Source organism: Patagioenas fasciata, chromosome 1, assembly GCF_037038585.1.
Source record: "Patagioenas fasciata isolate bPatFas1 chromosome 1, bPatFas1.hap1, whole genome shotgun sequence".
NCBI classification, from domain to species: domain Eukaryota; kingdom Metazoa; phylum Chordata; class Aves; order Columbiformes; family Columbidae; genus Patagioenas; species Patagioenas fasciata.
This window is the reverse complement of record NC_092520.1, coordinates 31958000-32243936: the sequence shown is the minus strand read 5'-3', so window position 1 is coordinate 32243936 and position 285937 is coordinate 31958000. Positions and strand designations below refer to the sequence as shown.

Genomic DNA, 285937 nt, shown 5'->3' with positions numbered 1-285937 from the left:
CAACCTTGAATATTGTGAATTTGAGGAGTCTTGCTGAATGGTGCAGCATTACCAGAACAATCCATTGCTTTCCTTTCTGAAGCGGAGCATTTTGAAGGTGGGGTGGTGGTGAGAGAAAGATGACCTGAGCTGCTGCATTCCTGTTATTCTCAGCTGTTGCCATGCCCTTGATGGGGCCTGCAAGGGGGCAGGGCTGTGGCAGCTCCCAGCAGATGAGCACCAGTCATTGAAGAGCTGAGATTTGAGCTTATGCAGCTGGTGTCACTGGAAGCAACCTAAGGGAGGAGAAAAAAGACATAGAACCCTGTCTGCTCCTTGCTTCCTGTTCTGTGGTTGACCACAATCTGATTTTAAAAACTGGACGGGCCCAGGAATCCTTGTGTTCACATTCCTTAACTTCAAGAAAAGCAACTCTGCTGTAATTGCACCAAATGTTGTCTCAGTCTGGCCTTTTCAGAGAACTACCAGTTGCTTTCACAGCATAGAAGAGAAATGAGTGAACAGGGAATTACAAATACAGAGAGGATCAGGCTATGTGCACTAAATCCTGAATGCTGATCTTAAACACATTTTTCTTCAAATGGATCTCAACTGACTTTGGTGCCTGCAGGCACTACTCTGAGGGTGAAACTAAGATATTAGGCAAAGTCTAGGATGCAACAATAAACTTTTCTTTCATGTTAGTGAGAATCATGTGGTTAAACTGCTCTCCAAAGTCACCCTCAGTAATTAAGAAACATACTTAGCCCATAATGGAAAGTTAATGGATTAAAGTGATGCCTTATTGCACAGTGGCTTGACTATGCACGGCAGCTTTCATCCTTAAACACTTCAAAATCCCTGGGCTCTGGCTAGTTGCTGTTGCAATAAGTGCTGTAATTATGATTGACTGCCCTGTCCATCAGCCTTGCAGAGACCTCATGCTGCCCAGCATTGCTAAGGGGACCTCACTTCAGGGATCTTCATTCTCCTCCCACAGCCCCATCACAGCTCATTCCTGAATGAAGAGTGCCGCTTGCATGCAAGTTGTTCCACAGGCAGCTTGCCTGCTTTGCATTAATTTGCATCAAAAGTCCTTGAAGTAGGGATTAAACCAGTTTTCTTCCCTCTTGGGCAAATCCCTTAATCCCTGGGCTACAGCTACGCTCATTCTTGTACGCCCTCTGTTGCTGTGCCTTTCAAGCTTTTAGTCTTCACTGCAGAGTAGAACAGCTTCACATGGCAAAGCAGCATCTTCCCAGCAGTTCTGGTGGGGAGAGGTGGCTCTGCTTCTGCTGGAAGGTGATTGGGCTCCAAATTCAGGACTGTGCTTTCTCCTCCAAGGTCCAGGTTCCTGTAGACAACGCGTTGAAGCTCTGAAGATCAGAGAGCTCGAGGGCCATCGTGGTTCTCACTCCAGGTTGGCAGGGGCTTTGGCATCCTCATCTTCTGTCTTCTCTGAATTAATCCCCAAAGCACACAGTGACACAGGAGTTCATTTCATCTGATAAAGAATTGGGGTGATTTCTACTTGAAGCTGTAGTTTCAAAAAAATCGACATAATAACTGCTTCTAAAAACAACAACAACAACAACAAAAACCCAAACAAAGCACAAAGTGACTGAATCTTTTTAGGCTAAGAAATCTGGATGTTCCAACCTTATCTGCCCCTGAGCAAGTCTGGAAGGGAAAGAATTAATGTGCCACTGTCTTAAAAGAGGCAAACAATGTTGTTCAATATTTATTATTCTGCCTTTATTTATCGTTCATGTAAAAATTAATTGTATAAAGCTCTGGGTTAATAAGTTTGGAACTCTGCAATTTTCACAGAAGCCCTCAACCCCTTCTGAAAATGTGAGTAAATTAAACTTAACAGCTCATTATCCTTAGAATTATCTACTCATTCTGAATGAGACTTAATGTGGAGACAATGGAACCATAAATTAGACTGTTACACACAAAGCTCCACGATCTTTAATTTTCCATCCATGTTGCGGAAACAGAACAGAAGTGCCTGGAAGGCCCAGCCAAGGGCACTGTTAAGGAAGATGTATCACTGATGAGAAAAAAAATCCATAATTTATTCATGCTCAAGTTCAGGCTATAGTTTCAAATGCAATTGCTACCTGGTGTGCAAGACTTCTATGCAGCTTTTTATTGTCATTAATTAAACTCTAAAGGCTTTGATCGACCAGCAAGCCCCTCTGCAGTGATATGACCCCAATAATAGACAGAACATATTAATGATAGAGTTTAGTAATGCAGAAGTGGAACATGCAAATCTCATTCTGATTTACTAGTCTTCGAGTAGAGTTTTGAATCAGTTAATTTGTACATTATCAGTTGAATCCTTTGAAGTCTCACTAGACAGAAATGCATATGGACATACAATATGCCGTTGTCTACCAGTTTAATGAAATGCCGTCCTGGATCCTGGTTTTAAAATGTCTCTTGCTTCTCTTGTAGAAGGAATAGGATTCTCACAAAGGATTTGCAAGCAGCTCAACAGATTTTAGGGTTGTTTCTCTTTTACCTTGTCTCTCACAATGAACTCAAGAAATATCACACATCTAAGGAACAGGGTAATTCTAAACTTAACCAGATCGCTTTGGCTGTTTGCTGCTGCTGCCATTCATGAAAAACAGTACTTTGATGCATGGATGGTGCCACCGAATTCAATGGAGCTAGTCATTTTGAGCAACAAGATACTCCAGGGGAGTGTGGCAGACTCTACACAGGGATTGTCTCCAGTTCAGGACAGAGACAATGTCGATAGACAACACATACACCCTCCATCTCAGCTGGCAACTCTGGGCACTGCTGTGGTACATATTAATAACAATTTTGTTGAAAGGTCTTATTGTAGTCTCGGATTTGCTTTGGCCCAGCCACTTGAAAGGACATCCAAGTAAGAACAAAGAGTACAGACCATGGCCGGGGAGAGAGTCAGCTAGTTAGGAGAATCTGGGGCCAAGAGTTGAGGGCCACAGTAAGGCAGTCTGGCATCAGATCTGCATGGCTTGTTTGGAAAAAACTGTTAAAAAGCTGCAAACAAACAAAACCCCTGAAATAAGGCAAACAGAAGACCTGAATTTTTAATATGTCAAAAAATAAAATCAAGAGATGAGAGCATTGCACCACATAAGTACCTTGATTGAGAGAAAATGCTGGGCTCTTTAGGATGGCAAAACTTAACAGAAACAAATGGCTGCAATTTAACTCATTCAAAACAACAAGTCTTAAAATGAGGCAGGGATTTTCACAGGAGGGTCTCTTGTTATTGCAACAAGGCATGAAGGAGAGAGGTGGATTCCTCTTCACTGGGGTCATGAAGTAAAGTCTAAAGTGTGAATTGTTTGTCTTTTATGACATCTAAAACACTTTCCAGGTTTTCAAACATAAAATTTAAGATGGATTCAAACAAGGATTTTTTTATTCTTTGAGTTTTAGTGTGTTTTGTGCACTAACCCACAAATCTGCAATTATTTTACAGTGGAAATTCTTTCTTGTTTTGCCCACAAAGACCTTTCCAGAAATAAGGATCTTCCTGATCAAAATTTCACTGAAACAGAAGATTTCCGTGAAAATATTAGACAAATTTACATTTTTTCATCTAAAACCAAAGAAAATCAAAAGCTTAATTGAAATGTTCTCTACCAGTTCTACTGAAACAAACCTGTCTCAACATCTTGGATTTTCAGTCAGGAAGCACAATGGAGCAGAGTTTGTCATCATTTATGTTTTGTGTGTTTTTCCACTACCGTAAACTCTTATTTGTGTACTAAATGGCACCTTGATGTATCACATTGGGCCTCTGAGTTATATTCAAATATTGACTTTTCTAACTTGCTTCATTTAAGTTTGGAGTTCCTGCTAATTCTCCAATGCGTGAGGGTGGAATGTCAGCTGAAGTTTTCTGCTTTACTTTGTGCAGAATTTGAATCAGGAAGAATGTGAAGTATTTTTATTACCTTTCCGAGATTGATACCAAAAAAATCCTCATCTTCAGAAAGACGGTGTGGCAGGAGGATGTTAGAGGGCAGAAAGGGGATGACTTCTGTTGGAAGAGGTATTGAGCAATGCTTACAAGAGGAGCACTGCTTTTTGACTGCTGCCATGGCAAGGCTACACAAACTGTACAGCTGGGAGACGACTCCAACAGCAGTATTCCATCAGCTTGTGGGTTCACAGGCCATTTCCCACAAGACCCAACTGATCAGCCTCTCTCTATAGCTTGTCTGCAGAGATAGAGAAGGATTCCCACCAGCTGCTGACCTCTACAGTAGCACAGGGCCCAACCTCCAGCGATCGCAGAGCAAGGACTCCATAGGAAAATGTCCAACTAAAAATACACTGGGAACTATGGAGGGTAATCATCTGAACTGAAGTCTGATGCTGTGAATAAACTGGAGTGCATTTGGAGGAGGGCTGTGAGGCTGGCAACCCTAGCTGACTTTGATAGCTAGTAGATGTCAATCTAACTGAAGACAGCTATCTTGGGCTATCCTGAACTACTGTGATGACAAATGGGGTTTGTGTTTTAAGTACTTGTGTGGTACATTTTGATTCAAGAATGTCTGGAGCAGGGCAGCTCCAGACGCACAGTCACAGGTCTGGGGATATGAAACAGGAACCAGTCCAGGGAACACCCCTGCAGATCTGTGGTGTTTCTTTGGGGTAAGATGGTGCTGCAGCTTGACCCTACCCTGTGCAGGCATCTTCCAAAACCAGGATCCAGCTTTCACTGCTATGGTAGAGCCATCTGAGTCTGCATGGCTAAGAAAAGGCCAAAACATGTTCCTGCGCACACAATGCTAAGAAGCATAACAACAATTTACAGATTATGAGGGCTATTAAAAAAAAAAAAAGCAAAAGGAAATTGTAAATCATACCAGTTCTGCTTAAATCACTTCAAATAATTTTAGCATGATGATGTCAAACGTGTATTATATTTGCCCTTGCTTGCTGAAGGGAGGCAACACACACGTTATATGTGTAGTATGTGGCTCGACAGATACAGATCTTAGATGTAAATCATGTCTAGTGGGCTGCTCACTGCAGAGCAGCCTTTCTGACAGACACGTTGATAGACTTGGTCTGTTATCAGGAAGATCATCCCAGGCAACCCCTCCACAGATCTCTCCTTCATTCTGAAAACAATTTAAAGACAACAGTCCTCCCCTTTTGCTAACCAAAGGAAGAGAGTCTGGGTTAAATCCTATTCTGAGAATATTTGAAATATCATTGGTCTTTAATGAACTTAAAAAGCTCTTTTGGGTTTGTCTCAGATGAGAGGATGATGCTGCAGGTTGGAGCCAGGTGACAAATAGTGAGTGCTTGGCTCCTCCTTCAACATTTTTTTCCAATTCCTGGCAATGATCTTGAAAATGCCTTTCCTGAGCCAGAGCATCATTGAGTGCAGCGTGAGATGGCTGCACAGCCATACCTAACACCCATGTAAATGTACCTAAATGTCCTAGATAGCTGGGACAGCAGAGGTGCAGAAAAGCTGTCTCCAAAGCGATTTCTGCTTTCTGCTGGGTTTTCCTGACTTCTTCTGGGTGAGTTTTCCGCTGCACTGGGGAGCTGAACTGTCTGCACTTGGGGTGAGAAGAGAGGCAGAACTTGTGCAGGGATGGGACAGGAGCCTGCAATGCATGTGGTCTGTGTAGGCATCATGTGTGCAGTGTGTGTAGGCATCATGCCTGTAGGCACGTGTTGGTGCATGTAGGCGTGTGCGTATGTGAGGCGAATGGGGAGGAAGAACATGGTGTATAATGAAAGCCCAGGCTCGCTTAATTCAGCAAGGACACTATGCACATTCCCGAGTGTATTTTACAATTGCTGCAGCTTCTGGAGCTCTGATCACCTCAGTGCACAAAATCTGGTATTTCTCACATTTATAGGAATGCCATCACTATCTATTGAAATAGCTTTCCTTGAGGCTTCTCCAGCCCTTTCACTGGACTGAAATATAAAACTGAGTAACATGACTGGCTGTAAAATCATTTAAACTCAGGGTGTTCCTAAGAGCCAAAAATCGCTTCTGTTTTGTGCCAGACCTACATGTATTGCTAATTCTACCAGTATTAAAGCACAGTCACAAGCAAGTAAGATGGTGGATGTTCTAGGTCCACATCCACAACCACAGAAGTCTGTGAAAGGTACGAGCATCACCCTGATTAATTTAAGATTCTCATAGAAACTGAAGAACCAAGTGGACTTGCTGCTTCAGCAGTACTTCTGAATGAACAACCCTGACTTATCTTTTCTGGAGGCCACCTCTTATGCCCCAAACTCTCCTGTTGTAGCTCTGTGCATTTTAACTCAAACGTATGTTCACCTTTAAGCAGTACCTATAAAACCAAAGGGTCCTATGTTTCTTTCCAGTCTTCACAGAATCATGGAATCACAGAATGGTTTGGGTTGGAAGGAACCTTAATGATCATCTAGTTCCAATCCCCTGCCATGCCCAGGGACACCTTCCACTCTATCAGGGAGTTATCCCTTTTTGCTTAGGACAGAAACAATGTCAAGTGTGATACACATGTGAAAAGGTCAGTTTGAAATGCACTTCAAGGAAAGCTTTAGCTAACTTGAAAGAACAGCTAAGATTACTCTCCATACCCTGTCTTTTAGTATCTAAAGTTAATTTATCCTGTGCAATTATTTGGGGATAAATGCTGGGCTGCATAAGGCACAATACATGGTACTGGTCTGAGATGCATGAGGTACAGAGCAGATAGTGGTTGTAACCAACCACAGGCAGAAAGAAGACTCAGAGCAAGGAGAGCTGATCACAAGAGGAATTATTAATGGGCAAAATTTTTGAAGAATTTTTGTTGCTAACAGTGCAGTAGCTGCTGCAGCTACTACAGCATCACCAGCTGTAGTTAACCAGGCAGATCAGTCTGTCATGACTGCAACTTAAATATGATTGCTTTCAAGGCTGACCAGGAGTTAATAGGATACATTTTGGTAGAATGAAAGTTTTCTGTGTTGTCCACAAATTTGAGCTTCCTTTTCAGCTGAGTAAACAGTGGAAATGTGGTTGAATGCAGCTGATTTTTCTCTATACTTGCTACTAAAAAATGTCAAATCGTTTCCCATGGTTATTCATTATTGCACAGATATGAAAGGGGAGTAACCCATCATGCTTTTTATTATTTTCAAGGTAGTGATAAAACTGCACAAGGAATATTTGAAAATACAAAGAGCGAACTAAATTCAAACTATTTGAACTCTGACAATGTGCCATCGATAGCTTCTAATAATTAAGATGTTAACTTCAGAAAGTGCCTCTGTAATTACAGATTAGGAGAAAAGAAAACAGTATTTTCTTCTAACTGATCCAACCTCTCATATAATAGTTTACGGCAAAGTAATCTGATTTTAAAAGCACTTTAACAACATTTACAAAGACCTGTGCTTGGTTCCCAAGAGTTTTAGAACTGCAGGGTAGATTTAATTTTTGCTAATTTTAGAAACATGGAAATATCGAGTTATATCTCCAGATGACAGTTATCTCCATACAGTTGCATTTAGAGGGTTTTAAAAATATTTTCTAGCTCTTTAAACAAACAGAGATATTCTTGATTTATCTCTTTGAATGTTAGATAAAGATTTCCCAGTTGCACTATTAAGTTGTTGAAAGATCACTCAGACGTGGTTGACAGAGGAGTATTATAAAAAAATTGACATTTCTTTCACAATGTGTCACAAGATTTTTTTAATGATAACTTTTAAATTAAATGACCTTATGATGCATGTGTTGAAGTTAATTATATCAGGCGTTCACTGAGAGGTAAGCCACAAGATAGAGTTGGTAGTTCCTCAGTTGTAAGTATGGCTTTTATCTAAGACACTTCTTAGTGAAGAAAAAAAAAAAGGATCTTTTTCGCATACCCAAATACTTGACTTCACATTTTAATTTCCGTCCTCCGTCTGGCTAAGACACTTTCTCTGACAAAAAGACTGACTTTCAGCACACCGTAAGTTCTCCTGAGTGTCTTCAATCCGATGGAAAGCTGGATATGGCACATTTGCATAAGGCTTACTGTATACTGAGGGGCTCAGCATGTGTTTCAGGAACCTTGTATTAGGAAATAGGCTAAATCCTGCTCCTCTCATGATCTTAAACCTCTCAGAACTCATCATTCCATTCCTACTTCAGACGCAGAGCCATGCTGAATATTTGTCACGTGTAAGCCTGTTAAAAACTGTATTAGCATAATGCTTCAAATTAAAGTAATTTCAGTTTTTCTGGGAAGAACTGCATTAACTGATTTCAAGACACAGAGGATAAGTTGAAATGTTTCAAAAGAGGTTGTTTTCAGTTATGACAAAATGAATGATGCCTTGAAGTTCATGGTAATTTAGTTGAATACTGTTGGATATTGAAGGGTATTTGCAATGACACTTGAGACACTTCCATGATAAAAGGGAAAATATAATCTCCTTGAAGTATGCCATATCTGTCACAGTTCACTCACAAGAGGTGACCACCTGTGTCATGAAAGACCTGCACTCATCCTCTTTCCTGGTGAGCCCTGTCCCAAATGGGACCCCAAATGTTCAGCCCCACTGTGGCCCTGTTCCCCTTGCCTGCCTCCCGCCAAGCCCATCTGACAACGAATCCTCCTGCAAAGCCCTAATCCCTGCTTTCTGCTCACTTCCATGGCAGCTTCTCCTCAGAAAGAGTTAAAGGAGGAGGAAAGTTGCAGCAAGGGTTGGGTGAACCTCCTTCGCAGGATGTGGGTGGCCCAAAGCCACCAGACGCTGCGGTGGGACCTGGAAGTGGCTGGCAGGAGCAGCGGCCGGCTTCCAATGCCGTGCTGCTCGCTGAGCTGCAGCAATTCAACTGCTTGCCATTGCCGGAGCAGATGCTAAAAATAAAAAGAGAAGCAAGGCTTTTTCACTGTGCTTATGCAAGCGTAGGGTGGCACTTGGTGCGCAGCCTGGTTCTGTGCGGCATGCAGTCAGCTTCCGCCCTGCGCGAGCAGATTTTTCTCATGGGGGAAAAAAACCATATCAGTAAAATGCTGTTTCTAAACAAAGCTTGGCAAGGGACTCAGGATAAGGTACAGTGCCGCTCTTAATCTTTTTTCCAAAAGAATGCATTTCAAGTTAATGACCCCTGAAGCACATTTATTGGCTCTGTAGGAACAACTAAAACATCCTTCCTTTTTCTTTATTTGCAGACAAGAATGGAGGTTTGCAGCACAGATTACTTCTGTTTTACAACTTGAAAGACAACTCACTAATTCATAGGACAATATTTACATGATTTTCCTGACTTAGGAAATACACTTTGGGCTGCAGTGACAGGAAGCAACTGCTGCGAATATTTTAGCAGAGGCTGTGGGTTGTTGGCATCGCAGCAAGCCCAGGTCTGTCTACAGGCAAGGGCTGTGCTGTTCTTTGTATGACTTTGTCTTGATGTTGACGTGTGACTTGTCTGACCAAGCCAAAGTGTGATAAGACTCGCAATGTGATTTAGCAATGCAGGAAGAGGGAAAACAATGATTGTTTTTGAGAGTGTCAGGAAAAGAAATCATACTCTGCTCAACTCTTTTCTTTTTGTAATTGTTTTCTAGAGTAACTCAAGCTTTTTTAAAAAGGAGCTTGTTCTCAATGTGATTTTTTTCCTGTGGGTAATTATTTGGACATACATAAAACTGGGTCAATGGCTCTCACCCTTTCCAAGCCATGTTTGCAGTTACTGGATTTCTGCCAAACTTTTCAGCACCCTCATTGCTTTCAAGTAGAACTGTGGCAAATCAGACCTGTATAGCCCTGTCACTCCCAGCACCAGTCATGCTGCAAACACAACTGTCACAGCAGCTACTCAGATAGTTTTTACTGATCTACAGTTGCTGAGATGTGGCTGAAAGTTTGGCCTCCAGTCTTCACGTCCGTCAAGGTGATTTAAATATACATATAGTCAAAGCTATGAATGCTGAATGATGGGTACTTACAGAATGCAGCGAACAGTCAGAACAAAACGTTGATGTCTCTTTATGCTGACAGATCTTGTCACTCAATGACCTTGGGGTGCACTGATGAGCTATTTTGAGGTTTCTACAGGAATACACTCCACTGCAGTTCAGGGACATTTTGCTGATATTTCTCTGAACACAAAGAGTTTTTCCACCCAACACTAGTCATACGTGTTGCCAGCTGAGGTTGTGATCATTCCTGTTAAAACTATTTGGGCTCGTTACCCCCCCAGGAAAGATGGGCAACATTCACAAGAAAAAGCACTTGCCAAAGGACAACGGCAGCACATCAACATTATTGCAAAAACAAGCCAAAAGGGTGTGTATGTCTATGTGCGTGTATGTATCTGTCTAATGAAGAGATATCTATAACTGATAACAGCATCGGAGAATAACAGCAAGTGTATCACAGCCTATACATCTAAACCTTGTCAACATTTCCCCTAACAAAAGGCAGTATCGTTTTAGGGCAAAAATAAAACAGTTTAGGAAAATGTAGTTCTATGCCAGCACTCATATCTGTTCTTCCATCAGTGATAGACCATTCCCCCATGTGTGTTCTGTCTGGCTCATTCAGCAAGGTCACCCAAGACCATGTGCCCATATTATATGTTTTGTAATTTGAAAAAGCCCTGGAAAGACAAAAATATTTGCCTTTTTACAACCTCCCCCAGGGCCTTTTCCCAACTCTGGTAGTCTGCATGGGCTCCCCTGCAGAGGACCAGTCCCTTATCCTGTGTGTGCCATTGGCTTCAACTACAGAGGAAAGCTGGGTTCCCGTTCCTCCCTGATATAACACATTGCTCTTGTGCCAGTATTGGCCTTGTAGCTCTGCAGAGAGACACAGAGCTTCCTATTAAACTTTGAAGTCATAATCTGAAACATAATGCTGGCACCAAAATCCAGGATGTGGGAAGCAGGACCGCAGATCACAGACACCCTGCTCTTCTGTTTAACCAGTAGGTCACTTCTTATTAACAGTAGGGTTACCTCCTACAAGCAAAGACATAAATCATGCCACCCAGCAGCCACCAAGCTGAGAAGGCCACTTGAGTCTTGAGCTGTGCCACTTATTGCTCCACTTACTGCTCCATGCCCTATTCATTATGCAGAGTTTGTGGTTTTTTTAGCCCGGCTCATAAAAACAATGTCCTGGATGATCAAAGCTCTACTTTGATCTGCGAACCTCTTCCTTTGTCTTGAGGCACTAGCCTCAAACACCTCAAGGACATCTGCTAATGAGATAGGAATGAGTCTGCCCTTCGCTGTGCTGAGCGCAGCTAGATGCACAAGAACAAGCAACCCTCAAGCTAGTTTGTGCAGTAGCATGCTGGACAGTTTTTCATTTGCCTTAACCACAGAGAGGGCTCTCAGGTGTTGTAAGACATCTTGTCTCCAACATGGCCTATCTGAAAGAGAACCATTTGTCCCAGGATTTCATCAGCTGCCTTCAGTTCAGTCCTGATGGAAAACTCCAGTGACTGTGATAGGAAATGGTTCTCTCTCCAGCAAACCTTGGATAACTATCTTCATTAGGGCCAGACTCAACTCAGACCATCCTGTTTCCTGAGAGAGATCTTTATAATACCCAAGCATAGATTTCTGCTAATCCTCAGCTTGATCTCATGGACTTTGGCAAACCTATAACATGGACCAGGGTGTACCCCTGCATGTACAGAGGCTTTGGGAATGCTCTGTCTTAGCTACTCCCATTGCTGTCCTGGTAGCCTGTTGCATGGTGATAGGAAAGACCCAGTCTTTCTAGGAAGGATCCTGACATTGCCTGCCAGGGATAACTAGGATGTGGATACCTTAGTCTGAGCTCTCTTTTGCATGCGGGTCCTTGATGTGAAGCTTGATGCACACTATGAGTGTGCACGGAATAGGTGTGAGGAAGCACATCACGTTTTTCTGGCTTTGCCAACTCAACTTGGGTTGAGATTTGTCAGAAACTTCTGAGCTTTGCTGCAACCTGTCACCACCCTGATATCTCCCTGTGATATCCCAAAGAGTACAAGGTCCTCAGGAAGAACTGAACAGGGGACTTGTCAAAGAGAAGAGTGTTGCTCTAAAGAAATGACTGGGTGAAGGAAAGAACCCCAAAATGTAAGATTCTCATGCTATTTAATGCTATAAATAATAAGCAGATTTCCGATGTGGCTGTGTAGGGCAAGAGCAGAGGGGTGTAGGGTTGTATGACTGGTAAGTCCCCAACCTTGCAACATTAATGAATTTGAGAACATGAATTAGTAAATAAATCTGAAACTCAGAAGAAGACAGGTAATATAATTATGTGCCTATAATTTGATTATTTGATGAATAGGCTAAAAAAAAAAAAAGCCATCTGGGATCTTAGAAACTCTGAAATATCCTGAATATTCACAGGGAACAAATGCCGGGTCTTACAGAGGACTGTCCAAGCACAGGCATGTGGCCATCAGTGTGGCAGCAAATTAGTAGGGTACGTATGTCACATAAAGAGGTGAGTATCAATCATCAGGCACATTCCATCATGCCTGAGCTCCCAAACAGATCACAGTTAAGACAGTAGGTGGAAAAGATTGAGGTCAAAGTCTAGGCCAAAGTCAAAGTCAAAATCAAACACCACATCATTTGGATGCACAGACAGATATTGCAATGCACAGCAGAGAAACAACTGGAGATTCATTTAGTCCTCGGTCACCAAATCTAATGGGTTTCCAATTCTGTGCTCCCTGTGTCTGAGGCTTCCTTGGTACCAGTGAGTGGTGCTTTAGGCAGAAGGTAGTGTAGCATTTGGGCTACACTATTTGTAGTGTATTATCAGGCCTCTATCACTGAGGTTTACATCACTTTCTGACTTTGCCTCCAGATGTCAGGGGTGCCACAGGTGGGAGAGTTTTGCTGGGAAGGAGAACTTGGAGTTAAGCCCAGGCTAAACACATGACTTGGATATGCACAGGATTCCTGCTAGGTTTGCAGGCAATCTGTTTGACTCTTTTATGTATCAAATACAATGATTTTTGACCAATCATCTGTGTGACAATCCATTAATTTAATCCCATTAACTTTGGTATGAGCATATCTGTGTGTGTGTGCGTTTACACACCACTGAGCAGCAGCTTCAGCTCCTGCTGGACTCCAGTTGCTGGAGTCACACCAATCCATATACAGATCCCAAGTCTAAGACTGGCTACTGGAATCCAATATTTTAACTTTTGAGCAGTAGGTGGTATCAGGAAACAGATAAAAGGGCCAATGGCTATAGGAAGGTTTCCTCTAATGACATTCAATGTTTACAGAGGAAATGGAGATACCTGAATCAGATGAATAAAACAATATAGGACCAGTTTATACAGATTCACGCATATATAAATACACAATACAGGTCCTGTATTGTTGGGGGGTTATCTGAATGTACATATGCTATATGGGTGAGGGAATATCTATGTGGTTGTTCTGCTCCTGCTGTTAGATAGTGGCTGGCGAGCAGGTGCAGCTTCTGCAACATCCCACACTGCGGGGCTCAGAGGGGTTGACGAACGTCCTGCTAACGAAGCGGGGCCACTCTGGTGTGGCTCCAGCCTGCACCTGGGCAGCTGCAAGTGCCAGCAGGCCAAGCCCCATCTGTTTGATCTGGCCTCAAGGCATGACCTGAGCTGCAGCATCTGAAGGGCCTCGTGATCTCTGTTTCTAAAAAGCTCATGGGGCAAAACCCAGATGTCTCCATTGGAGTTAGGCCCCCCAGGCATCCTTTCCAGCAGATGGAGAGCAATGGGAAGTTCGATAGCACAATTTCTGACTTATCTTAGGGTGAGATGACTCAGTCTCTGAAAGCGTGCAGTTCTCACCACTGAATAACTGGGAAGTGAGAATGACGAGCTCAAGTGGTGACTACTTACATTTACTTTGGGTTTGTCCCATGTTTAATCAGATGAGGGATAACTCTGTGGTGTTGTCTAAACAACCATTGGCTTTCTGCAGAGATGTATCTTAAGAGAACAGCTGGAGCAGAGCTTTATTGTTTGGGGGTGTGCAACAGATAAAGCTAGTCTGATCATTTCATCTCTGCATCCACAGAATTACATCAGTTTAACCAGAAATGAAGTATTTTATGCTTAATTTTCTTCTGCATTCATATGCATAATCCACTGGTAGACAGGCTCTTCTAATCCTCTTGTCAGTGAGGGCTTTGTGGGGTTTATGTTCTCTAAGATGATATATCCTAGCAACACCAGAATTAAACTAGCTGCAGTGAAACAGGGAATCTGCAGGAATGTCCAAGGTGTTGGACATTCTCTGTCATTTGACTAATCTAGCTACTCTCAGCACAGTTTCAGACAGCTCAGTCACCCAAAGACACATCCTAACAGTGGTGTGATCAAATGAGATGTATACCATTTCTTACAGTCACATTTTCAGATCCCTAAAATCCCCTTTGATGTTACGCTAATTGGTAGAGACACTGTAACATGGTTACACAGGTAGCTCTCAAAGTCAGAAGGAGGGCGTGTAATTAGATAACTGAAAGAGATGGCAACGCTTCTGTCACCCTGAAGGAAGAGATGCTCCACTCTCACATTCTGATTGCTGGGTATCTCTTCACAGAGGAAGTTTCCATTTTAATAATGTCATTTTTCTCCATTTGTTGTTTTTCTTCATCTGTTTTTATGGAAACAGAACTATCTAAAAAGGAAAAACTAAACAGACTCCCACTACAAATGCCATATCTGATACGATGCAGCAGCTGGGGCAGCACTTTGATCTATAATATCCCTGGATTACATTCTGCATATGTTCCTCTGTGATACAGAAAGACATCAGTGAGGAAAGAAGTCTGTAAAAATTTCCCTATTTTTAAACAAACAAACAAACAAACACACATCAATAACAAAAACAGCAGAAAAAGATTCTTTGCACTGATGTTGAAGACTGCCTGTTGAGCTGAAACTCAGCCAGCTTTCTCAGTGACTCGTAGCAGTAGGCCCATTTTACCTTTATGTCCTGAACTTCTGGGAGGAAAAACTTCCATCCCACAACAAATGATTTAAATCTCCTTTTCTACTCCAGCCCAGGCTCATTCATCTCTCTTGTTTTGCAAACATGCCACGCAGCTCAGCTACCTCTTTTACTGTCAGATCAGTTTAAAGAAGGGCAGGCAAACTTACACTCCTAGGTGTGACATTCGGTCCTGTTCACTGCTAACCCCCAGGCATCCCTCTGAAATCATGCGCCACAGTCCCAGCCTCCTGATGCCTCCTTTCTTTTGGATGTTACCAGCCCGCCCTCAACCCCAGGGTGATGTGGGGGGAGCTCATCGTCCCTTACTCAAAGGATTCTGATGTGTCCCAGTTTGATCTCCTGTTCTGCCATCCTCCCACTAATGCTAGTGGATCCACTGGCTTTTCTTCCACTCTCTCTTTCCTTTCCTGCTCCCTGACATTACTTTTTTATTCACTTGCAGTTGGTAAAATTGATGCCAATATTATCAGAGGCTGTGGCCAGAGCTGAATTAATGCAAAAGTATCTGTCTGCTGGGAGTCAACAACTCCACCACCAATGAGCTGTTCAAAGCTGATAGTTAGGGTCAGCAGATACCACGTCACGCTGCATTTGCCCCCCCCACTTCTTTTCTAGTGCTCCGATTTCCCCTCAAATCAATGGGCTGTGCCCATGGTTGCCTGTAAGTCACCACGTAATTCTGGAATTTATTGACTTCTCTAGCATCCTCAGATAATGCACCAGGGCAGAGACTTGTCCTGCAGTTGAACAGGTGGGTTTGCTTTGCTTTGAAAAAAAAAGAAAATGTTTCATCTGAAAAATGAAAAAAAAATACCCAAACTATTGAAGAACGGTTGCTTTCTCATTAAATGATATTTCCCAGAGGTAAAACATGCAGGCTCAGTTCATACAACCGTTACATATATAAACACCCCAAACCCTGCCTCATGCCTTCTTATGGAGAGTCTCAAGCTGTAATAAATTGTTTAAAAAGGCCATATGAGAAGTTAGCTGGATTGGTGTATCTATCTGTTCTTCAGCATATGATTAACTCCCAGCTTTCAGAATACGAGGGATCTATGCATACATTAATATAGTCATTTTCTTGATAGCATACTGCCATATCTGCAACATTATCAGACCACACTTAGGGCACATACACAGTACATGCAACCAGCATCCTAGTCAACAGCATATAAAAACAATTGATGTAATCACTGTTAATAACTTGTTCTTTATAACAACATTCTTATTAACTTAAGCTTGCTAATTTATCACTACAATCACAATATTTTCCAATTTGACACTACTTGGAGTGAGCTGATTGTGAGAAAATAAGAGCTTTTACTTAAAAAGATCATTTGAAAAGGCTTGAACCATTGTGCAAGAAGACATGAAGCTGAAAATTAAATAGGCACTGAAGGCTCAGAAACCCAAAGGAAAATGGAAAGAACCTACCATTTATAAAAACAAACTAACAAAAAACCAAACTCAAAATCCAAACAAAGAAAAACCTTTCATGGTTTTCAAGTCCGTTTCCTACCACTCAAGGATCTGATATATGCAGTTTAAAATCCTGAGCCTGACAATGCTGCTAAACTCAAAAAACTCTTTAGAAGTAGAAACCTGATGTGCTCCTTCACTGAGCACCTGCCTGCTCCATGCTGGGCAACAGATTTTTTGCAGAAGTGTCCCAACTCCCTGTGACAGTATCACACTCTTCTCAGTTGCTCGCCTCTTGCTCCCTTCTCTTGCGTGGCAGTGTGAGATGCTGAGTACTCATGCTGCTTCTAACTCTTTCCCGTTTCCTTTACACTTGCTTCTTAATTTCCACTGCGGTTTGCTCAGTCTTCTCCCTAGGACGTAGCTGCAAAGCAGCTGCCAGTTGCAGAATTATGCTAAGGCAGCCTAAAAAGGGAAGGGATACCACCAGCCCAGAGATCCTAAGGAGATGCTGTGGCCTTGCTGGCAATCCCCAGACCAGCTTCTCCTTCCCTGCTACAGGTGCTGCCTCTTCTTCTTTAGCTCTTTGCACTATTACTCACCCCACTGGGCCGCATGGACAGGGTGGGCAGCCCACTCCTGACCTGTGAGTCTGCTGGAGGGGACAGGGTGTTGGGGAGGAGGTCTAGGGCACTGAAGCCTGGATGAGATGGAGGGGAGACTTCATGGTGGCCCATGGCTTCTTCACAAGGGGAGGAGGAGGAGGGGCAGGTGCTGTTCGCTTCTCTCTGGAGACTAGTGACAGGACCTGAGAGAATGGCAGGAAGATGTGCCAGGGGAGTTTCAGGTTGGACATTAGGAAAAGGTTCTTCACCCAGAGGGTGGTGGAGCACTGGAACAGGCTCCCCAGCGAAGTGTCATGGCTCCAAGCCTGACAGTATTTAAGATGTGATTGGACAACACCCTCAGACACATGGTGTGAATTTTTGGGTTGTGATATGCAGGGACGGGAGTTGGCCTCAATGATCCTTGCAGGTCCCTTACAAATCAGGACATTCTATGATCCTATGGTTCTGTGATTCTATGAATACCCCCGGAGAAGCAGCACTACACCAGCTGTCCTTCTCGTTGCCATTTCTGCATTCACACTGGTTATAATGTACATCACCTCTCCTCCTGCACAGTCATGGTTGCCCTCCCACTCCCTACCCCCTCACCCTTCCATCAGTCAGTGTCATCTCTCCTCTCCCGGGTTCCCGAGCTTTTGTGTCCTATTCCTTTTTCGATGGCAGTACTGAAAGCAAATGCTTAGACAGACAGAAGGTTAGATGTAGGCAACTAATGCAACATACCTGTAAATATTTGTCTTAGCTTTCTAAGGGAGTGGCTTTGGCCATATCAAGGTCCCTTTCTGTAACCCGTCAAACTGCACTGGCAAAAGGGTGTTCGGAGAGGTGGGAAGAGGTGCTGGCCTGGCATGTCAAGGTCTCCTGCCCTCAGTGCTGCCAGAATTATAATTTGATTGACACTGTGAATCTAATTGCTGTGGCACTGCAATAGCTTCTTAAAGCCTTTGTTGCAAGTTTTATAGCAGTGTTCCTGCCAGCATATGCTTATCACCAAAATGCTGCTTTCCTCTGATTTTCTGCTTTCCAAATGAGGGCAAGAATGTCCTGCTGTGAGTGGGAGCAGGCATGAAAAGCCCCAGATTACTTCCTGAAATGAGGTTTGAGGACAAAACCAGATCTGACTACTCATTATGGTGAAGCTCGTTTCTTAGTGCAAGGTTTCCACAACTAGGCATACAAAGCATGCTTTGTAAGGCCAAGGTGAAGGTAGTCTTAAGGAAACACTGCTTAAAAACACATCCCCACTGCTCCAAACAAAGTCCAGTTCAAATAAACTTCATTTATGCAGCAGTCAGCAGCAAGGGAGGTTGGAAATGCACATTCATCTTCTATTTGAATGGAAGTCCACTGCTATTTCAACTTCAGCACTTGAAAAACATTTGAATTACTCCCTGGTATATTCAGTGTGTGACACTGGAGATTTAAAAAAATACGTTTGATAAATACTTCCATGCTCATTGCCCATAATGGCAAAAAACATTCGATCATGTCTGCAAACCTCTACCTGAGATGAACCGTTGTACTCTGCTCCTGTGCCCTCAGCTCAGCTCCCACTCTTGCCCTGTTCAGGGTAACAGTTCCAAGCAACCCTACCTGTTTCATCCAGACATGGAAGATCTTGTATATTTAGGTAAGACTCCAGCTCATCTGTATTGTGCTAATTTTTCTTTCCAGTGTCTTTTCCTGAAAGGTAGGTTGCTGATTAGCTGTTGATCACCACACCAGGAGGAGCCTCACTTCAGTGGTGGGAAGTTTTCTGCCTGGGTGTTGAGCAGAATACTTTGAAATCTCTGGAAGTTAAAGGCACCAACCAACTACAGTGTTATTTTCTAACTAAAATGCATGAAAGGAACTAAAATATCATCTTTTTCTGCACTGCAGATCCATTTAATATTCCTCCCTTATCTGCAAGCAGAACTTCTACTGACATTAATTGGAGCTTTATATGCAAAATACAGTAAATAGTAGAGTCTTCAATGCAAACAGAAGAGGGAAACAAAGAAATATCAAACACAAGGGGAAAAACTTCCGTGGGAGGCACCCAAGATCAGGAGTCACCGCTGAAAACTTTGAATGTGATCTTTCCGTGCATTGTTTTCCTGTGACTAGGGTTTGCAGTGCCATATGGATAAATTCATTTAAATTAATTTGAATGTCTGGTTCATCCAGATGTAATAGAGCATCATAAAAAGGCTTGTGAATACACACATAAGCTTATCCCAATAGAAGGTCCCAGCAGATGAGAGTTTTGAATACATGCCTGATGCTCAAAAGAGTATCCCATGTGATTCTGCTTGTGTTGACTCATGGTCTAGTCAAGTATGCACATATACGGGGAAAGATGTCAGGTCATGACAGTGTGCATCATGCACCCCAGTACACAACCGGGATGACTGCTGTATGTAAAAATAGCAGGAAAACATGAATCTGCTTGTGAGCAAGTGAATCAGGAGCTGTGTGTGAGGGGGGCAGGGAAGAGGCCGTGCTGGCATGCGGTGCAGGGACTGCTTTAGGGACCCCTGAGCACATGGGAGGAGGGTCTTCAAGGCACTGGTGGATTCCTGGAGGCAGCTCTGCAATCGCCAGTTGTCGAACACCTCTGACATGTCAGAGCAAACTCTTCTGAGCGAAATGCAGACAGGCTCTTTGTGAGTCTTAGCAAAAGATGATAAGAGGTGTTCTGGTAGGTGCATTAGTGAGAAACACCAAAAACCCTCCCTTAAATGGCAGTCCTGGCCTCCTCTCTCACCCTGAGCTGGAAGGAGGAGGGCTATTATTCCTGAGCCCTCAGTAGCGTGTGTGCTGGGTAGGGGGTGGAGAAGAGATGTTTATTCTTGTAGCAGATTGCCACAGGGTCATTTCCTCTCTCTGCACATCACCGTCTCTCAGACTTTGCCCTTGAAATCCCACAGCCCTTCCTAGTGGCCCCTGCCTGCCGACTGTGTGGTGAACTGCAGCGAGGGTGGGCATCTGCTGTCCCTTCGCCCTGTCTCTCCCACATGGTGGTTTCTGCTGGACATGCATGCAGGGGAAGACGAGCTCCAATCAGGCTCCCAGGCTGAACCATGGCAGGTCTGAAGGCTACACCACAGAGAACAACCACCCCGTGGTTCAGATGCAGCCTGGGTATACCAGAGCTATTTCTGAGCTGTGACGTCCTTCTCTGAGATGGAGGACTTGTGGCAATGCAGCTACGGACACTTGCATTGCATGTTTCACTCTAGTTTATTTACTAATTTTACCTTCATCCCTTTTGATGGAGGACGCACACCATGACTGTTATGGGATGACACCTGTAGGGTTGATGCTTTCTGACAAATGAGCAGCGCCTCAGTCATGGCGGCCTGTTTCCTAGAAATGAAAATTTTCCAGAAGCCTTCCAGTACTCCCAGCCCTGCTCTCCATCCTATCATCCAGCACAGTCCTAATCTGATCAGGGAATCAGGTTTTGCAACTGCGGGGTAGTGAGGACATGCTTGGAGTGCTTGTGGTTTTCTCCAGGAGACCCTGTGATTGCCAATGAGTCCACCCTTCTTTATTTGGGGGAAAAAAAAAAGAGGGAGAGAAAGGCAACTTTTTTTTTCTTCTTATTTTGCTGTTAGTTTCATAAGATTGCTCCCGGGCCTCCAGGGGAGAGGGAAGCACCTTTTTTCTGGGATGAGAAAGTAAGCAAGAATGTTCTTTAGTGGGACACAAAGAGTCAGTATTTCCCTAATCAGACCAGTCTGGTTCAGCCTAGGCTAGATAAACGTTTTCTCTGAAATGGGTTGGAAAGTTATGGAAAAATCCCACTTTCTACAGGGAAAAACCCCATCGGCTTCAGACAGAGCTTTGCTTAAATGTAGTCAACCAGGATATCATCTAAAGGAGATGAAAACTGTATGTAAACAAATCGCATAGCAGCTGTGAGACCCAGAGTGGCTTTCTCCTACCCTCCTACAGATGCAGCAGCTGCCCAGCAGGAGCAAAGACCCACAGTTCAGCAACCTATGCGACAGATCATGCTAAAATGCCTGCCGCAATTATTGTGCTTCTGATGGGAATGTAACAAAACTGGAAGATCGAGATCAAAATCAGCCAGCGCCAGGGAGCCATGAGCCTCTGGGAGCATGGGGAGAAGCAGCTCAGGAGGGAGTGTACAGCCGATGGAGGATAAGGGCAGGGAGAGCAGGGAAGTGCTTCGATTTCAGTGCCTACCCCAAGGGCAAACCTCGCCTCTGCAGTGCTCCAAGCTTCACCAGCTCTGGATGGCTGCACAGAGGTGTTTGTTGTGGTGAAGGACCAAGAGGGTGCTCTAACCCCTGGCATCATCCCGCTGAAGTCAGTGCCCTGCCAGTGTGGTATGGGGCATGGCCATAGACCCGTCTCTGAAAGGTCCCAGGGAAGTGCCACATCCCCCACCCCTTGCCATGGGCTGTCTGTGGTGTCCAAGTGCCTACAAGCCCCACACCATTGCCTTGTTGAAGACTGTAGCTTTTCCCATTGATCCACAGCCATGTCTGTAAAAGGCACCTTTTCTACCTGATCCAAGACTGTGTGGTGCTGGTGTTCAGTGGAGGGGAAGATAAAATATTAAATAGCTCTGAGGAGCACTTGGTGTCGTTACATTATTTGCCCTGTCAGAGGAAAGACCCTTCCTACAGCTTTCTGCCATGCTGATCTCCTGAGCTACCCATCTCCCTACCCTCTCCTGCCAGAAACCACAGGCTCCCACAAGGAGGGAGAGCAGACATCACCCAGAAGCCCAAAGCAATTCCCTCCCTGTCCTGTCATCCGTGGTCCTCACGGCTCACCTTCATTACCTGATTTGGGAAGAAGAAGAGGAGCTGAAAACCCCTCTTAGATGCCTTCTTCACCTTGGAAGGGAGGAGCAGCTGGCTGTGACAGCATGGTTGCTGTCTTCTCCCTTCACCAGCCCAAGGAGCTGCAGGGATGATCTGGGTGACACGAACTCAAAAGAACATGGAGTTCAAATTGGGGCAAAAACACTGCACAGAGTTGACGGATTTGCAGGGTCCACTACCAGTGCTGGGGCAGAAGAGATGGGTGCACTGCCCAAGGTGGCGGGAGAATGGAGCAGAGCAGATATTGGGGCAAGCATATTAAGTGACTGGGAAAACAAGTCTCTGTTCAAGTTTTGTGTCCATTCTTTACTGGGCTCTTAATTGACAGCAACATGCCAAGCCTTTCATACACATGCACACATTCATTTTTCCAGGCAACTTTAGGAACAGCCTGGCAGTACCTTGGTCTTCAGAGAGCACTGAACTCCTTTCACCTCTCAGTTCTCATTTCCATAGTACCCTCAATAGATGTGGTGGGTTTAACAGGCAAAGGCAAGAGCTTTTCTTGCGATTTCATCCAAGTGACTGCTCAAGATAGGCAATATAAATCTAAGGTGGAGAGGGATAATCTGTGAAAGGAGTGACAAAAGGTGCCGTCACAAGATGGAAAATAGGCTGTCAGCAGCTACTCAAAACACAACTGGATCTCACTTAGACATTGGCAACTGTAAAAGTGACAAAACCCAGCAAGGTAAAAAAACTGCAAAGGATGAAGGACTGTAGGACAATAAGAATGGTGGGATGGGATAGGTGGGACTAGAAGCTATCAGTAATTACTTGGACATTTCTAATGGGCAGCAGGCATAAACAGGTTGTTTCAGGATGTATTTCGTGTTCTTCCCATCATCATTACTGGGTCCTATGTGCAAGCGGGGAAAAGCTAGAGGGATAGTGAAAGGCAGAGAGAGAGAGAGAGACAGAATTGGGCCCAAGCAGATGGCAGCATATAAGTTCATTTGTTTCTTAGAAGTGCCTTATTTTCTCCTTTGCTTACAGAGATGCCACTTCAGGTATAAACATCTTTCCACAAAGATGTCAAATCAGGTGACATTGATTTGTCCCCAATCTTTTCCACACTCCCAGGCACAGAGGTAGATGTAGCCCTGGGCTTGCAACAAAGACCCATCAAAAGCTTCTACTTTCCTTTTGGCAAAGACAGAGACTTTTGTTTGCTGCTGTGTCCCTGCCATGGCCCCACCATCACTAGACAGATGATTTGGTTGCTTGTGCATTCGTTCCCAATCCCCTTTCAGATGAACTGTGTCAGGCTTCAAGAAAAGGCCATTTTATTACATGTCTTAAGATAAAGCAGCTGATTTTGGTCCAATTGAGTTAGGCAACAATCTCACAGGCAGTTCATCCACCTGGTGTATGGACCAGGCAGAGAACATGGGGAGAAAGTGCAATGAGGAGGGTGGTTACTCGAGGTCCAGTTCAATAAGAGACCTGAAATACTTGGCCAGGTTTTAAAGAAAGAGGCGTCTCTTTTATGTTTAGCATGGAAGCCACCCCACAAGCTCTTGCCTGCAACAGTGCAAGGAGGACTTCCAGCCCCAGATGCTCCTGAGGCTTGGAGGAATTCCCTGCTCCAGGATGACAGGTGCTCTCTGGCATGTGTTCAGCATGGCCAAAGTGCACAGCTACTGCTCATGGAGATACAACACTTCGGTCAATCAAGGAAGTTTTGAAGGAGTTTCCTCTGTAGGCTGCAATCAGCCCAGAATGTGTGGGGACTGTCCAGTTGTTTCCAGCATTGCTGCTCCGGGTTTCAGTGACAAATTCTGCCAAAGGCCCGTTTTAGACATATGTGTCTCCTCTGGGTCTGTCACTTGGTGGAATCATAACAATGCAGCATGAGGGAGCCCAGCCTTTGTCATCTGCTCCTGTTCTCCAGCAATGGCCCAGTTTTCACTTTTTGTGGGTTTACCAAACCAGATGACAATATGTTTCTACAGTAGCCTGCAAAATTTAGGTTTTTTTCAACAAGGAAATCTTAATCTATACTGAGCTAAGATTAAATAAGATTAGATCTGTGTTGTTTTGCCACTTATCAAATGTAAATAAAGACCCAAATTCCTGAGCTTAAGCCCATATGCAGCTAACAGTAGGGAAAAGAAAGGAGATCTCTTGATGATTGAACCTCAGGAACATTTTAGTGCAAAATAAGTCAGTCTCTAAGTAAAACAGCCAAAAGCGCTGAGATCTAAATGAAGGGATTGGACAATAATTCGCTTTATCATTTATGATCTGGTATTTCTTTATACCATTTTTCATTGTATTTCATAGTCCAGAGTGGTTTTGGTGGTCTCTGAACTTGCACACTTCAGGGGTGGAGCTTTTCAGGGTGAAGAAATAATGACGAACAATGCAGGCTATAGGAAAGGTGGCTTTCAGTGGATGAGCTGGGACGTGACTTGTTGTAACCAACTGACCCCTCTGCTAAAATGATTGTAGATCCAGTTTACCTTTATAGTAATGTAAATTCATGGAGGTCAGTGGCGTTCAATTAGTGGAAGTGAAGGGAGAACTGAGCCCTTTAAGTATCCTACATCTAGATAGTCCTTTTATCTCACAGAGGCATAATAATATCATAGCACATTCTCACTTTCTGTATTTGCTGAGCAGATGATAATAAGTTCCCATGGCAGCCTGCAGAATTTAGGTATGAACCTTTAATTCAGCTTCAGCTGTGACTGAAGGTGTTTCAACCTGGGTATATAATGATTTAATAAGCAAAGCAGTACATCTCAGCTTGTTGAATTAATTTGTGGTTGGTTTTAGAGAGGCAGGGCAAAGGGCAAGGAAAAGGCAAATTTATCCGTCATGCCCCATCATTCTTCACTGAACCACTGCTTTGAACCGGTATCTACCTATGAGTTTTTAGTTCTGGTTTCGGTCCTCATTCAAAAAAGACTTAATTACAAAAGAAAAAGACTTATTAATAAAAAAAGACTAAATCAAGTTCAAATGCAGCTTGATAAAAGTTCAAGCTATTTTTTGATCAAGCAACAGCTCAGGTTGTTCAGTTCTGAGATTTTATTGCTTTTGAAAAACATCTCAGCTTAAATAAATTATTTTTACATATACCAAAAACACGGTGCAAGAAGTATCCTCTTCTTGGCAGTGCCAACAAATGACAAGGAACCATCTTTGATTTCCCAGCTAACGTCTTGCCTACAAGGGATAACTTGCTGCTGGAAGTGATCTTGGTGCTTAGAGCTGGCAACATCCTAGAGCCTGGCAAGAAATCTGCTGGTGGGAGGCCCCCTGAAGTCCAGCCCTGCCTCCACGCATCACTGCTCACCCCCCCAGCCCCACTGAGCACTGTGGGAGCTCTCGCAGCGTCGTTCCTGCCGCAGACATGAGGCTCTGGGGAGAAGCAAGAGATGCCGGCTGGCGATAGCTTCCACCTATAATTGAAGACTTCCTAGAGTTCAGAGATGTTTCAACAAAACAAAGCAACTGATTCTCTTTTGTTACTTTCTGATACTTCCTCTGGTCTGCCAGCAAATGTCTACAGGGCAGCACTCAGCCCAAGGCATTCCTTAGCCAAAATCCAGCCAGCTGAAGCTATCCTAAGCAGGGTCATTTCTGTTTGAACATAAAGGCTGAAAATTGCTTTGAAACTGAAGCCAAACAGAAAACTAAGGAGTAAATAAATTTGAGGTGAAGGTCAGGAATACAAATAGATTACTAAGGGTTAAAATGAAACACAGAAATCATTTCCTTATGACACGAGAGTACACAGCAAACCAAGAAAATTCAGAGTAAAGAATCAACTTGCCAGAAAACAACCTAAACAAAACATGGTGCCATATGGAAATTTCCAGCTCAAGCACTTAATCAATATTACTCCTGTCCTTGTAGTGGGACTTGGCACTCCCTATCCTTATGAATTATAAATGCAGCAATGTTTACTATAGATCAATGCCTTTGGTCCAAGAAACATTAGACTAGTTGTTAATCAAAACAGACTGTTCCTCTCTTTCTTTCTATCCTATATATACAATGCTAAGCTAAGGTGGTTTTAACTACACATTTGGAAATTTTCATGTGCTATAAAAGTCCCGATTAAAAAAATGCCAAACTCTGCTGATGAAATGAATCTGTTAGGGGAGCTACAAGGAATTCCAGCTGGCGATGTTGGTCTCTCGCATGGCATCAGCACGTGTGGAAGTGTCAAGCAGACAGCAGCTTTCTCAGCCAACATGATAGCTCTCTTATCTTCTCAAAACCATTGTTCTGTCTTCTCCTCCCGTCCAAACACCCAGTCTGACTTCCTTACCTCAAAAATGAAAGGAAAAAAAGACAACTATAAACTTCAGTCTGCTTTCTTGCTCAGCTCACCATGTGGCTGCACTCTTGGAGGAGTGCAAAATAAATAGGACTGAGTATGCTGTTACTGACACTGGAAGGAGCTGCTCTTCAAGCCACTCCATCACTGTAATGGCTCCTTTCAGCATTGCAGCTGAAAACTGCCATTACAGGCTTTTAAGACTGGAAAGTAGCTGAAGTTCCCCTGTCCCTTGGTGATACTCGCTGTGCCTTGCATTAAACACAGGAGCAGATTGCATCGCATGGCTGGAGCTTTGCTCCGTGTCCATCTGACAGTTGAACTTTGCTGCTCCTCCTCCTCATGAACTATGAAATGAGCCTTGAGACACTGTAGATGAGGGAGACCTGGGGGAATGATTTGGGAAAACATAATCTAAATTCAGTCACCCCTGGTATTGCTAGTACACTACAGCAGTCCCTGTACAGCTGCAGGTAGCCTGGACCCTTCCTCACAGTAACCTTTTATTTGCTTCTCAGTCCTGTAGCTCCTGCCTTGAGAGCTGCCCTGAGCCCCTCAGTCCCCAGGGGAGAGGAGGTGCACTGCAGCTCAGGCTCAGCTCTGCTTTCCTTGCAGCTGACTTACATTTTGACACTTGAAAGGTAATAAAACACCTATCTGTTGCTGCACATTGGAGACACGCAAGGTTGGCATACAGTACTGCTGTAAGAAAGATAAAGAGTTAGAAAGCTGCATGCAACTGCAAGATGTAGGGAGGCAGAAGGACTTGAGGTTGCTCTTTTCCTTTCTGGCAATACTTGATTCATGTGGTGTGTGGCAAATTTTCCACAGACGCATTGTATTGTGGTGGAATCTCAACAAAATTTCTACTTCATGATTAAACCCTTTAGTTCTCTTTAAAGTTATCATTTCCTTCCATAAGGCTCTTTACTACTTGCATCTGATCCTAGTAGGAAGGTATTTTATGTGCCTTGCATGTTTGTTTAACTTAAGATTTCAAAGATCCATGAACTACTGAAATTATTTCTTCTGGGATGCCTTTAGCTGAAGTTTCAAGCTAATCTTTCTGTGCAATATGGAGATCATCACAAAAAGCAAGTTTATGGCTGTCTTAGACCTTGAAAAAATGTGCTGAGCAACAATAAAAATAACCCTTTCATGGCCTTTCCCCATCCTACAGGCTGGTGTACAAAAAAATAAATGAATTACATTGTTTATTAGTGAGGGTTCTTGAACCACTGTTACCTTTTGTATAGACGAGGATATGGAAATGATGGTCTAGGTCTTCCAGTTGGAAGCAGTGTTGTTGATTCTGGCCAGCAATGGCATCAGCATTATTTTCTGTATTTCTTTCTTGTGTCTACCTAATATTTCCACTGGAGACAAACAAAATCAGGTATTTTTCACAAAGTGCCTGACAGCTAGGACTTGAAGGAAATTTTTAGCAATAGTAACATGTAAAGAAGATCCTAATCAGTCTCACCTCATTACTTTACAGTAACAGCACTTATTTAAAATTCATAGATTCAAGCATCCAAAGGATGATAGATGATGACTGCTTTTAAGTTGCCAAATTTCTGCCAGCATTTTCAAATTTTAACACATTCAGCTATAACCAAACATTTGCATAATCCAGTTTTTGCAAGATGCTGAATGTTGGAACATCTATTTCTATTAGATTTTTTTAAACTGCCTCGTTGGAAACAAATGAGTTCTGAGTCATTTTCATTGAGGAATTAAATGCTATGTTGCTGTCTCTGTTAAAAATTAACAAGAGATTATCAGTACCCAGGCTCACATTTCTATTTTTCTGATTCTATCTGTATTAATAATCTATTTTACTGATAAAAGGCCCAGACAGAATTAAAAATTATGGAAATACAAATGTTAAACATTGTTTCCATGTGTTTTGGCAGTAATGACTCACAGCTAAACTGCTCTCTTTGGATGTCTCCCTGCACGTATGGTATTATACAAACTGTGCCCTGCAGTTCTGCGGTGTTACAAGTCCTGCTCTCCAGCCCCTCTCTCCTGCAGAAGGTGTTCAGCTCATGGATGTGCATGCTGCTGGGAAAGGGCGGATGTCACCCTCCTCAAGAGCTCTGGAGGTGCAAGTGTCATGAGACAGGAGTTGTTATTGCAGGGAGGGATGTTACGGACTATTATGTCCTTGTGTCACTGGGATAGCCAAGTATGGGAAGAGCAGCACCTGATACCAGGGGATGTCTTGCAGGCCTGGTAAGCAGCAGCTCTGCAAGGGGGCTGATGTGTATAGATGTGCTCAGGAAAACAGGGCATTGCTAAAGACTTGTCTCAAATTATTATTTTTTTTTTTTCAAACTAGACACTTGCCCTTTGCTAGTAGCTGCAGAATGTGTAGTTTCCTAAAGTTTTACCTAAAAATAATTACTCTGGGACTATATAAAGCACAAATATATTTGAATTAGTATTGCACAGTCTTTGCTATTATACTTGAGTACCTCCTATTTGTGCTTAAAGGTTCGAATTTTAAATGTCAAAGGGCACTGAGAGTCTTAGTGCAACAGATTAGATCCTGAGCATAACTGCTGTATGATTTAGTTTTCATCATCTTACTATGACCCACTTTTGGAGTCTATGCCTACACTGCATTCAGAGCCATCAGTGCAATGCAGATGCACTGAATTGACCTTGACTAGAAGTGCTGAAGTGCTAAGAATAGCTGAGGTGCCTGCAATCACCCAGCTACAGCAGCAGCCAGCCCGAGCCAAATGACTTTGATCCTTGAGTGGGATTTGCAGATTCTACTGAGTGGCCACAGTAAAGCTGGGCAGGGAAGAGTTTTCTCCTTCCATGAAGGAGGTAGTTTACTTTCAAACATACCTACATCAACATCAGATGCTTGTCAATACCGGGAATCTTCTCACTGATGATGTGGGAGATAGGGTTCAAACTCTTGCTTCTGACTCAAGCACAGTAGAGTCCCAACCAAGCTGAGAGTTCCAAGCTGAGTTATTTAACCATTTCGATCCAGTTATTCTGAAGCAGTCCAAATTGCCATTTTTCTTCTTGCCACACTCCTTTTTTTCTTTCCTGTGGAAAAGTTTTTGTTTTCAACAAATGGACACTCTTCCACAAGAGGTTTCCTTCCAAACATTCCTGCAGCTGAGCACTTTCAAATGCTGTCAGTCTACGTGGAATGCAGAGTTGGGACGCTGCCAACTGCATATGCTCTAAGGGAAGCTGGTCACTACAACTTTAGGGTGAGACGGTCCAGAGCTGGGCTCTGCTACTTATTCTGTGTCTTTGGGCACGTCATTTCAGGACAGATGGAACAAAACACAGAAATGATTGCCTAATTCCTGTTTAAGGCCTCTTATTACAGTATCTTGGTCTTGCTCTTCCAGATTCCTGTCTGTAAAATGAGGCTTCCCATTCTCACGGGGTTGCTGTCAAGAATTCAAATATTATATTATGGTGTGGAGTAAAAGGAAAAAGGTAGCTGAATTTCCAAGGTAGGTAGTAAACTCAGGACAAGGGTAACCTGGTCAGTATTCCTGAGATTGTGGCTGCCTGAAAAGGTGCTTCAGCTCTAACTCTAGATTTATATTTCATTTAGGAGATAATTATAGAAGGGAGGCACAATAACATTAACAGAATCTGGTACTTTTGAATAGCCAGTCTAGGTCTGCATGCATCGTGGTTCAGACCACAGGAGGAAAGAGAGAACCCTGTTTGATACGGTGTTGGAAAACAACAACCAAAAGAAACTCGACCCAGACAACAGAAGCAATCTTTACTCCAACCCCCAGTAAAATGTAGTGCAAATACTACTGTAGACACTGGCAAATATCTCTTGGTCTCCTTGCTTAGGAGATCAAGATGCTTTGGATGCAAGATGACAAGGCTCACTCAGGAGGTTCTCTGCTTACCACTGACTGACAAGCAGAGATGCCCTTGCTTCAAGGTTGCTGTTTAGCAAGAGATTCTTGACTCCCAGCTCTAATCGGAACACGATTGTCCTTACTAGGTTAAACCTCATATCCATCTAGGTCACTGTCCCACCTCCACCAGTATCTATCAGCAGTTGCCTAGGAGAGAATAAAAGAACAGGGCAATCATAAATTATATCTCTTGTCAATAAAATTCTGGCTATTTCCAACTCAGAGACTTCCTGAGACAGAAGGTTTTGTATGTTACATGCATAATAACCTCTAAAAATAAATATATGTATTTCCTAACCATGGTGTCTTTCTCTTCCACAAGTTTATCCAGCCATTTTCAGATAAAAATACAACAAAGAGCTTGATGAATAGCCCACTTCCAGATTTGCATACCGAAAGAAGCTGCTAAAAGTACCGTTGCTCTTCTGGAAGAGTAACTGAGCTTCTAAGAGAATAAAAGGTTTAAAAGAAGCAAGAAGTGTTTGTGAAGAAATGGGCAGAAGAACCAGTGACATTGTGTGAGTTTTTTGTTACTGCTGTGTTTTAGGATTTGGGAAACAGGGGATTTGCAATTGGGGAAAAAAAAAAAAAAAGGCCACTTGTGCTCAGCTTGCACAAAATGGGGCCAGGGCTACACTTGGCCATGGCTGGTGCAATTCTCTGTTGGCTGAAGAAGCCCAGCTCCAATGCACTTGAGCACGTAAGAGAACTGTATTGGTGCACATCTGCTGCGACTTCATGCTCTTATTATGTACTGATTACTGGAACCTAGAAAGTGAACATCCCATCCCTTCTTTTCTTCTCTTCTCACTGCTGAATTTGTCCATCTGTGTAATTCCTTTAATATAAATCTTAGACTACAATGCTTTGTCCCAGGTTGATAATTTCTAGGAGTTTCTCTTATTTCCTATTCCCTGTTCACTCTTATTGTTCATGTCCTTATAGTATTCTCATTGTTATTCATTTTCTTATAGGCATTAAAAATAGATTCTCAGTTACCACATCGGGGAGTGAAATATAAACTATTAAGCTATTGAAGCTTAATATCCCTTAACTTTTTGGTGCATTTTATCTTTTCTTTAAATATTTTTTTAATCAGTAAGTACCATTTCATAACATCCTCTCTGTTACTATAAAGTTGCCTCAGCTTGTGTTCATCTCAGCAATTGGATTGCACTTTATTGGTGCTATTAGCTCTCATCAGTTCCCCAGAGTGTTCAGTCAAGAGTCATATGTAAAAGCAGTGGAAAATAGAAGTAAAACAAATCCTTTCATATTTAATAAAGATTTTATAGGAAATCTAAAAATAAAAACATTTGCATTAATAGTGGCATTGTCTATTGTTGTTGTCCAATGCTTTCCATGCGGGGCTCCTGTACTCTCTTGCTTATAACTTTGCCAAATGGTAACAATTGGGAATAAAAATTTCCCTGCTGGGCATCTGCTCATTTAGCTGAAATTTAAGTGTATAAATAAAACAGTTTAGTCACTTCCAAGAATGTGGCTAGAAAATATGTATTGTTTTGATGATGTTAATTTCTGTCTTTCATTTGGGAACTCCAGTTGGCCCCTGTACTTTATAGGAAGGACATGAAACTTAACCCTAGACGACTTTTGTATATTTTGTATCTCCAGAAAAATGAACCCAAATATTGCCAAGTTATAGACCTTTTAGGGGAAAAAATGCAGCTAGCACATACTTTGTAGATCTCTGCAGCAGCTGTGAGCTAAATACCTTGGAGAGTCTGCCTGAACTGGACACTGTTGCTTCTGGACTGTGTAACTGCAGCTCCGGGCTATTATGGCCTTGGGTGCTGTTCTTCCTGGCCTCTCATTATCCTTATTTTTCTGGTTGGTTGTAGGAAGGACAGAGAAGTTTTTTTGTTCAAACCTCAAAAAGATTGGAGCTAGAGCTTGCAGACATGTGAGCAATTTTGGAAAAAGATAGATGAAGGGGAGGTTGGGGAAATGGGGGGAGATTTGGGCTGGGTGAGAAAATGTAGGAGGCTGGGACTGGACAAGGAGCCAGGAATGGGAGGAGATGAGGCTGGGAGGGCTGGGAGCAGAAGAGATCAAATCCGAGAGGGGCTATGGAGGAAAGCACAAGGCTGCTCACATGCAATCCAAGGGGAAAATCCATGAGAGAGGCCATAGACTTTGTATATTCTGTGGATAGTTTTGATTCTTGAGAATCTCCACTGAGAAGACAACCACCTGCCAAAAGCTCTGTGGTATCCTACAGAGCTCTGCTTCTTGGGGAGCCAGTCACCTCCAGCCCTGGAGCTGGCCCTTCCAGGTTAAGGTGAAATCAAGGGGCAGGGAATCAGTATTTTCAGGGTTTCTATAAAAGGAAAAAGAGAGAAACAATTTCTCTGTTGTCCTACCTCCTCCCCTAAACATTATTTTACAACTTTTTTTTTTTTTTGTTTCAAAATTGGATAGTCAAAAGGTAGGAACTTCTGGAGTTAATATAATCTCTGTGACTTTAATTTAGCTGTTGGCTGAGGATTTCTGTTACAGTCTTTGTTCATAAAAAAAGAATTAATAATGGCTACACTGGAAAGCTTTGGTTGCCTCAGCGCCAATGATCACAATCTGATTACATTCAATATGGGCAAGCACTGCACACTGGTCATCAATAGCGTGTGTGTATTCGTTATCCTGAAAACTGAATTCCTGAAGCAGGGGGAAATTATGAGAAAAGTGTATTGGAGCTAAAATATAGGTAGAAAAATGAAAATAAATATATGTTTCAGAGAAGTTTATTTAGATGGAAAAATGTCAAATTTTCCCCTTTGTCAAGGAGGGACTGAACATCAGTCATGATTCAGTGGCAGAAGGAAATCAGCTGTTGAAAAGACATAATTTCTATAATGGACAAAAAAGAGGAATCCATATAAGTAAGGAATTACTAAGTGTTGAAAATAGGTAAGTAAATATTTCAGAAAACAATCCGCAACTAACAGTCAAGCATAACATGAAAGCATTCAATCATTAGGAACAATAGTGGTGTTTTAGGCCTGTCACCAGAAACAGTGGGCAAACTGGTATCAGTGATGCAGAACAGACAGAAATATTTGAAGTATTATGTTTGCATTCAGAATGTAGCAGAATTTGTGCTTGCATCCTAGCAGATTCATACACAACTTTCAATGCATCAGCAGTTGAAGATGTTCAGAAAACACCTTGGAATAGGAGATAAATTACACACGACAGGGAAAATACCAGGTCTGTGCCAGAATTCAGAGGATGTGTTGAGTCACTAATTATAGGCTTGTTAGCCTGACATCACTTGTAGGCAAAATGACAGAAAAATGACATTGGGCTTCAAAGGAACTGACATCTACAAATGTAATTATTACCTATCAATATAGATTAATGAAAATGAGTTATTGCAAGGCAAGCCTGATTCCATGCTTGATGGCTCATAAAAGTCCTGTAAAATATTTAGATTTATTAAGACTTTGACTTAATACTGGATGATGTTCTGTTAAAAACATGAGCACTAGCCAATTTTCAGAGTTTTTATTGCAGAGATGTTGCAAATGTGAGACGCGCCTGGTAATTAGCCTTTAAATACAGGCTTGTCTTGAAGTCAATCTTCTTCACTTATCTGGTTAAATATCCATGGCGTGACCAATGTCAGTATGTACATGAGGCACCAGGTAATTTGGAGATGCTGTGAATCAAAGAAGCAGTGTTGCTGTGAATAAGCAAACAGGTAAATAAGTACCTCCGACACAGCTCAGGAAATGCATTTTATAAGTTTTCTATGCATGTTTTCTGCTCCCTGAATCCCAGTTTAACAAACTGCAGTGCCTGAAATCAGGCATGTTCAGTTTAAACATCCACACAAAGGCAGCCTGAGAAGGTCCTACAGATGTGTAGGTGTTTGCTCTACACAAGCCGAACCCACTCAGGGACTGGACCAAAAGCTCCCTGTGTTCCAGTGCTGATGGGCAGCACCTGATGAGAGAGATGTGGAGCCACCTGACTTGTCACATAAGAAACGCTGCTGCAGTAGGACTTGCTGACCTAAAAGATGACTAAGTGGCCATAGATGAAAGGTGTGAGGGGCTTGCTGCTGGTTTGTGTGAGTTTGAGCTGTGTTGTGTATAGACAAAAAACGGTGATTTACGACTTCAGAAAAAAACTTCTGAAACGCTTTATGAAAAATGTCTGATTGATGTGGACTGTAATTACAGAGAGAGGAATCTTGTCAGAGCAGAAGGTATTTGCACTACAGTTGCAATCACCCTAACAAATTCCCAGCTTAATATGTTGGAAAAATCAATTGCTTCTTTGCAAGCACAGAGAATGCAGAATGTTTTGGGGAAAAAAAACCCAACAAAACAGTAAAGTGCTGGTTGCAACCTCTGATTTCTATTTCCTTTTTTTTTTCTTCCATAAAAATAGTCTCTATCCCCTGCCTATCTGTCATGTGAGGGTTTGAATGCTTTCCCTGACCAGTACTTTCCTTACTTTTTATTTTATTCAGAATACTAAGAACATTTGTTTCACTGTATTTCTAAACAGCTCTCTAGGCTCCCATGAAACAGATAAAGGACACACCATCACCATCTATATACCCAAATGAATTCAGAGAAAGGTAGCAAGATCCCTGAAAGATTTTTTCTCCGGCACTTTTGCTGTTTCTCTTTCCTTTATTAGAACTGCTGAGGACTAGTAATCTGCATTACTGTTTGGGTGTTTTAGTAATAGCAGTGTTTTCAGTGCTAGAGGCAACACATGGAAAAAACATCCCTGTTCTAGCTGGTACATGCAATGTAGGCTGTACAGACTGCTCTGTGTTTTACATATTAACAGAGATGTACAGATCACAGACGGGGGGATGGGTGGAAAATTGCTTTTCCTTCCCCTTCTCTCCACGTACGCTTCACATAGCTCTGCTATTTCAGTGTTCATCTCCTATTGTTAAAAATAGAGTGTGAGGCATTAATTCTAAGAAAACACTTGAAGGCACAAGGTGAGGGAAATGGCTCAAATGAAACTGGAGGAGAACAGAAAAGGACACTCTGGTAGGTGTCCTTAAATGGATGCACATTGAGAATATAAGGACGTGTGCCCTTATGAATGGATTCTGTGTAAAAGTAAACACTCTCCTTCCCATCAGTTTCTGCAGCAAGGGAGGACCTCCTGACATCTCCCAGGAGCCAAACTGTTGTGAGAAATCAGATGGAGCACCAGTCGCCCCTCAGCACCTTCCTGGCCTCCACTACATGCAGGGTATGAAACTCTGCAGCTAACTGCCTTTATTTGCCATGCCCAGGAGCAGGCTGCATCTCCACCTGCCAGCGAGAAGGAAAGCTCTCCTGCTGGGTGTGCGTTGGAAACAACAGTGTTCATCTGGAGCAAGAGGAGGAGATAAAGAGAAGAGTGCTGCCTGCCCAGCACTGCAAGAACCTGGACTTACCCCATCTCCACAATTTATAGCTGTCTTTTGCAGTCAGTCTTACTAGGAATGCTGCATACTGTTTCTTCCCAAGAGGAATCTACTATTTCCATTGTGCTCCTTGATATTATGCTTCTTACTTCACCATATGCAGTCAGTCACCAAACATGCAAGCCTGTGTTTATGAAACTTGATTTAACACTTGTAATGTAAGAGATTCTGGCCAGTAGCTGTCCTCTTGCACAGAGTAGTGCAATGAAGTCTTTGTTTGATGGGGATCTCCAGCATTTTTTTTCTTTACTAAAAGTGAGAGGAATTTGCCCTAGACATCTATCAGTTACTTTGGTTCTTTCAACTATCTTCTTTGACAAAGACTGAGATCCTCTCATATAATGGTGTGGTTTGGAAAAGGGCAGGGACAAAGGACAAGTCACATGATGGGCTTTGGAGGGAGACTCCAGAGGGGAGTGCTACCTTTCTAGCAGGGTTTATCTGAACACTGGTCCTGCCTGTGGCTCCCACCCAGCTCCTGCTGTGTCTGGTCAGTGGTACATAGCACATGAGGTTTTGGAGTGGTGGAAAGTTCACGTCCCCATATTGTGATTGTAGGACCCAGACCTCACTGGAAGGCAGGAGTCTGCTGGGTGAGGATCCTGCTCACCTCCCAGATGCTGCAAGCCTGTGATGTGCTGCTGAGAAGTGCTTTCTGCTGCAGGCGAAGTACCAAGGCCACCACCTAGAAGAGCAGTTCTCAGGTTCTCTTCTCAGGTCCTCCTTGGCACAGCCTCTGCACCCCAGACCATCCCATGCTGGTCTCCAGTGATCCACTTCACAGGCTCGAAACTAATGTTAAGTGACTGTTTACAACACAGGTGATGTGGTCCCTGGTGAAAACGGGTTTGACACTCCTGTTTTACAGGATGGAGGCTTTATTATGGGCTGGAAGAATATAAGACTGATCTAAACAGAGTGCTGTCTGGGAGTAAAATGCCTCTAAAATATTGCTTATAAGCTTAGTTGGTATAGAGTTACTATAGTTACTTTAGATGTGTTAGTGACTTTTGATGAAACAAGCTGAGTCTGGTTTTCTCTCAAATAAAACAGCAAGTATGATATTTCTTGATAGTTATGTCAAAATGATTGTTCTTGGGAAGTTTAGCATGAATTGCTGAATGCCTTGATCTTTATGGAAGGGGTGATGACATAAATTGCAGTTAAATCGTAAACGTTGATCTCTATTGTCTGCTGCTCTTTTTCAAGAGCTGTCCCACAGTACTTGCAGCACAGCAGACAAAGGGCAAACGTGGATATAAGTTATTTTTGAGCACCCCAGGATGTGCAAACACTGTCAGCTGCTCTAGCATCATGTATGAATTAAAAAAGAATTAAAGGCTGCTCTAAGACTTGCATTTTATTTGTATGTCATACAGTCCACAGTTCTTGAAATACAGAGTATACCAGATATCCCCTTCCTAGTCCAGCGCTTCCTTTGGCTGTGTCCCATAGCACTGTTCCCTCATGGGCCTAAACCTATCAATCTATAACACATACACCTTCACTTCCAGGAAAAGAGATTGAAGCTAAGTGATTAAAACTGAGGGTTCACATGACTTGCTCTTTGACAAAATATTGTATATTGGCATCCTTGATGATGTTTGGGGTCTGTTAGTACATCCAAGGAGGAAGTCGCTCTTTGCTAGTAAAGGCCTTATTCTGCTGGTGCTGTTATTGCAAATAACGCTTGCTTCAGTGGGCCTGGATGCATGTTGGAAAGCAGAGATACCCCTTAGGAGTGAAATACCTTCTGGGTAAAGAGGTGCTGCTGGTTGCAGGGATCCCTATTTGTGTGCATTATCAAATCATTAAATCTGATTATTAACATGTTCTTGGATATAATTTACCATTCAGAAATTGCATACATGCTGTATTTTCCCAGTGACAAGTATCCAAACACCCTCTTTGCAAATTTACTTTCACACTTACTGCTGCCAGTTGACTGGTGTCCGCAACATGGTTGGCCTGTGTGTGAACCAACACAGGTTCATCGCAAGAAGTAAACAGAGGCCATGAATGGAGTTGCAAAGAGCAGGTTTTCTTTTAGTTACCTCTCTACTGGGGAATCTCTGAAGTAGCACCTAAGCTCCTGGACAGAGGTGACACAAGTTGGGGCGCAGGTGCTGCAGAATTCAGCCCTGGTAGAAGATTGCTGGGCCTGCTGCGTTAGCCTGTGTTTGAAGGCTTCAAACAGGTGCAGCCTCCTGCTCTTTCTCACAACAAAGCTGGAATCTCAGGTATAGTGATAAGGTGCCTTAGAGTTTCTCGCAGGCCTGTGTTATCTAACACAGAGATTCTACTTGTCAAGCACACAAGGTCAGTAAAACAATTAGTGTGATGCATGTGCTTTCTCTACACCACAGCTGCAGTCGCTTGAGCATATTTACAGTTAGCCTCCTCGCCATTCTTGTGCAATTATCATACAGCCTGAGTGGAGAAAAGGCAGAGACACAGCACTGGTCAACTAAAATTAGTTACTTCACTCAAGTCAGGTGAGTGGTTTGCAACCACCAGGTTGATGCTGGTTCATGTCTCTTACTGAGTTCCCAGTTGTCTCAAGAACTTGTTTATACCAGAGAGATGGTTTGTAGGGGAAATATTTGGGCTTGCATGCAGGTAGAGCTGTTCTTCTATTTCCACTGCTGCTTTTGGCTTTTAGGCCTTTACTTTCTTCATGTATATGACAACTGCTTACCAGGCAGTGGTTCTCCTTGGTTCAAGCGTATTTACTGTTCTTAACAGGGATATTAAGCATTTTACCTGCTGTCTTTCCCATGATAATGAATGTGGATCTTACAAAATCTTTGCCTTGTGTGCTCCACCTAGAAACCAGACTTCAACTGCTTGGTTGATGTCTTCTACCTTATTGCATTTTCTGAATTTTGCAATAGTCTGAGTACTATTTCAATTCCATGTGTCTGTGCTAATAGTCTGCTGCGGCTAGGAAATCGGGTTTGCATAGCTTGTTTGCAATGGACATATAAACTGTGGTATTTCAACAGCATACACTGGAAGCATTGTGGGACTGCCAACAGTGTCTCTCTGTAAATGTTTCATTGCTAGTGACAACAACTGATTGTCTCCTCTATTTTTATTAGAAGACAGGTTATTTCTTACTCTGATGGCTTCTTGCCCTACTAGAAGCTGTTTCAAATTTTCACAAAGGCAAACTCCTGCCAGACATTCCTTTTTGAACTTAGGTATATCTTTGGTCTACTGATCATGGTGCAAAAACCTGCCAGTTCTTCCCGTCTCAAGAGCAAGGCTCTCACCCTGGTAACAGTCACCTATTCTCCACTGAATCCCTTTTGAAGTTGTATTTCAGCAGTAGATTCAAGGTAAGCATGGATGTAGTTACTGCTCTACCATATTGCATGTTTCAAGGGCAACTGAGAAACCTGGAAGAAACTCTGCCAGTTTACAACTGCTAATAGTCTTTGAACTAAATTAATATTTCAGGTATGGGCACGTTACTTTGTTGCCTTTAAATGTTTAGTCAGCTCAGGTCTTTCAGGGATACTGAGTTTAATTTTGGTTTCAGTTTACCCTTAGGTCTATTTTCACGATCTTGTAGCTGAGAACTGAGCTTTTGGTCCTGGTCTCTTGCAGCTTCTGTGCTGTCACATCCATGGCTGTCCAGTAGCATCGCTACCACGACAGTGAAACTCGCCAACATGTTTAGTATATGTGATGCCATTCAAGACTGATTTTGTGGCACCTGTTAAACTATCACTCAGTGTGTGTTTTGAGCCTTCTCACCTGTCGGGTCTCATGACACAGGGAGGGAGATGCTTTCCTGAGCTCCCATGATCAGTGACTGGGACCAAGAAGTGCTTTTAAATAATTTGCCCCCTTATGTAGTGACCTTGCTCAGATGTATGCGAGTATGAACCTTGTGTATCTTCTGAGCAGTGACCATGCTGCTTACCTACCTTCTGAGCTCCTGCTTTATATCTAAGCTTCCCCTCATCTCCTGTCTCCTATCAATTAATTGCTGCCTTCTTTCCCCTCCGCGCCACTTTTCTTTTCCTGAGCATTCTGTGAGGCAGGTGCTATATAGATGGATTTTTCTGAGCTATTTCCTGATATAGCTTCCCAGCCCTTTAAGCTCTTCTCACCAGCTTTGCCGCAAGGAAGCTGCAGCTCATTGTCTGCTCTGTGTAGGCTACTCGTTCTGCTGGTGTGTGCTACGAACCACTTGTTTTAGGCATGCTGTGAGCAGGTTCAGGAGTCTGTGCTTTAATTGAAAGGAACACCTTCTAGTCTGTGGGCACCTGAAGCTTCAGTCTGCATGCTTTTTCTCTTGGGATTCATCTAATAATTTTCCTTGTCCTAGTGTCATTACAGTCATGCTACCAAGGGTGTACAATGTGGCTTTTCTGAGTTGTGACTGCTGTTTTGTGTTGTACCAAGCAGAAGTAGCCTTGCAGATTGAGTGATGCTCACTTTCTGTTTGGCATTTTAGTGTTTGTGTGTTGTTTCTGTCTCTGCACCAGACAACTTGTCCACCCGGGACATTCATGTGAACAAGCCCTCAGCATACCCTGTGTACAAGCTACTTCATGGTAATACCTCTTCAGGATTGTCTCAGAGCACAAGGAGCATGAGGTAAATGTCTGTACATAGAAGTAAACTGAGGCTTTCCCACTCCATGCTGAAAAGCCCCATGTCCAGTACAGGACAGGACTCCACACTGAGGTCATGTGTGGCCCTGTGAGGCACCAGCTCCCTGCACGTAAGCCCTCACCCAACTCTGATCTATGCAAAACATGTGGGCCCTGTTGTTTGCCTCTTTTCTGCCAATTATAGTCATAGAAATTCACTCTGAGACTCTAAGGCTCACTGTCTCCCTCAGCTACGGTACTTTCTGTACACCTCTGATAGGATTTTTCTTGTCGCAGCCATTATGTGTGACCAAATTTGTGGAACGGTCACCTCTGCAATCTTTTCCTTCTACTCCACCCATAAGCCTTCCTTCTGCATTCCTTCTTTCCTCTGCTACACTTGTGTCTACTCCCCGAAGAGCATCCACTGTTTTCTTTTCCTTCTAGAGTTAATTTTTAAGCTGCTCTAGGACTCACTGAAGAGTCAGACAAGTGCAAATACCGTCACATAGGAACTGGCGAGATCATGTCGCTGGGGGCAAGGAATGGAAGGGCTGCTTTCAATGACAGTTTGCCGCCGCTGCTGCTGTGCCAGGCTGTACCCACTTTGTGATCCAGTCAGAGTCAATATATGGAGTGTGGCCTCTTGTATACATCTGCATGGACAGCAAACTGGTGCTGCTGTGATTGATCTTTTATTTTTCTGTAGTGTTTATAATCCTTTGTATCTATAGGAACGGAGATCTGGCACAGCACTCAGAGCAGAGAGGAAGTCAGGGCAATACAGCTTCAGTGCTCTGTATTTTTTTCCACAATCTTGATAATGTTAGCAGCCTTCTGAGTGCTGCTCCTAGGAGTTTCTACACAATATCTGATAAGCACACATGATGCCTGCATTGCACCTCAGCCACTCAGATCAAAACGTGGTTTAAAACAGACTTGTGCCCTGATTATTAGGGTGTGCCCTTGCGTTGCTATAAAGCGGAACCTACATTTTCAACCCTGGCTAGACCGTGTACCAGGGTAGCCCCAGCCTCTCTATGTCCCAGCTGTCCTGATGTTTGATGTTTTAAGCGGGAAAGCTGGGCTGACTTATCTGCCTCTGCCAGCCACAGACCCTTCATGCGAGCCCAGTGGGGCAGCCAAGGTGGGCATGCTGTGCCTGCCTGTGTGCTGGGGAGCCCTCAGGCTCTTCCACACCTTGGGCGCTTCCTGCAAAGGAGGATTAGTTGCCCTTCAAATGGCGATAAGAAAGGTATTGCTGCTAGCATTCCTTATGTGAGATGCTGTGAACCAAATCCCAGGATTAGAGGTATGGTGAGAAGAAATCGAACAGAAAAAATTTTTTTCTTTTTTTTTTTTTAGTCAAAATCAGCTCTAGATATACTTTTGTCTTGCCAGAAGTGAGGAAGGAAGGAACGTGTTGTCCCACTGTGGGAAAACTTACCAAACCTCAACCAAAAGACAAGTCTGTTACCCAGCTGTAAAGAGCAGATGCTGGAAGATGATTTCTAAAGATATGCTGCCTGATTGTTTAGTTCTATATTACTAATTTCAAAATAAAGTTCCATGATGTTGGGTAAATTAATACACAGGAAATCTCCTGTGCAAAGTCATTTACTGAGTTGTAAATCCTATGTTATTTCAGATTTCTCTAAGTGTCAAAGAATACAGTACCTAGTTCACTAAACTTGCATTCAAAAAAGTTTCATTATTGGGGAAGCCTAGCAGTTGCTTTTATTCACATTTTACAAGTACAACTCGTACTACTGTTCATCAAGACTTTCTTTACATTGGTGAGAAGATGTAGCTATTCATCTGTTTCATTATGTTTTCCAGCACCAATACAAAGATTGCATGCAAGCTGGAATTAAGCTTTTTAACAAACCCAAACCATGCTGTGACTAGTGGAAATTTGTGGGAAAAACTATCTTAAAAATCTACCAACGTGCTTTGTCAAAAGTAATGTGATATCTGGGCACAACTGTTGATGTGGTAACTGTTGATTTCCTCTTAATCTAGGGGTTGTTCCAAGGAATGGTGGCAGGAATCAGTCCCTGGTGCACCCGAAATTTTGTCAGACTGGTAGGACGCTGGATTTGTCATGCTGAAAGCTAAGATCTCTACATCAAACATGAAGAACTGGCAAGTTTGAATTGGAGTTTAAGCTCAGGGCCTATATTTTAGGTGCAGTATAAATATACTTACAGTAAAATAATCCCTCTCCTACCCATCTAACCATTCTTTAATGTAAGGGACCCTCTTTGAAAATGCTGCTGTGCTGCCTGCAACACTTCTGCAGTGATGCAATGCATATAAAACTTAAATGAAAAATGCTGATACTGAGAGCAAATCTTAATTACAAAGAACAAGTTTTTAATGGATATTATGATGTTGTTGTGTTAAAAGATCTACCTCTAGTACCCTTTCTCCCTCTTAACCAGTGCTGTTTCTTCTTGTGAGTGCTAAACTCACTATGATCTCTCCCGTTTTTCAGAAACAGAGAGTAATTTCCTTGTGGCAATTCTGTCTTCCTTGTCACTGTAGCACTTAGTGCTTGAACTTGCTGGAGCTGGGAGGGCTTTGGTTTAATGTCAGCCACTGGTCACAATACAGAACATAGGGTAACTGAGAAAAATGCAATGGTCTGTAAAATGCAGGCCATGGGTGATGACATCCGAGTCCTTTTTTAGCTTTGAACTCTGTAAACCCTGCGGAAACATGAAGCCTCGCTCCTCTCCCACTCCTGGACTCAGCTTTGCAAAGCTGCAAAAGGTGGGAAGGGGGAATAAACACAACCCAACACTCCTGCCCCCTCAGGAAGGTTATCTCACTGAAAACTGAACTGACCATGGCTCCTGTGCTCGATTTGTCACTACAAATCACACCTTCGGGGGTCTCTCTGTGTCAGGCTGGGCCCCAGCAGCCACACAAGTGTGAACCAGCAGCTGCAGGAGAAGCAAGTCACAGAAAAGCCTTCTGTGGGGCAGACGCTCCCCATAGCCTGGCTCAGTAGCACCAACATTGCAGCTTTTAATTTTCAAATGAAGACCACAGCCTGAACCCATGCATGCTTGCCTGCATGGTGGTTTCACACCACCCAACCACAAATTCCTGTGTTATCCAGACCCCGAACCTGCCAGTGCAGGTTGCCAGGAGAAGGGGCCCAAGCAAGTGGCAGGCAGACAGAATCACAGAATGTTAAGGATTGGAAGGGACCTCGAAAGATCATCCAGTCCAATCCCCCTGCTGGAGCAGGAACATCCAGATGAGGTTACACAGGAAGGTGTCCAGGTGAGTTTTGAATGTCTCCAGGAAAGAAGATTGCACAACCTCCCTGAGCAGCCTGTTCCAGTGCTCTGGCACCCTCACCATGAAGAAGTTTCTTCTCATATTTAAGTGGAACCTTCTGTGTTCCAGTTTGTATCCATTGCCCCTTGTCCTGTAATTGGTTGTCACCGAGAAGAGCCTGGCTCCATCCTCGTGACACTCACCCTTTATGTATTTGTAAGCATTAATGAGGTCACCCCTCAGTTTCCTCTTTTCCAAGCTAAAGAGACTCAGCTCCCTCAGCCTTTACTCCTAAGGGAGATGCTCCATTCCCTTAACCACCTTCATTGCTCTGCGCTGGACTCTCTCAAGCAGACCTCTCAAGCTAGTCTTTAAAAGGCAAGGTGGTGAGGATGAGGTGGCAAACACCAATGGAGAGCTCAAACCTTCTGTTGGGCTGCAGTTGCGGCTGCAGTTGCGGCTGCAGCAGCCCGAGGTCGGGGGCGCGCCGCGCGCCGCCGCTAGGCGGCGCCGCAGTGCCCTACCCCGCGCATGGCCCGCGGGAGGGAGGAGGGCGGGGCGGTGTCGAGGCGGAGCATGCGCAGTGCGCGCGCCTCGCCCGGGCCGTTCGCCTCCGCCTCCTGCCTGCGCTGCCGCTCCCCCTCCCCCTCCCGGCGGCGCCGCCGCCACCACAGCGAGCGGGAGGAGGAGGAAGGGAGAGAGGGAGGCAGGTCCGGCGACTCTCTCGGGTACCCCCAGCAGCGAGGTGGGCGAGGGGGAAGATGGCGACGCTGGGAAGCGATTCGCAGCCCTTCCCCGCTGCTGCTCTGTCGGCGGCAACGGCCGGGGTGGGCGGCGGCGGCTGCGGCGGGGCGCTGGGTTTGCAGGCGCCGCTGAACCGCGGTCTGGAGCGGGCGCTGGAAGAAGCGGCGAACTCCGGGGGGCTCAACCTGAGCGGCAGGAAGCTGAAGGAGTTCCCGCGCAGCGCCGCTGCCCTCAGCCACGACCTCTCCGACACGGTGCGGGCAGGTGAGGCCGGGCGGGGAACGGGGGGGCGGCCGGCGCCGGTGTCTGACTGAAGGGGGCGGGGAGGGAGGGGGAAGGTGAGTCCCCCGGCGATCTAGTGGGGATCTAACCTTCCCCCTCCCTCCCCGCCCCTTCAGGCGCCGTAGTGCCCCGCAACCTCCCCATGAGGAGGACACCTGCTCCCCACCCTTTCACTCAACCTCTGGTATGAGACGTTCACCCGTCCCCACACGGAAAACCAGCCCGCGCCCAGCTCTCTGTGCACTCTGCTTGCTTTATTCCGCGCCCCCCCCACCCCCACGCCTTGGTCTATGAAGTAGGTGTTTGCTCCCATATGGCTGGATCGCTGCACACCCCCCTCCATCCTCCTCCTCTCTGCATTTGGTGAGGCAGAGCTGGCTCTCCCCTGGCACACTGGGGGAGAGTGCCTGTGTATGTGTAGGGGGGAATTCTTGCTCGCACCTGTCTTCTTCCCCCCTTTGTGGAATGTGCATGTCTGTGCCACCCTTCCCCGACCGCTGAGGTTTGAGGTGGCAGCCAGCCCACCTTTGAATCGGTTTCGTGAGGAATGCATACGCGTGCCAGGGTGGATATCTGCTTCTTCTGTCCCATTGCATGTGGGTGGACCTGCCTGGGTTGGAGGGGATGCAAGTCTGTATGTAACCACATTAAGACACTTGTGTGCCTCTGAACATCTCGTCGATTTTCACGCCACAGGTGGAGGCATGTCCATAGGAACACTTTTGCTCTGCAGCTACCCCGGGGAGCATGCTACTTTTCACAAGCGCTGCTTGTCTGACAGTGGGGTTCACATTGAAACTTGTACCTTTACAGTCATGCAGCCATAGTTCCAGCTCTGTATGCAATACTATCTTTCAAGGCAAATTCAGAGAGAAATCAGTGTCTTCACAGGCACTGTACATGTTCTATGGTGGAGGACACCATCATTACATAAATCTGCAGAGAGGGTAGGCCTGGCAACCCTGCAGGCAGGAGGGGTGACAGGAGGTGTATCCAGTCCTCATTTAACTTGCCCTCACACTCTTCAACACAAAAAAAGGCACACTTGTTTCTCACCCAAGGGGGTAGTCCCCCACAAAGGGTCATATCTGTTTTTCTGCCCGTTTGTGCCGAGGTTTGGAAACTAAACCATTCTTTACTTAGTGTAACTAGGTAGAAGAGTGCAAACCCTCACTAGAAGAATATATTAGCATATTCCTAAGATCTTTAGTATACTGCCTCCGCATGCCCTTTCGCGTCCCCATTTGTCTGCTGAAGATAGTTGTGCTGTAACAGCAAAGGAGTAGACAAGTAGTTACTTGTCCTACCAAACAGCAGGTGCTGTACCTGCATGCAAACATGTGATAACATGAACCTAAATTCTCAACTGCTCTTGCACATGAGGGTATTTATGCATTTCTGTGTGTGGAGACATACGTACTGACTGCATATGTATATCTAATCCAGCTATGAGGAACAGAGTAATATCTCAGATGTGTGGTAGACATAATATGTAATTGTTATTTAGGTCTGTCACTTGTTTGCTGAACGAATTTCACGGAGATCCGTATGAACACCTATTTCATCGTATCAATAAAAGAGAAACATGAAGGAGCCTCGATGAATGAAACTACTGTAAATTGGTAGCATGAATTGCCTTGCTAACCATTAACTGACTCAGTAACAGATGTGATAGTGAAAGGGATAAAACGTGCTAGTGGTACTGAGCGCAGCTTGTCTCCCCAAACAAGATGTTTTATCTCTTTTTTTTTATAACGTTGTAATCTAATGAAGACACGCTGCAAAATGAGATAAGCAGTCTCGAAATCTAGAAGCTTAGCTTGTTTGGTTTGACCTAATATTGATCCAAACTGCTGGAAGACAAAATTATGTACTAGAAAAAAAAATTCTTTGATTAGCAGTGATTATGTGTTAGTATTTCTATATTGTGTAAGTGCATTCTGTACAAGCATGAGCTGTGTGTTGCATATATAGGTAGTACATGCTTGTTATATTCTTGTATGAGTAAGTTTTCTATTTAGAGGAGAGCTCGGGAAAAAAGTAGTTTTTGCCTTCAAGCATTAATGTGCTTTTTTTTTCAGAGTTTGCATAGAAGACATTCTGTATAAAATTAATTGTAAAATGAGATTTTCATTCTCTTTTTGTTCTGTATGAACAGCAGTGTAGAGCAGCCCATGTCTCAGTCTTGTGAAAACAGCAGCCCTTTTTACATTTTGCCCTTTTAGGGGGACCATGTGTTAATCTGTAGTTACTTTATGTTTTTGTTTGTAACAGTATGTTGTAACTGTTTAATGGGAATTGTTTGCCTTGTGAGTTAAGTCTTATTTATGAAAAATCTGTGTTCCTTTTCACTTGTTACATTACATAAGTAGAATATATAAACAGAAGAGACACTTGGCTTCAGCCCAGATTTTTGAAGCTCTTGGGGCAAACTCTTGATGGGAATTTTCTCTCTCGCTTCCTCTCCATAAATGTACATAGTATAAAAACAGCGCTTTCTTGTACTGCTTGGAATATGCCCTTGCAATGAGTGACTTTTACTTTTGTATTTGATGTGCTGGCATGTCTCTGAAGCTGTGAAAATTTGGTATCTGGGGTAGGAGTAGCCTTTCACTATCAAAGCTTTTTTTTTTGCTAACGAGGGCCAGTCTCACTGAAGAATAGACTAGACTGGGGATTGAGTTTAGAGGTCTGAGAAGCAGGGGATTTCCAGAAAACTGAAACCATGTCTGCACCTTGACAGTCTTTTGGCATTAAATATTAACCGTTCTTTTTGGATTCAGGTACTCTCAAATATTATCAAGTTTGTTTTCTATGGAAGTTCTGAATGCTTTAGGTATATCTGAGGAAGACAGAAGTGTTAAACTTCAAATTTTCAGTTAATCCATTTATTTTCTTCCTGAAGTTAGAAGCTGGATTTTATATAGCAATTGATGCACTCAGGAAAAGGAAGTAGCTTGATTGTCTTAATAGCTGGGGCACAGTTGTTTGACTTTTCTAGTTCTTATTGCAGTTACATTTCATACTAACTGTAGAGGCTTAACTAGTCACTTTCTGTTTGTGCAGCTTCTTGGTATGCTTTTTCTTCTGTGACTTTGCATTGAATATATCTTGTCTATAGAGACATGATAGAGCATTTTTTCCTCTGTCTTTGAAAGTTTTGCTCAAGAGCTGAGTGACCTGGTCAGATGAACTTTCAGGCAGTATCTTTGTACACAGAAGGGAGTTCACATAGTGTGCAGTACTGTTAGAAGAAAATAAAACCTCTGCGTAAAGTATCTTGAGTTTAGTCAGATGTTTTAAACCACATCAGTGTGGATGCATTGCAAAAACCATTTCAAAAATAATAAATGCTATTCTTATCACTTCTATTACAGGCTGGGTTATGCAGAAGACAGTGGCACAGTAATCACATAGTTCTTAAGTAATAGTATGCAATTATATTCCTCAAAGCTACTGGGAATGCTGGAAGCATGTTAGTTTATGAAAGAGGAAGAAAAAGCCTAAAGCTGTTACTTAAATGTGTAACCATGGCTGCCGGTATCACTTCATCCTCTTTCTGTAGGCTTTGGCTGTATTTCTGAAGACAAATCCTCTGAATGTTTTCTGCTGAAGACCTGTTTCATCCATTTCTATTGTGTGAGGTAGGCACACGAGGAAGCATTACTGGCTGCTGCTTGTGATGACATGGGAGAGAAGCGAATTTTTTTTTCTTTTTTAATCAGGTGTTAGATTGTTTGAAAAGAAATACAGATTGAAGCATTTGAATGAAATTCTGGAAAGAATATGTATTTATTTATTTATTTTTTCATTAGAATGCTCACTAGACAAAAGAACTCCTACCTGATATTTTTTAAAATGTTTATAAATGGAGTGCGCTCTCCAGACAATGCTGTGCTCAAGACATCGTAGCCTGCCTGTCAGCATCTTTGAAATAATTGTTTGGAGTGTGTAACTACAGATTTGTTTTCAAGATGGTCCGAAAATCACAGTAGCACCTGAACAGCTATCTGAGGGCGTGTATGGTTTTAGTTTAAGTTTTTGCCACACACTTTAGCTTGAATTTTGACATCAAAGTGCTTCCTGTGGGATCATGTACAGGAAGAACAACCCAAAAAAACAACAAGAACCAACCAACAAACAAAACCCCAAACAAATTTAGAAGCTGTCCTCCATCACAGTCTGGGAATGCGTTTGTCTGTATCCAACAGTTGAAAGCTCTTTCTGAAAAATTTATTTCTTGTTTTGGGGATTGATACTGCTTCAGGTGAAATACATCACTTTTAATCGTCTTTGCTAATATAATAATAATAATAAAAAAAATCTTACTTCCCAGTTTTTGTTTAAATAAGCAACTGTATATATTAGGTTGCCGTAATTCGTTCTCACTGATTTTCTCCAGCTCCTTTATTAATGTAGTTCTTCCTCACTTCTGGGAATTCTCCTAGTCATAGCAGTAGATGTGCACTTGGTTCGCCTTATTATAAATGCAGGTTGTACTGAGAAGGATGTCACAGATCAGACTAGCTTGTTTGTGGTACTACATACTTTCATGAACGAAAAAGGACTACCAAAGGGACTCTTCCTTAGAATTTGGTTATTATTTGCTCATTAGGGAAGAAAAGAGATTTGATATGTCCCTCTCCTTTCAGGAATTCTCTCTGATTATTACTGCATTGAATAGGTTATAATTCATCATCTTGAATTCATATTTTGATTACATTGTGGGGTTTTTTGGATGAGTCTTCTTGAGAACCTTTCATTTTGCTCATTTTATCCAAACTCATATTATTTAAAATAACATCTTTAATTATAAATCTGAAAAAAAAAATACAACTGTGTTTCTTCTTTATGTTCAATAGTCAGTCCCTTCCTACAACCTTCCTGTGTTTATCTGAAGATTTCTAACCTTACTTATTCCATCTCTTATACAAATAAAATTTTAAGTGTATGAGGAGAGAGGAAGAAGTATGTTTGTTTATTCTCACAAATGAATTGAATATTGCCCTACAGCCAAAATTTATGGGATGTAACTATTTTTTTGAGATTACTATATAATGTACCTTTATATCTAGGCTAAAAAAAATAAAGAAAACCTGTTTTGTATTTGTTATTATGTGTCCAACAGTATAAAAGCATTTTCAGACTGTAACTTCATAGTGTGGTCTGTCTGGACATATCTATATTAACATATTCTAGTTCCTCCTTCCCCCCTCCCCCGATAAACAATGCTTTGTGAAAGAGCTTTACCAAACTAAGTGATTTTTTTAGAAGCGTAGATGTTCTTAGCAACTTACAACTGCGGAATACCCTTTCAAGCCCCTTGATCCTTTTTTTCTTTTTCTTCTCTAAGTCTGAGTGTGTCCTTGCTTGTGGATCATATAAACATCAAGGCTATTGACTCCTGTTGAAAAGAATCTGTTAGTTCTTTTACTATATTGAGTCTAGTCTGTTGTGCTTTTGAAAGTTACCTCTTTTGTCTGGAGATTTATGCCCCCATAGCTGAAATGCAGTCAATGGCTTTGCAGGTGCTGTTAGGCTCTTCTCTGGGCAAAATAAAGTGAATTAGCTCAGAGTGCCTTTTGTTGTATGAAACAAATTAGGAGCACTTAATTGCCTGGTTACTGTTTCAGAATGTGGCTTGAGCAGATTAATGGCTTTCTACTACTGACTCTGTGAATGAGTATGTATGTGTCCCCACCTCTTTCCCCCTGTGGAGGTTTGTTGATTTTTTTTTTTTTTGTTGCTGTTGTTTTTTGTTTTGTTTTTGTTTTGCTTTTTTTTTGCTACCTTACTTTGTAGAGAAGCTTCAAAACTAGTGCAAGAGCTAGGAAGTAGAAAAGATGACAGCCTAGAAATCACATGATAGGAGGGTGAAACCTCTCAGCTTCAGCAGGAGTAAGATCAACTGTTATTGAACATTTACCCCTAAAGCTAACTTCCAATTTAGGGTAGCCTTTTTTTGCGTATCCCTGCTAAGAATTGCCAAAGCCACCTTTGGCCATGCTGTCCGTGTAAATGCATGAAAAACGGTTGCTTTTGTAGAAATGATGTTACTTTGCATGCCTTTGACCCATCTGCCTTGGAAAAGACTGACTTAAAGCTCAAAAAGTGCTTTTATGGTAGTAAAGGTGCTACAGGTTCCTTTTCAAACACTTCTAGTTGAACAACTTTGTTTTTGAAGACCCAGTCACATGTGATCACAGGCCTTGTGGGAGGTAGAAGCCAAATATCACTACATGGTTTCTGAGCCTCTTTTTACTTCCCCAGTCTGTTTCTTTCATGTCCTCAGCACAAAAGACATCTTTATTTAGACATCTGTAAAACAGGAGAGACGATGTGAATCTTAATATAGTTACTATACACAGAGTTTTGAAAACACTCAATACTTTTGTAAGGGGAAGAAACTAGGGTAGAATATGCTGTGACAAAGTAGAATGAATATTTACCCAATAGAACTGAGACTTGGAAGAGGAAGGGGGTAAATGCCTATGTAATAGAGGTTTGAACAAGAAAATGGATAGAAAGAAGATACTATTAAAAGGCAGAAGTGTTATACAAAGTGAGTGAAAAATTTTGAAGTTCTGAGTGAAAATATTTAAAGTGGTAGAAGTGAAAGAAGGGAAAGGATTATAAACAGAGAGGTGAGCTGTATATTTTTGGTTGGGTGTTATGGCTTGGGATACTATTCTGATATCTGTAAAATGAGGGAAAATAGATTTTTTGAGCAGGTACATTAATGATGATTAGAATTTTGTGAACAGATAATTATATGAACATGGAGAAAATTACTCTAATATACATGACATTTACAGGCTTTATACTACAAATAATAGTTTTAAATTAATACTTTAAAAGATTAACTGTTGAATTTAAGTTTTGGAAACCTAGCATTTGTTTGCTTGCAGAAGGAAAAGCTGGTGGCATTTTTGCTGCATACAGAGTTGCAACCAAGATGAGGGACCGATGTTTTGCATATCAGAATGACCATTCTAGGAAGGATGAATAACTTTCCCAGGTTGCAGATTGTTCATTCTGTCTTCTGTGTTCATGCTGTCTCTGTTAGTAAGCATCTACTAGATTTGTGAATATTCCCAGGCTGTTTAGATCCCTAATTTACAATGAAAATCAGTATGATTTAAGTAATTTAAATAGCACTTCTGAAACAAGAGACGTATCCTTAATGTGTTCTGTTGAGATCAGAATTATGAAAATAGCGTGCCCATTTATTGTTCTCCCACGTGTAAAGCTGAAAGAGCCAGAAATGTTATCACCATGTTCAGCATGCAGATTACTGTCAAAAGTAGAAATTGGTATTGTGTCTCCTGACTTCTGACTGTTCTCTGCTGGCCATATTTTGCAAGATATAATACATCAATGTATTTCTTTGGAAAGGTACTGAGGAGTTAAACTTTGGGAGGAATAATTTCTTTCTGCCAATTTGTGGGTAGATGGGTCTTTGTGGGAGAAGTTCAGTTCTAAAATTTTGATTCTTCTCCCCAGCCTCTCTCCCCTAAGGGTGTCTTGCTGGCCAGCTTGCCTTTTTATCCCTTTCTTTCCTTGTATGGTGCAGGACACCATAATAATCTGTAAACCTCCAAACTATTTAAAAATAGAAATAACAGTCTTTCATCCTTCTATCCCACTCCGTAGGAGAAATATTTTTAAAGAAAAAAAAGTCAAAACTTGTGAGACGATGATCTTGGCAGAACTAAACGAGGGTTAGCTTTGCATTTAATTTGGAGCCTGAGGTTTGCGCTCACTTTTGAAGCTGCATGAAATGTTTCATGTTCAGCTGAACTTGTGGGAATTCTGACTCCTTTAGTTAAAAACTAGCTGATAATTTCACTATGCCAATGTGAGGTAGCTCTTCTAGGTGTGAGTAGTGAAGTTACCTGAAGTAGATGGAGGTTTTTGAATATTGATCCTTATGTGAAGCAGAACAAGAGCAAAACCAGCCGAACACCACGTTAACAGTGACCTGTGCTGCTTAATGGATAAAGTTTTTATGTTGGTGTTGTGTAGATGAATGATTTTATTCTTGGTACAACTTGCAGTAATTGTAACATTGCCAATATCAAGGTAGAATTGAAACACCTGGTTTAAAAACAGGACTTTTATTTCCTTGCAAAACTGAAGTGCTGTAAAATGCAAGATTGGTAACAGATTTGATTTCTGTTTTTTGGGTTTAACTGTGTAGACTAGTTAGGTGTTTTCTACTAATGCAACCCTATAAATACTGGTAGAAGGAGACACTGCTGGGACAGCTGGCATTAATATGTGAATGGAGGATTTAAGGTAAACAGTTTTTTGAATTAAAGAAACTAAATTCAGAAAAAAAAATCTTGGAAGTATATTTAAACATGGCAGGGATTTCATTATACTGTAGTTTGTAGTATAATGTAGTATGTTTCAAAATTAGCAAAATAACTACAAATGACAATTTCACTGATGGGCTGTTTGTATACAGACATGTCAGGCTTTGTTTAACATCTAAAGTGTGCATCTTTGGTTGTGTTATTTGCAGTGGCACCACTCCTTTGTAGCACTACATTAGACAGGCAAAAGATAAAAATGAAAAAAAGTCAGATGAGAAATAAAAGCCTGTCCACATTTAAATGTGAAGAGAAAGGCATAAATGTCAAGTTGGATCTGTTGTTTAGTGAACAGAAAGAAACAGGTTCATAAAATGTGTGCACAAACAGGAATTGGTCATCACCAAAACTCATGAAGTTGTTTTGGAAATGGACAAGAAATGGGATAGAAAAAGAAAGCTGAATTGAAGATTAATCCAAGGAAAGAAGTGGAGCAGAACATACCCTTGGATGAGGCTTACAGGAAGTAAGGCAAGATACCAAAACTACAAAGGCAACAGTTTATAAGTAGTAAGAACCTTGTGACAGAATTTAAAGATAGTGAAATTGCTATCATGGTAAGTGAAGTCGTTATTAAAATGACTTTTTGTTGTTGTTGTTGTTACTGTTTGAACTTTTAATGAAAGGAGAAATAGGGAGTAAAATTATTTAATACTTGACAGGTTGCTATTGTTATTACTGTATTTTGAGAATAGTGAGGCCTAGAGGAATTTATTCAATTTTGTCTTTTTAAGGCATGGCAAGTGTAGTAACAACAAAAGTGTCTGTTAATTCAGTGGGGAAGGAGGAAAAATGTAGTGTCACTCGTATGTTATATAATTTAAAAAAATACAGTGGTGAGGATTTCTGGGATGGGATTTCTGGTCAAAGATGAAAGGAGCCTTCTGGAGAAGTCTAGGTGGGGTGTGATGATGCCCTGGTTATTAGCAGCTCTGAGTGATTAAGGTGGTTAAGGGGAGTAGCTTATACCCAGGTTTCCCATGCTTCTTGTATGTTGTGTTGCTAGGGTTTATTTTTAACTTTTTTTGGTTTTGAGTTCATCCCAGTTCAATAATTTTTTTTTTTTTTTGCCTTCCACTATGTACAATGTCGTTTCCCTACTCGGTAAGTTTTGCCTGCAATCTCTGTTCCAAGATTTGAATTTCAGTCTGGCTGAATGCCTGCTCTTTGCCTGTGTTTCATTTACCAGCCAGTTCAGATTGCTTTGTGTTAGTGACGTGTTCTTTTCTCACACATGTCCTTTCACTTGCAGGTTTTACCAGACATGGTATTTTCCCCTGCTTAGTAGTGGTTTTGGAAAAAGATGCATGACCAAGAATTTGTTTGTGGGGTACATCTAAAATATTTTATGTTTCCGTACTTTGTCTTATTTTAAGACCTATCAGTACCAGTACCGACTTTGTATGCAACATCAACATACATGGTTATTGCATGTAGTTCTTGATTTTTTTTTTAATCTCTTGTGAGCAGATGATGTAGTTTCTTAGTCAAAATGTGCAAAAACTAGTAGAGTGTTTTACCAAATTGTAGTTGTATTACAATGGATGTTTCTGTTCATCATCTGAACTTTCTAATTTGATGAAGAACTATCATGTTAGTTTGACAATGTGTCGTTTCAGCCATTATTTTTCTGAGGTATTTTGAGGGAGGGGGGTGAAAGAAGCTGGTGAGTCTGAAATTGTTTGTTTTTCTTCAAAAAATTGGCACATTTCTTCATTTCTTCCCCATTTGGAACAGCCTCTTTTTTTTTTTGAATTATTATTTCTCTCCAAGTGCTTAATCAAGTTCAACCTGAAAAGTGCAGATGATCTCTGTTGCACTCTTCAAAGAAAATCTTTAATGCAAGGGGTATGGATCTCATATTTTGAATTAAAATATTAGCTCATATAAAACATCGAATAACTTCAGTTTGCTAAAATTTTTGTAAAGGAGTTTATAGATAAGAAAACCACTCTCTTGATATATTCTTTGTTTCATGGTATTGCAGCTCAGTTAAAGCTTTGACATTCAGCCAACCAACTGGAACTTCTGAGGATAAAGTAGTCTTTTGAATTTCTTGTATTTTGATTAGTTTAAAAGCCTTTTATATAAATATATTGAGCATTAATATAATGACTTTAAGAGCTGGTTTCTAGTTTTAGTTGGTCCTAGCATAGACCTTATTCTATGTTGCTTTTTTAAAATTACCTAGCAAACTTTTCTCAGTGAGTTGTTTCGTTGTCCTATAATGATGCAGGTTATTTGTGGTTCTACAGACTGGAAAAACTGAGGAAGGGAAATTTTGAACAGCCTAATCCAGATCTCAGAACAGATCAAGGACAAAACTGTGAAAGAAATCCAGCTTTGGTTCTCTCGCTTTTATTTTATGTCTAAGATGTGGCAGTGTAAGATATCTGGAAGAGGGGAGGTTGAGGCATTTGAACTGAAACTTTGTTCTGAAAGAAGGTGGGATAGTATTAAAGATGTAAACCTTGATACTTTCATTACGGTCTAAATCCAGGGAGTGATTTTAAATGTATTAATGCAATGCAGAAATGAAGATCTCACTTAATAGTATAGTAATAATAGCATGTGGCACAGAAGTGTGACAATATGATTCAGAAATGTTCAGTCTCTAAAAGCATATTGCTATAGATTTACAATCAGTTAAGAATCAGGTAATATGAAAGGAGTATTAACATTACAGAAAAATCATCATTTTGGCAAGAATTGCTGTACTCCTGTCAGTTTTCATATCTTTGTACGTTTAGCTTCCTAGAGAACTGAAATGGTTATTTTGGCCTAGTGCCCAAGGCTAAAAATGGCTTCTGGAATCTTACAGCTCAGTTTGGTGTTGAGGAGTTCTGTGCGGTAGTAACATAACTACAGTAATTGGTAGTCTCACTGAAGCATTTTAGTTATGCACTTAAATGTTAAGCTGTGGGCCGTGTGGTCCTCCTAACATTCAGTTTATCAGAAAAATTTAAGCCATGTTTATCTAGGAGGCAGTGGTAGCCTGAAAAAAGGCTTTTCTACAAGTACTCATTAAAGGGAAGTAAGAATGAGTGTAAAGTTTAGCCTCTACAAGGAAAGGCTCTAAACCGAAGAAATAAATCTTGGTATTGCTATGGGAATAGTGAAGCCCAAACATTGCGTTTGAGACCCAAAATGTGGGGAATTGAACGAGTCTGTGAAATTTCCTGACGTTTCTATCCAGTATAGTAGGATTTAACTTTAGAAGTGAACACTCCCTCCCTGCCCCACGACACAAGCGTACCAGTTACTGTATGTGAATGCGTGCTTCTAAGAAATATAGTGTTCTGAATGATTTCTGAACAGTTTGGATAATTAAATAACCAGGAATTTTGGATAGTCAGGAGAATAATGAAGGACTAACTATTTGAATCTGAGCAATCGTACACCAATAAAAGGTCTGAAAAGGAGAAGACTTATGAAAAGACTGGATATTGCTTCCCTTTACATCCCTCCCAAATCTGTTAGCTTTTACCCACATTTTTGAGTTGGAACAAGTGAGAATAATATATAGTGCTGCATGAAGGGAAAGCTTTTCTGACTAAAATTTGTGCAAAAGTACAATTATATGATTTTTTTGTGTGAGTGAAGTCAGCATGGACGAATTCTGCATGAAAATCAGTTTTGCTCTAGACATAGCTCATAAACATCCATAAAACACTAATTCTAAAATCTCCTGAGAAATCAGGTGGGGTTTTTTTGTTTGTTTGTTTATGTGTGTTCTAAATTTGCAGTGTAAGGCTTTGTTAATGCAATGGTCTGGAAACAGGGCAGCAATAAAATGAGTTCTGATCAACTTTGTGATCACACAAATGTGAGATCACCAGACTGGTGAATGACTCTGCAAAGACTCTTAATTCTGTATCAGTTTGTATCTATCTCCAAAATTACTGTTTGTAAAATACAAATGCTTTTGTTCTAAATCATTTATGAAAAAATAGTCATTCCAGATCAGCTTCTGTAGGATACCTGTGCTCAATCTGCAGAAAAAGTTGAATTTTGCTTACCTGGACTAATCAGAAACCTTGGCAGTTGTCCTAAATACAGCTGTCCCTCCAAAACAGAATATTTTGTTTCATGTTTTGACAACTAAGTAGTCTAAGCTGCTTACATTTCTTGCTCACAACCTCTAGCCAGATAGTTTCATAGAATGTTTGCTATTTAAAAAAAAATATTTTTATGTGGTACTTACTGAAGATAAATAACTTTCTCAGTTAATAGTATTTGAAGGAATTAGACTGTCTCTAAAAGTTTTCTGTCCTTGTCTCTAACAAAACTATTTTATCTTTTTGTATCCTCATCATAGGAATATAAAAATATTTGCAGTTGGAAGGTATTCTTCTGCTTGTGATTGATTCAGTTTGGGGAAAATACCCACAGGTGTCTTTTGTGTCTTAGTTGCAATTACATTATGTCATTGTGTGTATTAAATATATTAAATGCATTATATTAAAAAAAAAAAAGGTTTCACCTACTCTACTTTATGTATGATACAGTTCTACTTTTACATGTGTTTCTGAATCCTTGATGCATGACATAGGAGTAGCCTGAGGACAGGCCAGTCAAGATGTGTGAAAGAAGTGAGGACACAGAGAGAAATATGTTATTTTATTGGTTATTATTACTATTAAGTTGTTAAATTAAGGTTATGTGAGCATAACCACTATATATCTTACCAATGGAATAGTATAACTAAATCCATGGGAAGCAGTGTTAAAAAAAGTAAATGGTAGCAAGCAATAAGATTTTTTTGCTTATTAATAGAAGCTACTTTCTTTTAGAGAAATTTCTCTAATGCTTCAAGAATGTTTTGTCGTTTCTGTCGTTCTTTACAAGATGTATTTCACCTCATTTCATGCTGCTGTTCTCATTCTGGGGCTAGTGGACTAGGCTTGTTGAAGCATGAAATAATTGATATATCTTAATACGAAAAGAGACTTTTATGTTCATACCATTTGACCCTCTGCCTAATAGTGGCCATAAATTTATCTGAGTCTTTATATCTAGATCAGAAATCTATGGCTTAGATGTACTGTCTCCATTTTAAAGTATGCCAGTGATGATAGTGTGATTAATTATGTATTTCCTTTAGAAAGAAATGAAATTACACAGTATTTTGTATTTTAACTTCGGCTTCTGATCATTTGTTCTGTCTTTAACTGCTAGATCCACTATATCACGCATTTGGTTTTCTGCAGTTGTTTATAAATTAATGTTTGCTTTTGTCTTTAATAAACTAAGCTTTCATTAATGAGGGGTAATTCCTGTTACTCTAATTTAAGATGTTTCTGCAGTTGTCCATTTTGCTTCCTTCTGAAAGGTGCTGCCCATCTAACTGGGGTGACAAGACTAAATGGTGATGAATGTGGATTTAAACTCACAGGACAAGCTCTGAATTGCGATGTTGAGAATCTGGTACAGGATTCCACCTGCTGCCCCTGTTCTAGGGAAGATCACTACCACCAGAGGCATGGGGGCAGAGCTGAGGCTGCTGGGACCTTACATTGCTCTAGTGAATGTTGCAAGGGCTTGTGAGTCAGTCCTAAACAAACTGTTAGCGTTCCGCTGTGAAGTATGATTTCAGATTCCAAATCTTGTAACTGAATGAAACCTCCTAGGTACCCGAGTGCTTTAACCTTTTTATTGTCTTTCACTTAGTTATTAACTCAACAACTGGACATGGCAATTTGGGATGTGCTTTGCAAATACTGTCAGTGGGGTAATGTGCATTCTGCTTATTTATCAGTAATTGCTGCTAATACACCCAATTTTCATGATAGTTATTTGCCCCTTAGAGTCTGTGGGAGCTCGTGATTGTCATTGCTCCGAGCTTACTATCACTTCACAAGACTGTTTGCATTCTTCTGTGTTGTATTTTTAAGTTTTCATCTGACATGATTAAATATGAGCTTCATTGTGTCTGACCTACCATGTGCTCTAGGCCATCATATTTCTGTAACTTGGCTTTGCTGTTACATTAACATCAATCCCTTGCAGATTTTATCAGTAATGGCTTTGTGTTCTAAGGGAGAAAGTCTAGAAAATCTTAACTGATATTGGGTTGTGAAGAAATATGATATGCCTAATGACTTTCTTGAAGATATCATTCAGTTTTCTCTGAGTAGATGTCTGATTAACACTCAGCAACCAAATCAAAATGACTAATGTTCTGGTATGAACAAGTCAAAAAGGCTCTTCTAGTACATGGTATATAGTCACATGAGGTTATAGAATTTGATTTGTTTCAGTAGTGTACAAATTTTAGCTTCTGGTTTTGTTTTGTTTTTTTTTTTTTTTTAAGATACCTATTTTTTTTCCTGCAATAATTTTACACTTGTGCCTTTGGAGCTTTACTATATACATTAGGGACATAAAAATGGTTTCTAGTAGGTAAGAGGCTTTAAAATCAAATACAGGAAAAGTAGCTTTTTAATTAAGAATTTCTGCTTGAGTATCCCTTCTAGAATGGATTGTTTGACAGTTCTGTTTATAGAAACAGGATGTTTTGGTTTTATGAAATGTGGATTTCTTGGGAACTCATTTGGAGAAAGTGTTTGTCTGCCTCCACCCTTGGTGGAATGCAGATGACATCAGATTTTTTTTATGTACTGGTGCTACAGCCAGTACATAAAGACCAGCTTTAGAAGTGTCAGTGACATAAAAGGAATTGCATGCTAAGCAATCCTACTAGTTAAGGTGAATTTGTGGTGTTGATATCCAGGTGACTATACCTAACGCAACAAAAATAGAGTTGTGGGATTAGTTCAGGAAGACTTGGGAACAAATGGAAAAGGATCCAAGCATGTATTTTGGAAAAGCGTATTGGTGGTGAAAGCTGGCTTGGCTTATTGTCACACAGACTTCGGGTTAAATGGTGATGACAGAATTTAGTAGAATGTGACAGTTGCACCTAAACAGCGTTTCAGCTTTCTCAACTAAGTAAGTTGTGGTGTGGTGGTGGTTTTTGTTTTGTTTGTTTAGTTTTGTGTGTGTGTGGTTTTTTGCTTTTGTTTGTTTGTTTATTTTTAATGGATAAAAATAAAGGTTGAGTGAACTGAAGAAAAGGAAAATGTAGATGGAAAGGCAGAAAGGACTCATTTACTCTTTCCACACTTTCATATCTTTGTTCCGTATTTTGGGTCTGACAGTATCAGCAACTGTACTCCAAGGATTCATAGAAGACCATAATATTTTGGGTGTTTCACAGAGAAACCACACTAACATGTGGCCCCTGCTGAGAACTCAAGAGAATTCTTTTCTGCTTTCCCTCCCTTCTTCTGCACATTTGGTTTCCCTTCCTTCTCCAGCCTTATGCTGGAGCAGTTTTATGTTGGTCTTTTCCCATCATAAGGGGTGTCTTGTTGGTCTTGTCTGAGCTTCTGCTTCAGGTAGTGGTGACTTGGAAAAGGGACATAGATGTTGAGCTAATGTCAGCTTTTACTGAACAGTTTTGAAGAACTTGTGAAAGAGTTGGTAACTGTCCATAAATTAGGCAAGTTTTTAATAGCAAGTTTGAGAACATACTGAAATTAAAAAATGGGTGAAAGATGCTGGTGGTCATTTTATGTTGAATTTTTATACTAGAAAATGCTTAATTGACTTATTTTGGGCTTTTGAAATCTCTTCATTAAAAGCTACTTTAACCCATCTTGGAATCAAGAAAGCAACATTGCTCAGTACAGTAGGTGGCTGGATTTTTACCTATACCATTCTTAATGATTGCAGTGTAGGTTCCACTTCAGATCACTTTGTGGTCTTTCTAAAACATACCTCTTCAGTTCCCATTCTTGGATGGCAAAATTGTGTTGTTCACTTCTTTTGGGTTTCTTATCTGTGTTTTTCTTTCTCTTGTGATAGTTTTGGTTCAACTGGCATTTGATTTATTAACTTTTCCCTTTGGAAACTTTTGGTTAAGATCTAATTACAACTATCCAGAAACAGCTTCTTTAAACAGGATATTTGTAAATTAAAAGGCAAGTATCAGTTAAAATATGTGGTTAATTTAATAAAAACCTACAGGCTAATTCTAACTTGCTATCTAAATTTTATGGGTTTGTAGGGTAACTGGGGCTGGAAGAGACCGCTGGAGGTCACCTGGCCCAACCACCTGTGCACAGCAGGGTTAAGTATGAACTTGTTTAACCTGTTCCTGCCAGCTGAAGCATATCTCATTTAGCTGAGGCATTCCCAAATATTCTGAACGCCCGAGATTTCGTTTTGCAAGTGCAAGGTAGTAGGTCATCTGGAGGCCTCCTTTTCAGCATCTTTTTTCCCCATTAAATAAAAGCTCTTTTATTTTATGTCTTTCAAAGCCCTTTTTCTGTAGCTTCAAGATGAGATTCTGAACAGGGTAGCTGAGCTTTGCCAGACCACTGTTTGTGTGAAACAGGTGCGAGGCATTCCTGCTCTTGTAAATTCCCAACATTTTTATTGTGAAAGAATACCTGATGTGAATAAATTCTGTTTACAACCATGGCTTTGCATCTGTGCAAAATTTACTACTCAAGACACCTTTTGTCTTCTGACATATATACCCATAAACCTACTTGTGGAGTTTTGCTCCAGTTACGTACTGACGTAAATCCTGACGTACTTTTCACCTATTACCAAATGTAGACTCGTATTCTTCATTTAGGGAATACTGAAGAAAGGACTTAGGTTAATGCATTTTGGAAGTGCTTTTACAACACTTTAAAAGAGAATGTGATGGTCTTGATTAGTGTTTTAAACCGTATTCTGGGTACATTTGGGTTTCTCCATTTGAAAGATGTTCATGAGGAGCTTGTAACACTTAAGACTGAAATGCTTAGTAAGAACATTAAGAGACACAGATCTGTTTAAGTTGACATAGTGTGGTGTGTGTGTTTGGTTTTTTTTTTAAGTTCAGATGACAAGTGTGGAATGTCTGTGTTTAAAATTACTGATCTGTTTATGTGATACGGCAGTAAGTTTTACTTATTTGTTCTGGGTTAACCCCAGTGGGCAGCTAAACCCCCCACAGCTGCTTGCTCCTCCCCAGTGGGATGGAACAGAGAATTGGAAGGGTGAAAGTGTGAAAACTCTTGAGTTGAGCTGAAGGCAGTTTAATAAGTAAAGAAAAAACTGCACATGCAAGCAAAGCAAATTAAGTTGTGGGGTTGTGGATTTTTTTTTTTTTTAGGTCTATGTGCAAATGCAGGTAGGGTAAAAGGTAGGCATAACTGAAATTATTGAAAAAAAACCCCAAACATTCTGACTGATGTTTGTGGGATTTTCCCTGTTCTGAATTTCTAAAACAAATTAGACTTTATAGGACTAGGTGAGAGCAGTGTAAGGTACCTTTCTGTCTTCTATCTGTATAAGCCTCAGGACAGGTTTATTCAACCTGTTTTCTTGGCAAGCTGTCTTGTCACACTGCTGTATTTAGCCTGCAGTTGGCATCTGAGTTTAGTTAGTTCTAAAGAAGTTTCAATATGTCTGTGTCACTGTGACTGTAGTAGTATAGATGTCTATACAATGTGACTTTGCAATTATTGCTCTTGAAAGATAGTTATTCTTGCTCACTAGCTGGTGTGTATGGTCTTGCACGTTATGCATGGGTTTAATTGTTAATTTCACACTACCTTGGGGAAAGTAGTGCTGTATCAGCAGTAATTCAATTAATAAAGTATTATTAGAGTTTGTTCTTATATTGCAGTATCTGAATGTTAGGAAGTTACCTTCTGATATTTATATGAACCTCAATATATTTTCATCGTATGCAGTGTCACTACTGTATAACTTCATTAAATATGGGTTCAATATGTGAAAGTTCCCGCCCCCCCAGCTTTAGAGGAACAGAGTGTATGGTAGAGGACAAATACTTGTTTTCCTTGGGCTTCTTCACTTTAGTTTCTTTAGCAATTCACCAGAAACTGTAGCTGATAAAAGCAAGACAGTTAAAACCTGTTTTCTGAATTTAATCAGATCAAAATGTGCAGGAGAACTCATCTGTGGATGATACCAGACTGCTTTTATGATTCAGCCACATATTAGTGTCAAATGGTTTAGGTAATGAAATACACTGAGGACTGTGGGAATGTTTTTTTCTTTTTGTACAATATTATTAGGTTGAAGAGCAATAACATTTAATCAAATGATATCTTACAATATAATTCTCACAAAAGTCTCTTACATTAATTGCATTTTCCATTCTGAAATGTGGTTACCAGTATGTTTTCTACCTCATAAAATATTAATGCAATATTTAATGTTATTTCTTGTTTTGTTTATTTCTGTAATACCCATCAAAGACTATAAACTTTCTGAATGGTAGATTTCAGCTAGTGAGAACCTTCATGTTATAACTGGAGAAGTTGATGAGGAAATGAAACAGGTAGCAGGTGTGTTGGGAAGAGACAGATTTCTGAATGTTTAAGTAATATTAACCCTCTGCAAAATTTTTTGTGCTTCCCGTTAGCCTTTATGGCTAAAGGATTAGAAACAAGTAATAGCTGTTGTATATTAGACCACTGACAAAATAGTAGCAAACAAAGTTATGGTTTTACTGTCTTAGGTGCATTGAATGGTTTGAACATGTGTATGATTGAATCTCCTTTAACTGTCTCTTGTATTGTCCTCATAAATATAGTAAGCTGGAAGTTTTACAGAAAAAGGAAGTACAGTAAGGACAGTAGTTTAGTTTATATCCAGCTGTACTGCTTTTATACAGTTTGGCAGCATGTGAGTATTTTCCCTGGGGGATTTCTCTATGTTCCTTAATTTTCATTTTAAATGATTGTCAGTCAGTGTACCTGGCAGTAAATTAACTGGAAGAAGTCAGTGTTTAAATAATATAATTTGATGCCATCATCTGAAATGCTTTTTAGGGACTTTCCACTGGATTTCTACTGTAGTATAGATGTGGTTTTTTAGACAGCTTTTTCTATTTTCCCTTAAACAAAAAATAACCCACAAAGCTTTGGATCTTGGTCTTTCATAAAACCACTGTGTAAACACTGAGCTGCAGATAAATGTGGACCATTTTTACTGCAGTTTACTAATTTGGAGCAAAATTTGTAAGTTATGTAGCATGAATCCGTTCTTCTGCAGTGTTTTAGTAGTTAAGTTGGAATGGCACAATGAATTCATCTGTACTGTATGTGAGAGTAAGATGGCAAGGCTAAATCTTTGGATATCTCTTGGAAATTTGTTCCTCCCCTATTTTGCTTTAACTTCCATTTTACAGTAATGAAACTAATTAATTCACAGAAGAGCAGACTCTTGATGCAAATACCTACTGGCCTTCCTCTGACATTGAGGAAAAATGAAGGGAACAGAAGATAGAGCCAAGCTTCTCTTTTTGCAGAAGAATAAATTCTGAGGTGTGACCTCTTGAAATGGGTGTTAGCTAAGAACTTTGCTTTCTTCTTTAGTTGTGTAAGAAAGTGGATCTGTAATTCGGAATGGTTATTTAATATGGAAAAGTTTAAGAAGATGAATGTCTTGATTACCTTGTTTTTCTCAGTTTTGTTTTAAATGACCTGTGCTGCTTGGAAGTGAACCTTGAAAAAACAGTTTTTAATACTAAACAGTAACTTACAGCTACGTTGCATTACACACTTAAATACCTTCTTACTTGTGACCCAATCTATTTATAGAATCATAGAATACCAGGTTGGAAGGGACCTCAAGGATTGTCTGGTCCAACCTTTCCTGGCAAAAGCACAGTCTAGACAAGAGGGCCCAGCACCCTGTCCAGCTGAATCTTAGAAGTGTCCAATGTTGGGGAATCCACCGCTTCCCTAGGGAGATTATTCCAATGTCTGGTTGTCCTCATTATGGACAATTTCCCTCTTATGTCCAGTCAGAATTTCCCCAGGAGTAACTTGTACGCATTACCCCTATCTTTTCCATGTGACTCTTTGTAAAATGACAATGTCCATCTTGTTTGTAGCCACCCTTTAAATACTGGAACACGGTGATGAGGTCTCACCTAAGCCTGCTTTTCTCAAGGCTGAACAAGTCCAGTTCTCTCAGCCTTTCCTCATATTGGCAACTTCCCAGTCCTTCTGGTCATCTTCTATGGACTATATGGACAAATCTTTTGCTATTTTTATGTACTTTTTTTGTATGGAGAGAGTCAAATGATCTGTAATTACCTACCTTGTATCTTGCTTCAAAGGGATGAGATAAATACGAAAATCAAAGATGAACTAATTGAAGTTAACAAATAAATATAAAAGGCTTATGTGGGACACCATAGCCCTGAAATCTCACTGACCAGTGATTTACAATCTTACATACTTCTGGCAAATGGCAGGAGTCATTGTGTAATCATATTTCCCAGAATGCTAGTTTTCATTTCGAAAGCTTACTTTGCGATGGCTAGTTGAGTCAAAATTACTGAAGGCTACCAGATTACTATTCCTTATTTTGATGATGCCGTCTGACAAATGTATGTACTTCATATTTGCTTGTAAGATTTTAAGGAAAATTTAATTTATAGATTACTATTACTTTTTATCCTTGTTTGATTTGTGTGTATATAAATACATATGTCTTACTCAAGTATAGGCCTCTCTAAGCATCTGTAGGGGAGGTAGGGTACTACTTTGCCAGATAAAGCCATAGTTAAGCCGTGAGAATATATTTCCTTAACAGACTATTCCCTGGGGTAACTATTCACATAAAAACATGTTTGTTTTCAGTTTCATAACGATATACAGGCAAAATATTTCAAATTATACTGGCTATTGAAGTTACTGATTACCACAGTTTTGGATAAAGCAATTTCTCAAACAAGGATGTACTTGAATAAAGGACTGTCTCAGTCATTGTGCATTGTATTCTCTCATTTACAGGAGTGTGCAAGTACATGTCCATAGACATGTGAGAGAATTATGTACGCACTTCAGGCATGTGGACTTAAAGTTTGGATTTTCATTTCCTTGAAGCTGGGAGAAAAAAGGCATGTTTTTGTGTCTATAATTTGAATATTAGAGGTCTTTCCAGTGTAGTCATGGGAGCTTTTCAGGATCAGTTTTAGGAACAAGATTTGTGATTTGTGCAGAATTTATTCAAAGAAGTTGTCTATATTTCATTCTGAACTTGCTTGATATTCAGAATTCATACTTGAGGAATTGTGTTATTTTTACAGTAATTTCTGCATGGTCACACTTTTATGTGTTTAGGAAATAATGTAGCATTAGCTATTTTGTTATGTAGTTATGTATCTTTTATTGTAATCTTCTGGAAAGTATGCAACTCCCCACTGATTTTAAAATATCTGTTCTCTGTTTTTACAGGACATGTGAATACAGTCAGAGTATAAGCACCTCAAAATTCTTTTTTTTTTTTTTTTTAACTTTTTTTATTTTGTGTCGTTATGCAGTTATTTTTCTAAGTATGCATGGATATAGTTTAGCAAGAAAAAATGTATTTTAATTTTGTTATTTTTGTAGGTATTCCTATGTTAGTTTTAATGTTGTATCATTGCTTATAAGATTGTTTAGGGTCTGAGAGGAGCTACCCTTCTTAAACACATACTGAGACATGTCTCAGTCTCCAACCACTAACTCTTCCTCTTAGATGTCAGTGGATTAGTGTCACTATGTTCATTGAAGCAATATATGTTAATCCCTTATTTGAGGTTTAAATCTACGAGTCCTGTAGAAAAACTGCTTAGAAGCTGAAACAGTTTTGTCATCTGTTAAATTTCATGTTTAACAGAGGCCGTTTCTACTGTCTTTTGTGTGCTCTTCTTTATCATTAGGCCCTGAGGCAGGTATAATGGATTAAATGACCAGTGAAAGTTGAGTTACTTATACAATGATTGATTTTTCATTTGGATAGAGCTGAGAGTTAAAGAGATTTGTCTGTGTACAATAGCACAATTTCTAAGTGGATCTTGAAAGCAAAACAGTTGGTACTGGAGCCCCAGTGACCTTATTGTTACAAATTTATAGGAATTTTATTTTTGACTCATTTGGATATCATGGACTGACTACCCTTTTAGGAGTGTATTTTCAAGTTTTGTTGCCTCTAAAAGTTGATGAGCTCTCTGCTGTGCATTATAGCATGGTAATTGGTGATGGTAAGGAGATGTGATCTTTTGGATTCTTGATCTGAAGTAAAATGCTGCTGTAGACACACTCAGTATATTTTCAACAATCTAAATTTTTCTGGCACTCTATTTAGAATAACAGGAGGATACCTATAAAAGATGCCACATTCAAAGTATCAAAAAAAAAAAAAAAATCACTTCCTTTTCTGCTGAAACAGGAAATTTGCATCTCTGTTGTTGCTTTGAGGGACAGAATACTTCAAGTAATTCTGATTGTATATTGCACTTTGAAAGTTGACTGGATCTAATGCTTTTAGAACTGCACTTAAATGGCTGACATTTGGCCATTGTCTAAATTTTATTTTAGTAACTAGTACTATTTGGTGCGACTCTCTTCTTGTTGTACATGAATTGATAAAGAGGTAATAACATCCATGTTATCCAGTTCAGAAGACTTTAAATAAGGCTGACCTTGTTTTGTAAGTTAATTTGATGGAATAAGATAAATTAACACTTGATTATTTAATATGATTCCCAAAATACTGTATTAGCTAAAACAGAGACTTAAATTTTTATTTTTTTTTAAATAAATTTGACATGGGCAAAAAGCTAACTTATATTAGCAAAATTAACATGCAAAATTAAACTGTGTTGTAATCACCTTTTTAAAAGTAATATTTGGAGCATAGTTGTTGCTTTCAAAAAACAGACACACTTGTAACTTTGGAGGGATGAATTTTTTGTCTGATGCTATGTGGAAATCTGTGTTACAAGTTAGGTGCTATGTTGCAAGAACATCTTAATTAACATCTCCTTTTAGTGTAGCTGTGCCTCCGTTTTTTAGGTGATGTGATAAAAGCTCAGCTGCAGCTCCATGGTGGAGTACAGAGAGACAATGCAAGAGGGGGACTCCAAATAATACCCTGCTCTAGCTACTACAGGCCCATCACAGGAGCCATCACCCATCAAGGGCCCATCTCCACAAGCCCAGGGTAGCAGAGGGGCACAAAAGCAGGCAAGGAACACAGATTTGGAGGAAGAGATGCTCTCCCATGAGGCTTCATCCTCATTATCAAGGTGTGAGACCCATCAGGATGAGTCGTGTCTTGGAGCAACTTTTAGACTGAGAGAAATCCAGTCTTGGCGTATGTGGCACACTGTGGGCTGCAGGGGAAGAGAATTTGGGGATTGTACAGGATATATTACGACATGCTTTGGAGATGAAGCAAATATGGAGAGAGTGAGTGATTTGAGGAGGAACATGTATGGGAAAATAGGAGTACTTAAAGGATTAAAAATGGCCAGTCACTTTTAAATAATTAACTGGTCTTGTCCGACCATGCCTTGCACCTGATCAGCCCAGTCTGTATTATCTTATTAAATTCCTTTTTAACTCATTTCCTGGGTGAGGGATTCCCTGTTCTTTGCGTGAGTGTGTGCAGGGGCCTGAGTACCAGCAACTGGAGCTGGACTATGAGGTGGAGGGCCTGTCTGTGGTGCCAGAAGATGGAGAGAATGGACTAAGTGGAGTTAATACCAGCAGTCAGAGTGGGATTGCAGGTTACAGGGTCTACGGTGCCAGTGACTGGTGAGACTGGAGTGGGTGAAACCAAGTGCTGGCCACTGGAGTTGGGCCAGGGTTCAGAGGCCGATGTGCCTGTGATGCCAGTGCCTGGAGCAAGTACGGGGTGTTGTGAATACTTGCAAAGGTCAACCCAGACCAGCCTGTGAGTAGGTGAAGTGGCAAGGGAGCCAGGGACACGTGTGTGTCTGAAGGGCAAGTCCAGAGAAGCTGTTGAAGGGAGTCTTGTCCAACTACCAAAAGGACTGTAGGGTCTGAGGGTCTCTAGGGATCAGACCTGTTATGTGTGCACCTCTCTAAGAGGGGAATCACAGTAGGGTTGGCTGTTGGGGGACCAGTTTAGTCCTGGCGAGCTCTTTCTGTGTACTTGGGTGTGGCCTCAGGGCCTCTTATGTCCAGACACCAGCAATTGGGGAGACTGAGTGTCTGAACTCATCTTCTGGAGGGATCCACATTGTGTGTGTGTATATACATATATACACACATATATTCTCACTAGCAAACTTCCATTCTGTTCAGTCAGAATGTGAGCAGGATGAGGCTGTCAGTGCTGCCTGTGGTTGTGTGAGTGCTCTGTGTGTATGTCATCATTATTTGTGTGGCCAGTTGTGTATATATGTATATGTGATGCATATGTGTACTATGTGTGTTTTGTGTGCATGTGCCTACTGGGAATACAATTTCTACCTGGCTGCTGCTTGGACCTGGGGGCATGGAACTGCAGTAGCATCTCATCTCTCAGGTTGTCTGATCTGGCCAGATACTTTACCCTAGTAACTTTTAATTATAGTATAATGATTTTGATGTTTCAATGTCAATGTTTTGTAAGGTATCTTCATATGGAAATAAGAGAATAATTGTTATTACAGATGCAAAGTATTTGATGGATCCTCTTCCTTAGCGTTTGTTTAAAAAAGCAAGTCTTTTGCATTAATTTAGTGGAAACAGTGCCTTGTGTGAACACCCAACACTTGTAATATAAAAGTTCAGGCATAGGTGAATTCTTGACATCAGAAATTACCCAGTGTGAAGAGACTTTGTTTTTGCTAACTTCTGTTATGCATGGACATTGGAGTGATTCATTGTATTTAAAAAAAGGTGATATTGAGTCTTCAGTAGTACAGCACTGTTTTCATTTCAGTAAGCAGGAAGTGCGAACATGAATTCACTGTTGTGTTTTAGAGGAGGCAAAAAACAATATGACTTGAGTATATGACATCCTTTCCACCATTAGTACAGTGTTTTAAAACTGGATTGTATATTTGCAGCAGAATATATCAGAGAAAAAATTCTGTCTTTCCAGGGCTGTGCCTTAGCTATATAACATTCAGTGTCTGTTTTTTTTTAAATATTAATTGAACAAAGTATAACAAAGGTTACTGAAAATCAGGGTAATATAATACTGCTGTAAGTGTAGCATCACCTAATTATGATGGCTGTATGTGCTTGAAGTCACTTTAGACAGTTTTGATGTTTTGGAGCTGCAGCATTGGGGACCACTGCAATAGCCAAGGTATCCCTATGGCTTTGTAATATCAAGATCTATGTAGACTACACAACTGGAAAGAAAAGCCTTTGGTGTAGATTAAGGTACGCAAAGCATTTAACAATTTTATTGGATATGTAACGTTCAAGTGTGTGTAGAAGTTCACTTGAATATTCCTTATAAATTCTTACTGAAACAAAGTTACGGAAAACCTTTCCCTCTGAACTTGTGTTGATGAACACAAGTTCATCTCAGAGAGGCTCTGTAAGTGTTTTGGATCTGTTGGAGTTAGAGGTGGAAGAGATTTACACTGATTTTTTTTTTTTCTTCAAACAGTTTCTCTACAACAATACTTTCCAAAGTGAAAAATATTAGCTACATAAAAGCTTGAAGGTGGCATTCCAGTCAATCTGTTTACAGATCCTTAACATGAAACCTGAGGATTTCCTGAAAGAACATCCTCTTTCCTTTATGACTACTAAAAATACAAGCAATAGCCAGAAACAAAACCAAACTCTTGAGTGTTAAGCAGTGTTCCAAAGGAGAGCTGGACTGCCTAATCTAGGGATTCTAGAATGAAAATGTTTGTTTAATAACAGGACTTTTATCTGTCTTGTCCATTTCAGACAGTCCTCCCAGATGAATATAAAAGCAGTAGATGAACCCTAGGTACAGTAGGATTAAGTTTATCCAGGTAGAATTGAAGATGTGTAGGAAGATGCAGTTTTTATGAAAGTTACATAAGCAAATAGTAACAATGTCAACTTCCAGTTTTTAGAGAAAAGTTAGACTTGATAGGAGTCTACAGACTGTAACTTAAAATCCAAATTTTATTCAGAAAATTTATGCTCTTCTAAGAGGGGCTGAAAAACCTTGATCCCCTTGACTGTATATACCTTCTTGCATTGGATTTAAACCAGCAGAGTAGGAGTGCTTCTCTGTACTCACGTAGAACTGCAGTTTTCCCTTCTTACTGTTCAAGGGTATTGTTGCTGGGTTTTGGAAGACTTGAGAGAATCTTGTGGAAAGCATGTACAATATAAAGGTAGTAAGCAAGCAAAACATTTCTGGAAGAATTGAAAGACATCTATCAATTTAAGGGTGAGAGATGGTAATATGGACTCACTACAGTCCATAGGTAAGGAACATGACACAAAACTGTCTATTTTTCGTAACTGATGAAAGAATTCTCTCTCACAGAAAGAATTCCTGTAAAGGATTGGTTATGAGAATGTCTCTGCAGTGGTGATTGAACCTTGCTAATAACTCCTCAAGACTCTGGTAGTGTCAGCTTTAAAAAATCTGGAACATCTTTTTCTGCAGTGACTGTCTTTGTGGTCTGTTACCCTGGCAATAACTGAATGTAATTTGTGCATAAATGATACATTTATATGAATATTCTCTGCAATACTAGTGGTAGTGTTTGTCCCTGCAAGCCTATTGTTGCTTCCTTTCAGTTCCTAATTAAGAGCTAAGAATCAGCCCTTTGTGTATCTTGAGAGTTTGAAAATTACATTTGTATCTTAGTGGAACTTGAGAGTTGAGAGAACTTTTCATTAACGTCTGAACTCCTGTGACCTGTTTGTTGTTATTATTCCTAGTAACATAAGAGGATAATTTCATCAGTTATTTTCTCAGAATTGTCTATATAGGAGTAAGCAAACTTGAGGGAACAAAGGAAATTGAGGAAGGCACATGGTTTTTGTGAGTGAAGCAGGAAGAACTTGGGAGGCATAATGTAATCAGATGAATTTAGTCAAGGATGTTTTTAAATAGGGGTAAATAGGTTCTGTTTTCGAAGTGGAGATAAGCAAATTAAACAGACTGGTCCAATTCTTCTGTGTTAGAAGGAACTTAAGAAACTTGCTCTCCAGGACTGTGACATGGAGTACAGAAGTTGTGACTAGCTTTTGAATTGTGTAAGTCATCTTTTACTTAAGTGTATTTATCCACCTTGGAAGTGGTTTTATCCTACACCATGAAGCACTATTGTTTTTTAAGGAAAGAGCAACATATTTTTCTTCTGCAATTCTGAATATTTTCACAACTCATAAGCATTTTTATTAGTGTGATTAAATGTTACTCATTTCGGATTTTTTCCCCATTATGGAGTCTCGTGCACTCTGCACATGTGTAAAAGCAACCAATCATTATAAATCTTACACTGTTTAAATGTAATTTCAGATGGTTAATTTCAGTTTATTTTTATCACTTTGGACAAAACTCATAATATTTGTTAGGAAGTTTGTCTAGAGTAATATCCCACAATATCTTCTCGTGGTTAAACAAGATGGTAGGGCATTTTACTGTTGGCTTGACTTTCTGTAATCGAAGCATATTAAAATCTTCCTGGCACCTCGTTTAATTTAAGTTTTTAAAATCCATTCATCTTGTTTTCATCAGGGAATTTGTCATTAATGTTCCATAAATTTAGTAGTGAACTGTGGTATTTTTTTTTCCAATACTTTTATTTTTGAGGTGGCAAAGCTTAAATAAATATGCTCTGTTTCAAATCTGTACCACAGTATCAATACTTTATCTGTCTGGGTTATTTTTTTACTCTTTATATGAATATTCTAGACTCTCAAAAAAATACTTGTTTTAAATATCTAGCTTATATACAAGTTCAGAATTACTCTGTGTTGATTTAGAGGTAGAATATATTTTTACAATATGTTTGGAAATATTTCAGGTGGACTTTTTATTTGATAACTGGAAACAAGTTTAAAATGCTTTTCTTGTAGATGGTTTTATTATTATCGTGGCTTATCAGGACTTCTCTGCCTTGATAGTTGAGATGCTTGGTTTGCAGGGTGTTGAACAGAAGGAAGGTAGGAAAGAAGGCAGGTTCTTAAGGGTAATGCTGAGGTCCCTGACTCTGGCAGCGCTTATGTTTTCCTTGTGGAACTGTCTGAAATGAATGTGAATGAAGACGGGATAACTAGGGAAAGAGGAAAAAGCAAATAAAGGCGTACATTAAAAACAGCAACATAACCTTCAAATAACGTGGTAAATTAGTATTCTGTGGCTGGCCATAATGAATAGATTAACCACAGTATAGAAACAGTTTCTGGATGATGTTGTTAGCTAAAATAAACCCATTTTTTGGACATACAGTTATTCTGTGTAATATCTAAATTCTCAGTAGAACTGAGCCTTTTTCATTATTAAATATAGTGGCTATTTAAGAGCACACCAGGAAAGCAGAGAAAAAAAGCATTTTGACTAATTAACTGAATGCCTAGCCTTTGCTCATATATAAAGCAACACAAATTACTTCTTAATTCTGAAAGAAGTAGTGAATAAAAGATAATTACCTTAAAACTTTTTGACCTTATTTAAAAATGGGGTGAAAATTCTGATGGAATTAATAGTGAAAGCTAAGCAAAAATGTTGTTTATTCCCTAACTTTGTATATCATTCGACATAGCAAAAGTATCTATATTTACACTAGTTTATGGTGTCCACTGTTACTATTGTTAATGCACCTGCACCAGTACAAACTAGGAATCTGAACTTGGTCGATATAGGCATATTTTTTGAATCTTAAAGCTTACATTTAGTCAATGCTGGACCACTTTACTTTTCAGTCTGCAGTGAAAACAAAAATAAACTGAAAGTGTCTTGTATTCTTCAGGCAAAAGCTGGCTTCCTATCCTCATGTTTAGAACAGTATTTGTGTGCGGTAAAGACAAGGAAATTCTCTGTCTCTCTTTTCCATCTCTTTCCTGCCACTTTCAGCAGCATTATTGTGCACTTTTTTGGTTGTCTATATCCTTTTGCAGCCTCTCTGTGTCATGATTTTCCCTTAGAAAAGAAAGTGACATCTTAGAACGTGCATCTGGGGTAAAACAGACAAATCTGGCTTTCCCATATTAGACTGACTTTGCTGGCTTGCGTTACTTGTTAAATATGGATAATACAACTCACTCTGTGCTTGAAGCAAATAACTTGTGTATTTTTTAAAAACTAATTTCAATTCAGTCACATAGTCACTCTATCACTAACCCCGGTTTTGTAAAACAGACGTAGCAGTAATTTTTACCTGGTAGAAGTATGGTAAGAGCAAGTGTGATAAAATGGGATACACTGATATCTCAGAACTCATGAAAATGTGTCAACAAGATTCAAGAGCAAGTGCTGGGATGAATAACAAAAGATGCAAGAAAGGTGGTAATTAGGAGTGTGGGAAAGATGTGTTTTATTATAGTATAACAGGAAAGAGTAGCACTGTCTCTTACCACCAGCTGCTTTAGCAGTTCAGTATAATTTACAGCTACATTAAGCTGTCATTAAGCTTTTCATCTCACCTCTTACTTTTGATTTTTTTAATAACCACAGTATCCTGAAAATGTATTTATTTAATCATACTTAAATGATTTAAAAGAAAAAAACAGAGCTAAAGACAATAAAATTGCTAAAATATTGGTGAAAAAATAACTAAGCTGTCGCAAAAGCTTGTTGTTTTTTGAGATCATATGTGTACGGATATCTGGCTAATGGCTATTCAGATAGGCAGATAAGAACCAGAGCAATAGAGACAAAGGAGATAGCTGAGCCAACTTAATCTATATGAATCAGCTGCTCCTAAAACCAGCAAAGGTGGCCAGTGGAGCCATTATCCCTGTTGCAAAACCTGCTGAGGTGATTCGTTGGAAGAAACTCTCTGGAATGCCAGGCAAACTGGGGAGGGGGAGCTGTTAAATAAAGACACATAGGATGTATTAAGGAGTGCTGAAGGGGTGGAATTGGGAACTGAACAAAAGAATTTGGGGATTGTACAGATCCGTTATGGGATGTTTGAAGCAAGGATGAAAGGTGGAGAAGAGTCAAAATTGAAGCCATGGCTTCTCCCATCTTACTGAACTTCAGTGTGTGTTTTTTTGTTTTTTGGGTTTTTTTTTGTTTGTTTGTTTTTTTCCCTTCTGCTGTGAATGTCTTCCTAGGGTGTGTGTGTGATCTGCTAGCAGACATCAGGCTGCACTAGGCAGCAAGCAGGATGAGAGTCTGAGAGACAGACAGTAGAGAGACTCAAGTTTTGGGAGGTAGCTACTAGCGACAGTAGTGAAGGCTTTTTTAATCTCTGAGCATTGATCCTTAGGAACAGTATGGACCTATTAGTGCTGTCTGTGTTTGTGTGAGCGTTCAATGCAGTGCTGTCCTCTTCTATTAATCTATGTGTTTGTGGTGAGCCATACAATCTATCATGTGTGTCTCTGTTTCATTGGAATTTTTGCTCCCACTTGCTCTTTGTGCAACTTGGAAGGGTGTTGGGGAGCAGCAGCTCCTATTGACCAGGTCAGGAAAGGAGGGAATCTGTGGGTCCCTCAATGTGCCATAGTTGGCTACCCCTAAGAGATAAGCTTTTTGGTTCTTCAGTTGCTAGTTATCTGTGAGGGATCCTTTGCAGTCTGCCCTGAAGGCAAGTTTTCTGTGTCAAGATTGTACCCAGCGGCACAGAAAAAAAATTTCCATGTTGGAGGCCTGGTATTCAAAAAATGGTTAACACCCTGAACTCTGTTGGAATTTGATATGCCTTCTGGGTGATTATCACCTCTGAAAGTCAGGGTACTTTCACTTTTGGATTTTAATGCTGTAGAGTCCTAACAACTCTCCATAACATGTTACTGTTTCTGTACTCCATAACAGTAACTGTTACTGATTGAACTGTACACTGTGCTGCTTAGCACAACAGCTCAGTATTCTCTGTTATTGCCATGAAATTACTTAATAGAAACAAATAGAAAGTGATAATGAGGGGGAGAGAGGTTGAGTGATTTTTAGGGAAGAGCATATGAGAAACTATTGCAAAACTGCTTTAACACAAACACTGGTAAATGTGTAGACATGAATAGGTAAGAAGTGTGTTTTAGGATTACTCCCATTCCTAACCCTTATTACCCAACCGTGTCTAGAAGTACTGTTAATATAAAACTTGTTTGCTGAAGAAGATTGCAAGAAATAAGTGTTCTTTTGGGTATGCATGTCTTCCTTGCAATCCGACTTCAGTTGTTCCTTCAGCCATCCAAAGGGAGTAACCTGCTAGACAGCTGATTTCTGAAGTACCACACATGTCAGGAGAAAGAAAATCTGCAAGATATAATTAGATATGAGTTGTAGTGTGGGGTTTTTTTGTGTGTGTTTTTTTTCATGGTTTTATAGTTGGATTCTTCAGGACAATTCTGAAAAATCAGTTTTCTCTGAAGAGGAAATAGCTGTGATTATTTCATATTTTTGCATTTATTTCATATTCTTGCATTTATTTCATATTCTTGCATTTATTTCATATTCTTGCATTTATTTCATATTCTTGCATTTATTTCATATTCTTGCATTTATTTCATATTCTTGCATTTATTTCATTGTAAACATTTCTGAAAATAGGAGAAATTATTTGTGTGAGAAGAAGTTGCTTCCACACTACATGATGTGGTTAGAAGTAGTGTAGTAGGATTTCAGAAGGCATTGATGCTTATTATTTTCTGGTTTTATTTTAAAAAGCTTACCTGGTAGATTTACAGTCGTCATTAGTTTTGTTAATAAGCACGATGGCTGAAGTAGAGAGCTTCTGTAACATTTTTATCTTAAAAGCCCCGACAGTTTGCCTTATACCCGCTTTATGCAAACCATTATTCTTAGAAAGCTGGTTCTGAATTCTTAGACTGCTTTTAGGTCTTAGTCATCTGCTCCTTCTCTAGCTAAAAATGTAATGCTCTCCTGCTCCATTTTACAGTTTATTTTCTCTTTGTTGACGGAATGTTGGGCTTTCATGCAGTAATGAAGAGGAATTAACTCATTTGTCATCTCCAGATCCATTAAGTAACTTTTTTCTTGTATACCATGACTGGATAGTATGCGTGGCACCAGGTTGCTTCCTCTGCTCTTAGGTGCTCCTTAATAAAGTGGTATAACTTTGCCAAGTACTATTGTGAGACATCTGAGTTTTACAAGCTCTAGTTCAGACATAAAACATTGTTTGTTCTGGATTTGACAGAGAGAGTAAACGTGATCTATAAACATTGTAGAAGTATCTGACTGCCAAGATATGTAGCCTCTTCCTTGCACCTTACTGATTTAAGGCATCTTCTTCTAACAACAATGGCATATTTTACAATAATGTGCCATTTGCAGCTCAAAGTCAAGATTTTCAAATAACTTGTTTGGAACCACTCTTGATGGATGGTTGTGTTCTGTTTCATATCTATGGAAGGATCCTCTGTAGTTTTGAAGCAATTTTAAGAAGTTTGTGTAAAAAAAAAAAAAAAAAAGGCAATAAAAATCCTGGTGTTAGTATCAAGTAGGTTGAAATTATCAGTATTCCTGCAGTTCTGTAGGAGGTGTAACTTCATTGTTTGGGTACATTTTACCAGCAATAAGCATGATCATTTACCTAGGCCTGTATTGCATACTGTCCTGATTCCTGTATGATGAAGAAAGGATGTATATTACTCGGTGCTAGTAATGACTTTGAAAGACTCTGTGTGTGACTGCAGGTAACAAAAAAAAAAAAAAACAGCTGGAGGGATTGTGTAGCCTACCACTTCTGCAGTTTTTAAAATATTTCTGTTGTGTGAGAGCCGGACAATTTGAAGTTGTTAGACTGAGTAGCTGAACCATTTCCTCTTAACTTGCTGTACAAAGAATGTGAAAAATTACTGGTAGTAAAAGATAAAACATTCATTGGTCTTAAAAAGACCAATATATAAGTCATAAGATCAGCAATAAAGCAGCAGTTTTTATAGGCACCCAAAACTTAATTCTTGTGTTAGGAAATGGATGATGGAAGACAAACCATGATGGTTCAGTTATCCTGGAAGTGACTGCTGTCCAGTCAGCTGGCTGAAAAAAAGCGGGCCCAAAAAGAAAAATTTAAATCAAGCTGACACTTTTTGCCGTATTTAGGAAAAAACCCTTAACAAAAGTGAACTTGACTTTTGGCTGTGTTCTCACATGGCTGTGTTGTTGTCACTGACAGCAGTGGGCAATTCTAGCTGTTCCTTTGCTCTTCCTAAAGGATGCACTCAGCAGAGTGTGCTTTTTTACCTGAGACTGCAATTTACCCTTCCTGTACTTCATGCAGTTACTCTGCAGTTGGTGAACTCCACTTCCTGAGCAGGTAGCTCATGAGTTTCAGCCCTTGCCTTGGGATTTTCCCCTCTCAAATTTCTCATCTCCTGGCAGGTACATAAGCCCAGAGTTTGATCTAATTTCTGACTAGTACTGGCCACCCTTTCTGTAGCATTTGTTCCATAACAGTGAGGTGCTGCTGGTTTATTCCGAAGACAGTGTTAAGTTTTCAGTGCAACCGGGTGAGGTGAATCCATGTCAGCTGAAGAAACATATTTCTGTGACTCTTTTCCTCTTTTTGATATGTTTAAAATACATATATATATTTTCAGGAAAATTAGAAAAAGATTTGGAGATCCTCTTTTAGTTTTTACTGCATAGATGCATGCTGTTTTGACAAGTGCAGAAATGCTTTATGGATTGATGGATCTTCTGTTTAGCAAACAATGGTAGAGGTCATTTAGTATTCAAGTCTATAGTAGTTACTGACTTTTTAAATTATGTCAAAGGACAAGCTTTTAGTAGGGTTGAAATAGTGACCGCAGATTTATCTGAACTATTATTCATAAAAAGAATGGGAGATTCATAGAATGGAAATTATATGGGAACATAAATCATACCCATGGTTTGCGATAATTGCATGTACCTAAACTATCTTGAATATGTTACGCTTTGAATGAAGGGGTTATCAAAGTACTAAGAACTATTTCATTAATTATCAAGTTTATTGTTAATAGCACCAGAACTGTTATTAATAAGCAAGTATAAAAAAAGCAATATTAAGCATTCTACAGAAACTTCTACTTGATCATTTGCTTTAAGCCATTATTTACTGTAGGGCTGTTACATCTCTAATAATAACATTTCTTGTCAAAGAAGCCTAAATATAGCTTTTGGATGGATGTTTTGAGTGGATAGTTTTTTAAGGAGAAAATAGACCAGAGATCACTACATCTTCAGTCTGTGAGAAAATTAGTGGTGTCTAACTGGTTTGATTCTCTATGTGTTGTTTGTTTGTTTGTTTTTTCTTTATCCTGGACTTTTTGGAGGAAGGGTTTTTACCTCCTGGTCTGATCCACAAGTTTTCTCTCATAATACCAAGAGTTCTGGAAGGGTCTTTCTGGATCCAGTTCGAAGACCACCATTAGTTCCATTGTGTGTATTGTGCTGCATGTGTGTTTGTTCTTAGCTTCTCCCTATGGCATCCCAGTTTTTCTGAACTGCAGTTGTGGGGCATTTGTGGGTTTAGGGTAAACAAGGAAATATACAAAATTTCCCCCCTCTTAACTTGAAAATGGGAATTAATTATAGTAGTTCATGATGAAGTGACTTTTTCATGATACTTTTATGTATTCTGTGTGTTCTCTGGTGGGTTCAGAACGGAAGATGTTTAAGACTAAGATGTAGTCATCCTTCTCTAGATATTAGGTAATCTTGATTTCCTGTTTTGTTGTAATTGCAGCCAACTGAGATAAAATAGTGTAGGCACATCAGCAGTATGATATATGCTGTTACTTCAAAGGAAGACACTGTTTTTATTCATTATGTTGTGCCAATTGTGACGTTAAGGCCCAAAGTTTTCCAAACCAAGGTTTTATCCCATTAATGCCCCATTTTGAGATGGAGAAGGGAATGCTACTGTCATATACTACAGGTAAATGGGGAAACTCAAATTATGCTTGTGTGTTCATGAGCAAACATTTGAAAATAAGAGATTTTTTTTTATGTGCTCCTGGGTTTTATTTGGATTTTTTGGATGACCACAGCATTGCAATACTAGCATTGCTTTAAGGCCCTGTCAGATGTTCCAAAGTTTTTCATAATGGTAAAACAGGGGACCAAAAAAAACCGAAACCAAAACCAAACCTTTATCTAAAGTGTAAAGTGTGGTGTTTTATGGAAGAAAATTTATGAGTCGAAAGAAAGTGAACATGGCATGTAAAATTTATGTATCCTCTGAGTTAAGTATGTTACTTGTATTATGAGATTACCGAATAGTTTAATGTAACTAAATTATGAATGCAATGAGTATGAACTAGTATAGAGCGACAAGCCTGTTAGTGTAACTAGGAGAGTGTGATGGATGGTTTTACTTATATGTCTGTCTTAGTGACTTGTTATTACATTTGCAAAGATAATTGCAAAATACCAAGAATTAGATATTTTGTTTCCCATTGATCTTTCCTGTGGGTATGTTGCATATATTGCATTTATTGTTCATGTTACACATCTATTGTCTTCAACATATTTTCTTCATTGAACAGTTCGCAAAGAGATTCAGTAATAGAACAAGCAACCCTACTGAACTCCTAAAAATAAATTTTGTGGGTGTATTGTAGCTTGTTCAGTTGTAGTCTGAACATACTTAAAATTCTGATGAATGAGTGACTCTGGCTTTCCTGCCACAGTGATCCTTTGTGTAATATTCCCCATGGTTTTGGAGTAGTTATATTGTTATCACAATATCTTTTTTACTTAGCAAAATAGAAGTCTGTTGACTTAGTTGGAATTTCAGAGTTAGAATCTACTGGCACAAAAATCTAAATTTTGGTTTTTTGGTTTACTTCTATATGCCCCAGAATTTTAAAAGAGTAGTTTGATCAAAACAAAGCTGTAACCGCTTTTTCATTAGAAATAAAGGAAAGAAGTCATGCACAGCCCACAGGGCACCCTAGAAACTACTGACTTGATTGTTTCATGCTATGTAAATAGTACATTTTTATGTCATACCACAGATTCTTTGTGACTTTTCTCTTTATTGGGGAGACTAAAGAGGGAATTTCTAAGAAATTTCAAAAGTATTTTTCAGAATAGGTACGGATCACCTCAGATTTTAAAATACATTTTAAAGAATTTTGTTCTTAACAGTAATAGAAGTTTCAATCTATAAGACTGTTTTGCAATGTATAGTGATTGTTAAGAGCTCCTTGTACAGAAAATCTTAGGGTTTTTATTTCTGCTTCGGTGTTTATTTTTTCCCCATGGAAACTCCAGGATACTTTATTTTCTGCAACTGACAGGAGCAAGTTGTCTCTCACTTCTAGGGCTGAACATGGAAATCGCTACTGAATTTGATTCATGTTTAGTATTTTGCATGAAGCTATTTTTAACATTGTTTCAAAAATGATTGTGAATCTTTGCAGTACTACAATTGTTTTTAAGTAATGTATTCAGTTTTGTTTATAGTTCTGTTAAATCATTCTGCTGTGGTACAAGAATTCCACAACTTAATTACATTTTTCAGAAAATGAGAATCTTATTCTTGCAATGAGGCCAAATACGAAAGAACTAAGTCATGACTTTCATCAACAACTTATTTTACCTCACACAAATCCTGGAATTTCAAAGTCTTAAGTATGTTTGCTGTACAACTGTATTTGAAAATGAAGGAATGGCTTTTGTTTGGTTGTTTGTTTGTGTTGTTTTTTTTTTTTGTTGTTCTTGTTGTTGTTTTTTTTAACTAGCATTGGCACTGAGGCTGTTTGGTTTAAATTCAAAGTTTGCAGAGAGCCAGTTGTACTAGTTGGGAAGAGTTGAAGGAAAAAGTCAAGATTTGTAGGTGTGCAAGTCATATTCAAACTGTAAAACATAAAATACTGCACATATATTTTCATGGTTTATACACCTGTATTTTATGTGCTTCTTACAAATTTGCAAAGTAGTTATATGTTGTCAAATTAAATAACTGCACTTTTTTTTTTGCAATATAAACTACTTCCTGTGCTTTCTGAACTAGTTGCTTACTCTAGTAATTACTTGAAAATGTTGATAGCTTATAGTATCTGCTCACCTTTTTTTTTTTCTTTTTGATTTTCTTTTTTAGTTTAACCAATCTAATGTAAAACTTAGAAATATTTCCTTACTTCTGCTTTGAATGATTTCATTGCCCCACCCTTCAGTCTTCATGTTAGAAATTCAGGTATAGCCTTTTCTGAAAGGATTTCAAAACAGCTGAGCTTGTAGGATTGTAATGTTAGAACTACTAAGAAGGGATTCAGAAGGGAGTTGAGCTGTTATTCAAGTCTCGTGCATTTAAAATTTTTGCATCAGAGAAATTATTAGACAGCTTCTTGTTAACAGAGTATGGCTTTTGTCTCTGAGATTAGAAAAAAATCTGTATATCAAAGTAACTGCCTTGCTGGGATGTGAGGTTGGAGTTGAGCACTGTACTTGAACCAGAAGATACAAAGCCAATAGTAAATCTGGATTTATTTATTCTGCTGCTTCTTTAGTTTTGCCTGTAGGATGGACCACACGGTATGAAGTACAGAGAATATTGATGACTTCTGTAATAAAATAGTCACCAACTGTCTGTTTCTTTAGGTCAGAATTTGTTCATATACGTGAGTCATGATTTTTTTTGCCTATAATTTTGAAATAATTTTGAACACTCTGCTCCTGCCAGACACTTCTGAAGTAGGTGACTGTGAGAAACTAAGTCTTGCATGATCTGGGAAGTGTGGATTGTGCAAGTCTGCCTTGCTAGCATTGCCAGGTTTCCATTTATAAAGGTGCTAATTGGGTAAAGGTGATGCTAGGGATCATATATCATTTTTCTCCATATTTGAATTTTTTTCGTGTTTAATTCTCTTCTGATACTATGTTTATAATGAAGTAGTTCTCCAGGGGTGAGACATTTTGATTCAGGAGACCTGAAGCCATCTCGTCAGGCTGAGGCTTTGTTTTCACAATCAAAAGAGAAAAATAGTAGCAGGAGTGGCGCGGGTTTGGATTTTTTTAGCCATGGTAACTGTGCGTGGGCAGTGCTGGCAAAACATTGAAGACGAGGTATTTCTGTCTTGCTGAGGTAAACTTGCTGAGGCAAGACCTGTATCTTTGTCTGAGAGTGACCTTCTGTTTAGTTCCCCTAGAGGTAAAAATTTTTTTCAACTTACTCAGCAGTACTGAACAAACCTGAAAACGTGCGGCTGTAAAACCAGCTTGGAACTTGTTAAAATGCAGGTGTTTTTAACCTTGCCTGTTTCTTCCTTTGTGTCTTTGACCTGCTATTCTACAGTGTGAAGCAAAGTTGTCTAGTCATTTTCCATGTGTTTTTTGTATTAGATGTGGTTTTAATTAACATATGTGTGTGTGTGATTTCTAATTATGCTGGATATAATATTGGATCCTGTGAAAGCAGGCTAGCATAAGATTTTAAAAGACTTAAATGGTGGAGAGGCCCACTTTGATCAGAGGTGGAGAGATTTGGAAAGTTCATAAAAGTTCAAAGAGGTGGATGCCTCTTTAGGGTTCTATTCCTTAGCTAAAAGATGTATATTTTGAGTTAACTGGATACAGCTGAATACTGAATCATCTCCAAGGAAATGCTTTTTTTTTTCCTTACAAAACCACTTTTGTTGTTTATTATCTATGCACAACTGCTATGGAACGTTAGAAGTTAATGTAAAGATTGATATATTAAAATACACACATTGTTGACTGTTGCAGGGGAAAAACTGCTCAGGTCATGTAATTTAAACCACAAAAAAACAATTTATTGATTTATTTACACGAGGTAATTAAGTGGCTATCAGGGAACTGTACACTTAGGATCAATATTAGCAATACAACAGATAAACCAGAGTGTTATACAAAATAAGACGTTAATAAAAGCCAACAAATATCTGAAGACTTTTCATAGCTAATCATGAAAAGTTCTAATTGCTCTCTTCCCCCACACAGTTATTGGCTCACCAGCTCCATGGGCAATGTGGGCTACAAGCAACACCTGCTCTTCCACGTGAGGAACCATCTTAGGTTCACCTAATTGCACACAGCTCTTCCTGCAGCTGTGGATGTTCCAGCTTTATACCAGGGCCACTTCCTACAATCTGCTAACCTGCAGGCCAGGGTAAAGTTCCCACCAGCAAGTCCCATAGCCCACCCAAGCCATGGATCACCCCTGTATGCCACTTTGCTGTTTGGAGTGTGGCTGCCACTGTCATGTGGTGGGGACGCAACTCCCCAAGGCATGGAGGAGGTTGCGATGCCAGTGGGGTGATGTCTCCATTGTCCAGTCAGGCTTTGGTGGCTTCTCTGTTGCCATTATGAAGTTCTTCTCTCTCATAATGAAAGAAGCATAAATGTTTGTCCTTCTTTTCAAGCTGACTTTTTGTAATTCCCCTATAAAATATTATATAGCTGGCCTCATTTTAAACTGGAGCTTGGACCGGGTGACTCCTTTGCAATCTAAATTGATCACTGATTTTATGCAACACGTGGATGCGATAAATATGAAATCCTGTCTTTGTTTAATATTATACCACATTATTAGATGGGTTTGAAAAGGTTGTATTTCACCTAAACACGTTATTTACTTACTTCTATAAAACATTTTATTCATACTGTCTTCATATGCGATATGCTTTCTTTTTACATCTCTAAGGCAGTACCATGTGTTTTGTGAGTAAAAAGACAATTGACATCTGGTTTGGAGTTATTTTTTTCCAGATTGGTCAGATTGCATGCCAGGTAGACTTAGTTTTACTCTGTTAAAACATTTTCTTCTTTCAATTGGCAAAAAAATAATTATGTATAAAAATAATATTATAGATACATGGTAGGCAACATTTTACCTAAAAATAGATATGGCAACAATTGCATTGAAATTATTTTAGACCTTGACAGTAGGTGAGTTTGCTGAAAACTGTTTGATTTTAATGCTTTAGATTTTTACCAATCCTTTTCTCTTGAAAACCTTTACAAAAGTTCATCAGCCTTCATAGGGCTCTTCTGAAGTTTTCTTCTATCACTTGTTGCTGAAAAAATTGCTGCGGGGGTTTGGTCGAATTACCAGTTACCAATTACCAAACCAGTAGTCTTCTATCAAACCAATTTCTTCTATATATGTCATGATACCCTCAGACAGAAGAGCATCATGTGACTAAATTATCATAACGTGGGAGGAAGCAAATGGCAACAGTTACACTTGAGCTCTCTCATGTTTTCAGAATGGTGACTGTATCGGTTAAAGAGGTCACAGTGAAATGTAGTCATTGGGAGTCAAAGCTTGGACATAATGAAGCCAGTGCACCTTTCCTTCTTCATAGCAGCTCACATTTTGTGTGTTAAATTCACTGTCATTGTGCTTCAGAGCTACTACCCACGGAAGTGTTAGATGCAGGTTCATCATCTTTGTAGGTGCAATTGCTGGATTAATTGAATAAAAAGTGTTTTGCTGTAGCACATAGAATTTAGGGAGAATTTTGGAGAAAGCACTGCAGCTACTCAGCTGGAGATTCAAGCAATATAAATGCTTTTTTGTCTCAGTTGCAGAACTATGCTGGAATCCCCCAAAACTGGGCATTTTAGCATATGACTTCATATATTGTCAGATGTTTTGAACAGAAGTCCTGTCGGAAAGGTGTCATATTTAGCACTGTTTGTTGCCTGCCCTTTGTTATCTGGTGGAAAAAATAATTCTAGCCGGGATCTGCCAGCTTTGTGAAGAAAGGGAGGTGGGTCACGTTTCCTTCTTTTGATATGGTTCTAATTGTGTGCTCATAAATCAAGTATTGTGTAGCTTAGTGACATACAGGATGATGATGATAATTATTATTATTTATTATTATTATTTATTAGAAAGCGTTATTCATGTAAAATTTATTAAGGTCTGCTAGTAACTGTACCTGTGAAGTTCTGCATGTTACATGTCTGCTATAGGTAGTTGTCTACCTCTAGATTTAAGAAGTTTTCAGAGAAGATATGATTTTTTCTTTGTGTAACACGTTAGTTATTCATATAAAGTTAACAATTCTTCTATATGTGGATGTAGCTTTTCTTAGACCAATGTTCCCCTAAAACGGTACTGTTTAGTATCTTGTTAAATGAGCATATTGCTGGGGTATGAAGAAGTTCTTTTTCCAATCTATTTTTAGGAGACTGCATATATATTCCATTCAAACCAAAAGCTATCATTACATTGACAGAATGGCTGCAACCATTTTCCATTAGAAATCCTATTTCTTTTCATTGGTCTGTCATCTTAAAATATCAAGCTGTCATGCAGACAAAACTGACTGTGTTAAAAGTCTTGAAGTGTATCAAGGCATACTAAATGTCTACTTTAACCTTAAATAATTTTGACATTGAAGTAAAAAGGGCTGTATACCAGGTATGTTGTGCAGATGACACTGTGGAATGGCAAAAATATGTCGTGCAATTAAATTGCAAGTATTAGGTTTGCTTTCCATTGTTGTGCAGCTAAGGGAATGTGGTAAATCTATGAACTTTAGTCATTGATCATAATGTATTACTGTCAATTGGCAGTTTTAACAAAGCCATTACCCTGAATTTTTGCAGGCTTTAACTTCATGTGAACTTTGAATATGCTGATGAATGAGAAGGGCTTTTAGCATTGTTGCTTAGCCCAGTAGCCTGTCAGAGTGGCCCACAGTGTATGCCTAAGGGGAGAGTAGAAACTGCCCTCATGTATGTTCTTACCTCTTCAGAACGCATGACAAATTTGCAAAATTTTGCAGCTGAGGGACTTCATGAGGTTGAAGTGTTGCCTTTGTTTTTAGAGTGATCGGTGAGTATTTCTTTCAGAAAGTTTGTATAGTTCCTATTTGAATGCCAATAAACTTTTGTAAGGAGTCCCATGTTTTGTTTTGGTTTCTTTACCTTGCATTACAGACACAGTTATTGTTCTGTACAGACTATACTGCTTCCAGTCCTGACTTTGACTCTTGTATCCCATCCACCAGGTTTTTTCCATCCTGAAAAAATCTTAAACTACTGAATATTGCTTTTTATGGAAATTGTTCCACAGCTTTTGTTACTATTTTTTACTTCTCTTTGCCTTTTTTAGTTCTGACCATATTCATCAAAATAGGATTCTCTGTGGCTTTACATGGTTGTAAACAGATTTTTCTGTTGTTTGCTATTTAGTTTGCTTGTGCTTCTTTCCTTGCTTGCTTTTTTGAATCTGTCAGTTACTTTTACAGTTGTTACTGACCAAAGTGTTGCTCTTTCATAAACCTAGTTTAACTCAAACTCTATCCTCTGAAGTAACATACAGTTCAGAAAAAGGGAGGAAAAAGTGTCTTCCAGCCTTGCTTACTAAGTGCCTCTTTCTGAGGTACAGAAAAGCATTAAGCATACTACAAGCAGTGCCAGTGTCCTAGCAATACTTTCAATTTTTCTGGGAGCTTTATATTCCAGTCTTGTATCCTGGATTGTTGGATGAGTGTTTTATATTCACATGCCTTAAAACCTGTTATTTGCTATGTTTAATTAGATTCATGCCCACCATATGCATTATTTTTACCTTCATTAATCTTCCAGTGTAGCACTGGTTGCTTTACTGTCACAGTGTCATTTGACAACACTTAAATTGGCCTCTGTCTTTACAGCCACAAGAAATGTAGTATTATCAGCTGTGTAGTTGTAATGCTTAACTAGGTCACGATCTAGCAGGCCACTATCTGACTTGAAGAATGCAAACAGCATTATTGACTTACCAAGAATATAGATAGATACATGTATGTATAGTTGAACAGCTGCTCTGGAGTTCTCCCTTTGATCGGGGTAGAATTACTTTATGGTTTGCAAAATAAATGTTAAAAGCTAATCTTATTTAGAAAGATAAAAGCTTCTAAAAGCCCTTCGATCTGACCCTGATAACTTTGTCGTACCTTCTTGTTACTCTACTAATGCCCTTTTTTCATCTTGTAGTTCCAGAGGAATAAAGTCAAAGACCTAGTGGTCTGCTCTTTCATTGACTTGCACGCACACACACACATACACACAAAATCCTCTCACCGATTTGAACGGTTTCTAATAAGGGGAATGTTGATGCAGTCCTAACTTTTCACTGTTTTGGAACTAAATTCATGGCGGATAGTGGTAAAAGATGTTGCTGGAAATTATGTAGGTGGGAACTTTTCAACTGTAAGTTTAGGCAGGGCTGGAATGATAAAAAAGCAATACTATGTGCAGTTTCTTCTCATAACATTTTTAAAGTTTGTTTTATTTCTTAGTTTAGATTCTTAAACTTCTGCATAATGATTTGTAATAGATTTCTGTGATATTATTTTTAATTTCAGTACTGTATAAGTAAAGTTTGAATTTTACATAGACAATACAGTAACTCAAACATTCTCTTTTGGGGACTCCTAGTTAACTAGCAATTTAGATGGTTTGGCACATTTGATGCCAGTATAGTTTGAATTCATTCTGCTGCAGTCAGCTGCCAAAGGTCTAAATAATTTCACATCTCCTGCCAGTGCAGATAGGTACATTATAATTTGTTTTCTATAGGGAATAAATAATACATTATCATTTTTATTTATGAAGTTTCTTGTTCAGTGTAGAGTAAAAAATAGTATGTTTTGGATATACAGACTACACTGTACTAAATTAACTTGCAGTTCTGTGGAAACAATGGTATAAAAATAAAGCTGAACTTCTGTTGCATCTAACATATTATTGAGTTTCAGATAATATTTTTTTTGTTATTACTTTACCTGTGCTGAAGTTAAGCAGTGTCAGGAACTTCTGTCATCTTTACTTCGTTTGAGTTGTTGATTTGCTGTAAGTGTTTGCCATAGATGATATGCTTAAGCATTCAAAGCAACAGCTGAGACAGTTCAGTTGTCTGTGAATAAATGTATTTACAGTATGACTAATAATAGCACAGTTAACATTTTTCCATCATCAACCTACTACTTTGAATAGACTGGCACAAGAAGTTCAGAAGTTTTATAGTTGAAAACTCTGTATCCCAACATTCTTGTTTTCGTTCTTGTATATCAGCTCCTGATCTAAACTGAAGGCATTTAAACGCGTTCTAAACTTTGTACATTGTGTTCATATGGACAGTCACTCTCATCTACCTATGATTTAGCTGTCTCTGGAGCTATAAAATAGCACATTTGTGAAAGTGAAGTTTTATTTTTATTGATAAAAGTTGGAAGAGGCTGATTTATTTTTTTTTTTTAAATTTTAAATTTTAGGCAATGTCATTAGTGTTTTATTAGTTTGCAGTGTTCTACAAAAATATTAATGGGCTATGTTCCTTTACTGAAAATGTTTGGGTAGCTGCTGGTGAGGGAGAAGACTGTCCTGTAGATGAATTGATCACTGTACTGGTTTTGCAGTAATGCATATATCAAAATGCAGGTTTTCCTTAGACCAAGAGTGGAATGAAAGTCCTTTGACCTCTTGCCCTGGCATGTGTGTCCCTGCATGGTAGGGTGATATCAGAGTTCCAGACCAAATTATGAAGCAAGTGTGAAAATAAATCCTGAGAGACCTACACACTGGGCTTGAAGAAGTTATGTTCATCCTCACAATTCCATGGCCTTTCCGAATTACTTCAGTAGTTTAATTTTTTTTTTTTTAGTTAGTACACATGCTTTGAAGTTCCATTAAGACATTAAAAAGAAATAATACTCTTGAATTCAATAAAGCAATATTTTAAAATATTATTTTCATTACTGATAAGATGGATAATACTCTCAATACCAAATTCAAACTTAATGAATTGTATTAATGACAGTTAAGGTGGCTGGCAGAAAAACCTAGAAAACAAAAGCCTCTGGCTTGGCGTATTTGGGAAGTTACTGTGTTGGGGATAGTACTGGGGGTCGCATAACCCTGGTCAAGAAGGGTGCAGCCAAGAAATGCAGCCAAAGCAAACTGGAGAGGATTTGTATAGAAATTTGGATGAGCAGCTGCTGTGGACAGTGTAACTGAATTTGAGAAGAATTTTTTTGTTTTTAATTCTGAAAGATAGTGCCAAGTCACAGCACTTTCTGACTTGTGAGAAGTGTGCTAGATTCTTAAATAGAGTATTTTTTACCTCATCCATGTCCTGCAAGAAGTATAACCACTGCCTTATCCATATCCTGCAAAAATGATAATAATTTAGAGTCTAGTCTAACGTTGGGAGTATTTTCCCCCTCGTTTCACAACTTTTTAATTGAACTCTTAATCTGAGTACTATGTGGGTTACCTGTCTTTCTATGTGATCCTTTTCATATTTGTATTACCTAGATAGTAATTTGGTTAACTTTCTAGTGAACTTAACAGTTTGCTGAGTGCTACAGGGAGGTTAGGGAACTTACAGTTCAGTAAACTTACGACACTGGAAAAAAAAGTTACGTTCATGATTTATAAACTATATGTAAGTTACTTCAACACCATTTTTGCAAATCAGTACAAGATTAGTTATGTTGGAAAGTGAATGTGTGAAAGCAAAGGGTATAGTTCCTTGATCAGCTGGATTTTCTTGGAAGTACGTAAGACCAGAGAGCTTCTAGAAACACCTAAAGAGGTTATATTAACATCTGGAGATCGATTTTGAATGCATCTGACAAACTGCTGGTGCAGTGCAGAGCCTTGTACTTAGGAACTGTAGGCACTGGAGTTCATTTATAAGTTACAAGGTTTTGCTTATAATACTTTTAAAAATCAGTATATGATTTGCTTAGAATTTATGGGGGATTCATGAAAATCTTTGAAGGCACATTGCAGTACTGCTTAGTTTGTTAAAGTGAATTTGAAGGCTTAGCATAGACTTTCAACCTGTCAGAATAAGGCTGAAAGCTGTTGAAGAACAGTGAATGGCTACTGAGTTGTTCGCTTTGGCTGTCAAAGAAAGACTATAGTTCTTATTTCTTAGACCATTTAATGACTGGGAGAGGGGTTTTGTGTGTTTAGTTGTGGGTTTGGAAGATACTGTTAGTGAGTGGCCAAGTTTCAGTGAGCTGTACTGAAAGATGCTACATGTTGATGCAAAGCAGTAAGGACCAAAGAGCAGCTGGAAATGACATGAGTCTACCACGTGCAGATAATTTGACAATCTGTATATGGAGAATGCAGAAACAATTTAAAAAATGTAGACTGCTCCCACTGCAATAAATTCCCTTGTCTACAACTAGAAGCAGCTTGAGGCAGCTCAGTGATACGCTTTTTATCAGTTGCTATATGTTCATATGCCAAAAGAAAATAAATGAAATACGTTAACAGAGACCTTAGGAATTATTTCTGTACTTAAGGAGAGTTTTTCATGTGATGCATTTATTATTACATGTATAATAATACTATTTAGAATATAATAGTCTGAAGAATTAGTATGTTAGTGGCACTGGTGCTGTTGAGAGGATTTTTTCCCCCATGTTTGTTTATAAGCATAGCATATGCAAGGATTGAGATTCCCTCTTCCCCCTCCCCACTCCACATTTTCATGTTCCAGTCAGTGAAGAACTGTTCTTGTGAGTGTCATGTAATGTCTGTTGGTTTGTTTTGTTGTTTGTTGTTGTTTGTTGTGTTTTCTTTTCCCTAAAGAAAACCAAAGCAGTTTGGGTGCATTTAGGCTATCGTAATGTCTACTGTAGAAAGAGTATAATAATTGGGTTTTTTTTAAAGCCACCAACCTTTTTATAGCTATTTAAAGTAATACTGTGATATTCGTAGGAGCTCTGTTTCTTCTAAAATGTATTTGTATGTTATAAACATGATTTGTTCAGGTTTCTCTAAAACAGGTGCAGTTTACACTGTGATCCTGGTGTTGCTAATCCATGAGAAGAAAATACTACTTCCAGCTTTAAGAGTATCTTAAACATTGTTTTCCCGTATTCAAAGCTGAAAAGTGGATGGAGGTGACTTTCAGGTTTTTCGCTTCGCTGTCTCCAAGTTGTGTGAAATAGTAAGAAAGTAGTCTGTATGCATTGTACACCTGAAGTAGAACTGAATTTAGTGGAGAAAAATACTCCTTCTCTTTTACCTTCTCAGAGGCTATCTTTTTCCAGTGGCAAATGAGAAATGAATCTATGTTTTTATGCCTTTGGAAGAATAGAGACAAATGAGTTGGCAAGTACTGACTGTGTTTAACATTCTTCTGCTGAAGGAAGAGCATCAGAACCCTGAGTCTGCATTCCCTTCCTTTCTGTCAAAGGCAGTGATCTTATGGAACTGTTGATGACCCCAGTTGAGTCATTCCTTGATCCATGGCCCTGACTGTGTTGTGTTCTGCATACTTCTGAAGATCACTTGTCATTGAAGCTAAATAAACAGAGGTTTTCCACCTCTTACTGAGTGCTATTATTTCCTCTTCCTACTTTGTGTCTTTAACATATGTAAACATGAATTGCAGCAGGACTTCACTGTATTTTTTGTTACAATGTGCAGTGTCCTGCAACAAGTCCTGCAGTTGCATGATGGAGGGGATGCTGGTCCAGGGCTTTGTCAACCTTCTTCTGCTCCTACATGTCGTCTTTGACAGCCAGTATTTTCAGAGAATCACTAGTTTACCCACAGTGCCAAGTTTCTATGCTGCAGTCTCTAAACATGCTACACTCATCATGTCTGAAGGAAAGGCTTAAGTTCCCTCTTCTGTACATGCTAGTATTTGTTCCCCTGTTTGAAAAAATTCTGCATATTAATTCAGTTTATATATTTTGTTAATAAACAATATTTTTATAGCTTGGTTACAGTGTCTGGACTGAAACTTACCTTGCCTACTTGCAGCATTTTTTCTTGTTTCTCAGTGAAAAACAAACAATGGGATAACAAATGAGCCTTCTCTGATGGAAGTTGCTGAGGCTGGTTGTGTGGATTCTGTTGCATTGGGAAAGGTGCAACATGAGATGGAAATGCTAGTGCTTACCTCTGTGAGTTGTTGGCATTGACTGGGAGTTGTTGACAAATGACTGATGTCATTTCATGTCAGAACATTGTCCCACAAGCGTAGTGCCCACATAACTTGTTGAAGTAAGTTGAATCTGTCCATACTTGTTTTAAGACCTTTTATGGTGTAAAAGAAGTTTGTTTAAATAAATATCTTTTTTGAGATTTTTTAACCTCTAAAATGAACCTTAAAATCAGCCTAAATAACATATGTTTAGAGGTTTACTTAAACTGTAAGAGCTTTGCTAGTGGAAAATGTGAAGAACTGTTTTTTGTGTTCACGATTAAGATACAGCTGATGTATTAGTGGGGAGGAAGGGTGTGGGCAAGACTCTTTTCAGATGCGTGACAAAAACAAACATGGGAAAACTTGGTAACAAATGGTGATAAGGATGTTTCCAAATAATCCATTGCTAGAGGTGATCTGGTTATTGGCTTAATTTACTAAAGCCTCATAGCTTTTACCTTTGGAATTATAACTGAGAGTTGTAATGCCAAATACCCTTAAGCTTGCATAACATTTTACTGCATTTTACTGTTGTGAACCTGTAATAGAAATTGCTGTTGCTTACAGTGTTGTTTGCGAGCAAAGACTTGATTTTTTTTTTTTTTAAATTACTGTTGTTTTTCTAATTTGAACTGAAGTAGGTAGCTTATATCTGAGACAGGAAACTTTGTTATAGAAAAGTTTACTCTAGTGTCAGTCTTTTTCACCCAGTGTTGTTTCTTAAGCGCTCTTCTTTCTTTGTGGTGAGAATGCAGACTTATGACAGCAGTCATTGGAAACATTCATTGCTTTATGCAGAATGGCCCAGAAAAAAGGCAGCTGAAAATTGAGAGTCAATAAGCAAAGTGTTTGCTTTTAGTCATGAGTTCATCAGTTGTAATTAGTAAAGGAAGAAAACCTAGATATATAACACTGGCAAAGATGGTCACAAGCTGCCAATATGACAAGTCTTAAACATCTGAGTTTGACTGGAGGCTGTATCAGAAGATGTATTTCAGTAGGGCCTAAAAATTCTTAATGATGTTAAGCATGGCAGTGGTGTAACATAATCCTCCTATGAAGAATTATGTCCCATTCATGTTCAAGGAAAATTACTTGAGACTGAAACAGGTGCAGAACAGGTTTACTTGGATGGTCATGAAACCTGTAACAAGAGGAAGCTAGAAGAATCCAGCTCGTTTATTAGTCTAGCAGAAGAAAGACTGGGAGAAGTTGTTGTTCTTATGAATATATCACTATTAAAGGGATGGTCTTGGTCCTTAGCCTTACATATTAACGTGAATGGTTCTATAGAAAGCAGGCTGCAGAATAAGAAAAAAGCTTCTTGCTTGTAAGGTGTTGGAGAGAGCTATGAGAGAATTTGTTATCTACAAATGTTTCTGATGACTTCAAATTGATACAGCAGCCCTTGATAGATCTTAAGCTTGATGACATTCATTTGAAAATCTTGAGATGCTTGATTTAAAAGCATGAACTAACCTTTTAACAAACTTTTACCAACCTTTTAACTTTTTCCATTTGTTAGAAGAGCATGGCATATAGTAGTTATTTCTGTTCTCAGTCAGCAGTTAAAATTAGCTTTCTATGAAATCAAATACTGTTGTATACAGAAAACAGATCAACTGATAATTTATAGTGCAGCAGTTGTGTAGTGTCTTGCACAGTGTATATAACTTTGTGATAATGTAGTCTTTTGAATAATGCTGTCAGTCTATCTGCAGGTGTGCTGGCAGAAGGCTCAGCACGAGCCACATTAGAAGCTTTTTGTGTTAGTGTTGATTTTCTGCTATCTGTGTCAATCTTGAATAAGCAAAGTTCAGAGATGAGGCTTTCATTAAGTAAGCATAGGAAACACATGGGGGTATGTGGTAATGCCATCTCTTCAGAGAAAGAAGTGCTGGTTAAAATGATTCACAGTCTCTGGCTAATTGGAGTATTTTTTCAGAAGTAAAATGTATTTATAATTGTATGTTTGTTAGTCCATCTCTTCAGAGTTCTTCCCAAAAGAATATATTTCCTAACCAAATTTTTGAAGATGCAGGGGGAGGGAGAGAGAAGGGACTAGAGCTAAGAAGTGTATGCATTGAACACAAAGAGTACTTGGTTTTGGGAGAAGTCCAAATGAAAATTTTAAACATTTTTGTGAACTGTTGACTGTTTTTTGTTTTGTTTTTGGTTTTGTTTTTTATATAAACAAACCAAGCCAAGAAGTACTTTATAAAATCTTTTGGAGTTTCTGCTGAGGCAATTGAAGGTGTACCACCCAGATCCCCAAGTTCTAGTCCTGAAGCTTTTACCTTGATTTCTCCTTTCCAAAACCCAACCTGGATTGCAGCAGCACGTGTATCAGTTATTTGTCACTGATTTCAGCAGGTTCACAGCTTGTGCAGCAAAGACATTTTCTTCTGACCAGGGTAATTTAGCCCCAAGTGTTTTGTTAAAGCATTACTGAACTCTATCAGCAGGAAAGAAGCAGATTGAGTAAAGTTGTTTTTTGTGTGTGTGTGTTTTTTTGTTTTTTTAATACAGCAATAATGTACACTGCACTTACTGGACTTCTTAAGTCTCAGATCTAATAGATCTGTCTTCCATTCTCCTCCTACCCATCAGACTGCGATAACCAAAGGGTGCTGCCCATCTGCTCTTCACAGAACTCCTTATTAACTGCCTTTAGGTCCCTCATTTGAGCCTTGAATAAAACAGCTGTTGTAGCCACTTCAGGATTAGACCTCAGAGTAGGTAGTTCTTTACACTTTGTTTTAATTATTGATGGGGAGGGTGTCGTGAATCAACACTTTCCTGTTTCTTTCCTACTTTATATGGTCTGTGTCTGTGCTAACCCATTCTTACCTCATTGAGAACACATTAGCCATCAAGCAAAGTGGAAGATGTAAGGTAAGCTACAAATAAAAGCAGAACAGAATTCATTCAGAAAGAGAATGCAGTCCAAAGTGTTTCTTATAGAAAAATTATTAATGTAATACTTAGCATAGAAGGTGGAAATTAGGCCTCCTGAAAGGTAGTTTGAAAAGAAAATAAATCAGGAAGTAGAAATTAATCTGCACCAGAAGCAGGAATTGTGGGACAGGCTCAGTAGGCTATACAGGTGAGCATTAGTTATTTTGTGCATTTCAAGAGGTTGTGAAGTGATCCCCCTCTGCTAAAAATAATACACAACAAACAAACCAAACCACCAAGAAGAATAAAACAAGGAACCAAACCAATATGAAGGAAAATAGCAGAAGGAAACATTCTTTTGTCCCTTCAAATGCATATTGCTAGATGCTTGTTACATACCTATGGCACTGATGTTTACCGGTGGTTGCAGACTGACCCACAGGTGTCATCAGTACCTGCTGGCTTATTCCTACCTGTGTCTCCCAGTAAGTATTATGGCAGCACAAGGAGGTTTCTGCCTGCCCAGTCACAGGCACTGGATTGTTTATAAGCAGAGGATGTGTGTTTTACTTCCTCCCCAGTCTTCTTGTGGTCTGTGTATCAGATGTCTCCCATCTTAAACTATGACTCATTAAAACAAGTGAAAAGTTGCATGTGTTATCCATCAAACCCACCTCTTCCCCTGACTGACAGCAGCATACTAAATGAGGTATCTGTTTGGGTTTTGTTTTCCACAAAGAAGGCAATGTTTTATTCTGAAGGAAAGAAAAATGAGAAGGTTGAGAAATATTGTTTTAAACTTTAAAAAGTGCCATGTGAACAGTTACGTAGAAAAGAGATCTTGGTGCAGAATTTACAGGTCTATACTTCTAGTGGTTCCAGCTAGGTGGCTTGTAGGTTTTTCTGGGTTTTTTTAGGATAGAGACAGTATGTACTGTGCTTATTTTACTTTCAGTTCAAGGAATTCTTCTTATTATTTTTTTTTATTTATGTATGGGCAGCCATCTAATTTTTTGTTATTTATTGCAACTTAATTTATTTGTTTATTCCTTGATTTGCTTTCTTTTACCTCAGTCTCTGGTAATGTTTTAATGGATTTGTGTTTTGTTTAGAAGTCTGAAGTATTTCTTAGCCATTTCTTTCAAATTCAGTAATAATTTCAAATATGGTTTCAAATAATTCTTTTCACATTTCTCCTGGGTTAATGGTCATATATTAATTAATAATTATTTGTTTAAGGATGTTCTCAGTAGTGTGAGTCAGCTTTTATGGTACAAAACAGATTTGTGTTGGTAAACTGCTACAATTATGTTGTGCTGACTCCAAGAACCATTGTGGGAGAAGTACATGAATAATGTAGATATATATGGTAGATTAAACCTGGCATCTGTGGGAGATGGACAGACAGAAAAGGAAGTGATTAGATGAGTAATGCTCTGCTTTCCGTGTCACTGTAAATTAGCATTAGGTAGCTTTTTCATGTCTTTGCCCACATGCCTTTGATATACCCAAAGATCAAAAACTTTTTGTTCTTTTCCCTGTTCATAGCAGATTTTCTTACAGAACATGAGACAGATCATGTTTAAAATGAATTAAAATGAATTAAAAATAAACAAATCCAGTATTTTAGTCTGTGAGGTGTGAAAAATCATCTTCAGAGTGCAGCGAGTGAGCTACTTCACAGAAACTGGTTTCTGTGCTGCTTCTACCAGATGGTAGCTACTCTTGGAACAGGTCGCAGAGGCAGATAATGCGTAACACAAATGGTGTCATCTCCTTACAACCTGAGGAAAAATAATAATAATAGCCATTAAAATTGAGAATGAAGTGAAAAACAAACCTTGACATTGCATTCAGCTTGTTACTTCTAATAGTATTGTCTGTGGGCTGGAAAAGGTTGTACACCACTAGAATACATCTTTCTGGTTTTGAGTGCATCATGGGGAATTCCCCTGTGGAAGTGGAAGGTGTTGGTTTTGAAAGTAGGCAGCTTTAAGGAAGGAGATCTTTGTGGCTGAAATAAGAGGGTTGTAATAGAAGACACTAGAGTATGCCCCTGCAGGGATCCACTACCATCTTTGGGACAGAATGTAATTCACATTTTTGTTCCATTTGTTTTCCTGTTCTCCAATAAGTAGAAGTAAGTTGCTTGACTGAAATAGTTGTCTACCTGTGTATTCATATACACACGTACGCAATTTACATATTTTTGAACTCTTGTTTTTCATTTGGTGAAAGCTGTGGTCACTGTTCTTCTTTCACAAAAGAATTTCATAATCCAACTCTCAGTCCTGTGAGAACTCTCTAATATACCTGGAAGTCCCCTAATAGCCCACAGTTTACCTGATATCACAGCATTCCAGGCTAATAATCAAAGTGTATCTGTGATGGCTGAAGCTAATCCGAAAGACTTTTCAGTATCAAAGTATACTTTCAGTTTTTGTTTCCACAGAGGAGCCAGGGAAAGTTCTGCTTTCATATGGGTGGGTCTTCACTATCAAATTTTCTTTCATAAGCCAGTATGAACAGTTCAGGCAGACAACAGAAATACAGTTTGATACAGTAAAGATGTTCAGCTGGGTAGTGTATGATGTGGATGCTTCAGTTTTTGTTCCTCTGGTGCTCTTTGTCAATCTATTATAAAGGCTGAAAATGATGAAGAACAGTTGTTAAAGTTTTTAGAGTAGGGTGAACATTTGTTCTTACTGCTACTGTGTCTGAAAAAACACCTGAAAGCCTCCTGCTGAGGCTGACTAATACAATGCTGGAATGACGCAATCCATTGATCCTTCTTAGGGTTGGTTGTTTATTAAGAAGCAAAAATTAATGACTTGTATCCTCCCTCTTGTGGGGAAGGTGTGGGAGAAGGAGAGGAACACTTCATGGCCCATTAACTGGGTTTTGTACCACATGTTATTAAAGGTCATTTTGTTGATGGAAGGTGGTTGCTGACCGATTTTCTTTTTCTTTCTTTTTCTTCTTCCATCTTATGGTACACGTTTTGGTGCCTGTATTGGGTTTATTTGGCAAGATTTTGGTAACAGGGGGACTGCAGGGGTGGCTTCTGTGAGAAGACACCAGAAGTTCCCCCTGTGTCAGACAGAGCCAATGCTGGCTGGCTCCAAGACAGACCCGCTCCTGGCCGAGGCTGAGCCTGTTGGCAATGCTGGTCACACCTCTGTGATAACATAGTTAAGAAAAGGTAGAAAATGCTTTCTTATGTGACAGCTGTGTGAGAAAAGAGTGTGAAAAATGTGGGAGAAGCAGTCCTGCAGACAGCAGGATCTGCGGAGAAGGTGAGGGAGGAGATGTTCCAGGTGCTGGAACAGAGATTCCCCTGCAGCCTATGGAGGAGACCATGCTGATGCAGGTTGTCCACCTGCAGCCCCCGGAGGACCCTGTGCTGAAGCAGGTGGACATGCACTGAAGGAACCTGCAGCCCATGGAGAGCTGACACTGCAGACCAGGCTCCTGTAGAGAGGAGCCCATGCTGGAGCAGGTTTGATGGCAGGACTTGTGACCCCACCGAAGACCCTGTTCCTGAAGGACCGTACCCCGTGGAGAGGGCTCATGTGGGAGAAGTTTATGAAGGACTGTAACCCATGGGAGGGACCCATACTGGAGCAGGGGAAGAGCGTGAGGAGGAAGGAGGAAGGACTGACCAGAACTCCCATTTCCCTGTCCCTCTGTGCCACTGGGAGTGGTGGGGGCTGGGGGTGGAAGTAGGAGGGTCATGAATGAAGTTGAGCCTGGAAAAAGGAGGATGGGGGGGAAGGTGGTTTTAGTTTTGTTGTTGTTGTATTAATCGTTAATAAATTAATTTCCTCAAGGTGAGCCTGTGTTGCCTGTGACAGTAATTGGTGAGTGATCTCCCTGTCCTTACCTTGACCTGTGAGCTTTTTCATTGTGTTTCCCCCTGTCCTGCCGAGGAGGGGGAGTGATAGAGCAGCCAGGTAGGCACCTGTTGGCCAGCCAAGATCAATCCTAAATCTGCTCGTACCTACACAGACATCTGCAGGAAGAATCCAGCTGTTTTACAGTATGTTTTTAGGGAGTCTTACACACTTTGACATCGTATTCGCCTTCAGTATGTAAACAAAGCCCCCTAGGGAAATGTTTTTTCTGCTGATCTTAACCCCAAACAGTTGTCCCAGAGAGGAAGAAACAGAAGATAAAGGAGAAATTTAAATGTTTTATTTTACTTGCGTAAAGGCAGATGCTGTAATGAGGCAAATTACTGTATTCACCTTCTCTTTATTCTTCCATGCTTGGGATATTGTTTTTCAGTATATTTCTTCCTGAGAAATTTCCTTCACCTCTCTGGAATTGGAGCATACCGTGGACCTAATAATGAGAATATGCTTCAATTTATTGAGTTATTGCTACCCTTTCCCTCCCTCCTTCCCCCACCCTTGTTTCACACAGAGGAAGCAGAAGACCCAGAAGTGACATTCACTCAAGTTTTCTAGTCTAGGAGAGGTAGCTTATACTGTTAGATTGCTTCAGGCCAGTTAGTACACTACCCGAGAAGAAATGTGGGATGCATGCTTCTTACACTTGGCTGTACTTTTTGGGGGGATTACAGGGCACTGTGGGAAAGCAAATGATGTATTTCGTAATGGAGTGGAAGATGGAGTAGAGTAGAATGGTAGATGAGGATCGCTGAGGGAAAATCAGTTTTTAAGCAAGGTGTTTTCAAATGCATCTTCTAACTTTGAGTGCCACTTTTGTCTGATATAGGTCAAATGTTGCTGTAACTACGGAGTGCTCAAGGATACCTCATATTTTTTACATCTGAGGGAAGACTGGGGAAAAACACTTGAGTGTGACTATTTCAGAATAGACTTTATTTTGTAAGGGCTTTACCACATTAGAAATCACTATGTATTTGTTTCCTGCAGTGATGGCTGCAAGTGAGTAGCCTCATTTGTCCCAGTTTGAAAACTCTGGTGGGCAGTAAGTTCATAGGTGTGCGGGTAGGAGGGTGGGGGTGAGGTATGCCTGCCTGTTTCTGTCCTCTTCATGTGCCCGTGGATCGACTCTGAAAGAAGGAAACAGTCGAGAAACTGTTACGGGGTGTTGGGCAAGTCTGTGAGATCAGGCCCCCCTCTAGTGGTGGCACCTCTGCCAGACTGTACGAGATGCTTTCTCCAAATGCTGGTTTCCTCCAGTGATGAATTTTTTTTCTCCATCTAAAAGCCCCACTTAGATCCCTTCTGGTAACTGTGGTGAATATGTATGATTGCTATTACGGTCGTTACTTAGACAAGTAATAGATTGAGCTCCTTCTGACCCTCAGTGACACTGAAAACAGTGTTGTGTAGTGTTTCTCTAGTGTTAGCTGAAATTTGCTACACCTATAGTGCAATATTAATTTGTCTGTGGCTTTGAGGTGGAAATTTCAATGTTAATTTTTCAATGAACAATGGGAGACGGGTGGGAAAGAAGAATATGCTGTCAGTGCTCCAAAAAGTAATAATGCGGAAACGTGTATGAAACAGCAGTCACTTCATGATCTGCTCAAAATATTACTTGTTTGCAATGTCCCTACATTATGTCCATTTACCTGGGATAGATGCACTTTCTACATATTTTGAGTCAACAATCGTACTTCTACATTCAGTGGTGTTTATCAATGTCTAAATGTTATTGTTTATGTTACTGCATCAATAACAGTGACTTTCTCAGGAATTGGCACTGCAGCTACTTTTTTCTCAATCTGTTACAAATTGAGAATGGAAAACCTTGAGTCCATGTACTACTATATGTTTCTTCTTATACGGAAGCAGAATTGTTAATTCTGTTTTGGGCAATCTTTGTCTTCTGTTATTTGTTCTTCTGTCTGCTAAATAACCTCAAATAGAAATGTTTCTTAGTGAAGAAATGCCATGTGTTCTTTTTGGCATAATTGTCATGGACAGACTAGAATGCATTAGACGCCTGTCAGTGGAGGTCTTGACTGCCTCTTTTTTGCTCCTGGAGCATCCCTGTCTGTAGAAGTTACTGACTACAGTAAAGGCTGACTGTACATCCAGGACATCGCTCATTGATGCTTACCGGCAGATAGAGATAGCAAGTAGTTGAGACAAGGTGTGTAGCTGTGCTAGAGACTGACAAGTTGTAGGGCATGGCTTAGAATTATGTAGCATTTCATAGTTGTGTAACAGTGTTTTCATGGCTCATATACTGCATTTGTCTATGAGATGGTGCATTTTCCTATCATTTAGGGGGAAAAGCCAGAATGAAGCAATTTCTTCATTACAGATCATTGACTATTTGATTCTAATAGGCACAGTTACAGTGATAGTAGGTCGCTTGCTGCTTTGCCAAGACAAGTGTGGGTGGCATACCCTGCTATTGAAGGTCTGAAGTGAATTTAAGTAGATAACTTCAGAAGTTGTCTGAGATACAGTGCCATAAATTTATGGTGTCTGTTTTCAGTGAAGACATGGGTAGCTAATATGGAAATATGGGCTTCCTAAAAGCTTAATAAAAATATGGATAACTTAGGGAATAAAAGGTGATGCTCCATGGAGTTGTGTCATGTTGTATAGGGACTTTTTAATGTGTTGCCCAAGCATTCTTATTTGCATAATTTTCCCATGAAATTAGGGTAAAACTTAATTCTTTTGTTTTTTTAGGCTCTTACAGTGATTTGCTTGGATTTTGGCAAATCCGATTCAGACATCTCATTTCAATACCTTGAATGGTGTCTTAGTAAAAACGCAAATGCGTTCCTCAAAATAATTCCTGTCTTTTATTCGCTAAGTGCTGAAGAGTACAAAAATAGGAACTTGGTGGGCTGGAGTTAAGGTTGTTTGGGTGACTTTTTTACCTTGCAACTTCATGATTTCAAAACTCCATGTAAAATACAGTTATTTCTCCTGTTTCAGATATTTCACTTTATCTTTTTCAAAAATATCCTGCTCAGTGATGGATAAATGCTTACTTGCATAATTCCAGCTTTTGTCTGTTGTAGGTTTGTGTATGAGAAGTATAAATTTACAGTGACCTTTTCTATAATATGAAAATTTAAAATAACTGCTTTTTAATAGTACTGCTTTCATTAAAATTCTTGGCTAAGATTTCTGATGTAGTGAAGCATATACATATGTATTTAATGAACTGCTGTTCTGACTTAAACGCTTAAATTGTTTAGCTTTCCCATTAATAATCCACAATTTTTATTTACTAATGTTTTAATAGCTGGTATTTAATAACGGAAGGTAGGAAAATTGAAGCACTTTGGTAACCTTACTGAAAAAAATGTAACTGTATGACTTCTAGGGTCAGTCTGGTTATTTTGACCGTGCTATTTTGGTTTTTGCAGTGCCAGTGTTTTATGCTATGTGTATATGTATAGTGGCAGTTGGCAATCTGCCTGTAAAGCATGAAGTCAGAAATGTCTTAGTCAGCGGTGGTACTTCACTGCGGTTGATGCACTCAGAGCTATAAGAACTGAGAGGTTTTGCCCCGAGGATGGGGTCATTTATCACTGGTGTGACAGCAGCGTGGACCCTGACTGTACTGTGTGCCAGACACCAAACGAGGCTTGGAGTCTTTTCTTAAATTCTTATTTAACAGTCTGAACTTCTTGCTTTTTATTGTTCACTCCCAGCTAAGGAAGTGCTTATTTTGTGTAGTTCCTGTCTAGCGTCCAACATAGTAACATTTCTCACACAAAAGCCATGTTGATGCGCCAGAATTGTGCTGACTCTTTTAAAGATTTCATCTAATATTTTTCTAAACTGGCTTGCTTATTTTTTTGTGTTCTGTTACTTTATTTTGGAGTTTTAACAAACTTGTTCTTGGCAGGAAAAGATGAAGTGAAGCCAAATGTAGTTTGAAAATATCTTGATGTTGCAAATAATGAATGAATAGTTTATTTCAGTTAAAACAAAAAGTTCACTGCACACACAGCCTCTCCCCCTCATATTTGTTTATGTTTGTGTCACTTATTTCATAATGGAAGTTATAGGAAATAGTCACCTTAGGTGAAACCTGCCTAGACTTTCTTGGCAACCATGAAATGTACTTCTGCTGTCATGGATTCCTTACTTTGTTAGATCTTTTTTGTGTTACATAGTATAAGAAAATTAATTAAAATCCCTTTAAGCATCAGCAAATTCCATCCCTCTGTTCATTTCCATTTCTGGAGCAAAAGCTAGTTTGCACAGCAATTTTATTAATTTTAATTACCCTGAAGCGAGGGGGATGTGTAGCTTAGTGATTTGGGAAGTGTAGAGTTAAAAAAATTACAGGAAGAAAGTACAATTCACCAACAAATTATTTCTCTATTTGAAAAATATTTTCAGAAGTTGTTTAAAATTTTAGTTTCTGAATTCTTATTTTTCCCTGAACAATAAACACAAGACAACCTTTGCAAAATATTATTTTTCTCAGCATGCTCAAAGGGTTCTGCAGTTTTGTTAAGGCTTAATACTTGTATTTTATTCTATAACTTAAATATCAGTGTAAACCTGAAATATGTACAGACTAATTGTAAGATGCAGCAATTTGAGGCAAAAATACCTTTGTAAAAAGTAACATCAAAATAATTATGTAAATTTCAGAGGTTTCTGTACATGATTATATATGCTTTTAAGGTACAGTACAAAATTCTCATGCAGGCTGTTTTCCTTACTTTCTGTATTGAAATTTTCAGAGACATCTGAAAGCTGCTAGGCTTTCTTCGCAGCTGCATCATGTTCAAATGCTCACAGTCATTCTAGGATTGAATACAAAAAATACTCTTTTATCCTTTGCTTTCATTTTATCAGGGAAGTATCTCTTTTGGTGGTAATTATTGCCACTAGTTAGGAAATGTGATGAGCACTCTCTATGTCAGATTCCATTCCAGTACTCTGTTTCTCAGACATTCATGTTTGGTATTAATGATACCTCTTACCAGTAAATCATAGTAGTGAACTTCTGCTTTTTCTATTAAGTTATGTTACAATAGCATTAAACAAAATGTATAGTTTTTATTTCTCTGCCTTATGTTGTGAATAGAATTGGGTTTTTATTATTTAGGAAGCAGCAGTAGGTAGAAGCGTTTAAATGATCTTAAAGTAGACAATAACAAATAATTGACTTCCTTGGTTGTAAGTTAATTCTTGAATTTCCTTCTTGTGTACATAGCGTGTCCTATAACCCATGGTCCAGAGGATGACAGGAAGGAATTTCTCTGTTATCTGCAGGCTTTTTGTTTTGTCTTCCTTCAGATTAACTTGAGTTAAAGCCCTTGAGAACAAAAGTTAGTAATAAAATAAGAACCAAACCAAACCAAAATTATTGTCATAGTAATGTTTGTTATAGGAGCAGGGTCAATCTAGTTCCTGTTCCACTTTTTTGAGGTACTGGAATTTTTCACGGGTAGGTCAAATGTCAAGGCAACAGCCCCTTTTATTCAATGTGAAGGTAAATAAGAACAGGCATGAAGGTGGAGTTTAGGTGGTAGCCTGCAGTTTTAGTGGCCTGAGAGGAAGTAACATTTTTGTGTTCACTGTTTTTAATCTGTGTATTGCTTGAGAAGGATGGGATCGAGGATAAGAGGTCACTCTCCTTGCACCATCCAGTGCCGTGCAAGTTGTCTTCAGCCTGGGCCTGAAGTTCAGTTCACTCTTTGGGATCTTGCTGCTCCTTCCGCTTTAAAAGAGGAAACAAGAGCAGTATATACAGTGCGTCATTGCAGAAGAAACATGGTATAACAAAAGGAAAGGTTGTCTTTGCAATTGAATTGTAAAATATAAAGATCCCCTGCATGATTCAGTAAGTTACAGCATGGCAAGTCCTCTGTTGATAGCTGATAATAAAAACAGCTGCGAAGGCAGCAGGAGAGGGAACCAGTGGTAATTTTTTTGGAATGCCATGTTAGTAAACAAGTACTCTCATGGCAAATAGAAAACAATAGAGGATTAAAGCACTAAAACAGAGGAGCATTGAAAAGCTTTCTTCCCCTTTGAAACAGTAATCACATTCACTCAAATGAGGAATGCTTTAGTTTGATGGCAGAAGTGGAGGAAAGGAGAAGCCGAGGTAATGCTGCCATCAAAGTCTGGTAAGGGAAAGCATAGCAGTTCAACCATTGTTGCTGTGCAGTAACTTAGGAGGGAATAATTTTGGTTGAGGTGCTCAATTCAACCGTACTGGCATTTGGGCCAGCAGGGCTGCTCTCAGTTACTGCACTCAGAGGCCATCGCTGTTGTCTGGGTAGAGGATGGAATAATTAAACCAACTTTTTGTTGGAAGCAAAGAAGTGGAGTCTGGCAAGGGAAATAGAGTGTAGAGAAATGTCTGAATTTCAGCTCACATTGCAGGAGACAGGAACAAAAATAAAAATTATAAAAACTTCCTACTGGTGTTAGTTTTGAACTCAAGCTGTGCCTCTGCACAGCAAACTGATGAGTCTTGAACTGCAAAGGAAGTTAAAAAGATCTTCAGGCTTCTGCCTATTTGTTCACAAAAGCAAAAGAACTTGCTTTATGGCCCTGAAGAGGGGAGTCAGATCATCAGCACTCTGGAAATATATCTGCTGTGCTTTGGCTGCTTTTCCCTTTCTGTAGTTTAAGAAAATAAGCTTTGAAAAAAGCTTTGAAGGATCAGGGAGGAGGCTTAAAATAACAACAGTGAAGAAGTAAGGAGATCATTAAGTTCCATTTTCTCCTTGTATCCTTCCCATCAGACATTTCTCTTTTTGCCTAGCTACATTCCCATTCCTTCCACTTAAAACAGATGACCATTCCTCAGGTCAGGTTACCCATCTGGTGATAGGGATAACTGGCTTTTATACAGTTTCTAATGTTAAGAGAAATTTGTTCTGCAACACTGTTTAAACATTTCTTTGAACCCACTTAATTCAGTTGAACGCTGGCACGCATTGTTATTTTATGACTTGAGCTCACATCACTATTATGATACCTTATTTTTCATTCTCTGGTAGTTAAAGAACAGAGCTCAGTAACATTTCTTCCTACTCATTTTTCTTTGTGTCTGTGGGATTAGAAAGAGAAATAAAGAACAAATCACTGGTCAAAAATCAAGAAGTTCTGTTCTGTTGGTACAAACACTCACTTAGGGGCTTGGAATCCATCAATGCTGTCTTGTATGTACTTATACCATATACCAAATTGATTCCTGAAGGCCTTCACAATTTTTGTAGGTAACATTCTTTTGTAATTGATCAAGATCTAGGAAATAGAGATCAGTTTGAAGAGTTACCTGAATAACTTTTTAAAATTTATTTAAAGAAATTAATTATATATTTAAAGATATAAACCTTGTTATTTGTTTTCTCTAAACACACTCATTATTTGCAGATGTCTAGCTGTGTATTGGCTATATCTTTGGGTATATTATATGAGCTTTGGAATCTATACTTCATTCTGTTTGCAAGTATTTCCTCAACATATTGAGTGCTGCAAATAATTACTTTTTATTGAACTGAATAAATTTTAATGGAATATTTACTCTTTTATATACAGTCTGTTCCATTTCAAGATTGTGGAGGTTAGCACTAGTTTTATTTTGCATAATAAAAACATTGGCTTAATTTACAGTTTCACTGCAGGTTTACATTTATTAATTTATTTTCGTAAAGCAACATAGCTGTTCAAAGTATGTATTTCTGATTGTTCAGAAAATGTATGTTCTCTTTTTGTCTTCTCAGATTTATCCAAGAATAGATTAACGGAGGTTCCTACGGAGTTGTGCCATTTTGTGTCACTGGAAACACTAAATCTTTACCACAATTGTATTAAAATTATACCAGATGCCATAGTAAACTTGCAAATGCTAACTTACTTAAATTTGAGGTAAGTTTAACTTTGTGACATTTTTTATTTATTTGAAAATATATAAAGCTTTTTTTTTTGTCTGAACTTTGTGTTTCTGGGATGTTTCATTTTATTGGAAGCTGTAATGCAACAACTAATTGGCTGTAGATACAGCTCTGTGTGAAGGCATTGCAAAGGCCAAAAAGTAAAACTAATTATTTAAAGCAAGACCAAGTAGAATGAATTCCTTTCTTTGCCTTATTCTGCTAGCAAATTCATAATGCTAATCACATCAGCACAGTTGGATTACTTGAATTCCCTTCTGATAAATTTTGTGAAACTTGACATACTTTTTGTGGTTCAAAAGCTGGAGGGACAGAGACAGAGGAATAATGTATTTTTGTTTTGTTTTCATGGGGAATGGAGAGGGAAAGCATGATACTTTATTATTAGTATCCTCTGATGCAAGAAGTGTAGTTACTACCATTTTTAGGAGAAGATGTAAAAATTTGACGCCTTAGTCTCTTTTCCATGGAAAATATGCATGCATACTAATCTGTATAGAGAGTTGCTATTGGTTAAAGTGCAGGTAAATGCATATTTGCTTTTGAGAGAGGGCATGTCAGCACTTCTTCAGCTAAGACAAGGTGTGGAGAGTTATTTGCAGTTTAGTATGTAAAACCTGTAATAGTGAAAATATAATAATCTGTTATTTGCAAGAATGAAGTTTGAGCAGTGTGCAAAGTGGCTCTTGGGCTTCAAAATTCAAGATATGAAGGTATGATCATCAGTTTTGTAAAGACCGAAGATGTTTCTCAAGCCTTCCTGTATTGTTACTGTACTGCAGTTTTGACCACTGTGGAACACTAATTTTGTCTCTAAACGTTGAAACTTGGTCTGTTCTCCCAAGTAACAAGTGATAGGACAAGAGGAAATGGCCTCAAGTTGTGCCAGGGGAGGTTTAAATTAGATATTAGGAAAAAATTCTTCATGGAAAGGGTTGTCAGGCATTGGAACAGGCTGCCCAGGGAAGTGCTGGAGTCACCATCCCTGGAGGTGTTTAAAAGACATGTAGATGAGATTCCTAGGGACATGGTTTAGTGCTAGAGTTAGGTTAGGTTATGGTTGGACTTCATGATCCTGAGGGTCTCTTCCAACTGAAGTGAAATGGTTCTATGAAACAGAATAATGTATCCCAAGAATATGCACTCATGTAAGGAATAGGACTTGAAATTTTGAAATAGTTTTTGTTAGAACTACATAAAGAAATAAAGACTGGTTGAAATTAGTAAGTTTACATAAAAGATCTTAGTAAATTTAGGAATTAAAGTGAACTCAATTACAACTTGGTGTACTGAGCTAGTGAATTGGAACTCAATGCAGCGATGGAATTTCTGTGAATCATTACAAACCCAGAATAGTTACAGAGTTAATATCATGTATCACTTAAATTAGACAATCAAAACAAAAGGAGAGTTTTTGTTTTACTAAATAAAGTCATTTCCTCAGTTTCAAATCTCCTCTTCACTTGGATGTGCCCTTCCCATGTTAGTCGAACACAGCAAGCAGTCTGTAGAGGATGAAAAGATCTTGACTTGTTAACCGTGTTGATTCTTGACAAGAAAATTGAAATTAATTTGAAATTAATATTTCTCTGTCTGTTTCCAGCAGAGCCTGTATGCTAAACAGAATCAGAAAGTGATGCCAAGAGATATACATAGCCTTTGGGCCTTGTTGTTTGTGTTTTACTTAAAGAAATTCCTTTTAAACTGATTATGATTTATTACTGACTTGCCTGGGTTATGTGCTGTTCCTTATCTCTTTTGAGACTTGTGGAATTTTGATTTTTGTTTCGTTTCAATTCAGTGTTACTGAAATTATGCAGGATAAGTCTTGCTATCTGTTTTTAGTGTTCAGTCGTGCATATTTGTTCTCTGGAGCCTTAAACAGTTATGCAGAAACTAAATAAAATGGTTCTTACTGAGCTGCTACTGTAACTTATTGTTCATTGTTTTGCTACAGGTTAATATCCATAAAAAGAAAAAGTTATGTTTTAAGAAAACCTTTAAATATTATAGGAAAGACAGTAATTAATACATTATTGTGTTGAGTTTAAAGTTTCTTCTGGGAATTGATCCACAAATCACAATAAATAAATATTTTTAATCATCTAGAGAACACAAAACATCATGACATTTGTTATCTTTTAGTTCCAGTTACTAAAGTAATTGTTAATAGAATGCGAACCTTGCAACTCCGCTTCATGAGAATCTTCTGCTGCTTTTATTTTTCCCCAGGAATGTGATATGAAGAATAAAATGGTGCATGTCAGTCACTTAAAAAAATTGTTTTATCAGTTTTAGGAAAAAGATATAGAGATAAAATGGCTTAATATCAGTCTTGGAAAGAAATGGACCACTGATGGTCACAGAAATTGTTGCTGTGTTTACCTGGATCAATATAATAGAACAACAAGTACCAAGTAATCTTCAACTATATGTGTGCTTTAAAGTAAAGGAGAAAATAATAATTTTGTCTGTAATTTATTTATTTGTCTTTCAGCTGGAACAAAAGAGAACCACTTAACTGCCACATAAAACCATAGAAATGTTTAAATACTTGCAAAAACTGTCTCAGCTGACTACCTTGTATTCATTAGGAAGGGAAACGACTGTTCTAGGTGACAAGACTTGTTGCAATATTATTAAACTGATACAATACATTTTTCCCACAGTGGGAGTATCCCACAATACTGTCTAGTCAGGTATTTTTGATGTGTGTTTTCTTAATGATTTTATCTGTGTAAGATCTGACCCATCAAAATGAAGGAATTTTACAACTCCCATACTTTACGTGAGTATACAATACAGTGTCACTGGTGGTTTTAATGGTGTTTTGTTTTGTTTTGTTGCAGTCGAAATCAGCTTTCCTCTTTGCCAGCTTGTCTGTGTGGTCTTCCTCTGAAAGTCTTAATTGCAAGTAACAATAAGCTAGGTTCTCTTCCAGAAGAGATAGGTCAGCTAAAACAGTTAATGGAACTGGTATGTGACTGATCTTTTACTATTTCTTATTTTGACTTTGTATTTAACTAGAAAGAGTAAAATTTACTTTGCAAATATATTTGAGTAAACGCCTAAGACTATAATTCAGGTTAAAAAATTAACTTTTAAGCTTTTCAAGTGTGTTGGGTGGTAACACAATAATAGGTTCCTTTGTGTTCTTCAGGACCCTTCCAACAACATCACCGTCCTTGGTTCTTTCAAAACTCAGCTTCTAAGTTAATTGCCTTTACCAGTTTTACTCACCACTTGCACTGGCTGCCTGTTTTGCTGTATCAAGTTCATAGTTCTGGCATCAGGCTCTGCAAAGCTGTATCCCCCTCTATAGCGTCCTCCCGTTTTCTGCTTCCTCTCTATTATTATCTGCTTACCACATTGCATATCACTAGTGGTACTGGTCTTCTCAGTCTATTTTCATTTTATTTCACTATTTTTTTGTCATACAGCCTCCTTTCCTGGAACACCCACCTAAACAGATTTATAAAACTGTTCAATTCTTGCTTTCAAAACTGTCCACGTGACTACTGTTTCTGCAAGCAGTAGATGATCTATGATGTATTGTCTAACAAATGAGAATCTCAAAAAGGCAAAACTTATTTGGTACTTTAACTTAAAATTAATTTAATTGTACATGTTTTCTAAAGATTGTTTGTGGAAAATGTGTGCAAGAAAATGCTGCCCTTTCTCTCCCTTTATCTTCCTCTTTTGTGTATTACAGGCTGAGACTCTGAATTGTTTGTGGCATATGCGTTGTGTCTTCAGGTTGTTTCTGTTCACCTTGACCTCTTAAGATACAAATTGTCAAATAAACCACATTTTTACACTGCATAGTAAAACGATGATATTTTAACTTACCTTTTTTTAAAAAAAAATGTGGGACATCTTTTTGGTATCTGAAAGTACCTGCCTATTATTCTTACAACAATTGTTTTCTCTACTAAATTCTGTTACAGAAATTGAGCTGACCTTCTTTAGGCCCCAGCTCTCCTACTGATTCTTCATTTATGCAGTGAAGTGGCAACTATGGGGCTTTTTTCCTTCTAGTGTTCTTTTTGTACAGCATCCTGCAGTATTAGGCTTCTGTTATTTATTACAACTCATCTGGCTGTTGGTGAGGGTTGGGGGTGTAGTTACTTTTTCCTTTCTGCATTATACCTGAACTAAAGACTACCAAGTTTGTTTTGCTTTGTTTGGTGAGCATTATTGATTTATCTTATCAAAAAGTTTAATTTTTTTTTTTTGGCATGTGATTGGTTTAATTAAATTACTGAAATGGTTTTAATTGAATTAACCTTCATTGCAGATGTCTTAGGCTATACTATTGTTTCTGTAGTGCTTAAAATAGATTCGATAAAAGCTTGTCATTCTAGTTTTATATATAATTAAGGTTAAACAGAATTAAACACATCCTAATTTAGGGGTTAGGATAATAGAGATTGGAACCTGTTAGTTGCTTCTAGATTAAATGTAACCTAGTTTAGTGGTAGTGGGCTCATGAAATAATTGGAAGACTTGGCCTGATTGTCTGGTCAAAATCACCCATTTTAGTTGTATTAATTGAGGTCTGTGATAGTATTTTCAATAAAGAGCTGCTGAAGTGATGTCATATCACATTTCCCCTCGAGTTTCAAGTTTGAGCCTTCCCAGTAAGATGAACTAACGTTGCTGATGCTGGAAGTGTTTCATTTGTTAGTAAGAGTTTGTACATAGCTTAATAGTAGCCCTTGTCTTTATTCTAGGATTTTGAAACATTAACAAGTTATAGGTTGAAAATCAATGTAGATTGTAAAGGAGGTAGGGCTTGTTTGTTTGTTTACTATATTTTTTAAAACAAATAATATGTTTAAGTTCTGGAATACTGGATTTTCATATTGCTTTCCAGTTACACTATAATTTCAGTGTTACTCTTTGTCATGACAAACACAACAATTCCCATTCTAAAAATATTTCAAATAAGAGGCTATAGCAACATGTCACTTTGGTAGCCTGGAAGAATTAGGAAAACCGAAGAACGTCTGTTGTTAGTTCTTTGTGATTAGAAGGTAGAAGGGGAAGTGAATGACAATGCTTTCTTAAATTGAGGGCATGGTTCTGTTCAAATGACCTGACTACTCAGTTTGATGCCACCTTTAAGTATTTGGTACATTTCCAGTGAAATAAGTTGTATTATTTAGCTGGCAATGAGTAAACTGTGGTGTACTGAGAGAAGGAAACGGTGGTAGGATTGAGAGCCAGTAGCTCTATGGGCATATATAATATAATGCAGTTTAGATAATAAGGTGTTCGTTGTTCTAAAATGAGTAAAAAGAAAAAAAAAATACCAAGTTATACTGCAGCTGTTGCACCAAATGTTCAGCTGTGTGAGAGCGATACCAACCTGAACAGCATGTGACCTCCAAGCGAGGACACCACCCAGCCCTCTGGTGGGGCACACTGTTGTTTTGGGATGTACGCAGTGCTGGTGCTAAGCTGGCCCAGAGGACCCATCCTGACAGGTGACAGATGCCACCTGGCTGCACTCAGTTCTTGTATCACTGGACTTTGCCAAGCACCCTCAGGTTTCCAAAGCATTTTACAGCTTTTCACAGGGTGCATGCAGTAAAATCTGTGTGTACGTAGTGAATGGGTTGTTGTTGTTACCTAACTTTTTGAAACAGATCATACCTCTGTAGTCACCCTTGAAGGATACAAGCATAGTTTGCTGCAAGCTGCATCAAATCTTTCCAACTAACCATTTTCTTCCTTCTCTCCTCCAAAATGTGATAGGTGGTTGTTTTACATGTACACATTCCTGTGCCACAACTATAAAATGTATTTAATGACTTGGATATTACATACAGTAAATTTTTGGGTATAATTTTAAATTTTAGGGTTCTGGGTTATAGAGATCTAACCTGTCATACAAGCATCAAAAACCATACAAATTATCCTATGTTCTTTTTGTTTTTTTTTCAAAATTTGGTTGGGAAACTTACTTTTCTTTGCAACTGTTTATCATACCTCTACTGTCAGCCAGGAATATGAGTGCAAAACTGGTGTGAAGTCAATCTGAAACTTCTTTTCCATGAAAGACAAGTAATTGGGCAAAAATGGCTCATTGATTGCAGCCAAAACTATCAGATGTACAGTAAAATTCTGTTCTCTATCCTATTGGGCAGTATTGCACTTGTGCCTTCTTCAGAGAAGAGCGTTCTCCACGTCTGGGATGCTCCTGTCTCGCACTTGGAAGCCTTTAAATCTTTCAGCAGGGATTTAGGTCCTTGACCTCATCTAATTCTGGGCCAGCAGCCTGACCAAGTGGGACCTGCTGTCTTCTGTTTCCTAAAAGCATCTGTGTGCTCACTGACTGTGTAACTTCTTTTTACCAGTCTGTATGGCTTGTGTGTCACAAGCTCTGATAGAATCCGCCTGCTTATTATAAATAGCAGCTCAATCAGGAGTCCCAAGTTTTAAAATGGATACAAGGAGGAAATTTACCTCAATTTGTAAGGTTTGGATAGACTTCTGTGTGTCAATAAGTACATTAATATGGAGCCAGAGTACTGTATTTGTTTTCCTGTTTCTATTAAGCTGAATTTAATTGTTTTAAGACCATTTAAACTTTACCATAAACAAAAGAAAAATATTAATGACTTTTTTTATATACCATTGAGCTTCATGCTGCAGTAATTAGTGTTAAATTTATATATGCCTTACATTTTTCTGATCTTGAGAAATTGTCTGTGTTGGCATGGCAGGACAAAATAGACTTGATGCAAGAAGTCTGACCTTCAGCAAACACTAGGCCCTGGAACTTGAGTAGGTGTTTGGACTTCAATTTTCTGCAGATGTCCATGAAGCAAAGTTCCAAACTGCTGGTTATCTAGTTCCTTCAAAAATTATTAGCCTGAAAACCAAAGGCATTTGACTTTGATAATATTTCTTCCATTAGTACCAAAGTAATGGGAAAGATAAACACTGTCTCTGTCACATACACGCTTCTGAAGTCTAATAATAGTCAAGCGCATAACAAAAAATAATGTTATAGGTCTTTGTTTTCCACAGCTAGTCAAAGTAATAAAAAAATTGGATTGCAGTGTTTGGTAAGGTAAAAGATACTACTGTCTCTAGAGATCTTGTGAATGCTGACATGCTGTCATAACAGATCCATCTTATTGAGGATGTTATGAAAGGTGGTAAGTGGACTTTGAGGCTACTCACTGCCAGGCTTTTTTTCTTTTTTCCTTTAAAATTCTCCCTTTCCCTGACTTGTTCTGACATGTGTGCATAAGTAGACTTGGTCCAGAGTTTCTCTACTGCAAGGTGACTTTAAATTCAGTGCTCTAAAAATTGAGGATCTAATTATGAAGTTGTTTAAAGTGTATAAATGAAAAATAGGACAGTAAAGCTTTAAAAATAAATTATCTGGGAACAGTGCAATTAAACATACTGTTCAGCGACTTGGGTGAAAGACGCACTCATTAACTGAGATTTTTAATTTCCTCATCTAAAAGCTACAATGGTTTCCTGGCTCTATTTTGACAAGGGAAGGAAGCTTTGGCAGCACTGAGATTCTGTTACGAGAAGAAACTTGTCTGATGCAGTGAGCAGTGCTGCCAGATCACACTTTGCTTTTACTATTGTTTTTTGTTAACTAGTTTTTAGACTTGAAGATAGAGCATTAATGTGATGTTTTTCATGAGTATTAAAGGAACTCTCTTCAAAGAGATGACTTGGAAATCTGACTGTAGTTGATCTTTACTATGTATTCATAGCAGTTTCTTGTTAGCAGTAGTGTTAAAATGTAGTATTTCTTACAGTAATACTATTGTATATGAACTTGTTGCTTGACATCATGCTCAGTATAGCCGGACCCTGTACTTTGAACTCAACTTTACAGCACTTACTCATTTAGGAATGCTGAAATGAGGATGGGTTCCAATTTAATCCAGATCATTAAACGAGTTGTATTTTGTCATCAAAATCAGACCTGCTTAGAACATATGCATTTCCTGAGCATTAATACAGAATGCTATTGCGATGTGTTTTTGTTTTGTTTTGTTGTTTGGTTTTGTGGGGTTTTTTGTTTTTGTTTTCCATTTTGCTTAAATATTCCCTCCCGAAGAACAAGAACCTTTTTAAAAAATCAGATCCGCACACTAGCAGTTTTAAATTTTATCCAAACATATTTGGTTATATAGTCATAGTACTGAGTTCTTCATATGAATAAAAGTTAAAAACAAAATGGCAGAACATCTTAAGCAAATGGTTTTGAATGTTTCTATAGAAACCAAATTAACTTTCAAAATTAACTTGTTCTCCAAATAAGAATTTGCTCTGGGTTTTAAGTAATGTGTAAACATTTTGTCATGTATCTAGTTTTGCATTGTGGAGACAGAACATACATGGTTGCATGTTTTCAGGTTAATAAAATATTACAATGATAATAGCAGATTAGCTACAGTTTCACATCTGCAGTGTTTAACATTTAGGAACCAGAAGTTCATTTTTTCTGTTATTACTATTTTGCTGTAGGATGTCAGCTGTAATGAAATCACAGCTTTGCCACAGCAGATAGGCCAGCTGAAATCTTTAAAAGAACTGAATGTCAGAAGAAATTACCTCGAAGTTTTACCCCAAGGTAAAAACAAAAAAAAATTCTAATACCTTTACAGTAGCTCTCTTTATTAGCATTTTGAAAGTATATTTGACCCCAGAAATAAATATGATTAAAAACTAGTAATTACTTTGTGTTCAAATTTATTCCATTTGAGGTTGCAAAATATAACATGCAGTGTGTGAGGTTTTTTTTAATGAATTACTACCTTCAGGATTCTAGGCATCTTTTAATTTGCGCATGTACGTAACTGTGAATGCAGTATGGGAACTGTAAGCTGAATTTCAGGGGAAAAAAAAAAAAAAATTATTGTCATTTGTCTAACATGCACACTTTTCATTTCCCAGTATAGAATGGAGTAAATGTTGACCATGTTCCTGCCCAAGTTTGTATTTTTCCAGAATGCAAAAGAAAGATTTATTGAGAAATATTTTATTATTTTTATTTTCATTTTTATTTTTATTTTATTACTTTTTAGTTGTTATTATTTATTTATTTATTATTTTATGATAAAAATAAATATAGATATAATATCTTCTCTCTTTTTTTGTTACTTATAGAACTAGTACAACTTCCCTTGGTAAAGTTCGACTTTTCCTGCAATAAAGTGGTTGTGATCCCAATTTGTTTTAGAAAGATGGCGCAGTTACAAGTATTACTGCTTGAGAACAATCCTTTGCAGTCTCCACCAGCACAAGTAAGTAACATCTATCATTTAAATTGTGCCTTAATATCAGGTGGACACTAAGAAATTATAGCTTAAAAATGTCACATTTTGCAATTGCAGACTTCTGAACTTCAGTCATCAAAGACCTTAGTTGTTTATACATAAATAAATCACAGAAAATTTCATATGTTCCATGTATGAGTCCGTACACCACTTGAACCAGCATGACTCTACAAGATTTCCATTCTGTTAAATGTTTATTTTTGTCATTCCTGTCTGCATATGAAAATGTTGGAATATGTATATAATTTTGAAAAAGAGAATTGAGAAACTTCCTGGATAAATTTTCTCTCTGTTAATAAGAACCCACTTCTAGGAAGTTCTACAGTGATTTACTATTAGCTTAAAAAATATGCAGATGGTCTAGAATGTGAAATGCATTTTAATTAGTAGTGTAGGTTAATAGATTGTGATACATAAAGGCATCAAATTCCTGTTCTGAACTGTAGACCATGCTGAGAAATGATTATAATAAATGAAAGAAACCTGTGTTTTCTGCTTAAGGACAACTTCATTGTTGTTGACTTGCTGGACCATAGGTTCAAACTACATTGCTGAAAGTTGCAATTGCTCTGGATCAACAGCTATTGCTTTTATTACATTGGGGAAGTGCTTCTCATAACCAATGGTGATGCCATTACTAAACTTCAAAAATCCAGAACAAGTTTCAGCAAGTACTTGAACTAGAAGTGTGCAGTTAAAGGAAAGAAAAAAATTCTAAAATGCAGGTGAAACACATCATAAAGATGCTTGGACACTAGTAAAAACAATGTGACTAAGAGTATAAGGGACATGGTGATGAATTAAATGTCTAATCACTAATTTGGGGAAATATTTATTCAATGGATGGTTAGTAATAGGTCATATGATATATCATCATTTCTTTTTAGTGAAAAGCATATTTGAATATTTTTAACTAGAATACGTTATTTTCTTTTTTTCTGTCTTACTCTTTGAGTAACAAGAAGTAGTTGATTGGGTAATTGAAGTAGTTATTAGTAATTTTTTAAAAAGAGTGCAATCTGTTTTCCTTTACATGGTATCTGTTGTGATGAGTTGGGTTTGGGGAAGTTTTACACTAAGTGACATTTGGAATAAATAATTTCTTTCATTCTAGTTATGAATGTAACTATTTTTTTCTTGTCTTAACAGATTTGTACAAAGGGTAAGGTGCATATATTCAAATATCTGACTGTACAGGCGTGTCAGATTAAAACAGCAGACTCACTGTATCTTAATGCCATAGAACAACAGCATTTGCCACAACCTGTGGAAGAGAGGTATGTATGAAAATCTTGCTTAGTTTTTTTCATGTAACGTGAACAAAGTGAAATAAATATATCTTTAGCTTCCAGAGTTTCATTATTTAGGTGCTATTTGCAGTGTACTTTTTTGAAGGGATTTGTTTTGTTTTAATATATTTTAATCTAGTACAATCCCTACAAGAGTTTAGGAAAAAAATATTTTTAACAATGAGATCTGATTAAAATTAGCAGCACGTTCAGAAAGAGCTTAGAAGTGGACCTTAGTTTAAATCCTAGCCTCTTACTAGTAGACTACTGGAATATATTGAAAATATATTGAGATGGTAGAATCATTAAGTGTCGGAACTTTCTTGTTAATCTTTTAACACACTGAGTAAGTTCTTTTGTTGTTCTGTGATTTATATGTTGTTATACATTTGTTGCATTGTTGTTTCAAGCTTTTTTATTAATCCAGAGGCTTATCCATCCAGCAAAGAGAACTGCATGCATGTTGAGACCCTTCTAAAGTTAAATGTGCTTATTTGTTAGCAAAATGAAAGACAAAATCTTTAATGTGTTATGTCAGACATCTAGGAAATGTCATCTTGTATGGTAGTTTAAGGACAGGAACTATGAAGCAGCTCCTTTTTACAAGAATCTCCACAGCTAATTGGAAACCAGTTTTTAACCACCTCTTTCTTCACTAACATGGGAAGTATAATATAGCCAATCTGAGACAGTACGACAATGCCTTATTTCTGGAGAGAAGTACTCAATAAAAACAAAATGTTTTTGTGAATAAAAAGTAACAATGTTGCTGCTAACACCATGGGTGGGGGGAAACCTTGCTGTTGGTCATCTAAATAAGGTTTCAAGCAAATTTTTTCCTTCCATGTATGCTTGGAGACATCTTTGTATCCAAAGGTGGGAAGATTCCAGGATGAAGAATAAGTTTTCAATTTGGGAAATGCTGCTAGTTTTCTGGTTTGCTTTTTTAGTATACAAGAAAATTGACAGGAATGTCATGTCCTATATGATATTTTGGTCATATAAGATCATGCAGGTTAGGGTAAGGGGATAGTACAGAGTAGATAACAGTTGGTAACTAACAGCCTGATGCTCTGTCACATAATAATTACCAAAATTTTATTTTAGAGAGTAACTACACTTCTAAAGAAAGAAACATAACCTGATTAGGATTTCCATATGCAGTTTCTATAAAAAAGTCCTTAGTATTTACTGATAATTTAAGATTAGGATTAATCAAATGTCTTATTCACGTGAAGACTGATAAAGTTATTTTTTAAATTGCTGTGTCAATCTGAATTCAGGATTGTAGCTTTCAGAATTGCAAATGAGAGGATAATAAATAATATTAAAAACAAGTTAGGTGATGAGTCTAGTAGCATACTTTAAAATGAGTAGAGGTCATACTAGGTAATGAAACCAGGAGAGAGAGCACTTACCATTATTGTAGTCATTTTCTTAAAAACCTAGATTTCAAAGTCTATTTTAAAACACATAAAGAAGGTTTCTGTGTTAATAACTACTTCAAGCCGCAGGGAAATATCAGTTCATTTTTAATGCATCGATGGTTACAATTAAATCAGTTGACTCCAGTTTGAGTTCAACTAGTTTAGTTGCTTTTCCCTTGGCTAAATGAGTTCAGTCAGATTCCTGTGCTACTTGTAGATGGTAACTAAGTGTTTTTACATAGTGTATAGACAAAAAAAGCTTTATAGCACATTATTTCAGTTGTTTTTATTAATCATTAAGCTAACCAGACATACTAGTTTATCTATTTTATTATTGCCAGAATGCAAATGTGTAGTTTTTAACCATACTAGGCTATTTCACGTTCTGCCATTAAGACTGGTTGGAATTTTGCTTTGATTTAAGTTAAAGCCGGGACAGAATTCTAATGATAAATGCTATGATAGTTTCTTATTGCTTTGGGGTTTTTTAATTTTTTTTTTTTTATTCTTATCTAGCATTGATGACATCTACCCAAGTAAAAAGGACTCAGATTCAGGTGTTGGTAGTGATAATGGTGATAAACGTTTGTCAGCAACAGAGGTAAGTTGCCTGAATTTTGTGTACAGCTTCCCTTCCTTCCACACCCATATTTTGGCTATTATGAAAATGAAGTAGAATTATTGTGATTTCTAAGGATTTCCCTCTAGTTGTAAGAGCATGTGGTCCATTCAGGGACCCTTACAAACTTCTTTTGCCATTCTTAGACTTCCTGAAGCTGAGTTAGCTTGATAATTAAACTGTTATTCTAGAATTTCCTCTTTAGCTATAAGTAACACCTTTAGAAAATAGACGTCTTTCCTGTATTCAAAATCTAGGAATTGGAATGCTGCAAAAATTATTTTAAAGGCAATCAATCCAATACATTTTTATTAGTACAAAGACTTTTCGTATCAGAACTATTTACTCATTCTGTCCCCGCCCGACTACTGCTCTTCTATTAAGGAGAAAATAATGCTGAGATCAGGAATTCCAAATGCATTTGATAGTAAATTCACCACTCACTGTTCCTTCTGAGGTGTTATACCTGTGTTATACATGAGAATCATGCAAGCAATATTAACATGTTGTAAGTACAGATTCATGTACATTGTTAATTACAATCAGTTATCCACATACCAAACATTAGATAAACATAAAATGATCAGTCATAAAGTGATCATTAAAACATGTTTTTGGACAGTTTTTATAAATACGTCAGACATATAAAAACAAACTACAGTTTAGTCTGAATGCTAGTGGCTGTTGAGTTTCAGCTCTTTTACAGAAAATACTACAAGGTCATTTTCCATTTGTATAACTTAAACAGTAACCTAAATGAATCACTTGTTAGAATGCTTGTCGGGTTTGTTTTTTTTTGAAGGAAGCTTGCTAATTAACTTTGGGTCCTTACACACAGGATGAAGTACTTGATGAAATGAATAGTTTGCATATTTCTCTCTGACATGTTGGTAGGGTCGTTACAGGGTCAATTTTTCAGAGCTGTAGTCATCCTGGGCATTTCAAGTGAAAGATGTAGTGTTGCTGTAAAATTGATGACAGTGACTTGAAGGTGAGTTCTGCTGTAAGGTAGTGCACTCATGCACCTCATCTTTTAGGAAAAGCGTAGTATTTTCATTCATTTTCCACCCCCCTTTGGCCTTATTTTATCATTAGTTAAAATTCATTAGAGCAACAGGGTGCTTACAAGATCCAGATGGTGTCCCTGCTTTATTACCCATATGAGTGACACATTTGTACCAGCAAAAATGCATATATGAAGATTCTTTCAAAATGCATCATCCAAATTCAGTGTTGGAATAACATTAAGTATTTTTTATTCTTGTATGTCTATTGTTGTCTATTGCCAGCTGCGTAAAAATAAAACTGTGGATGAAGGAAGAGAGATACCATATTTCACCTACGAAAGAGCAATACTTTTGTATTATTGCATGCTGCTTTGAATAGTTTCTATTTCATAGCATACTGGCAGGAAACACCTGGAAAATCAATTGCAAAATTCTGTAGGCCTTGAAAGTGAAACATAGCATGTTAAAGAAATGATTTCTCTTTACAGATTGAATGGCTGGCGGGATTTTTTTTTATATTTTGCTAAAAGCTATGTGTGTCACTCTGCTGAGAAAAAAAATCTTGCCTGTTTTAATATTCCTAACTTGTAATAATGCATATAGGAACATTTTACTTAAAAATTTTCAAATTATATTTGCAAAATTAACAAAACATGAATCTTCTAACTGAATTTAGTGCTTAAATGTCACATGAGATACAACCTGAAAGAAAGAGAAGGAACTTCACTGTAACCTTGTCTGAATTAATTTATATAGTGCATGTCTTTTTTTTTTAAGCTGTTGAATTGTTATTGTTTCAGGTCTAAAAGAGCTAGCAAATTTTGTGCTTAGAATAGTTAATGTGTAGTTTGTTTATTTTCTCTTTGAGATCCTAATTTGTTTTGTTTTAAAATAAAATTTATTTTAAAATTAAAAATTTATTTTAAGAATTGACAAATAGGATCAGTACTGCAATGTTAGTTCACTTTGTTATAAAGCTTCATCATTTCGATAAGGCTTTATCAAATCCTTGAATATCCTTTTGAATTTTTTCTCTTTCAGCAGAATAATACAGCCACTGAATTAATAGGTTTAATGGCATATGGTTTATTCATGGAGAAGCACATTTAGGGTGGTCTGCATTTACAGAGTGTGTTAAGTCCAGGGCATTCATGGCAAATAGGAATAATCACACATATCTTTGATACAGATTTTTAAGAGCAAAGCAGATTGCTCCATTCCTTATCACAAGGCATAGATTCAGTATTAAAAAAATATATTTTCTGCATGTTCTATGAACATCTAAAGGTAGCAAGAATGGCATAATTTACTTGAAGCTAGTGACTATGGAACTGAATAACTGGTTGTGTGGAATAATGTCCCATTCTATTACAGATCTTGTGTTACAATAGGCTGAACTGATAAACAGAGAAATATCATTTCCTCAAAAAATATATTATTAAATGATATGGAGGAAACTACTATATATGTATTGTAGCAGTTATAATTACAGAATACATGTATGGAATATGTTATGTGCAGAGTAGCAACTTTCAGAAACACAGAGCCTCTAAAGAATGAGCAACACCAGTGGGTTTGTTGGGAAACGGGTTTGCAAAGCTCTGACAAAGTGTTTTGATGGTAAGCTCTTTATCTCAGGAGTGCAAGAATAAAAGCTTGGCCTCTTCTGGAAACTGTTTGTAATAGAATCGTTTAGGTTGGAAAGGAACTTTAAGATCATTGAGTCCAACCATTAACCTAACATTGTCAAGTCCACCACTAAACCATGTCACTAAGAACCTCGTCTATACGCCTTTTAAACACCTTCAGCGATGATGACTCCACCACTTCCCTGGGCAGCCTCTTCCAATGCCTAACAACCCTTTCCATTAATAAGCCTTTCCTAATATCCAATCTAAACCTCCCCTGGTGCAACTTGAGGCCATTTTCTCTTGTCCTGTCTCTTGCCACTTGGGAGAAGAGACCACCCAGCACCCTCCACACTACAACCTCCTTTCAGGTAGTTGTAGACAATGATCAGGTCTCCCCTCAGCCTCCTTTTCTCCAGGCTGAACAGCCCCAGTTCCCTCAGCTGCTCCTCACAAGACATGTGCTCCAGACCCCTCACCGGCTTTGTTGCCCTTCTCTGAACTCTCTCCAGCACCTCAATGTCTTTATTGTAGTGAGGGGCCCAAAACTGAACACAGGATTCAAGGTGGGGCCTCCCCAGTGCCAAGTACAGGAGCACAGTCACTTCTCTAGTCCTGCTGGCCACACTATTCCTGACACAAGCCAGGATGCTCTTGGCCTTTTTGGCCACCTGGGCACACTGCTGGCTCATGTTCAGCCGGCTGTCAGTCAACACCCACAGATCCCTTTCTGCCAGGCAGCTTTCCAGCTACTCTTCCCCGAGCCGCTAGTGCTGCCTGGAGCTGTTGTGACCCAAGTGCAGGACCCAGCACTTGACTTTGTTAAACCTCATGTAACTGGCCTCAGCCCAGTGATCCAGCTGGTCCAGATCCCTCTGTATGGCCTTTCTACCCTCAAGCAGATCAACACTTCCACCCAAGCTGGTGTCATCTGCAAACTTATGGAGGATGCGCTTGGTCCCTTTGTACAGATAATTGATAAAGAGATTAAACGTAACTGGCCCCATTACTGAGCCCTGGGGAACACCACTTGTTACTGGCCATCAACTGGATTTTACTCCATTCACCACAACTCTTTGGGTCTGGCTGTCCAACCAGTACTTTACCCTGTGAAATGTATGCCCATCCAAGCCATGAGCAGCCGTTTTCTCCAGGAAAAGGCTGTGGCGAACAGTATCCAAGGCCTACTAGTTATTGCTATAGTTCACCTCAGGGTGGAATGTGAGCAGGTCCCACTGTGAGCAGTTGCTGCCAGTCCTACAGAATAGCAGAGCTCTAAGGGCATGGGACAGAAGGAGAGAGGCCAGTGTGTCAGCACTTGTTTGTGTAGCCACTGTCCGTAAAGTCATAGACAGGATAAGCTTGGAGATAAAGGTAATGTGGTTTAGTGTACCAGCTAATACAGCTGAAAAAATGGATGATCTTTTAAGCCAATGAAGAAAACCTAGTGTATTTGAGAGTTATTTGCTGGTTTTTGGCTCTACCACTCAATCTCATAAAATATACTGCTACAGTGTACAAACCTCATCTTGCTTGCTATAGGCATTAAATTAAGAATCTATATGGTAATGCAGGAGAAAAGAGTCTTGAAGGGAAATTAAAGAGGATTATGGTGTGAGGCTCAGGTTTTTTTTACGTACTTTGGTTACAAGGAGCTGCTCTTTTCAGATGTCTCTGAAATGCACACAGGGAGCAGCACAGTGCAGCAGTGTCACTGCAATGGGAGGACTGATGCAGGGAGGAAGATAGAAGACAGCGAACGAATGGTGGTGCTTGGCAAGCCTGGTGTGAGGATGTATTCAGCATGACTACAACTTCCTACAGCAGGATTTAGGCATGTTAGATGTGCTAGTATCGTCTCCCAAATTAGTTTGCTGCTCTTTAGTGAGCATTATTCATAATGCATACATTTTTATCAGTATTGGTTCGAGCTGAAACACGTGTTTCTGTTATTTCTTCTTAGCCATCTGATGAAGATACTATCAGCTTTAATGTTCCAATGTCAGACATCATGGAAGAAGATCAGGTTGTAAAGGAAGATTCAGGTCGCCATGCTAACTCAGGAAAAGGTTGGAATACAAAAAAAGTGGAAGTTAAACACAGGGAAATTCTGTCAATAATTCTGTGTATAAGAATAAATTAAATTTACAAAAGTCACAACCCAACAAGCATCAGTCTTATGTAAAAGCAGAGTCCATTTCTACAGTTGGATTTAATGCACATACAAGCTTTATTACTCGAAGTCAGCATGTCCCCTGGAAATCAATAAATCTCTTCGGATTTTGAGAGGTGTAATTTTATCTAGATTTTATTAAAGTAACTTACATTTTTCTATAGCTATATAGTGATAAACAATGTTTCTCTAAAGTCTGCGAATACTAATGATAAATCACAGGATGAACTCAGTGAATTGTGTATGGAAACCACATAAATAGAAGATCAGCCTTTCTCTACTGTTACATACTAGATTAAATTAACATCAATTGAAATACTGATCAGAATTTAGTAGAATGCTGATATAGTAACAGCATTACATGCTACCTACTGTGCTACACTATAACAACTCTAAAGTTGCATTAAACTGCAAGTCACTGACTGAGACATCTGAATGTCCTGAAATACTCTGGCTGTCCAACTGTGTTCTTGTGCTGGAACTGGCAAGACGTAGTTGGTATAGTTCAAAACTGACTCCATCAATGCCTGTTCTGGTGCTTCTGGTATGTGACTGTAGGAGCCTAAGGTATTGAGTTATTCCAACTTGAAAATTAATTGGCATCACTCCTTAGAAAGTGAAAGTCTTAATTTGCTTGAGGTTTTTAACATGCTTTACATTTAAACTTTGCTTGGTTTTGAGCTCTCTTAATTTAATACAGTTGAATTGTATTGAGTAACAAATGTTGAGGTGAACCAGAAATCATTCTTCTGTCTTTTTTTACTTGTTTTTATTAGTGGAATTCCATCAGGGATCTTCACACTTGATTGTCAATGATAAGTCAAGAGAAACAGGAAACCAGTTTGATGAATCAGATACTCTTACTACGGAATTTATGAGTTACATTAAGGCAAGTTTTGTGACAATTTTAAATGGGGGGAAATATTTTCACTGCTTTCGTAAGCATAGAGCAAGCAGGAATAACAAACTGATGACATTTTAATGAATAAGAGACCACAGGTGTTATTCATTGTCATAAAAAATACAGAAGGCAAACATAAACAGGTAGGTTTAAAGTGATTATAAGTAATCTAGGAGGTCAATTTACTCATAACTCTTTTTCTAGTATATATGAGAGTTATCCTTTAACTATGTATAAGCCTTCAAGAAAATGTGGCATATGTGTTCTCTACTATTTGCTTTCTGGTTTTTTTGCATTTGTTACATTAGGAAAATGCAAGATATTTCAGAGTTATATGTGGTGGCTAAAGTTATGAAATAATGTTACAGTATTGAAATACATTTTCTTGAATGTTTTAAAATTATAGTGGAAATGGAGAGATCTTTAAAGACAATAGATCATATTTAAAATAAAATTTATTATTCTAGGAACCTGCCTCTTACAAGATTTGGCGACTTCCTTTCTTGATAGATTTTGGGAGTATACGCTGACTCTCCTATGTACTTTTTAGATACTGTAAGTGATAGGAGAGTGCATTTGAGTAATTGTGTGTATGTTTGTGTGTATATAATGAACTATGCAAGAAAACACAGGTTATCCACAATATGAAACTTGGAGATGATACCCATCAGCCTTTTTTTTATGGAAAGGTCTGGGTGCCATTTTAATTCCCTTAAGACATTAATTACTGAACACTCGTGCTCTGAATTGCTGGTTACGCATGTCGTAGGTAGTTGCTAAATCCATTTGAAAGTATTACTCTTGTCTTTCTGTCATGGTTAATGAGCACTTGCTTATTAGTCATGGAACACCTTCCTGGCATGTGGCTTCTTGTTGGAGAATCGTCAAATGTGCTTTCTTTTGGAACTGTTTTTCACAATGAATGACCTTTTAGAAATTGTTCTGTTGTGCCTTTTGTCTAAGTTGTATTTTCTCCATTTACTTATTTATTTATTTATTTCTATTTGTGGCATTATGTTTAGTGGAATGTGTCTAGATGTAAGTGTCTGAAAAAGCTGCAATGGAATCCATAGAAATGTACTATGAGTCATTAGTGATCACTGTTGTGTGGTAGCTCATGTAATTCACTTGCATTATTATATAGCAAAGACTACCTGATGAATTTATGAATTAAATGTAGTTTGGTAGACTGCGTAGACTGATAAGTTTTTGAAAGATTCTAGAGAAGTTTTGAGCAAGTGGGTTTTTTCTGTGAAAATTCATTTTTCTAGATCCTTTGTAATGCAAAGATATTTAAGAAATAATAGTAGTGTTTTGTAACATTCCTGTGGGCGTGGTGTCTCCATTTATAGGCTGGAAGAGATTATCTAGTATGGCTATTTTTAGACTAATTTTCTCCTTCCATGGAGATTGTTAAGGGGTAGAAAGAGGCACTGTATCGCTTCAATCTTCCATACCTTCTGGTTTTTGTAGTAGCAAAGGTCTTGAAAACGTTCAGCTACTTGTGGAACCTCTGGGGTGGTAGCCACAGAGGACCAGCATTTAAAAACAAAGGGAAAAAAAAAAGTAAACTTTTCCCTTTCATAGTTACTAAAGACATGTAGTTATCAGAAAACTATTTACATACTAAATACATGTTGCTTATTATTGTTATTTACAAATAAAAATGTGAATTCAGTAGTGTTGACAATTAGGAAGAGTTATTTGGAGTTGCTGGAAATGTAGGATACTACAAGTTATCTTATATTGACTTGTTCTTTTGTGACTTTTATACTAAAAAAATCGAGGTTTTTTTTTGATAGTTAAAATATTAGTAGTATTTTTAGATAGTTAAAATGTTACTAAATGATCATAGGTTTGCTGCAAACAAATTTTCAGCTAATGCACACATGTGAGTTGAAAGAACTAGATAAAAGGGAACAGAATGCTTTGATCCTCTCCTGACAAAGGAGTAGACACATCTGAAACTGACCATACATTATGTTGTGTATATACTTTGTATTTCCTTTCCTCATTCTTCTCGCTTCATCATCATGTTTTTCAGTACTATACAATGTGAAGACTGTTCCTTTGGGAATGTCCTCTATCATAATAAGATAATATCATCCAAAATAATGTGTTGCAGACACTGGTTCAGTAAAATATAGGTTACTGTATTGATTTTCAGTATAAGAATAGTGCCGGAGTAAGCAGTTTAAATTTTTAAAATTTTGATATCTTCTTAACGTTATAGCAGTTGAGATCAGCAGTTGGTGATTTGGACAGGTAGTACATCCATTTTATTCTGAATATTTTGAACTTGAGGCATTTGCCTTGTGTGGATTTCTGAGTCTGTTGTCTTCTGTGGTTTGTATTTAGTCATGTACTAGAATGCCATTTGGGATAGTGGGTGTCTTCTAAAATTGAGATTCTGGTTAACCAAACCGTATGTAGAATCAGTACAACTTGCAGTGCAAAAGAGGGGCTTAGGATTGGAAGATTTTGTGATTTTTCAAATGTTAGTAATTCATGTGGCTTTATTTATCTTATTTATATAATTGTGCCCTCAGAATACAGATCACCTTCTAGAATAAATTCTGGGTTTTTTGGTCTTACAAAATGTGCCCTTCTCACAGGGAAAATCAACATACTTCATTCCCGTAAGGAGGAAAAGAATGGCTTTATTAGTTCTGCTGAGGAATGGGCCATCTTTTGGGAATGTTAGAGAAGCCAGTGCACTCTTCAGTGACACATCTGGCAGAGCTGGCCAGCCATCTATTGGTACAGGGTGATGCGATTGTGCCAAACACATGACACATAAGAGGACAAGCCTGTTGATTCTCTACTAGTACAAAAGCCCATCCATTCAGAGAGCTGCTGTATTTACTGGCAGCTGAACTACCTCTGTGTTCATGCCTATCTGAGATAAAAGAGAAAAGAAAATTGCACAGCACCAAATAGAAGCATACGAGAGTCATCCTTTCTAATAAGTAGCGCTTCATAGTTACAGGTAGGATGTTACAGCACATAGTTACAGGTAGGATGGGGGGGGCTCAATATGCCTACATTGAACCCAAAATAACCAGCTGACTGATATGCAGTTTTTGTTCTGATTTGTTTTAAAAAAATGTATTACTGGCTGTTAAAATTGTCGAAAAGGAATCCTGTTAATAATTATGGGTGAAGTACATAATTGCTACTGTTTGCATATTTGGAATTTCCTTGCTTTGTAAACAAATCTGGCTGCAGGAGGAGAGCCAGTAGAAGGAGAGTTAGGGTTGTGCTTAATTGAAACATGCTTGCATACACCAGAAAGGCACGAATGAAATCTGGGATGTAGACTAAAGAATTCTCATGCTGCTTGACTTCCTTTCCACAGTTAAAGGAAGGTAAGGGCTGTTGACCTCAATAAAAGCTGAACAGTGAATAGAAGATTTGGAATCAGTATCTTAAAATGGGGTAGAGTGAGGAGTGGAGCAGAAGGATTGCATTGCTTCAACTAACCACCAGAGCTGTTACATAAATTAGGTCAGTCCAGAGTCTGAAAGCAAAATTTATCTACCTACTTAATTGCAAAGTTCAGTTCTCAATATCACTTTGCTTACAGAGCAGAGCAGCAGAGTGTGACGAGTTATTGAGAATAGAAGAGGACACACAATGGCAAACAGACGAAATGTAAGTATTTTTTATGTATCTTTAAGTAATTAGCTGTGTGATTTCATTAGATTGATCAGAACTGGCATTTCCATATCAGTTAATAATTTTGTAGACTTGGAGGCATGACAGAAGCACACTTAGTGTGTGCTCGATGTTTTACACATTATTGCCAAATAGAGTAGATGTCATATTACAGCTAATTCATTTATATGCAGCAATAACGCTGTAATATTTTTTACCTATGTAGAATGCAAGCTTTTAAACAAAGTTTTTGATATTCAGTCTGTTAATGGCATTGTAAGAAAGGATTTTATCAGAACTTGTAAGATCTAAATTTAATGTACTTTTCAAAAAATTTAATCTAATTGGAAAGGAATCCCTTTATCTTTTTTCTTCTCTTGTCATAATTTTAACCCTGAAGCAGTCATTAATTCATAGAGATTAATTCAAGAGCAGAGCAAGTGAACGTCAGTTGCTGAGGAGAGTACCTAAGAAAATGGGATTTAGCATGTCAGTGTACCGTGAAGTTGTCATTAAGCAGAATGGTGGAGTCCTATGTGATTTAAAACAAAAATTGAAGGAAGGGAAGAATAAGTACTTTCTGAAAGAGCTTTATTGGTAGAACTATCAGACAATTGTGTTTCTAAACTCCAAAAAGAATTACATATGTTGAAAAGCAAAATAAAGCGTCCTGATCCATTAAAGAATCATTGTATTTAGTACTTATGTTAAAACAATACATGTGATGAGTGCAGTTAATAAAGAATCAAATATGAGTAAATAAATTTTCATTTTTAGAAGTCACTCTGTTTAATTAAGTGCTAAAAATTTTAGTTCATGACATTTGTTTATGTGTGTATTAGGTTAGGGGGCTTCGTTAAGGACAAAGTGCTGGAGATTTTTTTCATAAATTCAGCACACAGTAGTGTGCACAGAGGCTGGTTTGTCCCCTCTATAGTATTTGTGTTCCAGTTGGAAGATATGGCTCACAAACTGAAATTCAGACTATTTTTGATAATTGCTGTTGTGCCTCTTTTTTTGAATACCTCTTTTTTCTGTTACAGATTAAATTTATCAGAAGAACAAACTCTTGATATAGAAATGATAGAACAACTAAGAGAAGCAGTAGATTTATTACAAGATCCCAGCAGGTATGCTTACAGTAGCTTATATGTTAATGTATTTAAAATTTTTCTGTATGACTTTGGAGTTCTTTTTAGTGATGGCATTTCTGTAGTCTCCCTCTGAAATCAAAAGGAGAAGGAGGCACCAAGAGAAATTTACTTAGATTTCCTCCGACTACAGAAAGCGAGGCTTTAGGTGCCTGTTATAAGTGGCTAAAGTCAGGTAGGACGACTGAATCTGTGAATAAACTTAAGTATTTAAAAGAAAATAAATGCTTGTCCTACTGAAAAGGACTGACAAGAGTGGTGTAGGTGGTTCTGTCCAGATGCTTGGTATTGCTTTTCTTAGCATAATCACCTCAGAAACTGATTAAGTTCAAAACTAGGGAACTAATTTTTCTTCATTACTTCTATGAGGTCACTGGTTTAGAGCTTAATTTCTCTGAAGACTGGAAACCTCCTTGTTGCTTCCAACCTAAAGTATCCTTGTTTCTCCTTCTTCCCTTTACCAGTTCACCATGGCTGTTATTCAGTTTAAATGCCTATTTTGGTATCGCTTTTTCACCTAGCAGACCTTTCTACTTTTAAAGATAGAAATTCACTCCTGTTAGTATTTCTAGAGAGAAAATTTATCTGGCTTTATTTTGAGTCCCATAGAGAATACTTGAATTCTTGAATTGTATACTAAATACTTGAATTAGAAGTTTTCTGGCTTGATAAGAAGTCATACACATTAAGAAAGCTTTTCAGTTTCTGTGATTTCTGCCAGGTAGTATACCATTGCTTCCACACCTCATATGAGGCTTATTATTTTGTGGGAGAAGTGTTGTGATTAAAAAAAGGAAGAAGTCTGGTTTGGAAAAAAGTGTCAATAAAAAAAATGTTAGTTGTTAACCTCCTAATTTTTTTTTTTCAAATGTTACCCCAATATTACCTCTATACATAGTCTTTCTTATTAAATGTAAAATGGCAGTAAAATACATAAAATTATACCGTTTCTCCTAGCAAGTTCAGATGTGCTTTCATTAGTAACGCTGTAGCAAATTTGAAATACCTCTGTTCAAAATGGCTGATCATGTCATGTATGTCTCTGTTTTTCTACTTTTTTTTTTTTTTACATAGTGTTGGGTATTTTTTTTTGTAGTTTCACTTTCTTTTTCTAACCTTAAAATACGATTATTTATTTTTAATTTACTGAGTGCTCTATGGGCTTTTCAATGTCTGTGTCCTTTATGTTAACATCCAGATTTACCCAGCAAGATACACCTGGGTGCCTAATACTTGCCAAATGATACTGTAGAGTTTTAATCTTTTGGGCCATGAGTTCCTCATGCTTTCTTTTATAAGTACTGGATGACATGGCAGTTTGCAGTATATGTGCATTATATAAAGCAGCATGAGAAAATTTCATTTTTCACGCTGAATAGTTTTTGTGTCTTTATCCAGATCCCCAGAGGTATTTAAATGCTCCCATTGCTCCTTAGTTTAAGAGGCACAAAGCCTTTGTGTGCATTTATTAATAACTTAAACCTAGAGCATGTCAACAATTTTAACTTTCCCCAAAGAGGTTTCCTTTATGCATCAGTATAACTCCAGTCAGCTCGTCAGGGTAACCTAGTTGAAGTTACTAACTCTAGCCAGAATTATCCTTATCTCACACTCAAGTCCATTTAGGAGTTAGAAGGAGAAACCACTGTAGGGGCTGAAACAGTGGGTGATGCTGAGATACTTAGCATGCACTGACTGGAGTTCAGGGTAGATCATATCAATTGGAGCCATTGTCACTAACAGGTATGACTATTAAACTCTTAAAACACTTGTCCAGTTACTGCTGTCCTCATGTTTTGCAGAGTTTCAGACTTGACCTTTTTCAGTGTTTTCAGATGTTTGCTTCAGATTCCTGTATTCCCTTTCCTATATTCACTGCTTTCTTTCAGACTGTTGTCTGTTGTGTGAATTTATCCTTGTGCCACTTTATTTTCATCCACTTTAAATTAAATTTGAGTATCACGCCAGGATTGTGGCTTTTATTTGAACATAAGGTGCTAGCGGTTGGATATGGAAATATACAGTCTTCTGGTTGTTGAAAGTAAACAAGTCCTTTTGTTTTGGTATGACCCATTGCTCAGGGTGACATTTTGCAGATGAAATCATTAACATTGCTTTGACTGAATTGGTGATAGTGAAGTGGCAGGAGGCATTTCAAAAGGTTATTAAGAGATAACAGGTGTATACCATGACTATAAAAGTATTTCAATTTATCTATTGATTTGACATCAAATACTGAACAGAATGGTTACCAAAGCTGTACCCAGTGCAATGTTTTTATTTCAAACCTTGCAGATTAAGCATGGATATATCTGAGCGCAGTGGTGTGAATCTGTATCCCATGGAACCAGCAACAGCTTTAGAATTTCAGGAATCTACAGTAAAGTGTGTTTATCTACCTTTTTTAGATAAAAATAATGCATTTGTTAGATTAATCATATTCAAGTTTCTCCACAATGAATTACATATTTGTATTTGTTTATCTTTATACATAGCGGTCAAATGCAGATGGAGATGTCTTCCCTTGGTCAGGTACGTTAATGAGTGTATCATTACAAAATATTTAGGGGAAAAAGGCAGGAAATGAGCCAACAATTATTAATCTACCAAGCAGGGAAGGGAAAAATTTAGTAGGCTGGAGGACAAAACTAGTTATTCTTTGACATTTTTATGGAATTGTTTTCATTTTTTTATATGCATATATAAAATTTTTTCTGGGTTTGTCAATTTTTCATCATAATTTCCCCTCCTTGCCCTGCCCCCCGTGCGGCTTTCATGTATGCCAGTTCATAGCGCAGCCATGTACACTCATCGACCATCCCACCCCCTGTCTCCCTGTTCTGGTGTAGGAAAACAGTACATTCATCAATGATAACCCCAAAATATTTTGTAAACTAAAAATGAGTGTTTTCCCAGAGCACTATCACTATAGTCACAGCGAGTACATAAAGTATGATTTGAAGTTTTACAGTGTGATAAATGCTGCTTGTTATCTGATCTGTATCCTGACTGGTGAACTAGTATTTTTTATGACGTATTTTGTTTAGATTTACATTATCTACCTGTTAGCACTGGCAGTGAAAGTATATAGTATCTGCTTATTTCTTGGTTCACTTTTCATCACAGTATTTGTAAAAAATACCACCATTATACAAAATAAGACAGAGTTCTGTTTCCAGTGATATAGAGTCTCAAGAGTTATTTATCTTACAGAGAGAAAATGCTGAAGAGGAACTAGAATTTCAGAGGAGAAGAGAGTTCATTATGGAGAAAGCAAAGCCTGAGGTGAGAACTTGTGAACAGGGTGAAAAGTGGTCATTGAGTCAGGTATGGGGCTGTCTGGATGCACTGAATGGATTGTTGTGTTCTGTCAAATTGTGTGTGGAAACGATAGTGGGTTGAAGCCCCTTGGTTTGTGGTTGATTTTTTGGTTTTGTTTTCTTTTTTCATCCCCTTAGCATGATTCTCAAGGTTTGGCTGTAAATTGAAGTTAAGACCTATCTCTCAGGAAAAAAAAAAACTAATATAATGAAATTAATAAGTCTTTTCTTCCAGTAAACACTACAGTACTTGCAGCAGTTGCCTTCCCTTGGAAAAAATAAGTCACCTCAAAGTTAGATCTTCAACAAAATGAAGCACTTGATTTTTCTTCCCTGTCACCCCAAATACTCTTGTAGTTACCTAAGCTGCAAAGTTATTGTTAACAGCAGTAATTTTAATGTGTTTAATATTACAAACACACTGTATATAGGTTGAGACAGTAGTTTTAAAGTTTCACAAGCATTTAAAGTTTTGTGTACATTGCAATGACTCAGAAATCAAGAACTATTAAAAAATCTGATTAAAATTTTTGGTACCTAGGTTATTACTTCAGAACTTGTTTGCATAGGGGTTTTTGTGACTGCTCTTGCAAGATGATTCTGAGAACAAAATTGCATAATGTTCTATATATATTGATAGTATCTTAATATGGTCTGTCTTATGCAGATACAGATTAAATCTCTTTTGTCTTGATGCTTTCGGATATTCTTACATATAATCATCATTACTGTCAAGTAGTCCTATGATATCGTTGTGACTTTGTTAGTCTTAATTTTGTCTTTTTTTTTTAATTTGAAATTTTAAAGAAAAAAAAACCAGAAGTTGCATCATCTCTTTTGTTATATTGTTGTACATTGGGGTTACAACACTTGATTTGAAACAGTTCTTACTACATTGCTGAGATTAACAGATAAGGGAAATTTGGCATGAAAATATCTGTGTTCCTTGTGTTTTGATGAAGTGTTTAACAAAGACACTGCTGATTCACTTTTAAGAGTCTTTTAAAAACAAGAAATAAATCTCCCTTAACTCTTGCAGAGGGCCTGATCTGGACTGTGTTACGCAGGTGAAAGCACCTGACGTGTTCTGTAAAATGGAAACACATCTTGCAAGAGCAAGTTTTTAATCACGTTACGCTCTGTGTAGTACAGTAAGCACTCGTGTTATTACGTGTGTGTTACTAAATTAGTTCGATTTAGCATAAATTCAAAATTACGACTAGCGACCTGCATGTTGTGAGAGAGATTAAACCTATAACATAGGCAGAACTACCAGGTCTGTCACAAGAACACAGTCGCTGAGCGCAGGAGTGCTCAAGTGTGGGAGTCCGCAGGTAGAACTGGCTGGGGTCAGATCAGTAAGTTTTCTTTCTTTTTATTCTAAGTAATACAGTGATTGAGGTAATATTATGAAAGATGTCTAAAGCTGAAGAATTTTCTTTTTTAATGCTTGAGAAGTAGCCAAGAAAGGTCATGAAGCAAAATGGGTGTGTAATCTTCTGTCCCATCTTGCTGACTTTTGAAAAGCTCTGTGACTGTTGAGACCAAGTGTTCCAGGTGCTATGTTTTTATTTTTGTTTCCATGTTTTATTGATTTAAAAAAAATGACCCTAAGGAAATTATTTACAATTGAATTATGGTTTGTTTTTACTTATGATAGTTTTGTTTCTGCTGACTTGAGTTATGATTAATGCAGAATTAATGATTGTATTTCACATTTATTATTGTGATTTATGTGTTTCAAATTTAACTATAGAAGAAATGGCAACAAAGGTAGGTTATATTGCAATTGTAAAATAAATTACTTATGGAATAGGTCTCTCTTCAAATCTGTATTTAAGAAAAAAAAATTGATATTTGTGTATTAAACTTTTTATGATAGCTTAATTACAAAATGCATGAGACAAAACTGGGTACTGCATTTGAACCAACAAACATTAAATTCTTATACATACAGTTATCACTAAGGATGGAAACAAAAAAAATATTTTACAAATCTGGGTGAATAATTTCCACAAGGTGGTGGTGGTTGTTTTTTTTTTTTTTTTTTAAATGGTGTTCAACTAGCAATGAAAGTATTTATTATTCATGAAATTAATTGTTTCAGTGAGCATCATGAGTAAAATATCCTGTCATGGTATGTCATTAATATGGTTACTGAAATGTGGTGGTGGTGTTCTTTTTGCAGAATGATATAATCGTTTGGAATACAAGTGGACAAACCTCTCACAATGAGGTAAGATGATAGTGCCATTTGTTTGTCTCTTATGTATTTTGTATGAATGATTTATATACTAAATGAAACATGTAATTGAATATTACAGAAAATATGACTGAGTTCATCACAAACTGCTATGTGGTTTATTTGGCCTGTGGTTTATCCTTCTTGTCTTAAGGGATTTACTAGGGTATAAAAAACGTTCTGATAAGCTTCTTTCTGAGTTATGTTGTTTAGTTTAAAACATTTTTGTTTTTTACATTTTGCTTTTTCTGCCACGTTTTCTTTTTTTTTTTCTCTTCATTGTTCCACAGTAACTCTGTTGATTTCAGTGCACTTTCTTTTTGCACAGTTGTGACATGTCTTTGATCAGTTTTCAGAGAAGAGTCTGATTTTTATTGATCCTATCACTTTCACGGTGCGAATCTCAGCAGAAGGTCAAAAAGGGAAACTGCAGGGAGCTCCTTATGGAGATTATTTCCCCTGGTATTTTCTGTATAGAAACAGATCTTCTCCCTCTCCATTGCACTCTGGATGGGCATCTTGCAAATTCATGAGCATCCAGCCACCTTGCACCAGTCTTATAGCCCCTGCCTCCCTTAGGAATCACTTTTTAAAATAGGATTCCCATTATGGAAATTGGTTATAGGACTCATTGTATGTTACCATGATCACACCTCACCTTCTCTTGTGTGCTGTTGCTTTGGTCTTCTGCTGTGACTGTTAGCCCAGCTCAGGGTCAAGGGCAATCCTGCTGTGAAGTGTATGCCTAACTCCCTCTTTTCCACTTTTTAGGCAGAAGTTCAGTGTTGCATAGAGAATACCATGCAGAATGGCAATTAATTCTATGAAAGAAAGAAATATATCTAAGGAAAAATGCATCTTTGTTTTGTTTTTCTAAATGTACTATGCCACAAAAATGTATGTTTCATGGAAATAAGAAAACTGATAAACAATTGAGCTTATTTATAGCTAGGGGGAATATCTTGTAGTCTTTGGCCAGAAACTCATCTTTTCCAGCAAACTAACAGGACGGAATAAAAAAGGGACATTATTAAGGGTTTAAGACTATATTGTGATCAGAATCTGGTGGAGTAGTTGTAGCATGCAGTATTGTTAACTTTTGCATTTTAATACAGTCAGTTGTGCTGAGATATTCTGGATGTTACTCTTACTTAGATTTATGTTCTTGAATTATACAGAACAAGGATAAAAGTCCGAAAATGTCTCCTACTACAAACACCACAATCCCTTTTGGCCTGAAACCACGATCAGGTAATGTGGGAAAGAAAATTAACCAATTTCATGTACTTTTTTTTTTTTTTAAATCTGTGTTATTAATAGACATCTGTATTTTTTTCCCTTAAGAAGTCAGTAATGAAACGTTGTCTATACAACACTTAGAAGATTAGGACATTCTAAGGTTATAGGTTTGAATCAAGATCGAATTTATAACAACTATGTATTTAGCACATTATATATGGATCATTTTTCATCCCTTACAAATAAATTAGGTGTTTTATAAAATTATGTGTATGTATGTTTAAAAAAATGTGTGTATTTATATAAATACACATTTTATACACGTATACATACGTATTATCTGTGCTGATATACCAATTGAAATATAATTTTTGTTTAATTGATATGTAGTGATACAGTTTAGATTTTGTTGAATAATATATGTGAATAATTGGGCTTATTTGAAAATGGTTATGCATTGCTTTGAAAATGGTTCATTGCAGTGAATCTTTCAGTAGTTCTGCTTGTGTAAGGATCAAGCCTTATAAGAAGATTAGATGTTTAGTTCAACCAGCAGCTGGGTTTAATGAATTTTCAATGCACTAAATGTGCATAACCATCCATCCTTGAACAAGATGTAGTTTATCTATAAAAAAAGAAAAAAACTATTGACATATTTGAGGGCTTGGATAACAGCTTCCTTTAAAAACAGGATTAGCTACAGGATTAAACTCATTTTTTCTCTTCTCCATGCTGAAGTAGTCAATATTGTTAAGTCATCTCGCATCACCTCCAAAGAATAACCTTAGGTTTTTCAGTGTGTTTCAGTGTCCTAAGACTAATTCTGGTTTCTCGCATTCACCACAAATGCTTTTAATCAAATTCTGGTAAACCACTGCAAGCTTGTAGTTTCCATAATAAAATATCTTGGCAATAAAGGCAACAGTTTCACATTTAAATGTTTAAGAAAATGTACCCATAGATTTGGTGGTTAAAAAAAAAAAAAGAAGAAGAAAAACTTCTAAAAAACAAAGAACAAGGTAATGAAACAACCTTGTTTCATGAAGAGGATATTTTAAACTTCTCATGTTGTTATGATATAAAAGTTTGACAGATCTGTTCAGTTGCATTTCTTAGTTTGCTGGACTATTAAAGTCTATTCTTGTATGTTCCTCATGCTTTCGAGATGTTATTTTATCTATATATTTAAAGTCTGGGTTCAATTATGAGCAAATTAGTTCTTTCAGGATTTGGAGAAAACAAACCACTGGGTAATATTGCACAGTCCAGTGGCAACATTGCAATAACACTATTAGGAGAAAGCCGTGTGAAGACAAATGGGCCTGTGCCGTGTTGCTGCTGGCATGAGCTGTACCCTGGGTCCTGCTGAGGGAAATCTGCTGCGAGGACTGGAACCAGTGTTGTGGGAGAGAGCACAAGGCCACGACTTCTTGTTCAAGTAGTAGTTTAACGTGCACTTCCAAATCTTGGTGTATCAGTGCACCAAGATGCCCTGTACCTAATGACTGGAATAAATTAAGTCAAAGTAGCCTAGGGAATCTTTTTTAGAGGATGACTAGAAAGACTGGATTGCAGTAGTTGCAGTCCTTTGCAACAAATCCTCCAAGTCACACAATGGAAGATCAGATGTGCGCAAATCCTACAGTTCTTGTCCTGTCTGTATTGCAGCTGTGTATAGTCTCATTAAATACCAGTCAGTTGGTTATAATCTGTGGATTTTCTCCACTGCACCAATTCAAATTAATATATTTGAATCTTTTTGATTATGCTAATACTATAGTGTCTTTTGGTCACAGCTATGGGTTGCAGAAAACTTGATAATCTGAATTGTTTTGTTCCTTTCAGTATCATACAGTGCAGAGTCACCAACCTAGAGCCATTACTGCACAATCTTTCACCTCATCACATTCAATTTCAGTCATGTTACCTTAAATTTATACCATGGTAAGACAGGGGAATTTGGTAATGGTAAAACATTGGGTCCAACTTAAAAAGGAAGTTTATAAGCTGTATAGCACAACATAAAATGAAACCTTGCAAAGGAGCAGTGAATCTGTATATTGTTTCCTTTCCTGCTCCCACCCTAGAATGTCTTTAAAAGTGGTATTAAAATTTGTTCTCCTAACACATGGAGTAATTTACAGACAGAAGTAGTACATGACTGAAAATACTGGCATGTTTGTGAATCCTTCATGTTTTTCCCGTTAAAGCTGGCTTGCTTGCCGTGTCTCTAGTTTCTTCACAGGATTTCCTTTAGAACTTTTGTTCAAGTATTGTTGCAAATTTGAGCCATTCTATCACTGTCTGAATTTGTGCTTTATTGCCATTGAGCTGGGCTAGTCTACGAGTCCATCAGTTTTGTGATCGAGGAAAGTTTTTCAGCTCAGTTTATAGTTTATTTTAATAGCTTTTTTTTTTTTTAATTTATTTTTCATTTAAGTTCTTCATGCCCTTATGGGAAATCTGAAAACTCATTGGAAATGGGTTTTAGCTGTTCAATTTCATTAGGGCTTACATTTTAATTACTGGCTTCTATAAATCATTTAAATCTGAGTGCAAGATTAAAATAACATGAAAACATTCTAACTAAAAGGTGTACATCGTGCTCTGTGGAAAAAGCAGTGGCAAATTTTCAGTGAAAATATATGCAACCGTAGCTTTCTGAAACTTGAGAGTTTATTTTCAGTGTGTTTATTTTCATCTATTTTAAATGAATGTTACTTTGTATTTGACTTCCCTCTCCCCCACCCGCATCATTTCATAATTGTTTATGTCTCTTGGAAAGGTGAAAGTAAATAGATCTAAGCTTTTGGTAAGGATTCCTGGAAGTGCTTCCAGGGGATAAACCACAGTGGCTTAAACTTCGGTGTTAGTACGTACTTATGTGTTCAGGACTGAAGGTCCTTTTATTCTTTCATTTTAAAGCTAGGCAAAACATTGGGAAAATTCCTATCTGATGGCTGAGATGGTACCCAAAGAAAATGTTTTGCAAAGTAATGAATGTGGTTTGGCTTCTTCACAGATTCTTTTCAATGGACAGGTGTTTACACAGAAGGTAAAAAGAGAGAGAATGTTTTAATTTTTCAGAATATTTCCTTCTGCATTTTAAATACTTTCATGGAGTATGGGCTTCTCAAATTCACATTAATTTTGAAAACCTTAAAAAATAACTATTGCCAGTTTTCTTAGAACCGTAGTTTTTCTCTTGGGAGGTGCTTTTGCTCTCTGAAAAGGAATCACTCAAAATAGTTAATAAATTTAAACTCCTTATGCTTGATTCATTAATTGATTAAAATGTTCAGAGTGGGGCCAATTGTCAAAACTGAGTGTTGCAAAGTTCTTGCCACAATATCTTTAATATGCCAGACCTTGAGACCTGAACATTTACTGATACATCTTGAAGTACTGAAGAATGTTGTTTTGCTTTTGTTCTGTGCCATTTTGAGGTCACTGTGTTTCATAGTTTCCACTGAAGAAGGTGATAGCAACCCAGACAAACAAACAAAAAATTGTATCTTGAGAGGCTGAAAGAAGCACTGACAAAACTCAAAATTACGAAGCAGTTTGTATGGGAAGTGAAAAGTTGTTCCCTTGAAGCTCTTTCGTTTGTATAATTGTGAACCCACTGTCTTCATTTTGGTGACTTGTAGAGGATTTGAAGCACAATGTGAGTATCTGTGGACATGCTTGTCTGGCTGGCTGTCAAGTTGGTTGGAACACATAATGATCATTAGAACTTGACTGTGTATTTCCCTCTTTTGGGTATTAGTTACTGTTTTTCTAATCTCTGAATCTTTGTCCCTTCTATTTGTTTTCTTCCCCTAGTGGATTATCTGTGTATTTTGGAAAATAATGAGAAGCCTAATTGCCAACATAGTTTAGGACTGTTCATCATTTGCTGTAAATCTGTGTTCCATCACCCAGTGTTGATTTTGTTCAGTTGTGCTGACCCTTGAGTTCAGCTGAACTGTTTTCCCAATAGCCAGAAGCAGTAAACTGGCTGTGTGAAAAGGTCTGGCTAAAGAGAGAGAGCTCGTGAACAGCTGAGTGCAAAGGGAAGTTTAAGGTGAAGTTTTATATGACGCTGTCTGAATTATCGTGTTAATACAGATTCCATAGAGGAAACTCTATGTGACTAAGTTACTTATGTTTGTTAATTTGGAATGGACTTTGTCTGCTTACTGAAACTTTACCTTGGACTTTCTTCTAATATGAAACAGTTTTAACTGCTTTTTGATCTAGGTAGTAATTTTAAAATGATTTAGGGTTATGGTTAAGCATTTAGAGTAGAGGTAGTTTATAAGCTCCAGTTTAGTTTGAGGAGCATGAATGTTGCTCGCATGTGGGATTTGTTAGATAAAACATGGAAATGTACGTGGTAAACCAAGTAATCTAGGGAGTTCATAATTTTTGTGGCAGAAGTAGTAAGGAACAGTGTGATCAGATATAGGAAACCACTTGTCATTGTGAAGTGCAGAGAAGGAGGGATTTGAATTCTATATGAGAAAATAGGAAACCAGTGGGGAAGTTTGAAAAGGTTGATAACATGCTGAAGATAAGCAAGGAGGAGATATTTTAAGGATGTCAGTGTCCAGTTCTTAAACACTGTAGAATGGAGGTTTGAGGAAAGCTTGGGCAGAAAGACTTGCCATAGTCAGAGAGGAGGCAAGTGCAGAGTAGATATGGTGGGGAAGGAATAAAAATGTCCAGTGAAGGATTTGACAAACAAAAAAAAGGTGTTGTCATGACTAGTTAAATGTGAGAAGGCGGAATGGATGGAGACTGTCTTGCTGTACAAGTTGAGCTCCATAATGGGTTGGTGCCTGGTCAGGAACTGTATGCATGTCATGCTTTTACAGTCATCTGATGCATAGTCTCCAGACTATTCGCGAGGTCTGTTCCACAGACTCTTTTGCAGCCTCTATGGAAATGTGTGATTTTGCATGCTCTAGGGAGCCCAGTTGCATCAGTACTGAATTTGTGCTTATCAGAAGTCTTGTCTGCAGCTGAGGTTTGCCAAGGCTTGTGATGCAGACTCAGGATCACCCTTTGAAGCTATTGTATGTTGGTTCCTGTCCTTGGAAAGTCTGCAAAGGTTGCTGAGGACCAGAACTTTCCTGGGGTGGTGGATCCATTGTGGGGTTGGATTTACTGCTGGAGGAGTCAGCAAGAAGTAGTGCTGCATGTATTATTAAGTGAATTAAAACAACAGGAAAACATCTGTAGTACCTGTACTTACAGGACATATTTCAACAGAACAAGAAACCAAGTTGCTACTTTTCAAAATCAGCTAGGAAGTTGTAATGAAATAATAATTTCTTATAGATGTGTAAATTTTATTTGTCACAGAATCACAGAATGTCTTTGGGAGGGAAGTCGTCTTATGACATAGTTGCAAAAAATACCTAAATTTGTGTTCTCCAAACTTTTTATTGCTGGAACTTCACAGCTTATATATTTACCTTATGATTCACAGAGTCAGGGTTTTTATCAGGCCATAATGTAAATATCTATGGGTACTTTTTCTTAAAAGTGTTTGTAAGCAAGTTGTGTGAAGTGCTATGGTTACAATTATTTTGCTAAGCTTAACAGCCTTAACTGCACATATAATGTATGATTTGCAAGTACTAACATGTAACTTCTCGTTCTTCTTATTCTGCACCATCTTTCATTCTTTTCTCAAAAATTACGCATTATGTATTAATCACCTTTGACTTACATCTTCGTCATTACCATACAATCCTAATGCCATATATGAAATGCTGCTGCCCCTTTTTATCCCCCTCCGGTCCTTACACCACCATGGTGGGACTGGCTATCACCACCCTCAAGCAGACCCATCCCTCAGTCTTCCTCCTATCTCCTTCAACACACTTACACAGGGCCAAACATGGGACAACTTTAGCTACAGTATCCCATCTGAAGGAGACAGTGACAATGGTAGGTGTTCCAAATATAATTTACTTAATTTTGTGTTTTCAGAAACCTCAATACATGGCAAATGCCACGTGTGGCTAAGGGTGAAAAGACAGTAAATGAGTGAGGAGTGTCACCGTTTTCAAGCCGGGCAAAACAACTTTTCCCATGATATCAGCTTCAATAACTTTTTCCAATATAGGTCAATTTACTTGCTTTACTTTCAAGCGTTTATAAATTTTGTACTCAAACAGCAATTAATTTTTCTATGGTCTTTTCTGCACTTTTTAAGGATTTATTTGATAGGTACTGGCTGTTAATAAAAATATCCTGCCCTCATCTGCAGTTAATAATGCGAGTGCATAACTAACTAAATTAGAAGAAGAACCCATGAAGAAACAAAGCTGAAACAATCGTCTAAGCAAAACCACTGATTTCTGTCCAACAAAAACTGTTAGTAAACCGTCAAACTTATCTGTGCATAGCAAAGGCCAGGTCTGTTAGTGGATGTTGTTACTGTTTTTGTTTTGTTTTTCTCCAGTATGCTGTTGTCATAGTACATTAAGTTTTGGAGCTAATAGGCAAAGCGGGCCATGTTTGGGCTAGTTGTCTGCTGCACAAATAGTTAAACATCAGATGGAGGAAACAGAACCTAGACAGTTTAACTGCTTGTATATACTTGATGTATTTTTTTAAAAGACAGACTGTTGTTATTCCTATTGCTCTGAAGTAGAAGGGTGTTTAGGTATTGGAAGGCAATGAAACTGTCAAAAGCATCAGATTGAAACAAAGACCACAAATCTTGAGTGATAAAAGCCAACATACTTAGTTTAGAATGCCTACATTCTTAGTTCAGTTAATGGCTTGACAATACTTGTTATTGCCACTGTGTTGCTAATTATGAAACTGTAGAAGACAGCATATATAAGGAACTTGCTCTGTAAGGGAAATGGGTATGGAATATAAGAATTCTTTACTAATGGTAAGTTGAAAAACTGAATTTCCTTCATGATGGTATGAAGCTAATTTGATGTTTCACTAAATGTTGTAACAGAGCAAAGGAAAAGCTATGAATAGTTCTAGCAGTGCAGAATTTGTATGAGGTCAAAATTAAAAGAAAAAAAAAAATCATCTTCCTCCAAAACTGGTTTGTTCCAGACAAAAAGTAATCTACATATTACTTTTTGCTTCTTTCTTCATTTTAACAAAAATGAATCTTTTCTGTCAGCAGTAATCTGTTGACATTTGAGGAAAATGAGACTCGCAGAGCTGATTTTACTGGACTTAATGTTGTGTATTTCCGATAGCAAAAGTATTGACAGTTTTATCAAGTCAGCTCAGCAAAATGTAATCATCATAGGAAAATAATGTTTCTGCAGACCCTTTCATATCTCTAAAACAGGAAGAGAAACATAGCTCGTCCTAAATGTTGAATGTTCTGAGCAATAACATATAAAAATTAATAACATTTCATTTACATGAATATGGAGTAAAATCCAAATCAGCACTGCCAGTTTTGGGCAGCTTCATGGCTCACTCATGGAAATAAATGGGGAAACTCATATACAAGGGACCGTAATTTATATCTTGGAGTCACACTATCGCATTCCCATATTAACAAACATTTTTTTTCCCAGTGTATATGGGAAACCATTATAAAAAGTCTCTTATAATTTCAGTACCATATTTGCAACATTTGAAATGTATTTTAATTATAAAAATCTTATCTCACTAATGTACTTTCTTCAGTGGTCAAAATTTGAAAATACTGTAAATGGTACAATAAGGAATTGTATTAGTGAAGCTTTTGTTATAGGCAAGCTAAGGGAATGGTAGAGGGAAACTTATGCTGGAAAGCTAATTCAATATCAAGTTTTAATTAACAAGATAACACTTTCCATTCATGTATTAAAATTCAAGTGACTTTGTTTAGGTTTAGTATGAAAAACCACATATTTAAAAAGTGTTACCTCCTTGAAGCTGTATATCTGCTAAAGAATTCTCTGTAGGGGAAGGCTGGCTGTGACCAGGGAGGCTGAATCTGTGGAGGGCTGGATTCTTCCCTGACTTGCAGGTTGCATAGGCATTTATATCAGCAGAGTATAGTGGCAAAACATATTCCAGTGTAATTTGATGGACTCAGTTTGTACTTTTTAATTTTCCCTCTAGGAGGAGAGACCATAAACATCCTGGATTTAAATATTAAAAAATGTGCATGTTGTCATGAACTGTGCTGTAAATTTCAGTTGCACTACACTAGTTTGTTTCTGCCAGTTAGTGATAGAGCCTTAAGCTTAGTTATATTATTAATAGTTCAGTAAATAGCATGATCTGTGTTAATCTAGATTTGTTACTAGATTAAATGGGCAGTATAGACTAGCTTGTGCTTATGCATTTGGAAGAGGCATCTTCTGTCATTCAAATCTTAATCCGAATGCAAATATTAGCATTTATTACCTTGGGCTCTTACAGCAGAACATTGCTTTTACAATCAAGACTGTTGCCTTTCTGTTTTAGAGTGTAGGCATATGTTCCTATGGTGGGAAGTAACTTGAACCAGAGACTGTTCTCTGGCATTGAGGTTAGTTGGCACAGCATGATTCAAATCCGTACCTAAACATTCTTACTTCCCAAAACAGGATAGCTGCATTTAAGCTGCATTTGGGGAATACCCTTTGCCTGTGCTACTCCTTGAACTGTACCTAGACATTGCGTACAAGAAAGATGGGTTTGTACAGATCAAAACTGTACCAGGAATCAAGAGTGTAACACTATGGATGTGAGCAAGAAAGTGCTGTAGATTCATGTACCAGCTCTGCATAGCCTGGGGTACAGAAATACCGTATGTCCCTCTTAATACTTCCTATCATCTTTAAGGTATCTATCTAATAACAGCTCTGTAATAGAGGAGGTTGAGTCCAGAATTTCTGGGAGGTTAGGAGGCTTGCAACAGCTGGGTCTCCCAAGAATAGTGTCCATAACCTTAGGGAATCTTCCATTTAGCAAATAATGACTCTGTAGAGCAACTTTACTATTACTTAAGTTTGGAGTGAATAAATCAATCAAATGGAAGTCTAACTATAGACTTTCAGCCTGACTTAACTTCTGCTTGGCAATAGTCCAGTCTTTTTTTTGTCATATATTTATAGAAGCAAGTTAAATCATTGAGTTGTTTACCTGAAGGATAGTGTTGTCAAACTAAGTACTCAGGATACTGAATTCCTTGATGTGTTACAGTGCACCTCTGTGCATTCTAACTTAGTACAAAAATGAAAATTTTCACAAATGTTTGTGCTTGACTGTGATATGTCAAATACATATCATGTGTTCTTAACTGTTACCGATTTAACTTGTTGAGACTTGTAAATTTTTTTTTCTTTTTTAATGATTGGAACAAGTTTTACATGAACCTGGCTTTTCCATGGGTTCAGAAAGCTGAGAACTCGCTACCAGAAACAGTCAAAAATAGACCTTTGAGATATGTGTGAGATGTGGGCTCCCCTAGGTGGAAGACATGTAACACAGAGAAGCAAGCAGTACTCAGCACTGCCAAAACTTCCTGTTTTAGAACATTTTTCTTTAAATTCAGTATATAACTGAAACTTTTATAACTAATTGGTTTGAGTGTGCTTTTTGTTTATTTTTTTAAATCAACCTTATTTCATTTAGCAACTTAACCGTGGGTATCCCACTGCCTTGAGATTAGCCTGCCTCATCCTAATGGTACAACATATGTCTCATTCATTAATAGACTTAAATAAGTGAGGTTAATATTTACTTTTCATGAATAGGTGGTTGTAGTCTGAAATCTGAAGGAAGTGTGCTTGGCACATTCATATCAACTCAACAAAGGCCGAAACAAATATAACTGTGGCCAAACTGAATGAAGACCATGATAATACTCCATGATACATGCAAAATTAAACATAATGTATATGAAGTACTGATTTTGTATAGAATAGTTTGAAATGTTCCTGCTGCTAATAAAGCTACAAAGGGATCTAAATATCATTTAAATATGGTATTACTCTTTGAGAATGTTTTTATTTAGGCATTTCATCCGTGAGAGGCAGCACAGCTCAGTAGTCATTAGTTGTACAATGAACTCTTTCTAACATAAAAATCTTGGAAATTGCAACTACAGTGTTTAATAAATGTGATAAGAGTTTTTTATTTCACCTCTTAAAAATGTAGGAAGAGTCTCCAATAAATTGTTAGAGTTACTAATGTAGAAATTTTAATTCGGTACAATTTTGGAGTTTAATAGAAGCCTCAAGTACAAATTTCTGCATTTTGAAAATTTGAGTGTTGATTTTTCTGTGTACATGTTGTAGCCATTCTAAACTATATGCTTTATTTAACAACATTTTAGAAATTTCTGATTGTCTGACTTTTGCCATATACAAGTTATGTCATCAGAAATTTACCAATCTATTAATCAGCTGAGTTTAAAAATCACCTAAATCAATAGGTAATGCTTTTGAAATGTGGTAGTTAAAATCGGGTGTGTGGATTGTTATACTTTGTAACAGTGGTTACAGTTGTTAATAGACTTTGTAAGTTTGGGTATGTGGATATATAGAAGTCATATTTATAAGTATGTTTCTATACAAATTGTTCAGAAGCGCATATCTGTTGATACATAGGTGCTTTGGAGATAATGTTCTATTCCAAGCTCACAATTTGCCTTCTACAAAGGCAAAGATTCCAGTCAGTACAGCTCTGGACCTGTTGCGTTTGAAGGCATGGCTCTGATCCTCTCACCTTCTGTGTGGGAGGTCAGCATAAGGGATGTTTTTATTTACGATGTGTGCACCTGTGTGTACATCCTTCAGAACGGGGACACTGGTGAAGCTGTGTGGTCCACCTGGAGAAGGGGACTGAGCTGCAGGTGGTGTCTGTACTTCTGTCCTGGACTTTCTCTCTAGGACACTCTCCCACTCTGCCAGCGGGATTTCTGGTGATATTAAGGACTAAAGAATGAAGCTTACTAACATTAAGCTATAATATTTAGGTGTTATGTTTAGAAGCAATTTTGTTTAACAAATAGTCTTAAATATGGCATTTCCTGAAATTACGGGTGTAACAGTAGTGGAAGGAAGCAAGTTTGGTAACTCTGGCCATAGTTAATTCTATCTTGGTGTCTCTGATAATTAACCTGAGGACATGTTCGGAGTTTCTTGCCTTGAGGTCCTTTTTCAGTAAAGAAGGGAAAGAGCAATGACTGTTGGCTGAAATGCCTTAGGTAGTGTCTGTCTTTCCCTTTTGGTGAGAAAAGCAGCTTAGTTTGTTAATTTTTTTAACTTAACCAACCTGTCTACAATTAGATGTGATGCCTGGTGGCTAGAGTTGTCTAAGATTTCAGACTATTTCTTGTAAAGGAACTTCATTTTGTTGATCTGAGTCCTAGATGCTGGAGGGTACCATGTTGTATGTTGGCCCTGAACTGATGCAGGGGCTTCATTAACCCTACTTTTGGTCAGAATGTAGATGAAATATCATTTTACTAAGAGTTCTTTGTTTATTTTTTTTTGTTTTGTTTTGTATTTTGAGGACTGGTTTTTAAAATTCTGCCTGTTATCCATATCACAACCTAAGTAAAAATTATTGATGTGCCACAATTTTTAATGAAACATCAGAATTACTGAGCTTATAGCCATGTCTGCCTTTCTTAAAGTCAAAGTAATTAATCATTTTTACTCCTATAGTAGGTGCTATTGGCAATTTGTACACTTCCAGTTTTCTGATACACATTTTGTGAATCAAGTGGCTGCTCTCTTCTGTCACGTTACTTATTGACCAGAGAGTATCTATCTTTAATTGTCTTAAATTAACAAAATTGAAACTGAGCAGTAGCTATATGTAAAAATGGAGGTTTCTAAGCTTTGTACTTTCCACCCCCTTAATTGGTACATAGGGTTTCATGTTGTGTTAGGAAGGCAGAGGTGGGAAATTAATATTATAAAATGCTTCCTTCTTTTAAGCAGCATTGTTTTCCATAATAATCAAGTTGGCCTATAGTTTAAGTGGCAAAGAGCTGACAGTTCCATCTTTTTGTTCTTCAGAGCCATTCAAAACAGTCATTGATCAGAAAAAAGGAAGGGTAGAGGTGCATTTATGCAGATTTCATGTAATTATTTCAAGGAACTGTATGTGGACAAAGTGATACAGTCAACAGAACTAGGACTGGTGGGTGGGAGTACTGTGAGGAGTTTGCACAATGCTGCATTTGCAATACAACTTTTTAATGTAGGCAGACTTATTGAATGGTGAAGTTGCCCACACTAGTCTGTTTGGTGGGGGAGTGGTTTGGGTTTTTTTAGTATAAACCTATCTAGTAAGCAGTTTGTCCTGTGTAGGCAAATGCTTGTCACACAATTCAGCATCCTGTAGGAGAGGGATCTACTTAAAAGAATAAGAGGTGTTTCCTGCCGTATTAGATACAACCTTTTGTACAAATCAAAATCTCTATGGGACAGTGCTGCTGCTTGATGCTCTGATAAAACTTGCCTGTTTTGATTAGGATTTGGTTGAAGAATTATCCACTCCAATGGTGGCACATGATGCTGTTCAGAGCAATATCCAGAAAATATCCTTTTATGATTTGAATCCAAGATAAGATTTTTCTGTCCTTCTGAGGACAGAGAAATTTTCCAACAGTTTTTGCTGGAGGCAGTACCTGAGGATTTTGCTTTGTTTAGAAATTAATAAATCAATGTGTTCATTTTTTTAAACTAAAATCTGCCTTTTTTTAAAATCATAGTGTTCTTAAGACCACAAAGAAATTTGGAATCAATAGACCCACAGTTTACAATTCGAAGGAAAATGGAGCAGATGAGAGAAGAGAGAGAGCTTGTGGAACAGCTACGTGAGGTGAGTGTTGGTAGAATTAATTTGTGCTGATGGAATATATTTTTAAATCTTACTAGGAGAATATTAAAAAGGTTAAATGAGGCAGTGTTACTTCTGCAAATTACATTGATGAGACTGTTTCTGAAGTGCTTTATCGTGGCCAGATGTCTGTACTTCAGGAGAGGTTTTGTAAAAATGCGAAATAATAATGAGAGTTACCTGAATGACATACAGTCAAACAGCATGCCTTGCACTGATGGAATTAACAATTTATTTAATTTCATCAGAAAGGATGAATCTACCATTTAAGAGGTAGAGAGGTCTAGAAACTATTTCCTAACAGCTGGAGAAGTATTCAATCTAGCAAGTAAAAGGCATAATGAAATCTATTAGTTAAAGCTGAAGTTAGAAACTTTTTTCTGAAAAAGAAGCAGTTATTCAGTGGTGACAAACTTGAAAGAGAATTGATCCATTTCTTGAAATCTTCTCTTTTAATTAGTTCCAGTCTCAAACCAAGAACAAGAAATGGCATTTAACGAGTGTTGTATGTGCACTGTGCACATAAAAAAAAAAGCAACCTGGTCTATTCCAAATAGTCTTCCAAGAGTCAAATCAGTCTTTTAAGAGAAAGAATTTTTAATTCATTAATTTATATAAACCTGTTCGTAACAGATTTGGAAAAAAGTCACCAAACGTATTATTTCCGTACAAGTCTCATATACCAAAAATGTTTTCTAATTAATTAAGTAATCCAGTGTGAAAACGAAACATTTTATTAGTGCATGCGATGCACTCCCCAGTTTGGCACATGGGACTACTTGAGTACTGTGTCTAATAAAAGAAAAACTGGGCAAATATAATGAAGTACCAGAGTGAGTTCAGTGGAGTTTACTTTGTGGTGAGGGAACACAAACAAAGGATGTACGAGGAAGAAGCTAAGAGCTGGATTTCTTTAGCTCAGAGAAGAGGGTGCTGAGAATAATCATATGACTGACCTCAGCTGCCTGAAGGATAGTAATACAGAAGATAGAGCCAGGCTGCACGGTGAAAGAAATTTCAAGTAGCTATAAGAAGAAAATTCTTTGCTTTAAGGGTGGTGAAACACTGAACAAGGTTGCCTGGAGATGAAGTGGGATATCCTTCTTTGTAGATATCCAGAACTTAACTAACCAAAGGTCTGATGTCACTTCAAGTCTGTTAGACTAGGTCACCTTCAAAAATCCTTTCCAACCTACACTCTCCTTTGATTCTGAAGAGAATAACTTATTTTCATCTAGAACACCCAGCACAGATTGAGGTAATGTATTAATAGAGAGTAATGACATCAAGAAGGTTCAACTAGGAATAAGAAACATCTATTTTAAGATAAAAGAAGTACTTATCTTGGAGAGTTAAACTAAGAGTTATCTCTAAGTACAGTGTTGGAAAGGTTTCAAGATTGGAGAACAGTTTAAGAAACTCATCATCTGTAATAATTGTACTGTAGTTTTGTGTGTGTGTTTGTTGTGGTGGTTTTTTTTTTAAGGTTTTTTTTTTCCCCTGGAAATTCTCGATGTTTTCAAAGTATTTTATTTTGCAATATCAAATTCTTTTCAATGAGACTTCAGTTTTACTTAACAAGTACTCAAAAATTCTGTTATTAATCGGAATGTTTTGCTTTGCCATTCGTGTCTTTCTGATCACTCTAATGCTTTCAATCTAATTTTTAGGCTACTGGGGAAATATTGTCTTTTACTCTCCACTTGTACAGTGATTAAGTGCTTCAAAGTACTGATGATAAAGAAAATTTGAGATAGGATAAGTAGAAGACTTGGGGCAATGGTGAAAGGAAGGAGTCACATGTAGCACAGTCACATGACTGACTGCATGCGTATGTGTTTCTTTATGTATATATAAAATAAATGCATACTATGACAGCAGCATTTTAAGTGTTGAGTCCTTCTAAGACATTTATGTAAATTAGTGACCAACATAGGGTAGAGGAGGTCGAGTTTTAGTTTTCAAGGGATTAGTTATACAAGGAAGTCTGTTTCTTGCTAAACCAAAACTGGCTATGTGTCTGCAGCGTGGGAGAAGCTGAAATATATTCCCTATTTTTCCCCTTCATCCATTCCTATATTAAAATGTGTATGGGTTCTTCATTTGCAGAACATTGAAACAAGACTAAAGATTTGTTTGCCTGAAGACTTGGGGTCAGCTCTGATGGATGGTGTCGTTCTCTGCCATTTAGTAAATCACGTTCGTCCCCGATCCGTAGGAAGTATTCATGTACCTTCACCAGCAGTAGTAAGCTGAATGTTTCTTGTTGCATTTGGGTGGGGAAAGAAATGTTTAAAAAAATCACTGGTTTATTACCAAATGATATTTAGTTATGTAAAACAGGTTGCTGTTCAATGAATATTCTTTGCTATTAAGGGCAACATTGACATTATTACAAATGCATTTGAATGTACGTGTTGGTAAATATTTGCCATGTACAGCTGGATGCTCAGTTCTGAGAACAGTATGTGGATTTCAGAGGCAATCTATCAGAACTTCCAAGAAGACAGATGTTAAGAAAAAGACATTTTCTCAGATGGTCTAGTGGAGTTTATTTTGCTGTTGCTTGATTTTAAATTACCTCTGTGTTTGCTAAAAATATGGCATTGCAATGACAATGCAAACTTGAATTTCTGGGGCAAAACCTGAAGTTTTGTTACTCTCTCTTCCCCTCTCTTTCCATCTTCTCTTTTCTTTAGATTAAAATCTTGTGATGTTTTCTGTAACAAAAAACCAAATAATTTAATTCCATTTTTGTTTTGTTTCAACTTTATATTGATGATGCTGTCTTGCTGGAAACAGCTTTCAAGTTACTTTAGCCTAGAAAATAAGTCCCTAGTACTATAGTGAATTGTTTGTTGAAGTGGATATTCAGGAATTGCCATTGTTTAACATCTTGCATTGAAAAAGTAAAATAGTGAGGGAGTGTGGTGGGGTTTTTTTTGTTTGTTTTGTTTGTTGGTGGGTGTTTCTTTTTTTTTAGTAACAATACTTCTGGAATTATTTCATAAGTAGTCTCGAGTGAGACAAACTATGGAAATATTGAAATTCTACAATAATAGGAAGTTTTTTCTTCAGAGACATGAAAATTGTGTATAGTTAGTATACATTTGTGAGTACATAACAAATTTTAAAACAGCCTGTTAATTACAGTTAAGTCTGTTCCCCACAATGTGTGTTGAAATCCTTCATCAGTTTACTTGTCCCTAAAATCAATATTATCTATCACAAGTCATCGTAAGAGTCAGATTTTAGAACATCACAAGGTGTATGTGAACAAGTAGAGATCTAAATGTGCTGGTGACTTTAATAACTAAGAAAAAACACATGGCATGCACAACTTACATACTCGGATTGTATCTGTAGGCACAATATTTTTAGAGGTGTAGAAAAAAAGCTCAAGCAGAATTTTATGCCTGGTTTTCAGGAGAAGTGTGGAAAACGGTACATCAGTACCAGAAAAATGCAGTAGTTTAATTTATTGACTGCATTAATGTTATTGACTGCTTTTGCCATAAGCCTTTTTTTCTTGTTTTCACAGCCTAAACTTAGTATGGCCAAATGCAGGAGAAATGTGGAAAATTTTCTGGATGCATGCAGAAAACTGGGAATACCAGAGGTAATTTAAGTCTGTCATATCTAGCTGATCAAAACTGCAAAACACATGAATTACTTTAAAGCCAAAGGATGACTTTATGAACTTTAGTATTTTCAACCATAAAGGCATATAATTAAGAAAATTGTTTTAAATAATGTGATTTAATACTGCTTTACTGCATTTAAGTGGATCATGTCATAGCACTTAAGAATTGCAACTTTTGTCTTAAATTAGTAATTCAGTATTATCTCCAGTAACTCCTTGTCTTTGCCATGGAAAATAGAAAAGGAATAAATTATTTAGGTAATATGTAATACATAATTTGGTGAAAGTTTGCAATTTTTTTTTGTTATACAACTGAACTACAGGGTTTTTTTTTTGTTACACAACTTAACTACAATTTTACCCAGTGCTTTTAGAACATGGACTTCATTCTTTTTAATTATAGCTTTCCTTTTCTTTACAATATTAAGATCTCTATAGTATGTTGTCACTAATAACACACTCGTGTCTTGTACTGAAACACTTCTGCAGTGATGTGAAGAAAATATTTGTGTATTAAGTATGGAATGTACATATGAGTGAGGTGGTTCTATAGTGTAGATATAAGTGTTTCAGGAGTTGGAAACAGGGAAATCACAGTGCTTGGTGTTTTCTGCTTTTCATTTAAGAATGGCAGTATTCATCATGTAATTTATTCTCATATTAACAAGGAAAAATATCATTATAACTAACATAATGAATTCTGGAGTTTCGTTTGGAATATTTCGAAGACTCTTATGGTCCAAAAGTACTTACTAAGACAAAGTTAATTTCAAATACATGACCCTCAAAAGAAGGTAAAAGTCTATATAAGGTCTTTTTAATCTGAAAATATGAAAATTGCATGATGTATTTTCCCTGTGTTAATACCTACATGTGACAATATAATTAAGATTGAGTTCCTTTTAGTCTGTGTTTCAAGAATGCTGAAACAAAAGGATATTTTGTGTGTATCTTTCCCACCACCACCTTGGGGAGCAGATGTTCTTGCAAAGATTTCACATGGGAAAAAAAATCCAGTTTGAATTCTTTATATTTTATCTGTAATTGAGTTGGAGGACGGCAAAAATAACAGTTTATTTTTTGCTATTTGTAGGAATTTTGAGGGGAGACTTTTATCTTGCAGCCGCTGTGAATGGTTTATCATAAATGTAATTTGAGAATGCAATTTTATAGGCTGGGCCTCTAAGTCGTAATGGTTGGTTTAGTTCTTGTAATTATGTGATTTAATATGTTAGAATGATTTCATGTTAAAGGTAATATCTTACTTTAGAGAAGATCAAAATCTCAGTGCTGTGAGCTTGTAGACATGGAGTATTTGTTAAGCTGCCCCAAAATTCTTTGTCTTCTGATGCATCATAAATTATTCAGTGGATTAGAATTCAAGTTAAGTTTTCCTGGATATAGCTTGTTGGGAAAGAAAAGGCCAAGAACTGTTTTTGTTGTTGTCAAGAGATCTTTCAGAAATGAAAATAAACCAGAAAAAATTACAAAGATCCTTGCGGTACCATATTAGAGATGGGTAAGCTAAGCCTTAACTCTGAGATCTTTAAATTCCGGATTTCTATAAGTAAGCGTTCTGGAGAAATGCCTTTTAGTTTTCTATTCATAGTCATTTTGTTATATTTAATATATATCTTCTTTATTGCTTCCACTGAAATTAGTGTTGATTTTTTTAGGATTTTAAAAAATATTTTATTATAGTATATTTGATGCAGAGTTACACAGAGCCTTAAACACAAGGACATCTTACTGGTGTGATTTATAAACCAAGCATCTTTATGAACCTAAATAAGCATTAACTTCTCTTGAGGGGAAAATTTCATTCACTTACAATTAATGACTTGCAATTGTACATTTACAAAAAATTTTAAGTACTCTGAGGATATTAATTTTTTATCAGCTGTCAATAATTCGCAAATGTGTATGTTTGCTATATGTTGTTAATATCCATTGTGTTATGGAAGTGGGTGGTAGATGATAGAACTTTGCTGCATCTTGGAGGGCTGTGTATTAGGAACACAAAGTTGTATGACAGCCAGTATGACAGTTAACTGTCAAAGTTTTTAAAGAAGTACAGATGGTGTGTTTAATGCTGCTTTGGGTTGATGAGTTGTACATTCCTTGACTACCTCTGGACAAGCCAGTAAAAGGAATGTAGTGAATTATTTCCTGGTTTTTTTAAAAACAAGCATCTTATGGTGAAGTGATAGGTTCCACTTATGGATCCTAATAGCCATACATGTTGGGCTTTTGTGTGGTACTCATCTCCATGTTTAGTTCCTGAGAACTGGCTTGAAATTCTGCTGCATGGTTTTATTTTTAAGGATTTTAAATTGCTATAGTTCCTGATGTTTTATTTTCAGTTATTTAGGGAATGGAATAGAGTACATGCTATTTCCTGAACTCCACAGATTTAGAATAATATCCTGTCAAATAATGTAAAATGAAAACAAGAAAATTGCTAAATAATTACTGTGCTGTGCTGATGTGCAAGGTCTCTCACTTCTGTGGCTTTCAGCATTCAATTCTTGGGTCAAAATTGCTTTCCCCAGAATGAGCCTGGGAAACTTCATCCAACTGTAGAAAAATGCAGTTGGTATCCATGTTTAAATGTGTCTTGATAAGCATCAGGAGTTGGTGTCTTGACCAAAGAACAGCAAATACAAATTCAGGAACATGAGTATCACTTCATAATGACCTGGTATGTAGATGATTCTGGAATTTTGTGCCAACTGTTGTCAGAAAGCTGGTAATGAGAATTTTAGTGCGAGAGGGTGCCGTGTTGAAATAACTTTCTGTTAATGGCCATATGATGTTCCTCATCATATGCAGAAGGGATGTGTTGGATCATAAGCAAAAGGGATGTTTTAAGGATATCAGAGGTTTTTGTAAATGATTTTTTTTTTTACAGTTTTGTTTGATGTGAGAAAGAGATGGTAGCAGGTAAGCATCAGAAAGCTTGAAGATTCAGAAAAGTCTGTGGCTCTCAGAAAGTACCTGACAGAAAAGGCACAATCTTTGTCGCTTAGAAAAGTACAAAAGATTTCTTTATTTTACCTCAAAAGATTATTTTACAGTGTTAACTAAAAACTGTCAAATTGCTGAATCTCCTCTATAATAGCTATAGAATGTCAAACACTCCTAATTTTTGGCTGATACAGATTGATGAAGCAAGTGGCAGTAGATATAACTAGAGATATCCATCCTGCATTTTTCAGAATGGCATACAGTGCTTGGATGGTGCCATTCACTGGAGCAGATTGTTAATGTCGTATGAACACACTTCTAACATCACTTATAACACTTACTGAGTCCACTTATATTTCATCCACCCTCTCTCACTTTTTGGGTTTAAAAAAGAAAGTTTTTTAAAAAATTTATTTCTCTTTGCGTTTTTTGTGGCCTCCGCAGTGTTGCATGTACCAGTTAAAATGCAGTCTTACTCTTCTTAGTGGCATCTCATCCAGGGGTATTAAAAATGATCAGGAGAGTTTAGACATTTGATCATCTTTTCACCCTTTGTTGGGGATACTTTAGGTCAGAGAAATTAGGTAAAAGAGTTCTTTTTTAAAAAAGAAAGGCAGACTTTTCCTATTTACACACACACTCTTGTCAATCTTCATATAGCTTGAAAAAATGTTAGACTTGAATTATCATGGTTAATACTAGAATGGTAATTTCTGTTGATAAAAGGCAGTGATAAAATCTTTCACAGGCAGCTGTTACAGCAGGTTTAAGTAGCTTCTGTGTTCCAGCATGTCAGTCGTGGTGCAGCAGGGTTTAGTGGGACGAGGTATTTCTCAGGTGGGAATGAGAGACTGCTCCCCTGTCTCAAATTTTCAGTCAGCTACTGGGTTTACCTCTGCTGAACAGAGAGGAGCGTGATGGCAAGGAACTGGTTTTTTGACTCAAATTGTCATGTGAAGATTCACGTTACAAAAGCCTTAGCGGTGACCCTTTCTGTGTTGTTGGAGCCCTGCAAATGGGAACTGTTACTACATCTCATCTCCTTCTCTGAAAACTAGTTTGACTACGTTGCAGTGTCAGCTAGAATTATTTTAAAAATCATTGTGATTTGCGTTAGTGTAGGAATGGCTAATTAAGTAAAACAAACAGAAAAATCACAGGAGGTTTTCGTATGCTACACCCAGCAGCACAAAGCAGAAGAGGCAACCAAGCAGGGAGTGTCAAGTGCTTTATCTTTTATCCTTCTATTCGTTGTTTAACTGGTAATCGTGTTTCTGAGTTTAATGCAAGGTATATTTTTATTGCCACTTATGCTTTTTTTTCTGACCAATTCACGTAAGCAGTAACTTCTCCATAGTTTCATCATGAGACATCCCTGAAGTTGCAGTGAGTTTTATCAGGTACGACTCCTTTCTCCACCATTTCACTCTGTGCTCAGCAATGTGCCCCATTTGGCCAGCAGGCTGGAGTTAAGTGGTTCAGTGTGCTGTCGATTACAGTACTGAAAGCATCATTTTGAGGTTCCTTTCATTTGTGTTCTGAGTATAGTGTATATTCACTGCAGACTTCATGCTTCAATGCACTTTTGCAAACTTAACCTTGACTTTTTTGCCAAAATTTGAGGAGGTTGGGTTTGAAATACTCTCTGTTCTCGCAGTCAGTGCTGGAGCATGGAGAATGGGGGTGGTTTGTGCACATCAGCAGCTGGTTATGCTTTTGTTGTTCCACTTCTCCCTTACTGTGTTTATTCTGTGTGCATGTTTTGGCAACTATACGATTTGATCACGTAGCTTCATAGATCTAACAAGTCAGTCCATAAACGTAAGGATTAAGTATCTTTTTAATTTTTATTAGTAATAATTTTAGTCTCCTAAATGAAAAGGGCAGAGCTTGTGATAGATGGATGGGTGGGTGATTGTCTTTGCAACTTTATGTGGGAGTCATGGGCTTCTTCACTATTTCATTATGTCATGTTTAGTTTGATATTTTAATTTCACAGCTTCTCTAAAATTCTGGAAAATGGAAATACTTTCACCGTTACTGAAAAGCTATATACATATATGTACTTTTTTTTTTATCTAGAGTTACAATGCAGAAGTTTAAAATACACGCAGTATAAACATTTTACTTAATGAAGTGTGAATGTAACACCAAATGATCCGTTATCACAGCACACAAAAATAAGCAAAAATGATCACACATCTTTCAGGCTTCCCCAGATTTCACTGAATTTCACTAAAGCACAGCATGGCGGTTCCCATAGGAAGTGTTTTCTGCATGTGTTGGCTGGTTTTGTATGCTTTGGCTTCTCCTATATGCAGCTTAGTGTGTTAATCTCTGGTTAGCAAGTTCTTCAGTCTCTGGAAAAATTCAGCCTATCTACCAGCTCTCATTCTCTAACTCTGAAATGACTTCCTTCACCATTTGAATGCAGAAGGGACTGTCATGGGCTTTTTTTGGACAAAAACTATTTAAAGGTTTGTGTTTCAAAGTGCTGTCCAACTTTTTATATAAATTGAAGTTCAGTGTTTCTTAGCTATTGGATTTTGGGTTATGTTTACAACAAGTAGGAATTAAGTCTTTTATGCTGTTTTAAAACTAATCCAGCATTTTCTGAGTTTATTGGTATCTTTGGTAAAAGTGCAATGTTACATAGTTGGTAATCATGAGTGAGTATTTTGTTTGCCCTAAAACTAGTTTCTCTGGTAAGCAGCTCGGGGATGTGGATGTTCTTGAATGCAGTACTAGTCCTATCCCATTTTTAAAACAAGATCAGCATGTTTTGTTCTGTCTGTGAGTTTGCATCCTTTAGAAAAAGCCAAATACAATTGCACTGAAGTTTTTTATTGCACTAGAATTTTGAATTGAAAAAAATATGTAAAATGCCTGTAAAAAAGAAAGCCTTGTTACTAGGTAGGGTTGTTTTCCACCTCTGTGTATCTGCTGGCCTGAGTAAGAAAGCTAAAATTTTGCAGCTTAAAAAGTGTGACTTTTTGTGTATGAATTATAGTTCTGACTTCCAGTTTCACTAGTCACTTTTCAGGACAGAAGGGCCTTTTAAATATTTTAAAGTTTAACTTATTGCCAACCAGGCCTTTAAACTTTGCACTAACAGAAGACAGACATCTGAACTTCCACGTCTTCATTTATTGTGTTCACTCTCAGTTTATCAAGTGAAACGAAAAGCTGCTAAAGAAACGGTGTTCCCATGAAGCAGGGGATCTCTTTCCTACTTCCCGTAATTTTATTCCATAAATATTCACCATCTTTGATAGTTGAGGCCTCATTTGCAATGTAGAATGATATATCTTAGATTGCCTTTTGAAAGTACTAGTTGTTGCTTGGTTTGATTTTACTGTTAAATATTGTGTATGCATTTGATATTATTATTACATGTTACACTTCATTTTGTATAGCTGGTCTATAATAAATTGCTACATGAATTCATTGATACCTTCCAAAAAAAGTATGGGAATCTAACCTGTCAATAACTTTTTAAATGCTACTTAAGAAATTTAGTGTCAAATTCTTTGGTTTGGATGATTTTTTTTCCACCCTCCAGTTTCCATCCCAGGGTATCATTTCAGGTGATATTTGAATAGCAAGTTTTAGATTATTTACTATGTTAGAGAATTTTGCATACTTCATATTTCTGCTGCTTGTGCTTATAACAGCTTTCTAACCCACTGTTTGCTGTTTTGTAAGTTAGATATTTTATAACTGGTTCCGCTTACGCATTTGAATAAGGCCCAGGTGGACAAAGGTGCGCAGATCTCATTGGAAAAATCACATGCACCTCCTCACCCTTGTGAATCTGGGCATAACTGTGGAAGGATTTGAAGGATTGAGCTCTTCTAGCTTAACTTTCTGATGTTACACAATAGCTTCAGTATTTAGACAAAATAAAAGAAAGCTGGGGTATCTAGTGACTAAGGAAGAAACGATTCCTACATGTTTATGCTAGAATATTGTGATTATTTATCAATATCTTTCCATTTTTGTATTTTTAATTTTATGCACTGTGTTTTTTCTGTTCTAATGGCTGCCCTTCGGGATAGGCTGACCTCTGCTCTCCGTATGACATCCTGCAGTCGGATATTCGGCACATTCGAAAGACTGTTGACTCTCTGCTCGCCCTCGGGGAGAAAACCCCACAATCAACTTCTACCTTTCGCTCCTGGGATCTAATAGGCTTTTGTCTTTTCCACATACTTTTTATAGTCTTGATGTACATAACTTATCACTGGAATGTGCTAACAGCATAACCTGTTCGCATGTGCACACAAACTTTCTGCTTTGTCTCTGACAAATTACAGGTACTTAATTTCCTTCCTTTGTCTTGCAAACTTCTCCCTTTCCCTCGCTTCCCTTCCTTGTAATATCTTTATTAATCTCTTGGAACAGGGGAGAGGGGGCATCTTGAAGGCAAGGCCCATCTCTTCTCCCCCTCTCCAGCCCTAGTTTAAGAACTTATGTACCTCTTTATTTATAATTTGTTTTCTTTTATGTTTCCTAGATTACACACTAATTGTGTTAAAGCAGTGAAGCTACTCTTGTCCCATTTTGGGGTGTAAGCTAGATGTTTAACACAAGCTAAACAACCGAGCCTTTTGCTTTTTGTGAAAATCCAAGAAAACTGCAGGTATTGAAGCAGCTGAGGCAACTCTTAATAGATGACAGTATTTTGTGAGTTGGTGCCAATTATCTCAACATACATTGTGTTAAGAGCACTTATAGAACTGTCTTTCAAGTTACTGTTAGTTTTTAATCCTTTAGATTAACAAGAGTACTGTAACTTTAAAGACTGATGGTCATCTCTACTGTTGCGATTAAATTCTGTAGTTATGTTTCCCTCCTTCTGTTTTGTTTTCCTCCAGATTCCATAGAACAATCTTTTTCTTCTGTCGCAGAAAGCAGCGCTGAACTGCTTTTAAACACTTACGTTGCACTGCAAAGATAACTGTAAATGGGTGGTGGGTACGAGCAACCCATAATATGGCAGGGGCTCCAGAATGTTTCAGATGAAGATTTTGGAGTATAGTGTGAGACAATAGGATAGTCTGAGAATAAGCTGTTAGATTCCTGTATCTGCCATTCTTAACGTCAAACAAGTCATGTCACTATCTTGTCTCTGTTTCATCACCTGTGAAAATGCAGGTAATGTTTGTTTGTTTGTGTAACAAAGACAATGTAGCTCAGAAAATAGATAGTCTAGGAAGGTGCTAGATTTTCCACTGTAGGAGGTTTTACAGAGTAGGTCAGACAAACGTTAGCCAATATCTGTTTTGGTCCGTTTAACTCTGCCTGTGGTTCCAGTGCTGGACTGATGACCCCTCCATTTCCCTTCTAGTTCTGTGTTCTGTTCATCTATTGTAAAACTTGAGTAAGACATTTTGTTGTTGTTGGTTTACTCCTTATCAACATGATATAGACAAATGAAAACAGATTAAAAAATACAAAACCTCAAATATAAATATATATTGGTATATATTGCAATATTGGCCTAGATGCTGTTGATTAAATTTGCAATTCAGTCGTAGGCTAGCTAACCTACAGACCCCAGTTTCGTGGCTTTGAAATACATACATTCATTTCTCACTGCCTAATACATTAAAAAAATACCTATAGACCTTTAGAGTATAACTAGTATAAGAACTTGTATGTTACTGATTTTTCTGACCATATGGTTATGATTTAGTGCTATACTATAAATATCCCTATTCCATAGATAGTTGTAAAATTTTATTTAAAAACTTATAAATGCAGTTATATTCCTGGTTTCCATACCTTAAATATATACATACATATATAAAAAGGATTAAATGTATGATTAGATATGTATTTTAAGATGTGGAAAAATAATTTCAGATGATTGATAAATCAAATATTTTTAAAGTGTTTAGTGTCTAGCAGCTTCTAGTGCATAGATAACACAACTCTACTGTAAAGAGTGTCTTTTGTGACTAGACATGAGTTCAATGAGTGCTTCTATGTTCTTTATACTTTAGGTACTAGTTATTTGGGTGTGTAGCTATGGAGTTGTGCCTTTCATCCTGCACAGGTCTGTCTCTTATCTATGTGCATGGTTTCAGTGAGTAGAACATTGGACATTTGCTTACTCAGAGTTGGAGCCCGACATTTAGGCTTCCACTTTCAGCAGATCTTTGCCTTGATTTTGACTTTGTTTTAATGATGTTGCTTTTCTAGAGAACTTGAGAAGGTGATGTAAACCGTGAATCAGTTCAGAATACGTTGATTGTTTAATTCTTTATAATCCAGAGTTAGTATATAAGGCAAAAGTAGATGTCTTCTCCAGAGCTGGTATTTTACTCCAGCTCCCATAAGTAGTAGACAGGTCTCCTGTGAATGCTTCGTGTTGTGCGTTCCTCATGTAGTACCCATCTACATATATGAGCATATTTTAACATTTTTTGACATTAGAAAATCAGGTGGTAAAAGTTGTTGCTGCCATCCTATAGTACACATCTGTCTCGTTTTACATTAAGTCTGATTATCCACTGTATCCAACAGCTTTGGGAGGGAGGTAAGAGAAGTAGTAGATCAGTGTGCTTTGCATTTCCAGTGTTCAGAAATTGACGTTATGTCTTCAGTGTTTTTGAATGTTTTCTCAGACTGGATTAGAAATGGAAATATCGTTGTGCCCATGTAGACCAACTGAAGATACCCCAATCATAATGATACCTAATTCTCAAACTTGTCCAAAGTTTTAACTACACAATTGCTTACCATGCAAACAGGGTTGTCTTGTAGTTACTCAGAGTACATTTTATCACGGTTTTCAACTATGACAGTATACAGTAGTCAAAATGTAACAATACAAGCACTTTTTTGTAGTTACAGAATTGAAACTATCTTGATCCAGACTTGGAGTTGACAATACTCGCTTCATGACAAGCACAGCCTTAATACCACACATGAAGCTTATCTGGTTTTGTATTTTTTCCTGGTTGTTATTGATAACACTTCCAAATATACCTAAATCTTACAGGAAAAGGAATAGTAAAATATACCCTTACACTTCTCTAAGAGTGAATATAGTAATATTTCTCAAAATCTATTTCAAACATAATGCAAATGTGAAAAATCCATGGCTGCCCATCCCTGAATCCAATAATTCTCCTAGTAAATGGGGAGGTGGAAACTAAAACATATATGTAATTCATTAATATACTCTAATGGGCTCTTTGCTAAATTCAGGGTCCTGTTTCTGTGCTGCTGTTCCTGTGGCTTTAGTACTTGGGAAACCAACAGTTCAACAGCCTGGTGGTTCTTCACCTCTGAGGGGATCCCAATGTTGAGACATTCAGTTATATACACTTGGTACTTACTGCCCACATTCAGTTATATACACTTGGTACTTACTGCCCACAGCCAGTCACATGGTTAAGTTGATGGCCTTGGGTTTAAAAACAATGTACTCTGTAATTCGCCCTCATATTCATTGATAACATTAATTATATTTGCTCCCCGATTTGTTTCCCCATTCACTTCTTTCCATTACAGTGGTCATCAGTGACTTTCAAGCTGTGACTTCTTGATAAATTGATCAAATCCAATCTGTACTGTGGAGGTCCTGTCATTCCTACTGCAGTAAAGTAATAAATACAGACTGTAATGATTTAATTTAATATGCATGCAGGTAAAATGTATTTGCGCTGAATTGCAAGGGCAATTTTGATGTGAGGATTTGGATTTGTTTTTCCTTGAGGGAGAAAACAGATAAATATTTTGAAATGTAGGTTAATGCAGTGTAGTAGTCCTTCAAATGCCTCTTTCTTCAAATGTATATTAACAAACTTATGCAACTGAAAACTGAATCTGGATCCCATTGTGTTCCTAATGAGTTTTCTGAAAGGCTACACTTAAATGTGAATGGGAATTGAATTAGACCTGAGGAAATATTCAGTCCAGTTTTCTACTCCATAGACATTAATAAGTTTCCAAATGTTGCCACGTAATTGTTTTTCACAAAAAGAATTATTCTTGGCATTTCAGTCCTACTAGAAAGCAGTCATAGATTCAAGTTTAGAAAATATCATGGAGCAGGTTTTGTGGACCATTGCCATTTCCTTCATTTCTGGCACATAAGCTGCATTATGCAGAAAGAGCAGTATAAAAATACTTTCGGGTAATTACCCATTCTACTTTGATACAAAACATTCTCATTCCTTCACTTCGTCTCTCAGAATTTAATGTATAAGGTTATGGTAAATTCAGTATTTCAAGTTTAAGTGCATGTTTTCTCTTGCTGTTCAATATGTGTCTGTCTTCACGAAGTTGTCTGTTCCCTTCAGTTTCAGGTCACTGTTTTCTAGAGCACGTTAGAATGATACTGTGAGGTGCTTTGGCAAAATATATGGTCTACTTCTAAAATTTTGTGGCTGAAGGCCAGAATCTGTAAAGCCCACCATCTGCAAATACAGTTCTGTAAATATTAGCAGTTTATTACGTATTCAGAAGATGCACAAATTGAGGTATCTAACTGGCTGTAACTCCAAATACAGAATTGCAGCTGCAGTATTGAAGTACTGGAGGTCTGGAGGTTTTTTTTGCTATGTCAAATCTGGTCATAAGTCCATATTCCACAAAACATACTAATCTTTCCTTTGTAAATTAAAAGAAAAAAATGATTAAATATACCTGTAGCCTGAATTACTGTGCTTTTTGATCTTCTGCTCTTTTCTTTTGGACTTCAAATGGTAATTTGAGGGCATTTGGGTACAGACAGACATGATCAGTAATAGTGGATGAGGAAAATATATATCAAAAGACCTAATTTCAAATTGCCTTAGATACATGAAAAAGTAAATGTTTACTATGGGGTTTTTTTCAGCTCTTTAGAAAGAAAACTTAACCCTGGCCTAAAGAAGTCAAGGTTTTATGTATTTGACCCAAGTTTGCTATAACATAAGACCCTGATGTTTCTTTTCCATTTCAGAGTAGTTGGCTCCAAAAATTGAATGATGTGCCTTACACGGACTTATTTTTTTAATTTGCACTTGGAGAAACTACACATTCCACTATATCATTGTTTTCTGAGCGCTTTTCCCCTGTAGATCTGAAATCTCATGTTCTACAAATACGAGGAAGAAAGAGAAAGGCTCTTGCCAAATTGTAGAATTCCATTTCTCTGTATTTTTGCTAGCAAATGTAGTTGGCCCCTGATGTCGATGTGGCCAGTTTGCTGCTTGCCCATGTGCTATAATAGCAACAACTGCTTTTTCATAATGAATTACTGTCTCTGAATTGTCAAGCTGTTTGCCCTGGCATAAACCAGTTCAAACAATTATCTTGACTTTGAAGGCATCTGATCGCAAAGAAAACAGACGTATATGAGTAGCTTGTCACGTATCTTTGAGGGATTAGTATTTTTTTACACCAGCTAAATCAGGCGTTTTGTTCCAGGATTAGAAACTCGCTCTGGCAAGCACATACACACGTGTTCGTTTGTGGGTACGCCTGTTGTACTGTCTTGTTGTTGTTGCTGTGACTCAGCCTCCTGGCTGCTGCCTCCTTTTCGTCTTTTTTTTTTGATCAAAAGGAGTCTGTTCTTTTGTTCCGTGATGAGTTTGAAAACATCTTTATCCATTCATAATGGTTATGTGTTGGTAGAAAGTGGTTTGCTTGTAACATGTAATTAAGTTCCTCTGTGTTCCTAGGGTGAAAAATTACATTTAAAATTTAGATCTTCATTTTTGTAATAGAGATAAAGACATTCAGGTTCCTATGAATGGACTGACAGCCCTTCCCTCCACAAGTGTTTTTAAAGATATTTAAAGACTGTTCTTGAGAATTAGTAGCCAGTTCTTCTGTCCATATTCTGTTCAGTGATGGTTTCAACAGGGGTATTTTTAGAGAGACGATTCATACTACCAAATTGAAGTGTTACAAGTTTGATGCTAATGTAAAAGGGACAGAAATTTTATTAAGGTGAGGAGAAGTGGGTGAAGTTGAGTCTCCTCAGGGTCATGGGTGAGTTTCTTGATTGGTCAAGCGTATTGTCTCAGAACACCAAGATTTAAGAAAACTTTTTGAAATTCTCATGGTTTGCAGCTTCATGGCTCTGCTGTCAGTGGTTTCCAGGTCACGGTTGTAGGGGGCTGGAGAGTGAGGCCGAGCATGGAAAGTGGATTGTGCTGCAGGGACTGTGGCTGAACGTCGGGACTGAGACCCCTGGGATCTTGGCCCAAGGTGGCTGTTGTTCTGCAGAAAGCTGAGCTGATTATCTGTGTGCTCAGGATTCATCTTTAGCAGGATTTGGTTTTTCGTATTCTGAGATGAGTTAAATATGTTATTCTAAAGCTGTGATTCGAAAAGTATGTGAGGCAGTATTGATGAAAGCAATTTCCAAAGCTTTAAAGGTAATGATTAGGTTTTATATAGAGAGTTGATTCATGACACATTTAAGATGCAGTTTGTCATTTTTAGGAGAGGGCATAGGTCTCATTGTCAATTTTGGAAAGTTTATTGTAGCCACGTTTAACTGCAGAATTAGAAAATATATACCAAGTTCCACCTTCTGCTTAATAAGAGGAGACTCCCAATTGTATATATTCGAAGAACTAATGAAGAATTATGTGTAACATGGAAAAGTACCATGCTTTGAAACTTCTCATGCCTAGAATGAAGTTGTACAGTCCTTTTTTTTTATAGGCCTTCTTAAATAGCTTTCCTTATTTCAGTATGCATCTTGTAAGTACAGCAGGAGGAGAGAGGTTGTTTTATACAAACTGGATTACTACACTGTACTTAAAATAATTAGATAATGCATTCTCTTTAAAAGGAGAAAAATTATATTGTATGGGGTTTTTTTAATTAAATGGGGCATGCACTCCTTTATGCTTTTAGTGAAAATCTGCTTATAGACAATTGCAAAATTCCTAGCGAGAAAGCATGACAGAATAGTTCTCCAAGTGCTGTAAGGTGCTACAAAAACTATGAGTTTAGAGTTTAAGTTTTTCTAAAGGAAATATTCTTAATTGTGACCTTTTCAGCAAATTTGGCCTCAATAGAAAAATTTAGAATATTCTCAGACATAAATATCTAGCAAGGTAAATTGTTTTGGGGCTGGGTTTTTGGATTCAATCCTTGCCTTTCATTCTTACTAACTAATCACTTAGTTTTCAGCTATTGGATTTAATGGGCATTATTATTTACTGCCTTTTGTCTAGCAGGGAAGACTAATGAATTAGTGGCGTGTTGTGGGCCACCCAATCTGGAAACAAGAGCCCACTGTACAAGTGGACTGGAAAGAAGCAGAAGAGAGCAGAGCGAATAACTTTTCACTTCAGATGTCTGATTTGCATTCTCAATAAACAAGATGAATATATTTTTTCTGAAAGTTATCAGAATCAGAGTATTGTAGATTTGTGTATGAACTGTGTCCCAAGACATTAGATTGGAAAAATGTTTATGTTGAAGCATTCAAAGTAGAAATGGTTTGGAGTTGGTTGGTTTTTTTTTCTTCCTTTTATTTGATATCACTATCTTCTTTTGTAGCCACTCCACAGCTAATCAGGTGTCAGTTAAGGAGTTTGCATCCTAGAATATATTTACATATTTCTCTGGAAAAGATACTCACTCTGGTTTGTTTTTCTGACTGAGATACCGACCTGCAAGCTCCCCTCCCGGGGAGAACGGTTTCTGACAGCTTGCGGGTCGGTATCTCAGTCAGAAAAACAAACCAGAATGAACTGCAGGACCCAGTGTCTTAACTTAAATGACCAGTTGAGGGGAGGTTTGGGATGGAAATCTGAGCGATGAGCTGGAATGGCTGCGAGACGGGGATATTCCTGTGTGCAAACCGCTGCAGCAGAGCCGGCCACAGCCGCAGGCAGGAGCAAACGTAAGTGCGAACCCAGTGTTAGCAAATGGCCAGAACATTCCAGCATCTGCCCTGTGGAGAAATGGATGTTGCTCCATGTCTTGCAGACCTGCTCAGCCAAGCTCTTTGAAAGTTACCTGTCTGAAATAGTTTTTTAGGTCTGTGTGTGTAGAAGGAATCAGCAGTATTTGTTTGGTGTTCTTAAAAAAAAAGATTAAAAATTAAATTTAAAAAATATTTTAAAAATAAATATTAAAACAGCTTAAATAATAAATATAAAATACAAAAGCCAAATATAGATAAATTATCAGTGTCATATGTCATAATTGTTAATAAAGTTTGGCTCTCACTTTTTAGGTTCAGTCGTTAATAGGTAAGTTTTGTGGATTTTCTCTCATTGAGGCCAGAACTGGAGTGTGAGGAACTTCACAGAACATTTAAGCAAGCGAAGTGTTGGTTGTGTGTAAAAGAAGTGCTCATTAACAAAAAGGAACCAACATCAGAAGACTCAGAGCAGCTGTTTAAGGCTGGTAGGATTCTGAGGAAGCTGTGGCCCACTGGAGACTTCCTGAGCAAAGACTGGGCACCAGTGGAAGCAGATAAAGCAATTAAACATGGGCACATAACATGATAAAAACTGTGTTAATTGTTCTTCTATGTACCAGCTCCTGTTCCATCATCCTGAATATTGTATTTCATATCATGGGTTCATAGGGTTCAGAAAAGGGACTAGAGCTGAACAGATTGTGTCATGAGAAGAGAGGTTGAAGAGATTAGTGATGTTTAAATTGGAGATATAATCAATGTGAATACGAGGAAGTGTGACAAAGGACCATGAATTGTATAGTAACCCTTAGCTGACACTACAGAAGCAAGAATATTTAATAGAAGACAGGCAATTAATTAAAATATCTCAAATGCATCAGTAGTTTTAGAAGCTGTAGGTTTATTGAACAGCAAAGAGATTCAATTCTGAGAATATCAAAACAGCCCTCTCCTAAAAAAATCAGTATCCTGTGCCTGCTGATGGTCATGTATGGATGCTTAGGGAAAGAACAGAGGTGAGATCACATAGATGGTGCCTTTTCAAACTGTAGGCAATCTGATGTGCACAGTTTAAGGCCTTCATGAGCCACACCGTATCCACATGTTTGTGTTTAATAGTATTGCTTGGGGTTTTTTCTCTGTATATTTTTGTCATCCCGCTTACACTTTTGGCTTCCATGTTGTGGCAATGAGTCTCACAGCTGTGATTATGGTTTGTGTGATGTAGTCTAGACTTTCCATTTTATTTTTTACAAACCTACTGCCTGATTTTATAATTTCATGAATTTCATTAATGGGAATACCCAGTTACACTAAAAAAAAACTTTTCAGAGACAGAGCCAAGTGTGACACAAGCAGTGCTTTCTGTAGTGATTCTCTGAGGTGTCTTGTTACCTGCAGTATTTACTGTTTGACTGTCTTCTGGTGGAACCAGCAGGTTTCATCCTGGCCATGATTGCTGTGTCCTAATGGTGCATAAAGTTGATTCCTGGATATTTCAAAATAAGCTGCTCAATACTCAGAATGAAACACTTTGCCCATTGAATGCACAACATTACACACAGGTTTCTGTTAAAGCTACTGGGTGGTTTTCAAGGTGCGTATCCTGGGGCCATGACCTACCTGTCTAGAGCTCAGCGGTAGAACTTCTTTTGACCAAAACCCACCCTTCTGTCCCCAAACACACTCATATATATTTATATATGTTAAGTGGCAAATGCCATGTTATCTCACTTTGTAGGTGAAGGTTCAGCGTGTACTTGCTGGCCCTCACTCTTAGTTGATGTTTATATACTGTAATGACCACAGGACAAGCTGTTTCCCGAGGCCCAGAATATTAACAGATCTCTCACTAATTCTAAGGTATAATGAGAGCAAAATCAGACACTTTCTGTTAAAATCACGGGAAGTTCTTTTTTGATTAAGAATGGGAAGCGGTTCCTGCTCGTTGGGCTTTGTGTTCCAACCGTGTTCATGTAAAGCAAAGTTTTAGTAGTGAGTACTGAATATCCTAATCTTCTCTCCTTTGTCTTTTTCTAGGAGAAGCTCTGCCTACCACATCACATCCTAGAAGAAAAGGGCTTGGTAAAAGTGAGCGCAACAGTTCAAGCATTGCTAGATGTAACCACAGTGAAACAAACTTTGTTCACATGAAACTGCTCTCGCTGCTGTTACCAGCTCCACTGTGCCATCAAAGAATCAAAATACTGCCCGTCTGTTCAAACTGCATTGAAAAAAGCCAGTACTCCAAGAGTATTCTTATACTTCTGATTTTAAAATCATCTTTCAGACTGTACACGTGCGAACTACAAACCAGAAACTAAACAGAAACACTTTCTAGAGCAAATTGGCGCTTCACGGCTTTTCTAGCTCACTTTGTACAGTGCTCACCGAAACAGCCACCTCTCTGCCACTTACAAATGCGTGGAGTACACAGCTGTCTTGCAGCAAGATACCTTCATATTATTAAACTAAGAATCATTATAATTGGGGCAGGGGGGAGAGGGAGGGAGAGTAAATCAGGCCACGTTAGGTTTTTCTGCAGTTGCTTCAGGCTGTTGCCTTTTAAAGATATCCTGACATAAAATATTTATATAAATATTATTTATTAGTGAGTTGTTATTCATCCTTTGGATGCAAAATGTAAATTAGGAAACTGTATTTTATTACTGCTTTTTTGTGGTTAAACACTTTATTTTAATATAAATATTTAGTTATTTTTTATTCTACCTGGTGTGCAGTAGCTCTAGATCTCCGTAAATTGTATTTTCTAATCTGTAAGATAAAAAGCAAACAAAATAGGTGCTTTTATTAAAAGAACAGCTAGCTGGAATGGCATTGGTTATTTCTTGAATTTGTGGAACATTGGTAAAAATTTGTCTGCATTCCATTGAGTTTCCTACATTCCAGTAGCACTTTTCCCCCCACTAGGCTGAATTGGCTGAAACTGAGAGCACACCCATTTTATTTGTATATAGATGTTTAAAAAACAATAAAAAAAGGAAAGATGTAAACTTGAAAAATAAATGTGAACAAATATTTTTGATTGCTTATTTTACTATGCACAAGACATTTAACTTTTGCCACAACAAAATGAATGATGTGCATTAGGATCATGTGTCTTGAAATATAATTTTGCACTGTAACTTCATTTCTTTTAAAGACTACAGCACTACAGAAAAACTAATTAAAAATAGCACAAGAACATGAATTAGACAAATTACCAGGTAGCAAAAACAATCTGTTTTCTTCAAAGATGCCATTGAGAGGAGATAAAATGATCAGAATTGCCAAAGGCCATCTCAAAGACATGATCTTCGAGATACAACCAGTGCTGCTCCTGGTGGTCTCCATCACTGTCCCACAGAACTGTGAGCACAATGTTCTGTAGTGTGTGTTTGCAGGATCTGACCTCTAATCCCACGTCAGCAATAGGAAATAAGGTTCTTTTTCTTATCGCTATTTAACATTTTTAAGAGATTCTTAAAAGCCTAACTTATCATTAAAACATCATGTGGTTTAGATGGAAAAGTTCCAGCACATCGTTTCTCACCGTATCTGGAACATCGGTTTTTCTTTCAGACGAGAAGCTAGGGATGCAACTCCAGCAAGCGGAACGGGAACGCTGCACGTGGTGAGCAGGTCAAGGTGGGGGGGGTCAGGGTGTGCAGGAGGCGGTACTTCAAAATGCATAAGCACAAAAAAGAGGCAGCGGGTGGTGGGAGGGTTAAGTATTTCAGCAAGAGAATGTGGAGAGAACTACTGTATAAAGTTTTTTGGGAAGGATGATGCCTGTTTGTCACTACTGTGTATCTAGGCAAAGGTACATGGATGTTCACAGATGCTGCATTTAAAACCACCAGTATTCCAGTCGCAGATTTTTAGTGGTTAATACCATATTTGAATGCAGACGCTGCCTTTTAATACCACAAATTGCCAATGTGCTGGTCTGTGCTGACTGCAGCGTGTTAGGAGGAGGAAAGTGGACTCACAAACAATGAGACATACAGTATGCATGGGATATCCAGTTACTTCAACCAAAGCAAAGGTGTTTATAGAGGGAACATTGACTTAAATTGCAATTTTGATTGGCAGCTAGCGTGTTGTTTCCTATAAAATGTACTCTGCACTTTAACACTAAATTAAAATGTATTTTAATATTTCACAGAGCTGCACAAATATCAGTTTTGTCAAAAAGCACGAGCAATGTAAAGAAAATAAGTTTTCAGGTCAGAGTTTATCAAATTTTAAAAACATTCAAAGATCGAGTATAAAAATAGGAATATTGATTTCTGTATCTTGAGGGATAAAATGCAGGTTTCCTGAGTATTTTTTTACAATGTATATATGGCAACATGAGGCTTTGTAATTATTATTTTGACAGATCTTGGTTTTTTTCATAATTAAAATGTTGTTTTTCTCCTGATAGTGTCTTTCAGTATTTGCTTGAAGTTGGCTGTAAATAAATAGCTCTAAATATTTTGTAATACAGCTTTTTTATGCAGTCTTAACCTGTATGGCTAAAAAGAGAATCTTCATGAATCTTTGTATACTATTTATATGTGCAATAAAACATGCATGGCAAATCTATAATACCCTAAGCAGTGAACATAATGTATATAGAAAATCTTTACTGTAGTTACAATTAAACTATATTATTTGTAGAAACCCTTTACTGACTACCCCTGTGACCGACATTTTATTTCAAAGAGATGGTGTTTGGAGGGCTCAACACTGGGAATGATAGATGAGGGTTTGGGGATGGGGAGGATGATGTGACCCAAATAAATGAATTTTGCAGCTCAAGTAGGAATACGATCCAGCTGTGAACTGTTGAGTTGGTGTTGGTTCCTGCAGCTTTGCTGCTCCTGTTGCTCCAGATCTCCTGCCAGTGGAATTACCTGCCCCCTCTCTGCTGCCAGGGCTTGGGGAGAAGGGAGATCCCCCCTTCGGTTTGCTCCTGCCCACATCGCCATACAATGTTCTTTTTACTACTTTTGCACAGCACAGCTTTTTTTCCTCCCTGCCCTCCCAAAATGCAGAGGTTCTTCTGACGGCTTTTGCTTTAGCAAACAAAATCTGATTATTTCTTTATTCCAGTGAATCCAGCAATAACGCTGTACCACTTTCTGACCTGGGGATAACCCAGTGTGACAGGCTGTGCTGAGCTGCTTTGCCCTTCTCCTGTCTCTGCAGAAACAGGCAGTAGGGACCACTGCTTGTAGGTCATAGCATAGAGCTTTCTCTTTCCTGTGCAGGTTTCTGAACTCATGTAAGTAGAGATTTCACTATTTTCTCATTTCTTTACCTTAACCAGGTGATCCTATGGTTGTGTTGCTTTACTTTTGGTAGTGGATTGTGCAAGGGGCGAATCTTAGGGCAATGATTTCCAGGGGAGATCCTGCTTTTAATTCCCAAGGAAGCTGAGCACTTTTGTGGCTGTTGCAATACGAAGCTGCATTAAATTCAGCAAAATTTAGGCAGAAATTGTCCAGCAGCAGTCCCAGAGCAGCGCCTGTTGAACAAAAGGCTGCTGAGGGCCCTGTCCAGCTGAGGCTTGAGCATTGCCAGTAACAGGGACCTGATGGCCACACAGTTCTCGTGAAGATGGCACAGAGACCCTCAGTGTCTGTAGCCACCTGCACAAGTGATTCAGGTCTCCCAAGTCTTCTCATGGGTTTGTGCAGGACTTGCAGCCTGTGTACAAGGGCGGTTTGAGGGCCCTGTCCTGGTCAGCCCTCCAGTAGCAGTGTTGTAAGAGCTCCGGGCAGTTTCTGTAAAGCCTTGAGGTTACTGAATTCCAAAGCAAGTTTTCATGGACTCAATAGAGCCCATCAGATGCTTAACTGAATCTGCTCCTGCTCACAAGCGAGGCAACCGCAAGTCCCTCTCAAGGAGGACGGCAGCAGCACTGCAGGTAAGTGCTAAGTTTTATTAAGAAGGGAGTGTATGAGGGTAGTCAATTATTATGAGTGCTGAGTGGAAAATGTGACGGGTATTTTCGGCTCTAGAACTTGTAGCTGGGCAGTTGTTTGGGGAAGCCGATATGGTAATTGATCTCTTGCTGGACTGTAAATCAAGGATACAGAAAATAAAGCTCCCCACAGTATAACGGGAAACTTAAAATTATGCCATATAAATTTATCAGGTATGAAAGAGGGCCTTCGGCCTCCCCCTGCAGGTCAAGCTGTCGCATAGATCATTAAACCAGCAGCTTTAAAATTGTTTAAAAGTACTTAGAGTAAATTACAGGGCTAATCTGCTTTTTCATCTCTTCCAATATAACATGCAGGTGCACACACTCCTGTTAGGGAATGACAACAAAAAAATGGCATGCCCCTTTCCCTTTAATGCAATTATCAAAATGCATTAGGACAAAAACACTAGCTGGGAGGTAACAATGGAAATGTTTATCATGAGCAGCCCCTGCACCAAGGTGGACACCCCGACCCTGCTGCTACTCTGCTCTTAGCACTCGGCACAAGGCTGCAGTACGAGCACAGCGCGCGGGTGCTCCCGTCCTGCGTTACTCGCAGCCCAGTCATTCACATGCTGGATCCAGCAGGGTGGTTGCGTGGTTGCTGCGGAGGGAAGGAACAACTAACTAGAAGCTGCCACACATTAAAGTCTTTGAGCCAGTTTTGCTGTTGTGGGAGTGGAAAAATCTAAATGTTTAGCACTTGTGGCTAATTATTTTTTTTTTATTAGTGCCCTGCTTTGTAAGGAAAGAGGAGTCAGTTAGTGTCTGTTGTAAAGCTACATACACAGTGTGTGAAACTTGTGTTCAGCATTTCGGAGACCTCTTGCAAAGTACAGAGTCATATCTTCCCAGCCTTCTAAGCTTACTTCAGAAATAGGTAGATGCAAGACTGATAAAAAAGATAATACATAATTTAAGCTAGTCACCACCATCAGAAATAAAAACTCCCAGCATCAGCCTCTCTGCAACCTGGACTTGAGCAGGGGCTGGCAAAACAGGAGAGATACAGCACTGCTTACAAAGCAAACCAGTCCTACATCCACCCTATTATGGCAAGAGTGAGTCAAGGTTTGAGCAATGATGTGGGTTCAGCTGAACCACAAGAAAGCAGAGGTTACAAGTGATTGACTGAGCACAAGATAAAGAAAGAGCTTGCTGGAACAATCTCTGTACTTGCTCCACATGAGGTACCCAGCAGAATTACACCACTGGCAACTATTTTAGATCTACATTGTTTTCAGCAATGAGCCACCAGATCACCTATAGACAGAGAAGGCTTTTTCCAGGGCTGTTTATCAGTTTCCTCTCAGTCCCATTCCATCTAAGAAAGCCATAAACAGAATGACAGAATGTTAGGGATTGGAAGGGAACCTCAAAAGCTCAGAGAGGGAGACTCCACACCCACCCTGGGCAGCCTGTTCCAGTGCTCTGTTAACCTCACTGAGAAGAAGTTTCTTCTCAAATTTAAGTGGAACCTCTTGTGTTCCAGTTTGAACCCATTATCCCTTGTCCTACCATTGGTTGTCACCGAGCAGAGCCTGGCTCCATCCTCGTGACACTCACCCTTTACATATTTATAAACATTGATGAGATCACCCCTCAGTCTCCTCCAAGCTGAAGAGACCCAGCTCCCTCAGCCTTTCCTCATAAGGGAGGTGCTCCACTCCCTTAATCATCTTTGTTGCCCTACACTGGACTCTCTCCAGCAGTTCCCTGTCCTTCTTGAACTGAGGGGCCCAGAACTGGACACAATATTCCAGATGTGGTCTCACCAGGGCAGAGTAGAGAGGAAGGAGAACCTCTCTCGACCTACTAACCACCCCCCTTCTAATACACCCCAGGATGCCGTTGGCCTTCCTGGCCACAAGGGCACAGTGCTGGGTCATGGTCATCCTGTTGTCTACCAGGAGCCCCCAGGTCCCTTTCTCCTACACTGCTCTCTAATAGGTCATTCCCCAAATTATACTGGAACCTGGGATTGTTTCTGCCCAGATGCAAGACTCTACACTTTCTCTTGTTATATTTCATTAAATTTTTCCCTGCCCAACTCTCCAGCCTGTCCAGGTCCCGCTGGGTGGCAGCACAGCCTTCTGGCGTGTCAGCCACTCCTCCCAGCTTGGTGTCATTAGCAAACTTGCTGATAGTGCACTCTAGTCCCTCATCCAAGCCACTGACAAATATGTTGAAAGTACTGGCCCCAGTACTGACCCTTGAGGCACTCCACTAGATCCAGGCCTCCAACCAGATTCTGCCCCATTGACCACCACTCTCTGGCTTCTTTCCTTCAGTCAGTTCACAGTCAACCTCACTACCCAATAGTCCAGACTGCACTCCCTTAGTTTAGCTGTAATGATGCTCTGGGAGACTGTGTCAAATGCTTTACTGAAGTCAAGGTAGAACACATCCACCGCTCTGCCATCATTCATCCACCTCATTACATCATAAAAGGCAATAAGGTTGGTGAAGCCTTGGTGAAGCCATGTTGACTGCCCCTAATGACCCTCTTATCCTTGATATGCCTTGAGATGGCACCCAGGATAAGTTGTTCCATCAGTTTCCCAGGAACGGAGGTGAGGCTGACTGGTCTATAGTTACCCAGGTCCTCCTTCTTGCCCTTTTTGAAGACTGGAGTGACATTTGCTTTCCCCCAGTCCTCAGGCACCTCTCCCATTTCCCAAGACTTGGCAAAGATGATAGAGAGTGGTCCAGCAATGACCTCAGCCAGCTTCCTCAGCACCCGCGGGTGCATCCCATCCAGACCCATGGATTTATGCATGTCCAGATTGCCTAACTGGTCCCTAACCCAGTCCTCATTAACCAAGGCAAACTCCTCCATTTTCCTGACTTCCTCTGGGGCCTCAGCGACACGGGGCTCCTCAGAACAGCCTCTGGCAGAGTAGACACAGACAAAGAAGGCTTTCAGTAACTCTGCCTTCTCTGTATCTTCTGTCACCAGGGCACCCACCTCGTTCGTTCATCAGTGGGCCTACATTGCCTCTGGTGTTAGCTTTATCTGCCACGTATTTGAAAAAACTCTGTTGTCCTTGGCCCCTCTCACCATGTTTAATTCTAAGGAGGCCTTAGCTTTCCTGGTTTGCCTCCCTACATCCCCTGACAACAGCCTTATATTCTCCCCAAGTGGCCAGCCCCTCCTTCCATGATCTGTAAACTCTCCTCTTCCACTTGAGCTTACCCAGCGGTTCCCTGTTTAACCACGCAGGTCTCCTGGCAAAGGCAAGCGGAGGAAAAAGCCCTTCTTTACTAGACTGCTTCCTTCACATGGTTTCTAAGAGGTTTTTGAAGTATCATCCATTAAATACTTTTCAGATTATTTGTTTGATGTTAATAATGCACAGGACAGTAAACCACTCTGCAGAGCAAGATTATGTCTGTGTTCTCCACCAAAGTTTATCCTTGGAATATATTTAGACACACCAAGCTAAAATACACCAACCACTTCAGATTAATTAGGCAGCTTGATTGGCTGTGCCACTAATAACTTCTTTCAGCATTAAGTGATGAAGTAAACCCTGGTATTTAGCTGAAGAAGCACACTGATGTTATTCATAGTCTATATGTAGTTGTGCTAGAAACCTTTTGAGGTCCCAAGTACACACTCACATTCATAGTCTGAAACTAATGCATCTGCTAATTCTCATTTGGACCCAGAATGCAGTTTCATGGGGCTGAGAGAATTTTCAAGGTATGCAAGAATATTCCAAATACTTAGGCTGAAGCACACACGGCAAACAAAGGGGGACTTTTATTTTTCTTAGAAGTACAATCAGAAGAGCATCATTTTACAGACACTATTTCAGCAAATCATTTTTGTTTAGTTCACCTCTATCCCTCGATTCACATTGGACAGATGGTGCTCCTTTCCAAATGGTTCAAGCATTGAGGTATTTTGCGTGGTGTTTGATGTGGTCATTAATAAATGTAGCAATGAAAAAATAGCTGTGATCATAACCCTAGAAAAGAACAATGACAAAGAAATCAGCAAATACATGTAGTTCATGATAAAGCAATCAAGCTAAGCTTTTTTCTAGGGAAGTTAATGACTCTGCCGGTTTGATCTGGTTTAAGAAATCAAAAATACCTGTATTATATATAAAAACTGTAAAGGATACCTAACAAGCAGGTTAAGTATATATGAACGCTAGGAAGCTAAACAAACAGAATGTACCTTAACCTGCCCTAATAAGGGCATGTGAGTTAGAGATGGATAACAGCAAGTGTCAGCTGCAGAGTGGCATGCAATTTGAGAGAACAGTTCCCCTCACTGGCATTGCCCTACCGGTAAAACACATAAGGAGAGCACAGCCCACCTCTGAATTACTGCTCCAGCACTACGCTAAAATAACAAGGAAACCTCTGAATTGCTCCACTTTGTCAGCGCTAAATCCATCTTTTGACGCAAGGCTGTGTAAAAGCCCTTACGATAAATCAGAGAGGACAATCCTCACTCTCTGTAACTGGGTCCCTCACTGAGTCTGGCTTTAAGTTGTCAGAAGCTTTACACAGATTCCAGCGCTCCCAGGACAGCGCTGTTCGGGTCACTGCACTGTAGGAAAGAGCAATCCTTCCATCTGCGTCTTTAAATGAATCAAAGATTTCAAGCAGTTCCATACCTCTCTCAATTTACACAAACTCATGCAAACTAAATCACAAAGTTTTAGGCTGAGCACAGTACCCACAGTACAGATAAGGAACCCAGCAGAAGTACATCTGTCACTTTGCTTGTACAGTGACTCTGATTACTTATTAAAAAATCATTAATGCCATTTCTTCAGCTGACCGCTGGCAGCTTGAGTTACCATCAACAGACCAGTTTGTTATAACTAAAATCATGTCCCCACCTAGTGGTGAAATACAGTTGAATCTGATGGATATTACACTCCTTGATGGCTGATGTTCAGGAAAATATCACTTCCCATCCTCTTCCTCACTCGGCCAGGGACAGACCCGCAGGTAAGTAAAAGCATGCCCAGTGGAGATGCACTCTGTTTGCTACCTGTTCTATAAACCTCAAAATCACGAAGCAACAACCCAATAATCATGGATTGCAGAAGCAACTTGCCTGCTGCAGCCTGAAGATGACTGGGATTTTCCGCTCTGTGCAGGCAGCGATGAAGTTGTCCGGCAGTAACTGGCCTGCTGACAGGAACTGGTCATCCTTGCCTTGGTCAATCAAGATGTCCAGGTGAGAGTCTGGATAGGACTTCACAAGTTGTGTAGCATCATATGCCTGCAGAAATAAAAGAGAAATGACACTCTGTTACATACATTAGACAGGTTCAGTTTTGCCGACTGCAAGAAAAGAATGGGATATATAAAATACTGGGTGATGCTCTTCAGGACACTAAACCGCACTTTGGAAGAGCAAAACACTGGGGAAATTCCAGACAACTGAAAAGTAATAGCTTTGTTTTAAAAAGGGCAAATAGCATGACCTAAGTAATTACCAAGTTGGCAGGTTGACATCACTTCTAGACCAAACAGAACATCCATCCTGGGGCTAAATTCATACGGAATAGACCAACAGCAATACAATCTGGTATTGATTCACATGTACAAAAGCCAGATCCTGCCAAATGACTTGGTATCTTGATATAATTATTTTGGCAGCTAAAGGTTAGAACACGGGTGTAACACAGCTAGGCTCATGGAAAGCATTTAACCTGAAGATTAACATCGTAATTTCACCACAAAAACTTTGTAACAAAAAGGGCACACACAACACAGACTATTAACATACATGTATCAAAATGGAATTGTGAATGCAGGACATTTCCTGTGGGGACCTGTGCTTGGTACATACTCAAAAAAATCCTTTTAAAAGACAAAGAAGTGTTTAAGGCAATGGAGTAGACAGATTACCAACAGACAGCCAAACGCAACATCCTACACCGAGGCATCAGAGCCCTGTTTCCAGGATGCCACCAAACCCAGAAATGACACTGCAATCGAAATGGGAGCTTGGGCTCTGCCAAAGTACTGTGGCCATGGTATAAAATGGTCCTTGCACATATTTACATAGCAATTTTATGCAGAATTACAGAGATCAGAGGTTATGCGTCTGTGCCAAAGGCAGGACTAAGTCTGTTCCTGATGCTTCTGTCGATCTACTGGACTGAGTTTGCAGAAGAGCTCCAAAGCAAGTTAAGGGGCCAGAAAACATATTTTTTTCAAAATAATTTCATTGTGTCAAGTGTAAGCAAGTTTAACTGGTGATTTCTAAATACACAAACCATTAAAAATTGTGAAAGCAGCTAGTGCTTTCCATTCCTGTGATGTTTTAATGAGACCTGGATGTCTTCCAAAGAGATACTTTAATCCAATTTACAAGGGATTTAACTGGAGCTTGTGTTTATTTACAAGGAAATCAGAATACCTGGTCATGATGATCCCTTCTAACTTAATTCTAGAAATACACTGCAATGTTTATGCTGAGATTAAAAATACTGAAGGGCTGCCCAAATGATGCAGCAACACACACACAAACATTTTTGTATCTTAGCAATTCATGTACAATTACATATATTTCAAAATTACAGCCTTGGAGCTAAAACCTAACTTAGTCTGGTTTAATCTTGTTCTAGGGGAGACCAATTTCGAAGCACCCAATGGGCTCCCCTCCTAGCTACCTCCAACAAGGCTACCCCTGCAGATGCCATGAGGCTCATCAGTCTCTGAACAGTTTGTAGTTGTTTCTCTTTAGAGGCTGCTACCAAAAATAATTACATTTTGTATATTGAGAACTGAGTTTTTGAAACAGGCCATAGCTTAACTCTCTTTTAAACTGCTCACTGCTTTCACGCATTGAGAGAAAGTCTCAGACTGCTCATAATTCTTCTTAGTCCAGATTTTAAGATCTTCATAAAACAGGAAGGAATTTAAGTCAGTTTGATGAGAGCCTTCTATCTCGTTACATTTGTTATAAGCACCACTAGGCAACAGCAAGTCATGCCCACCAGAGACATACAATGCTTATCTATGCTTAGGGGTGTAATAAAACAGTAGTACCCACTCAGGGGCACTCCAGAGTTTTGTTCTGACTCCTGATGAGATATATCTAAGGCGTTATTAAAGGACTGCAAGTTGCAAGACATACCTCCCATTTGCTTGCATCTGATCCCAGATATCCACCAAGGGCTTTCTTCCCCCACTGACACTGCATCGGGTTGCAGATAGGAGCAAATGCTGATACGGACTGTTCAGAAAGCAAGCAGGAACAAAAGTATACGGATTAAGAAGAGTGATTTCAGCTAACTAACAAGCAAACAAAAAGCATTTTCAAAAACAGTTTTGAAATTACTGCCGGAATTCAGGTGCCCCCCATCAAACCCTCCAAGTGAGGTGCCCTACTCATTATCCTACTTTCCTCTTACTTGCTCTTTCTAGCCCCAGTTTTGCTTCCTTGTTACACATCAGCCAAGCTTCAAGAAGCAGGGCTAGATGCCCCATTCATTTCCTTGTTAGGAGATGTCATCTTGAATTCCCTTCAGCAGCAGAGAAGGATCTCAAGCCTAGCGTTGGGTCAGCATGGTCAGCGTGGGACCATTTCAACTCCAGCTGGATTTTGGCAGAGCACAACAAAATCCCAAGGCACGGGGCTGCTCAGCCAGTCCAAGCACACAACAGTATCTCACAAATTCAGGTACTTCCAGGACTAGGGGGCAAGGAAAGCACATTTCAGATGACAACTCCAGGTTCTGGAGTCAGAAGTCCAAGCCCTATTTTTACATTCTTGTTTTGGATTTGACCTTGGGACATTAACATTTCCACTCTTGAAAGAAACAGCAACAAACTATCTGAGCCACTGCCAGTTCTCCTGGATTTGGTATTTTGAATTTAATGTTTATTCCTTTTAGATAATACAAACAACAGTTAAGACCCAACAGTGAAAATGGAAATTCTGAACTACCAGCTCCAAAACATAAGAAGGAGAAATAAAAATAAAGCTTTATCTTACATTCTCTTACAATGCCAAACTAATGACACTGAGCAGATGTTATGCTATTTTCAAAAATGCAGCTGCATCTTTGCAGCAGCTGACCACAAAGCACAGGGCAGGACAGGTCACGAAAGGACTGATCCACCAACACAGAGCTGCTCACTTCTCAGATATCTATGTCTGATTCTCCCTCAGAAACACATTTGAAACAAGCCGATCTTCAAAGAGAACAACAAAATTTCTCTCAACCCTCGTGAGTATAAAGGAAAGGCAAAACAGTTCCAGCATGTTTTAGGTTCAAGTAGAACACAAATGAATACAACTTCAGATACCTCAAATATTCCAAAAGTTAATCTTTAGGGAAACTGACATCAAAATCTCTGGGGAAAAAGAAAGATGGGCTGGGGTGTCTCCAGATACTAATCCGTGTGCAGTTTAGGTGCTTAGAGTTACACTTGCTATTAGTTAAGACTTAATAGACTCCATAGTAAATTATAAGCAAATAAACAAAAACGGTGGGGAAAAGGTTTGCTGGTAATAAAAGCTTCAAAATGAACATGATAAAGATCTGAAAAGATACAGGAAACCACACAACCAGATTTCTAGACAATATTGGCAGCAAGATTTAACTCCAGAGTTAAAATGAGTCTGTTTACATTTAAATATAATCATTGGTTTGGAAGAGCTGCAGCATCATCCAAAAGAAACTCAACTTTTCTTAACTTCTAAAATTTGCAGATTTTTTTATTTTTTTTTAAATTTCACTGATACTGACATTCCAGAGTGGTGTTTCTGGTGATTTTCCGTATTCTAATATTAGGTATCAATGAACTGCTACAACTATTTATACATTTAATGCTATAAAAAACTTGGCATTATGTTTTCTTCATTTCTACAGAAAGTCTTAGTATACCTCATATAAGCTGTATTATATCTTACTTTGTACTTTCCAGGATTCTTCAGAGCAAGAATAAGAGCTCCATGACCTCCCATGGAATGCCCAAAAATAGACATCCGTTCAGGGTCAGTTGGAAAATTGGCATTTATTAGTTTAGGCAGCTGTAAAGGAACAACAGTGGAATAAAAACGTTAAAACAGCTTGAGTATGCTTAGGAAAAAAAAGCACACAAATAACTAATGCGGTTCAATGCCAGGAAGCCACTAAAACTAGAGGCACATCTTTGGTTATAGCGAGAAAGCAATTTGAATGGGACTGTAAAATCAAAAAGAAACAGTGAATCTGATAAGTAACTCAAAGTCACTTTACAGAAATCTATCATAACCTTGTAACACAAGCTGTGGGAACTTCCCAATAAACACAGTCTTATTCTAACAGCTACACTTGCTCCCGTCAGCAACCAGCAGCAACCAGCACATCGTTCTTGGGAGATGATTTGCTCCCCATATTGCAGTCAACTTCAGTTCACACCACACAAACAACATGAAGAGTAAAATGGACCATTACAATAAATTTCTCAAGGATCTCCTCTTACACCTGGTTAAAGCAGGGGGGGGTGGGGGAGAGGGGGGAAGGAGGGAAGGAGGGAAGGAGGGAAGGAGGGAAGGAGGGAAGGAGGGAAGGAGGGAAGGAGGGAAGGAGGGAAGGAGGGAAGGAGGGAAGGAGGGAAGGAGGGAAGGAGGGAAGGAGGGAAGGAGGGAAGGAGGGAAGGAGGGAAGGACCACCACACCTCACCTTCCCAAGACAGATAATTAAAACAGTGTAAATGATCAATACAACTGAAGGAAAATGCGGTGGGTTGTTTCAGAAGCAGCAGAGCAGAGATTTTACAAGAACAGAGACAGCACAACTAATGAATCAAGATGAGAAGTGTAGGCCAACCCTGTGGCATCTCTGGCAGGAAACCAGGTTCAGGTTTTCTGCTCAAGCCCTGCCAGGTGTTACCACCTCTGTGCTGCGGTCCTGTCCCTCCTCAGTTCTACGAGAATATCTGTTTGGAGAGGAAAGGCCTAACAACTGGATAAATCCAACGACTGAAATAATCAAGGATTAAAAAAGAAATAATAAATTATTTTTATTAAAGAGGAAAGCAAGAAAACGGCAAACCATCCAGAGGCTATCAAGATCACCTTAAGCAAGCTTTGGTGCTCAGAACAAAGAGCACGACTGAACTGCATCCCTCCTTTATGTTACCCAACACCACCAGGGGAACCCAGCAGCAAAGTTACCTCATCCTTTATGTAGGAATACATCCTATAGTTTGTTTTCCAAGGATCTTCAGTGGCATCCACATAAAAACCAGCACCGGTGCCAAAATCCCAGCTTTCGTCTTCTCCTTCAATATTGCAGCCACCTACCATGAAAATTCTTTCTATAGTTACTGTCTTCCCTTTACCAGATGTTCAGAGCTGGAGAATCTGCCAATATACATCAAAGACTCGGAACACAAGTTTCTCCATCAACATGTCACTACTCCTTCAACTATAAGACAATTCAGATTTTCATTCATCAGTGCAGTATTTTCAAGTGTTATTTCAACAATGCTTTCAAAATGCCACTTAGGTATTACATGCAGATTTATCTAACTTCTTACTTGTTCCAGTATCCCTTCATATATACACAGAAAACACAGGTCTCTATCTAAACCAATTCTGTAGAGCTTCGTTCAATTTACCCAGGGACCTATTAAAAGTTGGTACATGTTAACTGGTGCTATCAGCTTTTTTTCCATTATTAGACCTCATCTCCTATCAAGTACAAGAAACTATGCGAGAAACAGAAACTGCAGAAAATTTGCTTTCCCCCAGAAGGACAGAACCATATATCACCAGTGTGTCCAGATCAGTTTATGTGCTTCAAATAATGCCTGCTACATCTCCCTTTTTAAGATTCAGCAGCATAATAACAGTTACTATTCCTACCATTTTTTAAGTATATAACTCTACCTTTTCTGCAACTCATTTTATTGCTCCCATTTATAACTCCCCATAAAACCTAGGTAATTTCTTCTTTGAATAACTGCAGGGTTATATCCTCTTTTCCAAGGCTACACTTTGAAACTAAATTTGCAGATGTCTCCTTAAAAGTCAATATATTCCATCCACTCCTCTCTTACACTCCCTTTGATTAGCTTGTGATTTACCAGCCTGGTTTGCAAAACAGAATGTAATATTTCAAGGTGTATGTGACAGGAAATAATGGCCTCCCTTTCCCCAAAATGCTCCTACTTTCTGCAATCCAAAATTACATGGGTTTTCACCACTGTCAGACTACACCACAAACCCATGTGCAATTTGACAGTCCATGACAATTTGTGGAGATACCTGCCACCTGTCACAGTGTGAAATCAGATTTTTACAAGGATCAAAGCTGAGTTTGCTCCAGTGACGTGCCCTTGAACACTGAGTGATTTTGCAACTTGACAATCCAGCAGTCACAGGGACTGGGGTGCTTACACAGCATACTGGATATAAAAAGTCTATCTTCTGACCCTCAGAGATAGACAGAAACTCTGAGGGTTCTGCCAGGCAACAAAGAAAAGACTGGTTCTGCTAAAAGAAACTTAAGGGAAACACTACCAAAAAAAAAAAAAAAAAGAAAAGGAACCTGTGAAATACTGCTCAGCAAACCTGTCTGGAAAAGCAAACCCCTACGAAAAGGAAAAGTCAAGTCAATCAGGGTCTGCCAGTGAGTCTGTAATTACAGGTATTTCATGTTTTCATGCAGTCTTCTTCCCCATGCAGATACATCTCCTAGCTCCTGGAAAGTAACTCCAGTAACTCTCATGTAGTCATAACTACACAGTTTAAAACTACATATTAGTGTTTTCTCTACATATGCTCATATCTCTTAATTTGTGGTTACATTTGAACTACTCTTCACCTGTTTCTCCAGACAGCTCAAAGACATTTAAGAACATCTGAGGTCTCTGAGCTAAAATCTAACAGTATAATATGAAATACATACTGAAATTCAGCTAAATAGCAGAGCAACCCTGATCAATTGTTAGGCTAAAAGGCAAGCGAGAAGCTGCAAAAAGGGTTCTAAAAGAAAATGGACAAAGCAATGAACTATGCAAATGAGTTACACATTGACAGAGGCAACTTACACAAACAGCACTAAAAATAAGTCCCAGTATGATTAACCAGTCTGAATAACACAAAGGCTAGGTGCCCATCTCTAGTCTACAGCAGACAGCAACAATGAAGTGTAAAGTTCATTAATACACAAGTCTTGTTCTTCTGTCCCTCTTCTTCATTAGAAATAAACATTTTTGATCTTTGAGGTGACACAACTTCAAAACCTAGATGTGAAAAATATCTTCTGGAAGGAACACCACTTCATTCCCCTATTACCTGTGTTCAGATCTGACCCACTAAAGCTCAGGAATTAAAAGACTGCCAACTTTGCATACAACACTCAGAAGACTTCAACAGAATCCAGCTAATGCTAAACATAATACACCGGATCTCCAAAAGACTGTATTTCCAATAACTGTGGATCCACCATTTTCAGGTTTCCCATCCTACACATAAGCTCAGACTAGCTCAGACCAGATAATAGCACATAATTTTAAAAAGCCATTCAGCAGCAGTTTACTTCAGCTGCAGGGAGGAAGGGTTTCTGGTTTACCTTTCTAAGTATTGGAATCCTCTGGAGACATGTATCTAATAGGCTTTTGAAGACAGAATACAATAAAGAGTGAACATTTCATCTTTGTGTGACAACACAGTTCTGCAGTTTTTTTAAAGTTTCAGAAAGCCACGAAGTGCAGAGAAGTGACTCTGATAACACATGCCCCGTGCTCTCCTTTTCTTCCCTCTCCTCCTTCATGCTGAACTCAATGGTCCCTTTCTTCTAGTTTTAGTGCCATGACAGTAAAAGAGTTTCAAACGTCAAACCTTCACTACCATGCTATCAAGAATATAGACAATAAGTAGCAAACAATGCAAGATACAGTGGTCGTATTCTGACTTAGGTAGGAAAGACACTTCATACCAAACTGTAGCACTCAGTTTTTTTGAGGAGAAAGAGATGAACTTGAACATAACGACTGTTATCACATCTCATTAAAACTTACGTGGGCTTGTGTCTGGTGCGACTACAATGAGGCCATGTTCAGCTGCAGCTTGATGAAAACCAGCTTTTGTTATAAAATTCTGTTCTGTGCAAGTCAACCCTAAGGAGATCAAAATATCATTGGTTACAAACTGCTCACAGCATACCAGTTTAAAAACCCTTTTGATTTTGAAAAACCAGAGCAACTTCTATCTCCACGAACATAAAAAGGTCTTATCCCTGGGTTCCACAATACTTAACAATCCACAGGAACAGCCACAGTTGCACCTTCACATCTAGTCACACTAGCATTTGGTCAAAAACACATCAGTGTGTACTCTCTATCCTCTCGAGCACCTACTCATGTGGTATATAGAGTTTCCTCAAGTACTGTGTATTTAAATCCATTGACTACAAACACTGTTGCTAAGGTTAACATTGTTAATTTCTGACATTTGATCCTGCAACTACATTTTTCTCTCTACCACCATTTCAGCTGTGTGCATTATAAAATTTTAAGTATGGTCTGACAAATCCCAAGTCCTTTAGACAGGATAAAGGCCCATAAGCACTCTTGACTCCAAAAACCACGGCAATTCATGTCTGTTGTACTGCAGCAGGCCCAGCTGAAGTCCAAAACAAACAAATAATACTGCATACCAGTATTTCAATTTTTCTTTACTGTGTCATTTGAGTGTTCAATGATTCTGGTTTTCTCTGAGGACAAGTTGCAAATAACCTAATTTGACTGATATACTAGCCAAGGCAGCATGGTTTAGATTAAAAAAATAAATGTGCTGCATGACTTGGAGCTCTTCAATTTTAATGCTTCAACTTCAAGGGTAAACATTTTTACCCAGTCCACTGTCATACCACAAATCAGATCTACTAGGTATTTTGTGAAATGAACACATACAAGGAATATAGTATCCATGTTACCAGTCAATTCTCCAACTTTCTAAACACAAGAGTTAATAAAGCAAGTCCTAAAATTACAGAACAGACAAAGTTTTTCATTTTGAATAACAGGAAAAAAAAATACATAATTAATTAATCCTGGAGCCATCATCACCGACATAAATCCAACCACTCTGAAAATAATGCCTTAAAATTATTTATGCACTTTTGGTGCAAGATCCAGCTCTGTAAGAGGTGACAGAAACAGGGCAGATGAACAGAGCCAGGATAACTGGGAGCACATGTTTGTCCATCCAGTCTCACCCCAGCTTACCTTATATCCAGCCAGACAGCAGCTGGATGGGGCCCCGCAGCAGCTGGAGGGATGAAGAAGTGATGCTGTGCATGAGACAGCTTCACTCCTGACACACATCCGTCTCCAGCCTCTGGCCCCTTTTGATCCCATAGGGTCGCCTCACTCTGGATGTGCTTGTGCCAAGGCACCTAACAGCACCTCCCTGCCGAGGTTCACCAGCTGACCCCTGCAAAACTGCACTCAGAACAAGGTGGGGTCCAGAGTTTGCTGGCTCCCATGGGCCAACTTTGCACCCCATTCTGTCAGCTGAAACATTCTGTCACAGACAAAAGGAAGCAGGAGGTGTCCCCGTCGGAAGGCCTTTCAGAACCTTTAAATATGTTTTAGAACTAAAAGCAACCATGTTCTATAACAAAAGGGTAAAATATTTTGAACGCTCAGCACAACACATTCTGGCAGGTTACTGCCTGAGGCTGTCTGCATCTGACTTTATCACAGGGCATTCAAAGTAAATGCATGTTCCAGAAGATCATCTTTTGTAGAATGCAGGAGCTGCCACTGAAGTACCTCTACATCAGGTTTAAGTAACTGTAGCGCGGGAGCTTAAACATGCTTAAGAATATCTTTTTTTAAGGTACTAAAATTCATGTTACTTACCTGAGAGCCAATATAGCACAGGACACTTTCCAGTTTCTGCTTTTGGAGGCAAATAGATTCCAAATTTCATTTTGCATTTTAGCTCTGCACTGTATTAATAAAATACTCCTTGTTATCACCACTACTTAATTAACAAGGTCACTACTAACATAAAAAAAAATAAAGTTTAATCCATGCATTTCATGCAAAGAGAGATTTGGTCAGTGAATTACAACAACAACTAAGATAAATAAAGTGAAAAGCTATTTAAAAACTCGGTCTCTTGAACTGACAAGAGCTAACCTTCCTTCCTGATCGTGAATATATCTAAACCAGAGACTTAAAAATAAGCCACATTTCTGCAGTGCTGCTAACAGGCAACAGCCTGAAAACTGAATTCTGAACCCAGCAATATTTAACTTGAGTCTTGCCTATTAAATTGGAAAGTATTTTTTAGTGAGAACACATCCACATGATTCGCAGAACATCAACTATACAGCATACCCCGCCAAGAGAGAAGTGTTTTCTGTCTGCTAAACATACAGACTAACCGATTGCCCAATTTATACTAAAGCCTAAAATTGTCAATAAAAGTTTATCTAAGCAAAACTAATGATTTTTTCCTTTGGAATGTTTTTTTCTCTTCAGCTCGCTCAAACAACAAGCATCGCTCTACTGCATCTGTCTGACAGATTGCATAAAAGTGAAATATACAATAGAGTGGATACAACTTTGTACACATTGCAGTTCTCTACGATGCAAACAAGACAACTCAAAGTAATGAAGCTTCATCTTAACAAGTACTGGCTTTCTGTATCAAGTCTGCAGCACTGTTTCTACTAGACATGTTAAACATTAACACTGAAATACAAGAACAGAGCCAAAACAGCGATCGATAGCATTCCTTACTGGAGTATGGATATTAGTGAGAACATGCTGTTTTCCTGCAGACTGCTGAAGAACAGACAGCAGTGACGGATTAATTGCCCTACACTAAATGTACAGGTTCCTTTTGTAGTGTTACCTGTCATGTTCAAACACCTTCTGGAAACCCTCAAAGCATTTGTTGCTGGAGACTTGTTTCAGTGCCATGGCTTTAACTGTAAGAAAAAAAAAAAAAAAGCAAGTTAAATTTGAAAGTAAAGCATTTCTGGATTTAACTTAAAATGAGTTATGGGAACAGAAACGTTGAATACAACTTAAGGCATCTTCATTTAACACTGTAGTATTTCAGAAGTAAGAACCTCCTGCAATTATTTTATTCACTTCCTGTTTCCCCCGTAGAAATGGAGGGGGAGCTGACAAAGCCTTTCAGCTTTCATACAGACCTGCATCTCCCACCACCCTGACCTCTGCCATAGCTCCATCTTTGCCTACCAACGCTGCTACCAGCTAAGAAACCTGGAGTGCTGTGGTCAGTCTGGAGCTGCGTGTGCCGCAGGAGATAAACCTGTCCCACCTTTCCTCTGCCGTGTGTGCCAGTATCCAACCACTAATTACCACAATACTGAGGATATTTAATTACTTCACTCTAAAAGTCTGGGGGGCAGCAGAAACACAGGCCTCAGAGGGAAGCTGAAGGCTCCCTTTCATGGGAAAAGGTATGAAAAAAGCAAGGTGAGTCACTGGAGCTTTAGAACAGCCAGTAGCGCACTGGTAGCAAATTTGTTAAGGGAACTAGGGAAGGCTGACACAAATGGATATACTATCAGTTTTCATGGAGATTTTGCCAGTTTTCATGGAGACCAAGGCCAGCCAGCCAGCTGGAAGGGGAGTAGGCCTCAAAAGCCGGCCCACCAGAAAAATCCTGAGGAGAAACCAGGTAACAGCAGAGCAGTTCCCTCCCTCACGGGGCACGAAACCCCCACGCACCACGGGCAGCCCTCAGGGCCTCTTCATTGTCTTCTACCTCCCCCGGAGGCCGGAGCCGAGTGGCGCCCAAGCCGGAGCGCGTTACCCCACCCCCGGCAGCAGCACCGAGCCAGGGGCCGCACATCGGCTCGGGACGCCCATTTCCGTTCCCGGATTAAACTTCCACACCACCAGCCCCGCCGCTGCACCAAAGCGCTGTCCTGCGCCTCCATTTTCACCCTCCCGCGCTCGGCCATGCCCACACGCAGCGCTCCCTCCCCTTGGGCCGCCCGCACGGCCCCGCCGCAGCCCCGCTCTCTCCTCAGCGAGGTCCCGGCCCTGCCCCCGCGCTCCCCGGCCTGAAACGCCCGCGGCTGTCTCAGCGGCCCCTTCCCCCGCTCCCTTACCCAGGAGGAGCGGCGGGGCAGCGCGGCGGAGGACGGGGGGAGGAGGCTGTCCCCGTGCGGGCGCGGCCTCCAGCCGCCCCGCCTGCCGCCCCGGCCCGCCCGCTGACCGCGGCAGAGCCCTCAGGCGGCCGGTCTGCGTCTGCCATGGCGGGTGTTGGGCAGCAGTCTCTGCCGAAGGGAAATGTGCGTTCCTTGAGGGTCTGCTGTGTCTGTGGGGCCGTGAGTGCTGCTCACCGCCTCCTCAGGCGCTTCTCTGCCCTGGTGAGACCGCATCTGGAATATTGTGTCCAGTTCTGGGCCCCTCAGTTCAAGAAGGACAGGGAACTGCTGGAGAGAGTCCAGCATAGGGCAACAAAGATGATGGAGTGGAGCATCTCCCTTATGAGGAAAGGCTGAGGGAGCTGGGTCTCTTTAGCTTGGAGGAGACTGAGGGGTGATCTCATTAATGCTTATGTAAAGGGTGAGTGTCATGAGGATGGAGCCAGGCTCTTCTTGGTGACAACCAATGGTAGGACAAGGGGCAAATGGGTATAAACTGGAACACAGAATGTTCCATCTGAATATGAGAAGAAACTTCTGCACTTGGAGGGTGCCAGAGCACTGGAACAGGCTGCCCAGGAAAATTGTGGAGTCTCCTTCTGTGAGACATTCAAAACCCACCTGGATGCTTTCCTGTGTAACCTCATCTGGGTGTTCCTGCTCCAGCAGGGGGATTGGACTGGATGGTCTTTCGAGGTCCCTTCCAATCCCTGACACTCTGTGATTCTGTGTACTTTGTCATAGATTCATAGATACTCCACCTTTCCTCATTATTTCAGCTCTTTCACAGCAGATGCCACCTGACAGACTCCTGATTTTATATTAAAACCAAATTTTAGTCTAGATAGTATTTGTCTTGACAGCTCACATAAAATAAAGATGATATCTGCATTGCTTGCTTCGTGTTCATAACCCGAATTCTTCCCACTTGCTGCTGTTAAAAAGACTTTAAAAGTTCCAATTAAATATACCCATCAAATGCCAAAAAATGTCTTCAGCAAAGCTCTCTCCCTCTTTTTAGTCTCCTAGCATGTACTGCATTAGCAGTAACTGGTTTTGCCCATGAGAGTTTGCGGTCTGATCATGTTACGTTGCTGATGTGCAAATTATTCACTTGGGATTTTATTCCCTAGTTCCAGCAAACCACAGTATCAACAACTTTGCGCCCCCATTACTTTCTGCTCTTCTCTAGCAGATTTGTTTGGACTGTGACTGCTGGACCTGGGACACCCATCCTGCCTTCCAGAGCAGTTTTCTTGTCCTGTTTCTCTGCTTGGATGTAGCTGGTACAAATAATCAGTCTCTGACCTGTTCAAACTTTCTCCTCTCCGTTTTTCTTTTGGAAGGTTTAATTTGCCATTAAGCAAATTAAAATATGTTTCTTCGCTAGGACTTCTCAAACACTCTTCAGGTTGTTCCTTCTATCTGTATCTGTGTGCGTTTTGTAGCTCTTTTAATGTTCTGCTCTCCCTAGCAAAATATTGTCCCTCTATTTTGTTATTTGATCAAAAGTTTAGCCAGGATGTTTTCTCTCTTGTATAGATAGCCACCTGTCATTATGCACATCTCATTTTCCATACTATCTGCAGTTCATTTTTAGCTATTTCTCTCTTGTCAGTATAAAACCTGCCTACCTGAGCACTGATGCTGATAAGATTTTTATATGTTCCTGGTCTTCCTGTCCGAGTCCCTTAAATAACCTCTGTCCAATTTGCTCCCATTTCAAAGTGATGTATTCAGAAGGATCTAATTGGCAGCCTGCTAATAAGTTTACCTGACCTCCCCATGTCTCCATGGCATCAAGATATATGCATTATTTTGTATGTCTTTTCAGTTAAAAATTACTGAAGTAAATGCATAGGTACATTTGTTTAACCTTAATGCCATTGCTGTATCCTTTGAGACAGTGCCTGAAGCTGTCATTAGTGAATTCATTTTGGTTTCATTCTGCATATAATTTCAGATTATCTATGAAAAAGCAGATGTGAAATGGGCTTCCTGACCTTCATAATTAAATGGCTTCTCCTTATATGGTGCATCGAGGCAAACAGTGGAAACGAGGATATTAAAGAGATAAGAGAGACACTTTGTAAAATCTTATAGCTTACATATTCTTATACTCTTATATTACTTTAACTTATACTGGTATATTACTTTATTGTTGTGTTCCATGTACAATAGATACTTCTCTAACATACTTTCTGTGTGTTCCTCCTACACAGGCAGTACTTTCAACCACTTCACCCCTGATCAAATCCAGTGGTGAGATACAATTTCATTTTGTCTGTATAACAGCTCTTCTGGCATCTGTGAGGATTGCTTTATATTCTGTCAGAAGATTTTTTGCTTTTTCACCCTATCTCCAACATCTTTACTGTATTTGGGGAAATATCATTGGCTTCATCCTGCTCAACCACCTTTGCAGTGAAGATTCCAGCAAGAAACTTCCACATTGTAGGCAAGCAACCTGTATGACTTAAGCTTATAGTACCAAATTCTTCCTTTGCCATTTTCTTTTCAGTAAGTACAGTCTTTCCCTTGGCCATGCATCTTGGTACCTGCTTTCCTGATGCTTTTGTTGTAGTAGCCTGAATTAAGGGTGGCAGTTGCTTATTTGATTAAACAGATTAGCAAACACAGAGGTTTCTCACGGCAGCTTTGTCAGTTTTTCTTTGGTCAAGTTACACAGTTTCTTCTGTGGCCAGAGATGATTTCTAAATGAGCAGTTGTCTTTTGTCGTTCTGATTATCAGTATATCTCCTTTGGCTTCTCTTCAGTTTGGCCACGTATTGTATTGGTGTTCTGCAGTGCTGCACTGGTGATCTGGAATGACCTCAATAGCTCTGAGCTGCTATGAGATTGAACATGTACATCAATCTTCTTTGCAGAGAGACTGTGGGAAATATATACACAGAAGATTTGCAGTTGCAGAAATAAGCTATTTACAATAAGAAATAAGAAAAAGGTAGGGTTTTTTGAAAAAAAAAAAAAACTTTGTTTCTGGAGCACTTAAAGCATTGAAAACTTTTTGGGGGCAGGAGGAAAGCTTCTTTTATTACAGTTATGTGAGTAAGAAATACTTGTAATACTTTCTTATCATTTCAGGAAAATGAAAAATTAAGCACGTTACAACTGATACCAAAATCCAGTGAGGTGTACGTGTCTGATTGTTCTGACAAAGTATTTTCCTCTTAACATTTTACAATTAAAAATGGAGCAGTCCAGCTTTTTAATATTAAATTGACTGCACATATTTGTATTATGCTTTTTGTTTTCTCATTCTTTTGAGTACAGATTAATTTTGAACTTACAAAGAGTCTGCTTGCTTGTATATTTTTCCACATACAGTATTAAATTCCTCATGTTTGATTTACTGAGCCTTTGAAGCTGGTATTTTAAACTCAGTTATCCAAGTAAAATTTGAGGTATAGTTGCAGCTCAAGAAAAATATTGGCTGACAGGAATGTAATAGTTAAGATCAGACTTAATCAACACCAAAGCACAAATTTAAATTCTATTTCAGCCAATAAATAATTTAGTAGAACATTAGAGCTTGCTTTATTAATGGGAGTCCCAAGGACAAGTGGAGACATAAATGCAATTTGTTTAGGTTCCTGGTTGTCTTCCCCTAGCAGACAGGCTTTTCTTTAGGTCTGAGGTAATAAGATCAGGAACATCAGCTGACATTCGTAGGATATCTTGATCCTAGGAAGAGGCTTGAAGTAATACAAATGCATTGGACATTCTTTCTTGGTCTTGGGGTGCAATTCAGGCCACAGACATGAAGTAATTTGTCAAAATTAGGATCAAAATAGTAGACAGATGCTTCGAGTTGTGTATCATAAACTGTTATTGTGAGGACTGTTTTATTTTGTTATCTATAATGATGTAAGACAAAGAGACATGCAAAATTACAATGCGTGAGGTTCCTTCTGCTCTTTCTTTAAAAGATTATTTTGAAGAACATGGCTTTTAAATATGCTGAAGAAAAAACACTATTTTATTGCTGTCAGAGTATGGTAGCAGGCCTAGATGACTTTTGGAACAACTGATAAGATCTCCAGAAGGAGGAACATTTATTCCAGTAATAGATCTGTGTCTTGGGGGAAGTACAGGTAATGAAAGAGTCAGAAGATTCCAAGCATGTTTTAAGACAGAAAAAGTAAAAGTAGATGCTCATATTGCCCCAAGAAAAATTGCAAAAACCCCTTGATTGGTCTGAATTTTAAATGAGACACCCTCCTTCAAGAAAGGCATGAGGAGGATGAAGCAAAGTAAAGGCTCTTCGGCCTTACTGCCATCCCTGGGAAACACATGGAACAAATTCTCCTGGAGGCCATTTCCAGTACACAAAGAACAAGAAGGTGATTTGGAATAGCCAACAGGGTTTTACCAAGAACACAGCTCACCTGACGAGTCTAATTGCGTTCTGATGAGAAGTTTGCTGCAATGGACAAAACGAGAGCAGTAGGAGTTGTGCACCTTGCCATTAGCAAGGGCTTTAAAACAACAGGTGGATGGAGCAATGTAGGTGCTGTGTCGTGCTCCCCTTAGCATGCCTTTTGCAGCCCCATGTCCCTGGAGCTGTAGGCTTTGTGGGTCTTGGAACCCTAACCATAATCTTAAACCTAAAAGTGACATTAATGGCAGCTTGGTCCTTGCACTGACATGCCCAGCACCATGGATGGCCCATGAGCAAGGTGTGGAGGGAGCAATGTATGTGCTATTCTGCACTATTGATAATATAGGTGACTGAAAAAGAAGGGAAGAGCTTATTGTCATTGAGAGTGAGCAGGTCCACACTGCAAAGCACTGTACAAAACCCTGTTTAAGCAAACTTTCTGACTTGAGGAGGTTTCTGTCTACAAGATAAAAAGGAGAAAAAGTATTTTCTACACTTCACATGTGGAGAACAGAGATATAATACAAATTTCCTGAATTCAGCCATGATGGGTATTGTTCATGTGGAAACTTGATCAGTGACTTTATCCATAGCTATATGCAGCAGTTCCAAATATTCTGGTGGAGTATCCATCGGACCACACTGCTCTAAATCCCGCTATTTCCACCTTTATTTGACCCTGCATAATTCCCTGTCTTTCTCAGGCCGATTTCTGAAACAGGTGTCCTGCCCTGGATTCATTGCCAGACCCCTGTGTACTCCCTCCCAAATGACTACCAAAGAGGAACTTGGGGATAATCCATTTTTCTTTGGGTCATTCAGAGTGTCACAACTGCTGTAATTCGTCTCGGAAAGTGCCTTTATAAACTGCTTTGATTTCCTACTTTTGCTGGTTCCTCAAAGTAAATAGACTTGATGAATTTCAAATCTGCAAACCTTGACTGCACTGCTAGGATTTTTTTTTCCAATGTCTCTATAAGAACTGCAGATTCCCAGATGCCCTCTGGAAATCTCTGTTCCCTCGACATTGGGAAGTAGAGCCTTACAGGGAGGGGACCCTCACTCATATCTTTCAAGTTCAAGGTTCTGCTCCCGGCTCACTGAGTGGCTTCTTTTGGTGATTTTATCTTACTTTACCTCAGTTGTCCCAGCAGTAGCTGTCTTTACCTTAAAAGAATTTTAAGGATAAATATGAACGTAGTCTGACAGTGACTGCAGTAATCTGCTTAACATATTCATCTTTCCCCCGTTTTTTTGCTTGGATGTAGATCTGCAAGGTGAAACCTCACTTAAAATGGCACAGCGTGCTCCTCTTTCACCAACACCTGCTTCTTGGGCAGATCAGAAGATGGCACGGTTCAATCTTTTCACCTTCACCTCCTGTTGCTCAGAAGACCCGTTCAGCAAACAAATAGTCTGTGTTCTCCCTCAAGGACCCCAGACGTGGCTGTTGATAGTCCTCTGACAATGAGAAATTTGTCCCCTGTGCCACATCTCCAGGCTCAGCCTTAGCCCCACCAGCCCCAAGTACATAGTTTTGAAAAGCAATGTTTTGTGACTACATTATAGCTGCTGTTAGTTGTGAATTTTATTTTATGCTTCTGGGATTTGAAGGCTGGACTTTTCTCCAGTAGACAATTCCAAAGGGTGATTCTTTCTACTTCTCACAAAACAAGTATGTTGTAAATTTGCTTGGAAATTCATTTTGATGACTGTTATCTTTGCTTCTATTTCCTGCAGCAGTTGTATGGTTGCATGAACATAATTTTTATTACTGAGTTCCTGAGAGCAGTGAAGTGTTTAAGCATTTTCAGACTAACAATCTTTTCTGTTGCTACAGAACACTTGTAACAGGAAAAATAACAGTGAACTCACAAAGTACTAATATTTGTATTGTCAGTGAATTGTTACCTAACAATTTGTGAATTAACTCCTTGACGTTTATTAGTTCAACCACAAATGCACTTGCACAAATACTTGTGGACGAGCAGGAACAGAAAAAACAGGCAGTTGCTTAGTTAAATTCATACACAGATCACTTTTTCAGTTTTAAATGTAATAAAGAGCAGCTGTAGTTGTGCAGACCAAAGGTCCATTCGGCTGAACAGCCTATTTTGGAGATGCACGAGCTGGTAGAAGAAGGAGCACAAGCGTTTGGCAAGCAGCTCCGGAGAGCCCCCACCAATACCCAGCAGTCTGGGATCCCGACATTCTCTGGCTAGAAATGTCTATCACCCCTTCATAAATTTGCCCATTTTTTTGGGAGTCCTGATCTATTATATCCTTATATGCAGCTATATAGTTCTGAAATATCTATTTAGATATTTACCTATATGGAAACACACATATGCCTTTGTGTGCTTTTCTTTACAAATTAAAAAACGTGATGAAACATTAAGATTACAGTAAGGTTTTGAGGGGACTTCTTATTCACAGCTGTACTACTTTGATATACATTGCGATTGTAAACAAGAGTGTGTATGCCGTTAGATCAGTTGGAGGAATAAATGTATTTTTGTTTTAAGATAGAGAAAACAGATAGATAACAAAACCCCTTTTGGTTTCTTATTGTAATACTCTTTGTGAAAGGAACTACTACCAATAGATGGCACTGCGGTTCTGTAACTCAGGTGTTATTTATGTCTGTGTGGTTGTGCAATGCTACTTATTTATGCTGCTTATTAATTTTAGTCTTATATTGTGACTTCTTAGTGAAATTAATTTAATTGTCTTATTACTATTGCAAATACATTGTTCCTGAGACTGAAATGTTTTAAGCTATATGTCCTTATCTAGAGAGTATACCTTTTCCGTAGGAGAATGGCCGTCCTTAGAAGAAGAGAATTATTTCAGTGTCTTCTGTTGCACCAGTTTACTGAGACAGTTAAATTCTGCAACATTCTCTTTGTCCAGCAAGGTATTTAAAAGGACTTTAGCAAACATTGTGGTGGGGTTATGAATAGGAGAAATTGAACCAAAGCAAAATAACTACTTAAGACAAACCCCCAATGTATAGAACAACTGATGGCATTTAAATGTTTTAATCTGCTTTACTAGCAGTGGGATCTGACAAAACAATAAAGCATTGGAACACTGTTTTACATTAACATTTACAAAATACAGCAAACATTTTTCTCTATGTATTTACATAAGCAAATGTAGGTATTCAAAATAGAATGCATCTCACTGTTTGGCAATAATTACGTAAGTACAGTGCATGGTTGGCTGGATGGGATAGATACATAGGATTTTTTTACCCTGAAGTGTATAAAGTATGCACACCAGCTTAGGAGATACATGGTGAGCTTTATGTCTTTGGACATTTTTCAGATGCAGTCTTAACGGTAATAAAATGTGGATCTACTTTAAAAATTGCTGATTAAAACATTTTTTCAGACAAAGTAGGATTTTTAGATGCAGATAGGACAGTCTGACTCACCATGCCTTTCCACTAAGGTAGAGGAAGGCCCTAACCTCTGAGCTAGTCTGTGTGAATGTCTTCTTTTTTTTACCTGGAAAATTACAAAAGTTTCTATTCCAGTCTGATGCATAATGAAAACACTCACGTTTTTGCAAGATGAAAGTGTTGTTCTGAAAGTCGTCATACTGAACTGTTCACCCCAAGCATGGGCCCAGTGCTGTAAGTTCTGCTGACTCTGTCATCCTCACTAAGGCAAGCCACACAAGACTCTATTAATATTTTGGTGCAGAGTGGCAGAATCAGGCCTCACTAAGCTGTCAAAGTTGTCCATAAAAAGCTGTACATATTGGTCTTTATCTGCTGTGCATTCTTGGTTTTGAGAGGCTTCTTAGGCAAAAGCTGCTGAGTGGTCGCAGAATTAAAATATCAGGCATCAAGTAACCCTGCTTCTAAGCAAAAAATAAGGGTTATGTTATCTCCAGCTGCCAATTAAAGAAATGCTGTCATGTCTCTTAGGTCCAAAACACAGGTTTTATTTAATAAGCCAGAAAAAATATTATTCTTCAGAGTCATATTCTAATGAAACATGAAGCAAGTAATTGAAACTCTCTCTGTAGTGAAATATTCCCCATCAGTATTTGCAACCTGAGCAGTTTGACATTGTGAAAGAGGAATGGAAGGTGAAATGAAAGAGAAACAGGGGGGCCTGATTTGCTCTGCCACGTGAGCGAAATGCAGACCGTAAGCACACAGAGTAAGCAGTGAATGTTAAATGCTCAATAACAGCTCATCGAGCACAAGCTGGTGAAGGAGACTGCACAGACCAGCAGCCACACTCTCAGGAGTTTTGGGAGAAGTTGAACTTTGGAGAAGTGCAGGGTGCCATATACATCGTACAATATGCAGTCAGGCTCTGCTCCCTGGCACACGCACACAATAGGACCTGAGTTGTCTGTTCTGTTTGCTTCTTTCTCTTGCTAGGCCAGAGGTACTTGCAACAAGATGGGCACAAATAGCACAAAACGTGGCAATCTCCTCCACTGGTGGAAGCCCCTGTGTTTCCTTTTCCTTCACACATGGGATTAGAGTCCTACAACCCTGTATCTCTACCCACCATGTGAGGGCAATCTGGTTTGGTGACAGATCCTGAGCCTCAGGTCTTTGCTCACAAAAGGCCCTTGGTTTTATTACTGCTTAATTCTTCTCTGGGGTGCCTGTTCCCAAGGGTGAATCCTCAAAACTATCACTGCACTTGTGGAGTGGAGACATCTGGACACCAGGAGGTATCTGAATACCCTGTTTTGTGGAATGCTCTGGGCCACTTGTGCTCCATCAGTGCTCCATCCCTTGCCTGGATGGCTCGTGTGATGTGAGCTGGTTGTTGTCCTTAGCTCAACCCCCCTGATTTAGGCTCTATATCAAACTCATCAGGAAACAGTAGAAAGTCACTGCTCCCACCTGCTACTTGGTGTTCCTCATACTCAGCTGCATTCAGCAGATCCCCTCCTGAAATCCCTTCTGTGTCTATGTGCACCCTTCACACGATTCTGTGCAGGAGCAGGGTGTGCGTAGGGAGGCAGGAGACACGAGTTCATTTTTCCTTCTACTGAAGTTTGGTCATGGTGATCAAGTGTAAACAGAGAGAACATATAAACGAGCTCAGTGAGCACAGCATTTATATCACTTGATTTATCAGGTGATCCTAAATTCACAGTTTTGTGGGGGACACCATTAATGTCCACAACATGATGGGTGACATGCATGGCTTCGCTGCAAAGGGGCTAGAGCATGAGCCTCTGACCCAGGCATGGAGGCTGAGGGCTCTGGAATGAGTCAATGTCACCATGTGCACACAGAGCTCCTGTGTGATCTGTGCATGGTGGCTCTGACCTGTCCCACATCAGAGGAAACAGCTCATAAAACTGGCAGATTTAGTTGTCATACTGTCAAGAGAACAATAAAACCAGTTTCTTGTAAAGCAGCCAAATACCCAGCCAAATCTTAGGTCTTCTTCTACCACAGATCAGTATTTTAAGCTGAAAATCTTCCTCTTCCAAGCCCCCCAGCTGGTAAGCTAGAATCAGATTCAGTTTGTCTCTCTTTCTTTTCCTTAGTGGAAATGTATTTGGTCTGTGAAGACTGAACAACTGCAAGAGAAGGACTGATGAGGGCATTGGAGTTTGGCTTCTGAGTGGGCAAAGTTTTTTTCAGAGTGGACAGGGTCTGAAGCTGGAATACATCCTGTTTCTGATGATGATGGCTGCAAAATTAATGGAATGAATCAAATGCTTGGATTTAGGTTTTTCAGTGGATGCAATATTTATATTTCTTCGCTCTAGCAGAGTCCCACTGGCTTTAGTGAAGTTGTCTATGTTGCCCAAAAGGAAACAGTTTCATGACTATGCATTTCTGTCAAGCAATGTATTTGATGTTCTCTGTGTAATGTATTCTGCCCTTGAAGCTATGCAGGTGAATTACATTGCCACTTATAAGTCCTGTTATTTTTCAAGTGGGGCCCATTTGCCCATACATATTTCATTAAGGCTGAGACCTAATAGTGCAAGCTACCTACTGTTCCTGAGCAATCTACCAAAACAGCAAAACCAGGGAAAACAATTTTGAATAATTAACAATTTTCTAATAATTCTGGATCTACCAGCCCTAAAACAAAAACAGAAGAACACCTTCATAATGGCCTTTTTAACCAAAGAGTAATGGTGAGTGAGGATATGCTGCAGCCTTTTACTGAAGGATTTACTCATGCAAAACTTCCATTAGTGTTACTTAAATCAGACTCTGTTGAAATCTAAGAGACACGGATGTGGAATCATCCCTGAAATTATTTAGCAATGTGCCTGATTATCCACTCTTCTCTCACTTCATTTCCCCGTCAACACCAGTGAAAAGGAGCAGGGAATCAAGCCTGATAATTACTTTTGAAAAAATTACTTTCAAGTTCTTAGCAGAACAGATGGAAATTTTGGAATGGAAATAAAATACAAGACAAAAAATAAGATAAAGGTTAAGAATGGTGGTAGAAACAAAGGATCATTCAAGTATAATTTACCTTCGACGATTGCTAATTCGAACTGTAGAACAAATGGCAGCAAAGCCCAGTTACATTTCAGAATGGTCATTCAGAAGAAAAAATAGCCATAAAAACACTGTTACCAAAATGTCCATATAATTAATATATACAGATTTTAATAGATCTTTCTTTAATACTTTAAAATTTATTTTAAATATGTATTAGCAAACTAACCATCATTTTATTTAAAATTCCATAAAGTGCTCATTCATTTAATGATAACAAAATTCTGTTGTAGCAAGACAAACTAGCTGGAGCCTACTCTGTGTGGACATCAAAGGGCAGCTTAGCTTTCATTTGCAAAGAGAAAAGAAATGCATGGATTTCTTCATAGCCTATGTTATAATACCAGAAATTGCATTTTTTTCTTTAAGAAATATATTCTTTAGAATATTAAAAAAATAAGTTTAATAAAGCCTGTGCTTAAAACAGCCAAAATACTGTATGAAAAAAAATTGCACATTTGACACCATTTCAACCCTGCTTTTCATCCACAGGATAATATGAGGCATGTGTGATGTTATTGGAGGGTCTCTTGAACAGGGCTGATTTTCCTTAAGCTATGAGAGCTTCTCTCAGCCAGGTGAAATGTTCAGCGCACGCACAGTGGTTGTCATGGCAGCAGCCAACCATCACACACCGCTAACATTTTCGTTCACAGGGCTGATACTTCCCTTGGAGGTACCATCCAAATGATGTATTCCGATCGTGACCATCGAATAATCCTTAGCCATCATTTTTGCCTCTTTTTTCAAACTCTTCATTTGTGCTAGCTGGAGCTGGCTGGAATTATACGCGAGTGCTGGGATAGTGTTCACTAAAATCAGCTGGAAAGGTTTCTTCTCCTCCTTGTAGCGACACTGAATGTAACGAGAGAAAGCCGAGCGGTAGGTTTTGTTGAACAATGTATATACGAGTGGGTTGACAGCCGAAGAAAGGTAGCCAATCCAAACAAATACGTTAAGTAGTTCTCCAATGACTTCTTGATTGCATGACTCCTTGCAAATTACAGCCATCACATTGGTGATGAAAAACGGGCACCACATCACAACAAACAGAAAGAAGACGATGCCAAGAACCTTGGAAGCCTTCTGCTCGTTGCTGATGGATTGCATGGTTCTCCTCCCAGAAGTCCCCACATCTCTGTTCAAAGAGCGCTGAAAGAGTTTTTCTGAGGACAGCGAACTCTGAGGGAGGAAGCTAAATGAAGCAAATTTGGTCTTTGGGCCAATGTCATTCACGCATAGCATAGCTTCCTTCTGCAGCGACTTGATAGTTAAAAAGTAGGTAACCACCATGATGGTTAGAGGGATGAAGAATGCCACAAAAGAACCTACTAGGACAAAATTGTCATCTGCAAGTAAACAGCTGTCTTTCTTGAACACTTTGGAGTCATCTTGTAGTCCAAAGACAGGTACAGGCATGGAGATACCTGAAGGTGGATTAGAGAAAGAAGAGGTTAAATACAATAATAAAAACCATGATTTTCAGTCTCCAAGAAAAAAAAAAAATAAGAAGTGCTCTTAGCTATACACAGATAATTTCTCAAGTAATTAATGGTTATAGGACACAAATGAACACTAACAGAACCACAATCGATAGACATCCCGAAGCAAACTGAATTTATACATGGGAAGGAAAAATATTGCATCTCATGTTTCAGCAGCAATACAATGCTAGTCCTGTTCTTGTGACATTTTACTGGGGCTACAAAAGAAAAGATGCTGTGTGAAACATTGGTCTTGTAGGTGTTGAGTTTCAGGAACCAAGCTGTGGTCTGCCAAGCTCTGACGTTTATTCTGCCACCACCTTTGCAGGATCTCGGCGAAGAAGGACATGGAAAGAGCATCACTGGTGTGACATGGGATTTTGCTGTTGCTCTAATCTGAATTTCCTCTCTCCTTCAAAGAAACCTCAGCCACAGGTATTAATAGAACATGTATGCTTCCACCCAGCTGTCCCATGACACCTGCTAGCAACAAGAGCATGACTCCTAACATTTTTGGATCTCCAGACTTTCTTCTTAGTTCCTGCCACCTTGGCAAGGGCTTTTAGCAACTATAATAAAGATGATACCATGTCTTGTGGGTTTTTTTTTGGTTTTTTTTTTTTTTTTCTGAGATGCCTTAAGAGTGGTCTTGAGCTATTTTTCATAAGAGAATTAAAAATATTCTGCATACTGGTTTCTGACTAGGCTGTGAAATACTGATTTTAGGAGGAAAGATACATTTTTATCATAGGTCTGAGAGTAATCTTCCATTGGGTCTTTTTTCTTTTCTCCCTGTAATCCCCATATAGCCAACACAGTCTAAATGCTACAAAAACTTTCCATGGCAACAGCAAGGAGGAAGATGAGGACATATTAAGCACTGAGAGGCATCGATGAGCAGCCTGAGATGTGGTTCACCCAGCAGGACTGACAAGGTCCCTTCATGGTATTGCATCTGCTACAGGCTTCCCTCACAACACACAGCCCTGAGGGCAACAACAGCCCTGCAAACTTTGTCTTTCCCTGGAGCATGTGCTATGTCCTTGCCCTGTCATGAACGGCAAGGCCAGGTGGTGAAGTACATTTTCATTGGACTGCTCTGTCTGATTCAAGCTCACTCAGCCATTTCTTCAGGGACTTCTGCAAATGCTGCCACTGTCTGTGTAAAATCAAGCAGCTGCTGTTTCTTTGGTTGTTGTTTTGGGGTTTTTATCAATATTTGTCTCCTCCCCTCCCCATAGAGGGATGCTGTCTCTCCAAGAGGGGCAACGTTCAGATAGCAAAAGGGATTATGTGGTTTTGGAACACAGTAGAAGTGGGGTTGTGAAGCAGGGAGTGATAGTACAGCCCTGTTTGAATAAGAGCAGCCAGGAGTCAGGCTCTATGGAAAGTTAACATCATCAGGGAGCTTCAGTCCCCTTTGCATCTTTGAAGAGAAATCCCATATACTGTACTTGGCTTCTGAGGAAGAAAAAAATAATAATTAGAGAGGAATTTCTTATGTTGTGAGGATGATGCTGTGCTCTGCCTTGTCCACTGTGTGCCCAAGAATGTCCTTACTGGTTCACAGATGAGTCTTGAACTCATCCTCTCAACATCAGTACTTCAATGGTGCCTCTACCTCCCTTCTTTTCCCTTCTTCCCACTCTGATGCTTAGGCTGCCCTTTAAAAGCAGAGGCTGTCTCTTCATTTCACAGATTTCCAATGCCCAGCATGACAGCTCCAGTCCTACAGGCTGGCTGTGGAGTCTGAGCACAGTACGAAACAATAATAATAAGAGTAATAATAATATTAGACTATTGTTCTCTTCAAATGTTTCGTTCTTCTGGTGCTTCTGGAGCTTCTACAAAGCTCTTTATTTTTCTAACACCACTGCTCTTTATTTTTCTAACAACACTGTAGCTTATTTTATCTGCACAGCTTTGAACTGAGTCATGGCAATGCCTTGGGCCAATTTACAAAAGTACCGTTCTTATCTGCCCAAGGCAGAAGCTGGTGGAGAGCCTGTGGTATTGCCCCTTCTGTTTCTGTTCAAAGACTGTACAAAACCTAAACTCTTGAACTTGGGCTGTGAGAAACCACTGAGTGAGATGCAAACTCATAAAGTGTGTGGCAGCTCCTGGATCAAGCTGATGAAATCTTCCAGTAACTCCAGGAAAGCTGCTGCCTAAAATGGTCGGAGTTTTGCCTGACTAGTGGTACGGAGGGAGAGGTCACCTGCAGGAGCCGCATCGATCAGCCATGGCTGAGTAATCTGGGGTGCAAATCACCTCCAGGGAACCGGGGAATGCTTTGAAGTTAATTTTCTTTTTTGGATGAGTTCAGGGCATACTGAAGGCATCCAACACCTCCCAGCTACATAAAGACACAGCACTAGTCAGAGCAATACCCCAAGTTTCCTGTCTAGTTCTGCCCTGTACAGATAACAGCAGGGCTATTTTTTCCTTTAATTCAAGGACCTCGTCTGAGCTGCAGAGATAAAATAAGCAATGGTATTGACAGAGTAAAAAGATGGCTTTCGTTACTACAGACCTTATGGTTCTGCTGCATCAAGAGGCATGAGAGGAGAGGCAGCAGCACTAGAAAGATGAAAATTTTAGCATAATTGCAAGCTTTTTCAATTAAAAGGCCAAAGTCAGCTAAAACTCCTCACCCAAAACACAAAGGCAGCAATTCCCCATCTGCTTTGTTTTATTGTTAGTAGCTTCTGGAGCACTGGCATCTAAATCCGGATTTCTGGCTTTAGAAAATGGAAATGAGCTTCAGCTTTATAGCTGGAGTTTCCACATTTCCTTGTCATTCCTTTAGCAAGTGCAAAAGTGCTGTTCACAGCAGAGCCGTAACAGGCACTGCTAGTCATGTAAGTTTTTCTGAGTGACAGTTCAAGGCATCTTTCCCCTACAGCAACAGGTAACTGGCCTGTATACAGTTTGAGAAAACTGTACCACAGTGTGGTAACAGAAAACACTGACAGTTGTAACCTGTTTTTTGTGCACATTCCAGATGCAGGGGATCCCACAAACAGTATTGTGGCATTCCTGCATGGAATAAATTAACTTCCAGCCCAATTCTCTCTTTTCATATCTCTACAGGGACTAAACTTACTGCTTCCCTCCCCAGTGGAACAGAGTTTGTCCCTCAACAGGTAGCTTCTGTCTTCTGTAGCATGGGGACAGCAAATCTCAGTGGGGACATGGGAACCAAATTCAAAGGTAGTCATATTTAAACTGTAAATAAAGGAGCTTCCATGTGCAACTCATGTCCCCTATTTTGATGGGGTTTTTAGGAAGCAGCACACATGGCCAAGAATGTCACCCACATGTCACTCGGCTTTGGTCAAGATTTAAGCTTGTACTGTAGACACATAACAAAAAGTCACAGTTTAAGCTGTATTAGCATTATTGCAGCTGTCTGAATTCGTTCTTTAAAGATCAAAGCTGACCAATCTATTTCTCCTTGATGATTCAGATGTGTAATTTCTTGCTGGTTTTATTGTCCTTGCTTTCCAGCTCCCTGCTCTTGGTGACTGTTGATGTTTAAGAAGAAATAGGCTGTGTCTGTGTATTCAGACATCAGGAGAAGAAAATCAGCTTCACAAGAAAGGATCACACAGTGCTACCAGGTATTGAAGAGCAGGTACTTGGAAAATGGACCATGTGCAAACAGTAGATCTGGAGGAGACAACCTGGAAGGGCTGTAGCAGAACAGCTATTCCACACCCTGCCCATTTCACGTTCTTGGCTCCCACTAGCTCGGGTCAGCCTGGAAAAAGTCTTGATATCCCTTGAGTGCTTTTTTTTACTGTTTATCTTACTCTGTTTCCAAATCAAACTAAGATGAGACAAAGGAAGGACTCGGCACACAATGAGAGCAACCATTCAGGCACTAGAGGTATATTAGCCACTGTGTTTCCGGTTGACATTTCCACTTAGAACATTTTCCCTTGTGGACAAACCCTAAATATTATGTTCCTATGGTAGAAGGTAGTTTATTTATATAATATAGCTTGATTTATACACAGGTGGCTGTTTCAAACTCTATGGACTTTAATTTACCACAAAACAGAACTCAAGCGATAAAGATGGGTAATAAATCCTGCATTAAACCTGAAGCATTTGGACACAACTTCAGAATGACAAAAGGCTCTTGAAAACACCAAAGGTTAAGAAGTAAAGCAATAGCATCCTTCTTTTTGTTCTCTCAAAAAGCCTGGTAAAACTGACAAAGGTTGATTTAGTGGTACACATTGCTGGCGTGCAAATCTTCAGAGATATAAAGCAGCCATAAAATGTCTTTAACTGGACAGGTAAACTGGATTTGCAGCTGCCTTGAGCTGCTGAGATTGTCGATGAATCAAACCCAGAATTTACAATATGCCCAGCAGAATGGCACACTTGTTCTACTTAGGATGAAGAGAAGGAGGGGGGAATGAACTGATAAAATCAAGATTCCTTTCATGAAGTTCCCTCCAAGCAGATACTGTCAGTCACAGGCTTTCACCTCACATATATCCATTTCAATCAATTTGAATACAAATGAACATTACTATATGCCTTAATAAATGCCCAAGGGATAGGAAGTGTCTTTTAGAAATGTCTTTACAGTTTCTCAGCAAAATTTGTCACCTTTGTTCACCTTCATATGGAAAAGAAAAAAAAGCCTCTCCAGCTCAAGCTTCAGCAGTGGCATTGATTCAGACATACTCAGGTTATGGGCCCAGTCATGGGCACATCAGATGTGCTGTGGCACTGGGGACCTCTGAAGGGATTGCTGCTTGGAGAAAGCCGGTCTCTCCTTAAAGCAGCTTGGTGTGGCAATATTGTCTGATTTCTTTAGAAAAACCCATGCCTGGTGTCTGCTGCCTTTCTGTAATCCAGGAATGCCCTTCCTTGATATATCTACAAAATCAAAGAACAAACACTCATCCATATACACTTGCTGCAACTCAAGGCATACAACACATACCTCAGTTTCCTGTTTTATAAGAATTGCCTTGGTGCAACACAACCATTACATTATTTTCAACATTTTGTACTGAAATAACCACACAATATAATATTTATTCATTTGGGTTACCATGGTGCGCTGTGTGGATGTTTGCTTGCTCTAGGAACACAGACCACAGGGAGCCCCTTGTTGGCAGGGGACAGTGCATGGACCGTGTCCTTCTCTGAGTGTCAAGAATGCAAATGTGTCTGGACCTTGTATCAGGAGCTGGAGTTTCACAACAGCTCCTTATGTGCTTTCACTTAAATATCTACAGAAGAGCCGCTCAGTTTGGCTCTATGTCTTTGTTTGGCACGTGGCACTCACCATTACGTGAGTTTCCTCAGACCTGCAAACACTTCACTGATTTCTGCAAAAATCTGAGTCTCCTCCTGATTTCTCATTTATGTTCTCAGTCCTGAAGCCTATTTCTTACAAGTAGAGAGATGTGTCTGTCCAAATTAATTTGTAGGACTGTGATAATAAATTAAATAGAAACAGAATTAGAGGAGCATTACAGGGAGGACAGAGCAAGAAATGAAGGACAGTTGCCCCTTTTTGACCCAGCTGATTAGAAACCCAGGGCTCCAGGGTGGGCTGAGTTATGAATGGAAAGCACTGATGGAGTCATTTGCTGCTTTGGTATAATCCTTTTCCCTTACAAAATGTGAATGCAGCCCTGTTTCCCAGGTGCATTTACACTGCCTTCAGTAAACAAAGCGGAACCAGCTAAAAGGTATGAGTGGGTAGTGCTACCGCAAGATATGAAAAATTCTCCTACACTGTGCCAAATGTATGTTGCATGGGCACTTCAACCTATTCATGCATCATGGAAACAAACAATTATTTATCATTATATGGATGATATTCTGTTCTGTCAACAAGCTGAGTTCACAGAAAGTTCCATAGTCCAAATTATGATCAAACTCAAAGAAAAGGGGTTGGTTATAGCTCCAGAGAAAGTTCAAAAGTCTGCACCTTGGAAATACCTTGGTTGGTCCATTTGTGATGCACAGATTCGTCCACAAAAAATTGAATTACATACTGATTTACAAACATTAAATGATGTCCAAAAATTGTTAGGGGACATACAATGGATTAGAAATTGCGTAGGCATTACTAACAATGATATAGCACCTCTTACTTCACTTCTAAAAGGAGGTGATCCAGCTAAGAAAATAAGCTTAGAGTCCGTGCATCTCAAATGTCTTTCTGATATTATACAAAAAGTACAGACAAATTGGTCTAGCCGAAGACTTTCTGATCGACCAGTTTCCCTCCTTATTAGCAATCTAGAACATCCGTGTGCAATCATCTGCCAGTGGCAAAACAAAGACGGGGAATTCCCCATAGATCTTGCTACAGATTCTTCCTTTTGTGCCACTGTCAGATCAAAAACAGAAAATGATTTACGATTATTAGAGTGGATTTTTCTCAGTGTCCAACCAAAATTCAGTATTCAAACGAGACCAGAAGCAATTGGAGAATTGATTCGAAAAGGATGATCTCGAATATTAGAAATTAGCGGTCAGGAACCAGATGACATCAGTATTCTGATAAATGGAGCCGATTTAGAATGGTGGCTGAGACATTCGATGCCTATTCAGAATGCGTTATTAGGATTTATAGGCAAGGTACATTCACAACAACCAAAAGGTAAACTATGGCAATTCCTTAGAACAAATCAGTGGTTAGAGAGAAGCAAAGTAAAAGCAAAACCTGTTGAAGGCCTTACAGTATATACAGATGCAGGAAAACGAAGACACCAGGCAGCATGTGTCTGGCAAGAGAATAGTCAATGGAAACAGCATTTAATTGAAGGTTCAAAAGAGGATTCATTGCAGACTTTAGAGCTCACAGCAGTAATATGGGCCTTAAATAATTGGCTGAAATCTGCTTTAAATGTTGTCACAGATTCTTTGTATGTAGCAGGTGTAATACCCAGAATGGAAAATGCTCTGCTAAGACAATCGAATAATCCTCGATTAGGAAAATTGTTTGTACAATTTAGAGCTATTTGAAATCAAGGAAAAGAACCCTGCTGTGTGATTCACATCCGCAGTCATCAATGGAATCTTGGTCTAGGTGAAGGAAATCAAATTGCAGATAGTTTAGTAAGTTCTGTACAGCACATGCCTCCTGTGATCATTCATCATTATCAGATCAGACTAGGAAGGAAAAACACTTTACCAGAATTCATGGTGAGATATCGTGATCCCACCACTGGATTGTGGAAGGGACCAGTACCTGTTTTTTTTAATGGTAGAGGGTATATGTGTCTCTCCACAGATCAAGGTCCATTGTGGGTTCCAAGCCGAGCAGTAAAGCCGGAGTTGAAACAAACTCAACCAAATCAACTCCCTGCAACAGAACCTTCAGAGGTCACAGAGTGAGGTGTAAGCTTTGCATTGATTTAGCTGTGACATGTATGTGTTATATAAGTAGATCTTTAAACACCACTACCTCTTGAGTAAGTTTATCAACACCCAGCACACCGTTTGTTATAAGTTGAGTATCTTTAAACCAAAGTTCTTGGAATTTGTTTAATCAATCCATTGCGATATTTAAACGGCAATGGAATACCTCAGGTTTATTGCAAAGTGCACTGTTTATGTTGATTGTTGTTGTTATTTATATGTTATGTGTGAGTTGTTTTTTTATCACATATCAAAGAAGGATTAGAACACACAGCTAATCAATCCTGGCTTGTCCAAAAAGAAAAAAAAAAAGAGGAATTGTGGAGAGTCTCTGGCTGTGTGCTGTGAACAAGCCAGGGCTTGATGCGGCTGTGCTACACGGAAGGATTTCCCTGAGACACCAGAGACAAAAGGAAAGTAAACAGAAGCTGCTCTGCCCTCGACCCAGGCTGCAGGAGGGGCGTTGCCGCTGCGCATGAACAGTCTGTGAACAGTGCCCTGCAGCCAATCACCATAGTGGGGGGGGATGAGTGACTGTGAGTGTAACCAATTGTAGCCTGCACTTGCCGCATGGCCTTTTGGTATAGAGTATATAAGGCTTGGAAAAACGTGGTCTCGGGGACGTTGATATTCAGTGTTGTTTAAGAGTTCATTAAAGAGTACGGATGGTAAATTCACATTGAATTAGACTCCCTACTCTCGCCTGGCCCGCCCGTTCGATCAAAGAGCTTATGCCGGCGTCTGGATTCGTCAAATTTATTACTGCTACACCCAGGGGCAGCAAGAACCCAACAGCAGGAAGCAGTTTCTTTGCTCTTGGTTTTAAGTGCTGTTCCTACCTATACACACCTCAAATCCCCTTTCTTAGCTGTGCTGCAGGACTTGTTTACAGCAGTTTTGTGTATTTTGTGTCTGCTCCTTCCTCTTTCATTGCTGGATTTTCTGATCCTTCTGAGTATCTGAGGAAGGCACAACCTTTTGCATAGTGATTTTCAGTGGAGCCTCTCCACCAATATAGTAGTTACTTTTCAGTTAGTGACATTATCTTTGGTTTGGGCAGAGGCTTCTGCTAAGGTGCTTATTGGCTTCTCACAGCTATCTCAAATCAAGAGAAGTTGTTATCCCTCAGTGTAATGTGATTACCCAGTCACTAAAGGGACTAACAGAGGCATATAGAAGTCTACACTTACCAAATAGCTAGAAAGAAAGAAAGATTTATAAATGTCCTGAGGAAATTTATTTTGAAAAAAGGATTTAGGGACTGGGGATTTCAGGTTATACCATTCATGTATGCAGTGAGGAGCAATGGTGAACAGACACTGATGGTTTCAGCTGAACAAGCAGAAATAGAGAGTCTTGCTATTACAACCAAACCATCTTAGTTTGGTGCCAGCACAGGTTTGTACTGGCTACATTCATATTCCGTGGGCTGCAGTGGGCAGAGAGGAGGACTCCAAGGAGTAAGAAATTGTTAGACAAAGCTGTACTGCCTGGTCTGGTCTTTCATAAGCAGGAAGGCAGTCACATTTCTCAAAGCTAGTCTTGGTATCTCATCTGAATATTAATTTTTTTAGTTATTTCCTAATGTGCTTGTAGTTGTTTCCAGATAATGAACTCCTTAGCCTTTGACTGCATGTTGCCTCATTTTAAATGAAGCTCTGCAGTGCTTCTGTCTTTGTAGGGTAAAAGTCTTTCTGCTTGGAGTTAGCACACTGGTGACTTGCTATATGGGACAGCCACAGGTAAAACCTTCACCTGCAGGGCCAGCAAATAGAACAAGTATGCTCTTGATCAGTGGAAACCTCAGAAAATTGGAAGACTTTATAGAGAATTTTTTTTTCAGATGTCACATAGAATGATAGAATCATAGAATCATTTTGGTTGGAAGAGACCCTCAAGATCATTGAATCCCACCATTAACCTGACTCAGGCATTAAACCATGTCCTTAAGTACCTCATCTAAACACCTTTTAAACACCTCCAGGGATGGTGACTCCACCACTTCCCTGGGCAGCCTGTTCCAATGCCTGACAACCCTTTCTGTGAAGAATTTTTTCCCAATATCCAATCTAAATCTCCCCTGGTGTAACTTGAGGCTCTTTCATCTTATCACTTGTTACTCAGGAGAAGAGACCAACACCCTCCATGCTACAACCTCCTTTCAGGTAGTTGTAGACAGTGATCAGGTCTCCCCTCAGCCTCCTTTTCTCCAGGCTAAACAGCCCCAGTTCCCTCAGCCGCTCCTCATCAGACTTGTGCTCCTTCCTTGTCTCCTCACCAGCTTCATAGCCCTTCTCTGAACTCTCTCCAGCACCTCAATGTCTTTCCTGTAGTGAGGGGCCCAAAACTGAACACAGGATTCAAAGTGCAGCCTCATCAGTGCCCAGTAGGAAGGGACTCACTTCCCTCATCCTGCTGGAATACTTGCATTCCATCTGCTTGTTTACTACAGTATTTGTATCTACTGAGGGAGAGAACTTTTCCTAAATAAGTAAGAAATACCAAACTGCCCAGTAAATAAATTTTGCCCAATATGGCTGAAGAAGAAAGTAATGTGTACCACTTGCCATATTCTTACGCTGGTCTCCCATGGATTCAATGAATCTCCTGTTTACTGTGCTTGGTTCGACCTTATGGTCTAATTCTGAATATTTTAGTGATATTAAGGCTGGAGAAAGATGTCAAAAGACCCCAGCTCTAGACTCAAATGTGTCAGCTTTTACATAAAAAAGTAATATTTTTACCTTGTGTAAATTACTGTGCAAATACAGATAATTATAAATGCATCTACAGGGAAGAAGAGGAAGGATTTGTTTTTGCAGCAGAAGGTTGGACAGAGTTGTTTAGCTCCAGGATGTCCAGGAGTTTGAAAGCAAATAATAGAGCCTAAAAATCCTTTTCCTCTTTAGTGATCCAGAAGAACCCACTCAAGCTAATCTCCAGTAAAGAGCATGCCATTGTGCCACATAAAGCAAACTTGTCCACCTGAGAAAGCACCATCCTTGTGTTCCTCAGGTGAAAACTTAGCCCATCTTTAGAGACAGGACAAAGAAATGTTTATGGGAATGATTCAGCAGTGTTTTGGCACCACATCACCACTTCACATCCCAGTGAGATTGCTCCTCTTTTGCTCTACTCAGTCCCGTGGTTTCCAGGTGATACTGAGAGCACATGGACAACTGGTGTCAGAATGACAATGCTGAAAGAGCACTGAGAGAAGGGAAAACTAGTGATCTATATAGAGGTCATAACTTTCTTCTGCTGAGAGCTGAGCGAGGTTAGATTTGCATCTCACAAGAGGCTTCTCTTTCTCATGAGCCCTCTCTCAGACCAGCTAGTTCTACATTCTCATGGGGAAGTGCCCCAAGAAGGGAAGGTCATGGAGACCTGCCTGCCACCTCTGGTGCATTTTTAAATCTGAGAATGTGAAATATGATGAATGGAAAGCCACAGGTACTCTTACATCCTGCTTAGCTGAGAAGCACATGAATACCACAACATGTCACATTAAAAGGAGCAAGGCTGAAAATAAGCACTAATTTCACATGGGCACTCACCATCTGCATGTGCCTGCCTATGTGCTCAACTAAGATTGCCAGCTGTTCTAAGTAACTGAGTTACAAGCTGTATTTTTATGATCTGATATCATCACTACTTACATCATCCTTGTTTTGTTAACAGCATATGTAGGTTGTTGCAAACATTGTCAGTCCCCTGAAGACCAACAAGGCCAGTGCTGGGAAACCTTTATCCTGCAGTTTGGCAATGCATCGATACTGCTGTATCTGTTAGCTCCAGGAGGATGTCCTGCCAGCTCTCAAATGCATCAGGTAGAAAGGGTGCAGGGTAGCAGTGAAGATTTCTGCAAGTTTTGTGGCATTTATATTTTCAAGTGGGCCTATTGAAGCCTCCTGGAACGATTCCTCTGCCTGCACATTGCCCTGGTCTCTATCCCAGCACTCCCAGCTGGGACGGTGGTGTTGTGCTTCAAGTGAGGTTGACAGGGCATGTGTCCCCGTGTGCCAGCCTGGCTACATGAACTCCACTTCGCTCTGCACATCTGCCTGCACTTTAATCCCTGCTTCCCACCAAACAAGCCCTGCCAGGAGGGAGACAGGGTGGTGTGTCACATGCGCAGTGCCTGCAGGAAATCAAACCACGGCTGCAAAAATCTAGGGGCAGGGGGAGGTTTCTAATGTAACAATAAAAGTCTTTAAGACCTCTCACCCTCTAATTTAATTGCATTATTATTTACAATACCAATTTATTTGCAGTCTGGTCTTTGGTGAGGTTGGGACTGGTCACCATCTGTGTGCAATAGAGACTGGTCACTATCCCCAAGTCTGGAAAAAGCAGAGAGTAAGGCAGTGTCTGGCTAAGCATGAGGAACCAGCTTGCCTGGGGGATGCTGGCTGAGCAGAGCCCATGTCTGAGATAGCCAGATTGCAGCTACAGTCCTGCTGTGAGCTGGGAGTCAGTAGGGAGCTGGGCTACATGTTCTCCAGGGCATGGAGGCTGATGATGGCTGTGTAGCCACTTCATCCATGGTGATTAGGAGTGATTAGATGTGATTGACCTTGTGATAAAGAGCCTAATATTTAGTTTGAAAAATTGCAAGAGGTGCCACAGGTCTCCAGCCTTGCTCTGTGCAGAGGGATGAGCTGCTGCTCACTCATACTTAAAGCTCCTGAATGGACAAATCTGCTACTTCTGTGGCTCAGCAAAATGCAGTTATTGTTGTTTAAAGTACACTGGTGTTCTTAAGTTCCATGTAGCAATGGTTTGATTTCTTCTCAAAAGAAGTTACAAATTTGCAGGTGTCACTGACTTAGGTAAATATGTCAATGTGAAAACAAAAAGAACATCTAAGTGGGATCAGCACCAGCCGCCTGTGATATCCCTGCTGTTCACCACAGGACATTTTTGTATTTCATAGAATCATGGAATCATTTCGGTTGGAAGAGAACCTCAGAATCATCAAGTCCAATCATAACCTAACCAAACTCTAGCACTAACCCATGTCCCTAAGCACCTCGTCTAAATGCCTTTAAACACCTCCAGGGATGGTGACTCCACCACTTCCCTGGGCAGCCTGTTCCAATGCCCGACAGCCCTTTTCATGAAGAATTTTTTCCTAATATCCGATGTAAACATCCCTCTCCCTCCATCATCACATCAGATGGCTTGGCAATGGTCACAGTTCAGGCCCCTAGGAGAATAGATTTGGGGATAGTCGTGCTTTGAGAAAGAAAGAAATACCATACGTTTGTAATAGGATCTTCCTGGATCACACATTGTCAGTCTGCCTTTTTAGCTATGAAGCTCCTGAAGGCTCCTCAGGGCTAACTTATTCTACGCTATACATCCTATGTACACAGTAATGCTTAAAAAAAAAAAAAAGATAATTGGATAGATAGATAGATAGATAGATAGATAGATAGATAGATAGATAGATATAGTAGCAAGAAGCTAGAACTTACGGAAAGATCTTAGGTATTCCACTGTGTTAAGCAATGAGTGTGATGGCTGCTGGAGCAGTCTAAGTGACAAGATCCTCTACTATCCCAGTTTTTGTACTTCTGGGCTTTTAATTGTTACTTGGTATGATTTGTTGAATGCTGAAAATTTACTTAACTCTGCCTTGTTCCTCCTCTGAACTGAACAGAATTTTCTATTGATATCTCTCTGAGATTTCTCCAGCAGTGCTGCTTGGCCTTCTTGAGTAGTGTAACAGGAGACTGAATGTAAATATCAGATAAGTTGTTTAATTATTATTTTTTTTAGCAACAATTTTGCACTGAGTCTGAAGGGCACAGACAACCAAAACTGTAATTCTTCTGGATTTCCTAGACCTCAGACCAGGTCCCATTTTAATTCACATCTCTTATGGTTACTTGCAGAGGCTGCTGATGAAGTAAATGATCAACTTCTTACTAGTTATACAAGGATGCTGTACCAATGGCTGGACAGTTATTTGGGTAAATGTCCTGACATGATGGATAATTTGGAAGGAAAAAACCAGGATGAGAAGCAGCTTAGAGACCTGCACTGGTCCAAACATCTTGATTTGAGATCCTGTTCTTTATGCTTCACTGCCCACCCGATGGGTAATGCCCTTCACCCTGAATGACCTGCTCTTTTGTCAGATTAGTCAGTGCCCTGATCACATTTAGAAGATGGCAGGGTTGAAGGAGAGATGAAAAAGTGTTAGAGCATATATTTGCCATCTACTGATGTCTACGTAGGTGCTATAGCACAATCCCTAGGGCTATCTTTCTTGCTAAATGTCACAAACCACCTTGAAAACAAAAAATAAATACATGACCTACCCTTGCAATAAGAAGTGGCTACTCTGCATGCTGGAAGGACCTCCTCATGTCCTACAGCAGTATACAAGGCCGTCTTGTTTAACCCTGGGAACATTCAGCCTAAAACTTTAGGGCACTTTTACACACTGCTCACTCAGTGCACCTGAGACCTAAAACCACAGTGTTTATCCTGGGACACTCACAGTTCAGCCCAGCCTATGGTCCTAGCAATAGTGGTCAATTTGACATGTCAAAACTTAGATCAAATACAAAATCATAGTGAGGGTTATCTTCTGCTGAGAGGAAACAAGTCTTCCCAGTGGGAAGACTTGCAACATAAATACAGGGCTGAATACCGTGAAAGACATAGTTCCGATTTTGATCAGCGAGAAAAGAGATCCTTTATTGCGATGCCTCAGCCTGCTTTCAGGATCTCACTGGAGTCTGACAGACCATTTTCCATCAATGACTCTGGAGGACATCATAGGATAAACCAGCTGACAGGTATTTCTAAATTTGTTGTAGGTAATTAGGAATATGTTGTCTCAGCTCTGACAAAACCCATGACTTTTATTAGCTGGGCTGCTACTTAGAAATGGTGACAATAGCATGGGCCAGAAATGCATGGGGAAGGTTAATTGCAGCCTAAGTGTGCAATAGTTTGCAATGGTCCTGCAAATTGGGGTAAATGTAAGGATTTAATTTTAAAGCAGAATTCAGTGATATGTTTATTTTTCCTAGCATTATCAAATGCAAAATCTGGCTTAGTTAAAATTTGATTGTTTAAAATGCATAAAAGAAGCTGTGAAATTGCACTGTATAATTTTAAAATGAACAAAAATTTCTTTGTTCGTGACATTTTCTTTTATGTAATACAGTGCCACTTTAACAACACTATTTTTAATTTAGAAGCCGATTAAATGCAATTACAGTGTACAGATGACAGAGTCAATAAATCCTAATGTGATTCCTTTTCCCAGTTCCTCTAGTTAGAGATGCTCAGGTAATTCCTTGGTCAATATAGGATCCCCTTTTGAGCATGTACTGTTGTGGAGACCTACAGGAAGATCAGAGCAGGTCTGTGAACATGTCCTTTCTGCACTTTGCAATACCTCACATAGCACTTTCTGCAGAAAAGAGTATCCTGAGGTATGACCTAGGCTCATCCTTCCCCCTCTGGATGGGGAATCCATTCTGGATTCTTGTATGTATTTCACACTGTGCTGGGTACGCAACTGTCTAAAAAAACATCACCTTCTGGAGAAGGAGGAATAACTTAAAATAGGTACTGTGGTGTTACTGCCTTTTTCCTTAAAACATATTGTTTACTCTGAAGTATCCTACAAAGAGAGACTGGCTGATTACAGGTCATATTGCCAATGAGGAACAGTTACTTATTCATTCGAAGAAACCTGATAGTAGGATCATCCTGATCCAATTGAACACAATGCTTTTTTGCTGTCAGCTTCAGGGGAAGAAGAGCAGGGTCCTTATGGTCTTCAAAGCAAATACAAGTTTTTTTAAAAAAAAGACAATGAACAAATTCTGTCATCAGTAACTTGACAAACCAGAGCTTTTCACATAGCTCTGATTTAAAAATACAGCTCTATTGTTTAAAACTTGCCCTTAAAAATATTGCCAAAGCAGAAAGAAAAGCCACATGTTAATACTAATATTGTGACCACTCCTTATTCCTTTTTACCTGTAAAGCAGAATGTTTCTTGCAAAAGAGGAGCTCACAAAATGGGTGTGTCCCTTTTTCAGAGGCAAAAACCTTCATCTTCTGTTAATCAGGTAATTACACAAAGAAAATGGTAAATCTGTGCACAATAATTACCCTTCATTTGTCAATATATCTGTACTGGTATAATGTATTCTTCCCCATCCAGATGTATGCCAGGTTGCTCAATGTCTCTGGTTTGTGAATGTGGCCATATGGATTTTTATGTTGCTTCTTTTTCTCTGCGTTTTCAAATTTGGAGGATTTAGAAAGCAGTTCAATCATTACCATTCCTTTAGCATTTTTTCATAAAGAAAAGCATAAGGTTGGTAACACCTCATCATCAGAAAATGAAAAGAATACAAGTTCAAAATGCAAGGTTTTTTAACCTTCACAGTTATGTGAGGGAGATACGTGTGGTAGGCTGTTGGGATGCTGGCTGAGATGTGTTCACTCGTCTGGGAAGAACAAATCAAGAAAAAGATTCTGTTGCATGGGAAGTACAGGAATCATTTACATCAATGAACAAAGTAAATATGATATTTATGTCTCTTTCTCAGAATCATCTTATGTAATGTCTCATAAACAGAATGTATGTGCTAGCCAACTCAGAAATGTGTATCACAGCACTGAATATTAACTTCCCTTGAACAACCTACCCATGAAACGTTATTTGCTCATTAGTTGTCACTGCTGGTGGGGTCATTAGTAGAGCAATGAACTCTCTACTGCCATGACTGTTTCATACATTGTGTCTCTATAAAATGATACAATGAGGATCCTACTTCTGTGACCTGGTGTTGAAGATCTAACACTTCATTTATGAAATATTGTGTCTTGACCCTTCATTATAGTCAATGCAAGTTTTTCTATGTTTTGTGTCACTATTTTTGACAACATCTTTATGGTGTTTTATTTTTATGGTGGCATCTACATCCATAAATGGGAAGGGTCGCAGGGGATTGTCCAAACACAAAACCGATAAAGTTTGCCCTTGAAATCTTCCATCTGTAAAGAGCAAACAGTATGCTCTCTCTGGGAGATGGTTTCATGGGTATGATAAAATGAAATGTCAGGTAAGGAAATTATTATAAATGCTGCTAAGAATCCAAAGCCAAGTTTTCCGAAGAAGAAATGGAAGCAAAGTGAATGACTACATGGTAAAGAGAGTAGTGTCGCAGATATTTCAAGTTTAGCTCTAGCAGTTCCAAATGTAGGTACTCAACTTTATATTGTCAGAGTATGGTGCTGTGTGTAATTATTTGCAATTTTGCAAATTTTGGCAGTGTGTTCCATGTTATAACAAGTGATCTTTTCCTGTGCCAACCCATCCCTAAAATAAACTAAAATTAAGTGGCAAATGATAACTATGTCATCTGGAAGAAATGGATTCCCAACCTGCAGCCCCTTGTCTATTTTTGCCTTTTTAAAACAGTAAAGGGGCTTTCAAACGAAGGCTGCCCTTGGCAGAACTGAGTCGCTGATGTGCTAAAGGACGCCAAAGCTGTCATCAAATGACAATGCTGGTGGTTGTCCTCTCCAAATCCCAGTTGCTTCCCTGGCCCTTCGTACTCTGTAGGACAGCAAGAAGTCATGGAGAGAAATGGCAGGCTGCCTGAGAAGAGAGAGAAAGCCCCTGTGTCAGCATAAAGCTTCCCGCTGCCAAATCACCAGTGGGCTCAGTTGCACTGGACTTTTTCATATACTTGCACGTAACTTTTTGCACTTTGGAGAATGCTGCTTGACATGCTACAGTATTTCTTTATTTTTGAAACCTTGAAAGCAATCGCAAAATTTTAGGAGAGTTGTTCTGTGGGAGATATTTCACCACTTTCAGCCAGTTCCACTTCGGACGACTTTTCTGCATGAAAAGTACTGAATAAATCTGAGTTGTTAGCAACTGGGGAGAGTAGAGACTGCCTGGAGGCAATGAACAGATGTGTAGGCTGAGTGAGAAACGATAAGAGAAAACTCAGCTAAGAGGATTTGGGTTTCATCAAACTTCACATTACTTAGACCATTAATAGAGCAATAGAGAGAAATAAGGACTGAGGAATGATATATACAAGAGCTTACCATTTATGACTGTAATTCTTTTATGTGGCCTTTTCAAGGATTTTTAAAGAAGAGAATGATGCATTTTTGTCCAGTTACAGAGCAATAGGTTTCTTAGGCCCACTTAGGACTCAAAGGTGCTTTGCCTGTATTTTTCAGCATAGCCTCTGTTTACAATTCTGTAGACTCCAGTTAAACGCTATTCAAAATTCAACTCTAAGTTTTCTAGGTAAGGGAAATGCTTGGGCTTTTTACACCTGTTCTCAGCAATGACCTCTGTGCTTCAAAACAAATGGAATAATATTCAGGGTTTAACGGACTTTTGCCTTCAACAGCTACAAATAATCTAATTATCTGGCCACTCTGGGTACTGGATGATTTAAGAATTAAAGACACGATTAGAATCTGTTACACTAATTAGAATCCATTTTAAACCAATTGCCTGTGGCATTACATGGTCTAGTGAAAGAAAGGCTGCTGGCTAAATGCTCTCCTTCCACTAAGTGCAAACCCAAATATTAGTATGAATTTCTTTTTTTAAATAATCTAAGAAAGTCAAGATTTCAGAAGTCAAGTAAATCAAATCATCTATCCTTTTTTAATGCTTTTAAAAAATATTTCGTATATCACTGAAGCCAGTGGAAGGAAGATCACTGATTGATTGATCTTTGGATCAAATTCGCTGAACAAATTTGTGAATTTAGTGAATAAAAAGAAAATTATGAATTTAGTGAATGAAAGCATTATTACTTAGGTAAGTTGGAAGTCATAATGATAGATTGAGAAGTAGTGGGAGAACTTTTGCATGCCCCACAAAACAAACTAGAAGCCATACCCCACAAATCAGCTAGATGTATTTGCAGGAGCCAGTGATCAGGTGGATAATGGTGATACAGCTGGCATAATGTTCCTGTATTTCCAGAAAGCTCTGATAATGCTATTTTGTCAAAGGCTGTTAAAGAAATTAAACTCTAGTGGCAGAAGAAGAAAGGTCTTTTTGTAGAAAAGGGATGGGTTGAAAGACAGAAAACATTGGATAGGATTAAATGGTTTGTTTCCACAGTGAGCAGGGTAGAAGGTAACATCCAAGAGCCCTCTGTGTTTATCAGTGCTGTTCATCCCATCTGTGACCTATCTGCATGGATACTGGAGCTGAGTAAATGTGCTGTCAGCACACAACTGTTGGCTGTAGAGAACTGCAGAAGGTCCTCATAAATCTCAGCTAATGGACAGCAAAGCAGTAGAGAAAATTCAGTGCTAGGAAGCAAAGAGTTGTAGGTTAGTTGGAGGGAACCCTATCTAAATATGCAAAACTATTTGTCATTATTCAGGAAAGAGAGGAGTGCCATGAAAATGATTAGAGGACTCAAACACCTCTCATTATGAAGAAAGGCTGAGAGAGTTGGGGTTGTTCAGCCTGGAGAAGGCTCCAGGGAGACCTTATTGGGGCCTTCCAATGTATTAAGGGGATTTATAAGAAAGATGGAGAGAGACTTTTTATCAAGTCCTGTAGTGACAAGACAAGGGGCAATGGCTTTAAACTGAGAGTAGATTTAGTTTGGACATAAGGAAGAAGTTTTTTACTATAAGCATGGCTGGAACATGTTGCTCCATCACTGGAAGTGTTCAGGGTCAGGTTGGATGGAGCTTTGAGCAACCTGGTCTAGTGAAAGATGTCCCTGGCAGGGGCAGTGATCTAGATGATTTTTAAACGTCCCTTCCAACCCAAATGATTTATAGCCCTGCCATTCTAAGTAGCATTGAAAGCATGCAGATTGGTAAATGTTACATGGAGCACGTTTTTGTTCAGAAAACATTTCCTATTAGTAAATGATATAGAACTTATATGGAAAACACTTCATTCTTCAGAAACCATTTTGTGTCTGTTCTGACTTGGATCATGGCAGATCAGGACAGGGTCAATGACAGACTGACAGCCATTTGCACAGGTGATCTGGGATCTATCAAGTTTCCTTATAATACTGGCATTTTTATTCTATATGGTATAGCATCATGCCATGGTGCAATCTCAGTCCAGCCTGGCAGTGACTAGCTCAGCAGATTCTTTGGAGCTTGCTGTGTGTTTGCTTCCCTGTCTGTCCTCTGGAGAACATCGCATTTGTCATTCACGACACAGTTGCCAGGCTGGGAACTGACCTGTCTTCCTTGAGCTCATCTCCCCATGGCCCTTGCATCCACAGGACTAGCAAACCTGCTCAGCATCACTTCATTCCTGCACACCTCAGCATGTTTGCCTGCATTCATTTATATCTATTTAACCTACTCACTGTTTTGATGGCAGGTGGTGTGCGAATGAGATGGAGTTTACCCTATCTGCCCCAAAATTTTTCTGGCATCCACCGTTCCCTCATATGTGTCCTTACCTAGCTGCAGTAAAGCAGGACTCTTCACTCTTCACTCATCTCACACTTGAGTGCTTTCCAATAAAATAAAGAGTTGTATTTTTCAGAGGTATATAAATAGAGACCATATTGCTATCACTTGCTGTAGTAATAACAAATAACATCTGTGGCTTGTCTGATCACTGTTAGAAGAAAATTCTCTAGAGAGCAGAAAAGGTGTTTTTACAATGGGTAAATTGTTATCAGTTATTACTGCAAAGAATAGTCCGAACTTTTGAACTGAAATATCAACATATCAAAGAGCTAAAGCCTCCTGCTACAGGACATAAACTGTGTTCTAACTAAAAGGGCTTAAATAATACATTTTTCTGGAGTCATTTAATAGTGAGCTAATTCAGATACTATGGCACTGAGCTGCTGCCTAAAAAAGACACTGAGCAGTGTGGATTGCTGGTTTGCCCCTGGAATGGTCGTTCTGATATTTCTGTAAATTTATTTGTGTTTAAAAAGGACAGTTATTTCACACACACCAAATACAGGCACCACACACAAATGCAGACAAAACCAGTATGTACAAATTGAAGTAATGCTTGACCTTTTAGTTATATGGAGAACGCACTGAAAGTTCTTGTACTTAACAGTGTCCAAGATTGGAAAAACTGAACAAAGTAACATGTTTTCTACTGGATTGATAAAAAAGTCACTGATACAAGTGAGATACAAGGTATGATTTGTCTAATCTAAATGAAGACATCTACATCTAAGTTGCTCCAGACCTCCTTTATAGTTGAGAGCTAGGGTGGAGTTCACCTGGCTGGTGCAAGACATCTAAATGTGATCACCTGAATGCACCCCAGAGCCACACATGATGCTGTTGAACCTCATCATATCTTGGAGGATGTAGAACTGTCCTCCTGTTAAGTGTTCTTTCTATTTCTTGCCGTGCAGCAGAAAATACAGCTATTTTAAGCCATAAATATCCTGAACTGCTTTTTCTGAGACTCTGGACCAGGATCAAGTAGGAGACCAGAAGATGATTCAGAGCAGCAGGCAGGCACAGTGTTAGGCATCGTCTCCTTTCCTTCCCCTCAGAAGAATGGTAACAAATCACAATTACCACTTGCAATAATTTTTATTAGCCAGGGAAGAGGCTAATTACCTTTGATTGCTGGCAACACTTACCTCTTGCCGGGCAAAAGTGTGGATTTTTTCCTGATTCTGAATAAATGAGCTGCCGGTGCTCAGGGGTGTCTACAAAAGTGGAATAGTTGAAAGGGAACTGTACTTTCAACATGTTTAAGAACCTCCATGCCGGGTGTGTGAGGACGTCCCTGACGGCATCAAACACCACACTCTTCCCAACTCCCGTGCCATGAGAGTGCTCTGGACCGAAGATGCTGCCACTGTGGGAATGGAAGAGCAACACTCCCATGCCTGGTTTTGAGCCTCTGAGTTTTTCCATCACAAAGAGATATTCATCTAGGGAGTCATTCAGGGCACCTATTTTAGGCTGCACCTCTGAGCTGTCCTGTGGAGAAACTTCTCTCATTTATGGCAAAGACAGGGTATCTAATGCCTCCTGAATAGGATGCAATAAATACCCTGCCCTACACACCGAGAAAGGCAGAAAAGATCTGCCCATAAGAAACACCTCTAAGCAAATTACCCTCATAAGAAATTGGGAACAACTGACTTACATAAGACAAGGAGTTGTGGGTTTTTTTTTCATTTGAGATAGTTTTTTCTTTTCAAACATTAATGTAATGGTGGATAATCAATATGGGAAATAAACACATCTTTAAAACAAACTTCAACCAAATAGTCCTATCACTGATGTATATTCTTTCAGTGACAGTGCTGCTCAGTTCTCCTCCATTTCCTGTTGTTGATTTCCATTGCACAATTACTATATTACAGCACTTCTTAGACTGTGGCAAGCAAAATACTGCAGGCAGGGAATACAGATTTAGACTGCAATGTATGTCAAATCCTCTCAAAGGCTAGAAATCTGCAATTACATGCTGAAATATTGCCTCACTTACCAACTGATATGGTCCAAACAGCAATTATTTTTGCAAAAGCCTTAGTTCTTGAGTTAAACCGGCTGTGATGAATGGGGTTTCGAATGGCAATATAGCGATCCAGTGAGATGGCACAGAGGTGCATGATGGAGGCGGTGGAGAAAAGCACATCCAAGTAGATCCAAATGGCACAGAGCTTTCTAGGTAGAGGCCATGCATATCCTGTACAAGAGAAAGTTGGCATCAGCTAAGAATGTGACATACGCCTTTTGTTGTGACACATACACCTTGGTGCATGTATCTTTCTAGGAGAAGCTGGTGGGAAGTGATGCTTTCAATAGGACGTGCCTGACACTGTTTTAAGAAACCTTTTTTTATTTGCTTGCAGACTTCTAATTTTGTAGCTGTTGGGATTAACTCTGCTTCTTTCCCAGGGTACAAGCAATGTACGTTTTTTTTCTTTTCTTTTTAATTCTATTTGCAAACGCTTGGTGTTATAATCAACCATTTCTGGCAGCAAATCTATGGAAAGAGAAGCAATTTTGTCATTGTATTCCTGCAAGTTCTCAATTTTGTTTTAGGACTTTTCATCCACATGATTACTGCATTATTAATACCTGCTGATATGCAAAGGTGCCTGAATTCTGAAACCGAAACTTTCAGTTTAGTGGCAGGTGAAGAAAGAAGTGTATTTTGTTGCATACCAGTGATATTTATCTCGCCTGTCTTTGGGTACCTACCATTTACTTCAATAAGGATATTCTCTGTATCAATGAATATTGATAGGCTCCTTGAGAGAGAGCAATCCAAAACAAAAGCATTAGTGTTTACCAATATCCAGCCAACATCTTCTTCACTGCAAACTGAGCCTTCCCTTTTCCCGTGTTCTTTCCACTAACCATGAAGAATAATTGATTACATGCCTTTCTTGAATCTATTGGAAGATGGCTATCCTGTCTTGCCTATTTTTTTCTTTTCCAGACTAATCAAAGCCAGTTCCTTTATCTTTTGCTTGCAGATAATGCTTTTAAAGCTTTTGTGCTTCTTGTTTCCCTGCCCTGGAATGTATTTAATTTATCCACATCTTGCTTATCTTTCAGTAACCAAAACAGGAGTCGTTACTTTTGCAAAGGCCTCCTGACTGGTAAGTGAAATACAAGATCACTTCATGGGTCTTGCAGGGAATGTCTTTACTTACACAACCTGGAATGATGAGTGCCTTCTGTATAAAAATATCATACTAGGGACACGTGCTCAGCTTATCATCCATTTTGAGAGCCAGATCTTGTTCGGCATTCCTGAAGCCTGGACGTATTTCCCCACCAGGTGTTGGTTTGCTGTCTTTTTCCTAAGTGGGTATCTTTGCATTTGTCCTCACTGACTGTTATTTGTTCATTTCAGACTTTCTCTTCAGGGGTTCAGGTGATTGTTGATGATTCTGATGTTGTCCCTCCGAGTGCTTGTAACCTCTCCCAGCTTGGTGCTTTTGGAAAGCTGTTTAAGTTCATACTCTATACACTGTCCAAGTTGTCAGGAACAAATGCTGAGCAGACCCAGGCTAAGCAGAGCCCTGCAGGACTCTATTCAAAGGCCCTTCCTAGTCCTGCAGGGAACCACTAATAACTCTCCTTGGAGCAAGTTTTGCAGTTAGCTGTGTCCTTAGCTTGTTGTGATTTTATTTAAAGCATATTATCTGAGTCGCCCATAACAGTGCAGCATACGGCAATGCCAGAGCAGGTATTAAAACACGCTGGTGTTTCAGGGGGGTGTCTGTCTCCTTTGGAGATACAATACAAGATTTACAACAACAGGAACAGAGAGAGAGGCAGAGGAGCTAGGTCTGTGTCTAATTAAACTTAGTCTCAGGTAGCACTGGGAAGACCTGTTTCTTGGTGCTATTTGACTGCTGCAATATGAGCTTACCCTGACAAGTCATACAGTATTTATGAATATGTTTTATCTTGTTTTCTGGTCTTCCAATGGGGAATCCAGCCTCTGGAATGTGTTATGTGAGGGTTTGCTTTCAGGGGCATGTCTTCCCAGCAGGCTCCCTGTGTCAGGCCACCACAGTTTACAGAGGGAAAAGCAAAAAAATATTTTTTACACTTGACAACATGCCTCTGTTCTCTTGCTTCAGTGCCCTTTAGGAACACGTTTGTTGGATCCTTCTAAACCTCTTGTCCTTACTCTAAATGTGGATGGAGCAAGGACAAAACAGTATCCATCAGATAAACCTTTAAGACTACAGGGTGAAGAAAGGGCCAAGTACACGAGAGGAGCCAACTGTAGATGCAATAAGAGTTAGGAAGGCTGTAAATAACATCCTCCAGGCAGGCCTTGGGACATTTTATGTGTCTTTGCCTTATGCTGTGCTCTGGCCATTGTCCAATTCAGCCTTCCATGTATCCAAGAGGAAACAAAACAAAACATAACAAAACATGGCTGCAATTTAAAGATTGGGTAGGCAATCTCTAAGGTCCAGGATTTGATGTGGTCCATAAGAGGCAAGGCAAGGAGGCAAACACATGAAGTTATCCAAGATGGTTGGGCTGCTGCTTGTTGGCAAAAAGAGGTTTTGAGTGAAAGGCTGAGGACATGCTGTAGAGAGAGAAGAAAGAAGAGTGAAGAGAGAGGAGAGAGGGGAGAGAAGGGAGAAGGAAGAAGGGAGAGGGGAAGAGAGTCCATAGGACAGGAGGTTGCTGAGGAGGCCCTGTGCACCATCCTGCCTGGTCAGAAGCACATCAGCTGAAGCCACATCTAAGGTCAGCACTCAGCTGGTCAGCAGCCCTCTGAAATGCCCGGTCTTTCCAATGCAGCAGGGAGTTACCACAGAATCTGCCAATAATCCCGACAGCTTCTCAACACTGGCATGGGGCAAGTCTCTGAGGCAGGAGCAACAAGCACCTGGAACCTGACGTGTGATTGGGTGGAAATCAGTGCCGCTGTTGAACTCTGTGAATTCTCTGCTCTGTGGGCACATCAGCTTGGTGGGAGTCTTTTTCTCCAGTGGAGGCTCATGCTGTTGGGTGGATGGAGAAGCCTGCCTGGCCCAAAGAGTGCAGGTTGGGCAGATATGTGGCTGGTGTGGCAGGGCATTCAGAATGGGAGTTGTTCACGGTAGCTGTAAAGCTCTCAAGATGGCAATCATCTCTCTTTTGAGGAAAACAATCCCCCTTCAAGGGGTTGCAGGGCAGGTGGTTAAACACCCTAGTTCCGCAGCCTTGGAGGTACTCCAGCAGAGTGAAGCAGATGCAAAGGTACTCCATTTGGGCTCAGGACCATCAGCGTGGGAGGTGTGGCTCAGGCTGGCTGTGTCCTGGCCTTTCTCTGGGCAGCTGAGGCCAAGCAAATGCTCCTGTATAGGGGGAGATTTCCCTCTGCAGCATCATTGGTTGCCCTGGAGAGGTTGGGGGTTCACCATGCCAAGACAGCTCTTCTGATACCTGTGCACACCACCAGATGATTTTTCACCCCAAGTTACCCTGCAAAGGCCTCCCCTTCTTAACCTGGCAAGCAAAAAAGCAGGGAGAGAGGAGGGAATGCCAGCACACTGCCCTGCCTGCCGCTTTAGGTGCCCTGCTGCTCCTTTGTGCAGCCATCACAAGGGAGAACAACAGAGTCTTCCTCCTGCAACAAGGATTTCGGCTTCGCTGCATGGAGAAAATCCCATATCCTGACCTCCAAATTGCTTCCAAGACACGGATTTCAGGTGCCTCTTTCCTCAGCAGCAGAGCCTGGCCAGCAGGAGTCCCTGTTGCATGTCTCAGGGAATCACTCCGGATTTAAAAGGGTTTTGCTAATCTCACGCATCAGAAATTTTCTACTCCCGCGGCTCCCTTTTACACTGTTTCTCCCGCCAAAGGTAGTTGCACCACTAATACAATAAATCACAACGTTACACCGTCACTGATGCCAAATACAGTTTGAAAATGCTACTGAGGGCAATCTTTGTAGAGATACTGAAACTGGGAAATAAACTTTCAGTTTTCTGGATGAAATCTCTCTTAAATCACAGTCTCATGCATGGACCTTTAGTTCCAAAATAATGAAGCAATAGAAATATTTGCAAAAACCTCGCTTTTCTCCCGATGTTGTCCAGTTTCTCCTTGAACTGTAGCAATTCAGTTCTGGCACTAGAAACCTCGTTTCTCAAAGTTTAGGGATTATAAAAGCCTGAAAATATTGGTACTTAACACATAGGCTGCTGCTTTTTTCTACGTGAGCTGTGCTGCAAGTGATTTTGGTGAAAATGAGAAGAAAGATCTGCTACTAATGACCTACAAGGGTATGAACTGTGAGTCATTATTCACTTAATTGTTTAATGACTTCTTTTAAGAAATCATAGCTTTGCATTTGTAAATGTTACTAAAAATTAGGCAGAATTATTTCCCATCTATTTTTAAATTTCCACAATATTTATGCCAGCATTTGCTGGTAAGTAGATGTCAAAGTAGGGCACTGGTTTTAAGAAAATTATTTACATTTTTGTTACTTCATTAAAAGTAATTGGAGGGGTTGCCTACTTTGAATCTAAAGGTAGTCGTTAGTGCTTCTATGCATATTTGCAGAGCAAAGTAACTGGCAGGACCTTACATTCTCAGTAGGAATATTGAAAATTACTAGCCAAAGAAAAACACTGAAAGAATAGAGAGAACAAAGCATCTTCATATACACTTTGAAACAATTCCTTCAGCAACTGATTAATAAACTAATGTTCTGGACTGTGTTTAAAATGCCTGTCACTAGAAATATAAAGGAGGAAAAGATTCAAGTACTTCACCTATTCTTACATCCCTTAACCAATTACACGTATTTCAATTTGTATGGAGTTATTACAGTTTTTGTGGTAAGAGAATGAAACAATAACAACAACAACAACATGTGCATGCAATGTTTAAAGCTTCTCAATACATGCAGTAAGTTACACAGCTAATACTCACCGTACAGTATGGTTAACATTGACACAGGCATTACAAGGAAACCCAGCAGCATATCAGCTATTGCAAGTGACATTAGAAAATAGTTAGTGGCATTCTGTAGTTTTTTCTCCAGTGACACAGCCATGATGACAAGAATATTTCCAGCAATTGTTAAAACAATCACTATGACTGTCAGCAGAGCTGGCCAGTTTTTCTGTGAAAGCTGAAACAGAGAAGAGTAGCACGGTGGAGTCATGCTACTTTCACTCGAAACATTGGTTAGGTTTTCAGAGTCCACAGTCAAGTTAAAGAGATGTGATGCATTAATCTCTCCAGCTCCATAAACATTTCTGTAAAGTCTTCTCTCATGATTTATTTGTATTAAAGATTTTGCAGTTGGGTTCACAGAGCTCTCCTGATCACAAAGAATATCCATTGCGAAGTTTGAAACTGGTGGGATAAATAGTGAAAAACAGGAAATTATCACCCTTTGTCACCATCGGGCTTTATATTCCTCAGTTGTCCATGCCAGAAGCTGAAGGAGCACAATCTTTTGTTGGTTGTATTTTTGCCACTAGCGTGATGTAGAAAAACATACCAGAATTACTCTGAATGCTGAAATGTTTTGTTTTCAGTTCCATAGGAAGTCCAGTGTAGGCATACATTGAAAATCCAGCTGAAAAGCAAAACCAAACTGTAGGATAGAGAATGTGGACTTGAGGCTTCAGAGAGCAAAAATGTTGGAGAAATAAAAGAGAAAAAACTTTTGCAAACCACTAGGACTCCCCTCTGGAGCTACATCTTATTGCTATTGGTAACTGTAATCACACAATTTTAAACACAGCAGTATTAAAATAGCTTGCCATACAAAACAGCAGAGCTCTTGCTTCCCTATTAAGAAAGTTGATTAAAGATTCCATCCAGCATCTTTCTCTTGAAATAATTAGACATGCTCTTATTTATAGTTTATCCTTCATAATATGGCTGATAGTTTCTGACTTTTGTTGTATTTCAGTATCACTTTCAGCCTCATATCAGAGATTACACATTCTGCTCCATGCTAATTTTTATAGCTAATTGTACCGTTTGGCCCAGCCTGGCTTCAAAATGGAAATTAAACAGGTAGATATTATGTTAAAAAAATACAATTTAAGGAAGACTTACGTTGTACATCAGAGCCCACTCTCAAAATGCGATTAGGTTCACTTTGTACAGATTCACTATATTCTTCATTGTGTTTAGCCAGTTTTGCGTCCCTTTTCTTCAGTCTCCTCCAAAATGGTGGTATTTGGAATAGTTTTTTGACTTCTAAACTGCACACTTGAGTGAAGCCAGTTCCTGTGCTGCGAGGCTTGTTCTTTTCTTCTGAGAGATAGGCTGCTTGCCGACTCTTTCCTTGTGCCTTTCCCCGCCCCAGGGCAAGCTATGTTTAAAATAATAACAGTATCAGAGCCCTTCTCAGAGTGACACAAAAGAAAGAGCACACACACACACACACACACACACACACAAAAAAAAGGCAGCCTGCACAGAGCAATTACAGATTTCAACAGGAATGGAATTTCTTGCTCGCTGCCTTGTTCGGTTTGTCAGACCTCCCACTATCGGGATGTCACAAACTGCAAGGTAGCAACAGCAGAGGAGGGCAGGGGAGGGCAGACCAAAGAGGGACTTTTTGGTAAACTAGCAGCTTTTGCAGTGTGTATTTTGGAAGTCCTCTGCTTGGGTGCTTTTTCAATGCATGCTTTCCGTTTGCAGAGGATGGCTGGCAAACACAGTTGTGTGCAATTACAGTGTTTTACAGGACGCAGGCTTAAAAGAGACAAAATCTAAGACTCACGATGGTAGATACTAGTGAAAAATGTAAGTATGAAGCTTTTTGCATGTAGAGGAGTAAAAATGACATATTTAAAAGGAAGGACCAATATTCAATCCCTTTCAGTTCTGACTCCAGTCTGTGATGAAATATGAACGAAACTGGCAATAGATATTTATAAAAAATAGAAGTCACTCTGATGTCACACATTTGTTAGGACATGGATTTAACAATTAAGCCCAGCAGCCTGCCCAAAGGAAGTGCCCCAAATGACGCAGTTCAGGAAACCTAACAGCATATAGCAGAGGGGGAAACAAAAGAGCCTTCCACTATTTCTGCCTTGTACCTCTGCTGCCAGGACATGGATGAACAAGTAGCCAACTCTTCAGTTTTCCACTAAACCTACTCCCAGATTTTCTGAGACTTACAGTTGTCAAATTTTCAGCTGAGCGGGTCTGCTGCTTCCTTGCCCATACTGAAATAGCTTAATTGAGGCAGCCTCAGGCATTTGGCAGTGAGAGCTTGGAGAGGTGTGAGTGTCACCAGGCACCGGTGGGTCCCAGCACACCCACGGGAGCTCAGTGTGCTCCCGTAGCTCAGCTCTATGTGCAGCACCACTAATCCTGCTGCAAACACATGGAGAGTTAGTACAGCTCAGCGGACACATGCTAGTCTCTTCAGGGGTCAAAATCTTATCAGACTCTCAGCACACCCACCAACGCACATCTGAATCTACAAGGCAGTGTTACAGAAAGCCTTTTATAGTAAAGTTCCTTCGGGGCTGGTTTTGCTTCCAGATGAGCCCAGACCAACAGCCGTCACGGCAGGATGGAGCAACTGGGCAGTACCTCCCACTCATGCCCACTCAGGAGTCAGAAATTAGTCATCCCAGCACTTAAGTTTTCCAGTCTCACAGGTGAGGCCAGAACACTATCAGGCAACACAAGCTGGTGAAAAAGGTTGGTAATGCTGAGTTGAGCAAGAACTTTTTCAGCTCTGGCAGTCTCGTTGAGGGGCCAGAAGAGGCCCTTTCCCTCTCTCCTTTTAGACAATAACCAAATGGGTTACTGTGTTCACCAAGTGAATTCAGCATCCACGCTCCAGACTTTTTGGTAGCTATCTTTGTTAAGATGGTCTCAACATGAGAGTGCAGATCTACTGCAGAGGTTGGGCTCTGCTTCTGTTGAATATGGCTATTGTGAAAAACAGGGCATAAGACCCCTTCGTGAGGTCTACATATAATCCTTGATGAGGAACTCAGGTGTGCTGTTATTTTCTTAGATGACTCCCTCTGGGCTCTAATGAGTTTAATGTAACAGTCATGGACAAGTGGTAAATGGATGGGAGTTACTTTTTTGCAGGTAAATACTCAAACTATGGGTCAGAGGCCATAGCTGCCAGCAAAGCCCAGCTTCACCAAGCAGAACTGTGAAACTTTCTCCCGCTCCAAAGATGGGAATGGAGGTTTAGAAGCTGGTATTCTACCTCCCTGAATGAATACCCTGAGAAACAGGCTGTGTTTAAAAGGCTTGTGAATCCTGATTTCACATCTGCAGCTCCCTGTAGACATGAAGCAGATGCCCAAAGCTCTTTAGATAGGCACTGCACCATTTCCTTTGGTCTAGCTGTAGACACACTGCTGTAAGGTCTGAGTACCTTCTGAGCACTACTTTGTCCCTCCAGAAAATGGTTTTACATATGTCAAACTGAGGCACAGGTAGGTGAAATGTCTTTTTTAGGTTTGCAGATGAAATGTCAATGAGTCAGAAACCACCCTTGCGTAGCCCAGTGTGCCAGAAACAAATCTGTGATCTTATGATGTCTTATAGCAAGGTATGTTGGATGTGTTATTGAGCACAAGGACACTGTATTATTTATCTCGGGATTATTTTTTTCTGACTGCATAAACCACCGCAGGAACCTGAAAATGGTTTCCCCTCCGTATAGTATCATTACAAGAGTTGAGCAACAAAAAAGCGTCCAACCTTCCTGTGCTGAACCCAGTGAGAGGAGGGTGCCAGGGCTTTCACAGGTGCTCTTGTCTCCTTGCAGAACTGAGCATGTGCTCTGCCTTGAGAGAATAGTCAGGCGCAACTCCTAGATGATTAATTATGTCTAAATTCAGCCTTGACCATTGCTTTTCCTAAAGGTGGTTAGCTCTGCAAAACTGTAGGTCTCATCATCTTCCATTTTTAAACAAACAAGCTTGGACTGATTAAGGGAGTGGAACATCTCCCTTATGAGGAAAGGCTGAGGGAGCTGGGTCTCTTTAGCTTGGAGGAAACTGAGGGGTGATCTCATTAATGTTTACAAATACATAAAGGGTGAGTGTCATGAGGATGGAGCCAGGCTCTTCTCAGTGACAACCAATGGTAGGACAAGGGGTAATGGGTTCATACTGGAAGACAAGAGGTTCCACTTAAATTTGAGAAGAAACTTCTTCTCAATGAGGGTGACAGACACTGGAACAGGCTGCTCAGGGAGGTTGTGGAGTCTCCTTCTCTGGAGACATTCAAAACCCGCCTGGACACCTTCCTGTGTAACCTCATCTGGGTGTTCCTGCTCCGGCAGGGGGATTGGACTGGATGGTCTTTCGAGGTCCCTTCCAATCCCTGAAATTCTGTGATTCTGTGTGATTCTGTGACTCTGATAGCAGCAGAGCCTCACACACTGCGACCCACAATCCCAGGCAGGGTGTCTGCACTAAAACCAGACAGCTGCAGTCTGTCCTGGTCTATGTAAATTAAAGTGAAATCTTAGCTTAAAATCGCTATAACGTGGTCGGCATTAGACATAAAACATTCTTTAGAAACACAGTTGGCACTGGAACAGTCTACATATTGCTTTTTAATTTCTGGAAGGGACCAGTGTATCAGATTAATGAGGGACCCTCCTCTGTTCCCTAGCTCTGCTTGGAAATATTGTAGGACATTAATCTGTCCTCTTGGGCAAGGTTTTTATGCTTGATGTCATGCATATAACTGCTTCCTAGAAATGCTGCTTTTCAACAATTTCATCTGAAAGAGAAGAAGTAAAAAACCTAGTTTATATAACTTAAATTTGGTGTTCTCGGGATTATTTCAGGTATAAAACTCCCTGGTTTTTGAGTTTGTCATTGCCCTCCTCAATGTTTTAAGTGGATTGTGTAACCAGTAAATGTATAAACTACAGAGGTTAATCGTTCACTCTGACATCTAAGGGTGAGGTAAGTGGAATGTGAATAATTTATGTTGCGGTCAAGACTACTACTATTTGGTACCTCTGTTTACATTTACCAGGGGCTGTTGGAGCCATTAACGCTGTGGTGCCTCAAGATTTCAATCAGAGCCAAGTTACTAAAAACCGGTACAAATAACTAAACAGCGCTGCTCTCTTTTTGATGCACGCTCCACAGTCAAGCTGCATCTCTCAACCTCCTTGACCCGTGACGTTGCAACGAGGTGACAACAGGTTGGCATGACCTTTCTGAAATCTATGTAGGAGCAGTGTCCCTCAGCCTTACTGTCCACAGGTGATGATCCTGAACAAGCTGAGTGTTGTGGCATCAGCACCATTTGTCTTCCCATGGACCATGGGTCCTGATGGCTGAAAAATCTGTGATGAGTAACTGGTTTGTTTCTGTGGAGGTCCCTGCTATGAAATGGATTGTCTGTATTGATTTGTTCTGTTGATTTCTATGTGTAATAGATACAAAGCAATCTGTAATAAGCAAATATATATATATCATATAGATACATAAAATAACTGAAACCCTCTCAACTTTCATGTCTAACCCATACGCAAATGCTAGTTTCAGTCTCTGTTCAATCCCAGGTGAAGCTGTCATTTATCTCTTACTTTTAAAAGCCTGATTATCTCACTCATCCAGGAGTTTTGGAAAGATGTACAGTATTTCTGGTGATTTGTAAGGCGTCCACCTTTCTAACCACATGTTATTCTTTCAGGATCTGCAAGTTCATCCACATAGTTACAGTCCCAACAAGGAGTTGGATGTGAAAGAGAACCTGGAGCACCTTAAGGCACATCTTTTACCTGCCTAAACCTGTGCACTAAGGTCAATAACATTGCACTTGCGACCTGTTTTAGGTTTATATGATTCCAGTGGTTCCAGGGGAGTTCAATGGAATTGCTGCAGCATAAAATTGATGTAATGATCAGTTGGCTGGAAATTAGAGTCAGAATTTTTTTTATTCTCGTGCGGTTTTGATTATTTAAATGTTTATTTTCCTATATAAAAATTTTTTCATGGAAGTAAAAATTCTGAAGAATTTCAGTATGGAATAACACATACATTTTGCTTCAGTCTTGTTGATCTAAATGTAACATTTTAATACTGCTGAATTAAAAATGTTTACTTATGAGCCAGCTAACTGGCTGAGATGCAAATTGTCTTATTCCCCTACTCTCCTGGACAATTTATATCCACCACAACAGCAAACCCAGAGGCAGTTTCAATTTGAACTGAGTTGAAATAAAATATGCTTGTTCAGTTAAAAAGTAAACTGAAACGTTTGATTTGGGTCAAGCCCATGTAACGAAGGAAATATTTTGTTTTGGTTTTCCCAAAGGAAACCTGAATGCTTTGGGCAAAATTATTTTTTTCTTGCATAAAAAGTTGATTCTGTGGAAACTTAATTTCCCAATAGAAGCCACATTGCTGGGAACCGTCCATTAAGCTTTAGTGCTGAAGCAATGGATGGCCTCTGATACTTTAAAGAGGAACTCTGCAGCCTTATTTAAAGGAACTTCTCTAAAAATCTATGTTTTATTTTAGTAAAACCTTAATGGACAGGTTCTTCTTCATGTCTTTCTCTCAGCTGTAAATATTAACTATTTATATACCTGACAATAGCTTTTGTATCACCAGAGACCTCTGCAAACATTTGATTTACTAAAACTCATTTGGCTTTAGATATTTTAATTTCAACTCTGCTAGGAAGAAGCTGGCAAGTTGGCTTGTTCTGAGACAATATTATGCTGTGTTCTGAGTTACAAATTGGCCTGTTCCTCTCTAGGTAGAATTTTTATTTCATCCAGACACACATCAGTGCAAATCCCATGACATAAAGCTTTTTATTCCAGCATTAGTACCAGAATCTCTTCCACTATATTTTTCCTCAATTTAAACTGCCAAGCGGTAGTGAGCATTTTCCACTTGATTTAGTTTACTGCTTCAAGATGCACTTGCTGCCCACAATTAACACTGGTCATCATCCAAAGCCTGTATCATCTCAGCTGTTATCCAGTGAAATGACGTCTTTTCAATGGGGTGATCAAAACCACACACCATATTGCGAAGGTGGCACTGTGGAAACTTTCTCCCAAGACAACATCATCTGTGGGCAGTCTTACCTCTCTATTAAAAGCTGTTTTTTCCTTTCATCAGGCAACAGACATTGCAGAATAAGGTGGGTGCACTTCATCCTTCCTTTCTTTCCCCCCTTCCAATAACTTCCATTGCTTAATACAAGATGCTGGGTTTGGTTATTTCCCATATTCGCTGCTGATGGTCAATTGTAGTTTTAGATCTTGCAGTATTCAAATTAGACTTCTTCTCTCTTAAGGTCAGTACATTCCTACAAAAGGAAAACAAAAGCTGTTTCATTTTTTTGTGTTCCAGGAACTGGTTTGTCAGTATTTCTCTGGGCTTTTTTTCCCTTGTTTCTCTGGTAGCACATGAGCAGAAAAGCAAGAGTAAGCTGAATCCATGAGGATCTTGCTACATTTCTACTTGGACACTGATAGATGGCAAAGCATTTGAAAAAAACCCATGACATCAATATTGAATTGAAGAGGTGGGTCACCTGTGCTGGTTTAGCAGCAGTACAGAGTGGCAAGGAGTAACCCAAATATGTTTGTACTTCCCATCTCCCCAGAAGCTCATGGGTTCACCAGCATATGGCAGACAGCACCAGAGATCTGTGAAATATGTGGGCACCTGCCAGACCAGCAAGAGTTAAGGCTACAATTATTTTTTCCCTGCATACCTTTCTTGCTCTTTTAATATGGTGGAATCAAACAGCTGCAGCCCTGAAGTGAGGATCTTAAAAAAAAAGAATAGCTGCTATTTGTTACAGCTCTCTATTAAAACTGGCAGGTGACTGCTGTTATGTTTTCCCTCTCTTATTCCTGGGATAGCACATTTTCCAACTTGTTACATTACATTGTGTAATTTATAACCATCAAAGTGGAAAACATTATGCAGCATATGAATTAGCATCAGTATGAATGTTATTGAATGTGTGCTATATTTATAGAAATATGCAGTTATCCCTCCTTGGCAAACCCAAGATTTTTGCTATCAGGTTTTGTTTAATGATATTTGACTGATTAGAACAGCTTTAAAAGATGTATGGAAGAGTTCTGTAAAGGACAGTCCCAATAGGTTTAATTTTGTGTGAAATTAGGCAAAGTTGTTGCCTTTTTTGAGAACATAGTGTAGCAAACATAGGTTGTTTGGGCAACGCGGACTGGCAAGAAGGTACAAACTTGTAATAGAGACTCACTGGCTAATTGGATCCTTAAATATTAGTCATGATATTGTGAATGTGGCTTGTCAACAGTGTTAGCATCATAGGCTAAGATCCAGGCTGCCCGTTTAAGGTAGATATCTACATAAATTGTAGGTGCATAGAAAAACAGTTTCCTTAATGGAACGGCAATTCAACCTCTCCAGTGAGAGTCAATGGAAAAGTTTCTGTGATAATAAATTTAGGAACACTCATTCCCTGGACTGCCATGCTGGATCCTACCCTGTAATCATTACATATAAGATGGCAATTCACATATCAAGCTACAAATCGTATCTTCCTAGCTTCTGGTTCTTAAAACAGTAAAGCCAAGACATATCTGAAAAATACACTAAAAGAACTGTGTTACCTTCAGGTAGGTAAATAGTTTTTTACCTCTAGATGCAGCATTGTCTGAACTAGTTGACTCAGCTCAATGGACTGTGCTGAGACTTTGCTGCTTACTTCCAATGTTTTAAATGCTGTATCTCTTGCAGAATAATTTTACTATAATTTAAGGTGTTCCAGAGGAAATATAGCATCCTTTTGGCTTAATGGTGGAACAAGTTCCCACATTCTTTTTTAGACTGTTTGTGAGCAGGTACTCTCTACAGAGCCTGTCAAATTCTGTTGTGAAAGTCATGGGGAGATCACAAAAACTTGCAGCTTGATTTGTAGGAGAGACTGTTATTATTTACCCAGCTTAATAGACACTGCTTTATTTGTGCTCTAGTTCCTGAATATCACTGGAATCCAAATATTTTTCTTTAGAACACTTAAGGCCATCAAAAATATTTATTTAAAGCACTGAATCGCTTAAGGAAACAAGTGGAATACTATGGAAAGCTAAAATGTTTTTCCAGTGGGGATTGAAATCTCTGTAAATATTTTGGCTTCTGTTTTCTTCCTACTCATTTTTGAGTCCACCAAGGATCCAAACATCAAGTTTTCTATCAATTTCCACCAGAGGTTCAAGTACTATAAGTTGGAGTACAAGTAAAGATCACTTTATGTAGTACAATTTACAACCTCCCACACTCTAATATATGGCTAAACAGAGCTGCACTGTGGAGGCCAACAGAAAACCACCTTATTATGTTATAGTCTTTTATGAAAATCCACGCTCACTGGGCATCTCCATATATTACACACATGTATTGTGAAAACATAAACTACAGCTGAGCATCTTGGCCATGCAGGACATGCTCAGGGATCCCTGAAGGCACCTCTGATCTGAATGTTAAATTTGCTTTATTGAAATATCTCTTTTAAATGAAGTGAGCCTGATGTCTCTCTTGTACTGGAATATGCCTTCCTAATGATGCTTCCTTGAAATCTGTTGATGAGAGGCAGGAATGATGGAACAGTCATTACCGTTAAGAGTATTAGAGTGCTAAATGGTAAAAGTTATTGCTTTTCTCTCAACCATGTTTTTTTGCAATGCCTGCTAATGCAATATAGGACACTGCACCTTTCCATGGTGTGCACAGAGTTACTGAACTGATGGATAGGTTACCCCCTTGCACATCAATAAATCCCAGTTAACTGCTGGTCTGCTCTATGAAAAAGTCCTGAGAGACACGCTGGAAGACCCACTGCAAGAAAAATGCATGAGTAAAGGAGTCCCAGGACCTCAGCAGATCAGAGTACTTCCCACAGCATACGTAACCCTCATGGGGGTGGCTGATAGCAGATTGTGTAGCGTTTGCAGCTGTCCTGTATGTCTCCTTGTGAGATATCATCGAGGAAAAGACTTCATGAAGACTGCCAGTGCTACTGCAGCAGGGGCAGGGAGGATGCAGAAGCACCCTTGGGCAGCCCAAAGGATGGATGGGAGGCATCCAGGAGAGCCCTCCAGGCTGACAGCGTTCCCTGGGACACGCTCACAGATATGGGGTGACAATAGCCCCAGGGCTGCAGTGACTAACTGGGACCTGCACCACAGCTCTCAAGGGATGAGCAGAGGCATGGGCAAAAAGGAAGGCACTTTCAATGCTGATGTGAAAGCAGATGTTCAGGGTGATAAGGAGGAGAGATGGCAAGAGCAGGGGCTGCTGCAAAGTAGCAGGTCCTGCAGAACAGAAAGTGAGCGGGTATAGGAGGATGCAGAAAGATTTGATGTTTGATGAGTGAAGGGAAGAACGGGGAGAGAAGGAAGATCTATCTATCAGTTATGGTATTTACCTTTCTTTCAGGTGTCAGATATGCAGAGTCAGATGAGTCTTTGACAAAAACTCCCATCTCCTGTGGCCAGCTAGATTCCTTTGTAAGCCCAGGAATGACCTTTTCCCACATCCATAATTTAAAGTTTGTTACTTCAAATGCAAAAACTCACAAAGTGACAGAAAAACCCAACAAGATTATATCTGTGTCCAAAAGAGTCTTTAGGGTCCTGGAGGGCTCTCTTTAAAGTTTAAATCCTTTTTGGCTTTCATACACTGTCAAGTCCTTATTTTAATGCCCTTTTTATCCTTCAGTATTTCTTAGACTACTTTATCTCCACATGTTTGCCAGGCATGCTGTAGAAAGAAAAAAATTCTCCAAGTAACTTAGACCCACATCCCTGTTTGGACTAAGAAAAGTAGAGCTTGGCAGGGGAGTACAGTATCTTTCAAACCACTAGCAAATCAGTGTAAATGGAAAATCTCCTGTTTTCACTCCAGCGTGTTTCCAGGTGTGGGAGGGAAACAGCTTATTCTGAGCCAGGTTCTGCAGTGGGGCAGGATCTGGTCTGTGGGGATCTTCTTGCTGCCATATCCGAAGGTGCTGTGCCGGTATGATTTCCTGTCTGACACTGACTTCTAATACCTCTGACACTGGAAATCCAGTGACAGACTGAGAGAAAGCAACAGAAAACCTGTATTTGTAAAGGAACGCTTGGAATGGACACGTGAGCTTTCAGTAGAAACTGTATGTAGGCAAGAAGTCAGAATTAGTTGCATAGGTTATAACAGGGAGCAAATTTGGAACACTGATTTGTTATTTTTTGTTTGCAGTGACAGGCTCCTGGTGCTATTGGACCACCATGGTCTGCTTGGCAGAGGTTAGAGGCTGCATATTTATATACGACTGGTTTTATTTGGACTGCACAATTCACAGGAGAAAAGGCAGTGGGAAAAGTGCCTCTCCTTTCCTGGTTGTCTTGTAGGAAGAGTTGTTATGAACACAACTCGTTTATCAGCAACATATTGTTTATTACGGTCAGGAGTTGTGCGTAGGGCAGTTTGGGAGTGAAAAGGACAGAAATGGCTACAGTGTGTTGACTTTGAAGAGACACTTCTGCTATAAGGAGATTCTTTCTGCCGTTTGTGCCTTGTACAGAATTAATCAATCACAGAATGGTTGGGGTTGGAAGGTGACTCTGGAGATCATCTAGTCCAACCCAGCTGGTAAAGCAGATTCACCAAGAGCAGATACCTTGTCAGCAAGAAACACACACGGAGGGGAACAGAAATCAGACTGTTCTGTGCTGCTGGAAAATTTCAAGGCTACAAGACATACCTGGCACATGCTTGATGCAATCAATACTTCACACTGGAGAGCTGCAAGTGTTGCACTGAATTGCTTCTTTGATGCTCCATGTGTAGTGTTTAATGTAAAGTGTGGCATTAAAATGCAAGATTCAAGCCAAAAGTTTGCCTTTGAAAGTAAATTGGGCATCCACCCAAGTGCCTGACAGGAGATGAGCCTTGTTTTGTTTTCTACAGGCTGAAACCCCTGGGCCCTGCCAGCCTGGCAGAGTCTGAGTCCTGCCTGAGTCAAAGGCTGTTCAGTGAATGCCTCTTCCTGTAAATGTGAGCTTAAATATCAGGCCGCTGAACTGCTGCATCCGGCTTGAATTATCCTGTGCTGGTGATAGGTGAACAAAATAAACAGCATGATCCAAAACAAATAAAGGGAGACTTTGTAAAAGCAAGAAGTTATTTTTCCTAACACTGAATTTTCTGAAACCAGTAGTGTTCCCACTGACGTAAACTGAATGAAGAATCAGGCTCTGACTAAAGGTAAGCTGAAGAATGTGGGGCAGAGCTGTCTCGGTGACTCTAAGTACCAAAGTGATCCAGGACTATTTTTATGGGCTGGACTCTGCAAAGTCCTTTCTGGCATGGAACACAATACTTACCAGGACCCGTAGGTGGTTCTCCAAAATAAACAAATCAGTGCTACTCACCTCGCTGTCCAGACTATGGAAAATTAATTATTATAGAGAGTCATAGCAACAAAAAAATCAGCCTGGTGCTTTGGGAAGGCCATCCCAGGAGGCCCTGATTTCCAGAAAAATGCAAACATGAAGCTGGATAATGGTGCATCCCTCCTGCCTGCAGCTGTCTGGAATGAGGCTCCCCATTTCCCCATCCTGCTGCTGCTGTTTAGGCTTTTAGATCTGTTGTTCCAAGTTCCTGTAACGTCCCTGGCATCCACGTGTGTTGGCAAGTGAGAGCAATTAGTTCTGTAATGTCCAAACCACCTAGCAAATTGCCTCCTGAAGTCTGTTTTCTGTGTCCCTCCTCCCAGCTTCTGGGATGAGCTACTGGTCTGGGTTCACACATGCTGTGTAGCCACTGACTTTTAAGAGATAAGCAGCTCATTGTTTGCACTATGTGTCTCTATCTCATGCGTGCTTCCTGGTAAAGAACAGGAATGAGCCCTTATATTCAAAATTTGAAAATTTGAAATGCTTCAGGGTGTATCATCAGCTGGAGCAAAATCCCATCATTACACTGTTACTACAGCATCCACCTTATTTGTGCCTCCAGCTCAAATGCATTAAACTTAATTACACAGTAGTACAACTCCAAGACAGATTTAATGTATTAGGCTAGGAAAACCTTTAAAAAAGCACTCCATTAATAATTCAAGTGGCACTCATGCTGGCAACAGAGGGAAGCAAAGTGATGCCAGCCTGTGGGGCACAGCACGAAGAAGCAATCTTAAACTGTTTTAATAAACACATACAAATCTTTAGTTTGTGGTCATTTAATCCAGAATATGGAGGGCAGGACTGCTGCAAGCAGTGTGCTTCTGTTGAATCAGTCTAGCTCTTCACACCCCAAGCAACAGAACAGCCACTTCCTAGAATATCTTTATATAGAAAGACTTTTTGGGTTTTTTCCCCCTCCACAATGGGCAGTTTAAATTCACCTTGTGATTTCATCCACTGTTGCTAATTGTATTCTTTCTGCTGAAGAAGGTAACACCCCTTGGTGTTCAGACCCTTCAAATATTGATAAGAAAATCACTGTGTCCCTTTTCTTTTGCAGATATGTTTAAGCACAGTTCTATGCATAATAGCCTTTTAAATCTTTCTTCCTTCAGCCCCCGCAACCTTTTTGCTGCTCTGCTTTTATGATTTCTCACTGTGCATACATCTTAACATTTCAGCTTTGATGGTAATACAACAGTCAGGACAGGTTTGCCAAACCCTTGCATCCAAAGTGGTAGATAATTAATCCTGTTGTTCTTCCATTTTACAATTGGAGACAGACAATTTTCTTTTGCTTGGACTCTCTTCCCACCACCTTCTGGGCTGGAACAGATTGTCCCCTCTAGTGCAATTTCAGCCACATTCAGTCCTTTAAATAGTGTTTGCAGTTTTTCCCCTTAAAAATGAGGGAGAGGGGAAGGAAAATAAAGAGCGACTGAATTAGAAGCTTTAACCCTTCCCATTTCACAACCATTTCATTCCGTTATTAACCCTGTCAGTGCTAAAAGGATCTGCAAAAAGTCAGGCACAGTGGGAGGCTGGTGACAAGCAAAGGGGATAAAGCAAGGCAAATGTTTTGGAGGACTTGTGCGAAAAAGGCACTTTTGAGCAGGATTGTGTTGGGAGGCTGAACTGGGGAGCACAAGTAGGCAAGAGGTGGCAGGAGGAAGAGATAAGCAGTAACAGCTGATGGGACAGAGGGACAGTGGGGGACAGGGAAGTGGCATAGTACTGCTGCCAACTAAATTTATTGCCTGCTGGATGTGTAGGGTGAGAAAAGCAGACTTCATGCTGCAGCAGAAAACATGGGAGTGCAGTATTTGCAACCTCAAAAAAGAGGCAGTGCTCTGGGAAAACCATTTGAACTGAATGTAGGTCTTGATGTGGGATGATGTGGCATGGTAAGATGGAGCGGAATGAACAGGCATTAAGACACAGAAGTCTTCCACCATGATGTGTTTGACATTGCATGGCACTGTAACAAAGAAGACTGGCCGAAGTAAGACCTTTAATGATAAAGCTCTGCTCAGGGGAGCAAGAGGACTCCAAATTCTAAGGGGAATTTCTATGTAAGTGTATAGGGGAATATTCTGATATTACAGAAGTATCTCTCCAGAGGTGTGCATCTAATATGGTAGGAGCTACAATATTTGGATAAAGTTGCAAAAGCAACCTCATTTTCATGGATTCTGCCTGTTCCTCCAGGATGACAAGTGTTCCAAAAAATATTCACTGTTGCAATTAGCACAAGGAAGCCCTGTATATCAGTTGGTTTTGGTTTTAGCTCCATAATGCTTAATGGTCACAGGAATTTCCCAGGGGATGACAGCCAGAGAAGCATCAAGCAGCCTACTGGGGTTTGCAAGCAACCCACTGGAACAAATTAACATGTAAAAATAAAGGTTGTTTTGTTTTGTTTCTGAACAATTTTTACATATTTCTTCAGATTCCCTCTTATTAGCAGGATTTTAGCCACATTTCTGCTTCTTCGTTCTTTAAATATGCGATCCAGATTTTCCTGCTGGAAATAGTCTCCAGCGAACAAGCATTTAAGTGTTAAGCAAGCATGACCCTTCCTATTATAAGACTTCAGCACTACCACAGCCATGAGCATCCAGGGCAAAAAGTGAACGCAATTTCCCAAAGCATAACAATAGAATTTCCCAAACAGTAACTGAGTTTGAGGTAGAAAGTTCCTTTTTTTATTACTTAATGACCTGCATTCATTAGTCATAGGGATGTCACCATGCCTTGTTTCGATTGCATGTGTTTGAGCAGAGTTTTGGATGGTGTAAAAAATCTCATTTTGGAAAATGTTTTGTATTCACAGTGCAGCGGAGGTTCCATAGTATATAGCCAGGCATCTTCATATGGGTTAACTGCATGAGCACAGGAGCAAGGGCTTGGGCAGTTCCTCCATGTGAAACAAATCAGCGAGGTTGAGGGTCTGTGGAATTGCTGTGAACTGGCACACATCCCCCTTTCTGTTCTGGGCAGAAGAATATTTGTAGGTGCTTACACTGTCCTATACACATGAAAAAATGAGGAAAACAAAGCAGGACTGCTCCTGAACGTAATTCCAACAACTTGCTTACACCCCAGCACCTCAAGAAATATTGAATTGTTCTTGCCTTGTGGGAAGAAAAATGAACTTATGCTTGGGCAGACTTACAGGGCAGATTTTGCCTAAGGGTTGCCTGCCAGTGGCATGTTCTTATCGATATTTGGTGCACCTGCTGGTCTCAGCACTAGCAGTATGTTTTATAAGTTACTGAATGTGTTTTTCTTGCTGAAGTCTGTGCATTTGGCCATCCTAACTTTGACTCCTTTGTTCATTCCACTCACCATGCTGGTTTTCTGACTGCTTATACTCCCTGGTTTAGAAGATTAATCTTCATTTCATGGCAGCAACTCTGGCATTCTAACACTGCTGTTGCCGAATGATTTTGTGATGTTACACATTCTTATTAAGGTAGATTAGTAGTAGGAGTCATACACTGAAGTTACAGTACATGTCATCAACACAGAGTGGGAAACTTTTTGATGGAAAGAATTTGCTATTTAGCCACAGTGGGCAACTCATAAGCTGTTCAAGGCTTTGCACATGAGAAACATGTAGAGAAGTTTAGGACTGAAAGAGGAATACATGGATGACCGTATCGTCGTCCAGTGTATAATGACATTGTCACTGGAGAATTCAGCCCTTATCTGAGTGGGGAAGGAGATGTATAAGACTCAATGCATTAATTATTGCAAGTACACTTGCTGGCATGGAAAGAGGGGACTGTGTGGTGCAGTAGTACAGACTTCACAGCATCTCAGAAAATTTGCAGCCCAGCCATAACTCTTCAGACTTCAGCAGACCTAACCTGAGTTACACAAGATCATATCTTGACCTTAAAAGATAATTAATTACATAATTAGTCATTGACATGTCTACTAGATCTATCTGGAAAAGAAAACATTCTTTAGAAAAATATTGAAACTTTGTTGGAAAAAAGGAATTTGTATTTGATTAAGACAAGGAAAGGTTTTTCTTCAGAATCTGAATGTGTTTAAAAGAGGGCAAAGCTTTCTGTAAAATGGTTTTGTTTAATGAATGCTCTAATTTTCCTATTACTGCAAAGTGTGCATGCACATCCTTCTAACAGCAATATTTACAAAATTGGAATTCAGGTAAGGCAATGAATTCACATCCACTCCAAGCACTGGGACTAATCCAGTTGATGATCTTATCAAACTTCTGTACAAGCAGAACCATGAAATGTGATCACTCCAGGGTCTTTGCTTACGAACAGGCAATGAGAAGATAACAGCTGAGGACTTCAGATGCAATAATGCATGCATATTTCCACTCAGCAGAGAAGGTAGTATTTACTTCCATAAATGTGTTTTTGTGCACTTGGCTTCAAACAGCATTTACCTCTTTTCTCCTTTTTCCCACTTCTGAAGCCATTTCATTTGTGCACATTCACATCTAGACTGCTTTTTTGTTTTAGAGGGAAGGCTTTATCATTGTAATCCACAAGAGCTCAGGACCTCACAGTAGGTATTACAAACATTTTTTTGACCTTTTTAATATTATACCAAATGCTGCTAAGCAATTAGGTACGATAAATCTGTGTAAACTGAATGTATAATTGCTCTTAGGAATATAAATGTGAGAAAATTAAATGTCAACATCTACCTTGGTGTTTACAAGTGCAGCCATAGAATGTGAATTCATTGCCTTACCTGAATTCCAATTTTGTAAATATTGTTGTTAGAAGGATTTTTTATTTTTATGAGTTCAGATGCATAATCTCTTTACTAGTGCTGAATGTCTCATGGATTACTGCTGATCCTGTAGAAACAGGTGCAAAACCAATTTACTTGATTTTAAGAGAAGCACAGTGTAAAGGACAGGGCCTCGGGCATGTGAGAGCTGGTAGCGGTTCCCAGCTCTGGCACTGAGTAGCCTGGGCCCAGTGTAGCCTGGGACAAATCATTTCACCTCTCTTTGTTCTATTTCCTTTTACAACATCTGTTGTCTCATTTGACTTAGAAACTTCTGGAGGCAAGAACTGTGGCCTATTCTGCTTTTATACTGTGCCTGATGCCATCAGGGGACCACAGGGTCAGCCGCAGGCTCAGTTTATACATGGTGCATAAACACAAATGCTGGTAATACACGCTGCTCACTCCTGTCTGCCCACACATGGGAAAGGGACAGGGTGAGGAAGCAGGAGTGTTGTTGGCATTAAGGCACCATTTAGAAGCTCCAAGTTTTTGGAGCTGATATCATGATAGCTACATGCTTCCTAATGACCCAAGAATTCACTGCAAGTGAAAAAGATAAAGAAAAATTCTTCCCTTGGCATATCTTGTTCATAGAGCATTCATTCCATTTCAAGACATGGTGGTTTTAGGTAAAAGTTATCATTGAGAGTTTTTTATTTGTTTCAGTCATTATTTTATAATGTCTTCTCAACTTGCTGGTCCTGCCACAGTACAGACAAAGCCTCCTGTTATTTTAGTGCAGACTACCCATTCTTCACTGTTTTACTGAATTTGCTTTACTTAGCACAGCAAAGGGAACTGACAACACTTCTGTGGACATCACTTCTATCTCACCTACCAGCCTGCACTCAGTTGCATGATGAAACTGAGAAGAAAATTTCTTCACCAAAACATGAATCTTTTACCCTTTCATTGATTTTTTTTCTTGGCAGTTGATGATCAAGTTGCTGTCAGCCTACTTAACATTTCATCATTTAAAACTGCATTTAGAAGGTAAGAGTTTGATTTTAACATTCAATTTCCTTGAATTTTATGTTACTAGAATGATAAAACTGCAGTGGATGCTACTGTCTCAGACTGGCATTCTCTAAGAGAAATAGCCTTGCTTCTGGTGCTAGATGAAATGCAAACAGGAATAGCATCTGTGAAGCCAAGCCACTAAGCCCCCTTTCCTGAGTTTCAGAAAAGTTGATTCACTCAAATCCAATTAAAATAATAACTCTGTGAAATAATTAAGTTGCCTTTCCGCTGAAGTTGAGGCTTAAATAATTTGCTGCATTTGGCAGAAAAGCAAAATAACTTTTATTCAATAAAGGTAGAGCTGAAACGGTGTTTCTGCCTTTGAGGTAAACTGGGAACTGAGTGTTCAACTCAAATTAAATGGTGAACTAGACTACTTCCATGTAGTTCCTTGATGGGTTCATCATTCAAAACCCGCCTGGACACATTCCTGTGTGATCAGCTCTGGGTGAACCTGCTTTATCAGGTGAGTTGGACCAGATGATCTCCAGAGGTCCCTTCCAACCCCAACCACTCTGTGATTCTGTGGTTCTGTGATCAGTATTTTTAAGTACTTGCATGATTACCTTAGTCATCACCTACAGGGATAAACTGCTTCTGAGCAGATGTACATTGATAATCACCTTGCAGACTTTCGAGAGGAGACAGCCTCTTTGCAGCAGACTTTCTGTTGACCACATGTCAAGTTCCCCAAATCCTGCTGTGCAATACTGTGGTGGGTTGACCTTAGTTAAGGGCCAAACACCCACCCAGCCACTTGCTCACCCCCACTACTGAACAGGACAGGGAAACAAAATTGTTTGAAAAAGCTCATGGTTCAGGATAAAGATAGGGCAATTTCTCACCAGTTACCATCACGGGCAAACCAGAAATGACTTGGGGAAAATCAGTTTAATTTATTGCCAATTAAAAATGGAATAGGATGGTAAGAAACAGATACAAAAACTAAAACACCTACCCTTCACTCTCTCTGTCTTCTCAGACTCCACTTCTTCATTCCCAACTTCTCTACCTCCTGCTCCTCTAGGTCATGCAGGTGAAATGGGGAATGGGGAATAGAGGGGTGTTACAGTTGGTCTGTAACCAGCTCCTCTCTGCTGCTCCTTCCTCCTCATTTTTTCCCCTCTCCAGTGTTGGTCCTTCCCACAGGCTGCAGTCCTCAGGACAAACATGCTCCAGTACAGACTCTCCATGGGCTGCAGCTTCCTTTAGGGCACATCTACCTGTGCTGGTGTGGAGTCCTCCATAGACTGCAGGTTGGATATCTCCTCTGGCATGGCATCCTCCATGAACTGCAGTGCAGATACCTTCTCTGGTGTGGTCTTTTTCAGTACCTGGAGTACCTCCTCCCCGCTTTCTTCTGACCTTGGTGTTCACACTGCTGTTTCTCACTTTTGTTTTTCTCTCCTCTCGCTCTGTCTGGAATTTTTTTTCCGTTTCCAAAATTCTTTTTCCCAGAGGCACTGCCATCTTGGCTGCTGGGCTCAGCCATGCCCTGTGATGGCCCATTGGAGCCAGCAGGAACTGGCTGTGCCCATGTCAGGGCAGCCCTGGTCTCTCCTCACAGAGGGCACCCTGCAGCCCCCCTTACCAAAGCTAGGGAATGAACACACCGTACAAATGCTCAGTGAAAACCTGCAATTCCAGCAATTATTCTAGCAATATTCCTGACTTCACACTGGACACAGTACATCAGATGCCTTCCCAGCTTGATAGCCAAAGCCAAAGTTAGGTTGGTGTCACATTTTCCTGGCTCACAGAAGATATTCCATTCCCCATGCACAGTCTCATGAAACTGAGGACACTCCAGTTCTGGATCTCTCTTCACTAAGGTATATTTTTTCTCTTAAGACATGATGAAGAGTTTTGGGTTTGCCGATGGAAGTCTTTCTTCCCAGGCATAAGGAGTCTCATGAAGGCTACGAACAGGAAGGTACTCTGAGAATTTCACACTGGGATAAAAGAGATACTCTCTTAAAGTTTTAATATTCTTCTACTAGAGAATAGTGAACATTTTAAAGCAGACTTTTGAAACCTCTGTCAAGAGTTGTTAATTAATAGAGACACTCCTGTGAACCGATATGTTGTTCCCTGTTCAAAGAACTATGCTATAATTAGCTACACTCAATATAATTTAGAGCTTCAAGTGTTGGCGAAAACAAAAGTAATTCTTACCTACTTAATGCTGATTCACACTTTGCATAATACTGGGCAATTGCAATTCCCCTTAAAGTTGAAAGCGCACTTACTGTGCATCTAATCCTTTCATACTTTTTGCAACATTAACTTTTAACAGTTGTTTACACACCAATTGGGTTGTTATCAATACTATCTGAATCACACACAGAGTCAGAGCAAAGGTCATACCCAAGGTACTGATGTTTTATAAGTGAAATCAAATAATATGGGGGGGTGGAGATTGACTTGTTTGTTGTTGTTGTTGTTGGGGGTTTTTTTAATTATTTATTTTTTTTTTTTTCAAATAAATGTAATGAAATAACCTACATGGGTCTATGGAATATGACTGAGAATAGTATCTGAGACCAGAGGGTTTTGGTAAATCTGGGAGATAGCAATGACAACAAAAGTAATGCTTCCTCATCTAATCACTATGTGCATTTTGCTTAAAGAAAAAAAAAGATAACTGAAGTCTAACAAAAAGACTGGACTAGAATTTAATTCATAACTAAGTCAATTCTCTTCAAACATTGAATTTTATGGAGTATTGCAAGTTTAGTTTGACGTTTCCTAGTTGCATATCAAATTAGTGCCCTACTTATTACTATATCCTATGTATAGTACTATATTATATGTAGCATATTTGTGCATACTTCATATATATTCTCAAAATATTTCTTGGTGATTAACTTTGTAATTAGTGGCTCTGGGGAGCTTTTACCCTATCTTTGCAAAGGATTTATTCTTTTTTTTTCTGTGGAACCGAGGTAGTTTTCTGTCTTGAAAGATATTACCCTAGAAATATAAAACCCCAATGTACATTCTACAAGAAACTCAATTTAGGAATTAATGCAGACAAAAGAGAACTACTAGAGGTTCAGTAAGCAGGCACTGGTCAATGCTAGGACATGTAGGAAGATGCTATGAAATCTCTATTTCTGTGACTGACATCTTTATTTTAGAGCTTAGCTGAAAGATTATTATACCAGCTTCTGTAAGGCAGTTGATCACTTCTGACTCATAAAGAAAAGCCAACCACTTGGTCAGCAGGTCATAGGTCCAGGTGAGGATCAAAGCTATGCTAGAGGAAGTTTGGAAGGGCTGGTTGGTAACTGCAACCAGTTCTCAGACTGACTGTCATCAGTTCCAAGAGGACCTTGGGCTTCACTGCTGCTAATGTTCCACTCCCAAGAAATTGAACACTAGTGTCTTAGTGGCTGTTTCTCTCTGACTTGTTCAACCTTAGACCCCGAATTCCTAATCCTGGCTGTAATCTTGTATCCTAGTATCTGGAATCAGAAAGTATTTATTAGACAGAAGATACTCCTGATGGCAGTGGTCAAAGGCAGGTTGTTTACAAAAATACCTGAGACTAATAGTGTTGAAAATAAATGTAAATCAAAAGCTGACTGTTCAGACATGCAGTCCCACCAGCTCTTGGAAACCACAGCCAACTCGACTGGAGCATAGAAACTGTGGAACCAAATTGCTTCTTGTTAATTCATCCCACCAAGTGCTAACAGCAGCTCATGGGAGGTGTAGGTGTTTGCTCTTTTATTTTCCTGCCAGCAAAGATTTCTGAATATATCTCTGGTGCCAGGAGATAGCTGAAATCCTGTTGTATCTAGGACAGCAAAAGTTCTTGGAGCGCTGATGTCTTCTCCTGGGAGGAATTACTGTTCTTTATTATATGGTAAGTAGAAACACATACCTCACATTTTCACTGTAAAATTCTGAGTTTGAGAAGGTTTGGGGCAACATTATGAAAAGAAAAACCTCTCCGCTTCCAGAATTTTTTTTTTCAGTTCTGTTTTCTGTCACAGCTAAAGAAATAACATTAGTTTTCTACTTTTCTCCCCAAGTAAGAAGACAAATAGAAACTAAGATCTAATTCTTCAGAGGGGTTGAACCAATTCATGACACTTTTTGGGTTTAGCACTGCAGTCATTTGCTGTGACAAAGTCCTCTGCTTGTGTAAGGAGAAACGTAGCCACGTGGTTTGCTGACACTAGCTAACAGAACATATGCCTGTGTTTTGACTGGGAGATGGCAGATGTCATCCTGTGGGAAGCCTGGAGGAAAAGTGAAGATGTGACCTCAGACTGTACTTCTGTCTTCAGCCTGGCAGTGCAAACATCCCTCTGTCCCTCACCTCACTACCTGTTGTGCCTAACACCTGCATCACCCAGTGCTAAACCTGCTGTGGTCAATGGAGAATATAAATAGGTGGAGTCAGTGGTTTTGTGCTCCCAGTCTTCATTGTACACTTGTCTGGAATTGTTAGTGACTGGCAGAGATGGAGGTTTCATAGAGAAAAGGATGGCAGGGGCTGCATGTGGCCCTGTTAACAGGCCATTCCCTGCTTTGTGATGTGACCACAAACAGACAGCTGCATTAGCCACCCATCCTGAGATGACTGGGGTTAAATCTCCACCCTGCTCTCCTGAAGTTGGGCTCTTTGCTGATCCCCGTTCTTCCATGTCTTCAGAAGCTTTCATAGTACAATCACCAAATGTACAGTAAATCCAGTCTCACGCAGAGACGTGAGTATCTTGTGATTCAGCAGAGCAGATGCAATTTCTGTGCATGTAGGGAAGCCAAGAATACCCCTGAAATACAGAGGTGAACTCCTCAGAGACATGTGTCTTGCTGCAAAGAGCTGAAGGCAAATTGAATTGGAGAAGAGAGACAGGCAGAGGGTAAAAGCTGCATGAATATGTAAGGCAGGGAACATTCTGCAGAAGACATTACTGCAGACTCAGCTGTAATTAAAACTGCCCACAGCTGCTGTTTCTCTGTCACCTTTGGAAGTGGAAGATGCTTTAACCGGCAGCAAAGTCAAACTTCAGGTATAACTCAAGATCTCAAGCTGCTCACTGTGACCTAAGAGAAAACCATTTTGTTTTGCTTATCACCTCACAGGCATTCAAGATCAGAACTGAATAGAATGCTTTACTTTGGGAAGACTTCGGAGTAGCTTGTCTCAAAAAGGTGGAAGAACCCCTTCATTTCATATATGCATCTTGGTGGTTTATGCCCTTTCCTCGTGGGAGTGGAAAGATTAAAAAAAATAGGAAAGTTTTCAGAATTTATTTTGTTGTTTTCTTTTCTAAGAGTGTTCTAGTGAGAGAGAGAACGTGAGGGAGAGGAAGAAAAGAGAGAATGAGACTCTTTAGGAGGAAAATTTGGGGAATTCTCTCATTCTTCCTATTTAGCCTTTCCCCCTTCTTTCTGACAGAAGAAAAGAGAGATGGAGGGAAGGAAAACAAGAAGGTGAGGAAGGTGAGGTCAAGAAATCCAAACACAACAGTTTTTGCTTTTAACAAGGCACCTATATTTTCCCTTAAAATTTTGGTCAACATTTCCAATGGGAAGAATACCTTCAAACCAACTTGGCTTCTTACTTATGTATCTGGCACTCTATATGTCTGCAAGAAGACAAAAATGACTCTGAAGTGTGTGCTTCACTGTGGACAAGAAGTCTAACTTTAAGATATGTTAGTGGAAATGGAAGCTAGTCTTGTTGACACCAGACAGATCTCCCTTTGAGGTAAGAAGAGAGAACACTGTAATGCTGCAAAAACTATTTGGGAATATACAGTCAACGAGTGAAGTGAAACTGAGGTTAACTCAGGGAAGCTCAAATTGAATTTCCAAGGTAGCACTCAAAAAGGAGTAGAGTAAGTCCGTAGATGTGGAAAAAGGAAAAAGGAGTGTAGCTTTGCAGGCGGGAAATAAAAAGCAAATTGATAGCCATGCCATAAAGGCTGTGAGTATAAAGGACAAGCCTAGAACAGAAGGGAAAAACGCACAGAGTATAAGAGACTATTCTCTTTAAAAGTAAGAATTGCAGACTGTGAGAAGCAACTGGCTTTTGTGTCTTTTAAGAAAGCATTAGATATAGGGAGACAAAACAATAATGTGAGAGAAAATGGGCTAGCCAAGTTGCAGACAACATTTCATAACGTCTTCCAGTTACAAACCAGTAAAGGTATAATTGAGATGCAAGCTCCCAAATTGCTCTATGACAAATGACATCAGTGTGAAATATACATTTGTGATATGAATATTTCTTAAAGGCAGTCACAATAACTACATTGCTAAATTGCCGCTCTCCTCTTGTAAATGTATTCGTTTTATCTGTCCTGTTCTTTCTTATGAACTTCCAAATGGGACAACTGGCATTTTCTTAATTAAAAATATCAGGTCTGAACATGATGCTCATAGGTTATTAACTTTATATCAGACTATTCTTCAGATGCTGTACTCCTTGAGGGATCCTGCAGCAAAGTGAGATACTATGTTCTCCTTAATCAGAGACTCCAAGGCATCAGAGTTAAAGCTAATTAGGATTTATGATATTTTAGAGGGAATACAATTTGTATGCGAACACTGTTGGTGATAAGGGGTTTCAGATAATGACTGTAGACCTCAGCTGGGCTCAGGTACCACAGTTTGACAGGATAAATCATTAGGAGTACATTACACATTATTCTTCCATTTCATCTTATTTTCACTCAGAAGGCTAAAGCAGGGAAAATACTGTGCATGTGACACAAATTTGTGACCCACCTTTTGTTAAAATCTAGGCTGGGACTGAAGCAGCAATCAACACCTCCTGCTTAAAATGCATTTCCTTTCAGTAAAGGCTCAGCTGCTGAAAGAACATCTCCCCGTTCAGCTGTCCATCCTACTTTCCTCTTAAAATCTGGATAATATCATATCATGAGTAGGCATGTGCTTGATGAGCGTTCATTTGGGACTCTGTCAGAGGATACAAACCTGCTGCAGTGATTTTAGAATAAGAGCTTTTGAGAGCTCTTTGAACCATCCTGCTAAATCCAACCCAGCTGTTTAATTGTAAAAGTCAGTTTAACATATGGTTTATAGTGATCATATATTTATATTATATAGAATATAAAATAAAACAAAAGGTGTTGAATTCTGTGGAGACAGCAAAATAGAAATGGAGAGAGAACAGTGATTATATATAATCCATACTAAGCTCACAGGAAACATTACCAGTAAAAGGAGAGAAATGATGAAAGGGAGGACTTCACTACTAGGACATCTGTCTACTTGGCAGCTAATACCAACAGATACTTGATGAATGAAATTTCTGTAGGAGCCTCTGGTGATGACAATAATATTATTTTGCATTTGGTGTGCGGTTTCCATGCTGGGGCAGCTTGGTGGGAGATTTTGAAAGTTGACTGTGTAGGATTTCTGTTGAGTACATGTATGAGTTTAGGATTTATCAGAATCAGAAGTTATTAATCCTGGAAGAGATAAGAAGAAGTCCTTTTAGCTGTCTCCCTTCTCTGGGAAAGGACAAGTGTATGTCATTGACAGTGCTTGTAGGCTTTTAAAAAGTGTTAAATATTCCTAAGATCCATGTTTCTGCATATCACTACCTTTAGACGTTTTTTTATTATGCTTGGTCTATTATCTCTTGTGGCAAAGAACTTTCTGTTCCACACTTTGTGAAATCTCAAGCCACTGATTGCAGCCCTCTTCCTGAAAAGTCTGTTTATATTGGAATACACCTGGTGGACATGGAGAACATTTGATCTCTGTTTTTCTTTTAATATTATTTCCATTAATGAGAGGTCTGTTGTTGTGTCCTTCTTCAAGTTGCTCTATTCTGGATTGAAGAAGCAAGATTCTTGACAACCATTTCTCATTAGGTTGTTTTCTAAAGCTCTCAGAAACAGTGTTACACTCTTGGCATTTTCCCATTATTTTTACATTTTCGTACTCCAGACATGTCCTCAGCAGAGCTGTGCAGGGCAGAAATATTACATTCTTTGCCACTTATGAAGCTTCTGTTTGTCTATCCCACAATTGCACTGAATTTTCTTGCACCAGCATGTTCTCGGCTCATATTCATCTTCTAATCTACTATAACCTCCAGATATTTTTTGCCTTTTCTGTAATGTTCTTGCTCTCTTATCAGAGACAAAGACAACTGGAAGAGATGCAAGTGGTACCAACAAGTGGTCTGTTTCCAAGCTGCTTTCTAGTCTACATGGCTGCATATCCTGGTGTAAGCTCCAGTCAAGATCCTAAAAGGGAAAACTATGACAAAGTTCCTAGACTGGGAATGGGGATTCATACCACAGGAAGCTCTAAAACCTGCAAAGTAGCAAACAGAGGGAAATAATTCTGGAGTAAATTTTGAAAATATAAGGCTCACCAAGTTTCCTAAGCATACTTCTCATAGAAGAAAAAAAAAAAAAAAAGATATATTTAGGACACATATGGTCAAAAGTGGCAGCGATGATTTTGGAGACTGGATTTTGAAGCTGTTAACATTTCAATCATCTGTAAGTTACCTGAGAGATCGAAGTCATCAGTCTAATAGTTGTAGGTACTGGCAGTGTTCTTGCCTTGTTTCGGCACTATTTTGGGGGAGAGGAGATCTTACACATGAAGTCAATGCTAATACCTCATCTTCCAAGGGAGCTCTATATATTTCTCCCTGAACATCATGAACCTCAAATTGACTCCAGAAAATTACAACTGCAACTCAACAGTTTAACTTTGTTTCCTGCTGTGACAAGGAAATGAACAGTTATAACCTAAGGAAGAAAAAATTGAGTTATTTTGAGATGAGGACAAGACAATGTGGGTTTTTTTAGTGAGAAAGGCATCTTCTGGTGAAGGAAAAACACTTTGGTGACAGAGCTGTGGAACTCGTTTCTTCTGCAGAGAGTTTCAGTCTGCATTTCTATTTAATTGGCATCAAGCCTAGCATCAAGTCAACTTTCAGAGTTACACTTTCTTCTGAGCTTTAATTTGCACTTAAAACTACACTCCACTGACTGAACACCATCTTACTATTACTATTTTCTCACCTACAATTTTTTCTTTTAGAAAGAAACTCTATCCTCACCTAAACTGTTCCTTTCCTTGTCCCTCACTATTCTTTCTCTGCTTCACTGCCACCACTGTAGCTGAAGGGATAAATCCAGACAGCAATCAAACAGTTGGCATTGAAGGTAAAGGTGGCACAACTCTAATGGAGAAACTTACCTGGGAACAAACAAAATTGTACAAAAATAAGCAGTGATATGTAGTCCTTTTTAATACCACCTGGCGACTCTGTTGTCGTGGAGCAGGGGTACCTGGGGTACATGGGCTGCCCAGGGGTACGTAGGTACAGAGCCACAGGCTGTGTGTGCATTCAGGTCTCTGTTCCAAGTGTTACAGGTTCTTCATTCTGATCACTTTCATAATTTTTCCAGTTCTTCCCTTGAGGTTGGTAGTGTTTGCCTTAGCAGCTGCCTTTCCTCCTACAACTTTTATGTTCCTTTTTTTTCTTCTTCTTCTGTCTCGTTTAGGGAATGGTAAATCATGCTATGGCAGGTACTCTTCTCTTTGTTTTCCTTTTGAAGATGAGGTTGAGAATAGCAATGTATCTGTTGTTGTTGGATAATAACTGGGTTTCTCATACCAGCTACAGTCCGTTGGCCTACACCGTCACTCTCTTGACTATCTGTTGTCCTTCTTTGCCTTACCTCTTAATTGCTCTTTAGCTGAACAACATTTCTTCGATGATTGTGAAGTAAGTTTAGGGGTGCAACCAGCTAGGATCTTTTAAAGGAAACAACTATTTCAGTTCAAATGACTCTTAGTAAGCACACATATATAATAACAACATGCATCCCAAGGTCTGATAGGTTTTGTTTTTCCAAACCATGGTTACACAAGAAAATGTATTAAGAGGAACCTGGCCTTGACTTAGTGAAGTCACAGACCTGCTGTCTGCCTCTCTGAGAACCTGGGTAAGTCCAAGACATGGTGAAATTGTCAGTTTTTGGGAATGGATTTCTCACTTTCCTTCTACTTTTTCTATGGGGAAAACAATCGAACAAACAAAAACCTGCTCAGATGAAGGAGAGCTTTGAAATCTCAGTTCTTAGTGACTTTCCTCCATGCATGTACCTGAGTTCTCCTTGGGGAACTTGCTCTGTCAAGGAGCTGGAGGATGATGTTGCTGCCTGACAGGCCCAGCTAAAATAAGAGGAGCAGCACCAGAGCTGTTCTGCTAGGGAAGAGGCGCGATGGAAAACCTGCTATCATCAAGTTAAGCCTCTCATAAAGGGTTATTATAGAGTGTTACTTGCTTTTGTTGCCACTGTTGCTAGGATCCTGTGACACCCGTGGAGAGGCAGGCAGAAAAACCTCCCCACACCACTTTGGGCATCTTCCTAGGGCCCATCACACAGCACTGAGCTCTGTTCCAAGCAGTCAGCACTGGAGTATTGCTGTTAGATGAAAGATGCTTGAGAACATCTTCAGAGGAACTAAAATTTGAAGTCCAAGGTCAGGTCTTTTATTTATTTTTAATTAATGAGAAATAAATCTGTTTGTTCATGCATCTCTACAAGGACTGTGCTAACAGTGTGAGAGGAAGAAGGAGGAGGGAGAGGGGAGAGAATGAAAATTATCCTCTTTTGCTTTTTTACTCTATTTCCTACAACAGAAGTTGCTTTTTTTCTCCTATCCTTGATGCAGCTCTGCAGTCATTACAGTGTCTACAGTAATAATACGATAGTATTACTGGCAAACGTAAAGTTCAATTGCTGTAAACAATGATTAAAAGATTGTTGCACCGAAGCAGGTGATTTTGTGCACAGCTAGTTGAAATGAATGTGCGTTTTTCTCAACCATGTGCTAGCAAAATAAGCACACATGTTTAGTAGCCATTTTCAATTAACATTAGTTTGCTTTTATGGCTGCACTTTTCACACTCCATTAACTGTCAGTACCCTGTATGAAATTTGTCAACGTAAAAACTCCTCTTTTTCCCTGTATGCAATGAAAAGCTAACGAGGATATGTTACAGGGAGAAATAAATAAATAGCTTCTATTAAAAAATTAGTTAACTCTGTAGACAATATTTCCAATTCAGAAACTGGCATCTTAGTGAAAAAGTTACTGATGGTAATAATGTAAAACAGGATAGGATAGGCAGCTTTATGAAATGGTTACTAAGAACCAGAAATAGACTAGCTCACTGAAACAATGTCATCAAAATTGGGAGAGGTGCAGCTTAAGCTGTGTGTGATCATGCGTGAGCAGGTAGGTAGTCAAGAGGTGCAGAACTCATGACTTCTCAAAAACAGGGTCTGTCAGAGCACAACAAATATGAGAGCAGCTGTACTTGCAACGAGAAGCGTGGCTGGAACTTCTGGTGTAGCATGCAGCTCAAGAACATAGACACCTACATTTGGGCATCTCACAGGAGCCTGGTCCTAAACTACTGTTGTGTTCAGTCCTTGCAACCAATGTGTTTTGGAAAGCTAATCATCTTTCTCTAGATAAACACCTATGTTTGGTTGCCTGAATTTCCCTGTAGACTCCATTGACTATAGGGACCAGAGACTTGAAGAAGGTCACAGATCAACTGCCAGTAAGGATGCCCTAAGACATCTTGGATTATCTCCAGCTGCAGATCTGGTGTCATATCTGCCAGTCCTATGCGGATACCTCGGATACGCCAGGTTATTTTAAGTGACAACAACAGCAGTTCTGTGTCAATTACTTCTGCCCATACCAGATTTTCATGTTGAATTATTTTCATGTTGTTATTATTTTTTTAGTGCCTCATGAACTTCAGCATAAATATTTTCAGATTCTTTTGAGGCAAGGAAAGCCTTCTGTGCTCAATTCACCAGCTCTTGAGATGTGGAAACTGCATCTAGAACTGCCCTGTTAGAGTACACTGCCACTACATGATGATCCTCCCTTAGCCGAACTGCACCTCGATTACTTGTCCTGTTTCCTTTGCACCGGGTCAGGAACTGGGGAACAGGAGGAAGGAAGCAGCGAACTTCACCAAAAAGAGGAATGGGTCTGAAAATAGTTTTGTTTAAACTTTAGATTCCCTCAAGCCCTGCCTGATTTGGAAAGTGCTCAGCCTAACAGGTGTTTCTTTGGACACACACCTACAGACTGGCATACTTTCGAGGAGACAGCAGATGTACACACCTTGTGGTAAGAGTATTTGCCAACTGAGAGAGGCTTATGGTCAGCGCTGAAGGCTCTGACAGGTCTGTGCTATCAGATTCAGATCCAAGGACTGTATGTCTTCCTACTTCCATCCCACCTACTCGATGTTTCCACAAGGAAGGCAAAAAAGCTTGCTCTTCTTGTGAATTGACTCTGGTAGTATGGTGAATCATCATGCCTGCGAAGGAGTGGAAACTGCTGAGCTGGACAGTAAAGCTGTGGAGCTCACACATGGATACACCAGCATTTCCTCCATTTCTGCCTCAGGGATAGGACTGTCAGGCACTTGGGTGGCAGGTTGTCCACTAGGTATTTATCAAGGTCCTGTGGTACTAAGTAGTATTACATAACAGGCACCACTACTATCACATCGCTCTCAGGCCTACCTCCCTTTTAGTAGGTCTAACAAAAAAGCAGCAGTAATTGCCTGCAAACAAAGGTTCCCTCAGAACATACTGGAAAGAAAGGGAATGTTATGTGCATGAGCAGTCTCATACAACAAAAATACTCTCTCTATAACAAACAAAGTTGATAGTATAGGGCAAGAGGAAATGGCCTCAAGTTGCACCCAGGGAGGTTTAGATTGGATATTAGGAAAAAATTCTTCATGGAAAGGGCACGGAAAAGGCATTGGAACAGGCTGCCCAGGGAAGTGGTGGAGTCACCATCCGTGGAAGCATTTAAAAGGCATTTAGATAAGATTCTTGGGGACATGGTTTAGTGCTAGAGTTAGGTTATGGTTGGACTTGATGATCCTGAGGGTCTCTTCCAACCAAAACGATTCTATGATTCTATATACAGCAACACAGGTCTGTCACATCACTATTGATCCCTTTGGAGTCTGATCACCAGTTTGGTACCCTGTTCTGCTGACCATTGTCTTTGCTCTGTTTTTCTGTCCTTCATGCTTTATTCATTTGTTCAAATCTGATTTATCTGATCAGGACTGTGAAAGCCATACAGGAAGAGGCACACTGGGTGGTTCACACTGATAGTTTGGCCTCATGGAGGCAGTGGCTGAGAAGTTTCAGTACAGTTATCTGTTCCAAAAAGCCACCATCTCCATCACTTCATGACCCTGACAATCCTGCTCCTCCATCTCCATCTTCCATATCATATAGACAGTTCTTATCTACCTAAATTGTATATATTTAGGACCCTGCATGTCACTATCTGTTTTACTTACCAGGAATGTCTCTTCGGTAGATATTTCTAGTCAATTTGTCTGCACGCACTTAAATCCTTAAATCAAGCAAGGAAAATGCTCCTACTAGCAAAACTTAGATTTATACTTCAGCTTTGGAAAACAGAGGGAAAAAACAAGTAGAACTGGCAGGGATACGGAGAAACCTGGATGATAGGAGCATGGGCGGTTCACAAACCTTTCAGAAAAAAGGAAGCAATAGTGTCAAGTTCTGTTAAATGTTATGAATGCAGAGAGATTTTCAGAGGTCTAAACAAATGAAATAAAATTTGCAGATCTCAGTAAGCAAGTTTGTATACAAACAAAACTGAATAATGGGTTTTGGAGATTAAGGAATTACACATATGGCATGGATGGGCACAGAGTAGAACACCTCTATTTGGTCACCATCTTTGGCCTTGTTCCTTTTGTAGAAAGCACCAACTCAGCCAGACTACTCTTGGCTATTATCTACCCAGCCCTGGGCATCTGAGGGCAGGTGTGACAGATAAACGCCATTTCTCTACTCTCTGCCCTTTCAAAAACAATTATGCAGGGCACTAGTATATACCAGCTACCATCTTTGAGGGAAATAAAGAGAATGGCATGAATAACAATGGCAATTTATTATTTAAAGGAACTTTATGGAAATACCATTTTCCTTCAGCAAGTCATGCATTTTTCACTCAAGTGCACATTTCTACTATTTTTAAGTATCCAAATAAATTGTTAAAGACTTAATTTATTATTACAATGGTGCTTATTAACAGGTTTAATATGTTTCTATATTTCTTGCTTTCTGAGATAAGTTTATTAAGGTCTTCATATGAAAAATAGAGATTATTTGAAGCTCTGTCAGAAGATTATCAATATTTAGCAGGATTCTGCATTCTTCCCAGTCTTTTTCCATAAAGAGAATACTGTTTCCAGGGTTGCATGTGACTTGAGACTTGACATAATAAAGTGTTTCATAATCCATATGGTTTAATAACATGAAATAACTAAGAATTTAAGGTAGCACATTACTTATTTCCTAATATAAAACTCCTGACATATTTATGAATAGCTTATTGAATTGTTCAGTGCACAATATTTTTATACATATATATTTTTTATGATCTAGGCTTTTGTCAGGTTTCAACCTTTCAGTAGTGCTTATGATTTCCTGAAAAAGTCAATGTATTTTTTTTTTAAGAAAGGGAGATAGATCAAGTTAAGATATTGTTGTTCCTCAGTTCGAACAGAACTTCACAAGGATTTTATCTCTGAATAATGTCCCACTTCCATTTTTACCTGCTTTGTCATGTCAAGCTTTAAAATATGAATGTATCGCATTTTACTTTTCAGTGAGGTCATAAAATTCAGCACATACTGCATATTCTAATTTTGAGAAGGTTGTAAAAAGTCTTCAGCTTTTGAGAGAAGTCACCAAAAATATGTCTCCATCATCTCAGAATGAATAATTTTTAAAGAATTTTAAAGTCTTACTGGGGAATTCTCAACCATTCAGTAGAAACTTCTGACAACATAAAACCATTTTAATATTCTTTCAGTCACAAGATATGGAAAGAGCCATGGCACAGGCTACCCTACCCCACTGCTTCAGGTTGACAGAATTTATGATCTTCAGTAGTTTTGAAACCTGGAAGGTACAGAAAAAACCCAAAATTATTGCTATACAACCCTCAGTTTTATCTGTTGATTTGTCTTTTGAATGTTTTGCTATATTGTATAGACAGTGAGCAAGAAGCAGCCATTCATTATCCTTCTCCATTTATCTGTGAGCAGAAAGGTTTATCCCAAAGTCAACATTTAGCATTAGTGATACGTTGTCACAAATCATGCATTGCCAAATTCAAGCTACTTGACTGCAGTACACACTTTACATTTGCAAGCATTTCTCACAGTTTTATTGACGTCCTGAAAATAATGGATTATTCCTCTTGTCACGATGCAGTAACAGTTTATCAACAACATTTTTGTATCTCCATGGTTTGTATCATCTGTGGCCACAGAAAAAAATTGTGATTTTCTACATTGGCATTAAAGTCTTTCTCAGTTGAAAGGCAAGTTAATATTTTTTGAATGATGCCTGAAGCATGTCTTAGGAAGATAAAACATTTTAGCTACTGGAAATCTTGGAATAACACTATTCATTTTGCTGTCAAATTAGAGTGATCCGCATGAAAAAAAATTTGTGTGATACATAGTAGAGTGCTATAATGGCCATTTTCTTAGGAAGAAATGTTTTATTTTGTCTCATGTTAAGAATTATTATGTTCATTAACATGCTTATAAGCAACTGAGAAAGTGTTTCTCTGTAAAGTACAGTAAGTCCTGTGGGAACTATTGGTTCCTCTACTGAACCATGAAAAGTCATTTCTGTATTCATTCCAAGAATACTCATTCCTCTGTTTCATCCTAGGGACTGTGTCTGGATTTGTTGATAAAATGCTGTTATCACAATTCCTACTATATCATCAGACACATGAAGAGGAATTGTCATCAACTACTAAACCAATAATACTCATATTTGCACTTGGATATGACCTGTCACTCCAGCCTGAACCCACAAATGTTTGGGCTAATAAACACCTTTTTGTGATACAGCCAGTAGTTAGCTCTACTTTTGATAAACATTTTGGATAAAGTCCTCTTCAGATATGCAGATGTTCTAGGCGTAGTATAAATCCCAGCTGCAGTTCTTTGCTTTTTGCATTGCTGTGACAGGTGGAATAATTTTTATAAACAATTTGTGGGGAAATTTTACATCCTTTGGTTTTAAGTGTGCTCTGTAACTGTAAGCCGATACCTGAGGCCCTGTGCACAGGCACTCCCCTCAGACACTAGCGTGGCTTGGGGGAATGAGACCCATCTTCAAGAAAAAATAATTCCACTCTAGTTGTACTGTATCTGTGGTCCAATACTTCCATCAGCTCTTCCCAACTCTTTGTTAAGTTTATTGATTTGCCAGCAACATTCTGAGTCAGTTTCCAATTTTTTTATTCTTCATGTCATCTTCCATCCTCGTTCTCTCTGAAACTCTTTGCCTTGAGGTCAAATGTGAAGGGAGTCTGTCTCCCTTCCCAGCTACAAGTTGCTCATCAACCAAGGACAGGCTGACATTCACTGTACAGAGCTCAACAGGGTGGACTCCCTCTCTCCTCATAAACTGAAGAAATTGGATGAGAATCTCTGGAGATTTCTGGTAAGACACCCTCCAAGGAACTCTAGCTTCTACACAAGAGAGCTTGTCTCATGTTTCTCCCAGTTTCAAAGGTCTACCTTGCACACATTATGTACTAAATATTTGCAAAAAAATACTCTAGAATCTATGTATGGCATCTGTTGTTCTTTTTATAAGTATTCATTAACCTGTCTCCTCTGTTTCCCATTTGCATGCAATCCACCTGAGCTGTAAGTGAAAGAATGTTATATATATAAAAGCCATACAATGTTCTAAAGGTTCTCAATCATGGAGTTGCATCTAGATCTTTCAATTTATAGTGTGCGTTTCAGAACAGTATTGAAGTACACAGATTTCTATTTTGGAGGTTCTGTGATTATTTTCATTAAAAGCTACATTTTATGAGCTGGAATTCTATTCTGAAAACAGTATTTAATCAATAGTTACATAACTTTGTGTTGATCTGGCCAGGTTTCATTGATGATTGATTCAATCTTCCTTTCAATCACACAAGAAAGGAAATTGAATAAAACCTACTAAAATAAGGGCTCGCTAGCCGTCTTGCAAGTGCCTTTAATAATCGTCTATCTGCTTTTACATTTTTAACAGGAGTAGCAGGCTGCAGTAGCACTCAACTGTAGATGAATTCAGATTTTTGTATGCTCTGAAGCCAAATTACACAGCTCAGGTTAATTGTTCATTAGAAATCAGCAATGTCTGAGACTCTGCAACATCACTGCCAGAATGCCTGATTCTTGGGAGAAAATATTAGGGCAGCTAAATGTTTTTAACTTGTATATGTGCTGATTAGCTGAAAATTTTATTGCCCACTAATATTTGGATATTATAAGAAGTGAAGCTGGTGAAAGTCTTTAAAACAGACGTATCTAGTAACAAAGGTGTAGAATTAAAAACCAGAAATATAGTGGCTGATTATTTTTTTTTTAAAGAAACTATTTTTATCAAGCAAAAATTTTTGTCAGTAAAATCTGAGAGAGGGGAGCAATCTCACAACATAAAATCTGTTAGCTTATCACTTAAGATAGCTACAACAATTCTACATCTTCTAGCAGAGAGAAAAATGCAGTAATAATAACACTTTTATGATGATAGGGACACGAATTAAATGACACAATAGGTTTTCTGGCTGTAATTAAGTTTTTAGACTAAACAAAATGATTGTGGCACCATCACAAAGAGGAAGTTGGAAAAAAAGATCAGAAAGTAAAAAATAATCAAATCCAGATCGTTTTACCAATATTTTATGTATGTTGTATGTAGGAAAAAACCTGATGAGCATTGTAAGTGCAGAAAAATGAAGGATGGTTGCATGTGCAATCACTGTTCTCTCCCCTCTGCAAAGAATATCATTACACTATGTGGGATGAATCAGATCATAACAGCAGAAAAAATAGCACAGAGGAATAGAAATATCATGATGGATATGGAGAATTCATCAGAAAGCCAAGATTATGCAGACAGTTACAACTTTTTTTCTTTTAAAGGAAATGTTTGAAAGAAGTCTTTGTCTCTATAACCTGAATAACCTCTTCCTCATGGGCTGGTTTTCATGTGGGACTTACAGCCTTGTTGACCCAGTGGTCCAGCGCCCTAGCTGCTGTATGAGCTGTTGGTCAGAGAAGACTGTCATCCCAGAGAGGACACGGATGGCTGGTGTCTGATTCTGTATCTTTAGAAGCTGGTTAAATGTGCCTGACCCTGTTGGACTGAGCAGGTTTTGCTTTATGTGCCAGGACATGATGGGACTATGTGTAACTGTAAGAAATGTGGCCAAATCAAATAGACCTCACTCAGTCTCCCATTCTTCAGGATCTTCCAGAACTCAATGATGCTGCTTGGCATTGCAATAAACCAATGCTTAAATCCTCTCTCCTCTTTTTTAAACTTGTTTTGGCACTTTGCCAACAATATCTTTTCCTGATGATTTCAAGTTTTAGTAGAGAGCTGGTGATTTTCAACAGTTTATAACTCAGCCAAAGTTAAATGGAATTTGATGAGGCAAAATATTTCTTTAGCCTGAGGGCTTCCTCCCTGCTGAATTTTGAAGGTTTTTCTGCGAAGTACAGGGATGAATTACAGCAGCTTTAAAAAAACAACAAGAATGGGATGTTGTTAGCCTCTCTCGTGGGGATCACAACTAGCTCCCTTGCAACAGGATCTGTGGTCATTTTTTAAGGGCCTCCTGTGGTCTATGGACATAGATATGCAACCTCATATATGGAATTCAAAGTAAAAAAAAAACCAAAACAAACAACAACAACAAAACAAAACAAAAACAAAAAACACAAACAAACAAACAAACAAAACCTCAACACTTAATGGTGCTAGAGAACCCTGTATTCTCAGCTTCTGTATGCAACTCTCAAAGTTGTGCCATGCACCAGAAAAGGATATGAGAAAACAAGGAGATGTTATTCTGGAGCCTGATGGTTCAGGAAGAGAGGTCAGATGGGCTTTTTGCCTCATTTTAGAAAAAGGAATCATCTTTACTTCACCAAGTGTTAATGCCACAATAGGTTTGTCCTGTTTACATTTTAGCTTCTGTTAGGTGTGTAGGGTGAGTCATCTCATACGATTAGTATGTCTGAACGCTCCAGATTTTCCTTCCAGTCAATGGAGCAAAATAGGCACTTTTAGGGCACAGTGGATTTTACAATACAACTGAATACACTACAATGAGATGAATTAGATCATGGAAATGCTGTTCCTCACTTTAATTATGAGGGGGGAAATTGCTCAGAAGTGGTCATCTACAAATTAAACATCAACACTATGTCAGAGAACTTCCCCTAGGATGCAAACCACTGTGAATTAAAATAAGGAGGTTCTGGGTATGTCCCCCCACTTCAGTCAAGATGGTTTATGCTGCCCAGGGTCTGGGAGTAGGAAATTTGTCTGACCCCCATGGAGATAAGGAACTCAAGGGCTTCTTGTTTCCCCAGCCCATCAACAACATGAAAGTTGGGAGACCATCTCCCCCTTTGCGTTGCCCCACAAAAGTGCTGCAGGGCTGCTTTGGATGCCACATCTGCTACCTGCAAGGCTGACGGGGGTCTAGAAAATAGTTTGAAGTGATAGAAACCATGATAAAATTTAAACATTTCAGAGTGTGTGTTTCTTGGGGATATTTAAAAATTTAAATTATGTGACATTTCTTCAAGTCCCAGGGTATTCTGCAGAACAGAGATCCTAGCTGTTGACCAACTCAGTTAGGTGTTTTATTTTCATGGAAAAGAGAAGGCTTGGTAACTACCCTGATTATTTGGCCCAGTTCTCAGTAAAAGTGACCTATTTTGCTGTCTTTCCTTACTCTAAGGCAAAAGGCTGTCACACTTGTATGAGGATGAAGCTCAGGGCTTGTCAAAAAAGGGCAGTTAAGTTGTGCTGGACAGACATCTCCTGATGTTGTGGTCATGTCTACTGAAATCTGAAGTACCTGCTTTGTCTGCCTCTCACCTCTTCTCTGTCCGATTGCTACTTTATATGTGCCAGCAGAATTATATGACAAAAGAGTCTGACATGCAAATAATAAAATTATAAACTTCTGTTAAATCCAGTGGAGTGAGCTGGGAGCAGCTCTGCTGGCAGATGTGATACAGCAGGAGGAGAGTTATGAACAGCTGGAGGAAAGATCCTGAGCAGTCTTACATGCCACTGACACAGCTGTTTGCTGAATGCACATCTGTCTGTGTCTCACTGGTGAAGAAATATTGGCAAAATCATATCCTTATCTCTCCAAGTTGGAGCAGTTTCATTTCAGAGTATATAGTTTGGGATTTATAATAGTGTCTTATTTTTGTAGAACTTCTAAAATTCTTGTACAATTAATTAAATACACAGCACATCATCAGGTTTTGGAAAACAGTGGTTCAAAATGCATGTAGACTTTTGTGATCTATACCCAGTCTCTTTCCTTTATTGGGGAGAACAAGAGGAGCTTATCCTTTTAGGAAGCATCTGACCATCTCTACTTTCTCGTACATAACATATTATTATTGACTGAACCATCTGTAATTTCAGAATACTCTCTATTAAATAATTTTTCTATATCCACTGTTTCTGTTAGCAGTTTAACTATTTATCTTGCATGGTATTTCTTCCATGTAATTATAATATATCCAACAGTGCTTAATTGAAGGTTTAATAATTTCTCATTTTGTTTACTTAGAGGGTATTAATGACACTAGATCTCTGACAATGAATAGGCCTCTCTCAGACAGCCTTCATTTACCTTTGAATGCCCTTTTCTGAACAAGCATGCATGAAAGGATTTTCAGTATCAAGAGTGTGCTGTGTCTCATAATATTTCAAAGATATGGTTAGTAGCTTCTTTCTGCGACATTGCAGTTACTTAAATTGGCACCGTTATGCCCATTCCACATGGTTACTTAATCGTTTTGCTCTTTTATATCAGGATAAAAATGAGTGACAGGATTTTATACTTGTAAGCCAAGGCTCCCTCCTAGAGAAATTCCGGGCATTACTCAGGAGTCTCTCAATTGAGCATTCAGTCCCTACATATCTACCTTCTGTTTTAAGGTCCACAATTACATATGTTGGAGGGATTGCTTTAGCCTCTCATTAGCAGGAGCCAACTAGGAATACGCCTGAGTCTTCCTCAGCTGCCCCAGCAGCTGCGTTGCCTGAAGATGTGAGCTGGCTGCTGCTGTTAGTGGCTCAGGAAAACAGCGTTCAGTGCTGATGTGGAGACTAGTATCGATCTTCCTGAGGTCTGCAGTGCTGTAAATATACCTCCTTTATCTACCCCATAATCTGAACTCTCTTCTCTTCTGACCTGGTGAAAACCAGTGAAATCTGCTGTCTCTTGTATTGTGGTCAAGATTAAAATGCTAAGTACAGCATTGATCTACTCCTGTCTAGAATGAAACCCTCTTGACACCAGTTTCCCAGCTTTCTGTTATTTATGGTGTTGCTTTCAGTACATCAGGGTCCTTTACTATAGACAAACACTTACTGGAATTAGTTTGTTCCATAGTACAGAACTTCTGTAGTAAACTCTTGCCCTGTGGTCTGAAAAATATTACATGCCAAAAGCAGAGATGACATCTAAGGATTTGGGAGTCTCTTGTGTGCTAGATTTTGTAGATTACAGAAAATTGACTGGTTTTGGAGATACTGTTGGTAACAGGATGTAAATAGTCAGGGACCATCTGCTGTGAAATCAATTGATCATGATTCAGACAAATATAATTCAGAGATATAGCAACATTCAGGGAATCATATAGCAGTTTTGCTTTCTTTTTTCTCTGCCTTCCTTTCCTGGTGTTCACCATTTTATACAATTTTAAGTGGGAAATGCAAAATTGATCTTTCAGTTTCATGATAATAATATAATGGTATTTGGTAGATTTCCTTCTGACATAAATAATCTCAAAGTATCTATTCCAAATCTGTAGCATTGCAAAAATAAATTTAATCTTGTAAAATTATGCATATGGGGTTTAGATGTTTATTAAAATGTGTCCTATTTTTGTGAACTGCAGATGTGTTTTGATGAACCTGATTTTTAAGGTGGTTCTGCTGTTTACTATGTATAAGATCCCCTCTGCTCAGCATGTCTGGAGTTCTGGGTTCAGTCCTGGTCTCCTCAGTGCAAGACAGGCTTGAACTTGCTGGAATGAGTCCAGTGCAGGGCCATAAATGTGATTAAGGGACTGGTACATCTGACATGTGAGGAGAGGCTAAAGACCCTTCAGAAGAAGAGGCTCAGGGGAATCTTATGCGTATGGATAGATACCTGATGGGAAGGAATGAAGAAAACAAAGCCAGGATCTTCTCAGTGGTAACCAGTGGATGAACATGAGGCAACAGGCACAAACTAAAATACAGAAAAGTGAGTTTAAACATAAAAAACCCTTTTCAATCATGGGAGTGGTTGGACACTGGCACAGGCTGCCCAGTGAGGCTCTGAAGTCTCCATCCTTGGAGATATTCCAGATGCAACTGTGCACAGTCATGAACAACCTGCTCTAGCTCACCCTGCTTTGATCAGGGGGTTGCACTTGACAATCTGCAGAGGCACCTTCCAACCTCAGCTGTTCCGTCATTCTGTGATGCTTCAATTTATCTATTTCTTAGGTTTTATCCAATCATACTAATATTGTTTAGCGCACTTGGAAAGAAATGAACAGAACAAGCTCTCTGAAAAATGTCTGTTGCTTTGTTTAATTATTTGGAGAGAATCTGGGAGAGCATTTTCCATTTTCCGTGGAGCATTTCTCCATTTTTGTGCTGTGATAATCCTTGATAAACTCAGCTGTGTTCAGTAGTCCGTGTGCATGTTGGAGGCTTTCCACTCCATACATGGACGTATAGTTGCAGAGGTACTGAAAAGGTGCACGCAACTTGATAACTAAGGGTTTGCAGCTGATCCTATCTGATGCCTGTGCAAAACTTTCTAGGATGCTCTAGCGGATCTCAGAAGATTTTCCGTACACAAACTTGCACATTCTGTTCAAGGCCTGGATGCATTTGCTAGCTGTCCCAAAGACGGCAAGTGGGTCTGAGCTCCAAACAGTACCACTGGTCCAGCCCTGTGTTTGTGCTGGCTCCACAAGCTGGTGTCTTGTCTGTACTTTTAGAAAGTTAGGTCCTGGCTCCCTTGGCATCTCCAGTTATCACCCATTGAAAACCCAAATCTCAGTTTCCTGTGACTTGGCTTCTCTACCTTGAGAGAGATGCTACTGGCCATGTAAACATTTGTTTAGAATTAAAATGTTACAAGTACGGAAATATCTTTTACTGAATTGCAGTTTAAGTTCTGTGATCATGTCCCAGACTGGTGTGATTCAGCATTGTGGCACTTATTTTAAATCTTTTCTTCCTATTTTTTCAAAATGCAAGAAGTCAGTTGAATTAAAATATATACATGACTTGATTAATTATTCTTGCTGTCATATTACAAATGGTTTTAAGTGTATTTTACCTAATGATAAAAGTACAAAGAATTTGAGTATAATATTAAGGTAACTATCATGCTGGTTGTGAGTAGGTTTCCTTTTTGGTTTTGTGTTTGTTCACCAGACTGCAGCCCAAGTCCTCCTCAGCTTGGATGAGTTCTCAGCTTTAATCAACAGCCTGTTTATGGGCCACAGTAACAGTAAGATCTGTTGGATTGAACATATATTTTTTTTTCTTTCTGTGTTACATTTGATACTTCCCTCCTTCAAATATTCACTCATGTGAAATATATGAGAACATAATACAATCTGACGTGCAGGTTGAAGGTAAGTAATCAATTAATCTGTATGAAGTAATAACCTAATTTTCTCAGAAAGATTCAGCAGTAGTAAATAAATCTTAATAGTTGCTTGAGCTAATGCAGCCAGAGCTGAGGGGCAAGCCTATTTTCACAATCCTATTTTAGGCACTAGCCATCTTAATGAGCATCAGTTCTTCAGTTTGTAGAAATTTTGTTTATAAGCGAGAAACCCACAGGCTTCGGTTGAACACAGAGATTAAAGCTCTATTACTGAACAGTAGTAATGCAAAGCATCCTTAGAAGAATCACTACAGCAGTTCAGTATGTGCCTAATGTCCCAGCTGTGGCAGCTGCCTGAGCCACCCAGGGAAGGAAAAAGAAGAGTCACATTAAGCATTGGATCTTCCCTCTCCTCTCGTCATTTATTATCCCCTATTAGTAGGCATGCAGCCTCCACAAGGGGTGAAAGGGAAACTCCTTGTTTGGACAGAAGCTACTGTCTTCTGTTTGCCCACAAAGTGGGTTTAAACGTCCTCCCCTGACCAGCAATCCTATTCTGACCAGGGAAGGAGAGTTCTTCTTCCTTCATAGGCTTAGAAAAAGACTGGGCTCAGAGACCTGTAGGTGGGCTTATGGTAAATCATCATCAGCCACCTGACTGGTCTCAGATAGTCCATGTACCAAGGGCCAGACTGTAGGTCATCCTTGACTCTCAGATGATCCTCTGGTAGGTGTGCTGAACTTGCCTCCCTCAGGTAGGATTTATCACAACAAAACTGCTGGTGTAACCTTTCCAACCCCCTGTTGGTTCCTTTCCTGTCCAGAAGCAGAGAAAAGGTATATCTGCAGATAAAGCCCTATTACAGCTCCATGTTGGTAAGTATTGTATAGATAGCTGTAATGTGGGTAGAGAGTTTGATAGGTACCTGGGAACCCTTACAGACAACTTCAAAGATGACCCTAATAATCAGCATAGATATATGTGTAATGATCACTTTTTTTTTTTTTTAAAGGAATAAAAAGAAGCAGAATCCAAATTCAGATCACACAATTTTAAGCTGCATATACTGCTGCCAGCAGAACTTATATCTGTTGAGATATGAGCAGGCAGCTAAGTCCAATTTGAACGAAACTGGAAGTTGTAAGAATTGAAAAGATAATTTATATTCTCTATTACAGTGGTATGGCTACTTCCAAATACAAATACATATGCAAATACTTGAAAGCAGGGCTTAGGTAGATGACTGAAATATCTGTTGGAGCAAGAATGCAGATCGTTACATAATCTGTCCACAAACCAAGTTATGAACCTAAGGTTTTTGCAAATACATTTGCTGCTAGCAATTCGATATAGACTCATGAAAACAATTTTCTGCTAGTCTCCCCGCTCAGTTTCCCTCATGCATAGAGAAAAACTTGACCAGACCATTTCATATTAGAAGGTTTACCTGAGAACATTTATGCTTGCCTTTTAAAAACAACCATTTTGTGACTGCATTGAGAATCACGGCTGTAGTGACAGTACAAAACAGAGCTACCTGCTCCCAAATCTAAGCCCAAGAGACCTATTAAGCCATTTTTTTCCCTGGGCTGCATAACTATGGCCTCTGATAGCACAGGACTGGAGAGAAGTTGGAGGAGTTACGTTGTTGTGTTCAGATCTTTGTTTTGTGTGCCTCACATAGGTACCCCAACAACCATCTCTCTCTGACTGCGTAGGGAGATCAGATTCTGGAGAGAAAGAATGCTGAAGATTTTTTCCTGGCTTAACATGCCAGAGTATGGGGTGTCTGTAAAGTCCTGTGCCACAGGAAAGAGGATGAGGGGGCAGGACCTTGTGGGTTGAGAGGAGGAGCCACAAGTGCTCTCCTGTGATAGACGTATACATTCATGCCTTCTCCCCCCAATACAGTTTGATAATACTGAAATACAGTTTTGCCTTCCAGAGATACTAATACTTAATCCAATTTCTGCCGATGATTTAGCACTATTCGGGGATGAAGTGAAGTCAGCTGAAGCTAGGGGAAATCAGATCAACGTTCTTTAGTTTTGGTGACATAATTTGAAAAAAGAGTAGCTGAAGGCTCTTGCAGATGCAAGTCAGTGTATTCTTCCTTATTATGAGCCCTACCAGGTGAACTAATTTAAAGCATGGGGGAATATCATTCTGTCTGGACTAGCCTGGACTGTAGGTTATGCGTGAGACCAGTGGGTAATGTAGAAAGGAAGATGAACCTTTGTTGGTGAAAGGAGATTTTAAAGGAAAAGTGTACATGTCTGAAGGCAGGAAGAGTGGGTTCCTGCATACTAAGATCATGGTGTTTCTGGTTCACCTTGGTGGCCCACTGAGACTAGCCATACTGCACTGAAAAAGAGGAAAGTCCAGGATATGTCCTGACAGGTGAAGTTATAGTGCTGCTGGGACCAGAATACATGAATGGGTAAATGAAAAGTTGTACCCATACTAAAGAGTCATGTATACCTAGGCTTCTCTCATCCAGACAAAAAAACACTTGGGAAATAAAATTTGTTTTAACAATTTCTTCTATTTTTACAAGCCCTTACTTTTCATCGTTGTTGAGACAGCAATTCTGAACGAACAGGCAGAAACACTCAATTGTAATAGTCTGTTTGCCCAACTATATCAAAACCCCCATGCAGTATAATGAACTACAGATATGAGTGCAGATATGTCACTACAGCCAGGGAAAGAAGCCAATGTAGGCAGGAAGAAAAGCTACTTTTTATTGATGGAACCGCTAGTTACACTGCGTACTTAAGAGTAATGAAATCAGCTGTTTGACATCAGCTCTGGAGATGTACAAGTTCTCAGTGTGTCGTGACCTGCAATGTTGACGCAAATCTCCACTAGATGTAGCAATCCAGGAGGACAGGTATTTCCAATGATTGAACAGCATTGCTGTGTGCAATGCAAGGAGTAACTTGTCTAGTGGATCAGACTTTTCCACTGTGTTCCCAGGCTAGGATAAGAATGGAACAAGGGGAGTACTGAAGGAGACCATTTTCCCAGTCTCCTTCCCAGTGATGTTCCTCCTGCCTTTGGCCACAACAGCCCACCCTACTTCCTGGTATTTCAATCTGAAGTTCCTTGTTTTTCCCACTCATATGTCTTTGAACAGCTGCTACATCATATCTGGCTTCTCCGATCTCTTGTGTTTGCCTCAGTTTCCTCTCCTCTGCTGCTGATGCCTGTGTTGAAGCTACAGTATTTGCCTGCCTTTTCCCAGAGCTGCTTGGCCTTTTCACAGAAATTCCCTCTTTCCCTCAATTTACATTTCTTCTATTTTTCCTCCTTCAAATCCCACCTTGGGAGCCAGTTCTCCTATAGTGGCTACACCACATCAAATGATCACACTTGTCAGGAGAGTTGCAGCCGCTGTGAGGTACAATAGCCAAGACATACTCTGTAATCTCATGATGCTTTTCTTCTTCAACTGCTGGCAGTCACAGTTTTCTGATGCACATTAGATGATACAGTAAGAAAGGTCAAAATTGCTGTAGACCTGTATTTAAGTAACTGTCATGACTTAGAGGGTTACTATGACACTGGGTTTGCATGATTTCATAATATCCAAGGACACAGCAGCTTTATTTTCTATATATCTTTATTATAGATTACTGCAAATTAGTATTAGTAAAGCAAGTATACTTGTGATTAATAAGGCAAATATATATCTGTATATATATATATAAAGTTATTACAAAATTAGTACCAAAAAAGCAAGTGTGTCTATATATATATATATATATATATATATATTTATTTCAACAGGAACAGTAATCAATAGTAGCAGCTAATATATTTAAATATTACAAATTACTGGGAATTTATCACTAGTAAAGCAGCAAATACAGTTATGATTAATTCTTTATATCCACACCTATATATAATTCAAAGTAGTACCAGTATGGCACTCACCAAACTGCTCCCCGGAGTAGGACCTTGAAATCAATGGCAGACAAAATCTCACTTCCAAAAAGATCCATGTCACAGAATTTGGAGTCAGTCCGTGGTGGTTCGACTTGTCCAGGAGATCTCATAGAAAAGTTCATGCAGGGGGAGTTCTCAGAGAAAAAGGCTCCATTCTGGGTAGAAAACAAGACAAACTTATATTACAGGGATATAAGGTGGTGCAGGACACCACTACCTGGAGCAGTCAATAGATGTTGTTAATTTCTCTTTTTCATCTGAGACAGTGAGTGACATTTTTTGTTCTTGCAGACCAATTTCTCTCTTTTTTCAGACTGTTTTCCTGTTATTTCAGCTAGAAGATCCAATAGGAGATGCTGATTCCTGCTTCCTCAGGATCTTTTCCCTCTTTTCCAGACTGTTTTTCACCTTTCCAGATGATAGGTTGCTGTTACAGTTATCAATAGTATCTCAGGATATATCTGTTTTTCAGGTACCTGGCTCCACTTCAGAGGTGCCAGCTATGCTTCTCAAGTATAGCATCACGGAATGTCTCAAGCTGGAAGGGACCCTTAAGGGACCATCAAGGCCTGCTCCTTGCACAGGCCTAATTCCCAGGCCAGCAGTTCTCAGGCTGGCAAGCATTTTCTCTGTCAGTATTTCATTCCTTATCACCAGGTCACCTTTATGGCCGTTACCCAAGCTCTCTGATCTAGAAAGGCGACAGCACTCAGTAATTTTCTGACATGCTTCACTTCTCAACCTGAAGAAGAGGTGGAAAGCATGTCCTGAAGAAGAGGTAGAAAAGAAGTCCTAAAACCTGCCTCCCTTCATGTATTGGACGAGATCAGCCAATATCACAAGCAAAAGTAAATGCTGAGGACCATAGTCACTGGTGTTTTTGGAACATCTGTGAACTAATGGACAGTCCAGGAGAAATGGACAAAATAAGGAACAGTACTAATCACCATGGTGCAAACTTGCCAGGGAATCAGTAAAGCTGCGATCCCTAAAACTCACCTGAGGAAGGAGGAAACTCATTTAGGTTTGTCTTCTTCTGCTTAGACCATGTTGCTGGGAATCTTCAGCTTGCATTGAGGAATACTGGCTTTGCAGTGAGAAAATTAACATATAAACAGTAAGCAGAAGGGTTCTGGAATTGGACTGCTGCCTCTTGGTACTTAAAACATAGTCACATCAATTAAAAAAAAAAAAAGCTTGAGAACATTTTTGTCTTCATTATCTGGTGCATAATAACATCAGCTACTATGCGCAACCATCAACACACCCCAGAGAATGCCTCATGTAAGCTCAGAATAGGTCAAGAAAGAAGGTCTGTGTGGGGTCACAGTTACACAACACAATGGAAGGAATATTTATCACAAGTAGGCAGTGGCAGGGTAGCGCACCCTGGCAGAGCATTGCAGATGCGGAGACTGGCAATCATTTTCTGAGTCATATACATTACTCAGTTTTCCAACCCAGATTCCAATCTGCGAAAAGATATAATGCTTTCCTCACTCATGAGGTGGGGCAATTTAAAGACAGGTACTGAAAGTATAAAATGTAGTAAAAAGTGAGTTGCTGAAATACCACAGCAGTGAAGTCTGTGTAAGTATTTAAATTGCATCTTTACTGTAAAGAGGATTTTTTTGTCCCAAGGTTTCTCACTGTCTGTGCTACCTCCAAAGTCATAACTTATTGCTGATGAACTAGGACAATGATATGTATGTTTACATAGTCTAGGAGTTGATGGAAGTCACATTCCCAAGGCTACTCAGCAACGAACTCTTATTCAACATAGTGGAAACCTTTTGACAAGAATGTGCTCTTTTTCTGAGGCCACTTTAGGATCTGTAAAATAATTTTGCAGGACAGGTATCAGAAAGCACAGGGCAAGTATGTGCTTCTTGTGTAAGGGGAAGGGAGTTAGTCTGAATTAAATAGTTCCCAGAAATTTATAGCGTGTCCTGGGGCTGATGCAGGATGTTGGTGTGAGGTGTCAAATGAAGAAGGATTTAAATAGAGCCAGTAGAATCGATCTGAGCAGGGCTTTCTGGCAACATTTCTCTGTCCTCTGGCCCCCAGTTTTAATTGCTTCATTCACACTGCTCTCACACAATTATCCACAAAACTGGCTAATGGATTTCAGAGAGGATTAGCAAGATAACTCCTTAGAACATACTGCAGTTGTGTCCAACTCATTGTACTCTAGAAGGGCAGAGGAGGGATATCTAAAGATATCACACAGTCCATCCATCTGCATTGAGAAGGAATCAGATCTTCTTAAATCTTCTTCAGTAGCTGTTTGGTGGAGACATAGCAAACAGTAGAGTGAATCATCACCACCCCTATAGCAATTTTTTGCATAACCAAAGACTCCCACAACAAACCCAATTCTTTCCTCCTAAATCATGTTTTCTAAGTCTATTCTCACTTCTGTAAGCTTGAATAACTTTGCATTTCTTCAGTGTACAAGGACCACAACTGGACCCGCCATTTCAGTTGTGGCTAAATAGAGCGGAATAGTTGCTTCCTGTGTTTTATGTGTAACTCCCCTGTTAGTACAGATCTAGAGTTGTCTTTTTTACCTTGCAGGTTCACATTATTGACTGATTATCTTACTGATCCACTATACCATGTAGCACTGCTACCTGCTACATCATGTCCCATTTTGGACTCATTAATTTAATGTCTTCCTTAATGGACCACATAGCTCTCCACAGAATTCCACCTTTTGGAATTTAGGATATTTTTTTCATTTTATCAAGATTCATTTTAATTTTCAACCTGTCCTTCAGAGTGCTTGCACAGCACTCTGCTTCATGTCATCTGCAAATTCATATGTACTTTCAGTTCATTAAGAGTCCAGAAAAAATACCTGGTCAGTGAGGTCAGGGCAAGCTTCTTCAGGACTCTATCCTTTTCAGTATGACAAAAAAACACTGATATATTCTTTCAACTCAGTTTAAATTTATATTCTTCCAGCTTGCTGTTGCAGCTACTGTCTTTTTACAACCCTCGCAGTAATCTGATTTTCCATTCTCTATATAGATTGCTTTGTCTCATATGCAAGTCTAAAGGACAGTGGGAAGGAGACTGAATTAACAGTGAAGTTCAACAGATGTTTTTGCTAAACAAGCAAATCTGCAGCAAGAAGAAAGGAGTTGTACATCCTCACTGAAGTCACCACAGCACTGAGCAAAGGAAAGGTCATCACTGAAATCTGAAAGGACACAGCAATCTGATGAGATCACTGTTCTTTGCTTGAGAGCATTAGCCCAGCCTTGTGAGGTTTGCACAGGCAACACGTAAGTCCAATTCCATTACAAATAAGAGTGTTGAAAAAAGAGGTGTTGGCTACTTACAGGGTACTTAAGGTATATTTCATAGAATCATACAAATATTGGAAGGGACATCAGAAAGTCATATAACCCTGTCTCCCACTCAAAACAGGACCTACACCAATGCAGAATTAGCACTTCTAGCCTCATCCAGCCAAATCCCAAAAACCTCCAAGGGTGGAGAATGCATAGACATTTCAGGGATCTGTTCCAGCTTTCTAATGATTGAGTACTTCCTAATCTCCAGTCCCGTTTGTTTGGTCCCATGATGTTGATCTCTCCACTTCAGACAGACAGCAAAACGCAACCATGATGGAGGTGGGTGTTGGTGTCTCTGAATAAAACTAGCATATTCACAAATGTTAAAAGCTTGTAGGATCAGAGATGTACCAGCAGCTGTTACTACGAAGGCAAGTTGCTTCAGAAGACTATGTGCTGAAAGGTGGTGATTGAGCACTTCTGCACATTTTCTATCATCTCTATAGCCTGTGAGCCAGCTCCTCTAGACCTGCTGTCACACCTTTGTCTGCAGGAAGCTCAAGAGACAGTGAAGATGAGATCTGGTAGTTGTCTAATGGATGGAAATACAGGGTAACATCTTCTGAGTGATAGCTGCAGTGAAGGTGGCTGTAATGTTGTGCTCAGCACAGTGACAATCCTGTTGCCCTGCTGAGTTCTTCATACCTGTTTTCCAGAACAAAAACATTCCTTAGAGACAGAGGGGCTTAAAAACCAAGATATATTTTGTATGTGTGCCCTCCAGCAGTATTTAACGTTTCTCTACCATATCATACAGTGGCATCATTGACCTTTATGATATTGACAGTACTGTGCCATCATTGATCTTCATGGTATTGACAGTACTGTTGAGGTCTCTAGCATTCTCATAATCTTTTACTGCCAATTCATCCTGAGATGAAATGATTAGCAATTGATCAGCCTCTTTTACCACACAACAAAACAAAACAAAACAAAACAAAATTCACCCCTTTCATTCAACTTCTTTGGTCTTCTTCCACAAGGCTGAGAAAAACAACAGTGCCACAGGAAATATGAATATAAATATGAATAATTCACTCCAAAGGTATGATAAAAACTGTAAAATATATATATTGCATTTTTAAAGTTTCATAAAACTACCAAGAAATCCCTGTGGCTTTTAGGTTTCATATACATCATATAAAGCAGAACAGAAGTTATAACTTGATCATACAGAATAAAAAAAATATTTTTCAAAGCATCCAATAAAGAAATGTATGCAATATAGGTACCTCCTTTTTTCATTTGCTTTGCTTCAAAAAAAACGGAAAAAGTTATAAAGAACATAAGCTCAAATATTCAAAGGTGCTGGCTTATTTTTGGGAAGTGTGTAATGTCCTCAAATATGACTTTTGGCAGTAGGTATTCATGAGAACTTTGTGCCTTATATGAAATTTGCTGTTTACTTCTCAGGACTTTTCTAAAGTTTCACAGAATGAAAATGATGTTTCTGATGAAGTCTGTAAAGCCTGGCTAAGGTTTGCTGTGAGAGGGTAGGAAATGGGCATTCGCCAGCCCCGGGGAGAAGGCAAAGGTAAAAAATCCAGAATGACCAAAATGAAAACTTTATTTTTTCCAACAAAAATAATTTCCTATTAAAATCAGTAACGTGTCAAGACTGATGAATTTCATTCTCTCATGTTTTGGCAGAAGGAATTATAAAATGCGCAGGATAAAGCAGCAAAACTATGGCTTTTCTGTCAAATAGCCTAACACGAGCACCAAGCTTGCTTTTCCTTTTCCACTTGCACTGACAATACTGAGGGTAGCTCTGTCAAAATCCAGAAAATGACAGTCATACCACAGTGCAGGAGGACAAGGAGACAAGGCATCTATTCCTTGATTTTAATTTTAAAATGTTTACGCAGTGCAGATCTTTCTTCTGGTTGTTCCTCTCCACTAAAAGAGCCAACATTAGGAATGAAAATTCAACCCTCAGCCTGTTTTTCGGAAAACTGTCATTGCAGTTGGTGTTAGTGTGGTGAGTATTTAAACTCTGTGAAGAAATGCACTGATTCTTCTTGGGTATGATCTTCGTTAACATTTAGAAAATAGGCAAGGTTTTTTCTCGGTAAATGCCAAGAAAAAAAATGTATTTGATTTTTCCCCTACAACACACACCTCCCTTCCTAGTATTTTGTGCTGTAATTACACTTCAAATGAAAGCATGGCACGGGTCACCATATTGAAAATGCCTCCTCAAATATCAATGACTGTTTCCTATTCTGGGTTGCATTACAGACAAGAATGCTGCAGCAATCCTTTTCATGAGGGAAAAATATAGAGACCTTTATATAGCACTATAAATGATGTCTCTCCAGAGTGAACAGCAGCGTTTCTCAAATAGCTGCTAATAAGACTAAATACGGTAGAGCATTGCAGTGAATCACAGCGTTACGCTGGGTTACACAACCTGCTAAGGTCACTTACATAAAGAAGTGAACAAATGAAGTGCAAGCAAGCTCCTCTGTTAATTAATTTGTAAGGCATGCAAGTGGCATTTAAAGGGAGAACTTCTTATGGCTGGTTGTCGCAATAGGATGCGAAACTCTTACAGCTTGTGTAATTGTTCTCTGAGTTTCCTGAGCTCATGTGAAACAACCACTGGCTCCACATGCTGTCAGGACTGACGCTGCTATAATAGAAGCCCCCTCAGCCCTCCCTTGGATCCTCATTGGCCTTGGGCATAAGGGAGATTGCTGCTATGGCTCAAATTATTCAGCTGACTGTAAAAGTTATTGGGGGGGGTGAATGGGGGACAGGGACAGACCACAAAAAAGGAGAAAGTAAACACTCTAATAAATGTAATACTGTGAAAAATGGGATCAAGAATCTGTTCCAGTAATTTCAGAAAGTCTTGCCCCTTCCTGTCCCTGAATATTACTGACCTAGTTGCCTCTCTAAAAATCATACTTCTACCCATTTGTGCTGTTTAGTAAGAGAAGCCAAATTCTGTGTTGTTTGTGGTGTCTGAATTGCCTTTCCATGTTTTCTGTGTTTCAAAGCCATTCAGAATTTTCCACTGGAACAGGAAAAGAGGATCCATAACATCCAATAATAGGTGTAGCTTGAAAATTGAGATGCATTAGAAACATGTCTGATATTATGAAATGTGAGAATACCTGTGTGTGAAGCATTTCATTTTTTGTCCTTTAAGGAATTTATATACCTAGACATTTGTGTAGAAAGATTCAGATTCTCTGCAAGAAGGAAGTATATCAAAGACCAGCTGATTATTTAACAAGAACAAGTTTCATCTTGCATCCATTAGTTCCAGCTAAGCTTATAACAAATTAGGCAGTGAGTTAATTACTAGCATTGTGCATGACAATGCAAATTGGATGTTTACTTTACAAGCACTGTGGTATTTCCCCACATGATCAAAAGGGAAGAGAACTACTATACGGAAGTTTTTCAGCTTAGGCTCTGTATTTGCAACCTGTCTAGTCACGGTTATATTTCAGAGGCATAACAGATGCCCAGAAGGACTGAGATTTTTTTTTAATTCTGTGGCAAAGCTTACTTGTTTCAGACCTTCTCTGTGCTCTGAGGGGTGTTGAGGAGGATGCTGCTCACTGGAGAAGAGATAGATAAACTTTATATTAAAAAGTGTGAATTGTTGAGGTGTTTTAAAGGTGGTGTTTCCATGCTGGACCAGGGAAAAGCATCCTTAGAGCCTAGCTCAGCTCTTCAGGGAAATGTGAGCAGCTGCTACTATTGATCCAAGCCAGGAGTAAAGGAATAACACAAAACGGCTCATGGGCCAGTATCTCATAGACATCCTTAGGATAGAGGAGAAAGGTGTGAGATGGACATCTGCTAATCCTTCTCAAAGGATCGGGATATAATTGCTGTTTACACAGCATGTTCTGTTGCATTTTCCTTCATTTCTGGCTGTGCTATCTTTCACTTGTTTTGCAGAAATCTTCAAATGCTTGTGAGTGGAGGGACTCTGCCTGCTAAGGGTGCCCAGAGATAACGCATTTCATTTTCTCAGATGCTGAGAGATGGGACAGGAACCCTTTGGGATGACTGCACTGTTTGTCAGAATAGACCCTGGATTCCTCAGTCCTTTTTGTTGCTGCCAGCCACAGCAGAAGGTTTCAGTGTGATTTATTGAATGACTGCAATTTAGATTGGTGAAAATTATTGTGAGCTCCCTCACATCGTTTTCCTCTCTCTGGTAAGCACTGTGATGCTTTTTATTCACCTTTGGAAAGAGCTCTCCTTGCTTGGAGACCTCATGGCTTGCTCTTCTGACTGTGGAGGGTCCCTCCAATTATTTCAACAGCTCAGGGATTTCCCTGAAGAAGTTTAACAGGTTTTCACACACTATTTTCATCACCACAGGAAAAGCTAATCACTCAGCAGTTCAGGGAAGCAGTGGGAAAGACAAATTTCTAGATTGTTGTTGTTGTTGTGGCCAAATGTGTACAATTTAGAATAGATTTGAATTTTGCATAAGAAAACCCAAAATAATAAGAACACAGTGTACAGATTACATCCCATCCAAGAGGATCAGCTAGTTGTTTATAAGAAGCTGTGGCTTGTCACATCTCTTCACTCTGTTCGAAGTGTTATATTACAAACAAGTCAGATAACAGTGCTGGTGAGAGCACAGTCGTATGTCGCTGTGGTATCTGAAGGTGCTGGGGCAGGAAATATTTAACTCACACTAGAAATTCTTTCATTCATAGACTATAAACTCTTTCAGGTTGGAGCCTGGCACCCTCATCATGATCCAGTATACATGAACTACAGTATAAATTTTAAAAAAGAAAGAGTTTAATATAAAACGCATCAGTAGCATGAGGAAGCCTAAGAATAGGTTAAAAATATTGCAACATAACAATGGAGTATGACAAACTCCTTAAGTCTGTCATAGTTTATCACTGTACAATAATTAACCTCATTATGGGGTAAGAGATGCTTTTTCAGTATTTCCGCCTGCAAGGGTTTGGAGAGGGAAGGTTTTCAGTCTGTGGGTCTTTGGAGAGGCAATGTCATAAGGAAACAATCTCAGGCAGGATGATAGAGATGCTGCTGGAGGTACCTTTTTCCAAATTTCTCATTTACTGGAGTTTACTTAAAACAGAGAATCTATCTGACTACTTTCTTATATATATATCCTGCTGGCTCCTGGCCAGGCCTCAAAATATGACTTGAAGCATTTATATTCTGGAAGGATCGAAAAAAAAGTTTATTTTGGCAAAGTCATGCGCACGAACAAGCCCAACAGTTTGGGTAATTTGTCTTCCTAAGTTTTAAATATAAGGCAGTATAGAAATTCAAGAGAGGCAGCTAAAGAGAGAAGTAATCTGCATGAGCAATAAAAAGATAAGAGAAGAAGAAATGTAATTAGTTTGCCTAGCTCTTTTTCACTTGAGAAAGAGGGGTTTGTTTCAATTTTCCATTGTTTAAAAACTGTGCTGAAAGGTGTCAAACAGCATGAATCCATTTTTTCACAATTTCATCTTGCCTCAGAACCATTACAGCAGCAGGTCTAGATGAAGGGTGGA

General features: G+C 39.2%; 3 protein-coding genes across 10 annotated transcripts; 1 reads left to right on the top strand and 2 right to left on the bottom strand.

Moving 5' to 3' along the window:
• The first annotated feature begins 44105 nt into the window (after positions 1 to 44105).
• LRCH1 (leucine rich repeats and calponin homology domain containing 1) lies at positions 44106 to 173350 on the top strand. Of its 7 annotated transcripts, none has more exons than XR_011738013.1 (23): positions 44106 to 44460; positions 107228 to 107372; positions 110248 to 110374; positions 115907 to 116012; positions 116549 to 116685; positions 117868 to 117995; positions 119951 to 120035; positions 124652 to 124757; positions 125638 to 125750; positions 129349 to 129416; positions 130463 to 130549; positions 132866 to 132955; positions 133066 to 133102; positions 133784 to 133855; positions 136079 to 136126; positions 137311 to 137383; positions 143207 to 143311; positions 150051 to 150160; positions 152288 to 152425; positions 153720 to 153797; positions 160847 to 161104; positions 161305 to 161430; positions 170719 to 170805. XR_011738013.1 is itself a non-coding variant. In XM_065857529.2 (21 exons), the coding sequence occupies exons 1-21, from the start codon at positions 44214 to 44216 to the stop codon at positions 170830 to 170832; spliced, it is 2214 nt and encodes a 737-aa protein (XP_065713601.2). In that variant the 5' UTR covers positions 44106 to 44213; the 3' UTR covers positions 170833 to 173350. The 7 variants fall into 7 exon arrangements, 2 of the variants coding, with proteins under 2 accessions (XP_065713601.2, XP_065713733.2); XR_011738014.1 differs by having other exon boundaries at positions 161305 to 161474; positions 170719 to 170783; XR_010652932.2 differs by lacking the exon at positions 161305 to 161430 and having other exon boundaries at positions 170719 to 170807.
• Positions 173351 to 178390: 5040 nt separating this feature from the next.
• Positions 178391 to 191840, bottom strand: ESD (esterase D). 2 transcript variants are annotated; one of them, XM_065857845.2, is made up of 9 exons: positions 191740 to 191840; positions 190506 to 190581; positions 189503 to 189591; positions 187655 to 187753; positions 184803 to 184927; positions 183555 to 183674; positions 181773 to 181871; positions 179739 to 179906; positions 178391 to 178629 (listed from the first exon to the last, which is right to left on the bottom strand). In XM_065857845.2, exons 2-9 carry the CDS (start codon positions 190571 to 190573, stop codon positions 178549 to 178551), a joined length of 849 nt encoding a protein of 282 aa, XP_065713917.2. In that variant the 5' UTR covers positions 190574 to 190581; positions 191740 to 191840; the 3' UTR covers positions 178391 to 178548. The 2 variants fall into 2 exon arrangements, with proteins under 2 accessions (XP_065713917.2, XP_065713853.2); XM_065857781.2 differs by lacking the exon at positions 191740 to 191840 and adding an exon at positions 191354 to 191489.
• A 7365-nt stretch (positions 191841 to 199205) lies between these two features.
• Positions 199206 to 232447, bottom strand: HTR2A (5-hydroxytryptamine receptor 2A). Its single transcript, XM_065853462.2, has 4 exons — positions 232133 to 232447; positions 230990 to 231644; positions 226071 to 226271; positions 199206 to 204121 (listed from the first exon to the last, which is right to left on the bottom strand). Exons 2-4 carry the CDS (start codon positions 231402 to 231404, stop codon positions 203322 to 203324), a joined length of 1416 nt encoding a protein of 471 aa, XP_065709534.2. The 5' UTR covers positions 231405 to 231644; positions 232133 to 232447; the 3' UTR covers positions 199206 to 203321.
• Positions 232448 to 285937: the final 53490 nt, after the last annotated feature.

Bases quoted from the DNA above. Each gene is read 5' to 3' on its own strand.
- LRCH1 (XM_065857529.2), top strand. From the start codon at position 44,214: ATGGCGACGCTGGGAAGCGATTCGCAGCCCTTCCCCGCTGCTGCTCTG. The intron at 133,856-136,078 runs GTGAGAACTTGT...TTCTTTTTGCAG, and splicing joins TGGAGAAAGCAAAGCCTGAG to AATGATATAATCGTTTGGAA. The intron at 150,161-152,287 runs GTGAGTGTTGGT...CTTCATTTGCAG, and splicing joins TTGTGGAACAGCTACGTGAG to AACATTGAAACAAGACTAAA.
- ESD (XM_065857781.2), bottom strand. From the start codon at position 191,477: ATGTGCGGCCCCTGGCTCGGTGCTGCTGCCGGGGGTGGGGTAACGCGC. The intron at 189,592-190,505 runs GTAACACTACAA...TTATTAATACAG, and splicing joins AAGGTGTTTGAACATGACAG to TGCAGAGCTAAAATGCAAAA. The intron at 181,872-183,554 runs GTAAGATATAAT...CTTTCTGAACAG, and splicing joins AGAATCCTGGAAAGTACAAA to TCCGTATCAGCATTTGCTCC.
- HTR2A (XM_065853462.2), bottom strand. From the start codon at position 231,404: ATGGATATTCTTTGTGATCAGGAGAGCTCTGTGAACCCAACTGCAAAA. The intron at 226,272-230,989 runs GTGAGTATTAGC...TCTCTTGTACAG, and splicing joins AATGTTAACCATACTGTACG to GATATGCATGGCCTCTACCT. The intron at 204,122-226,070 runs GTAAGTGAGGCA...ATCCACCTTCAG, and splicing joins TGTTTGGACCATATCAGTTG to GTATCTCCATGCCTGTACCT.